This window comes from Coloeus monedula (assembly GCF_965178545.1).
Source record: "Coloeus monedula genome assembly, chromosome: 11".
NCBI classification, from domain to species: Eukaryota; Metazoa; Chordata; class Aves; order Passeriformes; family Corvidae; genus Coloeus; species Coloeus monedula.
The window spans coordinates 3,257,825-3,505,225 of record NC_138791.1 but is presented as its reverse complement, the minus strand read 5'-3'; the positions used below and the strand labels follow the sequence as shown (position 1 = coordinate 3,505,225).

General features: G+C 42.0%; 9 protein-coding genes across 15 annotated transcripts; 7 read left to right on the top strand and 2 right to left on the bottom strand.

The window, feature by feature from the left end:
• Nucleotides 1-2,440: 2,440 nt before the first annotated feature.
• Nucleotides 2,441-13,705, bottom strand: ATRIP (ATR interacting protein). 3 transcript variants are annotated; one of them, XM_082288997.1, is made up of 13 exons: nucleotides 13,426-13,705; nucleotides 12,194-12,279; nucleotides 11,009-11,179; nucleotides 10,251-10,366; nucleotides 9,846-10,006; nucleotides 8,744-8,842; nucleotides 8,191-8,320; nucleotides 6,700-7,431; nucleotides 5,995-6,137; nucleotides 5,350-5,441; nucleotides 4,401-4,484; nucleotides 3,876-4,125; nucleotides 2,441-3,402 (listed from the first exon to the last, which is right to left on the bottom strand). In XM_082288997.1, the coding sequence occupies exons 1-13, from the start codon at nucleotides 13,700-13,702 to the stop codon at nucleotides 3,341-3,343; spliced, it is 2,403 nt and encodes an 800-aa protein (XP_082145123.1). In that variant the 5' UTR covers nucleotides 13,703-13,705; the 3' UTR covers nucleotides 2,441-3,340. The 3 variants fall into 3 exon arrangements, with proteins under 3 accessions (XP_082145123.1, XP_082145124.1, XP_082145125.1); XM_082288998.1 differs by having other exon boundaries at nucleotides 12,194-12,276; XM_082288999.1 differs by lacking the exons at nucleotides 2,441-3,402; nucleotides 5,350-5,441 and having other exon boundaries at nucleotides 3,993-4,125.
• Nucleotides 13,706-16,868: 3,163 nt separating this feature from the next.
• LOC309576952 (protein BTG1-like) lies at nucleotides 16,869-17,768 on the top strand. The gene is made up of 2 exons (XM_082288556.1): nucleotides 16,869-17,004; nucleotides 17,143-17,768. The coding sequence occupies exons 1-2, from the start codon at nucleotides 16,887-16,889 to the stop codon at nucleotides 17,493-17,495; spliced, it is 471 nt and encodes a 156-aa protein (XP_082144682.1). The 5' UTR covers nucleotides 16,869-16,886; the 3' UTR covers nucleotides 17,496-17,768.
• A 17,330-nt stretch (nucleotides 17,769-35,098) lies between these two features.
• Nucleotides 35,099-65,003, top strand: IPPK (inositol-pentakisphosphate 2-kinase). The gene is made up of 13 exons (XM_082289125.1): nucleotides 35,099-35,233; nucleotides 48,640-48,687; nucleotides 52,474-52,569; nucleotides 53,317-53,383; nucleotides 54,924-55,045; nucleotides 55,431-55,520; nucleotides 56,117-56,175; nucleotides 56,510-56,582; nucleotides 57,718-57,997; nucleotides 59,188-59,338; nucleotides 60,426-60,528; nucleotides 61,011-61,090; nucleotides 62,110-65,003. The coding sequence occupies exons 1-13, from the start codon at nucleotides 35,153-35,155 to the stop codon at nucleotides 62,333-62,335; spliced, it is 1,476 nt and encodes a 491-aa protein (XP_082145251.1). The 5' UTR covers nucleotides 35,099-35,152; the 3' UTR covers nucleotides 62,336-65,003.
• Nucleotides 65,004-65,307: 304 nt separating this feature from the next.
• Nucleotides 65,308-175,204, bottom strand: CENPP (centromere protein P; the record flags this gene model as incomplete). Its single annotated transcript, XM_082288778.1, has 8 exons — nucleotides 65,308-65,429; nucleotides 65,670-65,761; nucleotides 67,374-67,453; nucleotides 165,930-166,026; nucleotides 171,107-171,195; nucleotides 174,030-174,118; nucleotides 174,479-174,624; nucleotides 175,068-175,204. 8 exons carry the CDS (start codon nucleotides 175,202-175,204, stop codon nucleotides 65,308-65,310), a joined length of 852 nt encoding a protein of 283 aa, XP_082144904.1.
• ECM2 (extracellular matrix protein 2) lies at nucleotides 83,003-97,688 on the top strand (the record flags this gene model as incomplete). The annotated part of the gene is made up of 10 exons (XM_082288648.1): nucleotides 83,003-83,032; nucleotides 86,419-86,720; nucleotides 90,754-90,942; nucleotides 92,219-92,698; nucleotides 93,015-93,130; nucleotides 93,834-93,969; nucleotides 94,752-94,909; nucleotides 95,224-95,363; nucleotides 96,447-96,773; nucleotides 97,487-97,688. Exons 2-10 carry the CDS (start codon nucleotides 86,444-86,446, stop codon nucleotides 97,686-97,688), a joined length of 2,025 nt encoding a protein of 674 aa, XP_082144774.1. The 5' UTR covers nucleotides 83,003-83,032; nucleotides 86,419-86,443.
• On the top strand, nucleotides 110,906-126,272 carry ASPN (asporin). The gene is made up of 8 exons (XM_082288650.1): nucleotides 110,906-111,059; nucleotides 116,293-116,563; nucleotides 117,911-118,023; nucleotides 120,337-120,550; nucleotides 120,930-121,040; nucleotides 123,326-123,419; nucleotides 124,567-124,705; nucleotides 125,265-126,272. Exons 2-8 carry the CDS (start codon nucleotides 116,317-116,319, stop codon nucleotides 125,460-125,462), a joined length of 1,116 nt encoding a protein of 371 aa, XP_082144776.1. The 5' UTR covers nucleotides 110,906-111,059; nucleotides 116,293-116,316; the 3' UTR covers nucleotides 125,463-126,272.
• Nucleotides 141,790-143,582, top strand: OMD (osteomodulin; the record flags this gene model as incomplete). Its single annotated transcript, XM_082288649.1, has 2 exons — nucleotides 141,790-142,723; nucleotides 143,263-143,582. The coding sequence occupies 2 exons, from the start codon at nucleotides 141,790-141,792 to the stop codon at nucleotides 143,580-143,582; spliced, it is 1,254 nt and encodes a 417-aa protein (XP_082144775.1).
• Nucleotides 154,004-162,370, top strand: OGN (osteoglycin; the record flags this gene model as incomplete). The annotated part of the gene is made up of 6 exons (XM_082288651.1): nucleotides 154,004-154,171; nucleotides 158,293-158,377; nucleotides 160,379-160,537; nucleotides 161,018-161,220; nucleotides 161,796-161,891; nucleotides 162,200-162,370. The coding sequence occupies 6 exons, from the start codon at nucleotides 154,004-154,006 to the stop codon at nucleotides 162,368-162,370; spliced, it is 882 nt and encodes a 293-aa protein (XP_082144777.1).
• A 2,352-nt stretch (nucleotides 175,205-177,556) lies between the features above and the next one.
• On the top strand, nucleotides 177,557-187,988 carry NOL8 (nucleolar protein 8). Of its 5 annotated transcripts, none has more exons than XM_082288512.1 (17): nucleotides 177,557-177,578; nucleotides 177,967-178,150; nucleotides 178,292-178,354; nucleotides 179,137-179,215; nucleotides 179,519-179,666; nucleotides 180,549-180,614; nucleotides 180,916-182,799; nucleotides 183,087-183,203; nucleotides 183,522-183,641; nucleotides 183,966-184,050; nucleotides 184,404-184,548; nucleotides 185,040-185,123; nucleotides 185,686-185,960; nucleotides 186,172-186,298; nucleotides 186,745-186,815; nucleotides 187,488-187,570; nucleotides 187,914-187,988. In XM_082288512.1, exons 2-17 carry the CDS (start codon nucleotides 178,012-178,014, stop codon nucleotides 187,965-187,967), a joined length of 3,540 nt encoding a protein of 1,179 aa, XP_082144638.1. In that variant the 5' UTR covers nucleotides 177,557-177,578; nucleotides 177,967-178,011; the 3' UTR covers nucleotides 187,968-187,988. The 5 variants fall into 5 exon arrangements, with proteins under 5 accessions (XP_082144638.1, XP_082144637.1, XP_082144636.1 ...); XM_082288511.1 differs by having other exon boundaries at nucleotides 180,546-180,614; nucleotides 184,407-184,548; XM_082288510.1 differs by having other exon boundaries at nucleotides 180,546-180,614.
• The last annotated feature ends 59,413 nt before the right edge of the window (nucleotides 187,989-247,401 follow it).

Below are 247,401 nucleotides of genomic sequence, written 5' to 3'. Positions count from 1 at the left end.
GGAAGTTTGCATTTGCTGTTACATTCACAGTAGATAACTCACAGTCTGTGCAGGCAGAACTGCTGCCTTTGACCTTAACTGTAACCATTTGGCCATTACAGCCATAAATAATATTGCAGACTGTAACAAAAACATTCAGTGGTTAGGATGACTCTGTTCTAATTGTTTAGCACAGGCTTTTAAGTAGTAGCTCACACTGGTGGGATTAATATGAATAAACCCAGCTCAGGTCAGGGATGTTGTGTGCTACAGGATGAGGTATTTTTTATTTGCCACCTTCACCTATGTCAGTTTGGTTTAAAAAACAGGGTTTTGAGGCCTGACATGACACAAAGCCGTTGTTTGGCTTCTCTGTGGGAGTTTGTTTCACCTCCGGGCTGGATGAGCTGCAGAGGCCCTTTCCAACCTTCACCAAGTCAATGATTCTGGGAGGTGTAGGAATTCAGCTCAATGAGTAGGAAAAAGCAGCTCTGGTGAGCTCAGCTTTCAGCCAAGGGGAAACTCTGGTTGCCCCACAGGCAAGAAAACATGGGTGGCTGCTGCTGAGGAATGTGGTAATCGTGTGTAGAACATGCCTAGTGCCTTTCCTTTGCTCAATACTTCATTGTTCAGTCCTGTGACTGTGCTTGATGCCAGAGTAAATTGCTTTTCTCACTTAATGCGGAGGCACAGCTTATCTGTAACATGTTGGGGAAATGGAAACTGGCTGTGGAAAAGCTGCTGTGCTGGGAATTCTTCAGGGAGTGAAGACCTGATGATCAGGGATAACCAGCTGTTGCATACATGATTGGATCTTTTTAATCCTGAGAAAAATTCCAGGAGAATGTAAAAATGGGAGAATTACTGAAGGTCAGAACAATTTTAATCCTGACAAGATTGATCACTGTAAATGTCTTAATAAATATTCAATTATGGTGGTTCTGTAAGTATATTTCTTTCTGCCTTTTCTCTTTAGGAGTACAGCCTCATTTTTACTTAGGAATGTGAATTTTTCAGTCACAGAAAATGCCTTCAATTTTAAAAGCTATGGTTTAATTTCACAATACCGTGCTGTTACTGTAATTCCTGCCAGTGGAAGTGTAGGGTTTTGGGTCTATTTGGTGTATAGAGGAGCCTGAGTTGTACTCCTTTAAAGTCCAGAGGTGGGGGAAAACTCAATGAGAATGTAAATGTACATTCTTGGGTGTTGTCTGTTAGAGGGGGTGGATGGGAGGGGATGCAGAGCCAGGAGGGAACAGTTAAGAGTTTTCCTACCAGTTTTTTCCACAGATAACTCTTCTGTTTATATAAAGTTTAGCAATAATCCCCTTCTCCCTTTTTCCAAGTTGCCATACACACACCCTTTAGATGAAGCCAGGAATTTTTTTTAAACAACTTTTTATAACAGGATTGTTCCAACACTTTGGGATTCCTTAACTGGTTTTTGTCCAAACTCTTCTTAACAGTTCATTTGGTCTGTTTGCTGAAACGGGTTAAATGTCTCTTATCTCTATGAACTCAAATTGTTTAGAGAAATAAAGTGGTGAGAATGGTTGAAAGGTGATGGCAGATCAGTGCGTTTTGGGATATTTGAGATACTGTGACTGTCCTCTCTTTGTTAGGACAGCTCTAAGGTTGCCCCTCACAGCAGGCTCACAGCCAGATTCTGCTTCACCACAACTCCTGCTCATTGGGCTGCTCTTAAAGAATTACCTTAATGTTTATTTTGGTTTTGAGGAAGGAAAGAGTTCTTACATCCACTTTCCAGCTCTTCTTTTTAATCCTGAAGACCAGGAAATGCTGTTTGGTGGTTGTTTTTCTTTTTTTCTTTTTTTTTGGGGGGGGGTGTGCTTTGTTTATTTGCTTTACATTGACAAATCAAATGTTTTTTGTCACACCAGCCTCCAGCATGTCTTGTCCAGGGCCCTGGTGGCAGTTCCAGGGTCATGACCATGCAAGCACACAGACTCGAAGGGCTTTGCTGCTCTGTGCCTGTGCATCCTTCCTTGGTGCATCTCAGCAGGAAAATGGCAGTTTTCCAGATGCTACAAGGGACTTGAAACCTGTTACTGAGAGGAGCAGTTGGCAGCTTGTGTTTCCCAGCACCGACCTGGCCCTGCCGCTGCTCAGGAGAGGAGGAGGCTGAGCCCAGGCTGGGGGGAGGAAGGAGCTTTGGCTCTTGGGAGATGCTGGATTATCATCCTGGTTCTTCCTGCATAGGCATTTCTGGGCAAGTTCTCTTCCAAAGCAAGGGCCAAGCCAGGAGCTTGCTGAGCACACTGGAGTGGGGCTCTTTGCTCCAGGGCAGGCCACAGCCTCTTTGGGCATGACCAGAGAACTGAGTGTTGCCCAATTTTCCAAGGGCTTCCTTCCCACTCTAGTACAGTCTCTTGTCCTCCTGGTATGTTGATCCAGGCTCATTCTTAACCAAGTCCCTGTTGAAAAAAGCTCTCCCATCTAAAAACACAAACCTGTGGGCTCATTTTAGTAACACTCTCATTTCCCTTTTTAGGGTCTAAGGCTCAGCTGATGACCTACAGCCCAGTGTGACAGTGAGGATCATACACGCTTCAAAGGGTGGGGCAACAGCTCTTCCTCCAATCTTTGGTGCAGAACCCTAGGAATGAGATGCTCCTTCATCTTCATTATGACCAAAAACCCCAGTCATTCTGCAAACATTTAAATATCCTTCTATTGCCTAGGATGAACTCTGCCATCAACACTACCATCTTACTCTTTTAAGGTGAATTATAGAATATAAGTTATAGTATTTTTTGTTCTGGCACCTCAGTAATTAAATTTTCAGCAGATTCATGAAATTGAGTGAACTCAGGGGACCAATCCTCAGCAAGAAATCCAAAGCCCTGTAGTGAACTGCCAACTCTTAAGTTATTTCTAGAAGGGTTTTTAAAATCACCATTAATTGTTTACTAATACAAACAATACGAAAATTCTGGAAGTCACACAAGAAAGTGGTACAAAAGAAACAAGTGTGTTCTGATGCCAAACACCTGGGCACATTCAGCATCTTAAATTCAGCTGTAGTCCCAGTCAAATGGAGAATAGAGAGGAATTTTCATTTCATTCACAGCAAATTCATACAGGATGAAATTCATAACCAGAACCAGTCATAAGCCATTGAGTGGGTTTGCACAGCAGTATCACTCTCTCATCAAAGTTCTTTTGCTTTCAGCTACATTTAGATGGCACTGAAATAATTACAACAAAGAAATGTTTCTGAGCTGTGCTGTGTTTGAGTGCAACCTACAATTGTCACTTAGAAGGATGATTTAAAGTTCACATTTACATTGGCAATGATGATTCAGATGAGGAAGGACAGATCTTTGCTCTTTGATTTTGGCTAGCTGGAGTCCATTCCTTGGTCTTCTGACTCAGGAGGATACAGTTCATCCAAAATCAGCTCTGCACAAAACATAATAATGTTTCAGAGAATGATTTTTTCGTCTATGTGATACAGTATAATTATAGCTGGTATCTGCACTTTAAAACATACTAGTAGAAGACTACAGCAAATACCATTTTTGAATGTGTCATGCAAACAGGTCTTTAGATTTGTGTTTTGTCACACAAACTTCTCCCCCTCTTTTCTTTAATGCCATTTTTAGGGACAACTGCCACTACCCCAGGTTGCTCCAAGCCCTGTCCAACCTGGCCTTGAACCCTTCCAGGGATGGGGCAGCCACAGCTTCTCTGGGCAGCCTGTGCCAGGGCCTCCCCACCCTCACAGGGAAGAATTTTTCCTGCTATCTAATCTAAACTGCCTCCAGAGATCTGACCAACAACCAGCTGTGGTACTTGTTAAAAGAGAAAGGTGACAGAAGTGAAATTTTTATTTCTGCAACATGGAAAAAAGCCAACATTTGACTGATTTTTACCTTCAGAGGCACTCAGTTTTTGAGTCTTTTTGAGAATGGCCCTTATGCCTGGCATGGCTTGGTCATATTGATGGAGAACTTCCAAACAGTGTTCATGGAACAGTTTATCTTTCTGAGACAGGCTGTGCAAGAGTAAAACAGCATCCCGTAAAAACTGAATAACTCGTTCCTTATGTGCACACAAGCTGGTCTCAGATCTTCTAATCTTCATCCACTGTCTGTGCAACATTACAATTAGTGCCTTAACCACCTGCAAGAAGAAAACAGTGCCTCAATACACAAAGTAAAAATACAGGAGCAGAAACCTTATTTCAGTATGAACTTTAGTGCTTCATCTCTTCAGACTTTCAAATTTCAGAATTTTTCTAGCAAGCCAAAGCAAGCTTCCTAGAAGGTGGCATCCTCTAAAGTACAGGACACTTCTGTTCCACTACAGCAAAAAAAATAAAAGGGGCAAAAAGCAATTTCAGCATTGAGAAGTCTTAAGTTCTCAGCAGGTTAAAGTGGGGGCTGTGGTGAACGTACCTCGAGGTTGCACTGACAGTCTGTGCCAGGAAATAAAACTGCTGGTCTGGAGCACCACATGCAGCGTGTCAGGAGCCTGAGTGTCTGTTACAAACACAGGCTGTGTTAGAGTGAGTTGTGTGAGTTGCAGCTAAGAAGAGGTAGAAATGATAATGCATTGCTGGTTTCAAAAAATGTTCAGGGGTTTGGGTTTTTTTTTTGTAACTGATGATCTCATTTACCTTCAAAATTGTACAAGTTTTTTTCCCCTGTAACACTTTACACAGAATTTGCTTTGCACAGAAACCTTCTCAACTTTCTGATGAGCAAGGCTGACAAGGTCAGTGGCCTTTAATTCACTGCCTACAAATGATGTGTTTACACTTAATATAACGAGGCAGGTAGGGGCACAATGGAAATGGTTCAAAATTCTTGAAAATGAGGGAAGTAGAGCAAATAGAACCTCAAATAAGTCAGCTCTGCCTGTACAAACAACACAAATTAGGTTTAAAAGCTTTCTGTATATAACCATGACTGTTAGACAGCAAGTTACCATTTCCATTGAATACCAGGAATATAAATCCTAAATCACTACAGAATGCCTTTTAGATGTAATAAATACAATCAAAAGGAAACACAAATCTTGCTTCTTTTTACTCTTCTATTGATCTAAAAGCAAAATAAAGCTTAGTGCTGAACATCTGCAGCCATCCTAGGATCTTCCTTGGTTTTTTCAGTCACTTAAAAGACTATTATGACCAGTGCTCTCTTTAAGGGTAGTTACTGATTCGGTTTCAAGCAGGTCCTTTCAAAAATCAATGTAATCCCTTACTACAAGCCCATACTTGCAGTTTTGTATTTCAGCTAGAGAAAGAACTTGTTTTCATTCAATTTGTGTGTTGTCCTGCTCCTCCCACTCCCCCAACTGGAAGGAAAAGGAAAGAGCACATGGACAGTCAGCCATGGTTACCTCTTGCTCCAGCTGAAGCCAGAGCATTTCAGATGCTGATTTATCTGGTCTTGATGTTATGTACATGTAGAGTGCAAGGAGAAGGCAAGTGTCTGAAACAGAGAGAACTTTGTTCTTTTCCCAACCGGCCACTTTTTCATGACAAAGATTAATTCTATCAGGCAAGAAAACATTTTGAGTGCTATCCTAGGACTTGTGGTACAGGCCCAGCTTCTTGCTTTACTTCACACATCTTCAGCAGTGCTGAGGAATTGGTATCCCTAAACTTCCTATTTGCCTTTGTGGTAATCTTGTCCGGTTCATTCATAAGGAAGTGAACAGAGGCCATTTACCATGCAGAACAACTGAAATCCCTAAAATCAACAGTGCCATGAGACAGACAAATTTAACTTCAAAACTCCTCAAAAGCCCCTTTTTCCCTCATCGGCCTTAAATACACAATCTAGAAAGTGATTTTAAAGTGGCTATCAAAAGCACTGCTTGTAGACAGATACCCCAAGACAAATACTCTCCAAGTCATAACCAGAAAACAAGTTTTCAGGTAACATAGCTTTTTGCCTTCTGGGGTTTCAGCACCTTGGAACAAGGCCTGTTCACACTGCTTTTGGTCATGGTAACAGTTCTCTGTGTCCTGCAGTCTTTTACCTGAATGAGAACAGAGCTGAGCAACCAACACGTGGTGCTGAGCAAGAGCACACAGGAGTCTCACAGTCAGAAGCACAGCAGGCAGAGGGCTCTCGGGACACAGACAGCGCTGCAGTATCTGGCTACTCAGTAAGTGCTGGAAACTTCAAAACAAAACTTAGTTAGGAATGGGAAGTGCAGTTATAAGTTGAGAATACACTGTTTTTTGTAGACAGCATCATAATGTGTGCCTTTTTAGCTATACAGAACATTCCTGATCTCAACTCATCCATCATAAATACCAAGCATGCTGAAAAACAGTTACTTTTGGCAGTCTGCAGCTCACACTAGCAGTTTCACCTGCCAGAATGAGATCCTATGCTTTCCTTCCTTATGCACCTCCCAAAAAAAACCCAGAATGAATGTTATAAATACTCTGATCTGCATGTGGCCTTAAGAAGCTTCCTCACTTTTAATGTGGCAACAGCACCTGCTTCATATGAACATCATCAGCAAACCTTGTTACTGATCAGGGATGATTATTACACTCATTAACAGAAAAGGCAGTAGAAAGATCCTCAGCTGCTTCTCAAAGGTGATCTGAGATGTGATTTCTCTCATACATGGCACAACTTCTACTGAAATCTGCCCAGGTGAGTTTCAACAGAGAATGAAAACTGCTAAACAGCAGACTCTGAAATAATTTTCAAGCTGTTACTGACTTACTTTATTAACAAGTCCATAGTTGAATTTTCAGCTAATTTCACCAAAACCTTTAGGCTTTGGCTCAGGATATTGTCAGTCTGGGAGCCCCTTACAGCAGAAAAAGCTAAAATCTGAAGCAGCTTTTTAAACAAAGAATGTTGAGCTTGATCATTATTGGGAGGATCCTGTGGAGCTGCAGGAAGCCCTCCTTGTGTCCTGCTCTCTTCTTTATTGTCACACTGATTGTCACACGACACATTTTTGTCCATCTTGGAAATCTGTTCATCTCCAGCAGCAGAACTTTTTTCCACTTCAGCAGACAGCAATGTGTGGACAACATCCCAGCTGTAGAACACCAAATAATAAAGGATCCCCAGTGATACAAGAGTCATTTCTTCAAGAGACAACCTGAAGTCCTCCTTGCTTGACACTGTGTTTGTGCTGGCTCTGGAAGCAGCAGCTGGATGGGTCCCACAAGCTCCATTCCCGGATGTGTCCCCAAGCTGCTCTGCTTGGCAGAAGGCACCAATGTGGTGCTCCACCAGGGGCAGGAGATGCACAGCACCTCGGATCCTGCTCTGTGTGAGGGGCAGGAGCCCTCCCTGGCCTTCTGCTGGGCCTCCTTCAGATAATCCTTCATCCAGAGCAATCATGTTCAGTCCTGTTATGGCCAGTTTTTGAGCTTCTTGCAGGGATACAAGAGGAGCGATTCCTTCTTGAGTTGTCCTGCTGCTGGGGACTTGCGTGGGCTTCCTGTCCAAATAAAAGTAAAAGGGACATGCTTCACAAGAAAAGGCAGAGAACAGAGTTGAAATCTGTGTTATCCATATTATGAATTGAATAATGGAAAGGACGGAGTACTGAGAGATGTCTGTTTCCAAAATATAAAAAAAGGGAGAAAAACATCATCCTGCTCCTTGATGCCTGCATGGAAGAGCCATTTCGAAGCATTCTAGGTTTCATTACTAATAAAATAACCTATCAGAAAAGCAAAGGTATTTCAGGAGCTACAGCCTAATTCTGTAAAGTGAAAAGCTGTTATAATTCATATCCAATATTCATATTTAAAATGCTTTACCAGGAAATATAAATACATATTGGAAAATTGCACTCAAATTGTACAGTACAAATTGAACACAGTTTCTATTCCGAAGATACAAAACCAACTTCTAATCACATTTTCAACATTTTCTTCCCCCTTAGCTCATGATCATATTTCTGTGCTTCCCTCATTGCAATGCAAGCTGCTAACAGCTACTCCCAGGTTTAGTTCTGTGCCTTCCCCTAATAGATAATTAACCTAATTTATCTCTTTGTGATGTTCCACTGTTTACTATCTGTGATAATCGAAGATGCAGAACGATGTTCCAAATTTTGCACTAAATGGCCTAAGCAGAGCAGGATTTACCACAGGGAATGAGCTGTCCTGCATGACCAAGTGTTTCTTAGTACAGAGAATGCCACTGTACTTGAACATGGCAGATACAGTTTAACAAAGAAAATAAAACTTACATATCCAAAGAGTTGGGCGGCAACACAGCTCCAGGTAGAGGCTCAGAGTTGCTACTGAGAAGGTGGCAGAGTCCTAGAAATGACCCAGGGACAATGGGCTGCTTCATCAGTGCATTCAGCAAGATAGAACCTGGAAGGATACAGCGTTTTCGTTGGAGTAGCTTTGCCATCATCAACAACAAAAAACTAGTATTTCAAAAGATCAGCCTTCTTTAGAGTGCTCTCAACCCCAAAATGTTTCTTTCATTATGAATCTTCTTTCTTAACAAGAATTTAAGATACTTAAATATAAACCAAATTATATTTAGAGGTATTTTAATTATGATCCCATATTAGCAAACTAGCTCGAGCCAAGTGATCACATATCCCAGCTGTTCTGGTAGCTTGCCCTCCATTTTCCATTCCAGACATTGAAATTATGTGATAAAATTCCACTGCCAACTGTCACTAAGATAGTACCCTGAAGGACTGTTGAAAATGATTATTATAGTGCTTGGGGTTTTTTTAATACGTTTTCCCTGGTTTGATTTCTGCATTAACAGAATTGAGTTACCTTGTGTATTTCGTTTGGGGACAGAGTTGTAGGAACCATTTTTTCCTGTTGCTTTGTGCTGCTTCACGGATGAAACTTCAGGAGGTGTTATCTTACTGTCTGAAACAAACAGGGATTGTGAGAACATAGATCTGCACACAGCCTTTACACACACTCAGCCACAGAAACAGATAATTTTTTAATCATCTCTATATGTCATAATTACCAGGCAAACTAAGGCCAAAAGCCTTGCAGGGTTCAGAAGAAAAGTAAACAAATGTATTTTTTCAAACAAATAGGCATATTGAGTGTTGTTACCATTACAAACAGTAGCAATACTAATGCTTTAAGGCTACTGCATTCTTCTTTTTGCTGGAGTTCCTACTGCCCATATTTTCAGAATGAACAGTGTAACTGACAGCAACACCTCAGATTTTTTGTGACTTCAAGTAAGGATTAGTTGATGATACCACATTGCTTCCATTTATTCTTTCCCATTGCTATAAAACAAAAAATCACTACTTTTGTTTCATATTATAGCAGTCTTCAAATACATGCAGATACTGATTTCCTAAGCTTTACTCAATGAATTTCAAGATACAATTTTGTGAGAATTACTGCCCTACATATAAAAGAGGAAATGAGTACATTGTTTCAGTTGCTTCTTTCAATATGGCTAAATATGTACCCTTTAAAATCCAATCCCCAAAAAGGTCAGCTTTAAAGCCAGAACAAGAATACAAAAAATGCATTAGCTGACTAGCAGACCAAGAAATAGGCAAATTATTTCCTATTCTTTATTCAATGAGAAAAGACAGATGAACAATTTGGATGTTTTAGTTCATCACACAATAAAGTTTTTTATTGCAGCCACTGGCCACTTCATCATTGACATCTTGGCACCTGGTACTAAGGTGTGAATTAAAATGATCTTCATGCAAATTTCAGTCATGACTATTTAACTCCAGTTGATTTAAAGTAGAAAAAAAATTTAAGCAAAGCCAAAATAAAACAAATAACTGTGAACTGACTGCAACTGTTGACTCACACAGCACCAAAATCCTTCTCTGAGGCAGAATGTTCATATGCAGCTAAAAATGTTGCAAGCTGTACATGGGTTTACCTTCTTTGATGGAAGTAGTTGGGGCCATAAAATTTCCTGAAGAACACGATGGCCTAGTGGACGTTTCAGCATTGAAGGATTCCTTTGTAGGAAAAGATCTTCTTCCAGGCTGTGGAGAACATCCTTCTGATTTTACTTGTACTGCAATATTCTTTTTAGGGCTAAGATAAAAAGACTAATCAGTATTTCTTTTGTAGTTATTTTATTAAACAATGTGTTTTCTTTGCACTGATGTTTTAAAGATACTTCTTTTTGAAAAAATTCCATAGATGTCATCAGACTTTTTTGGTTGTATATTTTAAAGACAACAGAGCTAGAGTTACATGAAGAAAGAAAACCTCTTCAATAGTTTAAGCACTATGTATTGCAAAAATGAACACAAATTCCTTTTCCAACCCTCCCTACCTTGTTGTTGGAACTGCCTGAGAAAGGTGTTTAGTTCTTTCACAGTTCTGAAGTCGTGTTCTTAATTCATTCATTTCTGCATCCTTGAACTGCAGCTCTGAGTGCAAGGACTGTAACTGAAAGAGGAGTTCAGGACAGTTTTACTGTTACCATTCAGAGGCGGTGCAACTGCAGAGCAACTGAGTTACCATAAGAGCTCGAGATCACCATCTGCTTACTGTGAACTCTGCACAAGATGGCCATTTTTATGAACATTAGTCCAATTAACACCAGCTGAGAACCAAGTGCCAGGAGTTCAGGCAAGAAGCTTTTGTGAGTGGCTAAGACAGAGCAAGTGCCACGCAGAGCATGGCTACAGTGAGGCTGGAACTGCAGAGCCAACTGGACAAAAGCAGCCACTGTCCTCTTCAGGGCTTGCACAAAGATGACTGCAACAGGAGTAGCAATCTGATCAGAGCCACAAAGCATGTTCTGTCACTTTTCCCCACTGTAAAATACATTTCAACTGCAATGCTGTTGGGATGGCTTTGAAAAAGCAACAAGTGAATGAAAACCTCTACCACCTGAATTTCACTCCTTTATTTTGGCAGGGAAAACCCTCAGCGAGTTCTTACAAATGCTTTCTTCTAGGTAAGAAAATAAAAGCATGCACTGTGGAAATTTCACACACATGTTCTTTGATTAAATGGTGTGTGACATCATTAAGTCATAAATCAGCTTCTGCACGTGATCTGCAGGTAACTGACATATTTACAAACCTTTTTGGAGAACTCTTTTTCTTTTTCACTTAAAAACTGAGATTTTTGCTGCTCCAGTAGCAGGTGTGATCTTTTCTGTTCCTCCATAGCATACTCCATCTGCTGCATTGAGTCACGCAGAATTTTAATTTCTCCATTTTTAGCAAGAATTTCATCCTGCATTTCTTTCAGCTGCAAACAGAGGAATTGCATTAAAGGATGGATATATCCAAAAGTATGTCTTTACATCAGTTTGTGGTTGAAAATTAGGTGTATTTGTAATTTCTAGGGAGAAAAATACTCCTGGTAACCCAGTTCATAAATTCTACACATGTTGCCTCTAATCTTTCTCTGATGAAATCAAACTCAGATACTGTTTTCTTTAATTAAAAATGACAAGACCATCCTTCTCTTTCCCCTTCTCTGCAATTACTTTTTTTTTTAAAGTGTTCTAGTCACACACATCAGTAATTTATTCACTCTTTGGATGATAACTGATAATTTAATTATACTATTGCATCCATCAGGACAGCCAACAAGCACTCTGTCCTGAGACAAGGTACCACCCCTGGACCGTATCTTCAGGACATACTGAGTCTCTAATACTTCCTGAGCAGCCACCACCACTCAGAGACAAGACTTTGGAGGGATAATAAAGAAGTTACTCAGAAAAGCAAGAAGAAAAAAGCAGAAGGTCACTTCTCTACAACTGTAAAATTATGGTTTAACATGGTGTACACATAGGAGATTCCCTGATAAAGGTGGATATAACAGAGCTGGGAAAAATGCAGAGAATGGAGGGAAGGATGAGAAAGGGAAACAGAGTATCTCTTTCCATAAAGGACCACTAGAAGGTAAAGTAACATAGAGTCACTTAAAAGTCATGTCAGGTCCTCAAAGCTTTTAAGTTGAACAAAACAACTCCAGCTGACTGACTGACAGGCAGTGAAATTATTTGATAGGGAACAAATAAAACTGAAAAATTAGCTTTTGCTAATCTGAGATGACCAAGAAATAAAATACTGCTCTCACTCTTTAATATTACTAGAGCTTTTCCTAGTATAATGGTTTTAACACACCCCTGGATCACAAACATTATTGATCAGCTTGATTAGAATTAAATGCTTGGATCTGGACTTACTCCCACCTTTCAGTTAGTCCTATCAAAAATGTGATATTCAGAGGAGAGGGGAGGATATTGCCAACCTTCTGTTTGACTTCTTCATGCTGTGTCTGCAGCACTTCAAGCTGGAATGCATCTCTCATCAGACCATCTTCTGCTCTGCTTCCTGCTGCAGGGAAAAGCCAAAATCTGAAGCACAGATGATGTACGTACATCACTGGTGACTCAACACCAAGGTTTTGTTATTTGTCATTGCATACATCTGAATATCTTAGGATTTTACTGTCATTACAAACACATAAACTGCCCCATCTAATCACCACAGGAACTTTGCTGGTGGTTGTGCATCAATTCTTATAAAAGAAGAACCCCCCTACTTCAAATTTCTAACCACAGAAAACCAGCAAGATGACCCACAGCAAAGGCAAGCATTTCTTCTGAGATAACTTTAATTAATGGACAAAGAAGGGTTCACTGAAAACTTGTTCCCCTGGTGAGATGACAGATGTGAGGGTTGCTGAAACACACTTAGATTATTCAAGCTCTCTAAGCTTCATTATGAAGAACCCCTGCTTTTGTTTTTTTCTAAGTAAACCTGAAAGTCAGCTGTTAATACAAGGCATGCTATGCATTTAGTAGTGGAAATTAAAGGGAAGAATTCTGAAAGCCAACATGCTACCAGAATATGACACCTAAAGCATGTTAAAAGTTTAGGAAACTAGGCTTTTTTATGTGGCAGGTTTAACATGCAGCACCCTCGTCCCAGGCTGGCATTACCTCCCCACACACCGGGGGCTCCTGGTGCCGTGAGATCAATGCAATGTGCCTGCTGGGATTGTTATTCTCGTTATTCCTCTGAATCCCAACCATCCCTCTGACACCGGGGCTACCACCGTGGGGTGCTGGTGGCCAGGGGGACAGGCAGGAGCAGCTCTCCTAAGGGAACTTACAGGAAAGATGGAGCAAATCTATTTACAAGAGCATGTAGTGACAGGGCAAGAGGGAGGAGCTTCACACTGACGGAGATTTAGGTTAGGTATTAGAAGAAATCTTCCCTGTGAGGATGGGGAGGCCCTGGCACAGGCTGCCCAGAGAAGCTGTGGTTGCCCCTGGATCCCTGGAAGTGTCCAAGGCCAGGCTGGACGAGGCTTGGAGCAACCTGGAGTAGTGGAAGGTGTCCCTGCCCGCGGCAGGGGGTGGGACTGGACGAGATTTAAGGTCCTTTGCAACCCAGGCCATTCTGCGATTCCTAAAGGGACACCAAACCCTTTCGCAGCAGCGGGGCAGTGCCAGGCAGCCGCCGGGACAGACCGACCTTGCCGCTCGTCCCGGGGCAGCTCCGGGGCTCCCCACGCGTGTCCCGCGGGCGGATCCTGCGACAGCGCCTGCGAGGCCAGGATGTCGATCTGCTCCAGGTCGTCCGCCGTGAAGTCATCACTATCCCCGAAGGGGTCCACGAACCCGGTCACAGCGCTCTTGGGGCGCTTGTGCGGGGGAAGGCCGTTCCGGAGCGCCGGCGGGGCGGCCGCAGCCCCGCTCTCCCCGCAGAGCGCGGGGCCGCTCCGCTTGCGCGGCCCGGGCAGCGCCGCCATGGCGGGATCGGGACCCGCGGGGCCCACACGCCGCGGGACCGCCCCGGCCGCGCCCCCCCCCGCGCGCCGCGCCACCCGCCAATCACCACCGGGCAGCTTTCCCCGCACAGCCAATGAAGTGGCGGCGGTGCCAGAGCCGGCTGTAAGCGCCCTCGCGATTGGTCGTGGGTAGCCGACATGCAAGCTCCTTGTTTATTGGTCGGGAGGGAGGCGGGAAGGCTCGTCCCCTCAGCGGTGTGAGGGAAAGGCGGTGACGTCAGGCTTCGAGCGGTGACGTCGCTGTGAGGGTTGGGCCGATGACGTCACACCTCGCGCGGGGCCCTGGCTTCATCCCGGGCACGATGGCGTCACACCGGGGCTGGGAGCGCGGCCGTGACCCTTCCCGTGCCGCCGTGGCACTGCCGGCCACAGGCACAACTGCCCTTGGTAACCTGGGACCTCTACCAGATAAAAGTGCAATATTTGCAGAAGTCCTGCGCTGAACCTCCACTGTTAACTTGCTTTTGTAATCATATTTTGCCTGTTTTTAAAGGTGGACTGGAAAATGGAGTTTCCAGCTCCATATAACTCAGGTGGGTGTGAGGTAACAGCTATGTTGATAAACCTTTTAAGTGGACCCTAGACCATAGTCTTGCAGCACATTTTAAAAACAGGGTTACAAATTATTTTCATTTCTATAAATCAGTTTACAAATCTCTTGATGGTCTTTTAAGTGAAAACCACTGTGTTAGTACGACAAATTTCCAATTCTGTCAGAGAATTCTGATTTCTCTTGTTCATTTCCCTATTTCGCATTACACGCAGGAAAATTAGATTATTACTAGGGTGTAATTTTCCTTATCCATGCACAGCCTGTGGCGAGCCAGCAAGGCCCAATTAGAAAGCCCTGAGGGTCATTGTTCCCAGCTGTGCTAAAGGGGCAGCAGCTGATCCCTATGGAATCAGCAGGTGGGAACAGCTGCATCTGGTCAGCTCAGGTGCGCAGAAAAGGGGCAGTCTCAGAAGGAAGCTGCGCTTGTATCATTTTAGTTTTGAGGTGCTGCTTGAAGGTGTTCTTTTTGTTTCTCTGAGAAGTTGTGTTTTGTCAATTATGTACCAAACTGGGGAAACTGTGGATGGGTTTGGTGCTCAAATCGCTGAAGGTACTATTATTTATGCTTGGGATTATTCTTTTTCTCCCTCTAGTGGGAATGGTAACATGATGTTTGTCTTTGTAGTCTAGCTCTAAAGAAAAGTTAGTTCTTGCTTTTAATAATGATTTTATTTCTTTTTGTTTAAAGAGAGATACTCTGATAAGACAGAGTAAAACCAAAATTGCTTGTTTAGTTTAAAACCTCTCCTTGTAATTTCTGGAGCTCTGTTTCCACTGCCTATATTTGTAGAAACATGTATTGAGAGCTTAATTTCAGTAATCTAAAAGGAACTTGATTTATACATTACTTGGTCTTAATTCTGGGGTTTGGTTTTTGTTGGTTTTTTTTTTGTTGTTGTTTGGGGTTTTTTATTTTTTAATAAATGAATAGGATTGTGCTATCATTACTATTTTTTTATTGTTGTTGCTTTTAAATAACAGTGTACTCTTTGGGTGATAAACCTTCAGTTTTACTCTCTCCTCTTCCTCTAGCTGAAGTTGAGGAAAAACAGAATGATAGAACGCTTGCACAAACTTTATTTTTAACAAGATAAACCAAGACACCAACTCTGTTTTCCTCTACTCCAGGTGTTCCTGCTGAAGAGAAAATGACTTGCAGAGGATCAGAATAACAACAGAGTAAGTCTGAGCTGTAGAATTCATTTTAAATACATCTGCTTGTGGAACCATTTTTGGGCAGGGGGATGAAAGTCAGTTACCTATGTGCTGATTTCTTATCTTTCTGTGTCTTGCTAACATTGAGTCTTAAATCTGAAACTCCCTGAGGAGAATACGAGAAATCAAAGTGTGACTCCAGGATTACCTGAAAGCTGTGGCATCTTTTGATCTTTGTAGCCGGAATTTCTTATTTCATTTGAATGTTCCACTAAGGACTAATGGAGCCAGGTGCCAGACCTCAATCCATGTGAGCCGTTTTAGCATTGCCATTTGACTCTTGCAATACTTTTAGTTACCTTTCATTTGCTTTCTCCTTCTACCATTACTTTAGTTTCTCACAAGCAAGTTAAAACCAGAACCCTTACTGTCTGTCCTAGCTTTAGCAGAATCTTGTCTGTCTGACCTAAGAGTAAAATCACTGGGAAAACTGGGAATTGGTGCATTTATTCATATGGACCACACATTGTGGAAGAGGGGAGCTCTTTAGCATAATTAAGCATTAAGTTTAATAACTTATGACTGGATTTGGACAGTTCTTAGTGCTGTTAATGGTATGTTTATTCTTAATGCTAGCAAGAATTCTGTAAGTCCAATGCAATTGCTGGGTTTTTTGTTCTGTATTTTAATGAACCTGGACAAGAATGGGTTTGTGTTCTGATTCTCAAAACACTGAATAAATCGAAACGGGAGTAAGTGGATGGCTGCATCAGTCCAGGTACCAACAGAGACTTTTTTTTTAGCTTAATTCCTAAAATATGAGGTACTGAAATGCCAAGGGCACTTCCGTGAAAATTTGTTCTAACAAAATAGCATCTTGATTCAGACCTGAGAGCTGGTTAGGAGAGAAGTACTCTGGGTGTTGGGTAAATGTCAAGAGTTTTGCCATTTGCTGGTAGAGGGAAAGGAAATCCCACACTTAAGGATGACCTCGGAGTTGTATGGCTGAGATGGTGTGGAAGGTTTTGAGTCTGTGTTAGTACTGGGTCCCGAGGAACGAGAGGGAAAAGGGAACGAGGCAGGATGACGGCAACGTCTGCCTGGCAGAGCGCTGGCGATGGAGCGGCCGGTGGGCTGAGCGGAGCCGCCGCCGGCCCGCGGTGGGAACGGGGCGCGGGGCAGAGCCCGCTGCGCGCGCGTCTCTCCCGTTATTTCCGTTGGGCTCAACGCGAGCCGGAGCGGGGGGGCCGCGTTCGGCCGCCGCCACCGAGCGCTGCCCGCCGGCGCGGGGTGTCCGTGTGCCGGGCTGTCCGTGCCGGTCCCGCCCCACCGCCAGCACAACAAACCCGCCCCGTCCCGCCCGCGCCGTGCGGCTGTTGCGCGGAGCCGCCCCCGGCCGCGGGGGCCGGGCCGGGCCGGGCGGCGCTGGCAGCGGACATGAGGACCGAGATCTCCACGGCGGCCGCGTTCGTGACCCGCCTCCTGCGGGCCGCCGGTGGGGTCGGCGAGGAGCAGCTGCGGTGCTTTTGCGAGTGCCTGCAGGAGGCGATGCGCGGTGAGTGCCGGGGGACATCCCCCCATCCCTTCCTTCCATCCCCTCCATCCCTTCCCTCCACCCCCTGCGTCCCCTGCGCCCGCGGGGTCCGGCGGAGCGCAGCCCCGCGCTGAAGCTCCTCTTTGTTCCCTCCCGCAGAGCACTACAAGCACCACTGGTTCCCCCTGGTGCCCTCCAAGGGCTCCGGCTACCGCTGCATCAGGATCAACCATAAGATGGACCCCTTGATAGGGAAGGCGGCGGGGATGATCGGACTGAGCCACGAGAGGCTCTTCCAGCTCTTACCCAGCGAATTAACGCTGTGGGTCGACCCTTTCGAAGTGTCCTATCGCATAGGTGAGGATGGGTCTATCTGTGTGCTGTACGAAAGCCCCCAGCCCGGGGGGAAGGCGGCCAAACAGCTGGAGAGCAGGACCAGCTGCAAGGAGGAGTGGAGGATTGGGAGATCCAGCCCTTCCAAGAGTTACAACATGATGACGGTTTCTAGTTAAAAACAACTCTTCCCTGTACGATGTTGTATGTATCCCAACCTCATGATAAAGTTAAATGTAACAGCTTTTTACTTTTTAATTATTTTTTTTCACCCTGTAGTCATTAAAGTCGTGGTAGTACTGCCAAGTTCTTTGTGGCCAAGGGCTAAATGTATAAAGCAGTTCTTTACACTGCATGTTCCTTTCTGGGTTGTGTCCTGTAAATGCACTGTACAGTTGGTGGATTGTTTTACACATTTATATTTTCGAAAAAGTTTTGGCTATTTGTAATAAAAAGCAATATTGTAGCACTCTTTATGATGGGCTTTAGTCAATTAGTACTTGCTAAAAAAAAAATCTGCAATTTGTAGAGCAATAACACAGAGGGGGGTGGGAAACAGATCTAACAAACTGCACATAAATCTTTCCAGTGGTTTTGTCTGCACAGACTTCTCTCAGGGTCATTCAAGTTTGACTGTGAGGCACAAATCACAGAAATAACTCTTTATTTTTCCTTTTTCAAAGCATGCATTTGAGGGCTGGATTCCACCACACCCCAACATTTTAGCAAAAAGAATTGGGGAACCTAGTTGTCTTGTTATTTCTAGTTATGGGAGTAGAAAAATAAAGACTTGCTTAAAATGCTTTTGACTTGCTTTGTTTTTTCCCCCCAGGCTTTTAACATTGCTCTCAAAGCTTATTCTATCCATTTGTAATAATTGCAAAAAGCTTTGTAGTTAGAGGTGTAGCTGTGAACATCCATCTTTATTTCAGATCACAACAAAACACTCTGTTTTGGGAAAGCTTTCTGGCTGCCTGTCTTCAGCTGAATAATCTGTGTAGAGCTGAGTGGGTTTTTTGGTACTGAATGGAAGGAAAGGTACTCTTCTAATAATTGATCTCTTGCAAAAAAAAAATCCCAAAACTTGAGTTTATTAGGAAGTGGAGTTTGTGTTTAAAACTGCAACTTAAAGCCATGTAGGAAGCTCAAGTGAAAATGATCATCAGTGCTGTAACTGCCTTCAGTTTTTTGGAAGGTAAATCCTGCTGTTTCTGGCTTTGAGTTCCCTATTTTTGTCAGGCTCTTTAATACCAGTTGGGTACAAGGTTACTGAAAGTATCAAATACAGTAGTTTGATGTAATAACAAAACTTGTGTTGCTGGTTTATGTGGATACTCTTAGTGTTGATATCCCAGTAAAGGATTTTATTCAGAGATACTGTGATTCCTGTTCTAAGAAGCAGTGGTTTCTAATCCAGCCATAGAAGGCTGTCTGGCATTGCTGTTTTCTGTAGCCTGGTGTTGGAGCACGGTTGAACACTTGATGAAAGGGAGCTTTGTGTGGTGTGAGTATGTCAGCAAAAAAACCTCCTTGTGCTGTGTCAATAACATGGTAGAACATACAGTGAGGGAAGGGGCAAGTCTGGGCAAACTGGAAAGGGCAGAACTCCAGCTCACAAAGAGGTTTTTTCTTTGTTTGCCTTAGAAAAAGCTGTGGCTTGCTTTTTGCTGTTTGCTTATTATCTTGGAGGCAGGCTTGTCTAGTGGTATTTGTTTAATCTTGGAGGAAATGCACAGTGCAATATTCTTAGTAATTAAAACTCTCTAGAAATTGATAGTGTGTTTCTAGTCTATCACTCCAATAAATAAGCTTCTGGGTTACTTTAACAAATGGGTGTTAAAGGTCTGGTGGCAAATTGCCTTTTTATTAGATAAGATTGGAAATTGGTTTGCATGACATTTGTTTTAGTCTCTTGAGGAAACAGTAACACTTTCCTTTTCCTCTGATGAATATTCAGTGCAGGTAATCCTCTTTCCTAGGGATCTCTAAGGGATGTATTTGACACATTTGTCAGTAATTGAGCAAAATAACTTTAAATCTACAAAGGGTGAGGTGCCTTCTTTGATTAAATTTCATTTGAAAGGTAATTGGCCTTGCTGCACATTATATTAAGAGCCCCTTTGATTAAATTTCATTTGAAAGGTAATTGGCCTTGCCGCACATTATATTAAGAGCCCACTGGAAAAGATGGGTATGAAGTCTTCAGTTTAACAGGAGCTTTTCCATAGCAGAAAACACTTGAAGTGGAATTGAAGATGACTTGGGAGACAGGATATGGTTTTGAGCTGCTGGGTGTGGTTTGAGATGAAGGAGGGTGCAGCAGGTTCTTCAGATGTTCTGTTCTTGCCCGGTGTCTGTCCATGTAAGAGCAGAGAAGAGCCCAGATTAATCCAGCCATGATGGATTCTGCTGCTTTTATTAATCCTCCCCTAAGCAATGGGATGTTTCAGCTGTTATGTAATATCACATCTCAAGTATTCCATGCTCTTTGCAGGTTTGATGTCTATCACTGAATGGACACTTTAATGCAAGTTAAGTTTCATATATTTAAGCTAATGGCATAGAGTTGAAGTCACTCTGCAGACAAACAGGTGGGGGACAATGGGGGAGTTGAACAAAACCCACTGAAGCAAAGAAAACACTTGAGCTGCAAGTAAATACACTGTGATATCTGTGCCATCTAGAACAGCATTCCATTGCTTTAAAAAATGTCAAAGATGTACTGACAGCACAAAAGCTGTTCTGAGGGAGAATAGAGTGCTTGGTAGTAAGCCAGGGAGGCAGTTATTTGGAGGAGGTAAATAAAATAAACTTCGTGTTTTCCCTGAAATGTGGTAAGTTTTGTGTTCTGCTGTTGCAACAAACAAGGCAAAATCTTAACATCTTTAAAATGACGTACTTGTCACACAGGACTGACCACATCTAATCAGTCATGACTCAGAACAGGCTGGTTTGGATTCTGCAGGAAGGATTACTGCATGCTGGCCTCCTTGAAGCACTAAAAATACATGGAGAAAAATCAGTACATGCTTGTTTGGATGAGGATGGGTTAACTGTTGGGTAACTAAAGCTGTAGTAGAGGGGAAAAAAACCCCATCGATTTGCCTGTTTCTCCAAAACTTTGCCTTGCTGCCAAATTAATTATATAACATTTGTCTGGGTGGTAAAATCTACCTGACATAGAAGGTCCTGCTAGTTTATACAGCCTGACCACTTCTGTACTGCAATTATTGTGTATTGTCCCCCTGACTCGTTAGTTGGACCTAAGAGCACAGAGATGTATGGTTTTGATATGAGAACTTCAAGAGATAAGGGGATTGTCTGTACTTGTTTCATATTCTATTACCTTTAATGCTAGGTAAATTAAAATAAGAAATTTGGGATGCTCAGCTTTAGTTTCTAAACATTGGTGTCCTTATTTCCTTATCCTCAAGATGAAAAGCTTTTCAGTGTGTAGCACTTTATATTGCCATCAAATTAAGCCTGTTTTTCATATTTAAAGGATTAAAAAGATTAAGCATTTTAAGTTTGAGCATAAATAATTTTCTTTTAACTGGGATTTACATACGTGCTTTCTGCCAACACTTGTTCCATTTTTAATATGTGCCTGAGAATGTGTTCCCAAGGAATGAGTGCAGTGAACCAACTGATCTGGATCGCTCCGTTCCCGCCACGATTTGCTGTTCACCAGCACTGACAGTGCTGTGAGCTTCACCTCACTGAGAACAATGGAGAAGTACTGACAGAATTGCTAAAAATATGAGGTCTTTCGCTTAACTCATTTTTAATTCCTGTAATGCATTCTTCACTGTTATTTGGTCTAGAATGCCACATGTTATAGGTGAAGTGCCTCATAAAAACCTAAATAATGAGTTTGTGATTGCTCACACAAAGGACAACTCCCAGGTTTGTTTAGTAGCTTTCTGTAAAGCTGTGTTGATTTGCATTAATGATATTGTTCTCCTTTGAATTATACTCCTATTAGGAAGTGGAGAAGTTAACCTGATTAATTAACCTCCTTTTTACATTTAATCCATGATTAAAAGTCTTGTAAGTCTCCTGCAATTATTAGTTTTTAATTTTTTTATACCGGGACACCTACTCTAGAGAAATTTTCTATTTGTTCTCACATGCACTGGAAATAGACATTGGGGTCCCACTGATATCCTATGGCAGTTCTCTTGGGCATCTTTCTAGACTTTGTGGTTATGTTTTTTCTTATGAAATCCTAAAATTTATTATTTTTTTATCATCTGGTCTAGTCATAAGTATATTTTAATTATTGAATTATCCTCATGCAGTACATAGTTATCCACATTACCAAATACAGGTAGGCAATGTTTATTGATCACTTCCAGCCTTTTGCTGATTACTTCAGCAATTTTACCATATTTCTCTTTTCAGAACTAGAATTCATTTAAGTGCTGATGTATCTTAAAAGGTCTTTACCTTTGCATAACTGGTTTTCTTAGCTATTTGAACCATGGATTTTCCTCTCATGTTTTTAGCTTCCTTCAGATTTTTTTTTTTTTACTTCACAATAATCTGTGTATGTTGGCTTTTTTTCTGTTTCACCTTGGTTTTATTTAATTATGACTCCGAATTTGGATCTAATCTTATTTTCTGCCTCATGTTGTCTCAGTGTAGCAGCACTCAGCCATCACTTTGGCTGTGTGTGATTTCTCCAGGCTGATTCATGTTTCCATGGCAGAGTGGGAAGATTTGTATTCTTGGGTAATACAGGTGTGCTGGTTCTTGACTTGTAAGGTTGATACTTTTTATAAATTATTTTTCTCATGGTTCCAGAGTCACTCTTAGTAATATTTATGCTATAGGAGTAATATACTTATTTATTTTAATGGTTTTCTTGCTGGGGAGTGAATTTATTTCAGTAATAACAAGTGATATTTTGCTTTCTGTTAGAAGGCTATGTAAAATTTTCATTGAGAAGTAAACTGCTGATTTTAGCTTGTAATTTGGTGGGCAATGTATTTTAATAGAGATGGAATTGCATGGAAGGATCTTTCATCTGCTAGGGAGCATCCCTTTGCACTGTGAGATTCAGCTGCCCCTTGTTTGCAATCAGCAGGACTATCAACGTCTAAAAGGTGTCAGAAGGCAATGAGAGGGCAAATTAAATTGTGATTTGGGACCACCTTGGTTTTATCATTATGTTAAACTACTGGGCTCTGGATTATTGATGGTAATATTTGCATACCTTTATTGTTATGTTATATCAGTTATTCTTCCCAGTGGTTCTTAAAAATCCAAGGAAATATAATCTGTAAAAGACAATAAATGTCTGTTCAGCTAAATCAAACAACAAATTAGTCTTAAGTCACTGAAAGACAAAGCTGCAAATATCTCTCTTGATAAAATAACTTCAAAACATAGTAGGAAGAAGAAAAATTATATCACCAAAATGGTTCAATAATGTTTCAAGCAAACCTCTACTGCTAAATAAACACTATCTTAGAGAAATAAGTTCATAATCCAAGTATGAAAGTTCATCTTTGAAACAAAACACATTTTTAAAAGAAAAATGCATATATAAAAGTAAATACAGTCTTTGTAGATGCTGTGATGCAGTACATTTCAATGTGAACTTTTTAGATGATAAATTCTTACCAACTTTATTTGTAGTTCAGTAGCAGTGAGTACAGAGAACTTGATAAAGCAGTTTTTACTGTAGGGCTGTTGTGCCTGCAGGATGATGTTTGGGATGAGGCAAGAGCCCAGCCATGCAAACTGGGCTTAAATTGATCATTGCAATGATCAGTTAGTGACTTTGGCCTCAAATGACCGATATTACTTGTGAAACTCCCAGGATTTTCTGCTACATGAATGGAAAAATGAACAAACACACAAGAAACTGAGGAAAAAGGTAGGTTCTACCAGAAAATACTTCATGATCTGTCTGGGCCCTGGTTGTTGCAGCACTTCTGGGTAGTCAGAAGAGAATGCTGCATAGAAGCAAGATCCTCAAACTACTAAACTTACTTCATTTTACACTGAGTGCCAACGTGGAACTTGCTTTCCTTCACTGGGACTCTGGGGGGGGATAACTTGCCTGTTACTTATAAATATTTACAAATACTTAGAAATTACATTACCTACAAAACCTAAGCTTTATTTTGCATGCTGTACATAGGTGAGTAAAATACTAATGAGAATTCCTAGTGTTCTGCATTTTTATATGAAATTCTACTTTAATAACTGTACACATGTATGATATGAATATGCAGTTGACACTTTGCACTAGTCCCCTACATATTATTTATACAGCATCATTAGCATCAAAACAGCATTCTGTGAATGTTCCTGTTGCAAATGTGCAGCCTGAGGGTTAAATTTGCATAAAGACATATGTAGGAGTAATGGAAAAGAACATAAACTACTACAGGGCTTAGGCTTTTATATATTCTTGGAATAGAGTACTACACAAGTTGACCCCTTAGACTTGCTTTATCTCACTCTGTGAATTTGGATTATCAAGAATAAATGGGAACAGAGTTCTCATAATGTGTATGATGAGATAATGTTTTATTTAGGGCTCAAAATAATGTATTACTCATACAAATCCTCTCTTCTGGGAAGTGTGCAGGGTTTCTTCTGTATATACCAGAGGGCATATCTCTCCTGACTGCATGTTAAAGGATGATGCAAGAGTTTTGTAAATGAATTTGTCCTGTAGATAGGAATAAAATGCACAAATGTGTTGGGAGAGGGTTGTTTTGTTCTTTTTGCCTCACAGTGTGATGGGCTGATACAGAAACCATTGAATATTTTGATGTGGCTTGTGAGCTAAATTTTGAAGTGGTTGACGTATGCAAGCTGAGTCATCAATTAAGAGTAATTAAATATGTACTTGAATTTAGTAGTAGTGCTGAACATTTGATGTGGAATTAGGTATTTTGATGGATGGAGGTTTTGCTGAACAAAATTAATTCAGAGTCATGAACTGTGATATTTATGCAACAGTTGATTTTATCATTAATCTTTTCACTGATGTTTAGCTAATGTCTCTGACAGGCCTTTTTCAGTGACTCAATGCTACACTTTTTAAGTTTTTGCTTCTGTAGGAGTCAGTGGAATTCCTCCTGTGTTTAGCATTAAAAGCCTTTTGGCTCAGGGTTCGATGAACACTTGAGGCACTTGCACTGTTTAATTGAGCCTTGTGTTAGATTCATGGAGCTGCTTCCAGTTGTTGAAGGATCAAATGAAGATTTAATTGTAGCTGAAACCTTAGCTCTTCTGTGAGTGACCTCAGCAGAAAGGAAAATAATTTGTCTGTGTTGTGTCACAACCGTACGTGTGCACCGTATGGCTTGATGGTGTATTCAGGGAGAGCTCTGTGTGTTTTCTAAAATAATTCCTTTTCTTTCCACAAACCTTTAGTATTGATTCTTTTTCTGAATGTGTTCTAAAACACTGGACATTGAACTTCTCAAAAGGGCTTCATTTTAGCTGTGATTCAGAGGGGGCTGTGTATCTGTCTCAGTTTGTGACTAGAAATCAGCAGAAAAGCACATACCAGACAACTTGTTGCCCTTTCCCCTTCCCTTCTTACCTTTCAGAATCTGTCTTTCACATAATCTTTTCTCATTAAATTTGTTAAACGTTTGCATTGACATGAAATGAAAATAAATTAATGTTTGTTTATTGGCAGACACCATATCTTGACAATGAATTGGGATAGTAGCCAGCACTGGCTAAAAATGGAAGGCGAATCCAGAGCTTCCATGAGGCATTTCTTTTCAGCCTTATTACAGCTCCTGTTTTTGTACCAGACTGGCCAGTGTAACACTATATTGCAATGAGCTTTTTGTAGTCTGTTCTTACTGGCAGCAGTATTTTAAATGGCCTGAAAGCTCCTTTTGCAAAGAGAGTTATCTGTTCCACTATCATTTCACAGGGAACCATGGTTGGGAATACTGAGATCTGGTATCAGCTTTCTTTGCTATGTGTGGGCAAACAATTATGCTTTTGGAAAAAGTTACCTGTTACATATTCAGCATATCAGACAGGATCCTAAATACTATTTACGTTTTTTTTTTTTCATATACCTTCTGCTAATAAGTTTTAGAATATTTGCAATTTTTCAGCAGCTTTTTTCCTTTGGTAGTTACTTCAATATTTCTGAAGATTGGAATTTTTTTGGGGTGACAGTGCTGGCTTATTGTTCTTCTTGTAACCTATCTCCTGGTGTGGGTGACTGCTTGTAAACTAAATATTTAACATGTTGCTGTGATGAATTATTTCCACTGCTTCAGGCACATAATTAAGCAAATTAAAGCTGGATTTCCATTTTCAGCATCTCAGCTTTATGCCTAGTTTACAGCTAGTTTTATTCTTGTTTAAAACTGCTAGTGAAGTAGTAGCCCTAAAATATATTGTTAAACTGTGACACCCTGTAAGTATTCTTCACTTATAATACTGATGTCTCCTGTTTCATGCCTAATTTGCAATCTTTAACCTTTTTTTCCCTGAGTATATGCTGATGTCTTTAATTGGCATTTATTTCTTTTTGTTTGAAACTCACTGAGTGTTGTTTCTCTCCTTCTGTTCCCCCCCCCAAATTTGTAAGCGCTCTTTTCACAATGGAATTCATGTGGATGCAGTCAAACTGTTCTCTAGTTCTTTCCAGTATTCTTCTTTCCTACGTGATCAGTGATGGCTCTCACCTCGTTCCACCAATGTTTTCCAGTAGCTGTTGAGTGTGTGCCCTGTTCCAGAGGAATGGGACCTGTCACCCAAAGAGATGGTGTGAAAGGCAGGGTTACCATTTACAGGCTGTAATCCTGTGTTCTGACAAACACTTCACTGTGCTGCAGAAAAACAGAGGAACTGAAAACTTTGTATGCAAAACATAAAGGTAGTTGCCCTCTTTATAAGAAGACAAGGCTGAGCTTTTTAATGATTAACAATCTTGAGGGAAATTTTTTTCTACCCTCATGATTTATTTATGGCCCTGCTATTTGCATCTTTGTTCATACTTTTTGGAAAAGAGACCGTTCTTCGTATTTTTATGTAGACCACTTGGTGCCTTTGTGGACATCTCCATACAAAAGCAGTAGGTCAGTGTTCCTACTGTTGTGTATTATATAAACTCTTCAATTATATAAAAGGGTTCCTGTGCATTTGTTTTAACTGAAATGACTTATCAGTAACACTTCCTTTACTTTAGACATCTTGTTTGAAATGTTTGCTTTAGGAAACTGATGGCAGAAGAATGGTTAGTTTTACTAAAGGTAAATATTTGTTAGAACCAAATATTCTAGTTTGTTTCTGCAAGAGTTTAAAACTAAAATGCATGTGAAATCAAATGGGTATTTTAAATTGGCAGTAATGTGAAGGAGTGGGCCTGAAACTTTGATAAGGAGGAAAGGATAATTAACTTTATATCACGCATCATGGTCTAAAAGGACAATATGATGCTTGTGAAACTTTGCTGTCATTTCACTTTGTTCCTAACATGTATATGGGTGTGCCTGTTTTGAAGATCTTGTGAATATCATCAAGATTTTGTAAAGCTTATCTATGTACAGGGTTAACCAAAAACCCCTAAGCTGTAACAACTGTCCTGATAGAACATGGTATAGCAAGAATGCTCCAGCAGGAAGGAAATTATATCTCATAAAGTGCAACATCTCTGGTTATGAAATAAAGCATTACTTCCCAAATCTACTGCTCGGAAATTCCTGATAGATCAAGTTCTTATTTGTGTTTTTTTTTCCAGTGAGGTCTTTGCTCTGTCCCAGTGTTCCAGTGATCTCTTGTCTCAGTACAGAGACAATGCATGAGTAGGATTATTTGGCATTCCACCAAAACATCCTGCAAAGTATCCCCTGTGGGAAGAGCCCAGAGTGGTAAAATGATGCCTGTAGGCAGATGAGGGGAGTGAGGGCATGAGATGGAAGTGGTGGGAAATAAAAGGGAAATTCAGGCCCTTCTCAAAACTCAGAAGGGCCCTTGGGAAATGTTCACAGAGTGGAAGGAATGCATTCAGGGGAAGGCTAAAAGCTTAGAGAATAAAATCTGTATGTTTGTCCCTTACTCTGAATGATCATACAGTGATCTTTGTACAAGGATCTTCTAACAAATAATTTTTCCACCTCTCAGGGACACAGAGTTGTCCAGGAAGGTTAATATGTGTAGAGTTGTACAGAGAACGGGTAAGTTCTGGTTAGGCTGCTCCTTTTTTGAATAATTGCTGTGAGCAATTTCTGGTGAGCCAGATTTTGGCAGATAACGTGGGTTATTCTGAAATGGCATTTTTTCCCCTTTGAGTCTATGTGAATCTAATCTCCTGTAAAGCCTCTTTATGCAATTTTGGTTTAGTGCTGTGTCCTTGATAAAGAATAGTTATGGTATGGTTTTCACATCATGATAAATTGTGTTCTAGGCCTAACCTCTGGAATGCAATCTGCTTAGAAAAATAACATTTCAGGCTTAGGACTTTTGATATTCTGCACCTTTCTTGTATTATTTGCTTCTGTCTTCCTTTCTTCTACTTTTTGACTGCATCTTTTAACTGCCATCTGTAATCCTCACTCCTGTTTCAAGGTTTTCCTTTTGTTTCCATTGACTTTGAACCTCTTCTGGTGCATTGAGACTAAAAAGACAGCAAAAAATCCATCATTAAGCTCAGGGTGACCTGTTATCCCGTACTGTTTCCCACTAATTTCTTCATTATTGTTTCAATGCTAATGCTTTTTAATACAAAGTTCAATAAGATAAATCAGCATATTTTTCAATTTTATTTCAGAAGGTTTTCTTTTTATTAACTTTTTAAACAAGAAAAAACTCCACAGCAAAAATGTCCATCAAACATTTCTGTTTGAAACAAATAGTGCCCTAGAATAGCTGATTTAGGAACACTGTGAAGCTTCAATAAAATTACAAGGAACTTAAATAATGGGAACTCTTTTTGAGCAATCTCTTTAGACGTGTCTGTCTGTATTAACAACCAGGAGCCAGAAAGTAAATTCAGAGCTGCTCCTTTCACTGAATTATCTGGGATCTCCCAATCATATGAGGAGTGTGTGCAAATGGCTTTGCTGCTAAAAGAAACAAAAAAGCAAACAAACAAACCCAAAGTTCAATCCTATAGATTTTATTCTGTGAGATCTGGGAGACATACATGGAGAGGAAAAAGAAAGTAACGCACCTGATAGTGTCTCCTCAAACCAGCAGATGAGGCTGTTTCCCATTTTATCTATTTTGCAACACTGTAAACCCCTGGAAACCTGTAACTGCAATTAAATGCCTGTCTCCAGGTATGATTTGGTGAATGTAAATGCCTTTTTTTTTTTTTTTTTTGGTACAGATTTAGATATGTTCAGAACCAGCCACCAAGTAGAACATCCAGGTATATCTTTTTAATCTATGAATTCATGCCAGATGGATTTGTACCTTCCAAAGTGCCAAGCTTTGGATGAGAAGGGGCTTCACTGCTTTTTGGTCCTGATTCTGTTTTCATAAGTGTAGAATTTAATCTAGAATTTATGCTCACTCAATCAAATTTAATTCGTTGCTAAAAAAGCTTGACTTGAGAGATCTAGGGTGCATGTGTGTACATATACATATTTTCCAGTATATTTTTCTTCCTGTCACTGTTAGGAATAGTTCTCTTCCAAGGAACTTGGATTTTTTTCCCCTAGAAATCTCCTGGAAAGGTGTGAGATAAAACAAAAGCATAAATATGATTAATGAGTGTACAAGTGAGACACCATCATAAAGATTTTTATTGCAATGGATGTTGCAATAAAACAAAACTTGGTTTTGGCAGACGTTCAGTCAGGGAGATCTCATAATCCCTTGTTAAGTATCCACTTCATTCCACCTTAATCAAGAGAACTGTAGATTGTCACTTTTGAAATAGCTGTTTTAAATCAATAAAATTTAGTGGAATGTGTTATCACTGATCCTCTGATGGTGCAGATTCCTTCAATTCTCTCCTGGGTAGATGGAGCAGTGAGGGCATGGGAGGACTCAAATACATGTGTTTTTCTGAGGGAGAAAGAGGAAAAAAAAACAACCCAAACACCCCTGTCAGTAACAGCTCCTGCACTGCTGAATGAGCCATAATTCTCTCTCCCAAAACATTTCCTCATTGTTGTGCTTTCTGCTGCTTTTTCAGAGCACACCCAGAGATATCTGTTCCGTCTGTGTGTTTTCTCCTTTCCTTGAAAGGGCCCCGCGAGTTCACCCTGCCAGGAGGTTCTGCAGCTGCTCAAAGTGCAGTTTCATAATCAGCTTAATGTGGTGTGAGAGTGAGCTGGCAGCAGAATGGCAAATCCTGCGCTCCCGGACAGTTTGGGATGTGCTCCCACTCCTCCCCCAGTGACAGCTGGAGCACTTGTGTGGCTGTGCCATGTGTCACTCTGCTTTGCTGAGTCAACTAAACAATTTTTGGGGAAAAAAAATCCCACCAGAGAAAACTTGACCATTCCTTTGATGAATCATCTGCTCTGAGGTGCCTCATGGGTGTCCATGTGCCAAAGGCAACATGGGAATATACGGCCAGATTTGGAATGGAGAACAAGACCACCCTTTGGAGATTCCATTATGTTTATATTGGTGTTTCTGCTTGGGAACTGCATTACATCTATGTTTATGTATTGGAGAGGACAGATAATGTAAGGTTTAGAATTTGAGAACATGTCTCTTGGCTATTTATCAGTTCTGCTTATTGATATCAATCATGACAATTCCAGTAAATTGGGTTCTTCAAGGGAAATGGTCAGGGGGAACATTAAACTTGTATGGTGCCATTTGCATACTGAGATCACTCCAAAATTAACACCACAGTCATTAAAATGTAGTGTGTATGAATTGAAGGAGCTATATCTTTGAAGCAGCTATATTTGATAGCTGTGCCAGGGAACATAAATCTGAATTTCTCAGTAAGTACAAAAGAAACTGATGCTCAGTGTGTCTGTACCACTCCCATGTATTACAGTTCGGTGTTTCTGGGTAAAAACTGAAATGTTAACATGTGACCAATTTACAGCCATTTGTAATTTATCTTAAGGAGACCTTGTACTCAGTGAACTGAAAGTTCTACCGGGAAGGTTTCAAGGTTTTCCCACAGAGGTGTGTTGCCAAATGATGGCAGTTTAGCTGAAAACCAGGTTAATCTATGTGTCCTCTTCCCTGTTTAAGGAGGTTCAGACAGGGCTTGTGTCAAAAAGAAGTTTAATGCTGTCCTTTAACCATTAACAGGTCCAGGGGCTGGGCACAAGGCTGGGGTCCTGCGTTTGTGATAGGAGACAATAAAGTGTTTTCCCAGGAGCAGTTGCAAGAGGTGTTTGATGGTGAGCAACAGTGTCACATTAACAGCCAAGTACCTGCACTGAGGAGTGTTGGCCTGCCTGAAAGCAGCACAAGTCCTGTGGCTACGTGAGTTCTGCCCAGGCTACAGAACTGCTCTGCTTTCACCTCTTTATAAAAAGAGTATTTAGTTTTTCAGTTGCTGGTATGTCCTTTAATACAAAGCAAGACCTAAAAGCTCTCTATCCCTTCATCTTTCCTTCCTCACCCACAGATTAGAGGCTGTAAGAACAGACTTTAAGGAGGTGCTTAGATGGGGTTGGTCTTGTTCCTTTCTGCCTTAATACCCTGCCCAAGCTACCAGGATTTCACCATAGTCTTCTGCTTTAATGACCTCCCACAGTTTATCTTCTTTTCCATATATTTTCCCTTACCAGTCAAAAAAATTCACCACAACACTGTTTTTCATTTTGGGTCATGTCCCACTGGTAAACAGCTGTGTTTTTTTTTTCAATAAACATACAGGACTCCTGTGTATAGGAAATGTTTTTTAATTGTCTTGTCTATGTGTAAAAATATACTGTCTGTCCTGGCAATTCTTTGGAGTTATAGATACAGTACAGAGTTCTTCTTTATGCTGTGCCTATAACTTTATAGCTCCCTCAGACTGTATGTAGCAATTAAAGTTCTTGGTAGTAATAATGCCTGTTTATTCATATCTGTGGTAAGTTTGTGCAGGCTCTTATCTGCTAACAACATAGATGTGGCTTTATTCACCTAAAATCACCTTTCTTGCTACTTACAGCCCTATTCCTGAAGCCATGACTTCCTTTATTTCTAAAATATTTTACTGCTGTTTGAAGTACCACATACACTTTCTAAAAAGCCACTGAATGACACACTCCAGTCCTGTTCTAACCCTTTTTTCTTTGTAGGGTCAGTGATTCTCAGTCAGTGTGAGATGGTGAAATGGCAGTTGGAGCATGAAATTTTCTGCAGTTTTAGTATTTGTGTGAAGTTACATGGAGAAACCAGGGATTCAAGAAATAACAGTGGCATGGAGCAATGGTGTTGTCCTGATTCGAGGAAAAAAACCAAAGCTTGAAAATTTGAATGATGTGAGTTACGTAAGTATATTCCATTTCTGTTGGTCTGAGTATAATAAAAGTATGAAACTCAATCCTATTTAAACATAATTCTACCTTTTGAAACTGAAAACGGTGTAGTAGTTTAAAACAAACAGTATTTTGTAGCACAATTTCACTGTGGTATTATCAAATCCATTTAATATTTTTGGACTCACTGCCTTGAATTTGCGATTTTTAAACCTGATTTCTCCAGGCCGATGTTTCTAGGTCACAGGACAGGATCTTTTGTGTCATGATTACTCTTTTCATAAAGAACAAAATATCCTTTCTTTTATATAGAAGCCTTTCATTTTAGGAGCCAGGAGAACTAAGATGTACCTATTATAGCAAAAATCCTTCTTATGAGCTTACAAGACCTTTGTATTATTGGCACACAATTTTATCATGAGGCTCAGGTAATGCTATTTTTTTTCCCTCAGATGTGGATTTATGAACTTTTTATAGCAAGGAATGTTAACATTAAATACTTGCCTGATACTTTTTTTTTCTCCTCAAACTGAATAGGTGAACTGTGGACTGTTCTTACTATTTTATTCTCATTCCGCGGTGAACTTACAAATTGCAAAAGATGGCGAATGGGAGAGTCCAGTGTTGATGACTTCCTAACAAGAAGAGCCCCAAAAACCAGGAATTGTGCTATAAAGCACAATGCAGTTACAGCACTCTGAGGAAAAGAAATGTGTATTTCAGGCTTGTGGTGCTCTCCCGACTCCTTCATGTGACATCAAAAAAGGAACTGCTGAGGGGATGAAGTGGGAGCTGGAGAACTGAAGGTACGATTACATTATGCATTCCTGCTGCAGTTTTAAACTCACTTATTTACATACTGAAATACCACAGGTTACCTGGCCATCTGCTGAGATCCCTGGGTGGATTTTGCAGGTCACTGAGCTCTGTGCATGTAGACCTCAAGGCACCTAATTAAAACCCAGCCAGGTATGTCCACACCAGCTGTAGTTACACCACCTGACAGGGGAATTCCAGTTAAGCAATACCTGAATGTCATTAATGGCACCAAAGCTTCTGATACTTCAGTCCAAGCACATTGTAGATAACACCTGAAATGAGTAATAAAACCTGATAATGCAGGGAGAAGTAAGATATGCTTTTGTTCCTCCAGGTTTAAGTTTCACTAGCATATTTTCAGAGCACTGCCTCAAATTGCCCAAGTGGTAGTTCTGCACCTTGGAATGCTGGAGGAAAAGGTGGAGAGCGAAGTGCCCTGCTAGAGAGAAGAAGTATGTTAAAACTTGGTGTTCTTGGTGTTGTTTACCCTTACACTCAAACCTCCACTTTATTTTTAACTCTGTAGGTGTGCATTTTTTAGAACTATGAAAGAACTTGCTATGCTAGAGTTCCTTTTAAAATTGAAACAAGTCAGTTTTGCCATTGCAAGACAATACATTGATATTATTTCCCTTTGTATTTCTCCATGTAAGCCTAATAATTGTTCAAATAGCATTTCCCTGAAGTACAGTTATTTTTTAATGAAAGTATTATAAATACCACAATCTTACAGTCCTGAGTGAAACTTCAACACTCCTAAAAGTCAGGATAGTATGGCTAATTCTTGTATGTTAGATATGCGTTTCTAGTTACACAACATAGAGAAACTTTGCAAACACAGATGACAGAAACCTACTTTAAAGATATCACTGTCATTATTTTCATCTTTATCAAATAGCCAAAGGAGCAAGAATTCCTTTTTCATGTAGGCATCTATAGAATGCTAAAAAAAGGAAAAGTGATTATCAGTCACTGTTTTGGCACATATTTTGTTTAACCCCCATTTTTTTTTAAGTTTAGTGAAATTGGATGATAAGTGTTTAAGTTACAGCACCACACACATTTAAAAAAAAAGATCAATGACTCATTGCAGATTTATGCAGGTTTTATTTTCAGCCTTTTAGGTGCATCTTCTCTCCCTGTTAAAAAGGGCACAGTTTGCTCTGCTTTGACTTTCTTTTGAAAAGCTGCAATAGAGGGTCAAGTTAGAGTACTATCCAAATTATACAAATGTTCATTATACAGAGGAAAACTTCTGAGCATTAATTAACTCCTTTTGTGTCAGCCTGGCTCCTGTCATGAAGAGCCTTGTGAGGAAGCAGGAAAGAAAAGGGGGAATTTCTGAGAGCCCTTAGGGATTGTTTTAAAATGGTCATTGAAGGGTAAGTTTGCGGTCAAAACACATGGTCATAAAAATTACTGGATGAAGGGTTCTAGAATTTAATCCCATGTTTGTGATAGGGAGTTTGGGTCTGTAGATTGTTTTGTATTTATTGTAAATCATGTATGTGTATATTCATACTTGGGAGGGTGGGTTGGTAGGGGTAAGGAAAGCAGAATAATGTTTAATTTTTAAAGAACATTACATAGATGTTCATCTTTCTGCTTGTAACATTGGGTATTTGAATGACCTGGTGTATTGGAGCACAAGGCTAATTAAACAGACACTTGACTGCAAGAGAAAACATCTGTAAAATTCAAACCAGCTGGAAACTGTAGCTGAAAAGACACTGGAAGGGGCTGCCAGGTGGATGGTGGCATCACTGGAGGTGACTGGATGCGTTTAAGGAAAGACTGGAGGTGGCACTTATTGTTGGGTTTACAAGGTGATGACTGGTTTTAAGTTGGACTTGATGGTCTTTTCCAGCCCAATTGATTCTGCAGTTCTGTGAAACACAATCCCAAAGGGGTCAAAACCTCATCTATTCTGGGCATTGGACCATGCACGGATCCTCTGCTGCAGATGCGAGCCCATCTTCCACACAGTGAGTATGTTACATGGTCACCCCCCCACCACAGAACACACCGGGTAGGAAGGGACCCATCGGGATCAGCGTCCAACTCCTGGACACCCCAAAATCACACCCTGTCCCTGAGAGCATTGTCCAAACTCTCTCTGAGCTCTGTCAGCCTTGGGGCTGTGACTCAACCGTGGAGGGACTGTTCAGTGCCTGGGTGGGTTCCTGATAAAGATGAGGTCTCCCCTCAGCCTCCTTTTCTCCAGGCCGAACAAATCAAGTGCTCTCAGCTGCTCCTCATAAGGCTTCCCCTCCGATCTTTCTCCACCCTTATGGCCTCCTTTAGATCATCTCTAACAGCTTAATCCCTTTTTAATAGTCTGGTGCCCAAAACCACACACAGGACTCAAGGCGAGACCACTGCAGAGCAGAGCGGGACCATCGCCTTCCCTGACCGGCGGTTCCCGGCGGCAGAAGATGCTGTTCGGCCGCCGGCTCTGCCCGGGCGGCGCCTCAGGGGTCCCCGTCCCCCGCTGCCCGCCTCCAAGATGGCGCCCGCGGCGGGCGGGACTTCCCTCGGCGGAGGGCGGGCGGCGCAGCCGCGATGGTGGCGGCGTGAGGCGGCGGGGCCGGCGGCTGCTCCTGCCCTCCGCGCGGCCCGGGCCGGGCATGGAAGTGGAGAAGATGGATGAGAATGAATGGAAGTACCACGGGGAAGGCAACCAGAGCCTCGTCGTCTCACACTGCCAGGTACGGGGGAGCCCCAACCCGGGCCCGCGTGAGAGGGGCGGCCCGGCGGGAGCGGCCGCTCGGCCTCGCCGCTCGCCCTCGCTGCTTTCTTTCCCGGAGGAGTTTTCTATCCCGGGGAGATCGGGCCTGTCCCGTGGGGAAGATGAGCGGGCGTTTCCCCGGGTCCTCCGTCACGGCCAGTAAGGAGCGGAGGGAAAGCAGCCGATGGCCGGGCAGCTGCCGCCTGGAGATGGGAGCTGGGAGGAAAAGTGCTAAAAATTCACCTTTTCCATCATCATTCCCGGGTGTGGGTGATGTGACAGGAGAAAGCGAGCTGGAGAAGGCGTGTTTTTCCCTTTGTCACCGACTCTGGCTCTGTGAGGAGTTTGAGCACTCGCTGCAGTGCTGGGCCGGGCTCCCGACTCTAATTTCGGTTTTTGGCTGTGCCACAGAGCTGGTGTGATGTGACCCCGGTGGTCACTTCATCCCCATCCTTCTATCTACCTGTTGTTTTTTTGTTTTCTTGTTTGTTTGGTTTTTTTTGTTTGTTTGTCTGGTTTTGTTTGTTTGTTGGGTTTTTTTTGAGGGGAGGGGGAATACGGGGGGATGGAGGTGTGTTTTATTTAAAAATTCCAGTAAAATAGATTCAGCTCTTACAGCAGTAATGATTAAATGAAGCTGAGTCCAATCAAGCAGACTCTGTGTCAATTTATGCTGACAGTGTATTCGTGCCCCCTTTGCATGTACATTATTTACTTAATATATTGGGATATGTGCCCCTCGAAGGAGTTTATTCCTTTTCTAAAAAGTGCCTGTGGCTGTTTTGTGCTTTAAAAATGTATTTGGATTTCAGTTTAAAAGCTGGTATGGATTTGCCACAGAACGTTCTTGATGATTCATAGATCAAAACTCAGTAAAGCCAGAATGATGAAATGTAGGCTTTTTGTAGAAAAAGATCTATAATAAGAATTGAATCTTGAGAACTATTTTTTAAAATTATGTCTAAATGAATGACTGAAAATACTGGATTCTTTTAATGTCTGTTTTCTGCATTAAAAGTATTAATTAGATGTAAAATATTAACAAATACTATGTCTGAGAAAATGCTAGAAATCTTATGGTGCTCTCCAAACTTTAGGAGGGGCACTTCTGTGGCTCTAGCTTTTTTCCTCTTTTTCTTTATATTAAATACTATTTAAAAGCTATTTTTGGTACAAGAAGAACGTGTATGATTTTGTTTCCTGTCACATTTTAGCTTTGGAAAAGGCAGTGTAGAAACTACTCAGTCACTGGATGATGGGAATCAAGATAAATAATGGATTATTAGTGACGTAATTGTGATTATCTTTAAAGATGTGGAAAGTGAGGAAGTCAGCCAGTGATTCAGAATAGCTGCTGAGTGTGCCAGTTCTCTTTTTAACAAGATGCTAAAACTTTTAAGATAGAGTGAAAGTGAAATAGATACAATTTTTCCTTTATAGACAACTTTGAAACAGTGAAGTTTACACTTTGGATCTTTGTGTCTACTGATGACAAAGTCTGGTAAACTTGAAGCCTATAAAATACTATATAGATGCTAATTGTAACTTTGTGTCTCTTACAAGCAGAACATACTTGGACAATTAATCATCGTTCTTGTGATCTGGTGTTAAGTTATTCTCAGGTTTGTGTGAATGGATCAGCAGCACAGCTAAGACATTTTGGCTGTCCTTGCATCATTCTGTAGCTTTCCAGTTCATGTTTTTTGTGTATCAGTGCCAGAGGAGGGGGATAGGGATTTGGTGGTGGTGGGAGAGACATGAATGGATGCTCAGATACAAGTGAGAGGCCAGATTGGAACAGTGTATGTGCTTGTTGTTTCCATGTTCTCATGCATAGTGGTATTTGGGAATGTGGAGAGGAAGCTGGTCCCTACCTCTCTAAGTCTAAGCCACTCTTCCTTGCTTTGGGAAACTTTGAGAAGTTTAAAAAACAAAACTGCAACAAAAAAAAAAAGTGAATCCCTGTCCTGGAGAAGAGGGCATGAGCTGCTTTGCCTTTCATGAAGTGAGGTCCAAGGTGTTGTGTTTGAACTCCTGCTCTCCTTGGAGCACTGATAACAGCCCTGTGCAAGGTCATGTCTCCAGCACACCGGATCTGCAGGCTGGGGTGGGCAAGAAGCCTGGATGGACACCCCTGTTCCTGGCTGTGAGGGCTGTGGCTGGGTTAGGGATGGACAGTAAGGGCAATAAGGCCCATGTCATCACAGGGTGCTCTCCTGTGTTTAAGGCTCTGCTTATTTCCTGGGGTTGCTCCATTCCCTGTAGGTTGCCCTTTAAGACATGAATGTAATGCATTGTTAATCCAGTACAGGACCAAAGTAAAAAGTTGGTCATGGAAAAGTCACATGCCCAGCAAACAGTTCTGCTGGCAGTGTGCTGATAAGCCCTGGACGCAGGCGACATGCAGCCGCTTTTCCAGTGCGTCCAGACAAAGGTTTGTTTGGCAGGGGGATGCTGGCATCCTATGGAATGAGCTCTGTTGTTTCCATGAAAGTGCTGTCAGTGCTCGCTGTGCTCTTTCCTCTTGCTGGTTATTAATCCTGCAGGGCATAATAGTGACGGGAGTCTCCCTGTGTGCTGAAATCACTGCAAGTGCATCTCTGTCCCTTATCCCTCCAGTGAAGGATAAGGAGTCTGAGGCACGGCATGAGCTACTCAACACGTCTCTTCTTACAGTGGTAGTTTTACAGAGTCACTTTAATTAGTTTGGCAGCATTTAGACAGTGATCTGGTGAATAAAGATGGAATGCCTGCCAAGCATTTCCAGTTCCCATTGTTACCACTGGGCTCTGTGCTTGCTTGCTTGATGAACACTCAAGCTTCTGCTTTCATGGATTTTTAAAGTTTCAGTTCTGGTGAATCTAAAGTTCCAGAAGATGTACAGAACTATGGTACAAGTTTCTCTGGTGATCAAGCTTTTCCTTTTGGTTTTTATTGCAGCTGTGAATGCATTAATCCAAATTGAAACTGAATTGTGGTCAAAAGGCCTTTGTGTAGTCTTGCAGTCTGCTGAAGTGCTAGAATGAAGAGACAACTTTCCTACCTCATGATTCTAGTGTGAAATACAACTGGTAGCTCTAAGAGGTGTTGATGAGACATTTGTGCTGCAACCCCCAACCAAGCGCCATCAGCCAGCCAGGTGGTTTAGAAAGGAGGTTTCTTTTTCCTGGAGTTTTTAGCGGAGAGTCGCTCCTTCTTCTTCAAATTTGGCTTCAGATTTAAAAAGAGAGCTAAGCAGGGCTTTCCCTCCTCCTCCCTACTCATAAGCAGCAGAGAGGGTTCAGAGAAACTGCTGCAGAACAGTTATCTCCTGGTAAGATGTTGTGTCTTTCTGCAGTGCAGGTACTTAGTTTTTCAGAAGTGAGCTGGAAATCCTCCTTTGGAGTTCTGCACTTTAATCAGTTGTTTGCTCTTACGGGACACTTAACACTTCATTTCAAAAGGCTTCAGTAGATATTTGTACAAAGTAGTGTAAGCAACTCTAGGAATAATAACTTGGATTTCCTTTTGCTGTTGAAACATGTGCTTGCAGTCTGCAGTAGTTGCTTTATGAGATGAAGTATGTACATTCCTCCTGGTCTCTGTTTTACTTCTTGCGTGTTGGGATATTGTGGTAACCAAAAGCCTACTTTTGAAATACATTTGAACATCAAATCTGTGTTTCAGGGTCCCTGTCTGAGGTGGAAAATAGGAGGTTTTTTTCCCCCAGCTTGTTTTTTATTGAAATGGTCTAGAACAACCTTGGCATGTGCTTGCAAAAGGTTGTGGTTTATGGCTTCAGATGCCTGGATTGTTACTGATCATCTACTTCATGTCTTGGAATGTTTGCAGCTCCAGCAGATAACCTTGGGTTTTGGTACAGGACTTAATTAGGAAATGTATAAACCATCTCCAGAGCATCTGTGAGCTTATGAATAGGAAAAGGGAAAGGAGGGGAGATGGAGAAGGTAAGTGAAGTATAGCTAAAGAGTCTGGATGAGGGAGTCAAGTCAGGTAATCAAGCTTGCAGAAGATTCTCAAAGTTGGTGCCTGTAATAAACGAATAATATCTGTCTCTTCTCTGTGATACTTATTTTCCCTTTAAGACCTGTGGTAAAGATGGAGAAAGTCCCAGTGTTGCTTTAGCAGGCATCCTTCCCAGTCCTTGTGCTGACTGCACAGGGGACTGTAGCGAGCAGAGGTGCTGGGAGAGAGGTGTATCTCATGTTTTAGCAGCAGTCTCTGATTTCACTGCGTCTGTAGCTGCTTCTGCTGGTACCTGCATTATGATGGCTGCAAAGTGTGTGCAGGAAGCCACTTTCTGCATAGAGGGGAGAGGGATTTGGTTTGGGATTTTGAAGTAAAATAACTATGAGAAGGGTAAACATGTGCAAATCAGGGTAGATAATTTTTCCTCATAGTGCTTTTGCATTATGAAATAGTTTTCCTTTGGCTGGTTGGTTGTTTTGTTTATAAGAATAATGATAAATTCAGTTTTGTTGCAATAAACTTACTTGAAGAGAAGACAGGATTGTATGTTTAGACAGAAGGATGTTGCTGAAAGAGTAGAAAGCTTGTGGTTGGAATGGCTTAACTGCAGCTTTCCTCTGGCCTTGTTTGGCAGAAAAGAGATGATGCTGATCATTAATTGCTGTCTTGTTGAGAGAATCTTCTTAAGGTGCTTTTTCTGATTATGCCATTTTGTACAAGTCCAAAAATTTGTGTGTCCTGTTTCTTCTGTTGTTTTTCTGTGTGGAGTTGCCTGAATCTGTTTTGTGCTATTGATATTTGTGCAAGTACTGATGCCCCCAAACTTCCAAGCTGTTCCTGAGAAATTCCAGATCCCTGACTATAAAGCAAAATTTTTTCAGTTGTGTTCTGTTTTTTGTTCAGTTGTGTTCTGATTGGTTTTTTTTCTCCGTTAATATCCATGAATGTCTTGATTTCATGGAAATATAGAACAGACTGCCGATTCCTGTATTAAAGAATCTTCAGTTAGGGAAATTTTGCTGTTCTTGTGGTTATAAATACAATAGTTTATTAATAATGGCCTTTTCTAAATATTGCTCTGATTTAAAATATGGCCACATTCTGGTCTCTTGGTTCTTTTACAGAAAGACGCTACCAGAAAAGGTAAAATGCAACTTGTATTTGTTGAATTTCATTTTGACTAATGGGAAAGGCATAGTTTTTGTAAGACTTGAGCTTAAACATTTTTGTCTCCTTGATGAGATTCTACTATTTGTGTTTCAAACCTGTGCTAATTCTTCCTTCTGATGGATTTGGGAATTGTGGAATGTAGGGAGGAGTTTTGCATCTGGTTCTGTAGAATTTTCTACCTCTTCTATTTGATTTTTTTTTTGTGTGTGTGGTGTTTTCTTTTAAATTTCATAGGGCATTTCTTTGACCTGGCTTCTCCAGCATTGTTTTTTTGGGTGTGTGCGTATCTCAACAGTGTCTGACTCTAAACATTGTTTAGCAAAACCCCCACACCTGCACACACCTTTTGCCTACTTAGACAAAAGGACAGGAAGACAGCTTGATGACTAAAGATAATACTCCTTTCTTAGTTGTCATTGCTTTTGATTTTTAATTTTATTTACTTACTGTAAACAAGTAGAGGAGCTTCTGCCCAAATTGACTGAAGCAGCTATTAAAACCAGCTGAAAAAGCCAAGTATGTGATCAGGGTGTCATCAGTGAAAAAGAAAGGAAGAGATGCCTGACTTGCTGTGCACAACAATGAAGTTTTTAGGAAGAGAGGGCAGTCACCAGTTTGAGTTGGAATTTGGGAACCTTTGTGACACCTGTATTAAAACTGTATGATTCCTTGCATTGACCTTGGCTAATTGACACTTAGATACACATCTATGGTTAGTGGATGAAAAAAAAAAGACAGTTTTGTATTTGTTTGTATTTAGTTCTTTGGCTAAATAGGTACAGCTGTGACTGTCGATGCCATAACTAATTGGATTAACTCTACTTGAGTACCATCTACAAAGCTTTTACTATAAACAAAGAATTAAAAGTTGGAAGTACTTTCAGTTTTGTGAATTAGCTGTGAAGCTTTTTATTGACACACACTTCCCCCAAGTTATTAGGTTAAGTCAACGTCAAGGAATTTTAATTCTGTATTGAGATTTCAATTCCATATTGTATCAGTAGTTAAATTTAAAATTTTCTTGTATTTACCAGGTTTCTGCACTGAAAGGATGCTCTGAATGCAGAGCAGTTTAGTTTCTTCCATGAAGTAAAAGGGAAAGGTGATGCTGGGTTCAGCAGGGCTGAATGTAGAGAGGAGAGAGAGCAGAAAGGCAGCAATTAAAACTTTTCTTATGAGTGCCTTAAGTTTTGTAGATGCAGATGGGAAGACACAGCATGTGTGTGGATGGAGATGGGAGACAGAAGCTCTGTGGTCTAACACTAATGCCATATGACAGTGGTCATTTAACTGCAGCAGCACCTCTCTCCTTCCTGCAGAATACTTGTTCCAGAGATGCTGTCTTTTGCTAATAATGAGTGTTGGAGCAGACTTGTCTTCTGGTGACCTTCTTGGGAAATTCAGACTCCACTTTGGGGCTATTTTTTTTCTTTTTTGAGTGATTTTTGAGAATGCTGAAGGCCATATCCAGTGAAAATGTAAAATCTCAGTTTTGCAGTCAAGCTCAGGAGGTCATCAGCCTTGATTAAAAATGATCCTGTTTGGTTTTTTTTTGGTTTGGGTTCAGTGCTAACTCAAACTTGACTGAGTTCCTTTTGCAGTTGAGATCAAGTTGTTATCTTAAAAAGATTTCTTTTGTGTCTGTTACAAGTGCTTGTAATGCAGTGATGGAGTTTCTGTGACTTTTCTGTGCTGTTCCTGTATCTGCCCTCAGCTGACAGTGGCCGTGGGTTGGTTGCTTTGGATAAAGCAGCCTGGCTGACCCAAAGCTGTGTAGGAGTGCTCAGTCTAACAGCCTGTTTTATTCACTCTTTTGGTTCTTCTTCCCTCCTAGCTTTTCAGTAGCTGTTCCTTTTGCCTCAGTGTATTTGTCTGTGGCACGGAATAAAGTGTCAAGGAGGTGTCCTGACCTCTTTGAACTGTTCTCCCTGCCCTGCTCTTACTCGGGAAGGAACAGAGTCACTGGATTCTACGTGAGCATGAGGCTTGCTTAAGTGCCTTCTAGCTGAGTTGTTCTGGATGCTGAGAATTACTCACTTGTTTTAACTGTCCATTTCATTATTCAGCTTCATTCTAATCCCTCTTACTGTTTTGACTTTTTATTTCCTCCCCCCCATTAATAATTTCCTGGAACGCCTGGTTTCCCCAACATAACATCAGATGACTTGGCAGCTTAATGCTGGGAAGCGTGCGTTGCTGATCAGTGGGGGCTTTAGGGCAGCTTAAAGGAAGGAAGCTTAGGACGTGGTTTTATGTTCTGATTGCTACACCTCACCTGTTTGACAGATGGGCCAGGTATTTGATATGCTTTTTAATGTTAAGGACCATTTTTTCCTTGTGTTTCACAGCGAGGACATCAGGGCTGTGTGCTGTGCTACCCAGACAGTGCTAATGCACACTGAGGGACAGGCATCAATGGGTTTATTCATCCTGTTCTCTCTCTGGTGTGTGTTTCCACCTCGTACCAGTGGGTGTATCACTTGATATCGTTTCAGGTACTCTGATTAGCTGGTTTGCCTGAAGGGCAGACATTTCCTTCTCACTCTTGCAGAGTGCAATCATTAAATGCTCTCAGAATTGGTACCATCTGTGTACTGCGAGGTTATAGAAGCTTAGCTATAAAGTGAAACCTGAGGTAGTGCTTAACTCCCATGGGAATCAAGATCATAACCAAGTAGAAAAAAAAAATGGAATGAGCACCTGAAGTCTGATGCAAGCTGTGAGCTCTGTGCTAAAGAAATCATGGGGGGTTTGTTTTAAAATAATGGTTTGCCGTATTGAATGGTGTCAAGCCAGATACCATGCCAGAAATCCTTTATTCATGTTAAGAAATAAAACCATTGTTCTTCAAGGACTTCTATGCTAAATAAAAGAGTATTGTTCCAATTTCTGAATGCTTCTTTGCACTTTGTGTGAGCAATTGCTAAACTTCCTCCATACTGGCAGGAAATGTAGCTTTCCTCACTTTGTTTTGTGTGATCTTATCCACCTTATGCAGAACAAAACTGGGTTGGAAAACAATTATGTATGATATTACCAGGTGTATTTCATTCAAAAGCTGCAAAATTTTCTAGCACTTAGTTTGTTTCTATCTCTCACATCCCTCCACGTTATATGGCACACTGACCCTGCATGAGGAGACCTTTAAAAATGTCTTGTGTTGAGTATCATGAAGGTAAGCTTTGGCTGAAGTGCCTGGGCAGCGTGATGGGCATGTTTTCACTGAATTCTGTCAGTTGTCAGAAGGAGGAACTCTCTCTTTTACTGTCTTTTCTGAGATGTGAAGATAACACTTTTGTCCATTTTTCTCCTTCCTAGAAATTGCATTTTCTGAATAGAGAGCCATTGTTTTCTGTTCAAATCCCTCAAACTAGAATTGGAATTGAAGGGGTTGTGGGATGTAGATGTGGAATAAAAAAAGTCAGAATAATTTTTTTAGTTGACATATACTGCATGCAGCTGCAGTGTGCTACTGCAGGAGTAGCTTAATATCAGCTAAACAATTCCATAGTTCATGTTGAGTACCCTTGGAACTGTCATTAATCAGTATTTGCATATTGCTGTGTTCAGTTTGTCTCCCTCTCCCTCCCTTGGACTGAAAATGAGATAGAATGGACTTTCTGTAGGTGTCATTGCTGTACTTTGCTGTAAATCCACAGTGATTAGGTAGCACTGAATAAACACAGTGGTAGGTCTGGCATTCTCAGAGCTGTGTTTGGTAAGTTCTTGGTAGCTCTTCAGGTCAGCAAAACACGGTGAATTAAATAACCAATTCTTACTGTATAAAGACATCCAGAGCCTTTACAGACACTATTTTCTCTAAAAGTATTTCACTTTGTATCTTCATCTCCTTTGGCAGTGGTTGGTGGTGGTGTGTGAAATTAGTTGCAAAAAGTAGTGGAGTTAGAATTGTAGAGAAAGATTTGTTACCAGTCTTTGAGAGTGTTTCCCCCCATGTTTGATTGGAAACTTGTGACTTTTATATGGGCAACTTTAAAAGAAAGATGAGTTTTCTTACTCTGTTTCTGTATTGTATGCCTTTTTAAGCAACAGGTAGGTAACTTTGTGATGTAAAATTGCAGATACTGCTTGCAAAAATACTGGTGAGTTTTGAGATGCCAGAATTTATGAGATTGTGTGGAGTGAGGGAGATGATGGGTATGGGAAGAGGGGTGGAGTTCCTTTTGGGACTTAAAAAGTTGCTTCTCAGTGTCTTGTTTTCTACCAGTAGGTCTTGCATGTGTGAACACTAGTTGGGAATCAGTGAGATGAGAATCTTTTCCAACTGCAGAAGGAGATGTCAGAGTACTGCTTTGCCTCCAGACAAAAGCAGTTAATGTGTGCTGCTTAGAATAATAATAGTGTAATAACAAATGACGTGAACCTGCTTATTTGGAAAAGGAGAAGCTGGTGTTTCCCAGGCTTTGTGTTTGGACAGGCTAATTCTTTGTATTTTTGTACAGAAACTTATTTTAAACCCATGTGAGCAGAGGTGGTAAGAGCAGAGGGAAAATACACATCTTTCTGTATATCTAAGCAATTTTAACAGCAGTTGAGCTAATTTTAATATAAGTTTTCCTATTTCTTTCACTGCAAACAACTGTTATATAGATTTTTGTTACTAACGTAGCAAAAGACCTGAAAAAAATCTCAGTGATACAAACGAGGTTGTTCCCTGAAGGGGAATATCAAGATTACATATTTGCCCCAGTTGTGTTTAACTTCTAAAAACTCTCCAGTTCAGGAGGCCTGCATTTTATGACAATGAGGTCATAGAATAAGGTCAATATCAAACACCAAGCTGTTAAGAAACAAATGTAAGCTTTTATCCTGGTTTCATAATGCTACTGCCTAATCCAAAGTACCTGGATTGATGCCAGTCATATTTTGGCCAAGCTACCAAGGATTACTTTGTTTTTTGGATTTTATTGAGTAAGATTAACATAATAGCTGTAGTAACTGCTCCGGAGAATAAAAATTCTTACAGGTAAGCTTTTGTGGACTAAGCCCAGGACCCTTTTTTCCCAGGACACACGAGGACAAGAGCTGTGTGTGTACACACCCCGCTGGTTCTGTCATGCCACCGACTTTGAGTATTGTGACAGCTCCTCCCACAGCTCCTTCTCTCCTTTTTGGCAATCCTTAACTTTGTTCTGCTCTAACCCAAACAATTGTTTGGTGATGGGGTGCTAAAGAAGTGTTTGCCGTTCTTGGTGGGGCTGTAAACTTTAGGCTGCAGGCTCCAAGTGCTGTGGCTTGGGATCGAGCTCCTCCGGAACACTTCTGGTTACATCATCTCCGGCCCAGCGCTTGTGGATGTGTTTTCAGAGACCCAGGTTTTGGTATCCTTGTTGCTAGTGTTTGTTTTCAGTTTTCCATAACAATTGGAAATGGTTGTTGTTGTAGCCCTAGTATGGTCCTGGAGCTACTAAGAACATTGTTTTGTTATCTGCTTTCAAGCTGCTCTGCTCTCATATGAGAGTTGTCCTTAAATTCCTTATTTGAGAGTAAGAGCAGTCGTGTTTGATGTTCTGATGTGTTGGTTATTTTTAGTCTTTTGTCACTAAATGGAGACTGAACATATGCAGGGATTAAAGAAAAATTGTATAGAATTCTTCCTTTGAATTCATTATTTTTCTAACTTATCTTACTTCAAAAGATACGAAGCCTTTTAATGTTTTATGTTGTACATTTGCCTACGTCCATGCGTTGTTTCTTTTGTTCCCCCTTTCTTCTTGCAGCATACTTTTCTCATCTTTTTATCTCTCTGGGACTGTTACCTAATGAAATACTCTGATGGTGACAGTGCCTTGATGGGAGTGGTGTTAGGCACCTCTGTAAGCCCTTCCACTGGTTGTGGAGAAGGAAATTTAGGGAGCATTAGGATCTAGTTGATCTGATTCTCAGAGTGCTGAGGAGTAGTGACAATCTCTTCAGAGATCTGTTCTCTTTGGGATTTGGGCCATTCCCGTGCATGCAGATAAGTATGGTACATCCTTGGTGTTCATCCTGTAAATATAAAAAAATTGAAGGCATTTTAAGATAACTGGCAAAAAACCTCATGGCAACGACCACCCACAACATTTCCAAGTAAAGAATCAGCCAAGTGAATCAGAAATGCAATAGCATGAAAAATGTGGGCCAATATTTTTGGTGGTGATACTTCTGAAGCAGTTGGCATCTGTGACATCTGATGGGTTAACCTTGGTGCTGTGGAAGTGATATTGAAATGCACAAAGGGAGGGATCTACCTGAAAACTTGCCCTAAAACAGAAAAGAAGTGTTTTGAGGGGTTTTTTTGAGGTTTGGTTTTGGGGTGGAGTTTTGTCTGTTTGCTGGTGTTTTTGTTTTTATTTCCTCTAATCATCTAATAGTCTTACTAAAGTGTAGTGTGGGCTGGCTGGTTTAAGTGCATCTGTGAAGTTTTGTTTGAACAGTGCTGTTTCCTTTTGACATCTTTAGACCAGCAACATGTTCTTATTTTGCCATGTATAATTTTGGTCAGTTTGCCAAATCAGAAATTATTTGGTGATGAACAAATACTGTCCTGAGTCCTGTGAGAGCAGATCAGGTTTTCCAGAGCACTGGTTGGAATCTTGGCTGGGAACTGATTAAAAGATATCTACACCAGCCTTGAAAGATTACAGAATCATATTTCTGAAGGGATTAGAAGTGATAATCAGATCACTCCATCACTGATCCACTTGCTTATGAATAATTAAAGCGGGAGATCCAAATGGTTGAAACACTAAGAATAACACACTGCCCACACAGCTACAGGCTCATCAGGCCTGGGCTCTGTTACCCATATGTAGGGCATAATGAGAGAAAGAGAGAGGAACTGTCATCAGGAATCTTGTCAAATCCAGGTGACTCTAATTACCACTCTGGTGGTATCTCGTTTGCTGTTGGGACACTCATCTTGTGGGATGAGTCAAATCAACAGCAAAGTATCCTTTTATGTGAGTGTTTTCCAGATGTGGGTGAACCATGAGATTTATGGTGGCGTGAGACTTTTTAGATCTGGAAGGGGCTGTGTCTGGGTTTCAGTGGCAATGTCTGAACCTGGACCTAGTTTTGTTAGTGTTTTGGATGGCACACTGTCATCAGTTTTGCTTGTTTCCTCTTTCTCTCCATGTTAGTAATTAAAGATATCTGCAGCTCTCTCCCTCAGCCTGTGCAGAGACAGTTTCCAGCTCTGAAATATGGAATAGATTTGATGCTGTCATGCTATGGGAGGTTTTTTAATGGGAAGTAATTTGGTAGGGAAAAAGCTTGGATTCTATAAACCTGAAGTGCAGCTGGGACATTTTGTCTGCATTGTTTTTGTGAGACTGTGGTAGTGCTTTAAATGGAATGTAATCCTTTTTGGTGTGTCTTGGAAAGGCCCAAATGGAGACAGACTGGCTAAGAGAGAACTCTGATAAACAGCTGTTTCTGTCTACCTTCTGGGGTGCCCAGTTGTTTGTATCCCCATTGTACCCAAATGGGCTGACCTACATCAGTGGGAATAAATATCTTGAGGATCAGATATTAAGGCAGACCAGAGGCAGGACTGGGTGTTGCCTTGTAAAGCTGCAGGTTTCTTAACACCGTGTCAGACTTTGATTTTAACGTGTAAAGTCTCAAGGTTTTTGAATTGTTACAAAACTGATAAAAAATTGTAAAAATCACAAAAATTAGTGAGTTTTTCTATGGTTTTAATGTAAAATATTTGGAAACCTGCTATATTTGTTCCTATGTGTTTACTCTGCAGAAGTTTATAAGTAGCAGGGTTTAGTTTAGTGTTAAGTACAGCTGTAGCTGCTGCAGGTAATTAGTAAAGAGTCTCCTTAATAATTTGTAAAGCTGTGCTGATACTGTAAGTGGAGTGGGCCTTGTGTCTCTTTTTCCTTTTGGGGACCTTTGGTGCACAAATGCCAGGGTGGTGGTGTTTTTGGTTCTGTATGTGCCTTCAGAGGTTTCAGAGCAGTGCTGTAAGCTAAGGGAGCATTTCCCTGGTGCACTTGGTGATTGCAAATGCAGAGTGGCTGCCTCCCTAAACTGATGCCAGAGCTGGCAGCAGACATTGCTGTGTTTGATTTCAGCTGGCATATTTGATTTCAAGTTGAGTGAAATAGCCATCTCAAATGTGCTTTTCGTTTTTTTTTTTTTTCCTTAATTTCTCAGAGAGGTAGATTGGGGATTCAGATAATTGTGCTGTTCATAAATGCTAATGAAACCCTATTCTTTCATATTTTTCTCCAGCGCTGTGTGGTGCTGCGGTTTCTGAAGTCCCCCCCCAACCAGAATAAGGTAAGTTTAAACATGTCCTGTTGCTGAAAGCACTTGGGTAAACTAATAGCCAGTGTGAGGAGAAACAAGAAACCTGTGAAAGAGCTGTGACTGGCAAGAGTAAGAATAAGGGGATGTTTTGAAATGTGCCTGTGTCTCAGGGGGTTTGGCAACAGGAGGAAATTTGAGTTTGTCTTATGTAACTGGGATGATGAGTGCTGATACCAAGAGCTCTGTGTGGGGCGGGGTGTGAGACTGCCATGTGTTAGAGGGTAGAGCTTTGTGTTAGAGGGTAGAGCTTTCTGTAAGGGCAGCTGTGGCACAGTGTTAATGTGCCATATCCACGTATGGAAGCACAGGGATGCCGAGGAAGAAAGGAGTTTTACAGGCTGTAGCCATGTGGGGCAGAACAGGAGCAGCACAAGACTGGTGGTCATGGTCAAGGTCTGCTGTTGACCACCTGTTCAGTAGCTAAAAAACCATGGAATCTGAACAAACACATGAAATGTTCACAGAATATCCTTTGTCAGTGAGTGATTTTAGTGTCCTGTCCGTTAGAAAAACAACGTGGCAGGACACAATCTCCCAGTTTCTTCAATGGTACAATAAAGTTTTTCTGCTGGAGAAGGAGCTGAAGTGAGTTACTTTAGATTTCTTTTAACAAGGATAAAAATGATCAAAAACCAAAGGTGGAGCATAAACACAATGTTCCAAGGAAAAAAAAAAATAAGAGAGAGCACAAGGTTCAAATTCTTTTGTTTCCTCAACCTTGAGAGGAGTCTTTACAGTGTGTTACCTGAGAGATACAGGGAATGGCTTGAGTTACAGCAGCTCCTGAACCACGGCTTTGTGAGGCACAGTGGCAGGTTGTTCTGATGAGGGAAATACAAAAAGCATTGTGGCTCTGTTGAGAACTAGTGTGTGTGCTTAATTTTAGGAAAAAAGAAACAAGGATGAATGTAAAGTAAACATCTAGAAAGGGCATTTTGTTGCTTTAAATCAGAAAGATGAATATGAAAAGCATTCAGTTTAACAAGGGACAAGGGAGAAGTTGCTAAAGTAGAGGAAGGCAAAACTAGTGAACACAGCATATGTATGAGTTATTTCATGGTCTTTCTGCTGCTATTTAACTTGAAAAAAGGTCTGGTAAAACTAAAGTATGATTCAAGTTGATTTTTCAGCTGCTTATATTGGCAGGATTTCAAAAATGTATCTTATGCTTCTGTAGTGTAGCCCAAGATAATAATGTTTAGTGCTAACAAGAACAGTGAAGAGTCCAGTGCATCACAAGAAAGGAAACAGTGCTTATCTCAATTTTTACTATCAGGAGAGGACTAGACCACAGCTTTAAGTAAAATGTCAGTCTGATGCAGTTTATTTAAGAAAACCGAACACTAACTGCCTGCCCTTTTTCCTTTTTTTAATTTTTGTTTTTATTTTAAGTTCAAAGAAATTGTTGCGTAGTAATTGTTTTTAAATAATTGACAAAGTATGAGAAAGTCACAAAGGAAGCCAGGAAGTGACTTTTCACTTACCCACCACAGCACTGAGGCTGGTCATACAAGTTCCAGTGTTGCATTTTGAGGAGCACTTTCTGCATGTGCCTTGCACTGGGAGTGTGTGGACTTTGTGATACACTATTCCCTCTAAATAGAAGGCTTTGTAATTTGAATATATTTACTTATTCTGGTGATTGATTTTTTTTTTTTAAAGGACCATTTTTTTCTTGGAGCAGAACAGAAGACTTAAATATTTAATCATCAGATTAGTAAACAAATCCCAGAGAATCAGTTTTGGGATGAACTTGCACATAGCAACAATGACAGGGAAAATGGTTGTTTTTAAGGGTAATCTGTATTCCTGACTTGAGTAAAATGAGTTAGGCTCTGAAGTGTTCTGTATCTGTGCATGACATCCCAGGTCATCCAAGGTAAACAATGCTGAAGGAAGCAGTTCAAGCAAAATATTTTCTAGTAATACACACACTGAAATTCAGATATCAACAAATAGGTCTCAGTCTCTTCTGCTTAACTCCTTTGGGAAAGGTAAAGAAGTCTGGATGCTGCTTTGTATTTTTAATTATCTGTTTAATTATGAATTTGGGATTAGATAATCCAGTAGTTAAAAATGTGGTGTTACTGTGAATTGTAACCTTATTGCTATGATTGAAAAATACTCGATTATGTGACTGCAGGGCTTGCATTGCTTGAGTAGAAAGTCAAGTGTCAGCACTCATGGAGTGCTTTTAATTGCATATTGCTATTTTAGTATATTATCTTCTTCGTTAAAGAATTAAAAATAATTTTATTGTATAAAGCCTATTTGAGTTTTGGTGAATGAGCTGGCAGTAGTGATGGGTCCTTCAAAAGCTTTTCATCTTAGTAGTTTTTTATGTTAAAAGGTGATGTTCAAGTCGCCTGTTAGTTGTTTTTTGTTTCATTTAGGTATATCAAATATACTTGCTCGTAAGAGATGTTTTAAACTTGATTTATAATTTTATGGTTGTATTGATCTTTTTAACTGGTGAGTCTTTCCATGTGGTAAAAGTGGCAGCAGTAGATTTTTATGAAATGCTTATTTCTCAATATGTGAGTCTGTGTATATGTTAAAAAACCCCAACCAAACAAAACACAAACCTGTGGCTGCTGTGTACGTCAGCAAACCAGGTCAGAACCATCTGTAAATGGGAATTAGCTGACATTTCTGTTACTGACGAGATTACGTAATGTTCCTTCTCACCATTCAGAATTTGTGTAAGTTAAAGAAGGGATTGTGTTGTCATTTGTGATCTGTGTTGGATGTGGTCTTTCCTCCTTTCTCTAGGCTTTGGTGGTGTCTGAGTGTTGTCCTCTAGTATTTTATTTCCTCTTACTCTGCTCTGTTTATATTTTCTCCTGCTCTTGTTTTTCCCCTCTGATTTTCTAACATGTACTGAAGTGTTGCACTTTCTTTTCCTCCACTTAATCTTATTGTGAGGTTTTAAGTGGGTTTTTTGTGTATGTGTTACATAAGGACAGAGTAGCTTTGAGGTTGTCTGTTCTTACAATAAAATACCTTGCAGAGAACCAGAGTGTGCTGGAGTGCAGGGACTAGGATAATATTGCTGTAAAGCTCCTTTGCTCCCTCCTCAATGAGCAGGAATCTGTCCAAGTCTGGCTGTGCAGTTGTCCCTGTCCTGCTTCCAGTACTCAGGGAGCTTCCTTTCTAGCTTTTGGCATGTTTGTCTTGTAGAAGAACTTGGTGTTTCCTTATGAAATTACAGAATATCACATCAGAGTAAGATTTTTCACTGTCTGGGGCAGGATTTAGGACAGATGGCAAGTTCTGTACCTGTTCATGCCAAGGTTTTTAATATGGCTCGGTCTTTGCAGCCATTCTCTTCCCAAACTCCATGATGTATTTTGTAACACTCCAAGCCTTTCCTGCACTGCAGCTGTTGGCAGGGAGCCTTCTTGGGCACCTCTTTGGACTGCTGGACTTCTTTGAGCTGTTTTAAGAATAATGGTCAGAGTAGGTCTTAAGCAATCTCCCCCTATTCCACCTTTGTCACTTTCTCTCTCCTTTTCCCCCTGAAATCTAAGAATCATCATCTTTTCTGACCATTTTTCTGTTTGTCCCAGTCCCTGAGGCAGCAGTAGGAAAACAAATTCAGCACGTTTGATGTGTCTGTTTGACTTCAGTGTGCACTTACCTGCCAAGTTCAACAATTAAGCTATTTGCTAAATCACTGACCAGGATGTGTGTGTGTGTTCTGTAGCGTTGTTTATCATTATTTCAGAGATCAGTTCCTACATTTGTGTCTTCCAGACTCCAGAGGAAATACTACACCATTTGCAAAACATTGTAGACTTTGGAAAGCATGTGATGAAGCAGTTCTTTGGGGAGAACGACGTTCACCATGGGGTAAATGTTTTGTTTTTAAAATAAATGGCTTCTGCATTGTAAACACTGTTTGGAGGAACACTGACTACCAAGTAAAAGGAACTAACAGGGTTTGCAAGATAAACACACAAAAAGCATTTGGATGTGAACAAGGGATCCTGCTCTATGCTGATGAGGTGATTGGATTGTACTCAGTGGTTTGGCTGTTTCAAGCTGCTGATGAAAAGTGGGGTCATTTTTTTGCCCTACATATAAGGCAAGACGAGGGTGTGTGAGAGATTTTTAGACTAACTGCAAAACAAGAGGAGAAACCTGGTTCATATAAATTGTTGAGGTTTCTGTGCAGTCAGAGGTCACCTTTTCCCTTGCTCTGTTCTTCAGGGCAGCCAGATCTTGTTCACTGAACAGATGATTGAAGAAGTTACAGCTTCACCTGGAACTTGAGTTACACAATTCTGCCTGGAAGGGTGGGATGTGAGACATGGGATTTTTTAATTTGTGGAAAGGACACAGTGATGCAGGTTCCTTCACACACATTAAACTTGCACTGAAAATGCTCTTTGTCATGCATTTATTTAAATGAATCCTTGGATTTTATAGAGGAACAGGTGTTGCATACGATCGGAGGTACAAGTGTTCACAGTCAATCAGAGGCAGAAGCTGCTGACTGCATAGTTCAGTGTATTTTGTGTAACCCACTGAACTTTGCTGTTCCATTTCCAGACTCCCAAACCTGGGTATTAATTAATTTTTTTTCCCCCCCAATAGGAAATTATTCAACTGCCTTTAGACTTTGTGAGACAGCTCTGTTTGAAAATCCAGCCAGAGAGGCCAGGTAAGCACCAGGGATGGCATTAAAAAGGGGCTTCCTCAAGCTGTAAAGCATTTTCCTTTGTTCTAAAGTAAAAAAAGCTTCATGCTTCAGAATATAAGGAAACTTTTTTTAATATTTAGACAATGATAAGTTGAAAATTTGTTGTGGATAAAAAGGGTTGTGTTTTAGAATTAAAAGTAGTATGTGATAGCTCTAAAATGGGCAGACAGATGGGCCCTCATGGTTTGTCTTATGTTCCCAAATGTTCTTGAGAATGGCCAGAAACTCCTGCTTTAGCAAAACTCCTTGAAGATAAATGTGGTGCTAAATCAAAGTACTGTAGTGAAGTGCTTTGATGCTTTTGATCCAGGAAAAAAAAAGAATTAATTTACATATAGTGAGCATAGGACACTCCATTGTTGATTTCTCCTCACTTGTTTGAGAAGCAGTTCCACAGTGCCAGGACCCAGTGAGGAAAGTTCATAGTGTTTAATAAAAGTTAGAAATGAACAATACTCTGGTGGAAGTGAATGACAGAATTAGTTTTATTTCTCAGAGTTAAACTTTGTGTGTCCACAGCTGCTGGGGATTGAAATGTGGTTGTGAGGAAGTGTCCAGGTGCTTCAGAACAGTGAATCTCACTGTCCATTTTTAACAGGAACTTTTTTTAAACCTCAGGGAAAGAATTTCTTTCAATGTTGCCCTTCACATAAGCCTGTGTAACATGCAAGGGAGCTTCTCTAATACTTCAGATTTGTGTCTTTCTGATTTGGCAAGTGGCTTTCAGCTGTGAAGAATGTACTTTTGCTTAAATTTAGAAAAAGAAAACAAACCTCAACATTTTGTTGGAGACAGAAGGCTTCTTGCTCATCCTGGTGAAGCAGTATGGCATGGCAGGCTGGTGCCTGAGGCTTTGGTTTCTGAGATTTATTTCTTCTTTTCCAATATATTTTTCAGCGTGGGCATTTTTCTTAGCAGTGGAAACTGTAACAGAAACGTGTGTTCTGCGTGTCTGTTTAATAATGCAGGTACTTGAAAATCTGGGAGTGTGCGCTCTTGTTAACTTTGAACTACAATCTCACAGACCTTTCTGTGTCCCAAAGGATGCACATGGAGAGAAGTTATTTGAAGGATTTTATAATAATGCCTCTTAAGTTTATGATATTCCTGCCAGTTTTCAGATCCACTTGACTCAGCTGAGGGATGGTAGGTCATGCAGGAGATCACATATTTGAATAAATAAGTTAATGAGTCACTTTACCTGTTGTTGGCCAATCCATTTTCTTGCTGTTGCAGGCCTTACCTTTCTTAGGATGAGCTGGGAGGTGGCCATTAACAGCAGCTCTTGGGACACTCCATGTCTCTGGGACAGTTTTGAGGAAACTGATAATGGGGAGGGCAAATTTGTGCAAGTGCATAATGAGCTAAAGCTGATAAACTGTGTGTCCTGTCCTTCCATGCTTGTTCCCACGCCCCACCTGGCGAACGAGACGGCTCCAGAGTGAACAAACATCCCCAGAGCTAATTTCCCTGTCTGTGTTGTTTCTCCCTTGCTGTCCAGAGTGTCGCTGTGACAAGGACATGGACACGCTGAGCGGTTACGCGATGTGCCTTCCCAACCTCACGCGGCTGCAGACCTTCCGCTTCGCCGAGCACCGGCCCATCCTCTGCATCGAGATCAAGGTGTGCAGGGGGACACAAGCCTCAGGACTTGTTTGCATTTTTTACTATACACTGGCCCCAGCAGTTTTCAAGGAATGCAGCAGTGGGGGAAGGCAGAGCTCACTGCTTTCACTGTGATCCATAGCAGGAAACAGCTCCCTCCTTCTTCCAATTCCCGATCTTATGAAACTTGTGAAATTCCTAGGTGTTACTATGCTTTTCTGTAGGCCACGTGTGTCTTTATCTTTTAAAATAATTGAGAGTAATACAGCTTTTAAGGGCTAGAATTTTTAAATTATTCTTAAAATTTTTCCTTTGACTGGAAAGATTTGCATATTGTGTACCTTTTTATTTCTATAGAGAGAGGCATTTATACTTACGATCTTCTTTTGTTTGTTTGTTTTAGCCAAAGTGTGGCTTCATTCCTTTTTCCAGCCATGTTTCACAGGAGATAAAGCACAAGGTGTGTCGTTACTGTATGCATCAGCATCTAAAGGTAATTATTAAGTCACCCTGCTTTCCTTTGGCTGTACTGTGCTTTATATGCTGTTTCAGGCTTGCTTTCCTGTTGAAACTTGCTCAAATCTCCAATATGACTAAAGCTGGTAGGAGGATACACAGCTGAGTCTCTGGGTGTGAATTTGTTTAGTGGGAGATGGAACAAGTTCTGTGGGAAGCTGAAAGCAAACAAATACAATATCAGCCTTTGGGGACTATGAACACTGTGATTGGGTAAACTCTGGTGTGGAACTTCCTTCCCAGATCAGCTCACCAAGTGCATTCTGTGACTTAAAACAAACAGCATGTAACAGGCACGGAGGTCATGGACTCGTGTCTGCTGTGACTCTGGAATGGTGTGACTGTGACTCCCTGGGATTTAATGTGACCTTTCTCCCTTGTGAATGCAGTTTGAGTGACTCAAGTTAAAAATGACCAGGAACACCCATGGTGGCCAGGAATTCTGTGTCCAAAGGGGTTTAAATGTCCTGACCTTTGAAGGCAGGATGTCAGTGCCACACACCTGGCTGTTAAAATGAGAGAGCAGCTATTCCAGGTAGAGTGGGTAACAGCAGTGCTCTGGGTTTTCCACAGGTAGCCAACGGAAAATGGAAGCGACCAAGTAAATATTGCCCATTGGATCTCTTCTCAGGGTAAGGATTAAAAAAAAAAAAATCTGTGTTATATTCTTGCTTGGATTGCTTTGCCTTTCACTGATCATTACGGATAATCAATGCTGGCTTGTCTGACCTTTACAGTGATTATATCTGGTGCCATCTCCCCCTTTACACCTATCTCAGCAATCAGAGCTGCCTTTTGCAGCATAGCATTGCACCCAAGAGCTGTTTAGTTTACTCAGATCTGAAGTTCACTTTGCCTGTGCTGTGACCTCAGCGTGAGTGATGTGCTCCGTGCATGTGCTCATACCAGGTGTGAACATCCAAAGGCTGTCATAAAACATTCTTGGCTTTATTTTGTTTTCCCTAGAAACAAACAAAGAATGCACTTTGCTTTGAAGAGCTTATTACAGGAGGCACAGAACAACTTGAAAATATTTAAGGTAAACAGTTAAATCTCTGCTTGCTTTTTTTTGCCTTGGCTTTTAAACAATTTGACTTGAGCATCTAAACAGTCAAGATCTTCCTTCAAACCTACCTAATCAGCACCATCACTGTTGGATTCCATCAAGAGAAGGAAATGGGCAAGCTCATAGTTATTATTTCTCTGTCCTAACCTGGAATTTAATTTCCCAGAATTCACAGACTCAAAATATCCTGAGTTAGTAGGGACCCATGGGGATCATCAAAGTCCAACTCCTGGCCCTGCACAGGACACCTCAACAATCCCATGCTGTGGCTGAGAGCATTTTCCAAATGCTCCTGAACCTCTGGCAGCCTTGGCGCTGTGACCATTCCCTGGGGAATGAATTAGTGGGAAAGAATTGCTGAGGAACAATTAATAGAAAAGGACTCTTAAGGTGACGAAAGTTTTAAAACTTTGTGCTGCTTCAGGAAGAAGAAAATGGAGAACTTGGCATGTCGCTGCAAACACTTTGTGTTTTAAATTCCTGTTAGAGCACTGACACAGGCCCAAGGCACAGCAGGCCTCACCGAGGAAGGAGAAAGTGGCATTTCATGGCATTCACATAGGAAAAGTATGAAGCAGTAACTGATGATTTGTGGAGATTTTCAAATTAATTATAGGAAACAAGATTCTTTTAATTTCTTTCCAATATTTAATCAATTATTTGAATTACTTAAACTTCTATGAACTGCCCTATTTTTGTACTAGTACAGGTAAGTATCACACCTTTTCTGTCCCCTTGCACAGCCTTCCCTTTGCCAGTCCGGGCTGGTAAAAGAAGGGTGTTTCATACAGTGCTTTTTCACTGATAGGAAAATGTGCCAAGTGTCACTCACACCTGTATTGTTCTGATTCCTTACAGTTTATTAAGTTGGGAAAGTAGCACTTGATTTAAATGGTGGATTTGGTTCTCATTCAGAGGTTGTTACTTGTAGGTTCTGATTAGACTTAGGAGGGCAAATCTATAAGAGACTGGAAATGCTGTGTATCTGCATGCAGATTGTTAAGCTAATAACACTTTTCTGTGCTTAAAATATTAAACTTTGAGTAGCTCAGAATGAGTAACTTGACTTCCTGCCATGCCTAAAGACTTCTTTTTCTCCTTGTTGCAGAATGGGGAACTAATTTATGGCTGTAAGGATGACCAGGACTGTGTCTCTGACTGGAACGAACTTGCTCGTCACTTAAAACCTTTCTTTTTCCCTTCCAATGGGCTGGTCAGTGGCCCCCACTGCACAAGGACAATTGTTAAGGAATTAATCCATGTGATAACCATGGCGCTACTAAGTAGCACTGACACCTGCAGGGCAGGCGACATGAAGACAGTTCCCATTTCACAAGGGAGAAGCTACTGTGAAGCAAGTGCTTTTAATAAGGAGCTAGTAAGAAATGGTAAGGGATAATTTTGTAAAAACTGTCCATAATTAAGTGTTCATGGAATTCCAGAATGGTGTGGGTTGGAAGGGACCTTCACAGGCCACCTCGTCCAGCCCCCTGCCATAGGCAGGGATGCTTTCCACCAGACCAGGTTTCTCAGAGCCTTGTCTGATGTAACAATTCAACTCTTTGTCTCTAGTTTATTAATACTGATATGAGAATGGAAAACGGGAATTCTAATGGCATTTAAAAAACGAGTTCTGAGCTGCGTAGCTGCCAGGGAATTGTTCTTAATAGAATGTGATGTTGTAGTAAGCACTTAGAGCACTGTTTCTAATGTCAGGGGTAAAAATAAATTCAGGAGGTGGTAGAGGAAAAATGGAAGAAAATGCCAGTTTGAGCTGGTAACTGGCTGATAGGTATTCCAAATGAGTGGGGAATCCTTACGTTGTATGTGATGAAGTTGGGCTGCTTTGGTTGGTTTGTTACAACTCCTGTACTTTGTCTTTCCCTGCTCCTCCTGTCAGCCCTCACCAGGGCACAGCTCTTGTTCTTTTCTTCAGCTGCTCTTCTGGTAAAGAGAGGTCTGAGGGAAAAGGAATGGGAAGTGAGAGTTGGAAAACTGTAAATGATGCTAACGCATCAGTGCCTAAGTTCTGTAAAGCTCTAATTATTCAAGATGCTGCCAGTTATCCTGATTACACAAAGAGCCCATTTCTTACTCTGCTTTTGAGGAAGACCTTTTTCATTTGTCCACGTGTTGTTGAAGTGTTGCAGAAAGTGCTATTTTAGAGAAATTACAGCAAATACGACCTCTTGATATTGTATAAAAAAGAGCTGAAATGCTAAATCACTTTCTGTCAGCAGTTGATACTGTTCAAAGTGAATTTGTGGTGGCTTCAAACTCAGCTGAGAAATTTCTCTTGTGGACTCAAAATGAGTAGATTACAGTGGATGTGGGTGTGTTTTGGTGTTTGTTTTTTTAGGTCGTTTGTAGAGTTGAATACCAGCTGTTTTATTCTGCAGTCCAAGATGAGCTGTTTAAATGTGCACCTTGCACTTTAGTGTTTGGAAACTGAATGCTTTAAGGCTTCTCCCTCCCTGTGACTGGACTAAAAGTATTTGGACTTTTAAACAAGCACATGTAATGGCAAATTGAAGCTAAGACTTGTGTCTGCCTTATTTTAAAATGCATTTTCTTCTAGGTAAACATAAATTGGAAAGCTCTGGTTTACCGAGGGGTTGTCTCCTTTATAAAACCCTTCAGGCTCAGATGCTTGACATGCTGGATATTGAAGGACTCTATCCTTTGTACAGTAGAGTTGAACAGTACTTGGAGGAATTTCCTGAAGAGAGGTAAGACTTGATGGCTTTTCTTCCCAGTCCCGAGTAAGCAGGACTGCAGGCAGGATTGCCTCTGTGCACACACTCTGTTATGTTGTACAACCTTTCTTCGGGGCACTGCATAGTCTGAATTTCTAACCGAACTTCCAGCTGATGTTGGCCACTTTGGCCTGAATTTTTAAGTAATGATTATGGAAAGTTCACAAGCTAAGAGAGAAAAATGTTCTTATTTAGTAGTGGCAGTTGTGTATTTGCAGAAAGGTACAGTGAAATGGGTGGGTTTTCCTGTCCCCCAGTTCCTGCAGAGCTGGGATAATGATGTTTTGCAATGATGATTGCAAGCTGCTGTGTTTTTTTTCCTCAAATAAGGTTTATTAGTGTAATAATAATTGCTCCAAGCAGCCTTCACTGGGGTGCTGTTCCCCTCCTGTGCTCACACGAGGGCACTCTGGCTTCACTCAGGAGTTGCTTCTGCCTATGCACTTACACAGGAAACAGAGCACTGGAAAATGTGCTCTTTGATCTGTGGAGGGTTTGTGTGGACAAACCCCCCTGTGAGGGTTCAGCTTTGCAGCAGGGGCTCAGCTGTTCAAAGGGGGAAGGAAGGCCAGGACACTCCCTGTTAGCACATGGTGTGGAGCAGGGCCCTGTCAGATATGCTTATGCCCCCAGTTTATACTTTGCATGTACAAAATAATATATAATATATTGATATCTCTTTTAGATGTATATTATATTTTTTATATATGTATTTTCAGCAAGGCTTCTGGAGCTCCTGCAGACTGCTACAAATTTTGAAACTTACCCATTTTTTTGCAAAACCCCATCATCTTATAGTGATACACAGGTGGCAATGGATTAAGAATGAGTCATGTTTATAAAACCCCACACAACCCAGATCCTAAGCAGCAGCAAATCTTGAGTGATTTAACAAGGACTGTTGTGGTGTTGGTTGGCAGTGGGTTAATACTTGGACACGTTCATCAGTGTTATTGTTGGGTTGTTCTAATCTGGGTGTCTGGGCTGCTGAGGAAAGATCACACTGAAGACCAGTACATCATTTTGGCTGTCTGTAAATCTTCTTTTAATATTTATTTAGAAGTACATTACAGATAGATGGACCTTACAATGAAGTGTTTTACGAGAAGCTGCTGGACCTTTCCCTGGAAGATGATGGGACAGTGGCGTTTGCATTAACAAAGGTACTTCTGAACTTCTCGAGGGGTCTTTGGTCGGTCAGTGTTAATTAACCTGTGTCTCTCTGAAAGGGCTGGATAATGGATGGAGGCAGCACTGCTGGCTTGTCAGGGTCTGTAAAGTTAAAGCTCTTCATTGTGCCAGGGTGCATCTTTCTAGCAGAAGCAGTTAAAAACAAGCCTGTAGCACCAGTTCCAGACAGAAAAATAAAGCTGTTTATTTGCCTTCTAGACTGAGGAAGCACTTGCAGGAACTGGTGCTGTTTGGCCTTTAGGAACATAATCTGTAGGAAATAAATGTGATTCTTATACAGGATGCTCCAAAAGCACCTGCTCCTGCCAACCTTCTGTTACAGAGAGAATGTCCAGCTCTTAAAGTGCCAACATACCCATACAGGGAGTGCAGTGCTGCCTTTGTAAGGAACAGGATGCTTTATTCAGGTAAACACCAATCTAAGAGAAAATGTGTGTTATTTTCTGTTGTACAGGTGCAGCAGTACAGAATAGCAATGACTGCTAAAGACTGCTCCATCATGATTGCCCTTTCCCCCTGCCTGCAAGATGAATGGTAAGAGCTGCCTGTACCTGCTTTGGAATGGCTCCAGTTGTTTAGGAACTGGAGATGTTTGTACTGTTCAGGCAATTCAATCACTTGAAGTGTGCCGTATGTGGGGGGGTGGTGTGTCCAAATATTTGGCTGTGAGCATTTTAGTACAGTTGTGATGTAAGACATTTTTTATTATCAGTGTCACTTCCTGAACAGTTTTAAGTTGATCAAAAGGATCAAAGTTTTATATTTATTCCTTTATTAAAATTGGAACTGACTGTTCATAGTAGCTCTGGATGGTTTTAACTAGGTACAATTTTTCTGCCTTGGTGTTCTCATAGGAGAGATTTTTCAAGCTGAGTTGTCTTTAATGGCCTAGTTAGAATAAAACCAAGGCAATAATCAAGAGGTGACAGCTTTGGCTGTCAGGCAGGAGGCTTTGCTGCTATATTATCCCTTTTGGCTTGTGTCAGCAGTGCTAATCTGTTCTTCTGCAGGGGACTTTGCTTCACCAGAGCCCTTTTATTTTTAGAGAATGCTGTTTTCTGCATTTGTCCTGCAGTTCTCAAGTGAAGTGTTAGTGATGGACATGACTTGTGCAAAGGCTGACTTCAGAACTCCTCCCTCTTCCATCCCTCAGCATACTTGGACAGCAGTTCCCATACTAAATGTTTTATTACCGTGAACCTAAGTAGGAGTTGCAGTCACTTCTCTGCTTTTGCTGGTTAATACGGCTGTTGCTTTGTATGCACCACCTAGAAACAGCTTAGATTTACTAAATACAGTAAGTGAGAGTAATATTTGACTTCAGCTGTGTGGAAGCCGAAAGGAAAATGACTGGCAGAGGTGCCAGCAAGGTCCCATCAGGACTGGTTAAGCTGGAGCTATAGTTTCCTAAGTGCTACATTAGCTGCAGTCTATTTTCTTGGGCTCCCACAAAAGTTCTAAGATAAACATTAGAGTCACTTCTGTAAAGGGACACATAAATCAAAAGTACTGGTTTCAGTGACTCAGATGTGCAATGTGGTTTTATTTTCCAGCTCTGAGCACAGACCTGTGGTACTGACATCCAAATCCAGATTCACCTTCTCTGTTTCTGTGCTGGACCTGGACCTGAAGCCCTATGAAAGCATCCCCCACCAGTACAAACTCGATGGTGAAATAGTCAACTACTACCTGAAGAATGTACAGGCCAAAGAGGACCCAGTTATGTCCAGCCTCTTCAAGGAGAATGAAGACTGCACATTAGTTCTCCATAAAGTGTAACCATTCCCTTAAGGTTATTTTTATTCAAACACATGAGAAAGTGAAAGATTATTGGAATACAGTTATGGTGATTTTTTTTTCTTTTTTATTGTGTTCAGTGCATTTTTCAGCTGTGAATGTTTTTTGCTTTATGAAATGATTTCTAATGGGTAATGCCTTCTCAGAGACCTGGGATAGCACTAGGCCACACATTTGCTAGATAACCTTAATGAATGTATTTAATGTGACAGAACAGGTAATGTGCCATACCTTGGAACTAGAGGACAGATCAAATAAATATGAAAAGTCTACTTCCTTAGAATTGAAAGAGCACAGAATTAAAAGTATTGCACTAACATAGCCTAATTACTAACAAGAGAATTTCCTTGGAGCCTGTGCTTTGAGTCTCCCTCATCCCTACTGAAGGAGGGAATGCTCTGGCAAAAGCTGATACAACACTTCAGTTAATCCACTGAAAATACAACAGTGCAGTGGCTGAGCTGTGGAACGGCCTGGGCACTGCAGAACACTTAAGTACTAATGCATGGACTAGGAACACCAGGCTGCCTCCAGAAGTTGTGTGATCACCTTCCATCTACCTAAAGCTTCTGAAACAAAGTGCAAAGGGTTAAGGTAAGCAGCCTTAAATTTTATATGATAGCTGGGCTCAACTCACCTGCCATGCTGGTTTTTATTGTCTATACATTATATGCTGCTATTGAAGGTGAAACCACAGCTTGCTCTTGCCTAATTTAAATTGAGCTGTAAGAAGAATATGTTCTGAGTTTTACAGATCATTTCAGGTCTTTTGGATAGTGTCAAAGTTTGGCATTATTACATTGGTGCCCCACACACTGCGTAGCATGAGCAGCTGCTTTCAGGCTCCTTTGCTTTAAGTGACAGAAAAAAGGTGATAGAATCCCATTTTCTTCCTTGCAGCTGCAGTGGGTCAGTCTCATGCCAGGGTGAGCTTGTGTCAGTGCTGCATATGAGCAGTGCTCTGTGCAGCTGAAGGCTGGGGAGGTGCTGCAGTAAATCTTGGGGAAGATCCTGAGTAGGAATTGAAGGGTATGTTCAAACCTGAGGGTATGAGGATAAAATCTGCGTCTCCTTTTCCCTCAGGGATTAGACCCCCTGAATGGTGCAGAGATGCTCCTCCTGACCCAGTGAACAGCTATAACCTGGATACAGCATGTGCTTACCAGTAATGGTGTTCAGGGTCATGTAGTTTAACTCCTAAAAACAGATTTATATTGGGATCTCAGTGTAACCTTTTAGTTGTTCCACTTTACCTGAAATTCAAAAATAGGATCCCCATACAACTCAAGGGAAGAAATGTGAAACACAGAGACCTGAGCTGGCAGTGCTGGTATCCAGTGCCAGGAGCCCTTCTGGGACAGGGCCTGAGATGTGAGACTACAACAGTGCAATAAGCTGGCAGTTGACAGCAGGAATAACCCCTTCTTCCCAAAAAAAACCTGGAGGGAAAAGGAGCTACTTACAAATCCAGAAACCCTCCAGCTTTTAGAAAGAGGAGGAAGGAAGGACCCTGCACATCTGTGAATTTTCCAGGTTTTTATGCTGTAACTTCACACACATTTCATTGCAAACAGCAGTATCTGTGCTGAGCAAACAGTTTTGTTTTCAGGCAAGGAGGAGGGAGCTAAAGATGAACTGAACTATAGGTTACACAAAACCAGCTACACCAGTTCCATGCCAGTGGGTAAGTAGGAATGAGTTTTGCCTGTGTACTGGATTCCAAACTTGAAATGAGCCTACTTTATCTAACAAGATAGTGTTGTCATTCATCAAAACCTAATCTCTGGTGTTGCTCAGCTGTTGAGTCTGGCAGAAACCAGGCTCTGGTCTGTTGTTTTTTCCTGACCTACCAGAACAGTGGGAGACTGTTTCAGTCATCAAAGTGGATTATTATATTTATGGGATTATAAACAGACTGTTGCTTTAGTTCTTGGTTTCTCCACCTATTTCCCCATTGCTGCATAGAGCCGGCAGTTGTTCTGCTGGGGGCTCCAGCAGCTCTGGCCTTGGAAAGGAGGGCTCTTCCTATCACATGAGAGCCCAGAGTTGGTGGGTTTGGGCTCTTGGTTCCAGGAACTGTTACTCCCTACCTGAGAAGTACCTGACTTCCAGTCACAGTGCTAGTGCAGAGCAGGAACTCTTGGAAGCACGGAGAGTTCCCAGATGGGCTCATGGCACAAATGATGGAAGTGAAGGGTGAGGCAAGACATCACTCTGATCTGTTTTGTTTCTTCAGGGATGAATGTGTGAAATGTGATGTTTTGGTAATGTGTTACCAGAATTTCCTCCTGCAGTCAGAAATGCAAAAAGTGCTGCAGTGGGCAGGAGGTGACTCCTGGGGTTCCCAGGCGTGTCATGGGCCTCTCTTGGTTAGGTTAATGCTGTCTCAACACTCACATTGTGGAACAAAGTTACTTCATACAGTTACCTTTGGGTTTTTTAGCATTGTATGTCTTTGAAATCTTCAAATTGTCTTCTTCCACCCTAATTTAATGAGAAAGCTGTTTAACTCTTTGTTCTAGGAGTCTCTTACTGTTCTCTTGTCATTTTAAAATCACTGTACTTTTACAGAGCTGTGAAATGAAATGGATTTTTATGGACTTGATTTTGACAGTGCATGATCTTTTAACAATTTCCAGGTATCTAGAAAATGTTAAGAAGATAAACCACTCTGGTACATTAATGATTCAGAAAGATAAATTTATAATGAAATCACTCTGTACATGTAACTATTTTATTTGGCATTTTTGTATTTAAATGGCTGTATTTATTTTCATGTCATGACAATTTATATATAACGTGCCATAATTGTACAGATAGCATGTTTTATGAGTATGGTTTCTAAATGGAAAATAACTTAATGTTTATATTCAATAAAATTATAGACTGTGTAACACAATATCTTAATTAAAACTACTTTTGAAATTGCTACCTGGTGTAAATAATGCTGGCATTCATTCTTCTGAGCCCAGCACTTTGATCAGGTTCTCGATGGCTGCCTCGATCCCGAAGAGCCGGACTGTGCTCCGGAAGCTGCCGGGGATGCTCTCCACACTCCTCATCCTCTGCTCCAGGACTGCAGGAAAAACAGAGCAGTGCAGGTTATTTTCCAAGAGTTGCAGCAGTGCTGACAGCAGGTGGGTAAAGCAGGACAGCTGCAGGCAGACAGGGTTTGTAAGCCCTTGGAAATTACACAGGAGGTGAAGTGGGTTTGTCTGTTTGGGCTCTGGTAGCTGGAGTTCCATGGGAGTGAGAGTTGCTGGCCAAAACCAGGGCCTGGCAGCTCAGATACAGTCCCTGGAGTGACTGAGGTTACCTTGCTCCGGTACTTTGGTCAGCAGGTCCAGGACAGGTGTAGTGGTCCCTTCTTCATCGAGATGGATCTTCCAGACAATCATCAATTCAAACCTGTACCGGGTGCACAGGAAAGGCAGCTCAGGTTAACCAGTGCTGTCTGTAAGGCTCAGCCTCATGCTCTGCAACAAAACTCACCTCATGTAATGCAATGAACCATCTCTAGATTCAGGAACACATTCATCCAAGGAAAACCAGTGATCCATTGACAAGGAAAGGTTCTGGGTACATCCAGATTTGTAGTGCAGTAAAAGTGAAAGGAAAGCAAAGGAGAGCACCGAGTGTCCCCTGGCCCTACCCCTCATGTAGCATCTACACTCAGGATCAGGTGCTGAGAACAGGAACCTTGTTTCAGAAGTGTTTGCATAAATGGTGATGTGCTGGCTTTGGAATACAGGCCACCCTCCTTTATAGACTAATGGCAGGTATACATCTATCCAAGGCCTGCATTCCTGCAGTTGTTTGCTTTTAATAAAAAAAAAAAATCTTAAAACATTTACTTCTTCAGGAATAGTGGTGGTGGTTGTGCAAGGCCAGTCATGATTCCCAGCTTTCACAGTGGAACAAGATCAGTGCACCATCCCAAGGGAACTGTGAGGCAGGAGGTGAGTCCAGAACAACATCCACAGCAGAGCTGCTGCATCTTTGTTCCCTCCAGCCCTCAAATCCCTTACTGGAGGTAAGGCTTCCCTAATCCAAATCTGGTCTGCACAGTGAGTCACTGTGAGGAGGAAGGTCCCTTTCTCAAAAGTGGTGTTTAATCCATCATGGCTGTACAAGTTTCCTTCAAATGTGATTTTTCAGCCTTTTGCCACTTCATTTTTACAAATCCTTTGGGAATTTGTGCACAGCTTGTTCTGGGATTTTGCAAACAAATTTCTATGGCAGTCTGTTTTCCACCAAGCCACTGAAATGACTTTTAAATTCTTGTGTTTCATGACTGTAGGTGAGAGGGAGTGAGTGGAATGGAATTGGCACCTGGCACCAGAGGAGAAACTGTAAAATAAAGCAAGTTATTCCCTATCTGGGATAGTCTGAGAACAATTCCCTCCTGCACGAAATTAAAGTATTTACTTTTAAAGGACAGGTTTGGCTGAATGAAGCAGCATCATGTATTAGGTTTGTTTGCTAGTTCCACATACAAATATAATGAAGGAAGCTGTGCTTTATTTCCAGTTGTTTCTGTATAAATTAAAGCATGTTAAAGCTAGGTGTAACAGGAGAAGGGAATGATCGGATCCCTTCACAAAATAGTTACTTTTCATGGCCCTTACAGAATTCCTGACAGTGATAATTACACCATCTTACATTTAACTGTAAGGATTTTTTTCCCCTGCTGAAAATCCCAAATGTACTGGAACATCTCTCACAGGGAGCCCAAACAAATACCATGTACCTGGTAGGTAATAATTCCTTCATCTAACTGATTTCCTTCTAAAACAAGGGAAAAGTATAGCCACAGTTGCTTTGCTTCCATTGCACAGTAAATGCCCTTTCTTTCTGTTCTTTAATGGCAAGACACCAAGGAACTGGGCTTTGCTGGGAGGGGACTGGGATCTCTACACCTCCTGCCACAAAAGGAACTCTAGAGTTGCAGCACGAGGCTGCTGCCCTGCCTGTGCAATCCCTCACCCATGTAAATACAGAAATGCATTTACTGGCTTACCCAGAAACTTTGGGGTTCCTCAGAATTATAAAATCTCCCAGCAGTCCTTCCGGAACAGTCACGATGTCAGGATACTTGGTCTGTGAACAAAAAGGTTCAACTGGTTCATAAAAATCATAGCAGGTAAGGTGGTTCCTACCCAGTGCTCCCCCATCACTGACACTAACAGTTAAGAGTAGCAATACTGACTCTGAAATTCTGACCCGTTGGTTTGATTTTTTTTTTTTTAGAGATCCTTGCATAAAACCCAGGAAACCTTGAAAGAACAGTTTTATTTTAACTAAGTTTGTTAATTGGATTTAATAACACCTTATAATACATCACCATGTCACTCCCCTCCCCTCTGTGACTGACAACACCTCATTGGTGCACTCTGGTTTGAGATGCTCTCCAAGCTCCACAGAGGGCTTTGAAAGAGTAATTTAGGCAATGAGATACCAAAATAACCAATTTCAGCAAAATATGGGACAACAGCAACATGACCAAACATAAAAATACTTGCTCCTATTAAAATTCCATGTTTCTGGGAATTATTTTCAGTTACTACAATGTGCAAAGGTTGATGGTTGCTCCATTACTTTGTTAGTCCATCTGATGTGTGTCTTGTGAATTACCCAAGACTCAGAACTTTAGAGCTATTTTAAAAGCACATAAAAGAACTCGTAGCTCTGTATGGATCCTGCAGGTGCCAGATTACCCAGAGAATGAGGGGATGCACAGACACCCAACACCAAGGAACAGCATCCTGCAGGGACATGCTGCTGGAAGAGGAAATGGAACGGAGCCACAGACTCCAGGGCTGTGCCCTGCTTGTCCTGCCTCGTGTGCTGGACACGAAGCTGTGTTCCAAACCTTGCAGTTTATAATGTGTGAAAAGTCTCCCAGCCTGAATCATTCCACAGAGCTTTCAGGATGAGCAGCAGGTCTGATGGAAAAGGAGCAGGAGACCTCGGCTTCGAGTGGCACTGGAGAAAATGAGTTTGGTTTTATGGGATTACGCCTCATCTGGCAGAGCAAAATTGCTACCATATGTGACCTTGCTCTGGGTTTTGGAATTTCTGACGAACTGAAGGGGGGCTGTGCAGGATGCCAAATGACATAAAACACATGGAATTTGCTCATTTTAATTTCTACCCAGTATCCAGTACTGTATTTACTGTGAGGATAACAACCATGATCTATCCTGGGAACACATACACAGAAGGGAGGACACAGGGCAGTTACAGTGCTGGAAGGGTGGCTGATCAAAGGTCACTTATCTGGCAGAACAGGGATCCTCTTCCAGCTTTACTCCCTGTGGAATTATGCCCCTCTGATATCAAAATAAAAACAAGTTTTCTAGGCTTTCCTCCTCAATAACCCATGTCTGATTTCCATGATGAGCCTTCCCTTGCCTGGTGTCACAGGCCTGGGGAGGATTGAGTGATCCTTTAGCTCCAGGCTGCAGGTACTGGAAATGCAGGATTAGCTTCTACCTGGAAATCAGCTTGTGCATCCCTCATTTACAAGGGATCCCAAGTATCCCATAGCTAAACACCGAGTCACACTTCATCCGCCCATACCCAGACATTTGGGAACCACCAGAGAAAACAGATCAGAGGAACCAGATAAGAGTTACAATTTCCAAAACACTGAAATGCTCCCAGGGCTTTCTTGGGAGTTCCTGTGCAGCTTCTGTGACTGACACGTTCCCCCCAAGCTGGGGGGGGGGGGGGGGTATTTATGCTCTGTGCCAGAGGCAACTCAAGGAAATCCCAGTGTATGATTTTCTGTAGAAAAGCTTCCCTGTACCTGGGAGAGGGAGCCCCGGTGAGTCTGCACACAGTGAGGGCCGTTCTGTGCCTTCCCTCAGTGTCGGGGCTCTGGCAACCAACCTGAGTGCAGTGAGAATCTGATCCTGTGTGAAATTCACAGGATTTGGGATAAAATCCAGCTTTTCAGCAGGAAAGGTCGTATTTTAGCTATCCACAAAACACACAAAAAGCCAAACCACAAATACCTACAATCCCTGTTTGCTAGAACCCAAGCCCTGGCAATGGCTCGAGGCAGCCCCTGCCCAGATCCGTGTGAGGATCCGGGCTGCCATTCCCACCTTACACCAACACCCAGGGGGAGCAGGAAGCAAAGCTACCACACCCAGCATTAAGCAGCGACCTTAAACACTGATAATTTCAGGAATGAACTCTGGGAAATGCAGTCACATAATCTGCTTTTTATATTCCACACAGAAAAATGTAGGGTCTGAATCCCAGAGGTAAAACATGGGGATCTGGCAGGTGCCTGAAAAACCAGGCACAGGGTGAGTATGGACAGATCCCCAATTCCCAGCGCTCTGTGGGTACCACATTATCACCTCATCTTCTCTGCTGAGCAACTTTCCAAGTTTTCCTTGAGGAAAAGAAAAGCTGAGCAATAAAACCAGAATAACAGAACGAGCTGAGCCACTGCAAGGTCTCTTAGGAAAGTCAGGAACTCCTGAGGGATCTTGTAAACCAAACCCAAGGCAAGGGAGAGATCCCATCAAGTATGTGATAGCAGATGGGAAGGATCAGCTGCAACTGCATTAAGCAAAACCTGACTTTAATCAAGAAATATCCTCAGATGACTTTTAAATGTCGGTTTATGATCAAAACCAAAAGTCTAAGCTATTATTACTTCTAGACGGAAATCGTTTTTCCAGCTCCTTCAGGAATCCAAGCAGGGAATCTTATGGGAACTTTTGTCTCAAACAGGAATAGTCTCAAACCACAAAGGGACCGTGGTGATGGAATGCTTTCCCCTGCTCCCATGACAGATTTTACACACACACGGAGCCACCCCAGGGAATATACTTGTAGTAGCCATTTCTCAACAAAATATTCTGCAGCTGTTTAAAGCTGCACTGCAATTTTCTGCACATGAAATCTCTGCTAAGGAAAATGTTACAAATTGTTCAGATTAAGAGCTGTAGCTACAAATGCAAAGCAAAATTGGCAAGGGAGATGCCAGATAAAAGCAGATAAATTTGCTTTTGTCCCACTTAGCAAGAAAACACACAACTGCTCCCAGCTGGGACAACAGCCCCCTTTTACTGCTAACTCTGAATCTGTTGTTCTGGAAGAAGGATGTATATAAAGAGTTATGCTACCACGAGTGCCTCTGTAGGGACAAGCAATTTCTAAATCTACCCAGGAGGCTCCATTTGGGCTGATTTGAGTGATTTCTCTGTATGGTTTGCTCAGCTAAGGCCACGTTATCACCAACTGAAATCAGACACAGTGGGAGCACCAAGACCTCAAATCCCAACATTGACATAACACCAGTAATTTTAAAATGAATTTCACTGAAGCAATAAAGGCACATTTAGAAAATGGAAGTTTCTCATTTTGTGGAACTAAAGGAACTGTAACCAAGAACAGACAATAATGCACTTTCACCCTTTGACTAAATTACACCCCATAGAAGCACTGTATTTTTAGAATGGATTTATGAAGCTTCACCACTCGTAATTAAATCTCAGAATAAATACAGCTCCCATCTTCCCATCTTGAGGGAAAGTTCCTCAAGCAAACCAGTCCTGCTGGTGATCCTTGTGATGCCAATCACCCAAACCTCCGGCGCCGGTGGAACCAAGGACGAGAAGAACACAAGGACAAAGTGGTTTTGTCTAAAATGACAAAGTGGTTTTGTCCACGCAGCAGTCCCAGCCCACCCCCCATGCTCAGTCAGACTCAGCCCTCTGCTTTTGAAATTAAAATCACAAGTGACACAACCAATATGAAGGTTTCACTTTTTAGAAGAGGAAAGGAGAATTTTGGGAGAAGATTTGAGGGCCTATGAGAAAGTCTGACAATGCTAAGTAGTGACAGGACAACGGAATGGCTTGCCACTGACAGAAACCCAGGATAGTTGGGATACTGGGAATGAATTGTTCCCTGTGAGGGTGGGGAGGCCCTGGCACAGGATGCCCAGAGAAGCTGTGGCTGCCCCTGGATCCCTGGAAGTGTCCAAGGCCAGGCTGGAGCACCCTGGGATAGGGGAATGAGATGATCTTTAAGGTCCCTTCCAACCCCAACCATCCTGGGATTCTATGAGTAACAGGCTGAATGTCACCCCGGACAGGGGAAATCTGCAAATATTTACCAGAATCTCTCCCAGGCTCCAGACAGACACAGCTGGTTGGTTACTTGGATAAAAAGCGCTCCTCATCCACCTGGTTTCAGACCTGCCCTTTTTATCAGCCCAGATCTGTGACTCAAGTCATTGATCACCTTTCTAAGATTCAGCCTCGTATCTGCCTCTTGTAGATGAGTCAATGCTCTGCACAAGTACCTGAAACCACTGACCAGCAGCCCCAAATCCAGCAGCCTTTGCTCATTGCCAGTGAAATCCCTTTGCTTTGTTCTTCCTTTCCTGTTCTCTTCGCCTGATTACAGCTTCTCTTTTTTGGCCCCTGCTCTATTTGCACTGCCACTTACTTTCCTCCTTCCATATTTCCGTAACATTATTATTTGTGCTTGACTCAACCATGATTCTACATGATTCAGTTTGTCACTCTGCTCACAATGTGACCAATAATTTTCCATAATTTTTGTATTTTCCTAATTGGATCTAGGCTGTAGGTCTACGGAAGAGCCAACCCAGCATAACCAAGGCCCGAGTATACAAAATACTGTGTCTCATTTCCTTTCAATGTCACTTTGTCATATGGCAACCATGTGTTTATCCTCAACTTAATTACAGCAGACTGGGAATAAATTAAAATACATACTGGAGGTTTATTTTCGTGAGGAAAAATGAATTAAATGAACATGAAACCTCAGAAAGAACAGGAAGGAGTAGGTCCTAAACAGGGAACACGGAGGTTGCAGATGCTTTTTCTTCACTTTTTTCTTAGTGAGCAAGAAACAAATCTACTCTTCAATATTTCTTTTTAAAATTGTCCATGCAAAAGATCTCCATTAGTTTATGAACGTTTTAAACCCCACATTTTTCTAGCTTAAAATTCTTGGGCTTATTTGCCATTTTATTCAGCTTTTAAAATACACTGTTTTAAGACTAAGCTGGCTGTAGAGCCACCCCCTGGCACAGGGATCGGCCCAGCTCCAAGCCCAGGGGACAGGAACCGATTGGGATTTTGTGGGAGAGCACTGACACTGAGCCTGGACATTGATTTTGGTGGAAATGCCCAGAAAACCAGCAGAGCTCAGCAGTTCTGTTTTTCCTCCTCAAGTTTACTGACATCAGTTTTCATTCTATTGTGTTTTGAGTCCCCTGCCCTCCCTGTGCAGCTAAGTATAATCAAAGATCTCTTGATTATGAACTTAACATACAGCACTGTGTGGAAGTCAGCAGACATGTCTAATTTAGCAAGAGATAATGAGCAGCCAAGGATAATACAGAGATGAAAAATTATGAAAGGAAAAAAGATGTCATATTGCAGAGCAGCATGAAGTATCAACAATCCGGGAAGGAAGGATTGTGAGCCAATTTTTCAATAATCTGAAGGAAGTAGACTGCAGGAAAGGCATTTTTAGGAGAGAAATTAAGCCAAGTTTGTGTTTTCTTCCATTACAGAAGCAAGGTACCTAATAGATTTTTTTTTCCCTCCTTCCTGTACAGACATTGCTGCAAGATTCTCTCTAAGCCTTCCTGATGTCTTAATAAAAGCGTCCAGAATTGCATAAAGCAACTTGGATTTGAAATACCACAGAAAAGTTGATTATCAAATGTGGCCCAACTTGCTTTCATACAGTTTACATTATCAAGCTCACCCAGACAGCACAATTTAAACGTCATCTAAATAAAAGCATCTGAATTTAGTTAATGACTTGGCTCTAATGCTGTGTTAGTTTTTTCCCAAGTAGGCAGATTAATTTAAAAAATAAACCAGAGGACACAAAGAAGAGCATCTAGTTAATCTAAATTAGCTCAAGACAAGGTACTCAGCTTATGGTCATCATTTACTGCTGTGGTTTTTTAATCTTTCTCAAAGGTCTGAAGAGTTATTTGCTTCTATGTGGGCAAATTTATCTTACCTGCTAAAGACAGGTATGTCCACAGACGCCCCTGGAACATCCAAAATAGCAGTTTTCATTTCTCACCAAGAGATATAAATTGATTGAGAGGTCAATCTCATCACTCAGAGCAAACTGTCCCACAGCAGAGGGGGGTTTGGCCAAAATCTGTCACATCTGCCTGTGCTGTTCCCTTGGGATGCTAAGGAGCAGCTGTACCATGACCTTCACTGCACACCACTCACAAAGGTGGATCCTGGGCTGGCACAAAACAACCCGAAAACTCCTGGGGGACTTGCACTTGAAATAAAGCTGTGCTCCATTTTTAGTTCCACCCAGATTTGATACCAGTGGACGAATGGCAATGTCCACAGCACAACTCCTACCAAATGTACAGAATTCTATTAACTTACCCCAGCCTCCAGAAGGAGCAGATTTTTCCTTAAACAGACACAGATATGCACATGTGCATCCTCCTATAAATCAGTGCTCATTTGCACAAATACTACTGCAGTATTTCTGTTATTCCTCCTGAGCTTTACAGAAAGGTTTAACACTTGCATAGGGTAAAAAGTGAAGCTTTATCTATACATCTATGTTTTCTATCAAAAATGTTGTAGATACACTGAAGTCTTTCCCAGAATACATCCATCCTTTTAATGGTTCTACAAAGCATTACATTTTAGACAGACTCCACAGAAATCTGCCACCCAGTAGCTTTCATTTGCCTGGTTATTTACAATTATCAGCTGTTTATGTGAAAATAAACATTAACATGCAATGCTGAAGTGCCTGTTTCTATCAACAAGAGCAGGAACGGCTCCAGCTGAAAAGCCCTTGAAAGCTTTAAACCCACTGAATTCTTTTCATGTCATATCTAAATACAGTTCTTTAGATCTGGCTGTCAACAACGTGACATTTCAGATTTCCAAACACATCCTTAGCACAAACAAGACGGACACAGGAACTATTCTTGAAAAGACACAAACATCTGCAAGAAGAGATTTAGCAATTTATAATTATTGTATGTGTGAGAGTGTAAAGTTCTCAATCCACTGATAAATAAGTCTTGCAAAATTGGTCAACTATCCTCAAACTTTGATCTAGTCAATGACACCCACAAGAAAGCCTCAAAACCTCCCCAAAAAACTAAAACAGAAGCAAAAATAAGGAACACTGAAAAGCTATAGCACTGTACGTGTGCAAACTGTGCTACACTTCTGACCAAATCTCTCACAGCAAACTGGATTTTGACTCAAATATCTCTGTACTGGCAAGCAGAAAACAATTCAGGGCAGCGAGGAGAATTCTTTAGTGTATCCAGGAGGAGAAATCACAGGCAGCTGCCAGACAAAAGCATATCTTTATGCTCCACCTTATTTGGTTTATAAAGGCCAAAGCTGCACTGCCCAGGAATGTTGTGTGATGCGTGTGCATAAATATTTGTTTCATTGCTTAGGTACTGCAGCAACACAAAGAGCATTGATAATACCAACAGCAGCTGCCAGAGAAATTCACTCACTTTCAATGCAAACTTGAGGCATTTCATAATTTGAATTTCAATTACTGGCCTTGCAGAAATGTTTCAAAACTGTTGGTAACAACATGTTTTGTTCTGGTAGAAGTCCAGTTGAAAGGAAAGTAGTTAATACTAAAACTTTCTCTTTTTCCTTCTTCAGTTTTCCAAAAAATCAGTTTAGCTCTCTTGTGCTTTTAAAGCTCTAGGGAACTAAAATGACCCCAACAATCCTGTGTGCAAACCTGGTGAATGTTTAAAGTTTTCCTCGTGCACTAACCAGGAGATTTCTCCTAACCCCACAACAGAAAGCTGTGGAAAAATGCCCGCTGCAGCCTGGATCCTGGAGCACCAGCCTTTCACACAGATGGACTTGAGGAAGGAGCCTCAATCCTCTCGAACAAAAAAAGTTCAAGAAAAAGGAAATTTAAGCAACAGACAAAAGGAAGATTTTCATTCCCAGAATTTAAACATGGAGTTACCCCCAGCTCATATAAAAAGACAAGGCTGTAACACTCAGGCTCCATTCCCAAACGCAGGCTGAGTCTCACAGCAGGAACTGTAAGGTCCATACAATCCCACGGAAACACTCGAGAAGGAAGGCGAGCACCATAATGTTATTTAAAATGGAGTTCTGGATTACTTCAATATTGATTTTTCCACTGCAGAAAGACCTCTGGATGACTCTTCCCAAACACACTGAGCACTAACATCTCAGGCCTCCAGCATATTCTTCACCTTCGGCTTTTCCTATTTTTCCCCCCTCTCTGGTTGGGACTCAGCTCCTGCATTAGCATTTCTTGCAGCTGCCCCTGCCAGTGCAGAAGCAGCATTGTCTAGACTATGCACATATTTGTGCCTCTTAAAACCACTTAAAATACTTCCATTTGTAGCTCTGCAGCTCCTGGACCTCCAAAATCACATTTCATCTCTAGCATTTCCCTATGAATTCAGAATTATTGTTTAACAGTTCAATCCTTATTAACTCACAGGATCTTTTCCTGCTAATTCCCGTGAGACAAAAATATCCTCACACTCAGTTACCAAAGCACTCGCTGTGAATGGACCTTATAAAATACCCCAACTCAACAAAGATAAACAAAATCAGTTTATTCCACCTTGGACAACTCACGTTGTGTAATAGAAGTAAAGGCCATGAAATAAAGAAAAAGTAGCAAATAAACATGGAATAATAGAATACCCTGAGTTAGAAAGGACAGCAATCATTGAGTCCAACTCCTAAAGGATTAGATATCAAAGCCTGTGCAAGCATTTACACCGGGATAGTCCAAGAGGGAAGCTGGGACTGTCCAGCACACAACAGGAGTTACAAGGGAACCCATCTCTCTTCCCCAGCCCCAAACTTCTCATCTTGTATCATGAAAACAAAACTCAGTGTTTCAGAAATTACTCATTCTCCAGTCATCTGATGATTCCTCCAGTTCCCAAAGGAAAGGGAACACACAGGATTTAATGTGAAGAACAGGGAGAAATCATAATAAAAATTTAAACTGGCAAAGTTTGTCTGATCCTGGGAAAAACCCAAACAACGCCAATGTTCTTCAACAAGACATATTTATAAACCATACACAGAGCCATCCAGAAAAACATAACTTGTTAAAACAGAGGTTTTTTTTTTTTTTGTTTTTACCATTTCCCTTCTGGAGGTGACACAGGGGGAACTGTGCTGGAGTATCAGGAGATACACAACTCCTGTTTGTTTGGAGTTGCCAAAGTTTGGCCACAAATGCCAATCAGATCATAAAGCAAATGTAATTATTCGCTTCATGGGGTGTTTTCAACTTGTGCTCAATTCTGAATTTTGTGCACTGTGGATTTATAAATCTCTAGAAAGGTGATAATCAAAAATATCAATATGGTATTAAAAGTTAAATTTAAAAATTAGATATCTGTACATATACACACATCTATCCTGCCATGTTCCCCCTTCAAACTCTCACTGGCAGAACTGATGTACAAATAATTTTTGCCAATGTCCTCTAATTCACCCAAACCAACCATTTCATGCTACTGTTTGTAATGGGAAAAACATGAATCAACTGGCAAAGACAACCAATTTTTAGATTTAGAAGGAAACCACAAGCAAACTTTGTTATTGTCCTCAAAGTGTCTTCTTGTCCCAGCTGCCAACAAATCCTTCGTTTTGACTAGAATGCTTCAAAATATTTGTGTCCTCAGTTTACATCTCCTTCCTGAGACAGTCTCTCAGTGGAGAGGCATCCTGTTACTAATTCCTGCTTAAATTTAAGACCAATGGGAAAACATCTGAGGCCCCAACAACCAGGATATCAGCAGCAAGTCACAGGAACCCAACCACATCTCCCTGTCGACATCTCAAACCACCAGTTTTATCTGTAAGATCAAGTTCAATTTTCACATGTCACTTCTGATACAGTCTAAGATGGCAACAGTGCACAAGAGAAGCTTAAAAAATGATGCATTCCCTTTTCAGAGAAGTACATAGTGTTTTATATGGAAATGGAAAGTGCAACCAAGCACGACCAAGGAAATGGAAACCAGCTGAAAAGGGCAAACAAATACTGTTAGAATAATCACATACTGTTATTTTCTATATTTAATATATTTAAAATACAGACTTTTCCACAGCTAGATATTTTCAGTATTTCCTATATTTAAATTCTATATTTCTTTATAGAATTATTTAAACCACTGAAATTTCTGTACGTTCATGATAGCCCAGCCTTTAAGAGGAACACTGTCCCTTTGCTCTGGTGGGATGTAGCTGCCTTTTGAAGAAATGGAGCTGTGTCTGAGAAGCAATGACAACAGTGAAAGCCTACAGGAGGCTAATGGCTTACACTAGAAACTGAACAACTGCTGCAAAACACAATTGTTTTAGAAAAAAGTTGGGAACCTCCCAGTTCTATTGATGAGTAACAATGCTCAATACTGGCACAGGAGAGAAACCAAGCCCCAAGCCGAGCTCATTGTGCTATTTCAGACACACAGAAATGTGCTGAGTTGAGTATTTTGGAAAAACACGAGTCAGCACATAGCTGAAATAGAACTGCCCAATATACAGGGAAGTGTCACCATTTGAACCCCCCAAAAAGGTGGTATTATTTGACAGAAAGGCCGGAGGACAGGGGAAATCTTCCATGTTTCCTTACAATGGCCAGGGGTTTGAAGCTCTACTTATTCAAGGTAGGTGGGCAAGTTGCTTTGGAACACCACAGGGAACAGCTCTAGGTAACGACATAACAAAAATTCCACTGCATTTCTTCACTGATGCACATAGAGGCAATATGTGAAAGCTTAAATTCCAGGTAGCTCTAAAGAAAGGCTTTATAAATTACTTCCATCTGTCTGGTCACTGGCATTTTAGATACGATGTGAAGAAAACATACCACAAACTAAAACTGATGCGCTGGGATTGAAGAGAAACCCAACCAAGAGGCAACGAGTTGTTGCAATAATTAGTGTCCTCAAAAAGTTAATACTAATGAATATTAATATTCTGTTCCCTGCAGTAAAGAACTGGAATTGGGATGCAGTTACAGTTGAAAATGAAGCTTTTTTAAAATGTAAATAGATCCCAGCCACACACATCTCAGGTTGCAATTTTAGGTTTATTCCCACCTAATGACGTACCCCATGGTTTTTGCAACGTATTATTAGTATTTTTAAATAGGTGAGGAAAATCTGTGTTTAATATCTCAAGGTTTACCTGCAGTACTTTGTCTTTTCCTGTATTTTTTTTTCCCGTAAGGATATCTGTGACCACTGATGACTGAAGGAATGCAGTAACTGGAACAGGTTTCAGAAATGCAGTGTACTGCCAGTCCCAAATTCCCCATCTCATGTTTTGTGTTGACTTTAACAGTTATAAATTTTTTTCCCCCATAGCTTTTTTCCGTCTATAAACTTGTGTGTTTGATTTTAAAAAAAGTAAACCACATGAGTAACTGCAAGGTTTAGGATTCCATCTTTGTCTTTGATCAAAACCAGCCAGCAACTACACGGATTCCTCATGACAACTAAGAGTAAAGCAATTTAAAAAAGTCATTCTGTTCTTTTATTTCCTTGGAAGGTTAAAAAACCGCTGCTGCAATTTTCAGTACTGTCTCTTTTCCTTCCAATTCCTGAACAAAGCAGAAAGAACCTCACATTCCTGAATGTGGATGTTTTTTGACTCATGGAAATAATATTTTGATCAGTGTTTTAATTAAATAACAGATCCAACTTCAACATAGCCCTTCTGTAAATAACACAGCAAGCCAGGAAGCATAAGTAAAATAGCCATTAATGATATAATGTGAGAGAAGGCTACTGAAAATAAGGATGACTGTGGAACATTTGAAGCTGTAGAATGTACTCTTGGTGCCAGGTGAGACATGGTAACAGGTACAGAACAATTGGGGTTTCCCCCATTCCCCCCAAGGAAATGGGTATTTTGCAAGCATATAAAATTATCAGAGGTCTGCATGTGGCTACTGCTCACCTGTGGCACCACGAGGGAGATACCACAAAGGGTTTCAGGACAGATCAGAAAAGGAAAATCCTGTATATGCAGGTGGCTGCTGCCCTGTCGTGCCCCTGACCAGGCTGCAGCATGCAAAGGAAGAATATTGCAGAATTAAAAAGGGAGGATGGGTAGTATCAGTTTTCCTTTGATGCTCAAGGAAAAAATGATAGGACAACCAGATTGTAATTGTTAAATAAAGGTATAAAGTCTGCAAAATTGTAAACCTTGGCAGGCTGCCTATATTGAAATGGCTGAGAAAAGAACTTGTGAGGGTGATAGGGGAAGAAAGGGAATAAAGGAATAGAAGGTAAAACAAACCATGAGATCTGGGCAGCCAAGAGAAGTTGTCTCTGTCCTCGCTGCCTTTCAAAACCAACAGAAGAAGCCCCTGTTCTGGACCCAGCCTTGAGCTGCTCCAAGCAGCAAGGCTGCACTCGCTGACCTGCACGAGCGCACTCACAGCGCGAGGTCGGGAGGCAATTCCAGCAATACTGAACTTATCAGTGGCTGGCTGAAGTAAACACAAGATTTCCTCTACTCTGCTAGGCCAGGCTACACCTGCCATTCCATTGGCTCAGTGAAGGCTATTCCTGCTCTCATCCTGTTTGGTCTGGCCATTATGAAGATAAAAGATTCCACTTCTAAAAGGTAAGATACAGAGCTGAGTTCCATGGTCTCTGTATGCTGTGACCATAAAGTTATTTCAACTCTTCTTTCTATACTCTGTACTCTTTATACTTTCTATACTTCATAAGTTGGCTTAATAATTTTTATTTTCAAGATATCCTCCTTATATTCCTTCAGCCTGGCATTCTTTGATGACAAAAATACTACACTGCAGGCACCTTAAAGACCTTTCAGAAACACAAATTATTCCTCCTGTTTCAGAATTCTCCATGTATTTAAGTGGCCTTTCAGACAGAGTTTGAAAATCTATAAGCTCTTTTCAGCATCACAGATTCTGTTATATTAACTTATACATTAATTTTACCTCCTCTGAGGTTTAGAGCAGGGGCACAGTAGCAAATGTTTTTCCTCCCTCCATTAACTCCTACAGAAAGAAGCAAAATTGCTAAAAAGGAAAACAACAATAATATTATTGTACGCTGACTAATAGTTCTTGTTGTGAAAGGAAAAGAGAAGAATCCATGCCAGAGGCTCCAGGCTTCCACAGCCATTTCTCACATCCTATGGCTCTTGCTCAAGACACAAACCAACAGTGGCAGATTGCCCTAAGATACAAAATAAAAAAAAGTCATTCTAATTATTAGTCACTGCTGTTTACTCTGCCTCTTCTCTCCTCAAAGGAGACAATTCCACATGAAGGCATCTTAACAGACCAAAATATTCCCCTTGCACAGCTCATTTCAAACACTGGCCATGGGATGGACAGACATAACACGACTTGCAGATGAAGCACATTGGCAACTTGCTCTGCTCTTGGATGAACTATTCCCATAAACACAGTAAATATTAGATCCCTGAGGACACAGCAGTGTTTGCACTCACACAGACACTACCTGAACTGTGTATGTCTGAAATCATTTGCCATCCTAGTCTGAACTTTTAGCAGAATATTCAACATTTTTTTCTTCATTTATTATGACAGCAATTTTATGTGGAAATTTTTAATGTAAATAATAATATTAAAGCCAATTATTAATCTCACACAGATTTAAATCTTACTGAAAGGCAGCAGATGATGTCCATTCTCAGACACTGGTTTTTCCAGTTAAAAACCCTAAACCCTCTTGATACCAGGCAGCCACGGGTCACTCTTTTACAGCTCCTACAATTTTCAAGTGTTACTGCTCATTGCAGAAAGGTGCAATGCCATTCTCATGAACCTGTGCCTTTGCAGATCCCTTAAGCAGTCTTTATTTCTTCCTTAATACAAGTTGAGAAGAATATAAGCAAAGGCCTCACAGACATACAGTGAAAATCCTAAATCCTCCAAGCAGACTGAAGGATCTCTTAAGGTGTGCCTGAATCTACACATCACTAATGAAGACAGGTTGAGAGACTTGGGGCCATTTGGCCTGGAGAAGAGAAGGCTTTGGGACCTTAGAGCCCTTTCCAGTGCCTAAAGGGGCTCCTGGAGAGCTGGAGAGGGACTTTGGCCAAGGGCATGGAGTGACAGGACAAGGGGAAAGGCCTTAAGCTGAAGGAGGGCAGGGTTAGATGGGATATTAGGAAGGAATTCCTCCCTGTGAGGGTGGGGAGGCCCTGGCACAGGCTGCCCAGAGAAGCTGTGGCTGCCCCTGGATCCCTGGCAGTGTCCAAGGCCAGGTTGGACGGGGCTTGGAGCACCCTGGGATAGTGGAAGGTGTCCCTGCCCAGGGCAGAGGGGTGGAATGGGATAAACTTTAAAGTTCCTTCCATCTGGATTTTCACTCCATTTTTTAAGTGACTGTCTCCATTCCCTTCTAACAGCTCCAGATAAATTACCAAAATTTAATATTTCTTCTTTTGCCTTTGCAAAGCAGAGCACAGTGGGAAGTGAATGCCTATTTTAAGAGACAATGTGTTCTCCCAGGATCTTTCCGCCACACACCAGTTAACAATTATGGTTAACTCAATGGTTACACCATTCCATGACTATCTGTCTAAATATTCCTCAGAGTGTGAGCGCAAGCAAACGACCAATTTTTAATGTCAGCAGAACTCAGACAACTCGGCCTCCCAGGTGAATTTGTCATTTTGAAGCTCACCAGACCCATCCATCCCATTACCCACCCGGACACTCCGCAGCCGCGCGATCTGGGGATGCAGGAAAAGGCTCTGCTGGCGCACACAGGACCTGTGGTAATGTACCCTTCTTCCCTCCCTTCCCTCACACTCCCTTCTCCTCTCTGGATCACTAACTTCCCCGCAGCTTCTGCAGAGCTGAGCTTCAGGATCATGTTTCAGGATGTAATTAGCCTTACAAAGAGAAAAAATGAAGGGAAAGTGCTCCGGTCGTTTTATTTTCCATGCATAAGCTACAACTCGAAGTGAAATCATCGCTGTAAATAGACAAAAGAAAAACTTTCCATGCTAAAACTTCAACAACAAGGTTTGCTGCTTATAGATGACAGGCTTTTTAAGTGCAGGAGGGGATTAAGAAAACATGAATTGAAAAAAAAAGTTCTAATTTTAATAAATGCTTTTATGTTAAGGCTACATCTACCAAAGTGTATTAGATCTTATTATTTTAAATAAATGTACATTAAAGTCATGCCACCTGGAAACTAAACTTCTAAATACATAAACCAGCACCGAATAAAATACACATTTTTTTTGTTTCTTTTGAAAACACTCCATTTCCCTGTTCCTTATGTGACTGTAAGTACTGGAAAAGGATTTCCAGCTGTGCCTTGTCAGCCTCGGGACCGAAGGCATTGTGCTGCTCCTCATTTGCCCGAGCAAGGTTCCAGTGCTCCGAGCACCAGCACGAGCTGAGTCTCTGCACACAGAACTCAGCCCTGGGTCCCCAGGGGAAGAAGCTATTTCAGACTTAACTAAGGAATCATCTCACATGTTTCAACAATCCCTACAGTTTCTCTGTTTGTTTTAAAGATATCACTGAGATTTTTTGTTTCATTTGCAACGGGAGACTAAATGACAGCAAGCAGAATCTGCTGTTAGGTTAGATTACAAGGTAAAATGTTTTACATTTTAAATTACTGCTTAAAGCATGGTGTTGAATGGCTTAAACTTCATGTTAACTTTGCAAATATGTAATATTTGAAATGAAATAATGTGGGCTATATTTAGCAATACTGAACAGAAATGCTTTTCTAGATAAAGTGTGCAATACCCCTTGAGCTGCTTTTTGTTCTGTCTGAATGTTTGCCATGCACATCCAACTTAAACTAACAGAAAGTGCAACTGGTCTGGCTGCTATGAATAAATGTAACTCATTTCTGTGCAATGCATTTAAAAAAGAGTCAGTAAAAAATCTTGGTAAAGCACTTTAACCCCTGTGTGTCATGAGAAATAAGGCTGACATCTTAGGAACGTGTTTGAATTTAGACTGAATGGATAAAGACGGATTATTTAATAAATTCTGATACTCTGGTATTTCTAAAGGCTCTCTCCTTTAAAAAATTAACTATTTCCATTAACATAACAGCAAACTGACAGATACTGAAGATAAAGCTACAAATTGCTGAACACATTACATAGAAAAAGTAAAGGTAATAAAGATGCTTTCACATACTGTGCCTGATCTAAATATTTATGGGTAAAATGAAAATTGGTATATATTGCTGTGCAGTATATATATACACTGCATAGCAATGCAGCCACATTGAGAGGATGTGGCAACACAAGCAATTAATTTAATTACACTGGCTAGCTATAATTTAATTTACTATGCAATGATTTATTATAAAAGTCATAAATTGAATAGGCGAAATCTCCCCAAATTAAAAGTTGGCTGGCCCTATACAAAATACAATCTCCTGAGAGATAATCTGAGGATCTCAGACATGGGCAGCAAAGGCCCAAAGCACCCAAGGCCTTTCAATTTGGGCCTTAAAATATGAGGCAGCACTTGTTAAATAAGGCAAGGAAAGAACTCAGCAGCCCGAGTTCTGCATGCAAAGAACACCATTTGGTTGAAAGTAGCAATAGTAAGCTTTCAGTGCTGAAGAGTTAAATTGGTGTAAAAAAAGCTTCATATAAACTCACATATATGAACAGGATTAGTTTATAAAGACTTTTTTTTGGGGGGTGTGGTGTGTTTTCTGTTGTTTTGTTTCTGATTTTAAAATTTGTATTTATAAAGTATTCTATGAAACCAAGTTCCACTTTAAAATAATTTGATTTATTACAGAATTTTACTCTTTAAGTTCCTAGCAAAACATCTTTTGTACAGTTAATGTAATATTATTCACCCTGTATTATTCCTGACTTTTAAAAAGAGATGGAGAATGGAAAAGTATTTCAGTCATGCCATTATGTGTCTCTGGTCACAGGAAGAAATAGTTAAATGTTAAAAAAGCCCAAGTGTAATGTAGCAGCATGGTAACTGCACAGCTATGGTGTTATTATAGAGTACCCCAGAAAAATGGGACCATAATTAAGATGTCAGAAACTTGACAGAATGAACACACATGTTCAAGCCTTTCCTTTGTACCTCCAGTTTTCCCTGAGGGCTCTTAGTGTTTTTCAGCCCAGCTGGTGGAACAGAAGTTTCCTGTGTAATTTTATAGCCACTCATTACCATGCAAGTCAGAAACCAAAGGCATTGGGTCATTTGTCCTGAGGCACTCAGAAATGAGCACTTTCTCAACAAGAACAGGCATTTTCAATGCAGAGGGCAAGCTCCTGCAGCTATCTGATACATTAACTAACAGCAATTTCTGTAAATAAAAGGCTACAGAGTCTATACAGCATTTTGGAATAAGTGATTTCTGAGAAAGCAGCAAACTAAAGATTGGATTCATTTCAAAACCTGCCATTCCAGGAGATGCTGTGAAGATTTGTGGGAGATGCTTGCATCTCAAATTCCCTTTATATAGAAATAAAAACATTAACTTCAAATCCTGCAAATTAATATCTAAATTTGCGATAACATTTTAAAATTAAAACAGTTGAACACAGAAACTACAATATTAAAAAGTAAAATGCGGACTCTCAAGCTTATTTACTGCCAACTTCCCATTTTAAAATATGAGGATAAAAAACATGAGAATTATGATGTGGAAAGCATGAAAAACATGCAATCAATCATGTGCCTTATGTTAAAGAACAGTTAGGCAACTTGTACCAAAAACTTGGCCTGTTCTATAAATCAGAAAATACCAAGATGAACAAGCTTTTTAACAAAATCCAATTCAGGCAAAAACCCAGTTCAAGTTCCCGAAAAAATACTATCCAGTATTTACTCAACATAATTATAATAAGATCAACTCCAAAGTGAAAGATGACATATAAAGCCAGACTGATGAACATTAAGAAAAAGCTTTTTTTAATCCCCTCAAAAGTTCCTTTGAGAAAAACCATGGACATGCTCTAAGCCTTGTCTTGGCAACAAAGCCCGAGAGCTCCAAGTTCTTCACTAATTCTCACTCTCCCAAGAACATAAATGTCTCCTGTCTCTGCTGTGTCAGTTAAAATAGGCCACAGGACAGAAGCATTTCCTTTTTGAAAGAATTATGCAGCAGAGCTCTGACAAATCATTAATAACCCTGGATATGCAGGGCCTTATTTCCACACTGGTACAGCAATCTACTGCTGGATACGCTTCCTGTGCATACTCCTGAATCCTGACTGCTCTGTTTTGGAATGCCACCTATTGGTGACAGTAAATGTATTTTTCTGTCACAAGCATAAGAAGGCCCAATTATTTTGAATTTCTTAATAAGTAAATGCAGAACACAGCCCATTATAGATCGACCTGATTAGACCCTACACTTAATAAAAACTTCCACTGGAAAAGCAGCTGTGGGATGTCACAAATAGCACAAACTTCCTGAAGGTCTCCTCTGCAGAACCAAGCAGATCTGTTAGAGAAGAGGATGGCCAGAGATAGATGGAAAAGCAACATATTTTCATTTACAGTGAAAAAATGCCAAGCACAGAAATGCCAAACAAAAAGCATTTGGGGCAGCACATCACAAATGAATTGGGTATTTTTCTGTTACTCTGCCATTCCCAAGCCCAGAAGTTACAACACCCTGGAAGAAATACTAGCAATCACAAGAAAAAAAAAAAAGACGACACACTTTACAGAAGTCTCGAGAAGTCCCTTGCTGGAAGCAGCAACAATTACTGAACTGCCAATGCACTGCAAATCTAAAGCACCTCTTTGAATGCAGCCCCAAATACAAACCAGCACCTGTTTGACTGTGACTGCTGAGAATCACTAAAATCAAATTGGTCATGTAGCTCTCAGAGGGCAATTCCTTTCCGAGGGGAAACTCGGTTATATTTGGCCTACCATGTATTGGTTCACCTGCCTTGAAAAATGCCCTGTGTGACTGACATAGTCCTAAAAGCTCTCCAGGTACCTAACTTCCCTCTCTTTTCCCATTCCAGGATACTCTGTGGGACACACAAGACCATGCAGGCACCATCCTTACTCTGTTATTTCCTGCTGGTCTCGCTGTGCACTGACTTTTGCCCAGCTGAAGGCGGTGCTGGCAGGAGGCAGAGGAGGAGGATGCGCCAGCGAGGGCTGGGAAGGAGCCCCTGGGCAGGGCACAGGGCCCCGAGGACCCCCGGGATGGAGCCCCCGGGGCCCAGGATCCCCCTCATTAACATTGATGACAGCGTGATGGGGGTGTTTGACTCCCTCGTGGGGCTGGGGGAACATGAGAGCACCTACAGTGTCTTACCAGGTGAGAACAGAGCCCCTCTGCTCCTTGTGGGGGGCTGGCTTTTCATTTCAAACATATCAACTCATTAAAGCTTTATTTTAGCTCACTTGCCACATATACCTGCGGCCTTCCACGGTAGCTTGGTGGTTGGCACATGAGGCTTTTTACGTGAATCCTGCTCTGCCAGGTAACAGCAATATTTCCTGCAATTTTTCTGCGTTATTTTTTGATCTAAACTAACAAAAAATTTGTTGGGATATTTTCATAACTTCAAACGTGTAGCAAGTTTGAAGGCCATTTTGAAGAATTTATTGCTCAATAAGTCAAATAACATCTCACTGAAGCCCCAACACCAGTAACATAAGTGTTCATTAAAATGAATTCAAGTTCTTTTATTTTTACTTTATGGGTTGCATTTCTGAAAAGCAAACTATGTCTACGTGCAAACTTTCAGGAATAATTCTTGATTTTGTAGATAACTTACTAACACTTGGTAGTAGTTGCAATATGGGAAGTTACACTATAAACAAGATGCTTACGATAGAAAACTAAATTCAGAGAGAAAAACCCTCATTCAATAAAGAATCTAAAAATCAGTGATCCATTCAAAAAACAGTAACTTCGGAATAGCACTATCAGTACTTTTCAATTTGAAACCAGTCATGAACCAATCAAAAATTATTAGATGTTACAATGTTCCATTTCTTTTCATAGAAAGAGGTTTGAAGGTTGAAGAAAAGACAGTGGGATGTTGTAAGGAAGTACAAGGTTGTGTCCTCTCTGTAGATACAAAGATACAGGTATTTCCATTCCTCCATCAAGAGATCACACACTAAGTAAAATATTCATATGCAGTTTAATTAATTTTATGGAAAAAGAAAAGAATGCCCTGATTACCATGTTCTATATAAATGATAATAATTTATTTTTATAAGCAAGAATTTAAGCCTTTCAGTGTGTCCCACAACAGACATGACCACTGGGTTGAGAGGTCTCAAACATAAATTAGCCACATTTTCTCCACAATTACTGTTTATTGTGAGTCCTTATTTTCAGAAAGGCTGAACCACCATTTCAAATCAAATATTTGAAAGTAAGGGGTTTGAATAGGAAAACTAGCAAAATTCTGGACTGTGGCATTTCCAGTGTGTATTACAATATTATACATATTACTAATGTCAAACCTTTAATTTAAAAATATTTTTTAAATTAAACAGAGGAAAATACCACGTAAGTAGCATACAGTTCATGTAAGATATTCCAGAGTTTCTGTCAGGACCATCAGTCATGCTGAAATAATGCACAGCTCTTCCCCCTCCCCGCCCCGCTTGTTTCTTTCTATCTGGACTTGCATCCAAAAGCTGAGCTAAAACCACTGAACTCATTTTATTTGGAACTCCATGCTGAATTTACACCATATTTCCAAAGGTTAAAAGTCCTATGCTCATCTGCCAAAGACTGGAACCACAAGGTATTTTTTAGTCTAGCTTTTAAAGTTCAAAATTTTTTCAAGTTAATGTCAGATTTGGAAAAAACAGAGCCTATTAAATAATAGAACACCATTATTAATCATGCTCCAGAATAGAAGAAAATGCAATCCAAACATTAATTTCCATTCTCTTAGCTACTTGTTTTGATCTCAGTAGACTAAAAATAAAAAACCCACCCCAATTTACAGATATATGCAGGATGAAAATTAACAGTTAAATGGAAGTTTAACAGTAACCAGACGTATCTCCTTCCTCCAGATTAGAATCATGTGAATATTTAAATTAAATCAAACAGTTGGCCACAACATAAGACAATCTGCAGTTGTCTGTCCATGAGGTAGAGCAGAGTAGGATGGTCACTGTTTCTAATCTCTCTTGCCCCCCACTTCTCCTTGCTTGCACCACCAAGCTGAAGTGACTCAGTGGTCAGGAAATTTAAGGAGCATCTCAGTAGAGCCTTTATTGTGTCTCACAGGGGTTCTGAGAATCCCCAGCAGTGCCAGACAGTAGTTCTGACAGTAGTGCACCAAAAGGGTAACACTGCTCCTGCCTTATGCAACTCTAGTGTACACAGAAAAAAGGATCATTTGTTACAGAAGCCTGCAGAGGCCAAGCCTGATAACTCCTATCTTTATGCTTATTCAGACAAGATCTGCACTGACTTCAGATACAGTCTAGTAGCTAAAACAAAAGAAAGAATTTTAGGAAGCACAGAAGAATTTTCTTCCCAGGCCAGATTATGCTCCTCTGGAACAGCTGATGTTTTATTGTTTAACTTGAGAAAGTGCAGGATTCTTTTTGTGTTTCTTTTGGAGATTATTTAAAAGAAATATTGTGGTGTACTGGCAAGCATATAAACCTCAAAGTTAGGATCCAGCAAACAGCTGGGTTGCAGATACCTGGGTAGAATGACAAGGGACTTAAAGCCAACTAACACTTGGCCTGGGCTAATTCCTCTCCTCCTGCAGTTGACATGGTTGGAGTTGCTTAGAGCACAACTTTATGCAGCTGAAATGATGCAGAGATGTCCCAGACCTTTGAAAAACCAAGATGCAACTACTCAAAATGTTAATTTCTCACCTTTTCCATCCTAAGAGCAATTTAAATCACAGCATTTAAAAAAATATATGGAATATAGAGGATCATCCAAATTGGATGATTCTGATAATTAATTTTTCCTGTAGAAAACAGATTCATACCCAATGGTCTTTAAGGAGAAGGACAAAGGAAGAACCTTTGTTATGAAGCTGACAGTAGGACTACCTTGAAAGACTTTGCAAAATGCCTCATTTTGAGACAAATATTAATTCCAGAGACATTTCAAACCAAATATTTACAATATTCTGACAAGGTTATTTAGAGGCTCTCCTGAATACTCTTATTAAAACTGAACACCCAGGCACTGAGCAGGGCGGAGTGTGGGAAAAACAAACCCTGCAAACAACTCCTCCAAAGACAATTTGTGTACCACAAATGAAAGTCTCTTGGCATGCAGATTCAGGTGAGATAAGGTTTTTCTGCTGTATTAACTTTCATCTGAAGGAGGAAGTCAAACTGAATAGGAAAAAAGGAAATTTCTTTTTCTTTATATGCAGGGAAGTACAAAGTTAACTTAGAAATGGGTTTTCATCTTGAAATAACACTTCAGCAATGCATTCTTAGGTTGATTAGGAAGAGGAAAAAGGTGTAGAGGGAGTTCAGCTTCTCAACGAGATTTAGAGGTACACTCGTAAATAGGAATATTTGCATGGGGTGAAGAATCTCAGTCTTGGCTTTCCTTCTCTCAAAAGACCAAAAATAAAAAAGTATCTTGCTGAAGAGCAATGTTTGTCCTGGAGGCTGGGGGGGGATCTGCCCAGGGAAGACTCTGCTGAGGGAAACTCCACCGCTGGAAGGAAGGGAAACTGGGATTAGTTTCCTTCCCAAGTCTCTGTGCTCTCCAAATCACTTGCCTACTGAATATCTGAGTAGAGCTCAAAATACTACATTTCTTTCTGAAAATTTCAGCTGGTACCCTGGGGAGATCTCAATCTTTTGTAGATGCATGTCCAGAAACCTAAGAGACAGAGTATTTCACAGCACAAGCTGTTCTAGATTGCTACTTTTCTAGCAAGGAGGGTTTTTTTTTTTTTTTCAGATAAAGCAAGTTCCAGGGAAGTGGAGATTTTTGCCATCTCATCAGTCATCCCAGAATGGACTTTACTTTCACCAAGCCTAGGAACTGCCACTATAAACCGAATATTGTTACCCTCCCAGTTCCATAGGGCCTTCATAAAGCTTTCTCATTTAACATGCAAGATATTAGAAAAGATCTCTGGTGCACAAGAGAGGAACAGAAGGCCTGAAAAAAATATTCAGGTTTTGCATGACTGGAGATTACAAATAAACTTAAGAAAATACAGCTATGAAAAGTCAGGAATAATGAGAAGATCCTTTAAAAAAGGGTGTATTTCACATATTTTCAAAATAAGAACAAAATAGCAGTGCTTCTTTCCAAAGTTTTTAATGAACGCTGTTGGTTGAGTTTAAGTGTTTAACTCCAGTTTCCCATTTTCTGCTCCTAGGAAAGAACGGGCAGTGCACAGCCAATGGGATGATCATGTTTGATAAAGCCGTGTGGTCTCCCAAGCCCTGCGTCACCTGTCTCTGCTCCAAGGGAGAGGTGATCTGTGACACAACCATGTGCCACCCTCTGAAATGTCCCCAGACCATCATTCCTGCAGGAGAATGCTGCCCAGTGTGTTCTGAGACTGGTATGGGACACCACAGATTTACTGGTTTGAAATTGCCTCGTTTAAAACCTAACACAAACACTGCATTTAATGATCCTGAGAGTTACAAGGTACACATTTTCCTGAATTCCATGATAAAAGCAGCTCTTCAGTGTTTCCACTCAAGCTGACCTCAGTTTCTCAGAGTACTCTGTTAGATGAGTTTGATACAACATTTAAAGAAAAGATGATGCTAAATATGCAGTAGTAAAGACAATTGTATTTATTTATTTTTTTTATTTTCCCCTTTCTGGTTCTCTCCTACCTCTACAAAATTTTGTAAATAGAAGAAGAAATAACATCTATTTATATTTTCTATCCCACTTCCATTTACAAAGGATCAACCAATAACTACTGGCCATTATAAATGTATTAGACATACAGAGTGCAAAAAACCGCAGCTATTTGATGTAAATCAAGAGCAGAAAGTCAATTCGCACTCTTGTGAGCCACAGAACTACAATCTTGCTTTTTCACAGTAATTTAAATAAAATCAGTACCTTTAAAAAGAAAAGGAATGGAGGAGAGAAGTATGAGATGCAATTTCCTTCTTTTCCTTCCCGCACTCCCAATATCTTATATCTGCAAAGTACTGAACGCAATCTCCTCTTGCTGTAAGAAATATTTATCCTCGTGTGTATGTGCATGTGATACTCTGAGACAAGACATCATAGGAATTAACTGGAGAACTGTAAAAGTCATGTTGACTGAAACACTTAAACTCCTTTTATTGGAATTGTCCTATTATGGAAATAAAAACTGCATTTTGGTAATGAAGTTAATGCATTTCCCTGGTGAGATCCCCACCTGCAGCCAACTCCTCCCCTGACAGTTCCTTCTGGACGAGAACAAGTCTTGACCTCTGTGAATTTTTTCCAAATTACCTCCCACTCCCAGACACATTATTTTTCCTCTTTAGACACCTCCATCAACACAAACTCAATAATTAATAAGAAGTCAAAAAGGAAGATAATGAAAGCTATATTAATTTTTCCACCTTTTTCTCTGGACTTGTCATGAATCATAGCTGTGTACAAACTGTTCTGTATGGCTGGCTCAATCATTTCTCAGTCAAGTGTCTCTTTTCTCAAGCAGCAATCTAACACCACGTTTTTATTCTTCAAACCACATTCTAGAGGAGCACTATTCTATAGCCATAGTTTTTTACTGTATGTGGGAAACAGTGCTTACTAATATTTTAGTTTCTTATCAGACTCTTTTGTGTTGTTTTGGGTTTTTTTCTCATTGCCCTGGCCAGCCTCCTCTTTGGACTCCAGCATAATTTCACTGGATGACATCAGTGAGTTGTCTGGTGATTCCCCAGAACCCAAGGACCTCAACAACACCAACATTCTGCCATCAGCACAAACTCAAATGGAAAAGGACGAGCTGCTTCCAACAGAAGTGATAGAGATTAGAGACAAAGAGGGTCACAAAAAAGGGGAAAAGAAAAGAAAAAGGAAAGGCAGAAAGAATCGCCAGAGGCACAAAGGGCATCGCAGAGAGAAGCTGCCTGTCCCAAGAGCGGGAGCTGAAGGAGATGTGCAGTATGAAAGTGATGAAGACGATGGTGCTTTCAGAATTCCAGCTCATTTCCCAATTCCTGTTCCACCCGTAGAAGCTCCTCCTTTGCCATCTGGATGTTCCACCTCGGACACCACAGTAAGCTGCATTAATGCCAAACTTACACAAATACCACCCATCTCAGATCCAGACCTAACAAGTTTAGACCTTACAGGTAATTAATGGGTCTACTTTGCATGACTTTTGTGACATTATCCACCCTCAAAGGTAGTCAACAGCACTGTTAAGGCTTTGTCATTCCTTACCATAGAAAAGAATTAGAATTAATTTTACAGTTAAACCTTTAAAACAATGAATTACAAACATTAGATTTGCATACCAGTGTTTAAATTCTAAGATGAAGATATCTACACACAATTATTGTCCATAATGCAGCTGGTTTTGTGACGTATTTTCTATGTGCAATACTACACAGCTCAGGTGCAGACTGTATTTCATAATTCAAACTTTTCTCTTGCCTTCTGTTCTAGGAAATAGCATCACTGCTATCTCAGATGAAGCATTCAATGGGATACCTAATTTGGAATGGATTGATCTGAGTAAAAATAACATTACCTCTCCTGGCATAGGTCCCAAAGCATTCAAAGTAAGAAAGCCTAACTCTTCTGCTACCCTCTCAATAATTACTGCTTAAAAGTGTTTTTTGCTTTTCATTTTATGAATCTAAATCACTTTTCACCTTGTATAGGTAAACACTGTATAATTACTGTACAGGCAAACCTGGCTACTTCAAGAAATCTCTCACTATGATCAAGAATTAAAATTAGGATATGATTTTTCATACCAATTTTTTAAGATAGCTTAAGCATAAAAATCCTCACTTACTGAAACAGTTGTTGTCTTTCTGCCTGAGTAAATTTGCTGACCTACAGAAAATCATCAATTTGCTCACAAATGAAGAGGATAAGCACATAATTTCTAAATGCATGTACTTTGAAGTCCTAAATACTGCACAATGTAGTGAGGCAATACTTCCAAGATTCACAGAGAGCAGCAGGAATGCAAACAGTGATCCTGGGGAACTGCAGCAGGGCTGTATGGGAGCTCTTCCAGTTACACATGACATTAACTGGCACTTCTGTTAATATTTAGCAGAAAGAAACCAATTAATTAGACTGATAAGAGAAAACATGACTTTTTAATTCAAAATAGTGGATATGACTGCACTGCTGCTGAAAACCTTTAAAAGTGTGTGTTTAAGAAAATCTTAACTATGATTATATTGTATGTTTAACTGAGTATTTTGCAACTTGATAATCAAAGTGCTCTTTCTTCATCCCTGTGATAAGATCTTGAAAAAGCTGAAACGTTTGTATCTGGATGGAAATATGCTGGTACATATCCCCTCTGAACTGCCATCAGCTTTGGAAGAAATAAAAATAAATGACAACCAACTTCATGCCATCGATGAAGATGGCTTAAAAGGTATTTAAATAACTAATGTCAATTATATGAAGAGTGTAAAATAAATTTGAAAACCTGAACGCTGAACCAAATGCACCTGGTTTGACATAGAAAAATAACTGTTAGCCTTATGGTGCCATGTTTTCAAAAGGCAACAAAAGCTGAAAGATTTGCATGACAAAGTATTTGAAAAATTACATTTTCCCTTCTAATGCAACTGCTCCTCCCCCAGAGCAGCTTCTATTTAAGGTCACTAAATAAAGGTGAATTTGAAATATGCTGAAGACACCTCCTATCCCCACCTGGAAGCTGATGGCTTTATTTGTGGTGAAACCATTTTAGTTATTTTTAAATTGCAAGGAAGAGAACAGAATTTGATGTCCATGAAAAATCAGGGAGAATATAATTGGAGTCAACCATGATTGTTTTAAGCCAAGTGAAACACAGGCTGACAGAAAAAAGAGAAAGAAAAAAGAAGGGTGCCATCCACATCAGAATTTGATGGACTTTTTTGCTTCCTTTCCTCTCCTGCCAAAAGGGTCCCACCTAAACTGGATCAGCTGCTGCCCTTTCCATTTGGACTGGGAGAGGAAAATGTAAATAAAGCTTTGTTCAATCTCTAAAGCTCTATGAACTTATAAACAATAAAATTCCATGATTATGAGATAATAAAATCAGTTCATTTTATTTTTTCATTGCTGTGAACTGATCTGGTAATGTTTAAGACTGTTAAATTATGAACATGTATTTTAACGAGAGATAAGATGGCGTTAATTAACTGAAATTAAACTTTTTCTCCCTAGATTTAAAGAACTTGGTCACGCTGGAATTAGAAGGAAATAAACTTAGTGAAGCAAATGTCAGTCCTTTGGCCTTTTATCCTTTGAAAAGTCTCTCTTATTTGCGACTGGGAAGAAATAAATTTAGAATTATCCCACAAGGTCTTCCTGCCACTCTTGAGGTAAAAAGAAAACAAAACAACCAAAATAAATATTAACAACAACAACCCCCCAACAAACACCCAAAAGGTGCAATTCCTTCTCTTTGCCCTTTCAAAGCAATCTGTATTCCACAAATGAGAAAACAAAACAATTGCTTTGAAAAATTGTGTTTCTGAAGATCCCACTCCAGCTACAAACTGGCTCAGGTTCAGATTCAGAATTAACAGATAGACCAGGTAATACAGAGGACAGGTAATTGCTCCATTTTGAATTTGCAACAGGAAAACCCAGCCTATTCTGATCTCACAGATTTTCTTCCCAAATGCACTTACAGGAGTTATATCTTGAACATAATCAAATCGAAGAAGTGTCAGAAATTTGCTTTAACCATACCAGAAACATCAACATCATTGGACTAAAGCATAACAAACTAGAAGAGCACAGGATAGCACCTTTAGCTTGGATAAACCAAGAGTAAGTACCAGACATTTAAAGTACATTTATTTTATTTTTCTCTGTTATTAGTGAATGAGATAATGAAATAAATATTTGCACTTCATTACTTTTAACTTAGAGTTGTAATTATCCTTTGATTTGTTTTCCTTTGCTAATTTTTCTTAATTTCCCTTGCCTAATTGTATAATCTAGAAGATACTCAGCTGTCAAATAGATCTTTTACCTCAAATCTGTACCATATTAACAGAAAAGTCATTATTTTTTCTGACCACCCATTCAAAAATGAACATTAATTATAAATAATACTATATACAATTATATGGTAATTTAGTATCAATATATAATTATCTCACAGGTAATTTACAAATAATTCAATATTATCCTGGCTTTATTTCCCATTGGATTAAAAATTATAAAAGTAAATAAGATGAAGGGAAGACAGTGCAACTACCTTGTCTAAGAGTAGAATATAAGCAGAGCAAGCAATGAGAATGTAGGTAGTAAAAAGTGATAGTGCTTTTGATTTTCCTGCTAAATAATTTGCCAAGCTGAGCAGGGTACCTGGCCATCACCAGCAGCTGCAGCCCTATCCCTTGATTCCTGAACTTGTAAATTCCTTATTCTGAAAACAACCACGCTGTTACTACTGAGAGCATCTCTCAACCCAGGAAGTGAAGCACATGCGACTGATTCATTCACACAACAATTCCATTTCAAATGGGCTTTAACAACAAAGCTTAAAACTCCCTGTTAATGGGATACTGACTGAAGTCCCAAGGTTATTCCAGTTCTGTGTAACTCATTATTGCAGCAATCACAAATTGGTCCCTTGGGATTCCCCTGTTCAGCTCCCCCTGCCCTCATTACTGAAGATCTCTTCCCATCAACGAAATCTTTGTGCTTGATTGGTAATTCATGACTTAATTCTTTCTATTCCCAGAGTAATTATGCATGACCATGTCCCATAAAACGCATTCTACCCCATTAACAGAAACAAATTTCCCCTGGAAATTTCATTCCCTGGTAATGCCACAAAGCAGAGCCTTGCACAGAACAATCTGAGGGGTTTCAGCCTTTTTTTTCTTTTCTCCTTTAATGCAGGAACTTGGAGTCAATCGATCTCTCTTATAATAAGTTGTATCATGTTCCCTCCTATCTGCCAAAATCTTTACTCCATCTGGTACTTATAGGAAACCAGATTGAAAGAATTCCAGGCTATGTGTTTGGCCACATGAGGCCGGGGCTGGAGTATCTCTACCTGTCCTTTAACAAACTCACCGACGATGGCATCGACCCAGTGTCGTTTTTTGGAGCTTACCACTCCCTGAGGGAGCTCTTTTTGGACCACAATGAATTAAAGGCTGTACCCTTTGGGATCGATGAAATGAGAAAACTACGTTTTCTAAGACTGAACAATAATAAAATAAGGTAATTTTCAAGCTCTTTGTTACATTAATGACGTTAAAATAAATGTCATAAGACATGCTTTGCTTTAGGAATTTGTTATTTTTAAGTAAATATTCATTAAGAAAATTCTGAAGGAGGAGCTGAATCCTGAGTTTTCTTCTGTAGTATTTCTTAATATGATAAAAGTGAGATTTCACCCTCCCTTACAATTACTGAAAATGCTCACAAAGAACTGATGCACCAGTTCTTTCCAAGATTTTCACCCGTAACAGTGCTTGGGCAGCTACAATTTGACTGGCACAGCAATCACCAGCAGAGCCCAAAGTGATAACAAAATAATGGGAGGAGTCAGCAGTTGGAGTCACCTGGTGAGCAGATTTCACCAGCCCCAGCTGTGGAGCCAGGGTGTGGGCCCTCTGTGCTGTTTGCACAGCAAAGGAATGACAGAGAGAGGATCTTCCACGTGTCAGACAAAGTTTTCATTCAGCAACACATGGCAATACTTTCCTCAGGAAAAGTAAATATATGATATAAATGAGAAAACAATGCAAAGAGAAAATGTTAAAAAAAAAAAAAAAAGACTTTTGAAAGTCCTCAATAAATATGTAATTGAGAAAATGTAATGTACTGATTAAGTCAACATTTTCAAATATCTAAATAGACAGCAACTCTAAAATAAATGAAGTTAAGAGTATCTGGAATAACTGTATCATGATTCCTGCCCCGTGCCACAGGACGGTGCCCCCCGAACGCATCTGCAGGACTCAGACCAACCACGAGGATGAGGATGAGCACAGTGAGGAGAATGAAGATTCCCACTTGGAACACGTTCACCTTGAAAACAACTACATCAACACAAGGCAGCTCTCCCCACATTCATTTTCATGCATAAGATCCTATTGCAGTGTTGTTCTTAAACCACAGAAGACCAAATAAACCCCCCAGTTCTGCACTGCAACCTCTGTCTCTAGGAATGCAGCTTTATTTATTCTCTCCTACTCACTGGTCTGCTTATTTCTGATTTAAACCCTTCCTACTGCCATAAATATGATACTGTATATTATATACTGAAGTAAGGTACCAGTGTATTTCTTCATATTGTTTCATTATAAAACCATTAAATGTAAAAACTGAAGCTTAAGATTATGACATCAATTTTTATTTCTATTAACACTATTTACTTAAACACAACAGGCCAAACTGTGCCCCCGGGTACACCCTCTGTAAGATCAGATTTTAGGATATAAGAATATAACAAAATCCTCAGCTTGGTCCTGTCTTATTTGATTAACTGAGTTGAAAACATTTTAAGTAGTACCATCAACTGTAAAAATTGTACATAAAAAAGTCCTTGAGCTATGAACATTCTAGAAATGCAGGAATCAAATTTCTTAAAAAACACACAGTACTGGATTTCCTACCAAACATTTTGTAGTGAGAAGTTCTCTTCCAAGGGAAATTTTAACAAAAAATGTTAAATTGTTTATTTTAGATGACCCTAAAAGCTTCCTGTAGTCAAACACAGATTCTGATGAGCTAGAGGAATGAGCAATTATCTTCTATCTGGTTGCTTTTTTTTTTAAACAAAGCATATTTTAATTTTTAAAAATTATTTTTAAACTCACAGTAATAGGTTCCATTCATTTGCACCGTACTTAGTTTTTTAGATTTTTATACTGTACAGGATCTGTAGTCTTATAATAAATTTAGGCACAACACCACATATTGTTGCAAGTATTTTTATTCAAATAGAATTCTTCTCTTTAAACATTCAGACTTGTAAGACCCACAAGAAATTCTCCAACTGGATTTGCAAGGGATAAATACAGATTTACACCACTAAAATACAGATGAATCAAGATTTTTTGTGGCCATTAATATTTTTGTTCTCCAAAATGTGCTCTTTCACTATTAAGATTTCATAAAAGTGAATTTTATGCAAGTAATTTGTCTAAGATTATTCCTCTGGGGATTTAATACAAAGAGAATCAAGGAAGCCCTCAGTAATAGAACACGACCTAAAGCAAAGTTAAAATGCTGATGTAATGCCCCCAGTAGTGAGACAGAGAGTGAAGGAAAAATGTTTTGGAAACGGAACACAACAGTAGCAGAGGCAGAAGACCAAGCAGGAGAAAGAAGCCAAGGGATGAAGGGTATGCAACAAATGGGTGCTTCCTCACTTCAGAAATACACGGGCAATTAAACTTGCACAACGTTTCCATATGTCAGATGGAAGCAGCTTAAATCCACTCTTCAAAATTACCAACTGCATTGGAAGTGGAATGGGCTTTATTATAACAACTCTCATTACTTTTAAACAGTGAGCTTGAAAGGATTTGATAAACAAAGCAAATGGGATTGTCACCATTTTACAGCTTGTGACTCTAGGCCATAGTGACCTGAGCATTTGCTGTCAAGAAAAACAAGGGAACAAGTTCAGAAACTTTGGCCACCAGTAGGAAAAAAAAAATGCAAGGATAGCTCAACACAAAACCACTATAGTTAGTTTATTCTCTCAAATATATTCGAGCAAATAATTTTTGCAGGCTTACATTGGAAATGAATATACTTCAAGAAGGCCATTGGACTGGGAATGGAATACAGTTCTGCTAAGTGTTATCAGACTCAGAAATCTGATGAAATATATAAATATATAAATATAAATACTGGGAGAGCCTTCATGGCAAGTCCCTGATGAAAATTGCTTTGAGGGAGATCCTGTTAAGCCAATCCAGTAACACTTCTGCCAGGCAATTGGATTTGGGAGATGCACAGCAGCATTCTCATTTCTCCTGTTCTCCACGGATGGAGCTGACCTGTATTCACAGATGAATTCAAGAGCAAACCAGCTGCAAGTTGCTAAGATTGCAGAGATGTCCCACCAGAATTTTTTAAACATTTTTCAGAGAGGAAACTACTTGTAGTACAGCAAAACCTGGAATAGGATGTTTTCAGTAACCCAGCCAGAGACACATGCACAGTAAATAGATCTGAATACAAGGTGTGAATGTTGAAACTATGAGAGGGAAAGATACTTTATACTCAGTAAGAGACCAGAATAGGGGAGGTTAGGATTCAACAGCCATAGCAATTCCAGAACCACAGTGCTTTGTGGCATATGAGGAATTTTGGGGGTTTAGACCCTCAGATTTCTAAGTTCTGACTTGCACTGTTGGCTCATGTATCCCACATCAGACTTTTGACATGACTTGCTAAATCCCATTATAAATTGAAACATAGCAGAAGACATTCTGTGGTTATCACCATATTAATACAAAAGGTATAAAAGACACTGCCATTTTTACTGAGTAAATGATGACAGAACTTTGAGGATCTGCCTGAGCTGTTGTTTTGTGCACAGGAACAGGCACTTCTGGTATGATAAAAACTGCAAAGGTGTCCAACAAAATAATGTTGTTTCTGTAGAAGCTTGGGCAGCTTTCTGATTTTAAAGGAACAATTAGAGGCAATGTTTCCTCTAAGCAAGGTAAAAGATCTTTCTTAGGAAAAAATCCCAACAAAAACAACACAAAACCCTCAGAAAAATAAAGGCATCAAATGCCTCCCGAAATGAGATTTTCATTATTAATACCCATGTGTTGAGGTTATTAGAACCTGAGACCCCAAAAATGTTGAGTTCATACTATATATACCCTTCTCCATTTTCCATTTCAATTTAATATATAGAGATCCCTCCACGACAAAGCTACAAATCACTCAACTTTGCCCCAAAAAGCAGTTGCTGTACAACCACTTGCTTTCTATTTGCCCACAACAAAGTGAATTTCACTCAGTTAATTCACTATTACAGTAACACTAAAGAGAGTGGTTGATGTAATTTCTGAATTTCAATTCTGAAACACTCATCATGCTTGCACTTACTACAAAAACCCCTTAGCACTCTGAAAGAAAATAACTATCAGAAGTAGGAAACATAATTTTAACATTTCTCTACCAAAGATTTGTACTTTTACTGAAAGGAATCAGTGAACTTTAAAGATCTTTCAAGTCACATCTTTTATAAACAGTTAGATTACAGCAAGAAAATAAACAGTTTGTCATTTCTGTGGTAATACCAGTGTTAACTGGTTGAAACTCTCCTGAGAAAACATTTTGTAATTTAAGTACTATGTTTATATTCCAATGTATACAATTTTCAGACAAGTCTACAGACAGTAAAATAGTAAAATTATGAGTAAATACTACCAAAATAATTTTACGCATTAACCCTAATAACTTTCTGCATGAAGCACTTGGCAGAGAACCAGTCTGCAGACTGTGGGTTTGCAGACCAATACAGTATCTGGTATTCTGGAAGCTTCCTCAGGAAGCTTCAAAAAATCTCTCCTCAGTTGGAAGTTTAACCTCAGGGACCTGCTTTGGATTTACAGTCTCAAACAAACAACCAATGTCAAAGGAACAAAGAACTTGAGGTACCAACATGTCTTACAACCTCTACACCACCTCTCCTCACTGAAGTCATGGGTGAGGTTTTGGAAGACCAAACTCCAGGTCAAACCACTGCTCTGAGAGGGTCAGAACCACACCATGACCACCTTGCAGAACATCCCAACCACAGAGGTGAAGCCAACCCTTTGGAAATAGTGAATGTTTTTAAAGAGATTTCCTTTAAAGCTGGTTTTGGCTGGGGAAGCATTTAAAGGCTTAGTGAACCATGTAACCTACCCTCACATTTGGAAGAAGCCCTGCATAACAGCCTCACTGTCTTCTTGTAAAATGAAAAAGGTATAAACATCCATGCAAAAAGATTTATAATCATATGTTGGACTTACTCAGCAGACACACATTTCAGTTTCCTAATGAACAAAAGAGATCCCCCTGCTTTTATTGCATATTTAGTAACATGACCCCTCTCTTATAGTTAGTTACCATTGAATCCCAAACTCTATTTCAAGGCTTTAATTTTACTTCTCTTGGCACACTGAAGGCCATTTTAAACAAGGAAAAAACAGCAGACATGTGAAATAAGAGCTCTGATTTAAAGATGTCAACAACTTCTGTTCCCTCTCAAGGCCCCAAAGTATCGTGGAAAAATGCTGGAACACTTTTTCCATCTAAAAGTAGTGAAGACGTCACATAAAAACTTCTAAGATGTATTAAACAGATCTCCTTTTCCACATTAAGAAACAATCATATGATCAAAATGAATCTAGCTTTTTATTTTCCCAATAAATTAACATCCAACTCATAAGTTTTGTACCAATTCAGGTACCAAGCAGCTATACTCAAATGCCTGCAAGCATAATTTTCACCATTTTGTTGCAAGTGCTATAATGAAGTCCAGTGGAAATACAGTGTTCAATGTCCCCAATAACCAGGTTACGAAGTCTCATTACAGATGTAATGTTCCTTGCTAACAGACACCCTGTTCTGCATTAAAATTCCATTAGGAGAGACCCATAAAGACACAGCACTGTTTTTTGCTTTTCAGTTTAAGAAGTGAAGAGAGAACACAAAGCAGAACTCTTCATAAAAATCTTCCGTTCTACACGATGCAAGAGTTACTAAGTCACTAAATTGCCTTTGAGAACACATCCTGCACCATTGTGCATCCCTGAAAAAACTTACAGGGTCAAGTACTGCATAGAACAGTTTGACCACACTAGAAACCAATTAACGCTCAATTAGCATCCCTTTAATGATAATGAAATACTCCAGTTAGTAAGGCAAAAGTAAAACAACAGATTCATTACCTCCATGGAATCAACTTTTTCACACAGTAAATGTGCTTCTCTCAACTGGATAATGTTTGATCAGTCTTTAAAGGATCACAGAATATTCTGAGTTGGAAGGGATCCAGGGGGATCATTGATCCAGCCCTTGGCCCTGTATAAACACCCCAACAGTCCCACAACCCTGTGCATCCCTGAGAGCATTGTCCAAACATTACTGGAGCTCTGGCAGCCTTGAGGCTGTGACCATTCCCTGGGGAGCATGGGCAGTGCCCCACCACCCACCTTCCTGATATCCAACCTAAACCTCCCTGACACAGCTCCTGCCATTCCCTTGGGAACGGCAGAAAAAAGACAAACTACCTCAGAGTGAATCTTGAAACTAAATGAAACGTCTGTCCCAAAACCACAGTTTTACTTTGCTTCAAGGAAAGCGAAAGCAAAGTAAGCCCAGAAACACCAATGCCCTTTGTCTGTGGAAATGTTTGTGGTCACTGACAAAGTCGGGGGACTGGCCTAGCTGGGCTCTGACCCGGCCCAGGAAAGCTTTGCTTATGTATTTCCTGTAGAGCCCGACCTCATCCTTCCTCATCCTGCCTAACTGCTGCTGGACAGAATCTTTCACATTTCTAGAAGTACTCACTGACTTTATCAGCCTCTGAACAGTTAATAGAGTTTCCCAACACACAATCTGGTCATTGCTCTGGAGTTTCTTGGAGCAGCACACGACTGCCTCTACTCTGCAGTCACGTCTGGTAAAAATTCCCACAGTGGAGTGTTGCAGGGTAATACAGGATACAAAGGGGAATCTCATTTGAGCAGAGAGCTGGGCTGGAGGCTGAGGGCAACTTCACCTCTTGCCATGGCCCAGTAGCTGAACATTGTTGTATGAGCCCACACAGCTCACATGAACCATCTCATTTCAGTCCCTCACTAAAACCAGCAGCAGAGTTTAATCTGTATTTCCTCCAGGTCTATCCTTCATTGATGCCTCTATGTGGGAATCCAGAGGGCTACCCCCCAAAATCAACTGTCCTGGTGACTAAAATTTGTCATTTTTACTTATTTTCTCTTGGGAGTTCTATGGGTAATACGGTTTATCTGGAGCATTGACTTCGAAGCTCTGTATTCAGAAACTGCAAATTTTTCATCTTGGGTTGTGCATTACAACTAGTTCAAAGACCGTATTAAAGTCAAGAAAAAGGAACAGTGCCTCTTCCCCAGACCTCATAAACATTTCTTTTCTACAAGAGCATAAAAATATGCAAAACTATTCTGGCTATTAGAATGAAGGCAGTTGGGGGAAATGCCCAATTTTTTGGGAAAAAATTATTTATGATAAGGTCCAACAACTGTTAGGCTGAACTCAGAAAATCACCTGGTGTTTGGGAGGTACAAAGGCTGTGCTATTCGCTTTTCCTGTAAAGGCCAGTGATGTTCCTGCCCAGGGCTTCATGTCCAGTGCCATGGCTTTGCCAGCCACAGTGGGCACACACATTCTCTGCAGTCTCTACAAGTGAACAAATACTCAAGAGTTGAGCGAATTCCCCCAAAAAATATTCTTCCAGTCTGCTTGAGCCATCCTGGCTCCATTCATTAAATAGTCTTTTTTCCCCAAGGACTTAAGGATTAGAGTAAATTAAAGTACTCCGAGCAGGATTATTTATAAGATTCATCTTAAAAACCATTTAACCTTGTAATTTCTTCTTTAATGGTCTGTTATGTAAGGAACTTCCTACAGCCACTGAGTAAACAATTACTGTAGTTTGGTAGAATTTCCATTTCTTTCGTGTTTAATTCTTTGTACAGGACGCAGATTTCCCCACACTTACTGAATGCAAACTTCTGATTCATTACTTCTGTTTTAGGCTGTTATTTATATTACTATATCTTTGATAAAGTGAGTTCTTCAGGCCAGCTCATAACATACTGTTTCCTACAAAGTACTTTGAAGCAGTTCAGTTAATTCAGCAAAAAGAACTTTCATTCCAAGAGTGCAGTATTATAGGTACATACACAGAAATCTGCAGGTTTTCCATGCAATATTCCTGAAACAAATCTATGTTTCTCTGTGAGAACTTTTCATATGAGAGTAATGCATAAAAGCTGACTTATTTTTTCCACAAGACAGATATTTTTCTCAAAGGAGTAATACTGAACACAGCTGTGGAAATATTAGATCTTCAACAACACTATCAACAAAGACAAGAATCTTCTACGTGAGTTATGTAATGGTATTTTTAAAGGATTGAAATTAGGAGAAAGGATTAAAATGTACTCATTTTTTTCACAGCAATTTCTCCAAATGCCTGAATTTTGGCTACGCCATTACCTTTCATCCTCTGGCCTCACACATTCTGTTCCTTAAAAACTGACAGGGAATGACAGCCCTTGTGAACATTTCTTGTTTCTGAACCCCCTTTAACTGACAGCTCTTTATAAACATCCATGGCTTCCCCCTAATGCAGGATGGTTCTGACTTACTCCGTGAAGGTTGTTCACTTCAAGTCTTCCAGGGAAAACTCTTTCTCCCTTTTTTTCCAGCTCAGTTTGGCTCTCATTACAAAGAACTCAGGAAGCAAGACTTTTCCTCTTTCAATTAGACCAATTACTTTTTGGGTCTATATGAAACATTAAAATCCACTTCACTTTCTTGCACATTTCCACAACTCAACTATAAATGTTTCATGAGGTATTTCCTTCTGTTTTGAACCTACCACCCACTGATTTCTTTAGTGTAGGTCTAGTTTTAGCATTGGAAACATCACAATAATTACTCTCTTTCTTGACAACAGATGGGTTCAAATTAACCTGTATTGCCTGTATTCTATATTTATTTTGAAGGCAATTTTAAGAGCCTCTGGTAAAACCTTAAATGACAGAAACAGCGATTAATTCCCATTTTAGTTGAATTTAATTTCTTTCCAACCTGAGCAAAGAACATCCTCTGGTTTTACATGAGATGTGCATCTTATCCATTAGTTGGAAAAAACAGAAACTCTAAGAACCATGGAACAAAAGTATAGTCACAGTATGAATCAAACGCTGAGAAATGTCCACAGCAGGGGGTTGGAACTGGATGATCTTTAAGATCCCTTCAAGCCCAAACCATTCTATGATTCTATGAAATTAAGATATAATTTGCTTCCTTAACAAAATAAAAGTTACTCATCGGTAAGTTACTTTCTAAAGTCAGGGCTCCTTTGTTCTGCTGGGGTAAAACCAAATGGAAATTACCCTTTGTAGAACACAAGTGTTCAAGAAGAAAATAATACCCTCTACTTTACAAACTGTTCTACAAAAAAGATCTCTTTTTCCATACCACAAGTTAATATGCAATTATGACATATGTTTTCTTTCAATTTACATAAATATTTCCACTGAGTGGTAAAAGGAGCTTCTGTCATCCAGCGGATTTCCATCTCTGACAAAAAGTAGTGCAAATCCATCCATGGTACCAAGCTTCTTAACTAACACACTCCTGTATTTCCAAACAAATACCTTTGGAAATAGTGTATTAGGACATCTGTCTGACAACTCTTCTCTGCTAGTTTCTACATCGTCTTTTGGCTTAATTTAGAAGTTTCTATCTTCCTATTTCTTTAATTTTTCATAAAAAAGAAGGATAGTGATAAGACTTATTTGTGATTTTCCCATACAGCTGAAATGGGAAAAAATGAATGCTGAAAGTCAACAAGACACTTTATGGTATAGAAGTAATTAAAGCAAATTTAATTGCCTTTTTAAAAATGCCCACTTGAACATAATATAGATTACATTGTACCCACATAGTAGCTGCAATTTAATAGTAGCCTAATTATGAGAAAGTAATACTAAAACTGTAGCAGCAGTTGTTAATCAGTTGTTAAAAGTAAATCAGACTTTTCAAAAGGCTCCCAATTTCTTGGGAGTATTTAGAGCTAGACCCAACCCTGCATGACAGAATTACTGCTTTTGTGTTGATGAGAAACAAATGAGGCCCTCCCAGAAAATTCCCACGGATAAAAACATACATCAGAACACAGGCTGAGTTAATTAATATGATAGGGAAATCACTTCTTGAATCAGAATATGCCCTCCTTATTGTTAGTAATGATACTAATGATTAGGAATGAAAGAAATGCTTTCATTTCTACTATTCCAAAGTGGAAAAATAAATGTGTTTCAAAACTTGCAAACAAATTGACTTTGGAGATCTTCCTAGAGACCTTGTTAGTTTTTCCATCTACAAAACAGATGTGCTCAAAGTACATGCAAACATTTACAGACCCAGGTTCTTCATTAGACAACGTAGTGCAAATTGTAGTTAATTGCTATCTCAGGAATGGGATATTCACTGCTTCTACTTCTAACAGTCTATCCCAAACTGAGTCAAAGTCATCTTCTTTTGGGCCTTGGGATTTCTAATTAACATAAATTACTTTTGTTGATAAGTAAAGTTAGGAAAAACTAATACCAAATTAAATGAAATTACCTTTTCACTCTAACATGCTTTAAATACTGGGTTTTTTCTTGAGTAGATAGCCACATTTCTTTTTTCTTAAAACTAACAACTCATTGGAACCTGATGAAAGTCACCACTTTAAGCATTGCCTTTATGTTCTGAACAATAGGAATCTACCCAAAGTCTGTCTAAGAACAGGCACTCATTTACATTCCATACTTTTCATACTCTTTGTTAAAACAAAGGGGGAAAAGGGGGAAATTTTGCATTTGCAGGTGATCAAGGTTTGGGGTTTTTCAAAGCATTGTTGAACTTTGGCAGAGTAAACGCTTGATACTCTATGAGGAAATGTTCTTCTCAGTCCAGCTTGTATTCCAGAACAGAAACTTCTCCCTTAGAACTCATTGTTGGAGTGATTCAGTAGTTTGGCACTGGTTGCAGAGTTCTTCATTTTAACTACTGTTTGATTTTCCATGAAAGAATGTCTGGTGTTTCCAACGTCTCTAAGGCAGATAAATACCCCTATTCCATAAAAATGCCATGTCACATTATCCAAACTTGTGAGCAGCATCACAAGCAAGACAGGTACAGACACCACAACTAATTTCAAGACCTTCATCGATGGATCAGGCAAAGCAGTTTCCTGATCCAGTTTGGTGCACAAACCTTTTCACAGGACTAAGGAGAAGAGCACCAAGGGGGGAGGGAATAAGCCAGCTCGGGGCTTCTGAAATTGGCATTCCCACACTGAGGAATATGTATTAATCTGTAGCCTGAGGTAGAACAAAGGTAAGTGACTGTCCAGAGGCAACAGAAACTGTCTGCAAGGGTGAAAATCAAGATGTTTCTTCAGGTGACCTTTTGCCTTTCCAGTCATTGCAGGTCACCACATCCTTGCATCCATAAAAGCCATGATAAGCCTGACAATCCCATGGATATATGTACATTTGCACTTTACAGCTCTTTTTGTACACAACCCCTCAATATTGCAAGTTAGCACCCGCCCTGCAATATTGCTGTGTTGCTAACAAACATCAGGGACCAAGGACTTTGACTGCAAAGGAAACTGTATTTTGTTGCAGTTTCTATGTCAGCTGCCAAAAACATGCTAAAAACTATGAACAAGCAAAAGTTGATTCATGCATGATGATTTAAAAAAGAGATTTTAAAATATATTTAGATACTGAAGAATCAAGCTGAACTACAGAAGCTGAAGGGCACATTTTGTGTACTCAGCTGGTTAAATGGTGCAGTCCAGCCTGAGAGGAGCCAAAATTTAGCTAAAACCAAAATATGTGACCACACTGCACATGGACTGGTTGTGAGCACGAAAGGAATATGTCATGTTATTAAAATGTGATGGGCAGGCTCCAAGGCAGCTTTGTGCAGTTGATGTTAGATTCATCACATTATGTAAACCACATTTATAAACAGTGCTAGAAAATGAAAAAGTACTTTGTTTTAGAATAACAAATGTATACAAGGGTGGCTTAAAACAGATTGCAATGTAAGCATTGGCCACATATGGCAGCATACGTTTGGTCTCTCAGACATATCAAGTAATACAAAATACAGTCATTTTCAAGAAAGAAATCAAGGGTAGCATTTTATATCACTGATGAGATAATGTCAAATACAAAACACCATCCAAATTCTTTTTCATCTGCATATTTCACCATAGTGAGACAGTATTCTGAACCACATATGTGTTGGATATACTTCTATTCTTTGCTCAAAAATTCATCTCCATTACCTCATAAATGTTACATAAGTATTTTAAGGCAAGACAGAATTCTAATTTTCAACCAATTCTCTCTCTGGTGGAAACAGAAATCACTGAAAAGTTCTGAGCAAACAGTGTGACCTTATATAATCTATTAGTTATTTAAACACAATCTTTCTTTGGAAAATATACCAGCATTGCATGCAAAGAAAATACCCTCCGACCACTATTTGAGAGTGTCTCTCTTCATTAAGTGCCCCACATCATGGATTAAAAAACTGAGACATAGGAAATGTGATGCGTTTAGAAGAACAGGCTCATAAAGTTGATTGAGAAGCACTGCTTAAGTTTAGGTATTGCTATCAAGAGTAACATCTAAAGTTCAGAACTGAGTAGTCAAGACACCTGAGGAGGTGACTTACGGGCATTTTATCTTATACTGCAATTATATTCACATCAAAATACTAGATCCACGTCTTGAGATATTAAACAGTTTTATTACAAGAACAGCATGTGATTTTTATTTATTTCTGCCATATTGATACTATATATTGGACAAAATTGAAGGATAATCCTCTTTTAGGTACATTTTTTCCAGATTCTACCACTTTGTGTGTCACCTTCATTATGCAATTAGCTATGATAAACTTTATACACATAGGAATGTGTTCCTACCACCAAAATAAACTAAAAAAAAAAAGAAAATAATAAAAAGCCCTGAGTATTCATCCAAAATTGAGATGTTGCTAAACCTCAAGAACCGTTTGCTGCAAAACGAGGGTGAGCTGAAACTGCTGATTCAACACTTTGCTACTGAACGAAGCGAAAAAAGAAACCAGTACATTTATATCACAACCCTCAGGCCCTGCTCTCTTCTATTAAACAGCCAAGAAAGTGTTGGAGGGTTTTTTAAAACAGCAATTTAATACTAATTTCCTCAAGTAAACCCATCCAAACCAAGCTACTCAAAGCACAGGGGAGTGTTTGCTTAGGAAGCTTTGGTTTCTACAAGCAGGCAAGAGAATGCAGATATATGCAATTTGAGATTTCAAAAAAGTTTAAGATCACCCTTCAGATCTTTCTGTGGGAATGTGATTACTTTTGAAACTGTAATTTTATTCCTTGGGAAAAGTGATAGGAAGACTCTTTATCATCATTCATCTGTGCTACTGGAACACATCAAAAGCAATGCTGCAGGTAACACGAGGCTTGTCTAGGTTGGTATCACAGCACTAAAGTTTTAATTTTTGGCATAGACTCTTTTTCTTCCTTAAGAAAGTAACAGTAGACAAAATAACTATTATGCAACTTGTACAAGCATTTTGCAAACAGCACATTACATGGATAATAAAAAAATCCCAAGTAAAATTTCCAGGCTTTTTTTCCAAAGCAGGACCAGACTTTTAACATAGAAAGGAGCTAATTAAAAAAACAGATGAAGTCAGATGTGCACAGAGCTGGAAATAATGTATTGTAAATTTAAAGACACAAAGTGCTTCCCTGACTATGAAACTTGCTTTAGGTAAACTCCATTAATTAAACATTTTTGAAGTTTACATAAACTGAGGCCTGCGAAAGGTAAACAAAGAATAACCCAGTTTCTAAATATTGTGATGTGCTCATCAGTACAAACTTTGTAACGGGGCACATTCTCAAAGACTTGGTTTTAAACTCACAATTTCAATCACAGAACACTGCAAATATTGTCTCTGTCTTCATGAATAGGCATGCTTTATTTCCCATACACAACAGACAGAAATTAGCTATATTGATTAAAAATCTGATCAACAGTTTACATTCTTGAACCATCGTCCCCAGCCAGATTGCTGCCTCCTGAAAGCAGAGCTAAAATTTATACACAGCCACACAATAAAGTCCTAATTTTCTAACTTCAGAAAGGTTTGGCAGCAGGCAGGTCACTGCAGGCTACTGGTTTACTCTGCCACTGGCTGAAGTTTTATAGTTTTATTCAAGTCACACTTTTAAAAGAATAATGGCTAGTGAAATCATAAATAAGTGGGATTCCACAGCAGGAATGACCTGAAATGGACCTCACTGTACTTCCAATGGCCTGATGTCAACTATTATTAAACTACAGGTTTTATAAAGTCTTCCACTAGACGTCTAGAGTTAAGCCAGAAGTTTTGGCTCTCATACAGGCAGTGATGAAAAACATATGAGTGGTAACAAGTCGCCTTAATATCATTCTTCAGTACTAAGATGGGCTAATCTGAAGCAGCACTTTACTCTGGTATCACCCACGGTGCCAGAAGGATCAAGAAGCTTGGAAGAGGACTTTTTCTCTAGATATACTTTTCATTTCACAGAACTCAGTCTAACTTCCTTTTTCCCTATTTTTTTTTTTTTTTGGTAATATGAAATAACTGGACATAAGGACCTTAGGTGGATTATCCCAGTGCTTCTGGAAGAGCTTCCAAACCTGCAAGGTATGTCCAGTTTGAATAACTATTCTATGTCAATAGCAGCAAAGAGTTAAGGATGTCAGGCACTATGGGCAGATTAATAATATCAGATAATTTAGAATCAGAAATGCCACTTTTAAAAATGGAACATTTGAAAATTTACTTGCAGCTGAAATACCTGTGTTTACTACATGTGAGCTGAAAAACAAATAGAAGTATAGTGAATTATTTAACTATCAAAGACTTGTCAGAAAGATGTTACAACTGACCACAACACTTTTTCTCAGTTATAACCATCTATGAAAATCTATTCTACAGTAACAGCAGTTCTTACAGTAACAACTCAGTGTTAGCTTTCTGTAATTTGGTATTCAAGTTGGTGGGGTTTAAGTACATATCAGCAAACTAATTAAAAACAACCCACAAAAGAATGAGCTGTAGATGAACTACAACCTAAAAATGCTCATAGATTCAGTAACAAGAGTCAAGCAGCTCTCCATAAAAAGTAAATACTCTGTAAACACAATTTATTTTGTAAACATCCTTTTAATTATTACTGCTCAACTTCAATATTGCACTGTATCTGACAACAGACATTTCTACAGTAACATTATTAACAAAAACCTTCCTCCTGTTTTTCTTCAGCAATTTAAATAAATCAATGGAGTTGATAAAGAGTTAAACAAACTCCTTTTATTTCTGGAATGGGACAATGACTAATAGAACCAGAACTATTTTTAAATATAGATTTCAAAACAGTTATGGTCTTGCCTTTCTTTGGACAAAATCTGTGCACAGAGCAATGATTTGTGTTATTAATGAACACAGGGATGTTTCTTTGCCTCTGCAAAAACCACCACCGGGTCATTTAAACATTTCCTTTTCAGAAACAATGTCATGGGAAATTTGTCTCTGTACACCGGTAACACAAGTGATTTCTAAATATAATTTAGAGTCTTTTTAAGTCTTAAAACTTCATGTATTAACTCCACTCCTTCAGTATCATAACTGATAAGACAACAAAAACAATGTTGCTGCAGGACTAGTGTGCAACTGCCAAGCAATTCAGAGTTATTTGTTGTTGGGTCTCCGTATGCACGCATCCCACGCTAACAACACAACTTCTGTCCTCACTGAAAGGATTTTTCTTCCCATAACTCATGTTTAGAATTTTCACATCACAGAAATATGGGAGTTTTCCATATAACATCTAAAGGGTTTTAATAATATTAAATCATACTGTGACATCACCTGTATTTATTTATAAATTATAATTAATAGCATAAAAAGTGTCTGTGTTCCATGTGTTGTTTGGCAATATGAGTCTGGGTGTAGATGACCACATGAGTGAAGATAAGTGTGTCCCAAACATGCAGTGCAGTGATTTTAGGACAGTTACACACCTCAGGAAAGCATCTTAGAGCATCTCTCCATGCGAAGTGCACTCTCCACATTCAGTCCCCTCACCTTGGGGTGGCTCATGTTCCAGGGAGAAGGTGCTACTCAAAAGCTTTTTGTGCTGAAGGATAAGAAGCATTGATATAAAGAAAGTACAATGGAGCTTGAATTCACCACGCTCTCTGTCAAACTCATTTTCAATGTTCTGGTCTGTTAAAAGAAGAATGGACAAAGCCAGGCTTTGTCCAAGTGATAACCAGCTGCTCAGGGATTATTTAACAGAGCACTTGAGCCTGCCTAACAGCTTGAATATGTCAGGAATGGCTCTCCCACCACTCTTCCTTCCTTCTTTTTCTATTTAATGTTCCAGCACTGTCAACCAGGCTGTTCCACCCATTCTTTTGTGCTGGTTCTGGTACTCCAAACTGACTCAGTTTCTTCACTTGAAAAGAATATGATGGGGCTTTTTGTTGCTCACATTGCAGTTTTGTGCTGGTCTAGTGAATTCAGCCAGCTCAGTGAACAGGCTGAGAGGAAGAGCTCGTACCAGAGAGCTGGCAGGGAGTACTGGGGAGCACAGTCAAGCTCAAATGGCAGCAGGGGACCATTAGCACAGCTGTACCTACACCTTTTGAAACACTATCTCATAAAATTCTCATGACGGTATTTTCAGAAAGATCACCGGGATCTTGGATTTTAGGCTTTATTTTAATTCTCTATTTCTTGAAGTTTAAGCATGCAGAAGGTTTGTTTAAGTTCTTTGAGAAGAGCTGCAGAGTCAGAGCATTTCTATAGAGTCATATCACCATCTATTTACAGGGAAACTCAGAACCTCAGGCAGGAAAAAAACACACTCCCCCCCCCTTCATAAAACTCAGTTCTTTAGGATCCATTCTTTGGCATTTCTTTGGCCAATGCAAACCTGGAGTCAAGCTTGATGATCATTCCTAACTACAAAGCCAATAAGGATTTCCTAATGGCAAAATGGGAAGATGAAGCAAGGACTTTAAAATTAAAAAGTCACAACTCAGGTTTCCTTACATAAAGGGACTTGTTTTCAAGAGATTTAACTCACAGAACCAATAAATATCATCAGTGACATATTTCAACACTACTTTTCTAGAACTTTGTGAGCAACACATGTTTTTCCAGAGTTCAAATTGGCCACTACTTCAATCACAGCCTCAATCTTTTAATAGTTGGAAATCCTAATTTTTGGCTATGTGAAAAGAAATATGCAATCCATTTGCTACAGATGCAAGTGTGGGAACAGATTTTCAAGTTGTTTCATAGGAGAACTTCCAAGCACCAGATCCAAAAGAACATTTCAGGAACATACATGCAAGTTCATCTTTTAGATCTAGTAAAACTATACAGCCAGTGCCTCTCACAAATTGAAGCCAGCTGGGACTTGGAACATCCACGTCCCACAACATCATCACACTTGATATCCTACATATGGAAATGGTGTCTCATCACTGGATAAAGCACAGGGCATTTTGTCACTTAGTACCTAAACTGCCAGGGAAGAACAGAGAGCCTGAGAGCCCAAATGTGAGAGCCCAGCCATTAAACCACTTGTCCTAGAACAAGGAGAACTTAGAAGTCTGAAAGGCTTCCATCTCCTCATCTCCTAATTAATGGTATGACCAAAGTAGTGAAGATTTTGACCTTTTTCTGAAGCTAAAATAGAAGACTGAAACAGCAAAATATTCCAAAGGTGCACAGCCAGAGATGACAATAACTCCCTCCAAAGAAAAAAGCAGAGGTTCTACACCTTCTTCCCAGCACTGTTTATATTCAAAGAGTCTTTCAGGGACAGACATTGTATGGGATTGCAAGAACAACCCCAAAATTCTTTCTAGGAGCATTGCAAGAGAACATTATTTTGAACACAAAGGAAAATCTATGGGAAAAACACATGTGAAGATTCTTTCAAGAGATTGTTACATCAGTAAAAGTACATGCCCTACCCGAACGGGCATGCAACTGGAATATTATGGGAAATATTAAATGCAGCTACATGTATGTACCTTGTGATTCTGATTTCAGGCATATATTTGGGGGAAAGAAGTCACTGCATTCTTTTTTTTGTAAACTGAACACTGTTGGCCTTCTTCTTTTTAAACTCCCTGAAACAGACAGCTACAGGAGCAGCAATGTAAGCAGGATATTGCATTTAATGCTGTTATGAGCCCCCTCCAATAAGCATCAAAATGACTGCACAGAAAAAAGTGGTACAAACAAAACCTCAATTTTGAATAAGCCAAGTCAACACCCTGTACAAACCAGTGCACTCTTCTTCCTGCAGTGGAGGACCAATGAGAAAATGCCTACATAAAGACATTTTTCATCTCCAAACAGGTCAGCAAGCTTTTAATTAGGTGATCAAACAAGAACTAACACCCATTTAATATTTCCCTTAAGAGGCTGATGATAGTCTAAATAGAAACATTTTTATAAACAAGACATGAACACTAAAATTTCCTGCAGCCCCTCTTGGATTGTGGAGCACATTTTTAGTTCCAAATGACTTTCAGAACTGAGCTTTCAAGGGAAACAATGTCGAGCTGAGGGCTGAATCTACAGCATTTTCTCAGAGCTTGCCACATTCTGTGGCAATTCTTACTATCTCCATTCTCCTCTGCACATAGTTTTATAGGAGCAAGAAAAAAAACCCCACCAAACAAAAAAGCCCCAACCTATGTTTATTGAAAAAATCACACACAAAACTAGCAGATTTCAGCTTTTCTTCTGGATGTAACTTAAGTTACTGATTTCCATTGATGTGGATTCCTAACATGCAACTCAGAGAAAAAAGCCCTCCTCAAACAGAAGTCAAGAGAGAATTGGGTTTGTTCAGCCTGGAAGAGGGAAGCTTTGGGGTGACCGAAGTGGGGCCTTCCAGTACCTGAAGGGAGCTGACAAGGCAGAGTGACTTTTACAAGAGCCTGGAGACCCAGGACAAGGGGGAATGGCTTCACACTGACAGAGAGCAGGTTTAGATGGGATATTGAGAAGAAATTCTTCCCTGTGAGGGTGGTGAGGCCCTGGCACAGGGTGCCCAGAGAAGCTGTGGCTGCCCCTGGATCCCTGGCAGTGTCCAAGGCAAGGCTGGACAGGGCTTGGAGCAGCCTGGGACAGTGGAAGGTGTCCCTGCCCATGACAGGGCATGAAATAAGATCATCTTTAAGGTCCCTTCCAACCCAAAGTGTTCTGGGATTCTGCAATTCTGTGAAATGTGTTTGCATGCAGAGGTGAACCTCTATCAATGGCAACAATAAACAAATGACTGGGACATGGGAAAAGCTGTTGTCAGGACTGAAAACTTCAGATTAGACTAGGAAGAGTTTAATTAAAGTTTTTAGGGCATGGAATACTGAGTGTTTAGGAAGTATCCTGCTGAGTGCATTTTATGCACTGCTAATCAAATACTTCCCAATTTTATAAGCAATGCATGCATGCCAATGTACCCCACTAAAAATATTTTTTCATTGAGAATGAATAAAATAAATCATATTCCAAGTTCTGGTGAAGTTTACTCCAAAATTGCACTTCAAAGCTTGAAGCAAATGATGGTATTATTTGTAAAACTTGATTGAAATACTTTGATATAACATTAATGCCTAATGAATTTAAGTTAATATTAAGTGTAATTTTACAGTATTTATATTTAAAAGAATATTTTTATATTCTTCATCCTTCATATACTAGTTAAACCTCAATATTCACAACAGACTGTTTTTCAGGACCAGAGAGTGTAGCAGTGACTGAAGCAAACAGTTCAACAGCTTCATTTGCTATTCCCTAGTCACTAATTCTGGTGTTTGTTTTTTTGTTCATTTGTTCACTTTCCAAGATTGGTTATCCTGATTAAGAAGACATGAAAGAATACACACTCCTCCTCTTCTTGGCTTTGTGCTCTGCCAAATCTCTCACTGGTCCTTCATATTTTACACTAAAGAATATGATGCTCCAAGATATGGAGGATGACGATGATGACGACGATGACGACAATTCTCTATTTCCAACGGCTGAACCAATTCTACCACTAATTCCTTTTGATCTGTTCCCAACATGCCCCTTTGGATGCCAGTGCTATGTGAGAGTTGTCCACTGCTCTGACCTAGGTAAGAATGAATTTGTGTGTCTGTTCTCCATTGGATTCTCCTTTGGAGGATTTGTTTTTTAAAGGATGAATTATTATGCAAGCACATAAATGGGATGCAAAGTATTCCCTCAGCTTAACTTCCACCAAAGTGAGCATCCCTGTTAACAGTTTAGCCAAAGGCAAAAGTGCTCCTGTCAGTTCTGCAGGTACATCCCAGTCCCTTAAAATGAATTGGTTTTTAATTGTGCCAATTTGAATTAGCGCTCACTGAAGTCTTCCTATGATTCAAGGCAATCAAAGGACTGTGCTCCCACCACTAGCACGGTGACAATGACATTTGTTCTCATCACAGCCCTGCCACCTTCCTAAGCTTCATCCTGGACTCCTTGTGTCTTAGAAACATTGTCTGTACATAAACTGCTGGTTTTTTTTAAAGGTGTCATTATCAAGGAATCAAACTGTGGTTAATGTATCTGGTCTACAGATTGCAAACTGCTTTACGTGAGTTCACACATAGAAAAACCCCACATTAATAGACTTCATCTTTAGACAACTACAATATATTAATTACAGAATAACTGTTAATAAATTGGGCAGCATCTAGCATTTCATGCATCAGCATTTCCACTCAAAAGAAAGTTACTGTCCCTGTTGAGTCTTTTCTGCTGATTCGGGATCTCAGATGGCCTGAACTGCAGTGGGTTTGTAAGTGATCAGCAAACTGGGTTGGGGGATTTATGCTACTGGTACTGATTTATGTTAATGATTTCTGGTACTGGTAATGAGTTATGTTAATGATTTATGGTACTGGTACTGAAGTGCTGGCAGCGGGAAACCCTCCTTTGCCCACATTCACCAAAAAACAGGTTTCTCAGCCCCACCATGAACTGAATGGCTCCCTCAGCAGCTCTCCCAGTGCCATGGACAGGGCAGGGCAGAGCAGAGATACAAAGGACCACTGAGCAGAGACCCCTTAAACCACAGCTTCTCAACAGGGAACCACTGCCCCAGATTCCATGAGGGATTCTTTCTTCAGGGACCGAACTGTTGCCCTGTAGGACAACCCATGCTCTGAGGTTTATTTCACAGATGCAGAGAGCTCACAAAGAGCAGCCCCCATTCTGCTTTCATGGTCAGGGCAGAAGCAATTCCTCCCCAAACTATCCACACATTGGGGGTACATTCTTACATCATTAGTTTCTCCCACTATCAAAAATTCCCTTCTACCCTTTGCTTCATGGCTGTTCATATTTTCTTTCCCACCATACTCATCAACAATCTCAATGTGTTTTGATGTTTGGCAGTTAATTTCTTTGGACTTATATACAGCCCATAATGTTTCTGTTTATGTCACATACTTCTGTAGGTTTGACATCAATTCCTCGCAACATCCCGCCAGATACTCGTATGATTGACCTTCAAAACAACAAAATCAAAGAGGTCAAGGAGAATGATCTCCAGGGACTCACATCACTTTATGTAAGCTTGCTATTTCCCCAGTTTGAAATCTTATTTAGTAATCTGAAATATTTAGATACTTAAAAAGTACAAATGGTATTTCCTTCTCCAAGAATATAGATAAAAATAGTCTAAAGCTGCATATTTGAGAACTCCCACATAGTAAGAAGCAAATACCTTTGAGTTGTAAGAGCTACTTTCTACAACATCCAGAAAATGTACCATATGCATCTAACCAAAAAGATTCTCAGGATTTTTCAGTTCTTAGCATGCATAGAAACATTCTCTACATCTTAAAGGCTGCAATGCAAGTGCTCCTTTTTTATCTGCTTAGCTGGAAAACAGCAGAAAGAACTTAATCTCACAGGAGAAGAATGGCATTTTCTGAGGGTATTTTCAAAAGAACAGAACATACAGCTAACAGATACACACTGAAACCAAGGCTACAAATTCAACTGACCCAAACAGAAAACAGAGGGACAGTGAATTACAGGAAAAGTCAGGGGCTTTACTCCTAATTTGTTACCATGGTCAATTATGCATGTAGAGACAGGCTTTGAAACAAATATCACTGGAAACTGATAAATCTAGATGTTTAGAGTAGACAATAATCCCTTTTTATAATGAAAGAAAATGAGAGTCTCAGAGGACTGGAAAATAGATTAAATCTGCTTTAGAATATTTATTTCTATTGGATGTCACCCTAGATCCAGTATCCAGATCTAGTTCCACTAACAAATACTGACTGTTTTTAAATTTTCACTGTAAAAAACCAAATCTGTTCCATAACTTATAGAAACTAATTATATTCTATTCTCCATTAGAAAGACACGAGACAAACTAACATAAACAACATTCCTAACACATTTGGAAGAAATTCTTCCCTGTGAGATGGGGAGGCCCTGGCACAGAGTGCCCAGAGGAGCTGTGGCTGCCCCATCCCTGCAAGTGTCCAAGGCCAGGTTGGATGGGGCTTGGAGCAACCTGGGATAGTGAAAGGTGTTCCTGCCCATGGCAGGGGGGTGGAACTGGATTTCTTTAAGGTCCCTCCCAACCCCAAATCATTCTGTGATTCTATAAAACAAATCCTTTCTGCCATTTTTGGCTTCTGAGCAAGATCTAAGTGTTTATGAATGATCTTGTTAATTACTACAGCTTAAGACAGGACAGAAAAACCAGGAACCATATAAATTCATAGCTGCCAACAAAGCATTTCCTATTCCCTTGTCTCGTGTCTGGCTGCAGAACAGTCTTCGCAGCAAACAAAGGGTAAATGCACAAACTGTGGTTTATAGTCTGTGTAAAAGATCTAAGAGACTTATCTCCAATGACTGAGAAAGTCACTGGAATCCATCAGCAATCACCACATTATAGACCAGTCACCACTTAATTATGTGATAGCAGAAGACGCTGAGCTGCTTTGCTTTTTCTCCTCAGGTCATTTGTGGCAAGGCTGAGCAACATTTTCACAGAGAGCGAAGTTTACTTTGTACAACTTGGCTCAGTCCTGGAGTCTGCTTAGCAAAGGCACAGATGGCAACTTGGATTAGGAAGGAGCATTTCCTGTTTATTTCCTTGAGCTAACCTCATTTTTTTCAGGGAAAAGTAACTCTCATTTGCTCTAATTCACCCCGCCACCCCCCCCCCCCCCAATTCCTGAGAGGAGATGACTCAAGAAATAAAAAAGGAACAAAAATGAATAGCTTAAGTATGGAAATGCAGAGATGTGATTTGACATGCAAAATCACTTCAGATAACGTGTATTTTATTGTCTGTAGTAACTCATTACAAGTTCTCTGATGACACACAGAAGTGAGGAACAAAAAGCTGCCCCAAAGAAGACTCTCATACTGTACAGAAGAGAGAGATAAAATTCACAAGAGCTGGAAAATTATGGCAAATAAACAAATCCATGTGTCATACACAGACACTAACATCTAAGAAACTCAGATTAAAAACTTCACTTCTATTTTGCAGCATTATATTGAAATAAAAGATGAGATTCTGAGTTTTGAGAATTTGTCTGCATTAAGGAACAATAACAACCAAGTATATAACCCCCATACAATCCCACAAAATATCTGAATACAAATATATTGTTTTGGCAATTCTCATGATCCACTGGCACCTTGTCAGCTCTACCTTCTGGTTAATGCTCCAGCTTTCATGTTCATGTTTTTCACAATCAACTGAAATGCCCAAAGCATATACAAAGGGCTGAAGTTTGGTAGGGTGGAAAAATAAAATATTTTAAATACTTAATTGCTGAATTATATATCAAATCCATGACTTCAAATTCATAAAGAAAGCTTTCTATTGCTCTATCTCTCATAGGCACTGGCTTTGAACAACAATAAAATATACAAGATCCATCCCAAAGCCTTTCAACCAACAAAGAGGCTACGACGACTGTATCTGTCCCACAACCAACTGACAGAGATTCCCACAAACCTGCCCAGAACTCTGGCAGAGCTCAGAATTCATGCTAATAAGGTTAAGAAAATCCCCAAGGATGTATTTAAAGGAATGAAGTCTCTACATGTTTTAGGTAAGTCCAATTAAGTAGAACAGAAAATATCTTTACCAAAAATGGAACATATTCTACATCATTTCCATTCAAACATTTCCCCAAGGTGCAGTTTCCTCTGAAAGAGATATCCATGCTGTGGGAATACCCTCCACAATTTAGTTTCTATGTGAAGTTGCTACAAAGGTCAAGTTTTGGGTTATCCTGCAAGCCAAGAAACACAGCCTTTTAATTCACTGAGAGCTGTGACCCCCTCAGAATGGATAATCAAAGCTAAACATTCATGAGTGCTTAGAATATCAGAAGTAATAAATAAAATTAAATCAGTTCTTTAGAACTTAGCCTATCCTACACAAAATTCCTATGCCATAAATGCTTTTCTTTTTCCCCCCTCGGGCAGAAATGAGTGCAAATCCTCTTAACAATGATGGCATAGAGCCAGGGGCTTTTGAAGGAGTAAATATCTACCACATAAGAATTGCAGAGGCGAAATTAACATCAATTCCTAAAGGTAGGTAAGATTTCCCTTTTCTAGTTCACTTCTACCAGGATAGTCCTTAATAAAATCCTTTAACATCTGAATGATTATTAAATTCAGAAATTGTTTTGTATTTTCATTACTACCAAACCACCTCCTACCTTATTTTTCTTTTTGAACTTAGTATCCAATTGCCCATCCAGGAAGAGTTCATGCACAAACAGCACAACCACAGTGCACACAGGCTCCCTCTCCCACCTTCTCCCTGTCAGCACATCCACTTCTCTCACAGAAGCATCCAGAGACTTGTCTCAGGAAGAACAATACAAAGAAATTTATAATATGATGTCACTTCACATCTTTCACACATCAGCCTCTCAAAAATCCTCACAGAGAAAGGATAAACTCCCCAATATTTGATCAGGGTCATAAGGGATGCAGAATTCCCACTTCCTTTATGGATTTCAAAACATAACTCCAAGATTTCTAACTTTAATTTTTAATATTTTAAGTCACACTGTACTTCAGATATGATGTTCCATGTAGTTTTGCTAAGTAAAACTTAATTTTAACATTCAATTAAATTTACCATAATGTACTACAAAATCAAATCACTCATATTAAAAAACCCAACCTTGTACTTTGGAAGTAGGAATGAATTAAAATGCTAATTTGACAAATCACTGACCTCCACACACAAAAATGTATCATAAAGGAGTTCAGCACAACACTCCACCTGCATTTTCTGCAGGTCAGTGCGGTATTTAACCAAATTCTCATGATTTTCAACTGCTCAAAACTACCAGCTAAGAGAAGGGAGGAAATAAAGCAAAACACTATGTTCTATGCTTTAATTCACAGGGAAACCGAATGTTGGCCCCTGTACTTATTTCTGATAATTCAGATAAAGAACTTGTTTCTTATTAAACTCTTCCTGTATGCATGTGTATATATATATAAAATGTATATGTATATACACACACACAGAAGGATCCCTGTAGAAGACAACACTTAAAAACCCCCCAACAGTAATCAAAACCAACTCACCTCAACAGTTAACTTTGAGATCAGAAAACCTCTGTTTGTCTACAGCAACGCTCCCTAACAAAAACCTACCAAAACATTCTAATATCAGCATAATAACTCCTCCTGTCACTCAGCACAGAAAAACCCAACGCAAAATGATCCTAATTTTGTCTTTGTTATAGAGAAATCTCCTATAAAGACACAGCATGAGGTCCAATATGTGGTGTCAGACACACAAACAAGGCAAACCCAAACCCGATTTCCTGGTGAACTCATTCACCACAAATGCAAACTGAGTTTGTAGATGCTTCTCTCTGCAAATGTTATAATGGCACAAAGGTTTCAGAAAACATAGCTTATCAAAGGTATTAAAAACGTGCAATGGACAGGTGGGTGGCCTTCCCTCTGGATATTGTCACTCAGGCACCCGGAACTGTGAGCTGGAACACAACCTGGAACAAAGCCCGAACAAAAACACAGTCCAGCCATCCCAAGTGGAATGAAGGCAGGCTGGGAAGCAGCCACATCCCTTCAGGTCCAAAGGCAGTGGGAGCAGTGCTCTCCCCAGCCCCAGAGAGCAGCAGGAACTGCTGGTAAAACTGAGCCCAACATCAGCAAACTAATTCAGGCTGGGATGATCTTTGCTTGCCCTTACTAAAAGGATATTGTGGAAAGATTCGCCACCTCCTGATCTGTGCACTGGATGTGTGGATTTGCAATTTTTGGAAACAAAAGAGAAAACATTCTGGAATGGGAAAGAGCGATCAAATACCATAATTTTGCTTAGAGTAGTCCAAAAGCTTTCTTCCCAATCACATCCTAGCAGCTGTGACAGCACAACTGCTACATCATGTAGAAAAAAAATTACAGATCTTCAAAAAACTCTCCCTGGTTCCACAGGCTTTGACTACAGACTGAGATAATTGCACAGAACACAGGATATATTATGTAAATAACATTTACATCTTGGACAAAGTAACTGTGAGAGTTGTTTAAGGGAAGCCAGAAAAATTACCGACTTTTGGAACTCATATCTCATAATTAGCATATATCCTTCCCCATCTTTTTTTCCTCTTTTAAAGTTACTATTTTAAACCAAATTATGTTGGTGATTTTCTTCATTAACATACTTACATGTAATACCCATTTCTTTGATGCAGACAACCTCCCCAAGATTCTTCACCCAATTCTAAACACGAAGGAAAGAAGCTGTTTGGAACATAATTAAAGTTCCAACAAAAAATAAACTGGCTTGTTTTTCCTCACACTGAGCATTTTTTTTTTTTCTTTAGATTTGCCCTCCAGTCTTCTGGAGCTTCACTTAGATGACAATAAGATCACAGGAATTGAACTTGAGGATTTTAACCGTTACAAAGACCTTCAAAGGTAAAACTCCCAGGGAGAATCCTTTTATTTGTTAAAATGTCATGCTCAACAAGATCTCTTATTTGATACTTCTCTTGTTAATGGGATAAGAGAGAATTAAAAATTACAGGTGTTTTAGTAAGAATTGCTAAAATAACACCAAACTTTAAACCCCAAACCCCCACAGTGGTCTTGTGTTTTGCCAACAGTCTGCAATAGAAAAGTAGGACAAGAACAAAATATACCCTTCTTAAGCTCTTCTAATTCTCCTAAATTTATTCTCATAAATACAGCAGCTGGTAAAGGAAACCACTTGGTAAGGGCTTTCAAATGCTATGGGGTTTAAAGAAAAATGTGTGTTTCTGAGGAGTGTATCACTGAGGTAGGACAGAAGGAAGTTCTCTCTGTAGAGCTCAGTTAAGAACTCTGAAAATATGGCTGAGCAGCACTGAATTTGGGATTTGGTAACAGAAACTACTGAACTGTCTTCAGATTCCAACTTCCATTTCTGAAGAAATCAGGGAAGAATGGAGAAAAAGGGGATGACAGGATGGGCACAAAGAGCAATTCCAAATGACCCGTGTCTCCAGCCTCTGAATCACCTGAGGAAAGCAGGCTGAAGCCTTATAGCCAAAAATATAAGAAAAATCTGGAAATAGGAAAGAAGGTAGTTCTGCTTAGTAAAAAAACTTTATATTTTAAAAATAAGCCATACATTAAAACCACCTTTCTATACAAGAATTGCTATTTGGCTGTTTATTAGAACAGCACTTTTTGTTCCTGTGACTATACTTTGCAGCTGTACTACTTGATAAAAGGATATGATTTATTTCACAAGCAGCTTGATGTTTGTAATTTAAATACTTGCCACTATAGTTATAAAAACTGCAAGCAAAACTGAACAATTGCTTATATCAGATAACTGATAACAGCTGTGAGCCAATCTTCTTTAAGTGGAGATTAAATTAAAGTAAAAAATAAGTTAGGTCAATGGTGACTTTTTCCTATCAAAGGTAAGATTTCATCATCTTCCCCCAGTTCTTTTCTCTCCCTGTGTTTACTCCTGTGTATTTCAATCTTAAAAAAAAAAAAAAAAAAAAAAAAGCTCTTCAATGCTGTTGTGAATCTCAATTAGTCTTTAATTAAGTGTTCCTTGTACTATTTCTAGGCTAGGCCTTGGCAATAATAAAATCAAAGAAGTGGAAAATGGAAGTTTCGCCAACATCCCAAGTATACGTGAAATCCACCTGGAGAAAAATAAGCTGAAGAAGGTTCCTCCTGGATTACCTGAACTGAAATATCTGCAGGTCATACACTGAACTTTATAGACAGCTCTGGGAGTTCTGAGTTGTTTGACTTTCCCACTGTCACACTGATTAGGTCACAGCCAAAAGGTGTAATTAACTGACACATACATTTTCCCAAGACTCTCCTACTAGGAGCCCAAAATCATAAAAGCTTATTAAAGAAATAAAGAAACTCAAACTGCAGCAACACCTCCTGGGGGGGGGAAGACAACAAAATGCTAAACTCAAAAAATGTTTCATGAAAATGAGAATATAATACCGCATCATTATAATTTTTACTACAAGAGAATATAAAATTGCATTTTAGGACGAAGTTCCCTAAGAATAGAACCCAATTATTCTGAAAACAATGATAAAATGCCATATGACTTTTCCTTGTGGGAGAGACTGGGGCAGGAGGAAGACTTTTTTTAAAGATTTAACACAAATTTTAAACTCTTGTTACTCTCAAGGTCTGCATGGAACTGACCATGTAGCAAACCTCAGTCACCTACATGCCAAGGAATATTTTTCCCATTTTCATTCTAACTCCTGTATTTTTCTGTTCCTATTGCTGCAGGTTGTCTTCCTTCATTCCAACCACATTGCCAAACTGGGAGTGAACGATTTCTGTCCAACAGGACGAAGGAAGAAGAAAGCCCTGTACAGTGGCATCAGCCTCTTCAACAACCCTGTCAAGTACTGGGAGGTTCAGCCTTCAACTTTCCGGTGCATTTTAGCCAGGAACAGTGTTCAACTTGGGAATTTCCTCAAGTGAGACCCAAGTTGGTTGTTTCTAAAAGCAACTTGTCCAAATCAGTTTTACAATACTTGAAATTTGCAGAAAAATGCCGATTTTATGCTATTTAACCGTTTACAAAGTATTTGCTATTTCAGAGGTAATTAATTAGAAACAGTATGTTAAGTAGGATCCATTTTATTATTTGACAATGTTCAACCTATATTTGAATAATTTAAACAAAAGTCTTTATATCTTACAGAAGGACTCTTAAAAGTGGAACTGGAAACTGTATTTGATGTTTCCTATTATAGCTGTTAAATCTCTTCCTTAAATCACATAATTTGGATATATTCTTTCAAATAAATTCTAAAAATCACGTGGAAGTGACTTTTTCCACAGTAAGGACATTTTTCTCTCCCAGAAAGCGTTGTAAGAAAAGTTACAAAACCAAAAATTATCAGACTTGAAAGGCAACTTCTTGTGCCATTTTTGATAATGAGCAAAGATGCAATAAAAAGCTACAATACTGTCAAGGCCATTGTCTCTAAGCTACAATATATTCTTACAATCTCTTGAGTGAGATAAAGGCAAGTTTGATATCAAGAACAGAAAAAAGCCTTTAAAAGTTGCTGGTAATTTTTCCTTGCAACTTTAAGAGGAAAATATCCTTCAATGTTTTGCTATTGATAGAATTGGATGCAGTCTGAACATTAAAAGTAGGATTCAAGATTTATCATATGCTTCAAGCTTAATAGGAATGACTATTAAACTCCCTTTAGGTCAGCACAAACATTTTCCTTTATCCTGTAATCGTGTTTTTCACTTTATTCTTTTCCTCTTTTATATGTTGACATCACACGGGTTAAGGATCCCTCTTTAATGGAAGTACCTTACAATTGCCAAAAACAAGCAGCTGGAACTGCCCTGCCCTTCCTATGCAGGGCAGCACACACAATTCTCAATACTGACAGTACTGTATAAAATGGATATTTTAGATATCTATTTAGTGTATATTTGCTATTGGGATTCAAAATAAATTAAATAAACATACAGAATACCTGCATGTGTATACTTTATTACATGGTAGCTTACGTCAAAACGTTCTGAGATTATAACCAAGCATCTTTGTGACTCTTCTCTAGACACCTCCTCTCATGCTCCTTTTTCCAGATCTACAGAGCTTACAGGTCACTTAACATTGCTGGTTTGCACAAAATTAAAAATCCAAGCCTTTGGAAAATTGCACAGACTCACAGAAGAAAATACTACAAAGAAATAATTCAATTCCCAATCTCTCAGCCTTCCTAAGTACACTATGCAATAAGCATCAAGTCTAATATCTCAGTTCTTCTCATCTGCTTGGTCTCCTGGTAGTTAATATTTTGTTAGCACCACTCTGCTGCTGAGACACAAAACTATATGAAGAGAGGAGGCAGAGCAGACCAGGGGAGGCTTTTACTGAAGAACAGTATTTGCAAATAGAAATTCTGTAACACACTTCAAAGCAGAATAAAACCAGAAGACTAAACAGAACACCAGACCTGAAATCTGTTGATGACCAAGCATCTTTCTATTCCTGGCTCCTGAAGATGCTTCTAAGGAGTACATTTCCTAGCAAATACCAACATGCCCTTAAGGACAGACCCCCCTCTCACAGTCCCATAATAACTCATAACCCCATGTGGTGTTCGCAAATACAGTAGATAACAGAAAAATGATTACATTTCTATGACTCACTGATTTATATGCATTCATGAACACTCATGCTAAACCAGTTACATCATTTCAGCAACACCAAGACCAACAGAGAAGCTGATTCCAGTTCTGTAGCTTAACTGAAAGAATAAACTCAGTGTTGTGCAGTACATTATTCTACACTAATTCACTGGCAAGGTTTAAAAGGAAACACAACAGGGAATGCAAACAATTCCTTATCTAACTGGGGTTAACAATGGACAACAGGAATGCTTGTACTCTCTAAACCTATGAATTCCTTACAGGTGTTTGTGTAAGAGTTTGGCCAAATTTTGGGCCTGCTGTTGAAGTCCCATGATATTGGGAAAGCTTTGTAAAAATGTAGTAAAGTCCTAAGTGGCAGAAGACCATATAGTCTTGATCTTATCCTTCCACAGCCTTAAAAACCCTCTTGCTTTCTCACTCTTTCCTCTTGGCCATGCACCCAGACTGAGAAACTTCCTACAGTCAGCACCCACGGGTACATAGAACATTCATAGAAGAAACTGCAGCACTGCTTTTGAAGAACCTACCTCTACCCTCACTCTTAATAAATAATCTCCAAAAGATTTTATCAACTGCTTAGGTTTGCACCATCCTCAGGGCAAACTCAGCCAGCTTGGAAGTTTAAAAAAACTTCATCTGTGATTTAAACTACAGTGACAATTTTGCATCACAGCAGGGAAGCATCATATGGTTCATTTTAACCATTTCCTATAGGAGTTATTATTAGAGAAAAAACAGTAATTTCCTAGATCACATCATAAACTGATAGGATGACACGAGAAAAAAAAATATGCTCAATGCTCCTCCACTATTTTCAGATATTTTTCTTCAGCTGGCAATTGTGATAATAATAATTAATAATTTTCACACCTTGCATCTTTGGCATACTGTAACATAGACCCAGGTGGATGTGTCAGTGACACAAACATTATGATATAAAATGCACCTTTTGCAGTTTCAGCAATGATTTCTGAACATGGACAGCAATGCAATTAACAGAATATTAATTAACTGATGATAACACACTGGTGTTCAGTGATCTTCCCACAGAACAAGGCAGTTCTTGGCAGATGGGAAGAAAATCTGTCAAGAAATCAACTCCACCTTTACAGTCTCCACAAATGTTACAGGAAAAGGAAAGAGGCAGAAAGAGAGACTTGATATCAATCCTTCAAAGAGCCTTCTCTTATTGCTTTACCTTGTACAACTACATTTGTCTAACAAAAAAAAAATAGTATTTATTCCAGCTAAGATTTTCAAACTTTAAACAGCTTCTCTTTTTGGAAAATCTGCCAGGTCCCTACATGACAGTTAACCAGTTTCACCAGAGGATGGCAGCCTGTTGCTACAAATAGGAAGAAAAGTCATTCTAAAGAATAAATAACAAAAGACTGTTAGAGCACAGGAAGAGCCAGTAAACGTCACAAACACTCATTAAGCAGAGGGGCCTGTTTGAGTACTAAAGTACTGTTTGAGAGCTGCTAAACCCTGCTATATGTCTATGTCCTGCTCTACACCATTAAATTACCAAGGGATGAAATATTTTCATTTTTCCAAGTCTTCTCCCCACCTCTTTCCCTGATATCTACCTATTTAATGCAGTACTTCAAACACAGCAATACAACAATATTGCAGCATTAGTAGACAGAGCAGCAAACTTAATAAGATACAAAAAGTTTAAAGAATATAAGATACTACTAAATCATTATTTTAGATTCCACCATCAGCTGTGGCAAATATACACAATGTAAATCAAAATGTACCTTCAATAAAACACATTTTCTTTCATATCATCTAGGTGCTTTCTTCTGCTGGTAGACTAAGTTAAAGAAGGTGAAGAAGTGTTTATTTTGTTTTTTTCAGTATTAATAGTGCCTTCCTGCTCTGCCCAGGATGAAACCTGCAGGAATTCAGCATATCAGACAAACTGGCTAGAAGTGTCAGGAAGGAGAAGAGGACAAATGGACAGAGAAAGAGCACAGCTATTTGGACATCACTCACTGCATGATCTTATGAACAACGAGTTGCAAAATCCTAGAAGCACAATGAAGTTTGGGCTGGATGAGCAGACAGTGAGGTGGACTGAAAACTGGCTGGAAGGCAGTGAGAGGAAAGAGGCCACATAGTGGATTCTAGCTGGAGGTCAGGAACTGCCAGTGTAGCCCAGGGGTCAGTGCTGGCTCCAGCTCTGTTCCCCATCTTCATTAGTGATCAGGATGACAGGATACATCACCCTCAGCCAGCTCACTGGGGACTGATAAATGACTCTCTAGGGTTATGCTGCTGGAGAAAGGGCCAAAGGGAGCTCATGCAGTTCAGCCAAAGGGAAGCCCAAAATCTTGTACCTAGTGAGGAATAACCCCATGCACTGGTGAGTGATGGCTGCCCTGGAAAGCAGCTTTGCAGGAAAGGATCTGGGGATCCTGGTGGACAAGTTGAACGTGAGCCAGCAATGTGTCCTTGTGGAAGGATGGCTCAGAGTGTCCTGGGCTGCCTTAGAGGGATAAGGACAACCTCTTCGTTCCCAGTGTTGCTGTCACTGAGTTATTCCATGAGCAAAGAAGCTACAGAAGCCTGGATTCCTACGGATTTGAGTTGTACAAGCCTCAGGTCCTTTCAGCTGCTCTCTAGCTCACACCACAGCACCTCTGTGCTGCCAAGGGCCAGAGCCAGCCGTGTGCCAAGGGGTTACTCACAGCTCTGTCCCCTCCTGCCTTCCAGCTGCTCCTAAGCAGGAGGTTTGGAACTGTCCCTTCCCCAGCTGAAGGACCTCTCTAGAGCACTTTCCTCTGCCCAGCTGCTATTTTTCACAAGTTGATAACAAGTACAATATTTCCCTCTATCTTGTGTCAAATTTGGTTATAATTGGTAATAAGGATTAAAAAAGTGAAATAAGTGACAAAGATAAAAGGTTCTTTTCTTAAAAAAAAAAAAAAAATCAAGAAGGGAAAGTTTGGCTATTTTTAAACATAGTAGAAATTTCCAAAATGTTAATGAGTATCCCATTAGGAATTCCTGCACCTGCATTTCCCGAAAGTGAGTGAAATGACTGAGACCAGAGCAGTTCAAAAATATAAACTACGTTGTGCAAATTTTTAACCCTTCCTGTTTGCTAAAAGCAGCAAAATATTTCAGCTATCTAAACCAGGCTGTGCATAGAAAATCTGATATGAGTTCACTGTTAAGCAATTTTAGAATAATTTAATGTCATTTCAAAAAGCATTTACCCATGTCCTAAAAAGCAACTGCCATTCCCTCTTGAAGATACTCATTCCATATTCATTCAATTGCCAGTTAAAATATTGCACTATTTATCTAGAAAAACTATTGTACCCCACAACAGGCAAAATCAACATTAATATTTTCATTTCATTTTGACCAGAATTTAACAGCAGCATGACAATAAAGTCAGTAAACTAAAAATAATGAAATTGTGTTCTGAAGGCTATTTTTTTTTCCTCCTTCTCTATGTTTAGAATTAAACATTGCTTCTTGGGCTTGTGTTGGGACTTTTCCCCTCCTTTCTGGGGAGACTAGAGATTTGAGAACAAAGCTGCTAATAGGAAACATATGGAAAAGTTCTGGAGTAAATGAAAATCTGACTCTAATTCCAAACGCCACGTATCACATACCACGGTCTAAATTATCTGCTAAGATAAATGCAAGATTTACTCTCCATACTCAATGAATCACGTGAGATGGAAGACAAGGTTATGTATGAAATAAACAAAAAAGCCTTTCACAATGTTTAAAAGACTTCCAAAACTAATCAATATTTTGAAGCAAGTTGGGATGTTTCTCAAAGCCCATGTGAGCCAGTAAAAAACTGGCTCAATTGAACATGCTGCCAACAGACAGCCTCGCTGCAGTTTTTCATATAAAATATGAACATTCCTACCCAAGTGAACAGTGAGGCTCTGGATTTAACCACTGTGCTGCTGTGGTTGCAGTGGGAACAGCACACAGCCAGGGCTCCTATGCACAAACACTTTCCTGTCTCAAATCTTTGTCCAGGGGATATGTGACGACGATGAGATTTCTGGCACAGCAGCACTATGGACTCAGTTTTGATGAGAATCTCACACATTTCCACAGGCAGCCAAGCCTTGCCCCAAACTCCCTGTGCAGCAGCAGGTAATTTAACAAGCCTGGATGCACCAGAGTAACCACACGTACAGAGAGCCCCTCGAGAAGTGATTCACACACCACGTTCATTTACTCATGTGCTGCCCATCACCTGCACAAAGGTTTCTATCAGAATCAGGCAGCAACACTGAAATGAAAAGTTTCTCTTCACAATTACATTTGCAGCAACTATTACGGAGTTACAGTCTCTGCTAAGAACGGAAAAAATCTTGAGCTGACAGGTTTGCCAGAGGATGGAAAATTTCCAGAGGGACAGAGAGGGAGCAAGTCATGGACACAAGCATGGACTTGCCTCTTAATTCTTCAGCCAGTGTTATTTCCAAAAGCTGTTTGGACATAAAGACCTATGAAAATAATTTTCTTCCAGAAACACTCTTCCCAGAATACCTTAACTCGTTTGTGGAAAACTGGCTTGCCATTCTAAAAGACACTATTTTTCCAAAATTTATATCCTATTTAGGCCACCAAGAACATCCAGTCACCATATTATTCTTCTGCCAGCTCTATCTTCCTTTATCTTCTTTCTGTTCTCCAGGGTGAAACAAGGAGCAGACTGCACCAGGCACTCACAAGTCAGTAAAAAGGGCCCAATTTTTTAGCATGTAGAAACCACTTTTGTATTAACATCATGAGAAGATGCCCAGATTCAGGAAGTGACAGAATAATCTAGTATTCTGCAAAAATAATAAAAGCAACTGTCTATACTCATTTCTCCAGCAGCAATACTGTGGTGCAGCATAATTATTACTTGCTTAAGAAAAAATTAGTGATTAATAACTAGAAATTAGTAACTTCATTAAAGCTTACTTGGCTTTTCAGAATCCACATTTTTCATTCATATTTTAGGCTAATACATACAATTTCTGTTTAGATGTTACCCTCCTGTAAATTAATATTCCTGGTCTTATATTTCCTCAAATACTAGATTTTGCAAGGAAAAGGATTTTTGATTTAAGTCCATTTAAAAAATGACTAACACAGAAAAAGAAAGCCAAATAACCTTCAGAAATACAGCAAAAGTAAATGTCAGTACAACACTAAACTACTTTACCCCCATATTCCCTGACTACATAATGCTGTCCTTTAATACAAACCAGCAGAACCATCATGTAATAGGATGAATTTTGAGATGAAAGAATCAGAGTACTTTTAGAAGCTAGTTTCCATGTAAACACCTACCTAACCTGGGCAGTTAAGGTTATGATCTCTCTGACAAACTGTGCTCCTGTATAGTGGCCTGTAAATTTGAGAGATCTGCTATGACGATAGAATCTGTTGTGATGCCATACGGAAGAAAACACTTCAAACCTCACACCACCATTATCACACCCAGACCCCAAAAGCACTTTCTTAACCAACATGCCAAGAGATCCCTTGTTTTTCATGTCAGGACCACAGTTAACAATTAGCATTTACAAACCCACGATCTTTTATTTCAGAAAAGTAGAAACTGATCTAAACCCCATCTTCAACATCCTTCTTAATGCTTCCATCTAACAGATGGAAGAAAAAAAGCAGTTACCCTTTATAAAAGCCTTGTATCATTATTTATGATAAAGCCACAAGCAAAGTGAGTATTTTAAAAATATAAAATGTTCCTTACCATAAACTAACTACAACTCTTGGTGCTGTTTTCCTCAAGCGCGTTCCATTGGAGCACACACGTGTAAGGCAGTATTTCATTACTCCTGTTTCAGGAATGCTTTGCCTTAGCAACACTGTGTTTTATGGATTCATACTGCTTCTAGTGGCTTGTGCTTAGGACAGAAAGGGTAATGTATGCTTCCCACTTGAACAGTTCCCTCCCAAAATCAGAATGCACAGGAACCTGAGAAGAGGAGAAAATGTGAGTATGGAAAACACATCTGTCAGATGTGCAACTGCTGTGCAAAGTCACTGTTCTGTTTTTCTAAAAAGCACCTTTCCACTCAAACATTTCACTGTGGCTAAACCCAGTATTGAGTTCAGTCATTACCAGTTCTAAGCAAGTGCCCCAGTCCCCATTCTGGGGCTGCTTTTACAATACACAGACTTATTTAGAAGTTTCAGCATTAAGCCAAGTGCTTGGCAAAGATGTGAAGGGAGATCTGGACAGCTGTCTCATTAAAACTGACATTTTTAAAGGGAGCTACTTCTATCAGCTCAGTTCTATTAAAGTTTAATCACTCAAAGCACTGATTTCATGCCATCCCCTCATTATTATCCAGTTTAATAATTGATTTTTTTAGAACAAAAATGTTATGGGTGTTTACATTTTGTCTACAAACAGCATTAGGCATTTACTCCACTCTTCAAAAAGTGATAGGACAAGGCAAGAGAAGGTGTCAGAAGCAAGACAGAACAAGGACACACGTGGCCAGATTACCATGGAAGGTCTGTAATGCCCAGATCAACTTTCCCTCCTTAATGAAATGGAAAGAGAGGCTGTGGCTGCCCCATGCCTGGAAGTGTTCCAGACCAGGCTGGAGAAGGCTTGAAGCAACCTGGGATAGTGGATGGTGCCCCTGTCCATGGCACAGGGTAGAACTGGATGAGCTTTTCACCATTCTGTGATTCTCTGAATGCTGGTTTAAGTGTGAGCCTTACTAAAGTCTTCACAGTAAGGCCTTTTAAGGATCCCAGAACAGGTAATAGAAGAAACAACTTCCAGCCAGAGTGATTGGATCAAAATAAGACTCCCACCCCGAGCTCTGCCAAGGGGCAGCTGTGCCTCACAAATTATTCAAACCATAGAGAAACCCTTTTGATTAGATTAGCTGCCATAAATCAAAAGACACATTTATTTTATATGTCAGGCACAATACAGGTGCATGCACAAGCATCGCTTCCAAAAGAGCATTAATATTAAAGGAAGTCCAAACAAAATGGAGATAAAAATGGAGAGTAACTGAAGGAAATAAAGGGTAGAGAGATTATATCTTTCCTTATAAAACAGTATGCCAGGATACAGAATGTGCAATAACACCTGGTGTTTCTGCGAAAGCTTCCAAGTCACAGATTCTGGCTGCGTAAGAACTGCACTGCAGGCCATGAAGGCAATGTGGTGCCAGCATTACAAGGTCTTGTGCTAAAAGGAGAGGATTTATTCTCTTTAAGAAAGAAGGGATAATAAAAATTAAGAACCATTTTAAGGGTGATGTTCAGTTTCCAGACTACAGGAAAGAGCTGAGAGGCTGCCTGGCAAAATCCTCTGCACCACCAGGCTGGACAGCTGTAGTTGCTTGAACATTTCTAGAGCGATAGGTGTTTAAGAAAAGAAACACATTCTGTATTCATTGTAAAATCAAGGACCATCACTCTTAAACACACTCAAAAGCGTAAATAGGAAGCACTTTCCATCACGTACAAGGGGAAAATTTTTGCTAATGCAAAACATTTTCCTATTCATGATCATTCAGGAATGCTTTGGCAAATAGCTTAGACAACTACTCTTTATCCTTGCCTGAAAGTGCCTAAAAAAGCTTATAACACATGATTTTCAGATTGGATACAAACCTGGGAACAATTCGAAGTTGCAGGCACATTTTCTAAGTCTTTTAACAAAACTGCAGGAAGTCCTTAGCTATAAATGAATGGAACAAGTTAATGAATAAAGTATTAATATAAATTATTATGGTAGAATTCACAATCTCTTTGAGACATCTACCAATTTAAGGCACTGAAGTCAGCAGTTCTTCTCCAAATAAATGAGAAGTGCCTGCTTTGGAATAGACACTCAGCTCCATTACCTTCCTCGCTTTCCTCCATTCCAAAACACGATGTTCTTTTAGTTTATTTCCAATGTTTATTAATGATTGCAAGATCCCTGTCATATACTGTGATCATTTATATAATTTTATATAAGACACAAATCAGGCAAACTAAAGACTCTGTTAAAGTTTGAGATCCAACTGCTAATGCTGCCTCAGGAAAACGAATATACCTGCACCAGTAAACAGTGGTTGCAAAACCAGACAACTATTCCCAGAACTCCACATGGGAGGAAAACACAGCCCAAAGTCATCTATCTTGGAACAACCCAAGCAGGCTGTATAAAAATACAGAGGATAAAGCAAAGCATATTTATTAAACAAGCTATTAAACTACTAAAAACACTAAGTGTCAGCTGACAACAGTGACTCTCCTCAGCAGAGATTCATAATTCCATACAGTAGTTCAAGGGTATTTTAGAGTAACCAGACACTATTTGCTGCAGATAATATTGCTTACATCAATTTTCAACTTGTTCTATTCCAGTGTAAATTGTTTATGACTACTTGTTGCTGTGTTAGTAGAAACACTACATGATGAGGACTATTTAGATGCCTCTACTGTAGAAAGTAAAATCCATTAAAAAAAAAAACCCCAACCCTCCCAATAAAAACTTTCTAAGGTTTGTAATGAAGCAATATACTCAGAAAACTGTTACATCCCTCCTCTTCTGTCAGTCTTTCAATTATCCACTACCATAAATTGATATTGTCATACAAAAACCTCACCTATTAAAACTTTGAACATGCCAGGAAACTCAATACTCTGCTTTTGCAATACCAATTGTTCCTTGCACATGTTCATGCACTCGTGTAACCAATCACCTAATGAGATCAGGCATTCCTAATGTATTGCTTCTAGATGCATAGATTCTTGTAGTGAATTTAGCCCTAAAAAATCAGTGTATTACTGTTCATTAGTAGACGTTACTCAGTAATTTCCTATGAGGTTATATTAATTCCCATGCTACAAGGTCAATAAACTCAACTGTTTTCAGCTGCTCAACATGTTCTTCCCAGGAGCTCTTAGCAAAACATTTAAAACAGGCTGCACAAGATGCGGATTTCCAGAGTTTTGATCTCATAATACCACCTACTGAATGGGAAATAAATAAGGACCACACAACAAGGTTCAGGTCAGAGGCAACAGAAAGCCCCACACAGGGCACAGCTCCGTCCTCCTTTGCTTTTTTAAACAGATTAGGCCTTGTCTCAGCTTGCAGGACTGTTGATATGATTTGATGGCCCCTTTTCCATAACCTTTAAAAACACACATTCCCACAGGGACTGCTCCTGGAATGACTTTCCATTCCATGAAGAGCAGAACACCACCAAGTCTGTGAGGGCTTGGGCTGGGCTGCAGCTCTGCAAGAACAAGACCTTCAGCATCTCGGTTGGCTGAGCTCTACACTGCAGTCGCTGAATTTTCAGATGAGTTCTGGCACAGGATAAATAAATCCAGCAGCCACTACAATCCCAATATTCAGTCACGTCTGTCAATGGCAAGCACAGGTAAGAAGCACCTTTGCAGATCCTACATGGAATTCACACAGGCTGCAGGTGGCTGCTGACAGCAGTGCTGGGCTGCCGGTTAAGACCTTGAGATTGGGATGCCAAGAGCTTCTGTGCCTACAATGAAGTGCAGCCCAGCCTCGATGACACTGCCTGCAGCTGTTTCCTACTTCAGGAACCCACAGGCTTTACGAGGAACCAAATTACAACCTTCACAGTTCCTTGTTGTATCTGACTATGCACTCCCTTTTTTACTGTGCACTCAGAGGAACAAACATCACCAATTCTTATCTAAAACACAGAATTCCTTCAAAGTTTTCAACTGAAGATTTTAAACTTTTGAGCTTGAGGCCTTTTTTCAGACATCTGATAGCAGGGCCAGTTCTATCAAGATCAGGCTTCCAACACAATCCTCAGGTCGAACTTTCGCAGCTTGGTTTCATCTGAGTTCCTTAAACCTTCTATAAACAAAATACACTTCCCCCCCCCCCCCTTTATACTTCATATGGGCCATTTTAAGTTTTAGAAGAAAAGGAAAAAAGAACCCACCAAGAAAAACCCACCAAAGAAACCCCAAAGTCTTTTACAGTAAGACAGTGAATATAAGGAAAAGGCCAAGTAATTTAAAGTAATTTATACCTTTCTTATTATTCAGGGTCAGTCCTATTCACCTCAAGGCCACTGGTGATCTTTATCCCAAGAACATTTTGACTAATATTTGGAAATTTAAATGTGTTTGGTAGACCATACTCAAATAGCTAAAACCCTCTAAATTCATAAAATACTAGAACAGTCTCCTTTCTTGTGCCTTCAGCTCAGAAACAAAACTGAAAAAGCTGACAAGTCTCATAAGCTGAATGCAGTTAATGGGGGATGGTGAAATTCCTAAGATTTTAATTGATGAAAAGGATCCATCCAAGTTTAGCTAAAGAAAATAAATCAGCTTGAAGCCAACTCAGATTTCCAGCTTGACATACCTCCCACTTTGCATCACATCCGCATAATTATGAAAAAAAATTCACAAATCAACATTAAAAGTAAGTCCTCCCAAAGCATTCTTAAAACTGAAAAACAAAACATGCTGAAAATTCAGTAAATTTTCACAGCCTTTGAAACAAGAAGTCTTACATGAAAGATGCTAAATTTAATCCCCTCATTATCTGCCTTGTAAGGGAATTCCTGCCACACCACAAATGAAAATGAGGATCAAACCACACAACTTGACAAAGATCACAAAGTATAGACTTGTTTGTCTCCAAAACAGCTCAAGATGCTTAAAATCAAGAGCTTTACCACAACTTTTCAAAGGACAGACTCTTCTGTCCTGCCATCATGGATTTTTAAATGCACCATGAAAGTTTAGGTCTCCTAAGACCTTAAGAGACTTTGGGACACAATCAATAATAGAAAACAATAAAAAAAATCAGGTATGAAACTGGAACTCTAATTTTTATCTTTAGATAAATAGTTTTATGTATGTTTTGCTTACAACTGTTATTAGAACAAAGCTTCTAAAATATGCAACATGTTCTTTGTCTTGTGCTTAAAAAATACCCCAACTTTGCAGCAGCCAGTAACATTTTAGTAACTGGTCCTAACAAACTTGCTGGGGCTTTTTTCATCTCTCATTGTGCATGTATTCTATTAATTCTTAAAAAAAAAAAATTACTGGTTTTGATTTAGTGGTACAATGTAGCTATTCAACTATTTGTGGTATTATTAATCAAGGATTATGGAGTTTTCATTTCTCTCTTTCAAACTCTCCCTTGTATTCTCTACATAAATACATGACTGCTTTAGTTTAGTTCCAGTATTGCCAACTCCTGCAATATCATTTTGGTCATGACTGCTGGTGCTTTTCTTTATACCCCAAATGTTAGAATTACATATGATTTATCTTCTTAAACATGTTCTTGTCCTCAGAAGAAAGAAAGAAACTTGAAAAGGTCAAGCAAATCATCTGCTTCATGAAGCTCAAAGACAAAAGAAATAAGCTTACTACATTTTCAAAACAATTATGATACTTCTAAGATACTTTTTAAAAAGAATTTTTCAGAACCAGATTCTTCCTTATGAACAGATTTTGAAACAATGTAATTCTTTTTACCAAACCAAAAGCATAATTGAATGCTTTGGATAAATCATATACTTAAACCACTTCACAAAAAAAATTTGTCCATTTTCTCCATCTTTTGCATATATAACAGTTATTTAAGTATCATACAGCAGCAAAGGCAGAAAACTGTACCTTCTTTCTTTAATTCCTCTTAAAACCTAAGATAAATCTTTTTCTTGAGTAAAATAGTTTATGTTTCATGTCATATTTACCCTCTTCACAAGATTTATGCTCTCTCTATACAACTTAGCAAAGAAGATGTTGGAAAGTTACTGTGAATGCTGAACTTTAACACTACCACACCAACAGCACTGTGTAGCACAACTCCTTTGCAGGAAGAAGACAGGACATAGACATCATGGGGGGGAAAAATAAGGTAAATGTTTTTAAGAACTTTTCTACAGCACATGCTTCCCCATGATTTTGGTAAGGTTAATTTTTTTTTGCTGTTTCTTAACTTCATCCTCAGAGGACAAACCCTTTGCAGAACTGAATCACTGCAGCTGAACCCGCACTATGAATTAATAACCTCTGTAATCATTTTTGAAGACTTATTATCTTTTTTTAAATGGGAGTTGGTAACACTGAAAGAATCCTGCCAATTACATTAAAGCGATTTTAACAAAAGGAGAAATTGCTTCACAGCCTTATGACACAGCATCTACAGCAAGCGATGATGTGGCACAAAGCAGTTTTTTTTAAATTTTACTGGCAAATCAGAAGAGGGGCCAAGGCTATTATTTTGTGTTGCCTTCCCACAAGGCGCCTTACCACAAAATATGGCTTAGACAGACCTTTTGTTCCTCCAGCTGGGGTAGGCTATGTCTCAGATGATTTCACGAACACAAGAACTTGCTGCCCTCTACAACTTGAACTTCTCAGACTTCCAAAGAGTAAGTTTTCTTGGTAAGCAGGAATAAAATTAACTGATTGTTATTTTTTCAGTGAAGAGTGATTCATGCATGTTATATAACATTTAGCTTTCAGCTAGTAAACTGCTTACAAATACGGTTACTGAGCTCGGAGTTCATTGCAGATGGTAGACAATCAAGCTTTTAAGATTTCCTACTTTTTTTTTTTTTTTTCAACTTTGTAGTTATGTGTTTTATCATATTGTGTGCATCTGACCTGCATCTCCTGTTATCAGGTTTCACCTGACATGATTGCTTTAAAGCTAGTTAAGTTCTTAGAAATATTTCATGAAGAGGTGTCAGTGACTCAGTGCTTTAAGACATGACCTGCAAGCCCGGCAGGACGAGTACCATTCTATCAGTAAGATACTCAGCTACAGCCAACAGATCAAAAGGTCTCCCCAAAACCAGTTCCTCTCTCTCCATAAAACCTGTGGGAGGCCTTGGTACATAGTACTTCTTATTTATCATTTTGTCTGACATGATGGGAGTTCTCTTCACATTGTCTACGTGGCAAGTAGATCGCTCCCATAAAGGCCTGATTGCTCAAACCAAGCACACTTTTGTGAGTTGTTCCTCCTGGTTTCTAAGGACAATTGTGGCACTGAGAACAAAAAATATTAATTGGAAATTTTGTGACATGGAGCAGAAGTGCTGAGAGAATAGAACTAGAAGGTTAAGCTCAAGTTCTGGACTGAAACTGAAGAGGGAGGAATAAAAGGAAATGAAGAGCATGAAATAGGCAAGGGGGACAGATTGGGATCTGTTCCACAAAACCAGAAGGCAGTCGCAGGAGTTAGAAACAGATTTTAGATATACAGACACCAACAGGACTGATTAGAAGATAATTCTGATATACACTGCCTGAAATGTGAAACCCAGTGAATTCCTCCTGAAGCACAATTGCTTCTCAACCCAGCACAGTTTACGAGTGCAGTGCATTTATGCTCAGTGCAAGGCTGCTCTGTCTCTCTGTTAATTGCTTCATTAGTTCAGACATCCCACAATGCTGCAGGGAAATGGAGTCCCTGGCTTTGCTAAGGACCTACCTGGAGTGGAGTTCCTGACTCCACTCAAAACTGGTTTTAAGGTTTTCATCAGTTATGACACTTGACTACATTCAAATGCCAAGTTGGATGTGCAGGTTAGGCGATGCCACATGGTGACACCCAGCCACTGGCACACACAGGCTGTGTCGCACAGGACAAGTACAAGGATGCATTAAATTCCAAGAGTGTGTTACTACTTCTCTTCTCAGAATTCTCTCTTGTTCAGTTCATAGAATACATCATACATTAGATAATCACCACAAGGAATATCAGAAATGACCACTTGTCTCATCTCCTTTAATACTGACAGTGCTCAGTAAACAAATATTGAGATTAACAAGGAAACAAGGAGTCCCTTGGGTACAAAACATATATGAAAAAAACTGAGAAAATCTGTTCTTCTCTCTCTGCTTCAGGGTTCTTGTACTATATGAGCAAAATATCTTAATTTTTTCCATGATTTCTGTGGTTTGACCTGCAATGTAACATTTTGACTCATTGCTGTTTAACAGCTTGACATGATTCACGACTCATTCTGCCAAATAACAGGGTTCCTTTGACTGCATAACATGCTCTAAAATGTTAGACTGGCTTTGAGCATCAGAAATTTGACTTGTGAAATGATTTGCCTTTCACAGCATCAAGATTTCACCTCAGAAGGGTACTTGGAAGGTAAATTACTTCTCACCTATAAAGAACATATGATTACAGAGGCAGAAGAAGACTACGTAAAATGCCACAGAACACACAATTTGCAAAGCCACATAAATTTCTATTTTACATAAAATACAATATTTCCAAGTAATCTATTTCAGTGTTCTCTTTATAGAAACAATCCTGTCATGGTATCCTTCAATATCAAGCACAGCAAAGTAGAAAGCTGTTCCTCGTTTGAAGTCAGACAAGAAACCCTCTGTTTACTTCAAGGACAGTAAATTTGTTCATGTTTTTTACGTTGAAGATACAGGTCAAAACTTGGGTTTGCTAGTAATGTCACAGACAGTGTTGCCAAAAAAAGGCATTATTCTACTTACTTCATTATATCTTGCTGCTTCTTAAAACTGTTGTGTTATTTATTTTATATCTATCTAAAACTTAATGTTTCTTCTCATCAACAGGTCACAACATACAGATTTAAATATGGGGATTCTGAGCCAGCTATTGATCCTTTACCTCCTCCGGGCTGCTTTGGTCGTTTGTCAATATGAAGACTATGATTTTGAGGATGAATATGGTGGGGAGCCGGATCATCAACTTCCATATTCTTTTAACCCAAACACCCAAGTTGAAGTTCCTCATTTTCCTTTCCCAGCTGAGTGTGCCAAAGAATGCTTCTGTCCACCAGCTTTTCCCTTATCCATGTACTGTGATCACCGGAAGCTCAAGACAATACCAAACATCCCCAGTCATGTCCAACAACTTTATCTGCAAAACAATGACATTGAAGCTGTGCCTACAGGACCATTCACTAATGTTACCTTCCTAAGGGAAATTAACCTCAGCTACAACAAAATTAAATTCCGTATGATTGACCATGGTGTTTTTGCCAAACTTTCAAACTTAGTGCAACTGCATTTACAGCATAATGAATTAGAAGAATTTCCATTCCCACTGCCCAGCTCTCTAGAGAGACTCCTCCTTGGTTTCAATAGAATTTCCCGGTTACCTGGAAATGCATTGGAAGGACTGCCCAACATGACCGTGCTTGACCTTTGCAATAACTTACTTGATGACTCAGTATTCAAAGAAAAGCCCTTTTCAAACATGAAAAATTTAATGCAGCTCAATTTATGCAACAACAGATTACAGACAATGCCTCCTGACCTGCCATCATCTCTTCGGCATCTTTCTCTTGAAAATAACTCCATATCACATATCCCAGAAAACTATTTCAAAAGACTTCCCCAAATCATTGCTCTAAGAATGTCCCACAATAACCTGCAGAACATTCCACGCAACACCTTTAATCTACCCAACCTTCTAGAACTTAATCTTGGACATAACAAATTGAAACAAGTGTTCTATATTCCGAGAAGTTTGCAGCATTTGTACATTGAAGACAATGAAATTGAAAGTAGGTTGATGGTTAAATTTCATAAAAAGCAATAAACTTAGTGGACTTTGGCATTAGTTGTGGGAGGAGTGTGAGGAGAATATCATCCTATAGTCTTCAGAATGCAATATAAACACATCCTCAGTCATTTGAGACCAATTTGAAATTAGAGAGGATTTAATTTTTGAAGTTTATCTCTAACTGCCAACTTTTTGTAGAAGTTAATGCCAGTTTTTCATGTAACAGCTAAAATCTTTTTGAAAATTACTTCTGATTTTGGCAACTGATAAAAACATTCAGAGAAAAAGAATTACAAAAATATTTCATTAACATAAAACAGTAATTACAAATTCTTTACCCCACAACCTTATATTTTGCAAGCCCCCAAACTGGTATGATTGTCATTTACAAAGCTGATTTAAAACACAGAGAAGGGTTGTATTACTGTGCACCACAAAAATATTTTCCATTTTAAATTTCAAAACATAAGTTTCACTTTTGCAATAGGTCTAAAACATAACCACTTTCTGCATTTTAATTAATATTTTTCACTCTTACAGACATCAATGTTACTGTGATGTGTCCAACTCTGGACCCACTGAACATCAACCAGTTAACCTACATACGGGTGGACCAGAACAAGCTCACGAGCCCCATCAGCACCTATGCCTTCTTCTGCTTCCCTCTCATCAGAACCATTTATTATGGAGAGCAAAATGTCACTGTCAACAGGCCAACTCAGCTCAGAACACCGGTGTTTCGGCGGTTTCTAACACCAGAGGAATTCCAGGAAGCAGAAGACAATCATGAAACACTCAATCAAGAAACCGAAGAAGATCATGAAGAAGAAGACAGCTATTTTCATTCTTACTATCACTGAAGTAATCATTGGTAATAAGTGTATATGGAAACTTTTCATTAGCATGGGTTATTCGTATCTATCCTAGAACAACTGGACAGTTTGGGGTATTCAAGACACACCTGTAAACTGGAGACAGGATTTTAAAGTAGGCAAAAGTCCTATTATTGGTGTAGTAAAAAACAATACTAAGAACAAACAGCACTCACACGAGCATTAGATAAAAGCCTGACACATAACCTGGGTTGATGATGGGCTCACTTTTGGGTGAGCAGCTGAAGCCAAAGAAAATTGACCTGAAAAGCTTCTGTGTTCTAAAGTGACCCAGCTGCAAAATGAGTAAGATACAAATCAGTGCCATATTCAATAGGAACGAGTGATTAAGGCCAAAAATCCAATCAGCTCTACATCCTACTGCTAACAGCAGAAGCAAAGAGACACAGCAGAGAAAAGGACAAGAGAGTAAGATTACAAAGTACTTCCACAAGGTTCCTCCACATCTCCCAGAAATACAAATACTTCTTCTTCCAATTTCTAACTGGACAAGGACATCACAAATAAGGAGATTCAAACCTTACCCATACTATGTTTCAAGTGTCCTGACAAGCTGTATTGTAACATTCACTTCTTTGGCTGTCCTTTACCTATCACAATCTTTCAAATGAGATTTCAGCTTCTTACTACTAACACAGGCAATAAACAATCTTTCACCAAGCTGCTGGGACCTAGGGAAAAAGCATGTGCACTAACACAACCGAACCATTAGCATTTATATTTTCCCTGTGCTTCAGCCCATGTTATTTTAGAAGACACGTAGAAATGTAATGTAATCTTTTCATTTAGAATTATTCATCAAGTAGAACAGGAGCAAAGAGAAGCATTGCAGGTTTTTTTAACTATTAATTCAGACTCTCCCTCTGCACAGCTAATACCAATCAACTGTATTCTGCTTCAAAGTAGAATCAACATTGCTTTAAGTAACCTGAAGAAAACTTTGAGCTATGCAAATTGTTGTTATATCTTATGCCTAGAAACAGATCCAGATAACTACAGGGGAAGATAACACTATAGAGCACTTCATTGCTTTTTTTAATCACTTCTTTATTTTCAGCACTTTTTCCCTGATAGAGCTTTACTAGCTGAGAGGGAAAAAAAAAATTCTCAGTTTCAACAGCAAAATGAAATGTTTGCAAGTAATAAACCCATACATCATATTACCAACTTTGCATAATTTTATGTAGTCTTTTTAGTTGTCCTACACTTAAAGTACAATGTAATCTGATTTCTATTAGAATTTGAGAAGTTCGGCAGGTTTCATTTTTTCTCTTAGAAATTCAGTTATTTTTTAAGCCCATCTTCATATTTATGGTTTCTGATTTATCAACTGAAATATTAAGAAAATGAAAATACTTAATGACTTTTTTAAGAGAAAGATTTATTGTAAAGTTATGAATATAAACTTAAGAATATATATAGTCTTTAAGGACAGCTGGTTGTAAGAATTTATGGGTACAAAATTTATTCTGTCATTATTAAGTTGTGGATCTTCAGCCAAGTAACATGAGAAATCTGTTCCTCTCTCCTTCCCCTTTTTCTTACCTGCATTCTGAACAGATACAGTATTCATAGCAAAATATTTTATGGTCACCCCACAAATTCACAGCGCTACAGAATTTGTCATCTTTTTACAAAAAAAATTATTAACATTTATCACCCTGAAACACCTCTGGGTTTATGAATAAGGAACAAACATGCATGTGTTCATTTCTTCTTTTAAGTACTCAGTATCATTTATGTACAGTATATACAGAATTTAGACATATCTATGACTTTATAGCTTTATTAATATATCCATGTAGTATATTAACCTTAGGGAACCTTTCAACTATTTCAGATTTTAAGTGACTGGTGCACAAAATGCAAATCTGAAATAGAGGCTTTTTTGAAAGGCTTGCTCAGCTTTAAAAGTAAAAGAACACTATCCAGCTACAGTATGAATATTACATCTTTTATAACAAACTTTCTGCTTTTTACAAACATTTATGAAACAAAACAGCTTTAGTTTCAAAATAGAAGTCAAGATACTGATGTTATATACATTTCTCAAAGTCAAACTGGAAATTATTGAAAACTTCAAAGCTGTCTTACTACACTTGACTCATTGAGGTGGAACATGAAATTTGTATTACAAACAGAGCTATTATAAATACTTTTCTTTCAATTAATATTATCGTATCACCTGTAGCAAATAGGACACTTATTCCAGAAAGGCTTTTACAGTGGACAGGGAACTAAAGACTTGGTAGCCTTAGAGAAATGAGAATTTATACTAAAGTACTGGATTAATGGGTATCTAGCTGAGTGCAATTTGCTCTGGTAACACTGGGCATGCCTTCTGTAAAAGTCATGATGTTTTTGCTTTGCAAATATCTTGGAGTTCTCTGAGGGAATCATGAAGTATGTGAAAAAGGGAGATCCTGGTCCAAATAGCCTACAAAAATTTCTAAAGGCTTTTAAGGAAATTAAGCTGCCACAGATTAGGAGACAACAGCATGAACAAAAATAAAATAAAATGTAAGAAACGGCCTAAGAATAAATGGTCAATTCTTACTGTGGAGGGGATCCCACTGGTGGGAGCTTTGCTGGGGGCCTGTGCTGGAATTTATTCCATTTAAAATGCTAGCAAGAGATAGGCAAACCAGGCTGTGAAGTGAGATGCCAACAATGATTGCTAAGTGACACTGAAGAATGGCTGCACAAGGACCTTAGGACGGTAAGACAGCCAATGGAGCTCATCACTGTTCAACGAGAAGTGATGTCCAAGGAAATGATGATCTTCGTTTCACATTAAAACTAACCAAGGATGACCTCACCAACATCACTCAGGAGCAAGACTCAGAAGTGCTTCAGCAGCAATAGGTGTTCAGTGAAAACACTGGCTCAGTGCCCAGGAGTCATAAAAAGGAAACTCAGATGGAGAGAATAACTAGAGACAAATGGAAAACAAGAGACATCAAGACACCGCTATAAATCTGTGGCTCAGCCAGACACTAAACACAGTATTGATTTCCAAAGCCTCAGGTAGCTGGTGTAATTACATGAGGCATGATTGGAAAAGGATTAGAGCAAGGTCACCAAAGGTAAGGAATGGTTTCTATATCAACATGGAATGCACTAGGACTCAGCAGCTCAGCAAAGAGATGGCTGAGGGGGGATACAGAAGATGCCCACAAAATTATGAGCCGCATCGTCAGCAAGGGTCTGGGGATCGACTGCTCCAGTAGAAGGGAAGGAGCCATCACATGAAGCTCACGTGTCCCGTGTACCTAAGGACACAGTGGTAGCAGCAGCGTTTTTAGACACAGTGTCGAGAAAAGGCTGGAACAGTAATTGTGTTCCTTGGAAGAGATCCATTAAAGGCTGCTAAACGAAATACAGTAGGTACAAAAGTGCTGAGCTGAAAATAGCTGGAGAATGGAAGAACACTTGAAGACAGGATAGAGAAAAGGATCATACGTGATTGTCCTATTCTCAGTCTTCCCAAAACATCGGTTTATGGGTACTGCTGGAGACAGGATACTGTACACTAATCTTTATTATTAATTCCACACCCAGTTCTATGTTCTCCCTGTCCTGAACCATGGTAACGTGCTGGTACTGCTCCTCACTGCTACTGCCTTGATATAGTGTCAAAACATACTTGCTTCATGTTTGCTCTGGTATTTACTTTCAGATTATATGGTATTTCTAAAGCAGGAAATAAGATTCATAAACTAAGAATTAAGCATGCTATTTATTTAATGGCAAAACGTAACAATCAAACAGCATAATGAGTTTGTTTACAGCACAGTCAGAAAATACAGAAACAAAGCTTGATCTGGAATTCTGCATCTCCATGAGCAATTCAGGTAAAGCGCCAGCCCCACAAGGTTATAAAAAAATCAAAAGAAAGAGAAATAACAATAGTTCAATCCAACTGTATACATTTCTCCCTTTAGCCTCAAAAAAGTGGGAATATATTTTGCCTTTTCTGATAAATATTTTTCACACTTTGCTTCAGTACTCTGATAATAAAAGGTCGGTGGATAAGGACAGAAACTCCTTTATAGAAAACAGATGTTTTACAGTTCACATTTTCTGACTTAGTTTAACATATTCACGTTCCCCTTTTAAAATAGGAATCCATTTCCTTCTTTGTTTCCCAGCCTGATCATTGAGAGCAATAATCACAGGCATTTCCTACCTAAAAAGCAGGAAAGGGGAACATACTATATTTTCAATCAAAAAAATATACACAGAAGAGATTTCACAATCATTTTCCAGTACTGATGCAAGAGTATGAACTATTCAGCTATTAGCCAACTTGTGTATACACTATTGCAATTTATGGAATTCCACAAATACAAACATTTTTAATGTTTTTAACTATTTTGCCCAAAATTTGTATTTCTAACAACCTAATTAATTTAAAAGGAAAATAAATAATAACACAGTCTTGTAATTCATTGCATCAATTCATCATCTACAGAAAAAGAAGGGGGGGGGAAAAAAAAAAATCAACCTTCCCCTAATCTAAAAGTAAAACACAAGGAAAACAGATAAATGTGAAGATGAGCCATGAACACAGAGAGTAAAAGCAGATGCTGTGAACAACCCGAGGAATAGATGCCTGGAACACCAAAGTAAAAATGGATAAGGCCAATGATTCCTGGAGCCCTGACTCAAATGTCCCTGTGGACATAGTAACAGCTCTCAACAAATGGTGATACTGTCATAAGGAAGTAATGCCAATTCTGGAAGGAATTCTAAGAAACTGTAATAAACTGCAGTAGGTTGGCTTTTGTTTCAGGATATAACTGATGTCACATAGCAAAGTTCAAGAGAACATGTGTTCGACAGAGGGGTCTGGGTAAATGGACAGCACTGTTTCTCTGGTTATCATTTGTATTTGGTAGCCAAAGTTTGATTTCTGTTTAATATTGTGCATGATTTTGACAATGTGCTTTATTAATTCCTAACACACTAGCTGATAAAAGGAGTTTTTCTTTTTCAGAAATGCAAGAAGTAAAGGTAATGTCTTCAGCCTTAAAAAATTCCAATTATAAATCGGAAACATATGGAAGGATGTTCATACAATCACTAGGTCATTTTTCAGCTGTCTCCAGTTTGCAGCTGGTGGCCCTAAGAGTGACCTAAAATAATCTAATTTACAGAGCTTTGGAAATAGTTGCAACTTTTCATAAAAATACTGGAGATGTTTATGCATAACTATTTCATCTCAGGTACTTTTTTGGTGATTCTGAATCTTGAGGAAGGTTCTACGTTTTCTCTCTAGGACATGATGATGTTTATTTTACATTAAATACCACCTCTGAACCCTCCTCCATCCCTCAAGGATGCTGAGTTGGAATATACTTTACTTTACACAAGGACTCTTCTATAGCACCACGTTCAGTCCTCAAACCAGGAGACTGCTCCCTCCTCCCCTCTGGGATACCTTTAGTTCCCAGAATAAATGCTACCCCATCATCATCACTGGCATTAAACTGCCTTGAAACTATTTTTACACCCTATATCAGGACCTCAACAAAAAGCAGAAGGGCAAAGAGATAAAAGTAGTTTTAAAAAGTAGAATCCCACACAAACATCAGGCAGAAAAGGCCTGTGTTTTAGAAAATAAAACTTGTGTAGAGAACTGTTCCAAAAAATTATTTCTTTTAGGTTACAAAAGAAGAAAATAAAAATAGAACCATTGAGTTCAGTTTTAACATCACTTAATGATGTTGCCCTCTTTAACAGTAAATCTATCTCTCACTGCTTGCAGATTATTCTGTACATGTTATCAGGCTGGTACAAGAACCGTCTTTTCCTCTATAAAACCTTTTCTGTTTTAATGGCTCCAATCCAGAACAGCTGGTCAACATTGTGAAGTGTTTAAATCACACTCCACACAAGAGCTATGCCAAGGAACCTCTACCATGTTACCTTCCACATGAAGTAGAAATATCACACACAAAAGAAAATCCAACATTGAGCCCAGGAATCTTTAAAAGCTTTCCTAATTTGTCCTCATCTCATTCTGCCCCACACAAATTTCTGGCCAAGAGAAGACACTGACTTTTGAGCATTTTGTGTAAGTGATTCCCAGCATCCACCATAAGCACAGGTCAGCTGAGCAATAATCCATAGTACTTTTTTCCAAGAACACATAAACAGTAAAACTCAGAAACGACAGAAGTTGCCAATATCATCCTTTAGGGACTATGATACAAGATGAGAGCCAAGGTCTTTAAGCAGCTGCAAAATACACTTTCTTTGTCTAAATATAGAACAACCTGAGTTATGAAAAAGAATCTCAGCTTTGGTTTATTTCATAAGGAGTATCTCGATGGCAACTTTATGGGACTGCCCACAGTGCTGCCTCAGAGCCCTATTAAACCCCATACCCCAGAGATAAGGCCCTATGTTTTCTCCTCCCCATTTTTCTTTTTCCAGAGTTCTGCCTCCCATTGCACAACCATAAGTCTTTATATAGGCAGTGCCAGGCCCTGCTTCCATGTAATTCCTACAGGCACCTTGGAGAAGTCATTTCCAACCAGTCTTGCACAGAGGAACATCTATCCCCTCTGTATTGACATATAAACAGCACTAAATACTTTCATTATTTCCCAGATGCTGAAGATTTAGTCAGCAACATGTATAGTTTGGATAGTTACCCTCATTTCTGTCTTGCTCTCCTATGTTTTTCCTATCTCAGCCATCCATACCCATCCAACTTCTCATTTTTTCTCTCCTAAAAGCTCTTTATTCTTCATTGTCTAACGTGACAGAAGGGAGCCTTGGAGAACAAATTTTACAACTACTCTGTATGCAAGCCTTTTCTCCTAAAGTTTTTCTGAAAGCAGAATCCAGAGACTAGAATCCACTCCCATCAGACTGGCTTGGGTTCCATCCACTACAAGAAAAGAAGTCTTGTGGTTCATTTACACTTTCAGCTACACTTTATATCCTTACAAAATTATAGGGAAATGTGACTACTGTTCAAATTTAAGCCACCATATCATGTCAACAAAATTAGGAAACAATGTTTTTAAATGCCTAACACTCCAGGTGAAAGTATTTTGTGGGGAAATCAGTCAGTGCAAATGAGATACCATGGGGAAATCAGAAAATACACCATGAACACATTATTAAGGCCCTCTTCAAAAACTGGAGCTCAATGAGTTAACAACACAGCAGGCTTAGGTTTCCAGAGAAGAAAGCACCTTCCAAGTACATCGATCCTTGTAACCAGAGTCCAAGCAACAGACACTTACACATCCAATTTCCAAGCACTAACAGTGCCTAGAAAGCACACCCTGCTTGCCAGGGTATTTCCTGTGAGCTCCCCTACTGCCAGTGCATATGAACCACATATTTCATCTCACATGATTCTGTGGTTATTTCTAGTCACTCTGAGCAGGAATAAAGCAATATTCCTGTTCCTTGTCTGCAGCCACTCATACCACCCCCATCCCTGTGCTGATCTGAGCATCTGGTACACGTTCAGATAAAAACTGGTTTTATCTGACATTATTTGCTGATGTATTTTCTTCTTTCATGACAATGCAGACAAACTATGGGACAAGACTACTACTTTATTTGGCACTGTAAGCTACTCCTTGATGATCTCATGCCAAATGAACTACTTAACATCTCACTCTTTAAATGTATTTGTAGGGAAGTATTCATGAGTTTCTGAGAAGTGCCTTTATTGCAGTGACTACACATGATAACATTTCCGTGATAAGCACACAACCAAAATCTTGTGACCCTGATGAACACAGACTTTTCACAATGTTTTGTGCAGAAGCCGTTCCTGAAGTTGTCTAAAAATCCAGAGCCTCTTCTCCTCTTGCAGATCAAAGCAAACAAGAGTTTCCTTGAATGAAGACTTCCTAAATTTTCAAAGCTTCATTTATCTAGTAGTTTTCCCTTGTTTTTTTGAAGTTGTCGTATGTAAGGAAAAGACAAAGCTATTCCTAAGACATTCTATGTATGTAGCTGTGAAATCCAGGATTTCAGTACTTACAAAATAAATTATCATAAGACTATAATAAATATATTTAATATTTTCAATCTTGCTTTCAGCTTCAATACTTAGTACTTTTCTTCCCTTAGTTATCTTTTGATTACATTCAGGCATTGGAAACATTTGGATGCCCCAGAGACAGAGGAAATGTTAACCTGGATGTTTGGCAGAGGGGTGGCAGCTGGAAAGGGTAAGTACAAAGCAGAGCCGTGGCATTACTTCCCAGACATGCATGAAGCCAGGGGGGATGGTAAGACGGTACTGACACTACAACTTAACCTCTTCCAAGCTCCTGGTGTCCTTATTATTCCAGCAGAATAGCATCCAATGGGATTCGGGGCCCAGTTTCTATTATTACTGAGCCTCTTCCCATCACATCTCCATTATATCATCACAGCATGATCCTAGAGCAAGCTTCAAGTCCAAGCTACCACACTGTTAAATTTGCATATGAAGTAAACTACAAACCTTTTTATAAAATCCAAACGAGTTCAGAAACTGGTAGTATTATAAACACAAAAATACTTTAGAGAGCAATTGGCTGTAGTCATTCTGCAGATTTACTACAGACATTTGGCTGCTAAACAAGACAGCACTTAAAAGAAAACTTAACCAAAAGGTCCACAGCTTATCACCAATATTGCTCTAGGAAAAAAAAAAAAAAAAAAAAAAGGGTATGACAATAAAGGAGAAATGTAAGTCTGGATATATTCCCACTAGATTTTATTGCTACATATTTTTTAAAGACTTGAGAAAGCTACTCTATAAACTTTCAAAGTTGGTCATCTGTCTCCCATTTGTGCTGACTGCCAAAAATTCATGATGAGGAAAAGGATGGGGGAGGAAGAAACACATTACAAATCCAGAAAACTGCTGCTCATAGTTCAGATGGAAATTCTACACCTTGACAGCATTTACTGAGTTACCGATAGAACTGAAACACAGCTTTATTCAAAGCAAGTATTTATTGTGAAACCAATTTTTCAATAAAATGTCTCATAAGTCAATTAATGAGGCATTCAGACATTGATTGTCTAAAAATCTCAACACAAACACCAGAAGTCCCAAAGAATATTTTTCCAGAACTCTTCAGACTGAAAAGTTTCCATTTCATAGGTAGGTGAAACCTCTCTAAGACTACACAACTTGCAATAAAACATTTTACTATTCACAAAATGTGACTAATACAACAGACGTATGTTTTGGCTCTACCTCTGTCTCAGAAAGCAGCTGCTTTGTCTCCAGGCTGAAGCATTTCACAAAATGGATAACACATGCCTTATTGGAGACCTCCAGTTTGCACAATTAATTCTTGATTTAGAGAAAAAGCCCTAGCAATTATAAAGAGCAAATCACCACAAAGAAGAAAGCTGCCATTTTAACAAGGAACACCAAAAGTAGGATGAGCTACACAGGCTTAGCATTTGCCAATGTTATGCAAAGTACAACCCCCTGCTCCAGGATATTACCTCTCACCCTGGGGAGAGAATTCTGGCAAAGCATTTTTGCCCCATGGAAAGCACTCTTCAGACTGTCAAACTGAGAAAGTATTCATTTCAACAGTTTGGATGTAATTCATAACTTGAACCTAAAGTACATTGACAAAAGAGTACCTATAGATAAGGATATCTGGTTTTTCACTGAAGAGCTTGGAATCTGCTAAAAAGGTAGGTGGACTTTTTCCTAAAAGTATATTAGCCTAGAAGTTAAATAGAACTAGAGTAAAGAGGAGAAAAATGCTGTGCAAACATTTATTTTTTAAAATAGTGCATGCATATTTACAATGTTTCAAAGATTATGTTTGCAGCCTCTTCCCCCTTTCCTGCCTGAAACGTGCACAACCTGTGCAATAGTCTGAGGGTACTAAGTTATCCTCTCTTGTTTAGCCTCAAATATAAAGTAAAAGACAATGAGAGGCTATTCTTATAGAGCATTTAGGTTTGAAAATCCTTATTTTGACAATAAAAAAATGTACTTGAACCTCATGTATTTTAATTAGTTCATCTACATACATGCTAAATGTTTTATATTTACAAAATCCTCTTGCTTTTAACAAAAATAAACTGGGAAACAAGCAAATGCAATTAAGATAATATTTTCCTTATTAGTTGGAAAATGTTTATTATTTCCCAGTTTCTTCTCATGTTAAGAGCAGATTTTATAGAGTCTAATTAAAGGATATCAAGAGTTAAAAGTTGTTCCATGTTCCTTATGCGTTAGAAACCACTGCCAACAAGTCCTCTAGGCTTTAAATATTGTTTTGACGGATTGCATTTTCATTTCCAGTCCCAAAGAAAGTGTTCTCCAGAGTCCAGGCACGAGCAGATCTTCACCAGCTCACTGAAAGCTACATAAACTGTTCTGGGCAAGAATGGAGACTTTGCAGGCTACTTTTTTTTTGTTTGTGTTTGTACCTTTGGTAAATCCAGCACCACCTCTACAGCAAGAATCACTCCAGTTTTATGAGTATGAAACAGATGTTTCCATGGGAAGCCTGACCCAACAAGATTATGAAATGCAATCCAAGGATATAAGAAAGGTATTTTACTTATATTTTCGTTTTAATATTTTTAACTGCTGAGCATTATATGAAAAAGGTGTTATGTGCATGTATGTGAGTTTTATAGAAAAGTCTTAAAATAACAGGAAAACATACAATGAGTTCAGACATAGGGAAAGCCACTCAAACTAAAACCACAAAAATATTACCCTTGCTACAGTGAGTAAGCCACAGAAGGCAGGCTTGCACAAATAAGGCTAAAGCATCATTTTAACTCTGCTGTACTTACGTGCCTACAATTGTAAGAGTTTTGAGAATAGGGTATTATATTCATTACTAGCTCAACAGTTTGAACAATATTGTATTAACTCAGTAAGTTTGCTTAAAAACAAAGAAGGTGATTTTGTGTTTTTTTTTTTTTTTTTTTGTTTAGTATCAAAGTAATAACTGGAACCCCTCTTTTTATTGAGCATAACCTGCCAGTATAAACCACAGTTTCTCTTTCAACTTGCCAAACTATCAAGTTTCTCACCTCAGTTTCTCAGGGGTGGACGGTTTGGGTTTTTTTACAGCTCAACAGTTCAGCAGTCCCAAACTTCAATAGAATGTCCAGTGCTGCAGGAGTCACCTACACTATTAACACTTTGAGGGTCTTAATAAAGAAAATATCCCTTACGTCTCAGTGAGCTCACCAGAATCTCCAAACAAAATGTTTTTGCTGGGTGCTCCACATTCCTGCCTCTGAATTTCAATACAAAAGCAGAAGACACAAAGCCAGGGGAGAATTAAGTGAAGTGCCACAGCCTCAGCTGCCAGGGACAGTTACAAACCTCACAACTCCATTCAGACCTAACCAGTACACATCAAGAGAAGGAGATACAACACTGATCAGGGAGAAAAACCAGCAGTGATTGTCCCAAGAGTAGTTGCCAAGGAAAATACCACAGATCCAAACCAAGTGGTAACAGCCCAGTATGAAAAACTCAAGGAGGTTTTCATTAATATTAACTGTACTTGTTACAATAACAGTCTGTTAAGCAAGAAAAATAAAACAGCAAAAGATAGAAGTAAAAATTTGCAGCCCAAATATAGAAAAATCACTTTTGCACACCTCTTTAATATTTTCCCAATTCTCCTATAAAATTACAGCTTTCCACTGCACGACTAAAACAAACAGCTACTTATTTATATCAAAAAAATGTCTAAGGTATTTCTAAATCTGACATCTGCCACAGTGAGGAAGTAATGTGTTCATAAACCCATGAAAAAGGCACTATATAAATGACTTGTAACTAATCAGTGACTATCTACTCAGAAGCAAGTTTTTTAAAAATACTAAACCTGTTAACTTTAACCAGCTAGGCACAGCATCAGATGACAAAATTGTTTGCAGTAGATTGCTGCTGTTTCAGTAAAGGAACAACAAGGAGTATACCTACATGGAAATGTGCCAACAGATGTGCCACAGACAAATGAAAGTCCTCCTGGCAGTGCTATAAGCTGGAGGTCTTCCGAAGGCCAACAGTTCTGCTTAGGATAATTCTAGGAATGTAGTCAGTCATTATTTCCATCAGGTCAGTTCTCCATTGACATGTTTTCATTGCAAAATAATAAATGAGTTCCTTATGTGCAACAACTACATCGCCACAAGTGCCAGTGCTCCCAGCTGAAATCATGGGGTGCACAAACAGATCTTCTATTCATTTATTGCAAATTTTACTCCCCGAATATTCCAAGTGTTAACTGGAACTGAAATGCTTGCCAAACGTTTCCTCAAGCATGCCCAGTCAGAAATCTATCTTGCATACAAATTTAACTCCTTACTGTATGCTTGAACCCACAGTTAAAAAAAAAAAGACTTTTACTAAAACCATCAGAAGAAATGTATTACTATGATTAATTGAAACCACAGCCTTGAATAAAATTTGAGCAATTTAAAACACAAAATCTTAATTTCCACAAGAGAACAGAACCACCCAATTAGATGCTGTCTCATATCTGGACTAACTAATTTCACTGAATATAAACTACCAGCTTTACAGACCTTTGTGTTGTAAGATGAACAAAATATTTTGAAGAAATTTGAAGATGGTTAAAGTATTTAGATGTGAAGTGTTAATGTGGCTTTGTATGGGTAATTCTGTCTGGGCAGTAAAGTGCAAGAGGCAAGTGGAAATTAAGTACGTGAGTAGGCCAGTGAGTACTGGCCTTCAGTGCAGTCCTTACATATGCAAGTCACGAACTTGTGGTTATAATCCAATCAATCTTCTGCACTGATGCTCCATGGTTAGGGATTTGCTGATTAGCAAATTTTTTTTTTAATTTTAGGGATTTTATGGTATTCTGCAAATTACCAGATTCAATTTTTTGTGACATTTCCCACTGGCAGAGATTAGTGATACATTGCATTCTGCTAAGAAGTCCCATGCAGACTCTTTGATGGCTCAAGCAGGAGACTGTGCTAGAAATCTTCACCTGGGACAGATAAGCTGTGTCAGCAAATGTTGTTAAATGTCCCTCAGGAGCCAAACCAGCTGCAGCCATACAAGTGCAGCTGTTCCATTACCAGTCCATGCACTCAGAAGCCTCTACTGGCACACATTCCTCAAGGTCCACGTCTTCATGTGCCTAACCAACCTATCTATGTGAGCTAAATCCTTCTGCAGAAAGCTTCTGTGGGATTTGCTGTTTGCTGGAGTGTAGCTGTTGAGCTTACACCCCCAGCCTCCCTCCACCCAGCACAGCCAAACTGCTGCCAGCATCCTGAGAACCCAAAACTTCACTAGGGCAAACCAACCTAGCCCAAACAAGAGCCAGAGCCTGGAGAGACAGACGCAGGAAAGAGCCAAGGGATGGATGATTCACAGGCTAAAAAGGGGTCAAAATGACAGAAGCTGGCCAAGATATTTGTTTCTCAGGCTTTATGTCAAGCCTGAGGGCTTTGTTTTGCAGAATACAAAAATTCCCACAGTAAAGTATGCGTAAGCAACTAAATACCAAATAAAACACAGTATCAGAAATAGCTTGAAAGCTCTAACTTGCACACTGCACTTGCAGGTGAACTACCTGTGTCCCTGAAGGAGGGGAGAGCTGGGGGATTAAAAAAACAAAATGGGGCTCGTTTGTCAGCACTCCCACTGTGCAAGCAGCTCTCCAACAGAGCACTTTGCTCCTGCCAGGGCCTGATCCTTAACCATGTTTAAAGCAAAACATCTTCCACATCTCATAATGTTCTTCCCTGCATGTGTTTCCAATAGCCACGCACACCAAAAACATATTGTCTTGTTCTGTCCTACAAATATTCCCCATCAAAAACAAAACAAAAAAACCCACCAACCAAATGAATGATGTAATCCAAAACCAACCTGAAATCCCTTAACTTTAATACATGCAAATCACAGTATAAGCCACTGGATCTATACTGTAAATACAGGAATTCTGTAAATTAAATAGGTAATTCTCTAAAATTCCCCCAGCATCCAGTGAAAACCTGACTACTGTTCCTTGCATCACAAGAAGCCCTTTCTGTTAGCAGCCCACACCTTAAAACAGACTTACATGCAGTTCATGAGACCAAATTACTCAATTTCAGCCAATACCTGCAAGGAATGCGTTTATAAACTAAGCTGTCCTGCAACTGAAAAGATGCAATGACTATCTCCAGGAGGAATTCTGAAGGGCTTTAAATGCAAGGATATCTCAGCCATTTTACTGAGATTATTTGAGTAAAACAACAACAAAATACAACTTATACTCACAGGAATCCTACTGAATTTTGCCTGATATGCAAAATCTTGATCTTCAAAACTCTACTGTTTGTGAACACCCACCACTTATATATTCCTTCCCACCATGTAGACTATATTTTCTATTTTGTGTCCTTTCCTAAAGAAACTGTCCTTTCCTAAAGAACTCGAGTTTTCTCAAGAGCACTAGCAACATCTTCCCTTCTTGCCTTTCAAAGTGACTAGTTCACGTGTAAAAGGGATAAAACACCACGTAAGTCATCCAACCTGTAAAAGCATTTTAAAAATTACACGCCATAAGGACATATGTTATAGGAAGCTCACTTTTAAAAGATGTTATTTCAGATCCTTGTAATGATCTGTGGATTTTTGTTGCAATCTGTGTTTTAAAATAACATTTGCTCTCTCACAAAGGATGGAAAAAACGTTTCTCTTGACACTTCCCTAATACTGCAAAGTGATGACAGTCAACTCGACGTCCCACCAACAAAGGACACAAGTAAGTTAACTGATGTGAATATTGTCATGCCTAAAATATCCAAGAGAATATATTTTCATATGCAAATCTCATGTGCAAAGGATGGCGAAGGCTATAGAATTAATCTTTTCATTTATGAATGTCTTTTATATCTCCTGTGGAAAACCTTCTAACTTCTGATGGAGCAGGCTGAAAAATTTAAGGGATCCTCAGGTAAACTCTGATTACACAAAGCACAGCTTGTAAGAATCTCCACAGACTTACCCAGTCATATTTGCCATTGAGATGTACCCAAGTTAAATAAGTTAGGCAGGGCAAGTAAGAAAAACAAAACACACCCCCCCCGTAAGTTCCACAGTTCAACCAAGTGATGATGAAATATGATGTGTTTGAAGTAATTCAATATATTTATTTGAAGAATTAACTATTCTCAAAGTTTACATCTAATTGTCAGGGAGGTCAATATTTAAAATACATCATGAACATTCTTCACCAGCCAAAGTTTCCTACAGGCTCTGGGTACATTATCCAGGTTTCTCCTAACAAGCCCCAGTGCTCTCTACACATGAAAAGGACAAAGTTTCTCTGCCAAACAGAGCAGTGAGAAAAAGACACACTTATTTTGTGTGTCTGTGATCTAAACTTCCAAAAATAACTGATGATTCAGCAAGAGCAGTGGACTGTCAATCTACACCAAAGTGCTAATTCAAGGTTAATTACTGCCAAACAGCACCTGTCAACAAGCCCCCATCAAAACCTGAGCAAGTCTCCAAGAACATCACAGCTTCTAGACAGACAAGCATAAACACTATTGCCTTTTTAACAGTGTTTGACATTTTCCATTTCCTACACAAACATATGAAAAACAACCAACCAAATGGGGCAGAACTCTGAAACCTAAAAATGATGATATTCACAAAGCTAAACCTCAAAATCTTCATTCTGTTCTCTGCAGTGCCCCTAAGAAAAAGAATTACTGTTACATGTACTGGGTTGGCTTCCCAGTATTGAGCAGCTGCTTCTGTACCTCCTCACTGGTTGTAGAAGATCCTGTTTCACTACGTAGTGACAACTACCCCGTGGAATGACCCTGCTGTCTGCACTGCAGACACGCCAGGGTGGAAGCTAACCGAAACTCTCAAAATACAGAAAACACAGCACAAGACACAGCGAAACTGGAGTCAAAGCCACATTCATTATATGTGTTTGAATATGGCTGGCATAAAAGATTAGGGCAAAGCAGAAGTTACTGATACTTTACTACTGTCCATGGGGAACAGGATAAGGCACAATGGTCTCAAACTACATTACAAAAGTTTCTCTCTCTACTTAAAACAACAGGTGTAAAAATCTCAGTATAAAACTGATAGAGATTGTCCACAGGGCTCTGAGCAACCTGATCTACTGGAAGGTGTCCCTGTCTGTGGCAGGGGGTCAGAACGAGATGATCTTTAATGTCCCTTCCAACCTAAAGCATTCTATGATTCTATAAATACACATATATATATATAAAATATATAAACATAACTGCTGGAGTTTTTAATCAAAAGATTTAAACAAAATAGTAGCTAGGAATAACACAGAATAATGTGTGACCTGCCAGAAGTGCTCCAGTGCAATTATAGTACCAAACGTGTGCATTGCCAAGAGTTTCTCCTTGTGGGTTTCTGTTCTCTAAAGAATGATTCCAAATGTGATATTTAACATGGTCACAGACTTGCAGTTGTCATATTCGCCATACTCTTAGCCAACTAAAGATGTAAACTGAATTCAAAAGTTGATTAATAGCATTTCACATGCTCAGGTAAGAACAGAGATTACACACAGGGAATAAAAAGAATAAAAAAACCACAAACACTTGAGAACATTAAATCCTTCCAGAACCTGATGCAAACAGAATTTTTTTAAAACCTAACAATGGGAAATCTTAAAAGATACTAGCAAAAACCCTCTATTTGGAATAACCAAGCTTAAGTGAGTTGAGTAAGCTGTGAGTGTGTGCTCAACCCCCCTTGCTGGCAGACCTGCCCACGTGTTTGCTGTGCGTGTGCCTGAGCGGCTCCGTGTACTGCGAGGAGATCGACATTGAGGCCGTGCCCCCCCTGCCCAAGGAAACCGCTTATCTTTACGCTCGCTTCAACAAGATCAAAAGGATTGCAGCCTCAGACTTCGCTGACATTAGTAAGTGACACCCCCACTTCCATTTCTGTTTGAGAAAAGGAACTGGAAAGGCAAAGTGGCAGCACATTTTGGACCCTGTAAACATCTTAATACTCCCAAACAATCAGGGAAAGAGCAGATTGCTAAAAATGAAATTGAACTCTGCATCCCAGCCAGTCTTAAATGACCAGGCATTATTTTTCCTTCAAACGCTCCAGGGACAGATCTCCCAGCTATCTCACTCTACAGCATAACAAATTCTATGAGTATCTGAAATCATGTTATCTGTAAGACAAAAAAAAAGATCCAGAGTACTTCCCTTTTTTTTCCCCCCCAATTTAAGACCAGGAAAAATCCAAATGTCAATCTTACATATTTTAATAGTATTTGCATTTGTACATCACAATTTGGATATAACATTTAGCATATACAGCCATACACATTTCATGTGCCATGTAATTATAAAGTCAATACTTAGATTTTAATTTCTTTTGTGTAAAGCTACCTTGAGAAGAATCGATTTTAGTGGAAATAGGATAGAAGAAATAGAAGATGGAGCCTTTTCAAAGCTTCTGCTGTTGGAAGAACTTTCTCTTGCTGAAAATCGACTTGTAAAACTTCCTGTTCTACCTCCCAAACTAACAACATTTAATGCAAACCAAAACAGAATCAAGAGCAGAGGAATCAAAGCAAATGCTTTCAAGGTGAGGAAAAGCCTAATAATTTCAGTAGCCAAAGTAAACAAAATTACTAACCAGACTATTCAGTCTGCCACCAAATTGTTTTTCTGCCTTTTTTGTAACCTGAGAAACAAACTATGATGATGCAGCTTTCCAGCTTTTCCTTTGCTTTTAAGGCACTCTGGAATATCAGTCATTTGTGCACTCACTCTCTCATGTCCTTCATGTAGAAAAGAATTTTCTATCAAATACCTCACCTACACCCTTCCTCTCCTACATGTGAAGAAAAAATATTCAAAAATTGATGGCTCAAGCACAGTTTTGAGGACCACAGAAATACAAATATATGCCTATAGTACTTTATAGTGGTCTCAAGTTTTATGACCAACATGCTGACACTGAAATTTCCCAAACATAGGAGGTCTGTTCTATCAATTTCTTGATGTAACAGAATTCAACATCCACAGCCAAAGAATGAGTTTTCTTACATCAGTTTACAGGCTACATGATCAGAAAAAATTACTGATGTCTTGTAACAGGCATGAGTTACTTAAGCTCAAGTAATACCAGCATTAGTAACCTCTCTTTCTGTTTAACAGAAGCTCACAAATTTGGCCTACCTCTACTTAGGACACAACGCACTGGAATCTGTTCCCCTGAACTTACCGGAGAGTCTGCGCATTCTTCACCTTCAGGTATTCCCAAAGGATTCCCTTAACATCCTCTTAGGAAAAGCCTCAGTAGTTACACACTTCCAATCAAACTTGTTCTGTTCTAAAACAGTTCCCACTACAGTTTTCCAATGCACCTCTGAATAAAACAATTTACCTCTAATGTGTATGGCCACAACCACCCAGAAGCTGCTAATTCCCACGCAAGGATTTATTATTGCTTTCTGTACATCAGGCATAGGAAACAGCAAAATGAAGCTCTAATCTTTTATCAGCAATGCACTGAACATATGCATGTACGCATTTCTTTATCAAAACATTTTGGTTTGCAGTACAACAACATCACCACCATCACGGATGACACGTTCTGCAAGTCCAACAACACGCGCTACATCCGCACCCGGATGGACGAGATAAGGATGGAGGGCAATCCCATCGTCCTGGCAAAGCATGTCAATGCCTTCTCCTGCCTGAGGATGCTGCCCGTGGGGACCTACTACTAGCACTGCTCGTGTCATTCCACATGCCAAAGCCAGGCATGGTAACGAGGATCACTTCCTCTGTTTACAAGTTCATATCCTCTCCTTACTAATGCTCTTTTCCCCGCATACCCAGGACCTTCTGCTATGTTGAAACATTCTCCTCTGAAATAACCATTTCAAACCAGTCACTTTAGTAGTTACAGCATCCCTCATGCTTTCAGAATGTTTTCTGTTAATGAAAGTGTAAAAATATATATATATGCACACACATCATCTCATCTTTTATTTCACCACACACTCTTTAGGTAAAATCACACAAAAGTGCTTGTTCTCATTCTTTACCAGCACTCAGAACAATCACCACATTTTACTTTCAGATAAATGCACGATATTCTTTGAGCAAGCCAAAGAGGAAAAATACTTCTGAATTCCAGTTCCACTCTTTTAATCTGAAATGCAATCTTTTCAGTCGACCTTCAAAGGTGTATTGGATGAAGATGCATATGGGAGAAAGTTAACCTTTAGAAACAGAACTTCTCAAAGCTTAAATTTATTTACGTTTCCTTTAAAACTTGATTTGTGGTAAATGAGAATAACTCCTATTCAGGTTTAGTACACCAAGCAACATAGCAACTGGAACTTTCCAAAGATGTTTTTGATTTCCTTCTACTATTTTGCTTTGAAAAGTCACATGTGTTTTATTTTTACACAAGGTATTTTTAAGTGAAATACATCTGTTTTGCTGAGCTGTTCTCACAAGAGCTGTTTTTGCAAGACCAGGTTCCCATTTTAAAACAACAATCTAAGTACAGCATAATAGACTCAAATATCTTAGTTATTAACTAATGATGTAGACCAGCCCTTGGTTCCACAGCTTCTCTTGACAGGAAATGTGACAATATAGTTAAGAGCAAAGCTGAATTCATGTGTTTACCTGTAAATAAGTATGATTTCATCTAGACTTCAGTGCAAAGAAACAGAATTACCCTTGTACAACAATACTTCTGATCATTAGGGGAAAACCAAATCAAATTTTTAAATTAAAAAGAAAAGTTGATTCTATCATTAATCTGAAATCAGAATTAACTTCAAGCATTTCACTCAACTACTTTAACCTGTACAGCATATTAAAAACACAAATTGACATGTGCAGGCCTTGACAGTCAGTTCATCTAAAACTGGACATCACTGATAAAGAGCACAATGTTTTTAATTCCACAATTACACACTTCTGACATCCAGTTTCTCCCCTCAAATACCTACCACAGGTGTAAAGCCTCCAGACAAATGAATGCCAAAGGTGTGCTAGTTACTATTACCACATCAACTTTGTACTAATTTTGAAGCTAGTATAGATTCCTAATTTGTAGAAATAGTTAAGCATCAAATGCATGATGATGTATCACTACATCTAGAATACTGATTTTACAAGATATTTTGTATTAATTTTATTTATCTTATTTAGCTAAGCCTTGATTTGTTAGTGCTTGTGCTACGGGGAATTGATGCCCACTTAATTCTGAACACGTATTTTTGCCCAAGAAAACCAGCAATCCCCAATATTTTCCATTTTAAGTTATTTGGTGAAACAAAAAGGAAATTCCATTGTCTTAACTGAGAACAAAACCAAGTCTGGCAGCAATACCTGGTTTTCATTTTTCCACATAAGTCATAAGACTCTGATGTTCCCAGGTTTTTAGCAAAACGTAAAAAGCAACTTCAAAGCATGTAAAAATACATTCCAATGTCAAGCCAAATTTCTATTAAGAAAAAAATTAAAACCATCAATTCTCTCATGCCTCTTGTGATAAATGCCTACGATAGAAAAAACACAGCCATAAGTGCAATAATGTTACATAAGCAGCAGCCTGTGATCTTATCACAAATCATTGCTACTAAAACAAGCTCTTGCCAGTATTAACAGGATCAGTAAATATCACCAAAAACGTGTATACACAAATATACACACATTTTTGTAATATATACACATGTAAACATTCTAAGACCCACCCACTACCACACAATTAATTTTACATGAAAATGTTGTATATATTTTTGTAACTAATTATCATCAGTAATGCTAATTAACACTCTTAATACTTTGTGAGCAAACAGAAGTAGACAAGTAGTACCTTCTGAATGCCTCATGCAGGCACCAAGTTATCTGATGTGTTTTATTTACTTTCCCCATTCACAGCAAGTTAATCAAAACATGAAGTGAGAAGGGCTTCAGGAGGGAGGATTTCCACCTCCTATTTCTGTGACCAGTACTAATATCAAGCTGAATGTAAACCATTCTATTTTTTTCCTATCACTCATTTCTGTTCTGTATTTCCAATAAAACTTGAATTTTTGTTCTTGTTTATCAGTATCAGCTTCAACAACCTGCTCTTCCAGCCTTGCCAACGTGTTTCAGTTGTTCAGCCTCACAGCAGACTAAGGTTAGAAGATTATTTGCAGACCTATCTCCTTTCTATTTTTTTCTTCTTTTGTTATATCTTAAAATGAGAAATATTTACAACAGTTCACCAAATCACTGTCCCAGAAACCACAGTCACTGCCATGTGGAGAACATCAAGTGAAACTGGAAAAAAAACCAATCACAAAGCCGTAAAGCTCTTGGTGCTCTACCTTTTCTATGGAGGGATTAAAGAAAAGCCCTTATACAAAAGCCAGCAGGATTAGGCAATGCCAGTTCATTGCTCAGCTAAGAACTGGATTATTTTTTAACATTATCAGAAAATAGAACACTTTCTTTCTACTTTGGTTGATTGGACAATAGAAATTGAGTCATCTGGCACAGAACCCAAAGGCCTAAAAGATCAAGAAATAGGAAACAATGCAGTTCCACTTGATATTACAGCTGAAAAGTAAAGATGGTGTCGAGTTTAATGCAGTGAATTCCTGAGGTAAATAAAACTCAGTTAAGAAACCACAAATGATTAACCAGCTAAACATCCTCCTCTAACATAAGGCATCATGTAAGATGTTTTGTGTCTGTAAGACTGTAGTATTTTTACTCCAAGGATTAGTTGTTTATCTTAAAACCAGCACACAGCCAAAACAAACAAGCCAAATACTGATAATTTAAAACTAAGTTCAAATACTACAGTTCCAGTTAGGAGGGAGGAACAGTTTGTTTCCCATACAAGAAAAACACTCCAGATCTGCAAGTGCTGTCGCCCAAACACATGCTGACACATCTTCAAGAGAAACAGATCTAATCCTTCAAAACCAACATTTACATGCCAAAGACTACAAGTGTTATTTTCTTTTAATTTCTCCTTTTCCCCTTTTTTTTCTAAAATCAAAATAAAATATAATACCAAAGCAAACTGTCTTACTCCCTTTGCAGAAAGGCACAGATTTATCTTCCTCCACCCATGAGGAACACAGCAAGTGCTGCTCAACAGCCCCTTGAACACAGCACAGATCTTGAGCTCATATTCTCTTCACCACCACACACAAAATTAAGATCCCATATTTTGCTAAAGACAGTTTCACCTCCACTGCTTTGCCTTAATGAGCTACTTAAAGCAATGAATATTGTAACAATAAATAAAGGCTTGATAGACACTACCTTGAAATGCAGGAAGGTACATCTGCGATGTTCATACCACTCAGCATAGGCTGAAAGGCTTCTGAAAAATGTTAGAAGATTTCCATGTTCTTCAGTGCTATAAAACAAAAATATATTGATTAACCCAGTCTTAATGAGATGCATCAATTCAATAGCCTAAAATTCCCACTTTTTTCTTAATTTGATTAGTATTGTTTGAATATGAAATCAGAAATCATCCAAAATAATAATGACAAAGCTGAAAAAAAGCTGTAGTGTAATGATTGTAAAAGAAGTTGAAGAACACATTCCTAAACCAGCATTTATACTGTTAGTCTTACACGTAAAATGTGGGAACAAAGTCGTCGCCCGCAAAATCTCACTTTGATTTTATTCTTGTTCAACTCCTTCTCTAAATAAATTTTAAGATGTTGCACAGTAAAACCTGAACCAGCAAAACTGCTAAGATTTCCCAAATTGCATCGCTAACTTTCAAATATTCCCAAAATCTTTGTCCTAACCTAAGCAGCTCTTTCAGTGACGTTATCTGCCTCTGCCCACATGACATTCAGCTTTTCAAGATTAACCTTGCAGCTTCAGGAGGCAAGGAGGCCTGATCACACAGGGTATTCAACCCAAAACTTTTGTTAGACAGTTAAATCTTGATTTGATCTTGTCTCTAGAGCAGGGGAGCTCCAGCCCTCTGAACATCTTCCTCACACTCCTCTGGACCTGCTTCAACAGGTCCATGTCCTTATGTTGGGGGGAGAGTGGGAGGGAAAGATAAATATAAACATTTATTTTTCAAATTTCTAGTAAAGTAAGGATCAGGATGGATAAAGGAAAGTGACAATAGAAGGTGACAAACCAGCAGGCAGCCATCCACCCATCCATCCATCCAGGGTTGATAGGGAAAGGAGGAAAAAAGCTCATAAAGGGTGTGCAGTTTTCACTAAAATGCAGCCAGAACGCAAAGGATGCAAAACTCTACAAAAACCACGTCAGAATACCTGAAGTAACATGACTTATTTAACCATGAGGGTGAAAGGCTTCATGTCATTGTTGAAATGAAGCCACAGTCAAAGGAAGCAGGCTATTAGCCATCATCAAAACACACCTGGCAAGCACTGCTTTGAAAGTACAAATATTTATTTTGGTTCCTAATACAGGATTTTACAAGTTTACAAAATCTGACTGAGGAAGATACCTGACTGATACTTGGGAATATTTCAGAAAGTTAGAGAACTTAAATTCTAATGTAAATTTGACTTTAAACATCCTTTCTGTTTGAGCTTAGCTGTTCTTTTCGGATTTTCAGAACAGCTGAGAGCAGAGACTTGAGGCATTCACAGAACGGCTGTAATAGTGCATTACCAAGTCACTTCAGCCTTTCCAGGGAAAACTGTGCCTCCAATCCAGCTCTATTTAATACACAGAACAGCAAACTGTAACATGTTACACAAACAAACCGGGAAAAAAATACATTAAGGTCATTCAGATATTGAAAATGTAAAAGAAAAGCCAAACAAATTTTATCCTAGCCTGGAAAGAACAGCATCATTAAAGGAAGTTACCACAGTAGTCACAGCTGCCAACAAAATCAGGCCAAGATGAAAAAAATTCTGGCAGCATTGGGAAAAGTGAATCCCTGGAAGGACACAGACACACTGATTTACAAAAGCTCGTTAGCTCTGGTCTGGGAGCTGTTTTTAACCATAACTTGGAATGGTACATGTCGAAACCTACACATTCTATAGGAACTGTGGAGACTTGGTAACAACTGCCCACCTCTCCATGGCTGGAGAATGGATTCCACACAAACTGCACTGGGCTTTTTCAACCTCCACACGTGGAGCAGGGCAACACAAAGCTTTGGTACTCAACTACATACTTGAAATTATTTTTGAAAAACTTGGCAATTTTTATAAATATCCACTTTCATGCTATTTAAAATACAATCTCAAACATTGTGACCTTGTTTTAGCATTGTCTTCAGTTTATTTCTTTTTTTTTGCCTCAAAATCATTTTTAGGTGATGCAGCAAATGAAAATTTTCAAGGCTAGATCATTAATAGAAACAAAGTTTTGGCTAGAAGCTCAAAGAAGAACTAGTTTCAAATGCTGAACTTACTCAAAGTATCTGAGTATGTACTTTTCTCACATAGCAGTGGCTAAATTCAAGATAGAAAATGGAATCCAGTGGTTTAGAAGGGGGAATCTGTTGCCAAGAACCGCCGTATGTAAATCCATATTGGCAAAGGAGTAAGAGACTGCAGAAGGGCACCAGTTCAGTGAACTGTCTCAGAGCATTGAATCTACCCATAAACAGTAATTCCTAATTAGCCCAAATTAGCCTAATTCCTCCTGCTGAAGTCAGCTACAACAAAGGCTAAAATACCAAGAAAACATGGTATAAAATAACAAGGTACTAAGAGAACGGATGGTAAAATTCAAGGCTTTTTTTTTTATTTCTAAAGAATTTAGCATTACAAAAATCCACTTGGAGCAGAAAACACCCATCTCCAATGCCAACATCCATGTCACAGAAAAGTCATCCAAAACCAGCTAAAAAGATATTCAGGCAGAGAGTAACTCTATCAGGTTAAAAGCACAGGCTTTTCATCCAAACACCCTTTCACTTTCACAAAATACCATCAACAAAACACAGGAGTATATAAGAAATTGTACTGTTGTAAAAGTATCTAAACCTTCTTTAATATGTTCCTTTATCTATTTTAACTCACTGCAGAATGCAAGACTTCCTACATTAGCACAGAAAACCAAAGACTCAAAGCTTGGGGCAGAATTCCTGCTTCCCTTCATTTGCAAGAGACCTTGCCCATGCAGCATTTAATATATGTGTATTTCCCAAACCCTACACTCTGATTTATAGGTTCTAACTAGTCAGTTAGTAAAAAGAGCAATTTTCATACTGCTTAAAATCTCCATTTGCCTAAGTAATCCATGCAAAGGTTAACGAACTCAGCAATTAATGGGGTGTCAAGTCAAAAAAAGGGAAAAAGGACTGACAAGAGTTTTCTTAGATGCTGTGGTTCTCAACACTAGTACAGTATAAAATAAGTGATAACTGGTGCAAAGGGGACACAAATAGAATCCAAAAAAAGACTACTAAATATTGTGATGCATCTCTTATTATCACAAAATAATTAAGAAATTGTATAAAGATATGCCCACTTTTAAAAGATAGGCAATTTTTATATAGAGATGTACCATTTATTTATATATTGCAGCAGTACCTGCAGACTGCTGAATTTTGCTTCATTCAAAAAGATGTTGCTCAAGTGTTCTAGAATTCCCCTATTTTCTTCCAAAGCAGGAACTGAATGCCAAGTTTTTAATTCTGCTGCTCTTAAAGACCATTTTCTGACAGGCATTATTAAAAAAAAAAAAAACAAAGCCAAAAAAAATTAGAAAACTGAGAAGGAAAAAAAATCCAGCCAGGAGACAGAACAGAACTAGATAATGGATTTGGTAAGACTGGGCCAAGGAAGCAAAAGAAGAAAACAAACTGGTAGGGAGGCTGAAAATGAACGAAACAGCAGGAGACCAGATTCAGCTGGTCAGGAACAGAGGGAAAAAAAATCGAGATTCTAGGAGCAGACTAAAGAACAACGGGAAGCTGGGGAAAGTCTGAAACAGGGCATGAGCAGATGATAATTTGGGGAAAGAAATGAGGACTAGCATAGCAAGGGGATTGAGAAAACAGGCCCTAAAGGGAGATCCCAGAATCAAGCAATGGAACAGTGAGGTGCTCTCAAACAAGCACTGTCAGCATCAGCCCCACTCCAGCCATGTCCTCACTGCCTTCCTTTGGCAGCACCCACTGTGGCCAGGACAAGGCAGGCAGGAAAAATGAAATTTGGAAGTGTTGTGGGGCAACAAGGAAACCCCCAAAGTATTTTTTCAACATAATGACCCCATGGGTCCTATTGGCCACGTGGCTGCAAGGGAAGCTAGGGACACAACGCCAACAGATGGCACATGCAAAGAGAGGCTCAGAGGAAAAGCACTGCTTGCTTTGTTGGCATCTTCTATCATTCATGAAAACTTGTGCTTATTTATGAATACTGGCACAAGGTGAAAAAGGAGAAGAGACAGAGACAAGACAGCAGTGCTCCAGCCAGGATGAAATAAAGTCTGCCACTACTTCAACGCATTCCTTTCCAGTGTGACTCTTAAGTTCCAATACACTTCTGCTGTCATAAAATATCCATGAATTAAACAGGGCAATTTCCTCTTCTAAATCCCACTTTGTGAGAGGAGTCTGGTGTAACTCTTCCCAGTTACACCAGTAGCTTTAGTAGATTTATAGGGCAATCTCAAAGCCACTAAGTGAAAACTTGAGTTTTCAGTACAGACTACTGAAGCCTGTGGTAACTCAATAGACCTGCCTCTTCACCCATCTGTTGGCCCTCCTTCTCCCTCCCCAAGACCAAACAATAATACAAAACAAAAGAAACTACTTAAAAAACAGGAGTAAGATTAAATCATCTACCCAGTAGTAATAGATTTGTTCTCAGAACAGCCTGCTAGCAGAATCCAGTGGAATACTGCAGACAAATAATTTGATCATTTACTCATCACGTTACCACAAGAAGTTGGCATATTCCAGAAGATAATAGAAAACCAGCATTCATTCATACATTTAAGTTTCAGTATGTTAATTTTCTTAAGCCATTGTGCAAATACACTATTCCATGTTTTTAAATTATATTGGTTTTAAGATATCAGTGAAATAAATTCTGATACCAAGAAGAGAAATGGAATTGAGAGCAGAGAATCAGAAACAGGCAAATACTGGAGAGGGGTTCTGGATGTGCACTTTAGGCATTACCCACAGTGCACATCTGTAGCTCACACATCTGAGGAACAATTCTATTAATTAAAGTGTAATAACTGAGATTATTTTTCTCTTCAAACAGCTAAAACACATTATAATCCAAAACCTGGCTCAGCTTAACATGAAAGGCATATAACTTTTATGATCTGGAAGGACAGTTACAAATTCATCTTCTCTCCAGGATACAGATAAAGGATTGGGAGTGTTTAGTTTGGGCTAAGGATGCATCACATAACAAAGACAATGACTGCCAGCAATTTACATGAAAACTCAGTACTGCATTTAGTATCCCATATCCCATACAATAACTTTCCTTGACCAAAAAAATCCACCTTACCTTGACACAAACTTGCTCACATCTGAATCTTCTCTGGATTCCATTACAATGCTGAGCTCACTAACAACAGCAGACACTTTCTCATTGTTCTAGATTGGAGAAGTAACAACAAAATATTTTAGAAATTTCTCTAGCAAAGACAAAAATGTGTCTATTTGCATCTAAAGTAGAAAAAAGTATATATAAATGCTGCTAAGCACTACAAGCCTTAAAATAGCATCTTTTAAACTACAGTTTGTGTGTGTGAACAGTTTCTTTCATTTCAACAGTAGCACTATTACCCACACAACAATGCTTTTGGAATAATACCCGAGTTTGCCAGCATAGAGAATATATATATGTATAAAGGAAGGTTCATTGCTTCCTTTCACATCAATTCCACTTCTTTAAGATTCCTCTCATTTTCCAACACAACCTTTAGCTGCCACATATACTAGAAAATCCAAATATAAGGTTTTATCTGATAGTTTTCCTTTCTTTAAAAATTTATTTTAAAGACTATAGTTTTGTCTCAAAATCACATCCCTTTTGACAGTAACTGTTACTCAGGAACACATGCATGATAATACAATTATTCTAAATTAACTAATAAGCTCTTAAAGAATGAGAAAAGAAAGATAAAGAGTAGAAATGAAGCCATAAAAGAATTGTTTTTTCTATGCATTCTTGAACATATCAAAGTAATGGATTAGATGACAGTGAATGAAAAAGCTTAAAATCATGGTTTGAAACCCATAGCAAATGCCTCACTTTAAACTTCTAATACCAAGTCACTACAAGCAAATGGGAATGGCAAGAGAGGAAAGCTGGAGTTAACTGCACACACATCTCAGCAGTCCCTGAACTGACTGGACAGAAGCCCTGCTAACACTGCCATCACTCAAGATGGGAAAAGCAAAACAAGGCACTACAAAGATCAGTGGATAGACTAAATAACATCAGGAAAAATCATTTTAGGTTTAGAGCAAAAGGCTCAACAGGGGGATGGAGTTGTGGAGAAGCTGCCAGCAGTCAGAAGCTAATGTGCCACCTTCTGAAGGGACTGGTTTGCCAATGGGTGGGTTACTAACATGCCAAAATGCCACTGTGGGGCCAAATAAAAAGATTTAAAAGGAAAGCTCCTGCCATGAAAGAAACTTTTTAAGTGGTTGCTTTCTCAAAAGGCTTAGACTTGTTCTGGCTGATTTTCAAGCCCATTGCCCATATCCTCCTCTAATAACCTAATACCATGGAGCTAAGTTAACTCTATTGTGACTTCACTACTAGAATAAAAAGCTGCAGTTAGCAGTGTGATAAAAACTTCCTAATCTTCTGCTGCATACCAACAGACCTGTTACCTGCTGGGCACTTCCCAAAAACAGCTGTCACCTTTTACTCCTCATGACAGGTGAAACTGGTTGTAACTGTGTACTACCCTGCCCATGCTAACGTTAGTGCAAGTTATTTGGAATACAATGTATTTCTAGAAAAAAAAAAATCATGAAAAAAATTAGCTCAAAATTATACTTTTACAACTGAAGTGGGGGTTTTAAAGTATATATACACCTGGAATTCCCTATCTCCCTCACTATGGGGACCTCATCAGCACTCAAAAGTAGCCCAAATTTTAGGCATTAGGCAGCCAAGTGCTGCCGCACAGTGGCGCAATGGCTTTAAGCAGCACCGATGCCGTCGGCGGTAAATTTAACACGTGGTTACCCCCCTGAGCTCCACTAACAGGAAAAGATGTCATCATCCTGCAGGAGATGCAGCTGAGAGAGAAACATTCATCTCACCAAGCTGCATAATTGGTGTGGGCCATGTCCCCACTCAAGGCTAAGTGCAGTTTCATACAAGCAAATGTAAAGAGGCATCACAAAGACCACAAGTTTCAAGTCACAAATGGACTTCAAAGGTTGCTCGTTCAGCTGAACTGCTGCAGTTTCAAAGGATAAAATCCATGTGTGACTACCTAAATATTCAATTCCCAAATTAACGATATGGCTTTTCTAAAGAATAGGAAGGACATCTTAACTGTTTACTCTCAGTCCCACGTCATTAAGTTAAAAAAAACCCCAAAACAAAACAACCAAAAAGCCAACAACTTTAAAGCTGAGCTGAAAATTCAGTTTTTCCTGATATTAGAAATACTATTACAAAGTGCAATAGTGTTAGAGAAATACTATTCCAAACTGGGGTAGTAGCTGTCTTCCTCTGCTTAGCACCCTAATTTCTGTGCTAAGAATAGGGCCTTATGAAAGACCTCCCTCCCAGAAAACCACCAATCATTAGTGTAACTTGTGGGCAGTGCTGCAATGACTACTCACATTAACCAAGCACACACAAATGTAGGAAAAAAAAAAAAAGGAAAAAAACCCAAACCAACAAAGAGCTGCTCATGTTTGTAGTGTTTTAGCTTTTCCCCAGCTTCTTGCAGAGAGGTAACATTTGGCATTTTCCAGTTTCCAGAATAAGATATGTGACTGTAGGAGAATGATTTGTGTGGATGAAAGCTGTGCAGGGTCAGGATGAGGCCCCAGCAGGTACCTGACAGAGCTGAGGGACACCAAGTGCTCTCAGGGCTTTACCTCAGTGTTAGTCTGCAAGAGCATCCTGTAGGGACCATGTTTTGGGAAGGAAGGGTGATAGAGACTTGGCAGTGCTGGCTCAATAGCTGGACTTGATCTTGAAGGTTTTTTCCAACCTAAATCATTCTATGGTAACCATTTTGTGGCTGAACACTAAACCAGACCTTCAGAACTATCTTGCATGGATGCATGCAGAATTCCAAAGTTCCAAAGATGTTAAAGAGTCAAAAGAACCCATTGAAGCTTAGATGAAACAGTCAAAGGTTTCAGCTGGAAAAGGAAGTACTGACATTTGTCCATTTGAAGTTTTGTTTGTTTGGTAGTTGATTTTTTTTCAAACATTCATTAACCCTTACCTGCATTTCAAGAAGCTGGAATTCCAATTGAAAAGACAGGGAGTGACATTTCCCTGATAATCTGTGCTTCTGCACTGTCCTGTTTTCAGCTGTTATAAAATCAAGTTAACAAAATAATCAATTACACTTCTATTCAATGACTACTGCATTTCTTCCAATCATATTTAAAGTACCAACTGATACAATTCCTCATGTAAAGAAGTTTAAGATGTTTAAAAACCCCAAAAACTAACTCCACTTTTCCCCCATGCAAAGGGCAATAGTAGTCTGTCACTTTCCCACTAAGCAAAGCACTACATTTACTCAGAAACTGTTTTGTCAGTGAACCAAATCTTATTGTATTTCAAATATCAACAATCTAATTGTCTTTCTGCTAACAGTGAAGTAGAACATAGGTTTGCAGATGAACTGCAACCAGTATGCTCAGTAAAGGGCACAAAACTGCTTACTTTTTTCCACTGTTTTCTTGGAATGGCTTGTGAACTGAAAACCAGTAAGTGTCATGAAAAATGAGAGATCTGTTCCTAGACTTTCAAGTTGAGCTTTCAGGTCTGATGGATATTCCTGTCCCTTGGTTTCTCCCTGGAATGATTTTCTAAAATGGGGAAAAAAAAAAATCAAAAGGGCAAAATACCCAGACATAACTTGTTTTTGCATGTCAGTACAGCAATATCATTAAATAAAAGGCATTGGGAATGGGATCTGATGGTTTTCAGACCCAAATCAGTTTTCAAGGAGTCAAATTTCAGATGGATCACATGGCTAGAAACAGTAAACTATTCTAACTTACATAAACTCTTTCCATTCACTGCCAGGTAAACACAGCTTTTACACCAAGTCTGGAGATGCAAGTGTCCCTTTTGAGAAACATGCAACAAAAGGGACCCCAAGATGCCTTTACTCATCTAAGTGACTTATTTTATCCACTGAGTCTACATTTACTAACATAAGGAAAGTCCTAACATAGAGGCAAAAGCTTATCCCAAACAATTTTGACAGAGAAACTCTGTTAATCTAACAAATGAGAAAAAGGCATACATTGACTTCAGTATCTCCTCATCAGAAAAAAAAGTGGATTCTTGTCGGATATCTTCATACTTTTCTGTCAATAGCCTAATCTCTTCTTCCAGTGCCCGGATTTCATCTTCATAAGCTTGATAAATGCTCTTGTCCATTTCTCAGGATCAGTATTACTGCATAAAACAAAATAAGGATTTTTCTCAGAGCAAACAAACATGGGATTAATGTTTTAACAATACAAGCATAACATTAGGTAATTGTTTTAAGATACAGACCAGTGCACAGCCTCCAGAGACAGACGCTGAATCAGGAATCTAATGGAGTCAGGGGCTTTAAGAACCTTTTTAATTAGTCCTAATTTGATCCAGGAGCACATCCAGCTGTTTTACATTTGCTGTAATAGAACAACAAGCTGCTCCACAGGTAAAAACCAATTGCAATCAGAGATAAAAACTGAACCCAGCTTTGACCAATTGACCTAACGACTCACCTGGTCAGACGAGGCACAGCTGCTCCTAACACTATTCCTAACATGATCTGCCTTCAGAGTAAACAGCAGTAAAAAGACACAAATTGCAAAGACACTTCACCAGTAATTTAAAAAACAGATAAACCTCAGTTTTCAGGAAAGATAATAATCTGACATTCAGCCTAGCTACAACACAGTCAAACGTCTGTGGGAGATATTATGCAGCTCAAAACGGATGTACTAATACTTTTGACCAGGAAAAAGTCAACATTTAGTTTTGTGTGGTTTTATACCACCCCTACTCTATGTGCAAGTTCCACACTAACATGGTTCAGTAAAAGGGGATGAGGGGGAAATAGGATTTTATTTATTTAGTAAGAAATAGTGCCTTTATAACACACATAAGAAAACAACATCCAAAGTATGCTTTGCGTTAAAGACTTGCTTAGTGACTAAAGGAAGTATATGCAATTAAATAATCATCCAGTCATCACCAGATTTTTTTTTAATTGGATACAGTGAAGAAAGTCACGGTCATAATAAAGAGTATGGTGTGAAAAAGAAAAACATTAAAACAGCCAGAACTTTACTCCAGGTCAGCTGGTCCCTCTTTTAACAGCAGCAACACAAGACAAACTACGTGCAGCTACTTGAACTCAAGGATTTCACTAGACTGCAGAAGACTCAGGCACTAATTATGACTTCAGAGAGCTTTATATCTGGGAGAAAAACCCCACACTTTAATTAAGCAAAACAAGACTTTTACAAACGCTCCTCCTGTAATATATCACATACGCGTGTATATACATGTATATTTATAAATATTTGTGAATTAACAGCACATTTTTCACTTTTCTACGTACCTGCCCGTTTACACCCCCGACTATTTGATGTTACGCTGCCTCAAGAGGAGCTGGGAAGCGCCTTAGAGCGCTTGTGAGAACCGAACTGGACCTTCCGACCTCGCAGGGCGATGCTGAAATCGCGACTCGTCCGAGGAGCCGGTGCTGCCCCGCACCGAGGCTCGCAGGTGCCAGAGATGCCGCGAGGGCGGGAGGAGTGTCCAAGCAGCGCAGTCGGCAGCCCCGGCACGGAGCGAGGAGCGGTCGGAGCGCTCTGACACGGCCCCGGCGGCCCCGGCACGGAGCGAGGAGCGGTCGGAGCGCTCTGACACGGCCCCGGCACGGAGCGAGGAGCGGTCGGAGCGCTCTGACGCGGCCCCGGCACGGAGCGAGGAGCGGTCGGAGCGCTCTGACGCGGCCCCGGCACGGAGCGAGGAGCGGTCGGAGCGCTCTGACGCGGCCCCGGCACGGAGCGAGGAGCGGTCGGAGCGCTCTGACGCGGCCCCGGCACGGAGCGAGGAGCGGTCGGAGCGCTCTGACGCGGCCCCGGCACGGAGCGAGGAGCGGTCGGAGCGCTCTGACGCGGCCCCGGCACGGAGCGAGGAGCGGTCGGAGCGCTCTGACGCGGCCCCGGCACGGAGCGAGGAGCGGTCGGAGCGCTCTGACGCGGCCCCGGCACGGAGCGAGGAGCGGTCGGAGCGCTCTGACGCGGCCCCGGCACGGAGCGAGGAGCGGTCGGAGCGCTCTGACGCAGCGCGCGCGCCCCGCGCCGTTCGAACCGCGCGCCAACCCGCGAGCCTGGGCGCTACCACAGCTGCTGTCCGAGCGGGGGGCGCTGGCCGCGCCTTCCTTCCCCTTCCCGGTCAAACAACAGAGCTGCTGGGGGATGATTCCCGAGTTCTTTATTATAAACGTCAGGGAAAAGCCTTGCTTTTTCGGCTGTTGCCTTGGTTACGTTAATTTTTGCTCACGTGTTCCGGAAAACACCCCTGCTTTTCTTCCTGGTTAGTTACGTTCAAAGCGTCCGCTGTTACACGAGCTGTGCTCCCTGTGCTCCCACCACACTCGACCGGCCGGAAACAGGAACCCGGCAGAGACGAGCAGCCGCTCAGGATCCAGCGGCCGCAGGAGGCGGAACCCTTTTTTCGAGTGCGGGCTGGGGAGAGTTGCGAGGGGGAAGGTAAGCTGGTGGCGCTGCGGGGCTTGCACATGGCGGCGGTGAGGCAGGGCCGGAGCCGCCTGCGGGGCTCCTCAGTCTGGGGGTCCCTCGGCATCTCCCGGGAGGGGAGGGTTGGGCTGTGGGCGGCTCGCGTTCCCTCCATAGGGAACCCTTGGGTTATATTGCAAAGAGCCGTCTGCACTTACGCTCGCGCATTTGGTTATATGGTTCAGGGTTTTAAAACCCCCCCAGCGCCTGAACCCCGGTTCCTGCAGCAGCGCGGGATTTGCTGTCGCTGCGCTGGAGCAGAGCGTGTTACCTACTTCAAATCAAAGAGTGCTCTGCTTATAGGGTTCTTCATGGCTTTCTGATGCGCTGATTTGTCCCTGATTCGTTGTTCAAATCACATTAACTTCTGTGTCATTGATCTGTTTTGTGTCCTTGCAGAGAAACAGGGTGTGTGTTCTGGGTGTCACACCTTGACTTCTGAGCATGGAGAAGGAACAGGTTTCCAAACGTTTGTATGTTGGAGGGCTTGGCCATACAGTTTCCAAGGCTGAACTGGAAGAAAGATTTGGCAAGTTTGGGCGTGTTTTGGAGGCAGAGATCATTACCAGAAAAGATGATCAGGGTAACAGTTTTCTTTCATCTTTTAAAAGTTAATTCCTTTTCTATTGGCATGTGAAATGGAATTTTTGCTTCAGAGACAGGTCAATTTTAAAGGAAACCTTGAAACTACATGGAAATTAACTTAACGTTTGTCATTCACCAGGGAACCCTACGAAAACTTTTGCCTACATCAGTGTCAACATTTCTGATGCAGATCTGAGAAAGTGTAAGTACTTTTTTGTTTTGGTTAGTTATGTTTTTGAGGCAGGTTACAGCGCTGATAATTCATCTCATGTTGTCACATCCAGCTGTGGTCACAGTAGAGCCTTTTTCATTCTGTTGTCAGGTTGATTCTCTTCTCTTTAAGCTGCAGTTTTATGGAAGCTGCTTTGCTGACATTTTCAGAAATTGCTGTGAGCAGATTGAAAAGATTCCTTGTGACTGAAGTAGGTGATTTGAGAGTTCCAGAGATTTGTAGAAGGGTCTGGCTTGGAAGGGACCTTAAAGATTATCTCGTTCCACCCCCTGCCATGGGCAGGGACACCTTCCACTATCCCAGGTTGCTCCCTGTTCAACCTGGCCTTAAACATTTCCAGGGATGGGGCAGCCACAGCTTCTCTGGGCAACCTCTTTGTTTGTTCTAAGCCTTTCATGAAAAGGAAATGTACTTCAAATGCTTCCATGAGGTCTATAAACTATTGAAATTAAATTATGTGAGAGGAAACCCAGAAGACGAGCTGATGCAAAGCTTCTGTTGTAATGTGCCCCTGTGTGTGGGGAATGCTGCCATGAGGTACTTCTGCAGTGAGCACTTCAGTTTTGGATGTAGACCTGGTTTAAGATTTGGGTATTGGCCCTTTCAGGTCCAAGCCTAACCCAAGTGAGCAGTGAGGTTATAAGGTCATGCTGAGGGAGCCTCAGGTTGTCATAGAAGGAGGTGTAGTGAGGTCTGTGGTGTGCTTTCTGTTAACATAGAAAAGACTCATTTCCCATCTCTCTGTTTTGCAGGCATGTCAATTTTAAATAAAACAAAATGGAAAGGGGGGACCCTGCAAATTGAGTTGGCCAAAGAAAGCTTTTTGCAGAGGTAGAAACCAATCTTTTCAAATGTATGCTGTTGCTAAAATCACCTTTTTTCTGCTTATCTGATAATATTATGGCTGTACTTCCATCTTCTACGCTGTTATTCTTTCAGTTTTTGTAGACTCTGGTGGGCTGTTGATGTGTGTTTTATGGTGCAACGTGTTTTGCATCATTATTCCCTTGAAGGTGATGGGTGTTAATTCTCTGAGTAGTGAGTGGTTGCTGTTCTGTGGGAGGGGATCACTGCCAGCTCCAATTCTGCACCTGGGCAGACCTTTTTCCATGTGTGATGTACTTTCTGGTACAGGCTGGCCACAGAGAGGGAGGAAGCAAAGCTGCAGAAAGAAAAACCACAGAGAAATGACCAAATGTGTCTGTTGGAATCACTGAAAAAGACTGGAGTTGTGGATTTCCACATGAGAGCAGTACCAGGTACAGAGGTGCCAGATCATAAGGTATGGTGGGGGTAGATGTGTAAGAGAAATAAAACAACAAAGAGCAAGCTCATTGCATCTAAATCATGCCAAATTTATGCTTATAAAGAAACTTCATTATTCAGGGTGACAGTCCAAGCTGTGAAAAGCACTCTGAGGAAAAACCTCGTGTGTAGACCTGGAGAAGGGTCCTGTCATTCTTTGCAATGTCTGGAAATAATAATGATCATTCTGTCCTCTCTTGCATGTGAAATGAAGAAATGCTTCGTTCCTCATCTATATTGGGAATATCTCTGTGTCACCCTTAAAAGCTTGCTAAGAGAATGTGTGACTGATTTCTCTACACCACACAGCTTTTGATGGCTGGGTTGGGCTTCAACACAGAATCAGGGTCTGCACATGCTTACAAAATTAAGAATAAATTCACTGGACATGCAGACTTAGGCAACAAAATTTATATTTACTACAAAGTTTTCAAAACTGTTTGCTAAAGCACAGAATGGTTTCGGAGGGATTTTTAATTTTTTTTTTTTTTTGTGGGAAAGGAGAAAAAACCAAAATAATAGTGATTCTGTCTTTGTAGGTACCACTGTTTATTCATAAACCAGAAGCCCTATATTAAAAACAGCACTTGTAAAGCAATTTAGTTCTTTATTATCACTCTTTATTTGTAGGTTGTTGAAATTTAGTTTTTTGGTTGGCTTTGGTTTGTTTGGTTTTTGAGAAGGAAGCTGGCCAAGTTGCATGGTAGGGCTCACTAGAGAGAATAAACAAAAAAGAATCCATCACATGTGGTTCTTCATTAATGTTTTTGTTACTTAGAATAAACATTTGTTTTATTCCAGAGTTACTTCCACTTTGTATTTTTTTTAAACACTGATTATTTTTCTTTTCTTTTAGAAGTGGGTTGTTGGAAAATTTGGCAGAGTCTTGCCTATCCTGCACCTCAGGAATCAACAAAAAAATAAAATATCCTTTTCTGATTGTTTGGGCTGGGACACAACTCCCTTCCTTTTGTCATATGGAGAAACAGTTGCTTAACAGTCTTAATTTTACTTCTCTGTCAGGCTTAATTTACTGAATCCCCCAAGTAAATCCTGCACTAAGTTTGTGTGACTTGTTTTCTACTGCAAGTCAGTTGTTTAAAGGCTTATGGTCATGACACAAAAAAGAATTCTTTGCTGTCCTTTCCTGCAGAATTCAGCCTGTTCATAAAGCCCTGAGTCTGCTGAAAGGATCGGGGTGTTTCACATCCTTAACTCAGACTAACGTGGTGAAATATGACCCCTCAAAGTACTGCCATAACCTTAGGAAGCTGGAGCCAGACCTGGCACATGCAGCTCCTGTATCCCAGCTCACCTGGCACCTGGAAGGGGGAGATGACAGCACAACCAGGAAGCGGCGAGGGGAATTCCCTGGGATGAGAAAACCACTGAAGAAACGAAGGCAGCTGGGCAGCGAGGCCTTGAATGGAGCAGCTCTGTCCTCTGGGTGTCCAAAACACACAGACTCACCACAGCTCAACCAGAAATCAAAACCCAAACCTAGTGAGGAGTTGGAATTGCTTCCAACAAGGAAGCTTGATGGGAGGATACCAGGGAGAGGTTTATTAGCAGATCAAAGCAATGCAAATGGAGTTGCAGCCAAAAATAACACAAGTGTTTCTGATAGTGACATTGATTCTGAAGAGGAGATCAGAGCAATGGTAAAAAAAGAGACAGAAAGACATAAAGCTGAAAATGTTGAGACTGGAAGTGAGCACTTGGAAGTTGTTGGGGATAATTTTGAGTTAAAATACAGTAGTCATTGGTCCTTAAGCAATTCAGATGCCATGAAGAAAGCTATCAAAGGAAGTAACAGAGAGAAAGAGACTATGGACTGTGATAATGGTTATGATTCAGCAGATACAGATGAAATTATTGCTGAAAGTAAAACTCCAGAAGATTCTAAACAGGGGAAGGCGAAAAATAAAGAAATACTAGCTAAAAAAAAATGCAGTTTGGTAAATGGCTCCTCACTGAAAACTCACAGTTTAAAAGAAGAGCGCATTCAAAGAAAAGGGAAAATGAACAAATCCAAAATTGCTGCCTTGCAGAGTACAGCAACCAGCAGTACAACAGAGATACATGATAGTGACAGCTCTTGCTCAGAGTCTGAGAAAGGGGAGTCTGAAATCAGCTCTGATTATGAGTCCATGATGCAAAACTGTTATCGCTTAGACCTGACCTTGGATGACTTAAAAGCACTGGCTACAGAAAACACTGGGACACCTGCAGAGGGGTCAGGCAGTGCACAGAGTCCTTGTCAGTCCAGTGCTGAAGATAATCCCAAGGATAATATTGTAAATAAAGCAAAACTTCCTAAATTTCATCCTGCAGTTAAAAAAAAAGTTGTCTGTCCTGAAGATGTTCTGGCTGATATTTTAGCAGGGGAGGAGGATGCTGTTGAGGAAAGCTCCAAGGGACAAAATAATTCACATTTGAAATACCAGCCCTTCAGAGGAATGGGGTCCCTTTGTGTAAAAGAGTTATGTAAGGACAGCACTGAGTTAAAGAAGAAGTCTGTAGAAAGTTTGGGACTTGAAGCTTGTACATCCTATTGTGGGGAGGAGTCATCCAAAAATCAGCCAAAGAGCCATCCATCGTGTTCATTTGAAGTCAGCAGCAAAAAGAGACACAAAATGCCTTGTGAACAATACAAGGAGCTGTCAGCTGCTGCCGACTCAGCAGCTGGCTCCAGGCCTCATTTGCAAGGGAAGAACAAAGGTGTGAGTTCTCTACAAGACCAAAACTCAGAGCATGGAGCTGCTGCTGCCAGTACTGATCAGAGTGATGGGAGCAGTGACACGGACAGTGATGCTGCAGGGGCCCAGGAACACATTAAACAGCAGCTGAAGAGCCCAAAACGGCTTTCCAAAACATTTAAGAGGAATACATGCAAAAAAAATCCAGAATGTGAAGGTAATGAAGGTGGGAATGGGAAGGCAAGCCTTCTGGAAGATAAGGAGCTTTGTCTTCATGCTGCTGCCTCAAAGGAGCCCAGTACAATAGAGAAACAGCTCCAGGACAACCAGAGGAGGCTGGCAGCTCTGGAAGAGCGATACAGAGAGAGAGAATTACAGAAGAAACTCATTCAAGGAGCTCTTTCTAATCTGGTAATTATACTCACAACTTCTACCTGAATAGTCCACAGTACAAGGAAGAGGGTAATTAATACATGTGGAGCATGATGCTTTAAAATCAGTCTCGAATTTCTGATGACATTGCCAGTTTTCTTTTGAGAGTATACAAAAGGCTGCATACCCCATCCCTGGAATACCTGTAGAGTTGCAAGAGGAATAGCAGATTCTTCTTTTTGTGTCATGGAAATGTCTTTCAGAGAGTCATGTCTGAGGGCAGCAAGTATTTGATGTGTTTGACTTGACAGTTGACTCTTTCCTAGGATAAGCAGCCAGCAGAAAAGCACAAACACATCATATTCGATTCCGATGAGGAAAACGAAGCTGAAGTGGATGAGATGTTGAAAAAAGACGCAAGTTCAGGAAATATGCATGGAGAAGTAAGTGTTACTGGGAAAAGTTTAGTGTGACATAATCAGAAAGTTGAATTTTTATACCAAACTATCTCATGTTGTAACACCTGAGTTACCCTTTGCATGGGTATTTTGCCCATGGTAAAACCGAACAGTCGTAACAGAATTGTACAAGGTGTGTGCACAAGGTAAGATTCGAAGCATGTGGATCAGGAAGGGGACTGGTTGTGCAGGAAATCGCTTTTTCAGCTAAACTGGAGAGCACATGAACAAAGTTGGGACTGATTTATATTCTCAAACTTATGTAAACAGCTACTTTTCTCTTTTTGATTTTGTGTAACAAAGGATAAGTCAGCTTCCAAACCTTCGGGCAGACTGTTTGATAGCAGTGAGGATGAGCAAGAGGATACAGACGATGAGCCATTCAAAATTAAGCCCCAGTTTGAAGGCAAAGCTGGTGAAAAAGTGAGTGAAGCCATTACTGTAACTGAGTTTTCTGTAGGTCTCCGTAACACCGCTTCAGAAGAACACAACTTGTATCTTTTCATTCTTGCTGAATACGATTTTTATGAACTTACAATAGAATTCCCTTAAAGGAAGGAAATAATGTGTGGTGGGGAGTGGGAGGAGTTTGTCTGACATGGTTCTTCGTATAAAAAGAAATTACTGGAAAAGGTGTCAAAAGCTAAAGGTAAAGAGTATGTTACCATAATTATAGTAAAAAAATCAAAGTTACTGAATGATGATTTCCTTCTCTGGTGCTCAATAGCATCTCTTTCATTTGTCCAGCTCCTGAAGCTGCAATCCCGCTTTGGCACCGATGAAAGGTTTCGCATGGATGCTCGCTTCCTTGAGAGTGACAGTGAAGAAGAAGGTAAAACTGATCAAATTTCCTGGCTACTGGTAGTCATAGAGCCTTTCAACAGCCTTTCTTGCTTTACTGGGATCTTGTGTAGAGCATCTGTCAGTGGCAGAGGAGTTGCACAGCTGAGTGATGCAAGCGGGGAACAGGTTAAATAAATGCCCTGACTTTTCCATGAAATAGATGCCTGTGACATTTCTAATGAAAGATTTTCTACAGTGCAAGGGAGAAAACCTCTAAGTAGCTTTAAGATAAAGGAAGTGATGTGTTTATAGGCATGAACTCTTGTAGTACTGTAGGAAATGTTGTGCATCCAGCATTACAGGCTTAGCAGAGAAAATAGAATGTATTTATTTTTCTCTTAGCAGAGACAAACAGCCTGAAAGCAGATGAAGAAGAGGAGCTTGCTGCAGAGAAAAAGAAAAATCTGCAAATACTGGGAAGCCTCCTGAATATCAACCTGGAGCAGCCCAAGCCAAATAAAACAGCCACGAGTGTGAAGAAATTCAAGTATGAATCATCCACTGTCAGTAAAGAAGGAGGTTTAGCAAGGCTGAGGTTTTTTAGGAAGGCAGCTGAAAGACCCTGAAATCTTTAAATTTTGAAGGATGGGCATAAAGGGTTCTTGTGTGTTGTTTTGGGTTTTTTGCTGCTTTGGACCATTTGAATTTATGCAATGTTTGGTACTAAAAGAATTACATCCATATCTATATGGATAGCTGTATTTATGTAGTTCCTCAAGAGATTATCAGTTGCACACAAGTGAGGGCTGTGTTTTACCTGAAGTATTGCTGTTTGGTTAAATCCACTTCTGCTTCTATATTGCCTGAGCCAGACACTGACTAGAGAGTGCTTCCTAACTGACAGTTATATTTTGGATTGATTTGAAGCTTTTTTGGTAAAACAATGTGAATTTGGGTCTGACTGTAAAGATTTGGGGTAGCTTTCAGTTAGGCATTTAGAATGTAAAATGCTGTTTCTTCTCCTTTCTATTTTTGTAGAGATATTAATGCCCTCCGTTATGACCCCACAAGAGAGGACCATGCAGTTTTTGAAAGGAAACCAAGTGCTACAGAAAATGAGAGGTAGTGTTACAGCTTGGTAACTACAATTGTGTTGTTTTTTCCCGTGGAAAGATGGTTAGAGCAACAGACTGAGTTGGAAACTATGCAGATTGCTCTGTTTTTAACTTAGTTGTCTCTGTGGTTGCTAAAATCAAGCTATAATAGGAATTGTGACCACTAAAACCAGCATGTAGGATCGTCTTTCCTCCCAGTCCATCTGTTCTCTGCTGTAAGTGAAGGTGAGGAAGCTCAATACAGGGACCTTGAGATTTGCAGGTCTCTGAGAAAAGTGTATTAACTCTTGACATTGCTATTGGCAGGAATCTGTGCTAAATACCTGATTTCTGTGTTGCCACCTATTAAGTGAAAAGTCACTTCAGGGGGTGGCTAATTAAAAAGGACACTTGTTCCTGCCTTTAGACTCAAACCTCAGATGTTTCCCCACTGCTTACCCTTGAAAGTGAACCACTCCTTAGTGGGCTTGGATACGTTTAGGGAGACAGAAGAGCAAGGTGGCTCTTAGGGAAGCTGTCTTTGGAAAGGACACGTGCTGTGTTGCTATCCTTAAGCAATCTGATTTCAGGAAAGCCAAAAGGAAGAAGAAAGAAGAGAGTGAGACACTGCCTCAAGTGTCTGAAGACATCTATTATGATATTGCTGCTGATTTAAAAGACTTGTTTGGATCTTCAAAGAAAAAAACAGAAAACACTGAGGACATACCCTGGGACAAAGAGGATGCACAGGACTCTGTCCCAGCTGACCATCTGGGACCTTTGCCTGCGAATGACGTAGCTCAGGAGTCGAGTGCTTTCAAATTTTCCTTCTTTGGAGACACACAGGAGTCGGGCATGAAAGAAGGTAACAACAAAATGTGTAAGAGATGCCTAGAACAAAGTGGAAAATACTGGAGTAGAGATTTAGCTCAGAAAATCTGAGGGGGGAAGATTCTGTCCTTCTGAGATCTGCCTTCTCCAGTGTAAGTATTTCACTTGAAAGGAGGGACTTTTCCTGGCAAGTAGAGGGATAACCTGGTTTTGGCTTTTTTTCTTTTTTGGTGCTGTTATTGCAGAGCCTTACATACTTGGACCAATAAAACCGGTGAAAGTCACATGGCAAGAGGATCCACGTTTCCAAGACAGCAGTTCTGAGAGTGATGATGAGCCTGAACCATCAGAAATTGGAAAGGACCAAGAAATGCAAGTTCCATTTGTATTTGTTCTCTCCTTGGTTGTCGTAGTTGGATGCTGTGGGCATATTAAGAGCAGCACTCGGGAAACGGGAAACGGACATTGCACACCTCTGAGCAGTGAAAGTCATCTTGGAAAACCGTCTGTGCTGCACAGAGTCAAAACTCCCAGCAGCCCATTTGATGTGAAGCTGAATATGAAGAGAGAGAAGTTGAGCACAAGAAATTAACTGGGTCGTTTTGGTTTGACCAAACCCAAACTGAGTTTGGCCAAAAGCCAAAGACACAGTCAGTTTTCTTTTAAAAAGTGGGGTTTTTATAGAAGGCTCTGTTTGGTTACTGTGGAGTAAAGCTCTTCAATGTTTACCATTTCTCTGAAGCGCTGCAGCTTTAACTCGTGTTCACGGCATTTGATAGTGCTTTTTAGGATGCTAAAATCCCTTTGTACTTGTCTAGGTTTCTTTCTTTACCACACACGGAAAGTGCCAGAGTCTTCTTCTTCTCCAAAGATGATGAACGCCTAAGAGGTACAACAGAACTTATTCACCCCTTTTGTATTTTTTTCCTTTTCAACTCTTACTGGAATTCAGTGAGGAAAAAATGCTGCCCACTTATGAATGGTTTGTAGTCAACATTTGCCACCCTTACTTGGGGTCTAGGTTGCGCTAGAAGCCCGTGAGGAAGTCCTGGCAAAATAAAGGCTGAGCAGCTGTCTGGCTTTCTTTTCTTTCAGATAATTGCCTAATAGGTATCTGGACTTTTGGAGCTTACCAAAAAAATAGTCACTGGACAAGTTGCCTAGACATTTCAGAGCCTTTTGGGCATATATATAATCTTAGTGCTCTGCAATCTTCCAGCCTGTCTGATTTACAGCATGTGTTAAAATGGAGATCTCAGTCCTTAGCCAGCATCAGCTTTCATCCTGGTGTTGAGCTTTTGCTGGAGCAGCTGCTATTTCACTGCAATCTAGATTTCAGCATGTTCAGGAAAACTGCTGCTGCCTTTCATTTCTCGTAGTACACGAGGCTGTAACACCGAACATTTCTGTCGGAGCCCACGTGTGGTGGTGGGGGGAAGCGAATAGGAAGGATGTGGAGAATAGAGCTGCTGACTTTACTGCTGTGTTGCTCATGAGTGATCCAAGCAGCAGCATCATCAGAAGTGTTTAACCCTTATAACTGGTTCTTTGTTTTGTGCAGAGGGCCCAAAGTTATTTTGTAGATCAGTAGAGCTCAGTGAAGAAAAAGAGGGTTGGGAAGACAGACGTAGATTATTGCTTGAGGTGAGTATGAAACGTCTGTTCCCTGGTAACTGTGGCTGAAAGCTGAGCACGAGGAGGGAACAGGGCTATGAATCTGCATGAGAAATTAATTCAGGACCTCAACATGAGCCTGAAACTTTGTAATTACCAGAGAACAAAAGTGGTTTAGTATACTGGTGTGTATAACGTCAGGTTGTGATGTCACTCAGGTAAACCACTAAATCTCTGCACGTTACAGGACAGGACCAGAGACTTAAGTGTACATAGAGAAAGTGTTCAAGAGAAATAGTGAGTTTAGAGACTTCTCCTAATAGTGGATTCAGAAGCTTCTCCTAATAATACGTTGGGTTTTCACCATTTTCAGGAATGCCGGAAGAAGCATAAGGATGCCAAAAGAAAAGTGAAAGCAAACCAATAAATCTTCTTTTACTGATGAGAAGCGTGTCATGTTTCTTCCTTGAAGAAGTTGCAAACCAATGTTACTTTGGAAATCCTTTCCAAGATCTAATAGGAAAAACTTTTGGCCAAAACTGTCAGCCTGTGTTTCTGCATAGGAATACGTGTCCTGTGTCAATTCAAGGTTTGTACCAGGGTTTGGAGTTTTCTGTGTAGGGCTTCAATGTCAGTTGCTTCTGGCCGGACTTTTGATAATTAGATCATGTAACGAAGACAACATTTTACTGTGTCCTCGTGTCCAGTGCTGCACAGGGTTGGGAAAGAGCAGGTAGCTCTGTGTCTATACATAACTTGCAGGGGCAGCACAGGAGCAGCTCCCAGGGCCTGGGGAACAAGGAGGTTCATGGCACTGAGGACAAAGTGTCCAGAGCTCGGCATAGTCCGGCTGAGCTCTTCTGGCTCCTTCTGCTTCTAGCCCTTGCCGAGACACGGGTTCACTACAGACCCTGGGGTGCCACTTCCCAACTTAGCCCTCTTCCTCTGCCTCCTCCCTGCCTCCTGGATAAAGGCACTTCCTGGCATTGCACCAGCTGTGCCTCCCTCCTAGTTCAGTGAAGGCATCCTTGTCCTCCCAAGGTGCCTCTCCCATGGAGTCAGGAAAATTGATGAACTCCTGCTGCCCCGGCATCAGGCAGGTGCAGGGTGTCCCTGCTCGTCACCCCTTGCTTTCCAGGGGTCCCGCTGATTGTTCTAGAAGCCATTGATCTGGATTTTCCAGGAGCATGCTTGCAAAGACATGAATGAGAAAAGGCCAAAAGAACAGTTTGTGCTTCTCTTCTAGCTGTTTTTTTCAATATATTTATTTGCTAGTAGGAAAGCATGGACCAAACTGGCAAAAGTGCCTTTCATGTGGGAAAAGCATCCTCCTGCATTTGACTTCTGAGTCGAGGACTGTTTCAAGCTCTCCAGTCAGATGTACGCAGAAAACTCCCACTGAATTCTCTGGGTTTCCATCAGAGTCAGTGTAAAAGCTGGCGTTTCTCAGGAGCTTATCACTAAATTTTCCATTTAATACTAAATGTCAAAGTTGTTAGTTCATAGGGTGACAGGATAATTGAGGTTGGGAGCCACGTGCGGTGGTCTCCAGTTTTATCTCCTGTTCCCAACACTGACCAGCAAGAGTATCAAATCAGGTTCCTCTGGGATTTCTCCAGACAGGTCTCAGGGAAAACGTCACTCCACCTGGGGCAGCTTTTGAATCTGTCCAGTGCAAGAGAGCCCACAAGCTCTCTGGGCAGCCGACTGCCAGGGGCAGGAGCCCTGGAGTGGCACTGCCTGAACAGCCCCTTTCTGCCAACAGTGCCACCCTCGATGGCTGCCCCAGGGCCTGGCATTTGACCCTGCACTTGCTGCAGGAGCCCCTGCCCTGGTTGGGCTCTGACCAAAGGCTCGGACTCATCTCAGAACCTCGGTTCCCAAGGGTGGCGTGGGACTGAGGCCATCGCTGCCCCTATTTTGGGTGCGCGTTGCTGATGTCAGAGTGGCCATTGTGACCCGTGCGACCAAGGCCACCAGAGGGAACGCTGGGCTCAGGCCGTGTGTCAGTGCGACCTGACAACGGGAGGAGAAGGTAGGACAGGGACGGGGCTGCCCAGGGGCCAGAGGAGCCCCACACCTCGGGGCTCTGGGCCTGTGCTGCAGGCTCACCTGCCTCTCCCTTCCCAGACGCAGCAGAGGAACATCCACGGGAGACAGCAGTGTTCCTCGACGCGGTGACGGGAGGAGAAGGCGGACTGGAGCAGGGCTCACGCAGGGCTCACCAGGGAGTAGTGCCCTCGTGGCTCTGGGCCGGTTCTGCAAACTCCCCACACTCTTCTTTCTCCCACAGAGGGAGAGGACGAGCGCCTGGAGAAGACTGCGGTGTTCCTGCACGGGGACTCATCGCAGACTAGAACCATGGCAGAAGGGAAGCAGGAGGCCTCTGATGCCAGGGAGCCAGGTGAGGGCAAAGCAGCCCTCCTGCAGCCTGGCACAGGGGCTGTCGGGGCAGCCAGCGTGGGGCCCAGAGCGGAGGCAGGGGGAGGCAGGAGCTGCCCAGCCATGCTGGGGCTGGGAGCCTCCTTCCTCCCCAAGGGGGGCCCAGCCGGGCCAGGGGGCAGCTGTGGGGACGCCCGCGCTGTCCCCTGCTCCCCAAGGCCTCCAGGCCTGCCCATCAGCCAGGCAGGCAGGGCCAGAGCAGCCCTTGGGGCCGATGCTGCGGGCTAAGAGCCCCGCAGAGGTGCTCGTGCCCGGTGCCATTGGCTCTGTCCCCTGCAGCATGCCTGCTGTGCCGCCGCACAGAGGCTGACCCGGACATCTGCGGCGACAAACAGGAGAAGCACGGGCTCTGTGCCCACGTCTTCTGCCTGGTGAGTTGCACTGGGCCTCCCTCCAGCATTGCAGTGGGCAGCCCCTGCCACTCTCTCCTCATCAGCTCCCTGTCTTTGCCACAGAATTTCGCCAGCCTCATTTTTCAACGAGACAATGATCGGACCAGATCCATTGGCTATCGCCCTCGTGATATCCGTCTTGCAGTCAGCCGGGCGGCTCAGAAGGTGAGAGCCTGACAAGAACAGGGAGGTTTGTGCCAGGCAAGGTTTGCCAGTGCTTAGCCCAGACCCCACAAAAGAAAGGCCGGCCCTTCCCACCAGCTGTGGCACAAAAGTCTGGCTCCCAGCAGCTCCACAGAGGCTCTGGCACAGGAACCTCTTCCTCCAGGCGGGTCTGTGGGCTGAGACCCAGCAGCGGCCACAGTCCTGTGTCCTGCCCGGAGCCGTGGGGCTGCCTGGGGAGGCCCCGAGGCTGCTGCTGATGGGGCTGCTTGGCTCTTTCCAGCACTGCTGCGTCTGTGGGGAGACTGGGGCCACCATCATGTGCTGTCAGGAAGACTGCGACAGATGGTTCCACCTGCCCTGTGCCAAGGAGGGTCACTGTGTGACTCAGTACATAACCCCATACAGGTACCTCCTCTCCCCTTCTGGCCACCCCTGTAGAAGGACCCAGCATTTCTCACTTTGCTCATCCCTTTTCCATCAGGTCCTACTGCCCTGAGCACTGCCCAGAACAGGATGTGAGGGCGATTCCGGAGCCGGGCACCGAATGCCCCATCTGCATGGAGCCTGTGGAGGAGAGAAAGAGCTACACAACACTGGTGTGCCCAGCGTGCAAAAAGGCCTGGTTCCACAGGGACTGCATCCAGGTAGGAGCCATTCCCGCAGCCCCGGGGCCCAGCAGGCGCTCAGCAGCATGAGGGCCTTGCTCAGGCTGCTGCTGTTTGCCCTGCAGGGACAGGCCTTGCGCGCTGGTGCATTGTACTTCCAGTGCCCCTTCTGCAGAGACGATGATGAGTTTGCTGTCCAAATGTTCGTCATGGGGATCCGAATCCCCTTCAGGTTGGTGTCCTTCTGCCTGGCTCACAACACAGGAGGGGGCAGCTGCTGTGCCAGGCCCTGCCCCAGCAGTCCTGGCCCTGCCCTGTCCCGTGAGTCTGGGCTTCAGCTTCACGCAAAACTTGCAAAAGCACCGGAGGAAGAGCAGGGACAGCCTCTACCTCCAGGATGGCAGAGCAGCACAAGCTCATCAGCTTTTCCTTTCCCCATCAGACAGCCAACATGGGAGGACAACGATGCCTTTGCAGAATTAGGAGAGAGGCACAGCTGGTGCAATGCCAGGAAGTGCCTTTATCCAGGAGGCAGGGAGGAGGCAGAGGAAGAGGGGTAAGTTGGGCAGCTGCACCCCAGGGCTCTGCAGGGAACCTGTGTCTCGGCAAGGGCTCGAAGCAGAAGGAGGCAGAAGAAGAGCTCAGCCGGACAATCCTGAGCTGTGGACACTTTGTCCTCAGTGCCATGAACCCATTTGCTTTCCCAGGCCCTGGGAACTGCTCCTGTGCTCCTCCTGTGCTGCTGAGGGCACCCACAGGCGCTGCTCTGGCCTCAGAAACAACACACCCAGCTGGGAGTGCGACAGCTGTGCTGGTCTGGGCACAGGTATGAGGCAACGCAGCTGCGTGGCCCTGGGCTGGCGTCAGTGCCAAGGCTGGGCTTGGCAGAGCCCGTCCACTCCTGGAGGGCTGAGGGCACTGCTCTGGCCTGGCCTGGCCCAGGCCTGCTGGGCCCCTCTCATTCCTGCTTCCCCTTACAGCCCCCAGGGATGAGCCGGAGCTCAATGCCCCCAGGGATGAGCCTGAGCTCAATGTCCCCAGCCTGGCCGGACAGTCAGGATTGGAGCCTTCCCATGGCTCTGCACAATCCGAGGCCATCAGCCCCAACTCTGGCATCCTGGCACCATTGGGTGTGCCTCCCCTGTCTCCGTCTCCAGAGACCAGCAAACGCAGCAGCGTCCAACATGCATCAATGAGGCAGCTGCTGCAATCTTCCTCGCTGGAGAGCAGCAGCCCCTGCACGGAGAGTGAGGTGACATCAAGGTCATCAGACACCAGCCATTCCAGAAGCTCTGGGTCTGACCGCAGGCAAAATCGCTCTCGCCGGCAAAGTCGGGCCTCAAATCCACCTGTCCAGTCGAGGAGTCGCCGTGACAGGAGCCAGAGGACAGCACCAAGGGCTGAGAGGCCCAGGCACAGAAGGACACCATCAGAGACATCCCCCAGACGCAGCCGCTCGCGCCAGCAACGTCGGACCTCAAATCCACCTGTCCGGTCGAGGAGTCGCCGTGACAGGAGCCGCAGGACAGCACCAAGGGCTGAGAGGCCCAGGCACAGAAGGACACCGTCAGAGACATCCCCCAGACGCAGCCGCTCCCGCCAGCGACGTCGGGCCTCAAATCCACCTGTGCGGTCGAGGAGTCGCCGTGGCAGGAGCCGCAGGACAGCACCAAGGGCTGAGAGGCCCAGGCCGAGGGAGACAACATCAGAGACATCCCCCAGACGCAGCCGCACCCGCCAGCGACGTTGGGCCTCAAATCCACCTGTGCGGTCAAGGAGTCGCCGTGGCAGGAGCCACAGCACAGCAGCAACTGCTGAGAGGCCCAGGCCGAGGGAGGCACCATCAGAGACATCCCCCAGACGCAGCCGCACCCGCCAGCGACGTCGGGCCTCAAATCCACCTGTGCAGTTGAGGAGTCGCCATGGCAGGAGCCACAGCACAGCAGCAACTGCTGAGAGGCCCAGGCGTAGGGTGACATTGCCGGGGACATCCACCAGGAGCAACCGCACCCGCCAGCGACGTCGGGCCTCAACTCAGGCCTCGAAAAGCAGCATGTAGCGTCATCTTTTCTTTCTAGTCCGTCTGTTCTCTGCCGTAAGTGAAGGTGAGGAAGCTCAATACAGGGACCTTGAGATTTGCAGGTCTCTGAGAAAAGTGTATTAACTCTTGACATTGCTATTGGCAGGAATCTGTGCTAAATACCTGATTTCTGTGTTGCCACCTATTAAGTGAAAAGTCACTTCAGGGGGTGGCTAATTAAAAAGGACACTTGTTCCTGCCTTTAGACTCAAACCTCAGATGTTTCCCCACTGCTTACCCTTGAAAGTGAACCACTCCTTAGTGGGCTTGGATACGTTTAGGGAGACAGAAGAGCAAGGTGGCTCTTAGGGAAGCTGTCTTTGGAAAGGACACGTGCTGTGTTGCTATCCTTAAGCAATCTGATTTCAGGAAAGCCAAAAGGAAGAAGAAAGAAGAGAGTGAGACACTGCCTCAAGTGTCTGAAGACATCGATTACGACATTGCTGCTGATTTAAAAGACTTGTTTGGACCTTCAAAGAACAAACCAGAAAACACTGAGGACATACCCTTGGGACAAAGAGGATGCGCAGGACTCTGTCCCAGCTGACCATCTGGGACCTTTGCCTGCGAACGACGTAGCTCAGGAATCGAGTGCTTTCACTTTTCCTTCTTTGGAGACACACAGGAGTCGGGCATGAAAGAAGGTAACAGCAGAACCCTTCTAACGGTGCCATTCCTAGGAAGAGCTTAAGGCAGGCACTGCAGAGCAATACGGTGTAAAGAGGGTCAGGATCCAGGGGCTTTTCAGCGGCAGAAGCCAGTAATTAGGCAGAAGCATTTTGATCTTCATTTCTACTTGCCAGGCTTGTGGTAGATTAAGGAGAGGTAACTCGTGCTTGCATCTCAGAGTTCTGAAAGGCGGGCTTTGAGAGAGAAGGCAGTGGGGTCTTTGCAGAGTGGTGAAAAAGCTTGTTGTCATCCCCTAAATTTCTCAAACAGGGAAAAAGGTGACACACCAGTCCTGGCAAGTTTCATAGAACCCAACAGGATTTCAAAGAAAATGTGTGTTAATGTAGAGTGAAGAGCAAAATGCTGGAGCTGACCCCAGGATTCAAGAACATTTTATTAGTTACTGAATTCTATTCTTGGACCTTTAGAAAATGGAAGCTGAATGACACACCATCACTGGCATCTGCTAACCTCAGATAAAATGAGGCCTTATGAAATGAAGATGAAACAATATTAAATCAAGTCACAGTCTTGTAGGAAAGAAAAGAAACTGTGCAAAGTTACCCAAAAGATTAAAAAACCCAAGGTGCTTTGTGTGCAACAACACAAAGCAACAAGCCCCCCCCACTTCTGCTGAATTCAGAAGGTAGTTAGTGTCTTCTGAATGCAGCGATCAAGGTTTAGGAATACGTAGGAGATGCCTAGAACAAAGTGGAAAATACTGGAGCAGAGATTTAGCTCAGAAAATCTGAGGGGAGAAGATTCTGTCCTTCTGAAATCTGCCTTCTCCAGTGTAAGTATTTCCCTTGAAAGGAGGGACTTTTCCTGGCAAGTAGAGGGATAACCTGGTTTTGGCTTTTTTTCTTTTTTGGTGCTGTTATTGCAGAGCCTTACATACTGGGACCAATAAAACCGGTGAAAGTCACATGGCAAGAGGATCCACGTTTCCAAGACAGCAGTTCTGAGAGTGATGATGAGCCTGAACCATCAGAAATTGGAAAGGACCAAGAAATGCAAGTTCCATTTGTATTTGTTCTCTCCTTGGTTGTCGTAGTTGGATGCTGTGGGCATATTAAGAGCAGCACTCGGGAAACGGGAAACGGACATTGCACACCTCTGAGCAGTGAAAGTCATCTTGGAAAACCGTCTGTGCTGCACAGAGTCAAAACTCCCAGCAGCCCATTTGATGTGAAGCTGAATATGAAGAGAGAGAAGTTGAGCACAAGAAATTAACTGGGTCGTTTTGGTTTGACCAAACCCAAACTGAGTTTGGCCAAAAGCCAAAGACACAGTCAGTTTTCTTTTAAAAAGTGGGGTTTTTATAGAAGGCTCTGTTTGGTTACTGTGGAGTAAAGCTCTTCAATGTTTACCATTTCTCTGAAGCGCTGCAGCTTTAACTCGTGTTCACGGCATTTGATAGTGCTTTTTAGGATGCTAAAATCCCTTTGTACTTGTCTAGGTTTCTTTCTTTACCACACACGGAAAGTGCCAGAGTCTTCTTCTTCTCCAAAGATGATGAACGCCTAAGAGGTACAACAGAACTTATTCACCCCTTTTGTATTTTTTTCCTTTTCAACTCTTACTGGAATTCAGTGAGGAAAAAATGCTGCCCGCTTATGAATGGTTTGTAGTCAACATTTGCCACCCTTACTTGGGGTCTAGGTTGTGCTAGAAGCCCGTGAGGAAGTCCTGGCAAAATAAAGGCTGAGCAGCTGTCTGGCTTTCTTTTCTTTCAGATAATTGCCTAATAGGTATCTGGACTTTTGGAGCTTACCAAAAAAATAGTTAGTCACTGGACAAGTTGCCTAGACATTTCAGACCCTTTCAGGTATGTATATCATCTTTAACTTTTTCTTGTCTTTCTGCTGTTATCATTAAGAACGTTGAGTATTCTTATCAGCCACATATGCCCGTGGGGTTCTTTGTCCTCCTGAATCTTGGTTTTTCTCTTCTGAATCCAGTGAATTTTGTACTAAAAACCAAGCCAAAGAAAACAACAGCCAAAGAAAACATACGCAGCCCTAAAACATTCCACAGGCCACCAAAACAATGGCTTGTTATGTTTGATAGAACACAGTTTTAGGACAGCCTTAAAGGATGTTTGTTTCTTGAGACCTACTAGATAACTGTGATGCAACGAGCTGATGTGTTCATACAGTTACTGTCCTGCGTGCTTCCAGCCTGTCTGATTTACAGCGCGTGTTAAAATGGGGATCTCAGTCGTCAGCAGCCATCAGTTTTGGGGGGAGATGTGGGATCCTGGTGTTGAGCTTTTGCTGGAGCAGCTGCTATTTCACTGCAATCTAGATTTCAGCATGTTCAGGAAAACTGCTGCTGCCTTTCATTTCTCGTAGTACACGAGGCTGTAACACCGAACATTTCTGTCGGAGCCCACGTGTGGTGGTGGGGGGAAGCGAATAGGAAGGATGTGGAGAATAGAGCTGCTGACTTTACTGCTGTGTTGCTCATGAGTGATCCAAGCAGCAGCATCATCAGAAGTGTTTAACCCTTATAACTGGTTCTTTGTTTTGTGCAGAGGGCCCAAAGTTATTTTGTAGATCAGTAGAGCTCAGTGAAGAAAAAGAGGGTTGGGAAGACAGACGTAGATTATTGCTTGAGGTGAGTATGAAACGTCTGTTCCCTGGTAACTGTGGCTGAAAGCTGAGCACGAGGAGGGAACAGGGCTATGAATCTGCATGAGAAATTAATTCAGGACCTCAACAAGAGCCTGAAACTTTGTAATTACCAGAGAACAAAAGTGGTTTAGTATACTGGTGTGTATAACGTCAGGTTGTGATGTCACTCAGGTAAACCACTAAATCTCTGCACGTTACAGGACAGGACCAGAGACTTAAGTGTACATAGAGAAAGTGTTCAAGAGAAATAGTGAGTTTAGAGACTTCTCCTAATAGTGGATTCAGAAGCTTCTCCTAATAATACGTTGGGTTTTCACCATTTTCTGGAATGCCGAAGGAAGCATAAGGACGCCAAAAGAAAAGTGAAAGCAAACCAATAAATCTTCTTTTACTGATGAGAAGCGTGTCATGTTTCTTCCTTGAAGAAGTTGCAAACCAATGTTACTTTGGAAATCCTTTCCAAGATCTAACAGGAAAAACTTTTGGCCAAAACTGTCAGCCTGTGTTTCTGCATAGGAATACGTGTCCTGTGTCAATTCAAGGTTTGTACCAGGGTTTGGAGTTTTCTGTGTAGGGCTTCAATGTCAGTTGCTTCTGGCCGGACTTTTGATAATTAGATCATGTAACGAAGACAACATTTTACTGTGTCCTCGTGTCCAGTGCTGCACAGGGTTGGGAAAGAGCAGGTAGCTCTGTGTCTATACATAACTTGCAGGGGCAGCACAGGAGCAGCTCCCAGGGCCTGGGGAACAAGGAGGTTCATGGCGCTGAGGACAAAGTGTCCAGAGCTCGGCATAGTCCGGCTGAGCTCTTCTGGCTCCTTCTGCTTCTAGCCCTTGCCGAGACACGGGTTCACTACAGACCCCGGGGTGCCACTTCCCAACTTAGCCCTCTTCCTCTGCCTCCTCCCTGCCTCCTGGATAAAGGCACTTCCTGGCATTGCACCAGCTGTGCCTCCCTCCTAGTTCAGTGAAGGCATCCTTGTCCTCCCAAGGTGCCTCTCCCATGGAGTCAGGAAAATTGATGAACTCCTGCTGCCCCGGCATCAGGCAGGTGCAGGGTGTCCCTGCTCGTCACCCCTTGCTTTCCAGGGGTCTCGCTGATTGTTCTAGAAGCCATTGATCTGGATTTTCCAGGAGCATGCTTGCAAAGACATGAATGAGAAAAGGCCAAAAGAACGGTTTGTGCTTCTCTTCTAGCTGTTTTTTTCAATATATTTATTTGCTAGTAGGAAAGCATGGACCAAACTGGCAAAAGTGCCTTTCATGTGGGAAAAGCATCCTCCTGCATTTGACTTCTGAGTCGAGGACTGTTTCAAGCTCTCCAGTCAGATGTACGCAGAAAACTCCCACTGAATTCTCTGGGTTTCAATCAGAGTCAGTGTAAAAGCTGGCGTTTCTCAGGAGCTTATCACTAAATTTTCCATTTAATACTAAATGTCAAAGTTGTTAGTTCATAGGGTGACAGGATAATTGAGGTTGGGAGCCACGTGCAGTGGTCTCCAGTTTTATCTCCTGTTCCCAACACTGACCAGCAAGAGTATCAAATCAGGTTCCTCTGGGATTTCTCCAGACAGGTCTCAGGGAAAACGTCACTCCACCTGGGGCAGCTTTTGAATCTGTCCAGTGCAAGAGAGCCCACAAGCTCTCTGGGCAGCCGACTGCCAGGGGCAGGAGCCCTGGAGTGGCACTGCCTGAACAGCCCCTTTCTGCCAACAGTGCCACCCTCGATGGCTGCCCCAGGGCCTGGCATTTGACCCTGCACTTGCTGCAGGAGCCCCTGCCCTGGTTGGGCTCTGACCAAAGGCTCGGACTCATCTCAGAACCTCGGTTCCCAAGGGTGGCGTGGGACTGAGGCCATCGCTGCCCCTATTTTGGGTGCGCGTTGCTGATGTCAGAGTGGCCATTGTGACCCGTGCGACCAAGGCCACCAGAGGGAACGCTGGGCTCAGGCCGTGTGTCAGTGCGACCTGACAACGGGAGGAGAAGGTAGGACAGGGACGGGGCTGCCCAGGGGCCAGAGGAGCCCCACACCTCGGGGCTCTGGGCCTGTGCTGCAGGCTCACCTGCCTCTCCCTTCCCAGACGCAGCAGAGGAACATCCACGGGAGACAGCAGTGTTCCTCGACGCGGTGACGGGAGGAGAAGGCGGACTGGAGCAGGGCTCACGCAGGGCTCACCAGGGAGTAGTGCCCTCGTGGCTCTGGGCCGGTTCTGCAAACTCCCCACACTCTTCTTTCTCCCACAGAGGGAGAGGACGAGCGCCTGGAGAAGACTGCGGTGTTCCTGCACGGGGACTCATCGCAGACTAGAACCATGGCAGAAGGGAAGCAGGAGGCCTCTGATGCCAGGGAGCCAGGTGAGGGCAAAGCAGCCCTCCTGCAGCCTGGCACAGGGGCTGTCGGGGCAGCCAGCGTGGGGCCCAGAGCGGAGGCAGGGGGAGGCAGGAGCTGCCCAGCCATGCTGGGGCTGGGAGCCTCCTTCCTCCCCAAGGGGGGCCCAGCCGGGCCAGGGGGCAGCTGTGGGGACGCCCGCGCTGTCTCCTGCTCCCCAAGGCCTCCAGGCCTGCCCATCAGCCAGGCAGGCAGGGCCAGAGCAGCCCTTGGGGCCGATGCTGCGGGCTAAGAGCCCCGCAGAGGTGCTCGTGCCCGGTGCCATTGGCTCTGTCCCCTGCAGCATGCCTGCTGTGCCGCCGCACAGAGGCTGACCCGGACATCTGCGGCGACAAACAGGAGAAGCACGGGCTCTGTGCCCACGTCTTCTGCCTGGTGAGTTGCACCGGGCCTCCCTCCAGCATTGCAGTGGGCAGCCCCTGCCACTCTCTCCTCATCAGCTCCCTGTCTTTGCCACAGAATTTCGCCATGTCCAATTTTCGACAAGAAAAGCGTCGTGTAGGATTCATGGGCTATCGCCCTCGTGATATCCGACTTGCAGTCAGCCGGGCGGCTCAGAAGGTGAGAGCCTGACAAGAACAGGGAGGTTTATGCCAGGCAAGGTTTGCCAGTGCTTAGCCCAGACCCCACAAAAGAAAGGCCGGCCCTTCCCACCAGCTGTGGCACAAAAGTCTGGCTCCCAGCAGCTCCACAGAGGCTCTGGCACAGGAGCCTCTTCCTCCAGGCGGGTCTGTGGGCTGAGACCCAGCAGCGGCCACAGTCCTGTGTCCTGCCCGGAGCCGTGGGGCTGCCTGGGGAGGCCCCGAGGCTGCTGCTGATGGGGCTGCTTGGCTCTTTCCAGCACTGCTGCGTCTGTGGGGAGACTGGGGCCACCATCATGTGCTGTCAGGAAGACTGCGACAGATGGTTCCACCTGCCCTGTGCCAAGGAGGGTCACTGTGTGACTGAATACATAACCCCATACAGGTACCTCCTCTCCCCTTCTGGCCACCCCTGTAGAAGGACCCAGCATTTCTCACTTTGCTCATCCCTTTTCCCCCAGCTCCTACTGCCCTGAGCACTGCCCAGAACAGGATGTGAGGGCGATTCCGGAGCCAGGCACCGAATGCCCCATCTGCATGGAGCCTGTGGAGGAGAGAAAGAGCTACACAACACTGGTGTGCCCAGCGTGCAAAAAGGCCTGGTTCCACAGGGACTGCATCCAGGTAGGAGCCATTCCCGCAGCCCCAGGGCCCAGCAGGCGCTCAGCAGCATGAGGGCCTTGCTCAGGCTGCTGCTGTTTGCCCTGCAGGGACAGGCCTTGCGCGCTGGTGCATTGTACTTCCAGTGCCCCCTCTGCAGAGACGATGATGAGTTTGCTGTCCAAATGTTCCTCATGGGGATCCGAATCCCCTTCAGGTTGGTGTCCTTCTGCCTGGCTCACAACACAGGAGGGGGCAGCTGCTGTGCCAGGCCCTGCCCCCGCTGTCCTGGCCCTGCCCTGTCCCGTGAGTCTGGGCTTCAGCTTCACGCAAAACTTGCAAAAGCACCGGAGGAAGAGCAGGGACAGCCTCTACCTCCAGGATGGCAGAGCAGCACAAGCTCATCAGCTTTTCCTTTCCCCATCAGACAGCCAACATGGGAGGACAACGATGCCTTTGCAGAATTAGGAGAGAGGCACAGCTGGTGCAATGCCAGGAAGTGCCTTTATCCAGGAGGCAGGGAGGAGGCAGAGGAAGAGGGGTAAGTTGGGCAGCTGCACCCCAGGGCTCTGCAGGGAACCTGTGTCTCGGCAAGGGCTCGAAGCAGAAGGAGGCAGAAGAAGAGCTCAGCCGGACAATCCTGAGCTGTGGACACTTTGTCCTCAGTGCCATGAACCCATTTGCTTTCCCAGGCCCTGGGAACTGCTCCTGTGCTCCTCCTGTGCTGCTGAGGGCACCCACAGGCGCTGCTCTGGCCTCAGAAACAACACACCCAGCTGGGAGTGCGACAGCTGTGCTGGTCTGGGCACAGGTATGAGGCAACGCAGCTGCGTGGCCCTGGGCTGGCGTCAGTGCCAAGGCTGGGCTTGGCAGAGCCCGTCTGCTCCTGGAGGGCTGAGGGCACTGCTCTGGCCTGGCCTGGCCCAGGCCTGCTGGGCCCCTCTCATTCCTGCTTCCCCTTACAGCCCCCAGGGATGAGCCGGAGCTCAATGCCCCCAGGGATGAGCCTGAGCTCAATGCCCCCAGGGATGAGCCTGAGCTCAATGTCCCCAGCCTGGCCGGACAGTCAGGATTGGAGCCTTCCCATGGCTCTGCACAATCCGAGGCCATCAGCCCCAACTCTGGCATCCTGGCACCATCGGGTGTGCCTCCCCTGTCTCCGTCTCCAGAGACCAGCAAACGCAGCAGCGTCCAACATGCATCAATGAGGCAGCTGCTGCAATCTTCCTCACTGGAGAGCAGCAGCCCCTGCACGGAGAGTGAGGTGACATCAAGGTCATCAGACACCAGCCATTCCAGAAGCTCTGGGTCTGACCGCAGGCAAAATCGCTCTCGCCGGCAAAGCTGGGCCTCAAATCCACCTGTGCGGTCGAGGAGTCGCCGTGACAGGAGCCGCAGGACAGCACCAAGGGCTGAGAGGCCCAGGCCGAGGGAGACAACATCAGGGACATCCACCAGGAGCAACCACTCCCGCCAGCGACGTTGGGCCTCAAATCCACCTGTGCGGTCGAGGAGTCGCCGTGACAGGAGCCGCAGGACAGCAGCAACTGCTGAGAGGCCCAGGCCGAGGGAGGCACCATCAGAGACATCCCCCAGACGCAGCCGCACCCGCCAGCGACGTCGGGCCTCAAATCCACCTGTGCAGTCGAGGAGTCGCCGTGGCAGGAGCCACAGCACAGCAGCAACTGCTGAGAGGCCCAGGCGTAGGGTGACATTGCTGGGGACATCCACCAGGAGCAACCGCACCCGCCAGCGACGTCGGGCCTCAACTCAGGCCTCGAAAAGCAGCATGTAGCGTCATCTTTTCTTTCTAGTCCGTCTGTTCTCTGCCGTAAGTGAAGGTGAGGAAGCTCAATACAGGGACCTTGAGATTTGCAGGTCTCTGAGAAAAGTGTATTAACTCTTGACATTGCTATTGGCAGGAATCTGTGCTAAATACCTGATTTCTGTGTTGCCACCTATTAAGTGAAAAGTCACTTCAGGGGGTGGCTAATTAAAAAGGACACTTGTTCCTGCCTTTAGACTCAAACCTCAGATGTTTCCCCACTGCTTACCCTTGAAAGTGAACCACTCCTTAGTGGGCTTGGATACGTTTAGGGAGACAGAAGAGCAAGGTGGCTCTTAGGGAAGCTGTCTTTGGAAAGGACACGTGCTGTGTTGCTATCCTTAAGCAATCTGATTTCAGGAAAGCCAAAAGGAAGAAGAAAGAAGAGAGTGAGACACTGCCTCAAGTGTCTGAAGACATCGATTACGACATTGCTGCTGATTTAAAAGACTTGTTTGGACCTTCAAAGAACAAACCAGAAAACACTGAGGACATACCCTTGGGACAAAGAGGATGCGCAGGATTCTGTCCCAGCTGACCATCTGGGACCTTTGCCTGCGAACGACGTAGCTCAGGAATCGAGTGCTTTCACTTTTCCTTCTTTGGAGACCCACAGGAGTCGGGCATGAAAGAAGGTAACAGCAGAACCCTTCTAACGGTGCCATTCCTAGGAAGAGCTTAAGGCAGGCACTGCAGAGCAATACGGTGTAAAGAGGGTCAGGATCCAGGGGCTTTTCAGCGGCAGAAGCCAGTAATTAGGCAGAAGCATTTTGATCTTCATTTCTACTTGCCAGGCTTGTGGTAGATTAAGGAGAGGTAACTCGTGCTTGCATCTCAGAGTTCTGAAAGGCGGGCTTTGAGAGAGAAGGCAGTGGGGTCTTTGCAGAGTGGTGAAAAAGCTTGTTGTCATCCCCTAAATTTCTCAAACAGGGAAAAAGGTGACACACCAGTCCTGGCAAGTTTCATAGAACCCAACAAGATTTCAAAGAAAATGTGTGTTAATGTAGAGTGAAGAGCAAAATGCTGGAGCTGACCCCAGGATTCAAGAACATTTTATTAGTTACTGAATTCTATTCTTGGACCTTTAGAAAATGGAAGCTGAATGACACACCATCACTGGCGTCTGCTAACCTCAGATAAAATGAGGCCTTATGAAATGAAGATGAAACAATATTAAATCAAGTCACAGTCTTGTAGGAAAGAAAAGAAACTGTGCAAAGTTACCCAAAAGATTAAAAAACCCAAGGTGCTTTGTGTGCAACAACACAAAGCAACAAGCCCCCCCCACTTCTGCTGAATTCAGAAGGTAGTTAGTGTCTTCTGAATGCAGCGATCAAGGTTTAGGAATACGTGGGAGATGCCTAGAACAAAGTGGAAAATACTGGAGCAGAGATTTAGCTCAGAAAATCTGAGGGGAGAAGATTCTGTCCTTCTGAAATCTGCCTTCTCCAGTGTAAGTATTTCACTTGAAAGGAGGGACTTTTCCTGGCAAGTAGAGGGATAACCTGGTTTTGGCTTTTTTTCTTTTTTGGTGCTGTTATTGCAGAGCCTTACATACTTGGACCAATAAAACCGGTGAAAGTCACATGGCAAGAGGATCCACGTTTCCAAGACAGCAGTTCTGAGAGTGATGATGAGCCTGAACCATCAGAAATTGGAAAGGACCAAGAAATGCAAGTTCCATTTGTATTTGTTCTCTCCTTGGTTGTCGTAGTTGGATGCTGTGGGCATATTAAGAGCAGCACTCAGGAAACGGGAAACGGACATTGCACACCTCTGAGCAGTGAAAGTCATCTTGGAAAACCGTCTGTGCTGCACAGAGTCAAAACTCCCAGCAGCCCATTTGATGTGAAGCTGAATATGAAGAGAGAGAAGTTGAGCACAAGAAATTAACTGGGTCGTTTTGGTTTGACCAAACCCAAATTGAGTTTGGCCAAAAGCCAAAGACACAGTCAGTTTTCTTTTAAAAAGTGGGGTTTTTATAGAAGGCTCTGTTTGGTTACTGTGGAGTAAAGCTCTTCAATGTTTACCATTTCTCTGAAGCGCTGCAGCTTTAACTCGTGTTCACGGCATTTGATAGTGCTTTTTAGGATGCTAAAATCCCTTTGTACTTGTCTAGGTTTCTTTCTTTACCACACACGGAAAGTGCCAGAGTCTTCTTCTTCTCCAAAGATGATGAACGCCTAAGAGGTACAACAGAACTTATTCACCCCTTTTGTATTTTTTTCCTTTTCAACTCTTACTGGAATTCAGTGAGGAAAAAATGCTGCCCGCTTATGAATGGTTTGTAGTCAACATTTGCCACCCTTACTTGGGGTCTAGGTTGTGCTAGAAGCCCGTGAGGAAGTCCTGGCAAAATAAAGGCTGAGCAGCTGTCTGGCTTTCTTTTCTTTCAGATAATTGCCTAATAGGTATCTGGACTTTTGGAGCTTACCAAAAAAATAGTTAGTCACTGGACAAGTTGCCTAGACATTTCAGACCCTTTCAGGTATGTATATCATCTTTAACTTTTTCTTGTCTTTCTGCTGTTATCATTAAGAACGTTGAGTATTCTTATCAGCCACATATGCCCGTGGGGTTCTTTGTCCTCCTGAATCTTGGTTTTTCTCTTCTGAATCCAGTGAATTTTGTACTAAAAACCAAGCCAAAGAAAACAACAGCCAAAGAAAACATACGCAGTCCTAAAACATTCCACAGGCCACCAAAACAATGGCTTGTTATGTTTGATAGAACACAGTTTTAGGACAGCCTTAAAGGATGTTTGTTTCTTGAGACCTACTAGATAACTGTGATGCAACGAGCTGACGTGTTCATACAGTTACTGTCCTGCGTGCTTCCAGCCTGTCTGATTTACAGCGCGTGTTAAAATGGGGATCTCAGTCGTCAGCAGCCATCAGTTTTGGGGGGAGATGTGGGATCCTGGTGTTGAGCTTTTGCTGGAGCAGCTGCTATTTCACTGCAATCTAGATTTCAGCATGTTCAGGAAAACTGCTGCTGCCTTTCATTTCTCGTAGTACACGAGGCTGTAACACCGAACATTTCTGTCGGAGCCCACGTGTGGTGGTGGGGGGAAGCGAATAGGAAGGATGTGGAGAATAGAGCTGCTGACTTTACTGCTGTGTTGCTCATGAGTGATCCAAGCAGCAGCATCATCAGAAGTGTTTAACCCTTATAACTGGTTCTTTGTTTTGTGCAGAGGGCCCAAAGTTATTTTGTAGATCAGTAGAGCTCAGTGAAGAAAAAGAGGGTTGGGAAGACAGACGTAGATTATTGCTTGAGGTGAGTATGAAACATCTGTTCCCTGGTAACTGTGGCTGAAAGCTGAGCACGAGGAGGGAACAGGGCTATGAATCTGCATGAGAAATTAATTCAGGACCTCAACAAGAGCCTGAAACTTTGTAATTACCAGAGAACAAAAGTGGTTTAGTATACTGGTGTGTATAACGTCAGGTTGTGATGTCACTCAGGTAAACCACTAAATCTCTGCACGTTACAGGACAGGACCAGAGACTTAAGTGTACATAGAGAAAGTGTTCAAGAGAAATAGTGAGTTTAGAGACTTCTCCTAATAGTGGATTCAGAAGCTTCTCCTAATAATACGTTGGGTTTTCACCATTTTCTGGAATGCCGAAGGAAGCATAAGGACGCCAAAAGAAAAGTGAAAGCAAACCAATAAATCTTCTTTTACTGATGAGAAGCGTGTCATGTTTCTTCCTTGAAGAAGTTGCAAACCAATGTTACTTTGGAAATCCTTTCCAAGATCTAACAGGAAAAACTTTTGGCCAAAACTGTCAGCCTGTGTTTCTGCATAGGAATACGTGTCCTGTGTCAATTCAAGGTTTGTACCAGGGTTTGGAGTTTTCTGTGTAGGGCTTCAATGTCAGTTGCTTCTGGCCGGACTTTTGATAATTAGATCATGTAACGAAGACAACATTTTACTGTGTCCTCGTGTCCAGTGCTGCACAGGGTTGGGAAAGAGCAGGTAGCTCTGTGTCTATACATAACTTGCAGGGGCAGCACAGGAGCAGCTCCCAGGGCCTGGGGAACAAGGAGGTTCATGGCGCTGAGGACAAAGTGTCCAGAGCTCGGCATAGTCCGGCTGAGCTCTTCTGGCTCCTTCTGCTTCCAGCCTTTGCCGAGACACGGGTTCACTACAGACCCCGGGGTGCCACTTCCCAACTTAGCCCTCTTCCTCTGCCTCCTCCCTGCCTCCTGGATAAAGGCACTTCCTGGCATTGCACCAGCTGTGCCTCCCCCCTAGTTCAGTGAAGGCATCCTTGTCCTCCCAAGGTGCCTCTCCCATGGAGTCAGGAAAATTGATGAACTCCTGCTGCCCCGGCATCAGGCAGGTGCAGGGTGTCCCTGCTCGTCACCCCTTGCTTTCCAGGGGTCCCGCTGATTGTTCTAGAAGCCATTGATCTGGATTTTCCAGGAGCATGCTTGCAAAGACATGAATGAGAAAAGGCCAAAAGAACGGTTTGTGCTTCTCTTCTAGCTGTTTTTTTCAATATATTTATTTGCTAGTAGGAAAGCATGGACCAAACTGGCAAAAGTGCCTTTCATGTGGGAAAAGCATCCTCCTGCATTTGACTTCTGAGTCGAGGACTGTTTCAAGCTCTCCAGTCAGATGTACGCAGAAAACTCCCACTGAATTCTCTGGGTTTCCATCAGAGTCAGTGTAAAAGCTGGCGTTTCTCAGGAGCTTATCACTAAATTTTCCATTTAATACTAAATGTCAAAGTTGTTAGTTCATAGGGTGACAGGATAATTGAGGTTGGGAGCCACGTGCGGTGGTCTCCAGTTTTATCTCCTGTTCCCAACACTGACCAGCAAGAGTATCAAATCAGGTTCCTCTGGGATTTCTCCAGACAGGTCTCAGGGAAAACGTCACTCCACCTGGGGCAGCTTTTGAATCTGTCCAGTGCAAGAGAGCCCACAAGCTCTCTGGGCAGCCAACTGCCAGGGGCAGGAGCCCTGGAGTGGCACTGCCTGAACAGCCCCTTTCTGCCAACAGTGCCACCCTCGATGGCTGCCCCAGGGCCTGGCATTTGACCCTGCACTTGCTGCAGGAGCCCCTGCCCTGGTTGGGCTCTGACCAAAGGCTCGGACTCATCTCAGAACCTCGGTTCCCAAGGGTGGCGTGGGACTGAGGCCATCGCTGCCCCTATTTTGGGTGCGCGTTGCTGATGTCAGAGTGGCCATTGTGACCCGTGCGACCAAGGCCACCAGAGGGAACGCTGGGCTCAGGCCGTGTGTCAGTGCGACCTGACAACGGGAGGAGAAGGTAGGACAGGGACGGGGCTGCCCAGGGGCCAGAGGAGCCCCACACCTCGGGGCTCTGGGCCTGTGCTGCAGGCTCACCTGCCTCTCCCTTCCCAGACGCAGCAGAGGAACATCCACGGGAGACAGCAGTGTTCCTCGACGCGGTGACGGGAGGAGAAGGCGGACTGGAGCAGGGCTCACGCAGGGCTCACCAGGGAGTAGTGCCCTCGTGGCTCTGGGCCGGTTCTGCAAACTCCCCACACTCTTCTTTCTCCCACAGAGGGAGAGGACGAGCGCCTGGAGAAGACTGCGGTGTTCCTGCACGGGGACTCATCGCAGACTAGAACCATGGCAGAAGGGAAGCAGGAGGCCTCTGATGCCAGGGAGCCAGGTGAGGGCAAAGCAGCCCTCCTGCAGCCTGGCACAGGGGCTGTCGGGGCAGCCAGCGTGGGGCCCAGAGCGGAGGCAGGGGGAGGCAGGAGCTGCCCAGCCATGCTGGGGCTGGGAGCCTCCTTCCTCCCCAAGGGGGGCCCAGCCGGGCCAGGGGGCAGCTGTGGGGACGCCCGCGCTGTCTCCTGCTCCCCAAGGCCTCCAGGCCTGCCCATCAGCCAGGCAGGCAGGGCCAGAGCAGCCCTTGGGGCCGATGCTGCGGGCTAAGAGCCCCGCAGAGGTGCTCGTGCCCGGTGCCATTGGCTCTGTCCCCTGCAGCATGCCTGCTGTGCCGCCGCACAGAGGCTGACCCGGACATCTGCGGCGACAAACAGGAGAAGCACGGGCTCTGTGCCCACGTCTTCTGCCTGGTGAGTTGCACCGGGCCTCCCTCCAGCATTGCAGTGGGCAGCCCCTGCCACTCTCTCCTCATCAGCTCCCTGTCTTTGCCACAGAATTTCGCCATGTCCAATTTTCGACAAGAAAAGCGTCGTGTAGGATTCATGGGCTATCGCCCTCGTGATATCCGACTTGCAGTCAGCCGGGCGGCTCAGAAGGTGAGAGCCTGACAAGAACAGGGAGGTTTGTGCCAGGCAAGGTTTGCCAGTGCTTAGCCCAGACCCCACAAAAGAAAGGCCGGCCCTTCCCACCAGCTGTGGCACAAAAGTCTGGCTCCCAGCAGCTCCACAGAGGCTCTGGCACAGGAGCCTCTTCCTCCAGGCGGGTCTGTGGGCTGAGACCCAGCAGCGGCCACAGTCCTGTGCCCTGCCCGGAGCCGTGGGGCTGCCTGGGGAGGCCCCGAGGCTGCTGCTGATGGGACTGCTTGGCTCTTTCCAGCACTGCTGCGTCTGTGGGGAGACTGGGGCCACCATCATGTGCTGTCAGGAAGACTGCGACAGATGGTTCCACCTGCCCTGTGCCAAGGAGGGTCACTGTGTGACTGAATACATAACCCCATACAGGTACCTCCTCTCCCCTTCTGGCCACCCCTGTAGAAGGACCCAGCATTTCTCACTTTGCTCATCCCTTTTCCCCCAGCTCCTACTGCCCTGAGCACTGCCCAGAACAGGATGTGAGGGCGATTCCGGAGCCGGGCACCGAATGCCCCATCTGCATGGAGCCTGTGGAGGAGAGAAAGAGCTACACAACACTGGTGTGCCCAGCGTGCAAAAAGGCCTGGTTCCACAGGGACTGCATCCAGGTAGGAGCCATTCCCGCAGCCCCAGGGCCCAGCAGGCGCTCAGCAGCATGAGGGCCTTGCTCAGGCTGCTGCTGTTTGCCCTGCAGGGACAGGCCTTGCGCGCTGGTGCATTGTACTTCCAGTGCCCCCTCTGCAGAGACGATGATGAGTTTGCTGTCCAAATGTTCCTCATGGGGATCCGAATCCCCTTCAGGTTGGTGTCCTTCTGCCTGGCTCACAACACAGGAGGGGGCAGCTGCTGTGCCAGGCCCTGCCCCCGCTGTCCTGGCCCTGCCCTGTCCCGTGAGTCTGGGCTTCAGCTTCACGCAAAACTTGCAAAAGCACCGGAGGAAGAGCAGGGACAGCCTCTACCTCCAGGATGGCAGAGCAGCACAAGCTCATCAGCTTTTCCTTTCCCCATCAGACAGCCAACATGGGAGGACAACGATGCCTTTGCAGAATTAGGAGAGAGGCACAGCTGGTGCAATGCCAGGAAGTGCCTTTATCCAGGAGGCAGGGAGGAGGCAGAGGAAGAGGGGTAAGTTGGGCAGCTGCACCCCAGGGCTCTGCAGGGAACCTGTGTCTCGGCAAGGGCTCGAAGCAGAAGGAGGCAGAAGAAGAGCTCAGCCGGACAATCCTGAGCTGTGGACACTTTGTCCTCAGTGCCATGAACCCATTTGCTTTCCCAGGCCCTGGGAACTGCTCCTGTGCTCCTCCTGTGCTGCTGAGGGCACCCACAGGCGCTGCTCTGGCCTCAGAAACAACACACCCAGCTGGGAGTGCGACAGCTGTGCTGGTCTGGGCACAGGTATGAGGCAACGCAGCTGCGTGGCCCTGGGCTGGCGTCAGTGCCAAGGCTGGGCTTGGCAGAGCCCATCCGCTCCTGGAGGGCTGAGGGCACTGCTCTGGCCTGGCCTGGCCCAGGCCTGCTGGGCCCCTCTCATTCCTGCTTCCCCTTACAGCCCCCAGGGATGAGCCGGAGCTCAATGCCCCCAGGGATGAGCCTGAGCTCAATGTCCCCAGCCTGGCCGGACAGTCAGGATTGGAGCCTTCCCATGGCTCTGCACAATCCGAGGCCATCAGCCCCAACTCTGGCATCCTGGCACCATCGGGTGTGCCTCCCCTGTCTCCGTCTCCAGAGACCAGCAAACGCAGCAGCGTCCAACATGCATCAATGAGGCAGCTGCTGCAATCTTCCTCACTGGAGAGCAGCAGCCCCTGCACGGAGAGTGAGGTGACATCAAGGTCATCAGACACCAGCCATTCCAGAAGCTCTGGGTCTGACCGCAGGCAAAATCGCTCTCGCCGGCAAAGCTGGGCCTCAAATCCACCTGTCCGGTCGAGGAGTCGCCGTGACAGGAGCCAGAGGACAGCACCAAGGGCTGAGAGGCCCAGGCACAGAAGGACACCATCAGAGACATCCCCCAGACGCAGCCGCTCGCGCCAGCAACGTCGGACCTCAAATCCACCTGTCCGGTCGAGGAGTCGCCGTGACAGGAGCCGCAGGACAGCACCAAGGGCTGAGAGGCCCAGGCCGAGGGAGACAACATCAGGGACATCCACCAGGAGCAACCACTCCCGCCAGCGACGTCGGGCCTCAAATCCACCTGTGCGGTCGAGGAGTCGCCGTGACAGGAGCCACAGGACAGCAGCAACTGCTGAGAGGCCCAGGCCGAGGGAGACAACATCAGGGACATCCCCCAGACGCAGCCGCACCCGCCAGCGACGTTGGGCCTCAAATCCACCTGTGCAGTCAAGGAGTCGCCGTGGCAGGAGCCACAGCACAGCAGCAACTGCTGAGAGGCCCAGGCCGAGGGAGGCACCATCAGAGACATCCCCCAGACGCAGCCGCACCCACCAGCGACGTCGGGCCTCAAATCCACCTGTGCAGTTGAGGAGTCGCCATGGCAGGAGCCACAGCACAGCAGCAACTGCTGAGAGGCCCAGGCGTAGGGTGACATTGCTGGGGACATCCACCAGGAGCAACCGCACCCGCCAGCGACGTCGGGCCTCAACTCAGGCCTCGAAAAGCAGCATGTAGCGTCATCTTTTCTTTCTAGTCCGTCTGTTCTCTGCCGTAAGTGAAGGTGAGGAAGCTCAATACAGGGACCTTGAGATTTGCAGGTCTCTGAGAAAAGTGTATTAACTCTTGACATTGCTATTGGCAGGAATCTGTGCTAAATACCTGATTTCTGTGTTGCCACCTATTAAGTGAAAAGTCACTTCAGGGGGTGGCTAATTAAAAAGGACACTTGTTCCTGCCTTTAGACTCAAACCTCAGATGTTTCCCCACTGCTTACCCTTGAAAGTGAACCACTCCTTAGTGGGCTTGGATACGTTTAGGGAGACAGAAGAGCAAGGTGGCTCTTAGGGAAGCTGTCTTTGGAAAGGACACGTGCTGTGTTGCTATCCTTAAGCAATCTGATTTCAGGAAAGCCAAAAGGAAGAAGAAAGAAGAGAGTGAGACACTGCCTCAATTGTCTGAAGACATCGATTACGACATTGCTGCTGATTTAAAAGACTTGTTTGGACCTTCAAAGAACAAACCAGAAAACACTGAGGACATACCCTTGGGACAAAGAGGATGCGCAGGACTCTGTCCCAGCTGACCATCTGGGACCTTTGCCTGCGAACGACGTAGCTCAGGAATCGAGTGCTTTCACTTTTCCTTCTTTGGAGACCCACAGGAGTCGGGCATGAAAGAAGGTAACAGCAGAACCCTTCTAACGGTGCCATTCCTAGGAAGAGCTTAAGGCAGGCACTGCAGAGCAATACGGTGTAAAGAGGGTCAGGATCCAGGGGCTTTTCAGCGGCAGAAGCCAGTAATTAGGCAGAAGCATTTTGATCTTCATTTCTACTTGCCAGGCTTGTGGTAGATTAAGGAGAGGTAACTCGTGCTTGCATCTCAGAGTTCTGAAAGGCGGGCTTTGAGAGAGAAGGCAGTGGGGTCTTTGCAGAGTGGTGAAAAAGCTTGTTGTCATCCCCTAAATTTCTCAAACAGGGAAAAAGGTGACACACCAGTCCTGGCAAGTTTCATAGAACCCAACAAGATTTCAAAGAAAATGTGTGTTAATGTAGAGTGAAGAGCAAAATGCTGGAGCTGACCCCAGGATTCAAGAACATTTTATTAGTTACTGAATTCTATTCTTGGACCTTTAGAAAATGGAAGCTGAATGACACACCATCACTGGCGTCTGCTAACCTCAGATAAAATGAGGCCTTATGAAATGAAGATGAAACAATATTAAATCAAGTCACAGTCTTGTAGGAAAGAAAAGAAACTGTGCAAAGTTACCCAAAAGATTAAAAAACCCAAGGTGCTTTGTGTGCAACAACACAAAGCAACAAGCCCCCCCCACTTCTGCTGAATTCAGAAGGTAGTTAGTGTCTTCTGAATGCAGCGATCAAGGTTTAGGAATACGTAGGAGATGCCTAGAACAAAGTGGAAAATACTGGAGCAGAGATTTAGCTCAGAAAATCTGAGGGGAGAAGATTCTGTCCTTCTGAAATCTGCCTTCTCCAGTGTAAGTATTTCACTTGAAAGGAGGGACTTTTCCTGGCAAGTAGAGGGATAACCTGGTTTTGGCTTTTTTTCTTTTTTGGTGCTGTTATTGCAGAGCCTTACATACTTGGACCAATAAAACCGGTGAAAGTCACATGGCAAGAGGATCCACGTTTCCAAGACAGCAGTTCTGAGAGTGATGATGAGCCTGAACCATCAGAAATTGGAAAGGACCAAGAAATGCAAGTTCCATTTGTATTTGTTCTCTCCTTGGTTGTCGTAGTTGGATGCTGTGGGCATATTAAGAGCAGCACTCAGGAAACGGGAAACGGACATTGCACACCTCTGAGCAGTGAAAGTCATCTTGGAAAACCGTCTGTGCTGCACAGAGTCAAAACTCCCAGCAGCCCATTTGATGTGAAGCTGAATATGAAGAGAGAGAAGTTGAGCACAAGAAATTAACTGGGTCGTTTTGGTTTGACCAAACCCAAACTGAGTTTGGCCAAAAGCCAAAGACACAGTCAGTTTTCTTTTAAAAAGTGGGGTTTTTATAGAAGGCTCTGTTTGGTTACTGTGGAGTAAAGCTCTTCAATGTTTACCATTTCTCTGAAGCGCTGCAGCTTTAACTCGTGTTCACGGCATTTGATAGTGCTTTTTAGGATGCTAAAATCCCTTTGTACTTGTCTAGGTTTCTTTCTTTACCACACACGGAAAGTGCCAGAGTCTTCTTCTTCTCCAAAGATGATGAACGCCTAAGAGGTACAACAGAACTTATTCACCCCTTTTGTATTTTTTTCCTTTTCAACTCTTACTGGAATTCAGTGAGGAAAAAATGCTGCCCGCTTATGAATGGTTTGTAGTCAACATTTGCCACCCTTACTTGGGGTCTAGGTTGTGCTAGAAGCCCGTGAGGAAGTCCTGGCAAAATAAAGGCTGAGCAGCTGTCTGGCTTTCTTTTCTTTCAGATAATTGCCTAATAGGTATCTGGACTTTTGGAGCTTACCAAAAAAATAGTTAGTCACTGGACAAGTTGCCTAGACATTTCAGACCCTTTCAGGTATGTATATCATCTTTAACTTTTTCTTGTCTTTCTGCTGTTATCATTAAGAACGTTGAGTATTCTTATCAGCCACATATGCCCGTGGGGTTCTTTGTCCTCCTGAATCTTGGTTTTTCTCTTCTGAATCCAGTGAATTTTGTACTAAAAACCAAGCCAAAGAAAACAACAGCCAAAGAAAACATACGCAGTCCTAAAACATTCCACAGGCCACCAAAACAATGGCTTGTTATGTTTGATAGAACACAGTTTTAGGACAGCCTTAAAGGATGTTTGTTTCTTGAGACCTACTAGATAACTGTGATGCAACGAGCTGATGTGTTCATACAGTTACTGTCCTGCGTGCTTCCAGCCTGTCTGATTTACAGCGCGTGTTAAAATGGGGATCTCAGTCGTCAGCAGCCATCAGTTTTGGGGGGAGATGTGGGATCCTGGTGTTGAGCTTTTGCTGGAGCAGCTGCTATTTCACTGCAATCTAGATTTCAGCATGTTCAGGAAAACTGCTGCTGCCTTTCATTTCTCGTAGTACACGAGGCTGTAACACCGAACATTTCTGTCGGAGCCCACGTGTGGTGGTGGGGGGAAGCGAATAGGAAGGATGTGGAGAATAGAGCTGCTGACTTTACTGCTGTGTTGCTCATGAGTGATCCAAGCAGCAGCATCATCAGAAGTGTTTAACCCTTATAACTGGTTCTTTGTTTTGTGCAGAGGGCCCAAAGTTATTTTGTAGATCAGTAGAGCTCAGTGAAGAAAAAGAGGGTTGGGAAGACAGACGTAGATTATTGCTTGAGGTGAGTATGAAACGTCTGTTCCCTGGTAACTGTGGCTGAAAGCTGAGCACGAGGAGGGAACAGGGCTATGAATCTGCATGAAAAATTAATTCAGGACCTCAACAAGAGCCTGAAACTTTGTAATTACCAGAGAACAAAAGTGGTTTAGTATACTGGTGTGTATAACATCAGGTTGTGATGTCACTCAGGTAAACCACTAAATCTCTGCACGTTACAGGACAGGACCAGAGACTTAAGTGTACATAGAGAAAGTGTTCAAGAGAAATAGTGAATTCAGAGACTTCTCCTAATAGTGGATTCAGAAACTTCTCCTAACAATATGTTAGATTTTCACCATTTTCTGGAATGCCGAAGGAAGCATAAGGACGCCAAAAGAAAAGTGAAAGTAAACCAATAAACCCTCTTTTACTGATGAGAAGCGTGTCATGTTTCTTCCTTGAAGAAGTTGCCAAACGATGTTACTTTGGAAATCCTTTCCAAGATCTAATAGGAAAAACTATTGGTAAACCCTGTTAGGCAGTGTTTGTGAGCTGGGGCTGATGGCCTCGGCTTCTGGGTAAGCACAGGAAGGCTCCAGTCCTGACTGGCTGGTCAGGCTGGGGCCATTGAGCTCCGGCTCATCCCTGGGGGCTCCAAGGGAAAGCAGGAAGGCCAAGGGCCACCCAAGCCAGGGCCAGGCCAGGCCAGGCTAGAGCAGTGCCCTCAGCCCTCCAGGAGTGGACGGGCTCTGCCAAGCCCAGCCTTGGCACTGACGCCAGCCCAGGGCCACGCAGCTGCGTTGCCTCATACCTGTGCCCAGACCAGCACAGCTGTCGCACTCCCAGCTGGGTGTGTTGTTTCTGAGGCCAGAGCAGCGCCTGTGGGTGCCCTCAGCAGCACAGGAGGAGCACAGGAGCAGTTCCCAGGGCCTCAGGAAGCAGCGCTGTCAGCCTCTGTGCGGCGGCACAGCAGGCATGCTGCAGGGGACAGAGCCAATGGCACCGGGCACGAGCACCTCTGCGGGGCTCTTAGCCCGCAGCATCGGCCCCAAGGGCTGCTCTGGCCCTGCCTGCCTGGCTGATGGGCAGGCCTGGAGGCCTTGGGGAGCAGGGGACAGCGCGGGCGTCCCCACAGCTGCCCCCTGGCCCGGCTGGGCCCCCCTTGGGGAGGAAGGAGGCTCCCAGCCCCAGCATGGCTGGGCAGCTCCTGCCTCCCCCTGCCTCCGCTCTGGGCCCCACGCTGGCTGCCCCGACAGCCCCTGTGCCAGGCTGCAGGAGGGCTGCTTTGCCCTCACCTGGCTCCCTGGCATCAGAGGCCTCCTGCCTCCCTTCTGCCATGGCTCTTGCCAGCAGTGAGTCCCTGAGGAGGAACCCTGAGGTCTCCTTCAGGTGCTCCTTCCCTGTCTTTGTGAAGAGTATGGGGAGCATGTAGAACCGGCCCAGAGCCACAAGGGCACTACTCCCGAGGGAGCCCTACATGAGCCCTGCTCCAGTCCGCCTTCTCCTCCTGTTGTCGCCGATTTGGAACCCAGCTTGTCTCCTCTGGATGTTCCTCCGCTGCCTCTGGGAAGGGAGAGGCAGGTGAGCCTGCAGCACAGGCCCAGAGCCCCGAGATATGGGTCACATTTTAAGCTGCGTGGATTTTCATTGAGGACAGCTGGAGAAGAAGGAGCGCTCAGCTAAGGCTTTTTGGTTTTAACATAAAAAGAAAAATGTTTGTACCAGCTTACCACCAGAAAACGTGTATTTTGCAATAACCCATTACTAAAAAATCTCCCTTCTGATCTGTACTGATGCATCAGGGATCAGCATTGATACTTCTACAGAATGGCAGACTTCTTTTACTAAGTCAGGGCTTCCCTGAAATCTAAGCACTCAGCTCACTGGACAGGGAGTATTTGAGGAATAAGGACAGTTACAGACTGGGCAAAAGAACACCTGGACTGCTTTTTAAGATTTTAACATACTTGCAGATTTATGAAGGTGGCTCTTTCTGATGTCAGAACATTTAGCACGTTTTTTCACCATTATGTTTCCCCTGATATATTTGATATTACTGCAAAGATTACTGTTAAGATTAAGATTCAGTATCTTTTCCGTCTTCCCTTTTGTCCCCCTTATCTTTTGGCACACCTCCATTTTCCTTTCAATTCTATGGTTCACCTATGATATTTTATATGTCAGGTGCTTGCAGTATATTTGCTACCACTGTCTCGATCTATTGAAGACAGCGAAGCAGTGCTGGTCTTTCGGCAGGTCCCACCCGTCCTTGCTACTGGCGGCCCGGGGGCAGGATAGCCCCGGGGCAGGAGCGGCCCTGGCGGTGCCATGGCGGGTTTCCCCCAGGCCGGTCACAGCTGCCGGCCCACGGCAGCCCTGGCGGCGCAGCCTCCCCCAGTAGCCAAATCTGCGGGCTGGGACGCAGCAGCGGCCACTCGCTTCTCCCAGAGCCCGAGGAATGCCCGCACGGCCCCCAACAGCGCGGCGGGAATGGGCCGAGGCACCAGCGCGAGCTCGGCTCCGGGCAGGAACCGCCCCGCCCTCGCCTTCCCGCTCTCCATCCCCCGGCCGCTGTCATGGCGGCGCTCGCCCACAAGGGCGCGCCTTCAGCCCTGGAATGGCGCCGGGAACGTTCTGGCACTCAGGAAGGCGCGGATCTGCTGTAAACTGGGATAGGTCCCCTTTCCTGAGGAAAGCATGTCCTTTAATGCGTGAGCTTTACACCGTTTCAGGCCCGATCAACAAGGGACATTTAACCTATGACACACATAGCAGTCTGCAAGCTCGAAGTGATGTCCGGGCGTTAGAAAAGCAAAGTACTTGTTGCTAGAATCGTCTTTTTAAGGTTCAGGGCTGGGCACATTTCACTGATGTCAGACCCAGAGGGAGGTTAACAAGGCTTGGGAAGGAGGATGCCCACTGACAGTGGATATAAAGGATGCAGAATTTAGGGGCCACAAAGACATCTGGTAGACTGCCAAGATAAGGAAAAAAATAATAAAGTCAAGTCAGCAAATAAGCTGAAATCAGCTCCAGCTGGGTAAAAAAGAGTCCGATGTTTGCAGGCAACAGGACTTTGGCACCAAAATTATCCCAGGCCTGACCATGGGATGGTCCCGGTCACCAGAACACGTGAAAAGACAGAGCACTGCAAGCGCTGGGACTGTGCCTCAAGACCCCAGATGAAAAAGCTGGTGAGACTGTGCTGGATCCTTGTGTGGTATCTACCCCTTCTCTCCTTTTTCTTCTTCTCAAAATATATTGTGAGCTTTACAAAAAAACCCAGTAAGAGCCATGCTAACTGCCTTATTCTGAAAACTTGAAGTTGACATAGAGGTTTAATACCTTACAGAGCAGGTTTGAGGCCCTGGAACTGGAAGCACAGACAACTGAATGAGGCGGACAGAAGTCCTTCTGGAATAGAGAGGTCACCTAGGGCAAGACAGCCAACACCATGCATCATGACCACCTCTGTTCAGCAGAAAGGTAGGGTCCTTGCAGGCCTTCCAGAAAGTGTCTTAAGGGGAGGTTTTAGTTTCCCCTGCCCTGTTTCCTAGACTTTAGCTGAATCTTTCCCTCAGAGAAAGACAGGAAGCTCAGGTATGTTAAGAGAGAGCTGTGAGCATTGGCAGAGGTGAATGGTCAGCAATCCAGAGGCTTGTGCAACTCTCTTCCACGGAGAATCCCTTGCTGTGTACTTCCAATAAACCAGAGCTTAAATGGCAAGTCAGCAACTGGGGAAATACAGTACTGAGACAATAAAGGTGTAAAGTGCCCAGTTTTGAGAGGAACAAGTAAGACAACAAAAGTTCAAATAGCAAATACTGAGAAAATACTGAGAAAACCTTTTTTTCTAAGATTCTTTAACTTTTGGTTTTTTCTCTGTGCTTTGTGAAGATTGCCTGCATCCTATTTTCATTGCTTTCTTTTTTCCTGTCTTCAGAATGAATTTTGAATCACAGAAGCTTGAAGTCAGATGTAAGAAAAGTTCTCTGTTGTTTTCACATATTATTTGGCAGTCATGAAAAGATAAGTTTAGAGGTAACAGGCTTTATCTTTGGTAACTAGATCAATTTTTAAATACCATTGTATGTCATGCTTGTTTGCAAAGATCTTAAACTGATCTTTGATGGGCATTAAAGCAAGAAAGAGGTACATCAAAGCCTCTGGAGGTGGCTGCCATAGCAGGTTTTCCTGAGGGGTGGGAGCCCCAGCCCTGCTCCATGGCGGGTTTTCCTGAGGGGTGGCAGCCCCAGCCCTGCTCCATGGCGGGTTTTCCTGAGGGGTGGGAGCCCCAGCCCTGCTCCATGGCGGGTTTTCCTGAGGGGTGGGAGCCCCAGCCCTGCTCCATGGCGGGTTTTCCTGAGGGGTGGGAGCCCCAGCCCTGCTCCATGGCGGGTTTTTCCTGAGGTGTCACAACCCCAAGTCCTGCTCCATGGCGGATTTCCGTCAGGGCGGCCCCAGCTCCCGCACATGGTGGTTTGTGTTGCGTGGCCCAGGCTGGATGAGCTAGGGCCAGGCCGGCAAGAGCAAGCATGGCCTTTAATATCGCCCTTCTCGTTCTGCCCTTCCCTGGCATTTTCAACAGGGCTGTGCTTATTGAGCTTTGACTTTCTGTGCCCAAGCTCTGCATTCCAGGCAGCCAGTCCTACACGTCTATGCCCTGCCCACACCATTTTGGGGGTAAAGCAATGTGCCTGCCTTTCAGCCAGCTGTGCAGGCCCAAGGTCTGTGTGCACACAGGATAAAGAACGGACTTGTTTACACTGACAGCTGTGTTTTTCTACACCTCAGCTGCCATGTGTCAGCTGCACACAGAGACCCCCCCACCCTGGCCTGTGCCTCAGCTCTGTCACACTGGCAGTTTTGTGTGTCACACTAGTGCTGCACTGAGTGTGCCACACTGCCACTGTGTGGAGTGTTGTATATCTCACTGGCACTGTGCTCTGTGTCACGCTGGCACCATGTGCTTCCAGACAAGGCTTGCAGACCTTGGAGTGTAAGTGGGAGGGTGTGAAAGATGGTGACAAAAGAAGGATACCAGACGAGAGACCACAAGTTGCTTCCAGACTCAAAAGCTAGCTCTTTGTTATGTAATACTGTTTTCTTCTCCTTCCTCCCCTAATGTCACTCTGCCATGTGCACACTCTGCCCTTCCCCAGAGAGCTTGATGCATGAAGAACCTTTGGAAAACTGACTAGGGCAGCAGAGCATTTTAGGAGCATCTGTGGAAGCCATCACTGGCCATGTCTTTGCTGAAGACAGGTGCTGTTTTTAACCAGCGTTTCATTACAGCAGGTCTGTTGACATCCATTTTGTATAATCCAAAAATAGGCTGTTCAGCTCGGGAGTGAGGACATTCTCCCTACAGGTCCAGTGAGCCTGAGGCTATGGCTTTGCTATGTTCAGAAGGCATCTCTCTAGTTAGCTTTAGTCCAGCTGGACTGAGTACAACAGTACCCAAATAGAAACACAGAGTTTGGAGTGGGTTCACTAACTGAACGAGTGTCTGGGCTTCCCAGAAGGCTTCTAAATCTTGGAGCAGTCAAATCTGGCGCTAGCCTGGCTCCTACAGTCATTTCACTGTGCCTTTGTGTAGGAATAAAACTCTGTGATGTGACTGAGGAGCGAGAATACTATTCAAACCAGACTTACAGAATTCAGTTTGTTGGTAACCTCTTTGCACATGCAATTATTTATTATATCCATTTTGTGTATTGTTGACTTCTAATTTCCACATGTAAGTGACTCCTGTGGGGAAGGACTTGTGGCTTCTTGGCCAGTTGCTTTTTGTAATTGCAGAAGAAATTTCCTATTCACCACAAATGACTCGAGTTTTAGTGCTGGCTATTTAAGTCTGACTTTCTGCTGAACACTTTCACATTAATGCTGGTTTTGAAGATGACACTTAAAGCTGTTAGAGTTGTTTTATTGGTGGACCTGAATTAATGCGACATCCTTATTAACTTAAGTCTTTTTAATTATATGTAGGGAATTTTCTCAGCAGCTTGGCCTTTTATTTGGGATCATTCACTTTAATACCTCTTTTTATGATCAAAGTGTATTACTGAATCCCATGGGCCCTTCAGGGCTTGCTCCAGCATATCAGTTGTCAGGACATTAAAGTTGTTAATTTTATTAAGTTTCTGGGGTTTGTTCCAAATTCAACATTGCTTTGCATTAGAGTAGGAGCTGAAGAGGTAGGATGTTAGCTTTTCCATTTCATATCTTAAAGCAGCAGGTATTTTTGCAGCACTTTTCTCCAGGCTAGGGCCCACCTTTGATTACCAATTAAAATAGTTACTCCTGGGACAGGTGAGACTTTTAAGCACTCAGGTACAGTTTTGTCTGTCCTGATTTTAATACACAGGTCCCACACAAAGGGAAAACATTTTTTTCTTATTTAAAAATCTAAAAGAACCCCCTGGAAAGGTATTTTAGTTGTAAACCCAAGACTTGTTTTCTTTGAGGAGGGGGTTTAATTTACTTTCTGCCTCCAGTTTAGTACCTTTTGAAACTGCCTCACCTTTGTTTCCCTGCTTTCCTTCTTACAATGATGACGCACTTGAAAGGGATTTTTATCGGACAATACCCCAGCAGGGATTTGAACCATGTTCTGTTGCTTTGGAAACCAGCAGTAATATGACACAAGTTTGCTAGGCTTAGCATGAAACGTTTGTGGACTACAATTTTCTGCCCGCGCAGAGCTCAGTTTGAGGGAGGTTTAGGATCTCGGGCAAACTTGTTACTTACTGTTCTTAGCTTGAGGGGGGATGGCCATTGGAGATAGTCATAGCTTGCCATGCTGTGCTTCAGCCTGTTGTAACAGGGAGCAGGGCTTACTCCGTGGGGTAGGAGCAGGCAGAGTTTGTGAAGCAACAGCTGCCCCGGCCAATTGCAGAGATGCTTGGTGCGGTGGAAGCTTTTGTGGCACTTCCTCTGCTTTTATTTTTAATGTGCTCTTCCCTCCCCCCCTGCATAAGGTGATATCCTGAAGCTTTCGCTTTGGTTTGTGCAGTAGAACTTGGTTAAACCAAACATTTTCTGTTTAATCATTTAGTTGTGACCTGCATGTGCCAGGAGAAGGTTCTGTATTTTGTTTTCCTTTGCCTTTCTGAAAAGCTATGCTGCAGTGTCAGCTGTGCAGCGCAGCTGAGCGAAACGTCTGAATGTCCATGTACACAGTTTTCAAGAGGACCTAGGAGACACTGAAGAAATTTCATTGGCATTTACTGCAGTTTGCCAACATGCATTTTGATTAACAAGGCTGGAGTAGATGGAGGCTGCAGAGCTGGAGAGCTGCATCAACTCATACCGAGCTGCAGCTGCACAATCAGAAGCGGCTAACGCTGGTGTCAGGGAAGATGCTGGGCTTGGAATGGGGATTCTGCCAGGCAGCCTGGCCCCCTAAGGAATGGGCAGGGGTTGAAGACTTAATGCAAGTCAGAAAAGCTGAGGACCTGAACTCTGGCCCCACCTTCCAGATATCTAAGACAGTTGGAGGCACTGGATAATACAATGATGGAAGAAAGGGATCGCTGAACCTCCTCTCTATTACTTTGTGTTTTGGAAAAGAGGAAAAGAAAGGCTTTTGTTTAAATTCAGTTCTCATTTGCTAGGCAAATTGTTAATAGTTCACCCCCCCTTCAATCTCCAGCCCAATTCTCAAGTTTGTTTGACAGTGTGGTAGCACGCAGTGTCTGCTTTGGTAAGAGAGTCCAGTACCAGCAGCTGAGTTCCAGGGAAGACACACGTGGTGTCTCTTTCAAGACACGTTCTTAAACATGGAACCCTTTGTGCTGCTCCGTAACTTGACCTGCTGTGTCTGACAAGTCCCTGAATTTAGCTTTATGGTATTTCATATTCTACAGTCTAGTTTGCATCTGTGTTTCAAATGCTGCCTTACCCAAAGCCAAAAGCCCTGTTGCTCAGCTGCCAGGCTGGGAGGTGGGTGAGGACACTGACCTGTGGGCACACAGCAGAACATGGCACCCTTGGGGAATGAGGAGTCCCCTTTCCAAGGAATAACCTCACTGAGAGATTGATTGCTTGTGGTGTTTCCGGTGCTTATCTCAAGAAAGGTGGAACCTTTACTTTGCTTAATGGTCAGTGTTACATTTGTCCTTTGGTAACTTCTTCTGCTTAAGAATGTGGAGTATCAGTTGAAAGTTAGTCCTTTGCCCCTTTGATTTTGTAAAAACAAGTGTGCAAATGTTGAACTTTTCTTTCATTTTTATGAATAGAATATTTGTGGGAGTTTTTTTCACCTGAATGTCCATAGACATAATTTTTGTAAGGTTACAGTATTTGTGTTGTCACATCTTGAATCACCAAAAATTCCAGATAAAATAATTTAGTTTTCATTGTGTTCAGTGGTAAGACAACTAGTGTTGTCTAATAATGTAAAGTGCTTGCCACTAGAAGTTCCACTGCAAGCTGCTGAACACGGAGTTCTTTAGCAAACCAGAGCACTCATTCCCATGCTTAGATGTTCCAAAGTGTACGTGTGTGGGGGCTGTGCCCTTGGGTCAGATGCCCACAGACTGCAACAGTACCTGAAAACCTAATTCAAGTGTCTGCAATCTTCTCCCTGCTGGAATCTCCCCAGGAAGGAATTTTTGCCGCTCGTGATGCAGTACCTGTTCTAAAGTAGTTTTCACAAACATGTTCACTCCTACCTGACATCCAGTGTGCAAGATCTTATTTTACTTCCCCTGCATCTAGTAGAGGGCTGTTAGCTTGGGTTTGCATGTGGCACTTTGAGTAATGGGATATAAAACATCACAGCTTTTTAAATTCCTTTCCTTATCTTAACTCTCACCTGTGCTGTTAATACAAGTAAATGAAGTGCAGTCACAGTGGGGGAAAAAGGCATAAGAAGTAGGGAAGCCATTGATTTGAGTATCTTCACAAGCTTCTTAGATGAAGTTGTCTCCTCTAGGAAACTAGTCAAAGGTGTACATGTGTAGTCTCAGTTTTCTTCCCAGCCCAGCTTTAGAAAAAGCTTAAATTGGAAGAAAAAAACCTCCTACATCTACAGCCTTTCCAAGAGAGATGATCTAAGCAAAAGCAAAGCTGAATTTGACATGCTGTAGTTTCTTGAAGACAGCTGGGGGGGTTGGGTTTTTTTTTACGTAAAAAGCATGTTTTCTGCCTTAGATCCACATAGATTTTTCTCTCCTAGATACCTGCTGCACACACTCCTCTTATCATTTGTGTGATAAGCAATACCTACTTTGCATAAGCAAAGTGACTGATTAATGATGATCCTTTTATGTCTCAGCGCAGGTAATTGTGGATGCTTGAATGTGGCCATGTTCTACAATTTAACTGGGAACATACCACATTCTAAGTATGTGTTTTGTACTGACGAGAAGAGGAGGGAGAGCAAAGAGTAAGAAACAAGATTATGTTGTGCAGTCAGTGTTTCAAATTCTAAACGAACAAAAAGTTTTGGGGTTAACTTGGCAATTAACTTTTTTTCCTGTTTTCAGAGTACAGTGTTGGAGTTAGTGGGGGAAAATGTGTTGTCATATGGAATAGCCTTATTTATTTTGACAAAAGCCAGTCTTCATGCTGTGAAGGTAATGGCAGGTAGTGAAAAGAGAGTTGCCTGTTGGATTACTCAACCTGTTGGCACCTACCAAATGTGTCAGCATTTTACACCAAAAAAGAATTAGACAATAACTGAGACAGAAGACTTCTTAGCTTCTGTATGCTCACAAATGCATGTCTGTTTACATAACCTTATTTGAGCTCCAGGGGATAAAGTACTTTTAAAAAAGTTTCTTGTATATTGGAGTAGTGCTTTAAACTTAATTCTAAAGACAATAGTTTTTATAATGTAAAGGAGATGTAATAAAAATAGCTTGTCTTGAAGCAATATCTAAAGCTCCTAAATTAGTTAGAACTGTAATTTAACAACAAATTTCCAACCTCTGAGTCTGGAAAAGAAAAACCGTATGACCACAGAGAGTGGAAAGAGCAGCTCCTCTTCCTGACAGGGTGGAATTGCCCCTTCTGTATTTGTGCTCCCAGGCTCCCTCCAAGGGTGGGATCTGCTTAAGCCCAGTCCCATAGAGTAGGTGAAATGACTCATTCCTGAAAACTCCAGTGTTGGTTTGATAGGCTGTTTTAAAGGTCTGTTTCGTTTTTTTCTTGTGGTAGATAATGAGCTGAAACCGTAGCAGAGAGCTTTGAAGAATTGTTTCCTCTATCTGATTTCTGAAACGATGATCTCTGTGTTTGCTCAGGTCCTGCTAAACTTCTCCACTGTGGTGAATCTACTACAGGAGTCTTTCAAGCATGCCGTACTGGTTTGGAAGCCTTTGCATCCCGTCAGAACAAGCCAACTGATGCTGGCAGGTCGCATTCTATGTATCTTGCAGTTGAATTGATAAATCCCTAAGTTTTCTTTGGGTGTTTTTCATTTCAGAGTTTGCAGCTTTATAATTTTGGAGAATAATGACATTTTAATTTTCTAGATACAAAACCAATTGTGATAAAGTCACACTGCAAGATCTTTTATCTTGGGAGAGAAGCAAAGATAAAATGGCAAAGTATACTGGTTTTAAAAAGTTTTTCTTCTTATTCTTGGAAAGCAATTAGACTTCCTTCCCTCTCCCCTGAACTTCCTGTTCTTCATAAATAAACTCCCAACATATAATGGTTGTCCTTATGTCATTTCAAAATCTCTCTCTAACATGGGCAGGAGGCTGGAATTCCTTTGTTGTGACCTAAGATAAAAGTCTTGGGACACGGCAACGGGAAATAAATTAACAATTGTTAGAGAGCTATTTTTGGGTTTAATAACTACACTGGGCACTGTTACTTTAAGCTTCTGAGTTTTAACAAACCAAACAACATTCAAGGGAAGAACTCAAATGTGGACACAAAACTGTCCTGAGGATGAGTGTGAGGGTGGTTAATATCTGTCTCCTCTGGGCACTTCAGCCAGCCATTGAAATGTGCTTTGTGTTTACTCAGCGTTAGTTGCCATTGGTGATTTTCTTCGTTTACTGAGGATTCGGGCATGGGAATGCCCCTAACAAAGCAGTGCCTTCACCTCCAGGCCTGGCAGTGCTGTGGTTGTGTTGGGCTCTGGCTTCTTGTGCTGCAAATAGGGCAGATCAACTCGGTAGCCTTGGCAGCAGGAGTAGATGTTAAGAATACAAATAAAACTGAGGTGCCAGTCTCCTACAGGCTGTCAGTGGACTTTTGTGCTCAGCTGCCCTTCTTGGTTTCTCTTTTTACTTTTTTTTTTTTTAACTTCTTCCTAATCTCCACTATTAAAGGAAAAAAGTGACCTGTTTATCTCAATAGCATTTCATATTGCTTAATTCTAGAAAATAATTAGTAGGATTATCTCACCCCTTCTCTGCAATTTGAAGTCCCTGATTTCTATCTTGTTCCTCTGCTTTTTTTTTTTTTAAATTATTATCATATCAGAAAGTGAAAACAATCCTGTACAAAGAGCAAAGGTGCCAGCCTTGGCCTTTTAGAAGATAGTGTCAGTTTTGTAATTTTGTTCACTTATCAAAAGTTCTGTAACTATTTCATACCAGGCCTCCCCCCATTTAAGTTTTGGTGAGAGCTTATTTTATAAACAGGACCCTGAGTCAGTGTACTGCTTGTCCTGCCATCCCAGACCAGGGTGACAAGCCACGAATGACAGCTTCAGTGACTGCCCCAAAAACGTACAGATACTGAAAATGAGCAGATCTTTTGTATGAGCGGGTTGCCAGCCTTCTTGTTGGAGAAGCAACTGAAACAGGAAGGGTTATTAAAGCTGCTTATTTCACAAATAAACGGACTAGATGTTGATCCAGTGAACCTTATGACTGCTGGCATGTAACAGGCATTGACACTCAGAACTCACAGAAAATACTCAGAGAGGGTAATCCTTCCTACAGAAATAGCCACAAATACTGTCAGAGTCCATGTCAGAGTCCAAGTTCTCTTCTGCAGCATGTGAAAGCTTTAAAATGTCCCAGAAAGCCTTCAGGGATGTGTTCATTAACCACTTATTCCAGACGTGTTCAGGGATTCAGGAATGCTATTTGTTCTGAACACACCAAACAGCCATAATTACCCTGAAATTGTTTCTAAAGCCATGTTTCAGACAGGAAAATACAGCAGTTGTTGAAATGCTGACTTTTGTGCTGCTGATAAAAGGGAAGATAGCAAAATTAAACACCTAAGAGTTGCTAGTGGTGCCTCATTTCAGCTGAATTTTCAGCTAATTACAGAAATCTTAATTTGTATCTTTTTTTGCATTGCCCTTTCTGACTTGTTCCTCTACTTGCATATAAACAGCTGAAACTCAGCTGAAGACTTGTTGATACTGAGATAATTGATTCCCTGCCTTCATGCGATTGTCTGGCCATGGAATCTGGATCTGTACAGTTTGCTTTGCTCCCATTTCATCTTTCATAGTTCTGGGAATGTAAAGTTTGGGAATACTTGGGTTGCCAGTAAATTCTATGAACTTGAAGTGTTTTAAAATTTAATGTGCAAGACCATTGTTTTAATGGCAGTATGTGAAGTATGTGACAATGGAAGTTTGGTTTATATGTTGTCATTAGTATGTATTTTAATTAACAAATAGTTGGAGAAAATAGAAACCAGTCAGTTCTTTAGCTATAGAGAAGATGGTTGGAAGGGACCTCTGGAAGTCATCTAGTCCAACCCCCAATATTTTTAAACTTTATGGAGCACAATCATTCCTGATGGATAATAATAACAAACCTTGAAAAATTAGGGAGAACAGATGCTTGCAAACTTGATCAGGTTTGGGTTTTTAAAAGATAACTCAATGTTACTTTTGAATTATTATTACTGGTTTTAGTTAAAATTCAACTTCTTAAAATTGTTGTGTGCAAAGGAATTTAAACAGATCACGTAAAATTCAATCTTAATTTCTTACCAACAGAAATGAGTGAATGTATAGCCCCAAAGAAATGCACAAAACCAAACACTTTAATCTGCTATAGTTCTTTATTTAATTTATGGCCCAGCAGTTTTTTGAAACAGGCAGATTATTTACCTTTTGTAACAGGCTCAAATTAACATTTTATGCTTCTTTTCTTTAATAAATACAAATTCAACCCTGAAAATCGGGCTGATCGAGTCAGTGGTTGCTATGGAAATGTTCATTTGATACATAAAGCTGTAATTGGATGTTTGTTTCCCCCCACTTACAGCTTCTAATCCTCTCCCTGCTGGTAACCGCTGCCTTTTGCGAGACATGCAGAGGGATGGTGTGAGTGTCCTGCTCCGAGCAAAGTGAAGCAGAGCAGCTTTGTGATTTAAATTGGTGATCTGAGCTAACTTGTGTGAGTCTTTGAGTGTTGAGATAGTGCTCATCTGCTGCCTCTGAGGTCGAGGTGGCAGGACCTGCCCGAGAGGCAGGTGGCAAGTTCATGTGGTCAATGCTGTTTTCTAATTCAGCTTTACTTTGTACAAGATTTAGATCTACTTGTTCCAGTGTTTTTAGGACAAGGGCTATTCTTACATCTTGTTTTACAGCAAATTTATCACCAGGCCTCGCTAAAGCTTGTTTTGCAGCAGTGCTACTACATTCTTACCCATGCTTGTTTTAACCACCAATTGTCCTCTGTTCATTGGAGGAGAGGGGGTAGGACGGGACAAATTTTGGGGTTGGAGAAGAACTGCACTTCTGGGAACATGCACATTTTCATTTTGATGATTGGGATAGCAGGAGCTCCAGTTCAGAAAGATGGTCTGTATCTGAATGTTTTGTACTGGCTTTAGCCCACAGGAGCTCCAATTCAGGATATATCTGAATTTATATACCTGCTGCTGGCTTTAGCCCAGCACAAATTGCTGGTCCCTTTCCTGGTCATCATCAGATAAATTATTATTCTTCTTCTTTTCCCTTTAAGGAAGGAGAACTGTACCTGAATTGCAGTTTCCAGATTGAGGTTTTACAGTACAATGGAAGATCCTTGCCTCTTCTGCCTCAGTAGTGAATGAAGCAAGTTCAGGTACTTATTTATTCACTGACTACGTGTCCAATACATGTGTTGGGGAGACACAATTTTCTAAAAATAGAGATATGTCTTAAAAAAAAAATCAGCTGATGTAATTAGAAAAACATACCAATGTCTTCCCACATGCACCTACTTCAACCCTTCCACTCTTAAATAAAATCAGTGTACTTCAGCCTGGAGAAGAGAAGCTTCAGGGTGACTGAACTGTGGCCTTCCAGTACCTGAAAGAAGCCCACAAGAAAGATGGAGAGAGACTTTTTACAAGAGCATGGAGTTACAGGATAGGGGGAAATGGCTTCAAACTGAGAGAGAGTAGGTTAAGATTAGATACTAGAAAAAAATTCTTCCCTGTGAGGGTGGTGAGGCCCTGGCACAGGTTGCCCAGAGAAGCTGTGGATGCCCCCCCGCCATTCCTGGGAGCATCCAAGACCAGCTTAGATGGGGCTTGGAACAACCTGGGATAGTGGAAGGTGTCCCTGCCCACGGCAGATGGTGGCACTGGATGGTGTTTAAGGTCCTTCCCAACCCAGCCCCTTCTATGATTCTGTGTTACTTAAAAGTTAAGTAATAGTTGAGATGAAATCCAAGTTGAGCTCAGTTTATTTAGATGTACACCAGTCAGACTATCTCAGGAAGACAGATAAGGCTGGCAAGAAAGGTGCATATTTTAATACAGTGCACAGGTATTTGCTATAAGCCGCCTAATTTAAAATGTACAGCTGAGTTTGAGTTTTGTCATTCCTGCTGAAATGTGATTGGAGGAGTATGTGCTGATCTGGGTGAAGGAGAGAGGTTCAAGAGGAGGTTTGTATTCTGGGAGAGAGGCTGAAGTTGGTTTGTAGGATTACAGGCCTGTGCTCTGCACTGCATTGGAAAACTGCTATGTTCCTATGAGGAACATAGGAACATGAGGAACTGAAAGGAAAAACGTGGTTGCAGAAGTTAAAAGGTGTGAAAAGTTCTTTGAATGTCCTGAGTACCAGGGATTAGATTAGGTGTGTGGGAAAGAAGTGTCTACACCTGGATTTAGGAACCAAGGTTGTATCTTTGTGGTGAAGACAGCCCAAAGGACATTCTGAACCTTCTATTTTCACTGCCATCTTGTTGTAAGGATCCTGATCCTTCTCCTATCAAAGTTTTCTCCTGCTTCATAACTATTGAGATAAAAATCCAAGGCTTTCTTTTTTTGGTTGTGAGTATAATCTACTGCATCCCTGTTCAATATTCAATGTATTATTTCCTAATGTCGAATCCATGCCAAACCTACTGTGGAGTAGTTCTCTTTTGTACAACTCTAAATAAGGAGGAGTGCTAAGTCATAGGAGGCTCTTCATTGCTGAACAATTAAACAGGAGTTTTGTATTAACTGGGATGTGTCCCTTGGAAAGAAGTTAGTGTCATATTTATCTTGTGAGGTTCTTTGGTTAATTGGCATGATTTTTTTTTAACTGCAGTCTTAACTGAAACAGCTGGAAGTTCTTGCATTGCATAGAATTGATAACGTTGATAATGTTTGAAAAACCTAGAGCTAATCCACACTGAAATAATTTTACAGTCCCAGAGAATGAAGAATCTAATTCTGTTTTGTAGCACTCAATAATCCCGTTTATAGTCTGAAAAAGTAATGTGTGTCATGTAGCCTTGCAGGCTGGTACTTATCAGCTGTTATTCCTTCTGAGTATTAAAATTGGGTTCTAAGTCAGCACCTCATTAAAATACCTAAACCAGCTCTTTCCAAGCTGATGGCTTCCAACTGGAAACTTAAATAAGTCTGTGATAGGGAGTGCCAATGGAGACATTGTGAGCAGCCTGTATGTGTGCCATGAGGTGTTTGTTTTAAAAGTGCAGTAATCATGAGAACTGTCAAAATCCAATGGAGTTAAAACACTTGTTCTACTTTTACCTTGCTGAAATGGCAGACTTTCCTGATAAGAACATTTAGATACCAAATCCATGGTATAACTGAATTAAAGCCACCCCCTGGCCTCCTGAGACACTCTGTGTAACTCTGGCTGTCCTAAATACGTCCCTAAATTTGAGACTGTCATTTCATAAAAGCTAATTCTGCCTGTAGTGCGAAGTGTTCACCTGCTGGCATGTCATTCATGCTCTGAAAGGCAATTTTTAGTGTAAATCACTAGTCATAAACCAAAGCAAACAGGCTGTTGTGCACACATCAGAAAGCAAGGAAACCACTGACGTGGAATTACTGAAGATATTCCTCCACAGTTACTGTTTAGAAAGGTGCAAGTCTGAAGCACCTTGAAGTTAGGAGGGAAGGGTGGTCTGGGTAGGAGGACTTGGGATGGAAAGTGGCCTGTCAGCACAGGAGCTGCAACAGTCAGGGAACACTGACATGGGCCGTGTGGGCACTTGTAGAGAGTTTGTCCTTTTGCACAATTAAATTCTTTTTCCTGCTGGGAGAAATCCATTTTTCTGTGGGTCTCTTATTAGTGGATTTTGACCAGATTTGCTGAGACAAAGGCTGACACTGTCAGTGCTACAGGCTCCTCCAAAGAGTTGGGTAAATGAGTTCTCTCTGTCCCCACTGGAACGGAAGCCAGGAAGACAAAATACACCAGAACTTTTGTTGTGATCTCCAGCTCTGTGTGTGGATGCTGGATCATGCAGCAGAGTGCTGAACTCTTATTCCTTAAACCTTTAAAGATTTAAGTGGTATCATTTGGTGTAGTAAAGCTCTTTGCCATGTAGCTCTCCAAAGAAATACTATTTTTTTACTCACGAGTAATCTAATACCTTTTACCAGCTCTGAAGGATGGAAAAAAATATTTTTAATATACTTTTTAAAACTACAAGAAACTACAGGGAAAAAATACGGGGTCTAAGAAGCTTTGATAGGCTTTTCCTTTAGAGAGCTCCAGGATTTTCTGTATTGGGTGGAGGTTATGCAGCTGTTTCTATCCTAATGTTAACATATTAGGTTACAGGAATCTTTCCACTTAATTGAACAAACACAGGAGAGTATTTATGTAACTGAAGATCTGCAACTGCCAGCAGAATTAATTAGGAGAGGAATAATTAGGCAAATAGTAGTGTCCAAATGGTCCCAATAGAAAAATGTATTGCAATCCCAACAGAAATCTCATTAATGTTGTTGTTTTTCATGAGCTGTGCCTTTTGCAGTATCATAAAGGGAGGCAAATATGGAAGGATCTCAGTGGGGTGTCAGCTTGGGTATGAGGCAGAAACAATATCAAAGTTTTAAGCTGTCTGGTCTCATTACTGTCACTTAGTCATGGCTGCAGCTCCACTCTCTGCTTAAAACCCTCCCATGATTGAATGAGCCACTTTAGGGTGAAGTAGGTACAGAAGAGAACATTTCAGGTTAGTATTTGGTATGGAATTGTTGCTTCATTCATGGAAAACACGTTGTCTCTTATGCTGAGCAGACAACCCAGGAAAAAATGAGACAAATGGAGCTTACTTCAAATACTTCTGCTTGAATCTGTCAGTTTACTGCTTCACATAATTTTGGAATGGAAAAGTTAACGAGCACATTATCTTAGACTTTCCACTGTAATGTCATTCAGGCAGAGAAATAAAAGGAAGGTTAATTATTGTGATGTCATATTTATAATGGCTGTTCTAGGAAGCAGGTTCCTGGTCTGCAGTAACAAGGTCTGTCACATGGTCAGTGAGGGAAAATACCTGAGAAATAGTCCTCCAGCAGAGAAGTTGAGTTTTCCCCATTTCCCCCTTGTGAGAAACTTTTTTTACTCTGTTAGAAATTACTGTATTCTAATTCTCTCTGAGTTTGTTTTCCAAGCTTGTTTTCCAAGCTTGTTTCATAGGTGCATTGGAATGGACTAAAAAGTATTGTACTGTGGGAATAGCTTTAATCAAATCCTATCAGTGAAACAAAAGCCTTTCACATATAATCATTCTGAGATCCCAGCTTGGAAAAGTGTTACTTCCTCAGAAATAACCTCCTCCATGCCTTCCAGCTGGAGCCTGGGGAGGTTAAGGGAGATGTTTAAGGGTCACAAATATCATCTGAGACAACACTGCTAATACAAGTTATCTCACATAACTCCAGGTTCTAACCAAATGGGAATTATGGCCTTCGTTCGTCTACCAGGGAGCTACAGGGGCCTCCTGAATTCATCTGTTAACAGGGATTTTTTAACATTTTGATCAAACTACTAACAGCTGACTAGTAAATTAATTAGATTTTTATTGATGGGTAAATTAATCCGCATCACAATGTTCTAGGCTGCCAACTCTGGAAAAGCAGTGCTTATCCTGGTCACAGTGAAAGTTTGCGATAACAGTTGTGTGCATTTTGTATTTATCTGTTCCCCTTCCCCTGTTAGCTATAGTTGCTGATGTTTTTTGTTAACTTGGTGTCCTATTAAGGCAGCAACTCTGAATAAATATCAGTTAGGCAGGCCTCTTATTTATGTGCATGTCCTTAAAATGTGACTATAAAATATTCATTAATTCTGGATTCCTGGGGCCATGTTCAGACACATCTCCTCCTTAGTGAAGAGAGAGACACTCAGGTGAGATTTTTGTGACTTTTACTGTAGACACAATGTTTGAAAACAGGGTGCAGAGATGGAAACAAGTGACTGTGAGTCTCTGAATGTGGCCTAGAGGATAGGCAATGCTTCGTACTTTGCTGTCCAGTCCAGAACACCTGGAAATATGGGATTCTGATTTCTTGCAAGACACTGAATTTGATGCCACTTGTTACCTAATAATTTGTAGCATTAATGACAAAATCTTTCTTCTGCTGCTTTCTAAACACAGCCCTTTTGTCCTGCAGCCCAGAATTTCCAGGAGGGTGAACAGAGGAGCTGTGTGAGGAAGGAGCAGCAGGCTGGTGCCTCTGGAAGGAGCTGGCTGTGCTGCCCATCCCGGAGCAGGAGTGCCACACGTGCAGCCATTCCCTCCGGGAACACCCAGCACCTGCGTCAGGGACATTGCAGAGGTGACAGATGTGCAGCAACTCTGGTGCCTGTAAAAATACCAGTTGCTGTGCAAACACTGTGCAGCTAAGGAAGGGTTGCTTCTCTCTGTAGTAGTTCTTGAACAAAACCATTCTGGAGGTTGTGCTGTGGGAGTGTAGCTGAGGCTGGGACTTGCTGGCATGAAGGACCTCTTCACAGCCAGCACAGAATTGGAAAATCCTAGAATGGCCTGGCTTGGAAGGGACCTCAAAGCCCATCTCATTCCCATCCCCCTGCCACAGGCAGGGACACCTTCCACTCTCCCAGGTTGTTCCAAGCCTCATCCAGCCTGGCCTTCAACACTTCCAAGGATGAGGCAGCAACAGCTTCTCTGGGCACCCTGTGCCAGGGCCTCACTACCCCCACAGAAAGTATTTCTTCCCAATATCTAACCTAAACCTACTTTCTGTCAGTCTGAAACCATTCCCCCTTGTCCTGCCTCTCCACGCCCCTGTAAAAAGTTTGTTCCCATCTTTCTTGTGGGCTCTTTGCAGGTACTGGAAGGCCGAAATGGACTTTCTCTGCACCTAAGACAGAGTTGGACAAAGCAGTACTACTGAACCCTCTAGGGCTATTGGAATCCTGGAAAACTGGGAGAAGTAGAAGATAAACCTTAGGCCAGAGAAGCAAGCAGAAAACTAATTTCTTTGTGTGATTTTTTTTTTTCTTTCACCAGAAAGGAAATGCTTCCTGAAGCATTCAAACATTTGCTCTGCCTAAATTTTAACCCTTTTTTGCAGGCCATTTTTTTCTGATATCCAAAAGTATTTTTTCGAAGTAGAATCCAGGCTAATGCAAGGAGAGGAACTATAGATTATTGAATAATGGGGAAGTCAAAATAATGGCCACAATGTGAGTCTGATTCAGAAATGAACAGGCAACAGAAAGCTAGTGCTGGAGAGCACTTCTCAATACCTCAGGAAAGTTAAACAGCTCAGGTCTCAGTAAGTATAACTTTCCTCTGTTGTGTCTCCGCTGATGAGCATCCTCCTTCTGCTGAGTGTACATCCTGCCTTGCCTTTTTCACCACTAAATCAGAGACAAAAATTCAGGTTCAGGTTGTTAAGCCATTTCCACTGTAAGCCTCTCATGCATTGGCTTTCATGTCCTCACAAAATCTCAGAAGAAAAAAAAGAAAAATAAACCAAAATCAAAATAACAACCCAGTGCAGAGGCTGAAAAATCAAAAAGGGAAAAGGGACTGAAGATATGGAAGTGAAAAACACAGTTACTTAGGGAGGAGAGGGTGAAGGCAGGTGTTCAAAGGGTAACACTGCTCAGCATAAACAGGAGTTATTTCTAGAAAAAACGCCCTCCAAACATTAACAGATCTGCTCATACTGGTGTGAGGGCAGAGGCAGCGAGTCAGGGGGTTAAATGGTGGACAGCACTGAGCTCTGGTTGCATTCTGTATGTGAGACAGGGATTCCTGGCAGGAATCCCTACTGGTAGGATTCTAATTCCACTGGAGCAGCAAGAGCAGCCTTTTCAAACCCCTGGTGCTGCTCTGCCCAGTGTCAAGGCTTCTGGCCCGACATCTGTAACTGACCTTCACTGGGGTCATGTCTGCAGGGCTTAAATGGCTGGACTTGACCTCAGAGGTCTTTCCCAACCTCAGGGATTCTACGAATCTGCAATGCAGAGGCCCTCTGGGACCTGTTGCACTGAAAGGACTCTTCAAAACGCGTGGTCTTTATGTATCTCACAAAATGCCATCCTGTGACAGTGGCTTTGGCAAACTCTGGGACACTGTGCAGGCTCCCCGGCCCCCTTTTACAGCACAGACAATCCTTTTGCAATTTACACAAGCCAAATTAGTGACCAAACCTGTAATGGCTTGAAAATGTGCCTCTGCCTGTGGCAGTGGGGGGATGGATGGCTCGCTGTGTTCCCCCCGGCCATGGAAATAAAGGGTGCTGGCTGTTAAAGAGGGGTGCTGGGAGCCACCCTGGGGCTGCTGAGGGGACCCCTGAGGCGGCCAGACTGGGGCAGGAAGCTTCACTACGGCCTGGATTTACTTCTCATTCAAAATCACTGAAAGCCAAACTCCTCCTCCTTCTGATCAGAAGCCAGTTTTTTTTTTCTATGTGAACTTAACTGTTTCTTGCTCAGCTTAACTTGATTTTAAAGCCATGTTTTAACATAAGTTAAAGTACTGTGGATATTTTTTCCCCTTTTTCCTTTTTCGAAGCAGAGGCTGGAGGATGTGAGTCAGCATTGAGGGCACAGAGCTGCAGGCTAATCGCCCCCCATCCCACTCCTCAGCTCTGCTGGGTCCTAGTGCCTCCCTGCCGTCTGTGCCATCTGACTTTAGCGTCTCTTAAAACTCTTCAAAACAACATCCAGCGGGTCACGAAGCACTGATCCAGCACATAAAAAGCAGGTCACCTCTCAGGAGCACATGCAGATCCCATGCAAGCCACCTTCTAAAATTAGAAGTTGTGTTAGTCTTTTGTTTGTGTTACAAAGGGGTTGTTTCCATAAGTAAGAGCTGATTCTGACCTGAAACTGAGTTATAACACATGCGGTCCCTGCTGTGAGGGGACAAGTATCTGCTCTGTTTGCAGATGGACAAATCCTGCACCCGGCAAGTGCTGCCACCAGTGTCCTACAGCTTCACTCCTCTGCCTGCAGCAGTGGGCAGACCTTAAATGGGGAAAGTGCCGCTAACAGCTTCTGCTCCATGCTCCCCTTCTGTTTCCCAGGTCATGCAAACTGCTGTGCGTTTCAGGTACATTGTGCAGAGGTTCTGTTTTGATGTGTGAAGCATTTAGCTTGTCTTGGGTTTGGCCACTTTATTTATGAAGGCAAAGCAGAGCAGTAGTTTAGAGATAAACAGAACTAGAGATTACTCCAGAAATTGATTTGCATAGATCTCTTCTGTAATTCTAATATTACTAGATAGACCATCATCAACTGATAGGAATACACTCATCTATTGTCAATGAAGAAACTTGTTTGTGCAAGGATTTTGGTTTAAAGAAGTTTTTCAGAGGAGCATAGTGTTGGCTCAAGTCTGGTTTGCTGAGCCACTGAAAGTAGTTAAATGTAGATGTCTAACTTTTTCCTTTCCTGCTATACTACTGTACAGTTAAGCTCTAACTTTTGTTAGTTTTTGTATTTTCTGAACGTGGGAGCAGTATAAAACATGTCAAAGTAGAACCTGAGAAGTTGGGAATGTAATGTAACTATGGATTTATTTCTAAAAAGAGAAAAAAAAAAAAATCTGGCAGAAGTTAGTTGTGTATTCTTCGAGAAAGTAGAGCTCTGCACTGGTGTTTGTTCCCACAGCCTTGGAGAGTCCACAGGGCGTGGCTGACAGACGCAAGGACAAAGTCTCATCTCCTGGTCAAAACCAGCCCAACCCCAGAGAATTTCGGAGGACTGAATGCAGAGGCTGGAGAGCTGTAGGAACACAGGGACAGGCTCTGTCCTGACAAGTGCAGACACAGCTCCTGCTGCCTTTGCCTCTGTCTGGCAGAGCTGAACGAGGTCCAAAGTGTTGGTGTGAGGCTGCCGTAACACCAGTGCAGACCTGCCTTGCACGAGGTTATGCTGCAACACAGTGCTGAAGCTGTTCTGTCCTGAGGAACTGAGGGAATATGGGTGATAGTTAAGCAGCTTTAGAATAGTTCCATGTTTTTGATAACTGTTAAATGTTTCTCGTGTTTCCTGTATGAAATATCTGGCGTGTTAAATCACAAAACAGCAAACACAGCAGGGGCTTAAATTTAAACTAGTTCAGAGAAAGTACTGCACACACAGACTCTGTTCCTTGCCCCAGGAAGAGAGGTAGGGACAGATTGCATCAGTCGGCCTAATCAGGGATGAGACACATTTGTGATGACAGATCCATAAACTAATGGGAACATTCAACATAACAATGTGCATGTTGGGGGGATATGAGAGGACAAATGGCAGGAAGCAGATGTGTGCTTTCCTCCTGGAGTCACACAGGAGCTGGAAGGACCCCTGCTCTCACCAAGAGTGTACTTCTAGTGTGCTTAAACCTGGCTGGCTTGTGATTATTTTTGATCCTCACATCCAAACAGTGGGAAGGGGAAACTGTTTCTTGTTTTGATGATCACCCTTCTTTACAGTCCCACTGAGAGAAGGTTTTAGTGTGTAGGAACTGTAAGGAGAACAAGACAATGAGATATATGGAGGAAAGGGGAGAAATGGGATCTTTAGGAACAGAAGAGAAAGGAGAAGGCTGGAGCAGCAAATGGAGTAATGTGAACACAAGAAACGATTTCCAGAAAACAGAGATATGAGGAATCCCTTCTGATCACTAGTGAGAAGGCTTGCTTCAGCTTTTTAAGGCTGGATTTGTAGCCCTACAATGGCACACATTTAGGCAGTTTTCCCTCAAAAGAGCCCTGAAAGGAGGGGAATTTTACTTCTAAGCTTCCTCTTCAAGTGTACCCCAAAATAATCAGTGAGTATAAAATCAGTACTAAAAGGAAATCTTCTGATTTTGGGAGTGTCCAACTCAAATTTTTTCAGTTAATAGAATTTTGATTGACACACTGGATCCTGGCCTACAAAGGGATCAGAACACAGCAACACTTGCATTGTCTGACTGGCAAAGGTAGAGTAAATCTATGGCTTTACTTTTCCAAGCCCTTTAGGACCACCTTTCTTCATGTAAGTGCTAGCAAAGAAATAATCCATGCATGCTTATTGCTTCTTTCATGCTTGTATGATTTTAATGATAATTAAATAGTGCATGTCTGAGATCCAAAGGCAAACCAGGGTAGAGTGTGCCTGACTCATTTCTCTCTCTGAACAAAAATGGGAAACATCAAACCTCTGTGTGAGGCTGTCTGATGTTCTGCAAGGCTCATAGCTTTACCCTGCTCCTCTCATGTAGAAATCCTTAGGTAGATATCTGATACTTGCTGAATTTTGCAGGAATTGGTTACAGGAGAGGGAAAAACTGTCTTCTCTTGTGCACAGAGAGAATTTCATGATGGCCTGAAATGTGCAACTGGGCTTTTCTTGTCTGTAAAATGGATTGAAGCAAGTCTGGAAATATGATTGGCCTTTTTTCATAACATGGGTCAGTGAAATAGGGATGCAGGAAAACTGATGTAAACAGCACAAAAGAATCTCTTTTAATCCAACATTTCCTTGGTATTTGTGAGACCCACTCAGAATGTTTCTTTATACCTGTACTTGGTGTCCCTGTGCACATGCAGCTGCTCTGGTACTGAGTGCTGGTGTAGATGGATCAGGACTAAATAATGAAATAATCCACAGAAAAAGCAGGTTTCAGCAGGGATGGCACCTTCTTGTGTGTGCTCGTAAAGCTGAACACTGCAAGTCCTTTAACACAAGCTACAGGATAATAACACTTGTTCAGATGTTTTGAAATACTTATTATTGATTATTTTTCTTTTCTAGCTTTGTCTGTTAGGGATCATGCTGCTCCAAGTGTTCTTTCATTTGTCCCTTATAATTGTAGAGCCAGGTGTAGAGATCTCAAAGGTAGGACACACCAGTCATTTCTGTTCTGAGCAGGGAAAATACACAGACTGATGCTGCATTAAAGATGAGCTCAACCTGTGCATCAAAGAACCCACAAAAGAAAGCCCCAGATTCACCTTTCAGTTAAAGGTTCTCTTCTCTGTCAGTTTTCAGACAGTCATCAGAGAGGGATGAACTCGTGATGCAGAATTGTGATGCAAACATTGAAAACAATTCAGTCAACAGCCAGGCATGACCCTGCTGGAGAACAGGCTTCAGTTGTTGCTGTTTCCAGGGATGAATTTTAGCTGGAACTCTGCTCAGCACTGCATTTCTTCCAGCAGCTGAGGTCGGGGTGATGTGACTGTAGGACTGTAGTGTGACAGGGAAGTGTTGCCCTCCCTTCCCCATTTCCCCTCTGGCTTCTCACATCCTTACAAACAGCTTTGCTCTCTATATTGTGTATTGATAAGGAGTACCTGAGAGTTGTGATCTTATTTTCCTTCCTGCTTTTTTTCCCATTTGGAAGCAAGTTTTTTTTTGGCTTGTTTACAAACTGCTGGATTCAGTTTTATATTTTTACAGAGAAGATGGTAAATCCAACTGGACACCTAGACTCAGTTAACCACAAGAAGTTTTTCACCTGGCAAGCACGCAACACTTGAAATATTCCTTCCTTCCTGATACTGAACCAAAATTCTCTCTATTTAAAATTGCATTTAGCTGCATTTTCTTGAGAGACATCTTGTTAGCAGCTCTTACATTTAAAAAAAGGGAAACATTTATTCATTGCAATTGATCTACGGTAAAACTAATTTACAAACCAAGTAACTTTTGGTGACAGGGAAGTAATCTCTGTTACAAAAGATGACCTTTCTGGCAGCAAGACATTTTCAGGTACAAGTCACCTGTAATTTTACAAGACAAAACACAAAGGCTGCATTTGTAGATAAAGAATTTTTAGATACCATCAGTGACTCATGGAGAGAAATTGATTAGAAAGTCTGAAAGAGGAGGTGCAATAATTCTGTGTGGATCCCAGGGCTGATCAGTGTGAGAAAGAGATGATTATGCCAGAAGCCTTCAGTTCAGAGAAGAGACAACTTGGAATGCAATAGAGGTTATAAAACCATTAGTGAGATGAGATAAAGACTGGCTGTTCAGCAGCTCCTCTAACACAAGAACTTTGGAGGCATTGCACAACCCTGATGGAATCAGCACGTGCACGTGATGAAATACAGGGTGAACTTGAGGAGCTCATTCCCAAAGGATATCAAAGCCTCCTTACTTTGAGAGCATGAAGTGTTACAGGGAGTAGAAATGTGCTGAGGACACAGCTGATTTTGAGCATGGTTTTGTTGGTTTTGCTGTGCAGAAAGATTGCTGGACATTTGAACCACAGTAAACACAGTGAGACTTCAAGTAGGTGCCACATAGCTGGGGTGTGACCATCCATCTTCCTGTTCCACTGACAGATGCCATGATCAAGGGTGGGCACTGTGGACAGGCCGAGGGTGACAAGGATGATTTCACTGTGCCTGGCAGGGGAACAGCAGAATCTTTCACTGATCTGGTAAATGGGCTCAAGTAGCAGCCCTGCTCCATTCAAAGCTGCACTGAGGATCCTGTGGCAACAAGTTGTATAAACACAGGAGGCCAAGAATGTTCTCTGCAATGTTTCCCAAGGTGGGAGGCGGGCACACGCCTCTGGAAATGACACAAGGGGCACTCAGGGCACGGGAGCAGGCTTGGGATTAGAAGCAGCACACTTTGCTTGCACTATTCCTGCTTTGGGGCTGATAAGGACAGGAACTGCATGACAGGGTTCATTTGTGGAGGGAAAAGGGGTGGAGCAAGATAATTGGGACATGCTGGCCTGGACAAGTGTCTGTGGTAGGAACCAAGAGAAAACTCCCTACTTTGCCCTTTTCATGGCAGCAGCAGCAGCACTGCTGCCCTGACTCACTTGTAAGGATTGATGACAGGTACATTTTTTACCCCTGACTTGGAAACAGCAAAATTAGCACATTGCCATGATATTTTGGGGCCTTCTATGCTTATTGAAGCAAAGATCATTGACTCAGTTCCCAGCTGGACCGGGCTCTCGAGGGATACTGGTAGGACAGAGCTTCTGTAGCACTTCCCTGTTTGAGTCTCCTTACCTTGACTGGAGTGCTTGGGCACGCCAGAAGGAAGCTCCTTTTTTTTTTTTTTTTTTTCTTGGCAGAAGTTGCTGGTTTATATTTAAAAGAACTATTCTGGAGCTTGGAATTTTAATTATTTTGAGTCAACTGTTGATTAAATTGTTGCTATTAAATAAAGCATTCATCATCTGAAAAAGACTTTTAACTGGCTGGCAATAATCCTGGTAGACAGTGTGTTTATTTATTTCAGTTTCCATCTGTTGCTGTTAGGCTCTGGGTTTCTTTTCCTTAAAAAACACAGGGAGGAGAGGCACATAAATCAGAATTTTATTCTGAACTAATTGCCTTGTTCTGAATTGCATAAAACATTTGATCTTTTTCACTATAAAATTTCAGGATAGAAGGATCATTAACATTAAAGATAATACGAAATGCAAAAGTTTGTTGAACATGAGAGGGATGTACGATATTTTATCTTTGCATATTTTATTTTTCTTGTTTCACAGCTAAAACTGGCCTGTTGTTGGTATGATGTAGCAGCACTATGGCCAGGAGTGGTGGTGAGCTACACCCAGTTTGACTGAAGTTTTTTTTCTGCATGGTGAAAAAGGGTATCCTCACGAAGCAAAAATAAATTAGGCCTAATGTGAATTTTATTAGCCATCAGCTTTTGCCTGGAAAAGAAGACAAGAGCTAAGAAAAATGAACCAGAGACATTTGAATGTAATTGGAACATATGACAGCAAAATGGTCACTCCTAATACAGCAGACAGCGAAAAATATTTTATCACCCCATGCTGAATTGAACATTGTCAGATCTGTGACAAATGCACAGTTGGAAATGAGGGGTGACAGGCTGACAATTTTCTTCCACTCGTGGTTAATTTTCTTCTAGGAATGTGGCTGAAGACCTTCCAGGAACTGTGCAGCATCACTGTTCCTCTACAAAAAGCAGCATTTCTGCCATGCTGGAGACTTCAAACAGCCACACACACTGCTAATCCACTGCTCAGCAGTGTGCTGAAATGGCAGTCATGAATAATAAATACTTCTGCCTCTTTCAGGACATTACCAAACCTTTCTTTTCCAGGTAAATTTACCAAATCCTAAATCATCCTCTGCCCAGACTGGCCATAAAAATACCTTACACAGGTTACAACAGAACCCTTTGAGTTGTGTCATCCTAGGCCTTAATTTTTCCTCCTGTTTGCCTTGGACTTCCCAGAATTTTGTATTTATTTATAAGTGACTTTCAACTGTACCCCTAAAAAAAATTGACCGATGTAAAGACTTGATATAGAAGGTTCTGCTCATCACATTTGCTTAAATTTGTAAAGCTCACCTGTATGAGAAGCGTGTCTGTAAAAGAAAAATCCTAGGAATGTATAAAACCTGTCATTGTAAAGTTTGAGGAGATGAGCAAGTTTGTTGGCCACTGGGTTCTTCTGGGGCAACAGCTTTTGGTTTCTTTTCCCAGCTTTGACGTTGAGGAACTTGGTTGTATTTTGAATTTCAGCTTTGTTAAGTGCTTTCAAACTGAATAGTAAGGTGTTATTTGTGGCTGCAGCCATTACAAGGCAGATACTTCCCAAACACTCAGGAAATTCCTAATTCAAGTGATAAAGGAAGGAAACAGTGAAAAAAAATTACAATTAAGACAGATATAAGTAACACAAGTAACACACCAAGGAAAGGTCTGTAAGAGAATTCCCTCTGGGAGGGGAGCAAGGCTGGTGCCTGGATGTACATCCAGGGCTTCAACACAAATGGATCATTCATGGCAAGTCTCTGTCTGGAGGAGAGAACACAGGGCTCCCTTCCCCAATAGAAAGTCTCTCTGTAATTCTGTCAGGCACTGTGTGACCTGTAATTACAGCCCTGTGCTCTTTCATTAATTTACACTCCTGCTTTACTTTGCTTCTGTCCAGGCACATCCATATTACGATGCAAATCACCAGCAGCATGAAGGCCAAGTTCCAAGTAAGTGTTCCTAAGTGAGTTTTTGTCATACCTGTTCCAATCACACGTCAGAGAAAAAAAAGAAAGCATGCATTCAAACCATTAATTTAACATGTTAGTACAGCTCTAGATTCATTAATAAAATACAAACTTGATGACCAAACCGGTGCAAACTTAGGTTTCATTTACCCATGTGAGAGGTTTATTTCTCCCTGTACCTCTCTCCTGGAACAACTTCCCATGGAGTAAAATTCCCAGAGTAAGCATGGCTCTAACACAAACTTGCACCAAACAAACTGAAGTTATACATATAGACCACTTGGCTATTTCCAAAGAAAATAAACATGATGTTGGTCTTAATGTGTTCAGCAGCATTGTTTCTTAAGAAAGGTGAAGAAAATGGTGTCTTTGGATGTTTCCTTTCATAGGATTGCCAGTGAGGTACTACAAATTTCAAGTATTTTGTCTTACAATACTGTTTCCTTTGTAAGGATAACAGTTAACTCCTGTCTCTGTGTCTGTGATTGCAAGAAGCATCCCACAGAATCCCAGAATGGTTTGGGTTGGAAGGGTCCTTAAAGATCATCCAGTTCCAACCCCCTGCCATGGGCAGGGACACCTTTATCTGCAGATCAGCATCACACCTTCCATTTGTCCTTGTGGCACACAGTCTGATTTCACCGTGTCTGTAAGGGGGGGAAAGCACAAGGTACGTGACAGGGAACTGAGGGAGCAGGAGGCACCATGAGAAATGATCCAGAGATGGCCCTGCATCTCCTGTTTCAGACCTGTTAAAACAATGTCCCTCTCTTCTGCCCTGGCAATAAGTTCCAGGAATGTGTTACCTGTTGTATTTTTAACCATTTGTGGCTGGAATTGATGCCTCCTTGTTCCCTGTTCAGGGATTTGGTGAGTTTAATGTTGATCAGATCTGCTCCCTCCAGGGAGCCCTCCAGGTTACTTAACCAAACTTAATCCTAACTGGCTCTGGCAAAGTTGGTTCAGGTGGTGGCCCTTTAAATATCTTTCTAGACATTTCTCCCTCTGCTGTAGTTGGTAAAATAGAAATAAACCTAATGGAATAAACCTGCTGTCAGGAGCACGGGGCAGCCATGGAAGCTGTTCCCAGAGAAGTGGCACGGGGGCGGGGGCAAAGGGCCCCCAGCATTCCCCAGCGAGGGAGGGTCAATAAAGAGCCGCAGGGCCGATCAATGGCTTTGGTGTTTCCCTTCCCTGCTGCGCCCGCACCGAGCCAAGCCGGGGGTCCCAGGTAGGGCTCCCACCCCGGCCCCCGTGGAACTGGGGGTTTCGAGCTGTTGTCGCTCTCCGGCTTCTTCCCACCCCCAAATCCCTGTTCCTGCCGCAGGACACCGTGTCCGTGTGTCAAGGGCCGCTTCCTTGGCTGCCCTCCGCTCGCAGCGGTAATTAAACGACTTTGCCGTCGTAAACCAGAATCGGGGCGAGTGCCAGGGAGGCGTGAAACTTTTCCGCCGTGACTTCGGCCGTCACCACCCCCCTGCCCGGTCACTCCCTGTCCCCTCCCTCTCTCCTTGTCTCTCCAGTGCCCCCGACGGCGGCTCTGGCTGTCCCTGCGGTCCCCCCTGTCCCCCCTGTCCCCCCCCCCCAAAAGAACCTCCGCGATCCGCTTTGATCTCGCCTTCTGAAAAGTTCACTTTATTTACAAGGGGGGCGCCGGGGGTTCCCCCCTGTTTACACACACACATTTGTAAAATTAGCCAACCCCCCTGACAAAAACGCAAAGGAATGGCTGAGAAATAAATAAACGTCTCCCACCCTCCGAGGTGGAAAGGTTCCAAGCCAGCGGGGTTCTCCCGCCTGCCCGGCCCGGGGCTCAGGCTATCCTGCTGCAGAACTCGTCGAAGTCCCTCTCCATGAAGAGCTCGCTCTCGATCACATCGTCCTCCGAGGGGAAGTACTGCTGGCTCTCCTCCTGCGGGGAACCCGCGGCCGCACCGCCCCCGGCCCCGGACCGGGCAGGAGGGGAGCGGGCGGCGGGTCCGGGCTCCCCCGCGCACTCCATCAGCGCCCCGCGGGCGTTCTCCAGCACTCCCAGGTACGAGTCCATGTCCAGCGGGTCCATCTCGCAGTCCGACCCGCCGCTCTCAGTGCCCACCGAGTCCGAGCGCAGGTGCATGAGCTGATACTTCTCCCGCATCAGGAACTGGTTGGTGTTGCGGGGCGCCCGCATGCCCGGCGCCCGCCGGCCCAGCACATTGACGGGCCGCAGGGAGAGCAGCACCCGGGGCCGCGCCGGGCGGTGGCAGCGGCGGAAGGCGCGGCAGTGCTGCTGCTGCAGCTGCTGGTGCTGGTAGTGCTGGAAGTGGCTGTGCGTGCGGCTACCCAGCAGCTTCCGCGCCCCGCCGGGGACCCTCCCGCGCCGCCCGGGCGGCCAGCGGGACCGGCTGCCGCCCCGCCGGGGCTCGCCGCCCTTCAGCGGCGTCGGGGAGGCGCCCCCCGGCACCCCCTCGCCGCGGGCGGGCTCCCAGGGCGGGCACACGATGAACTCCGCGCGTCGCAGCATCGCGGCCCCCCGACCTCTCACATGCTCCGAGCCGCCGGGACGCCCCCGCCGCGCTGCTCCTGCGCCGTCGCCTCTCCGGCGCGTCCTCCGCTTTTCTCCGGGCTGAGCGGCCGCTTCCCAAGAGCCCTACGGGGGCCTCTGCGGGCGCCTCTACCTTTTCACGATCCGCTCTGTTTTTTTCTTGAGCGGAGCCCGTTGGCAGCGCATAGCCTGGCTGAACGGCTGCGGGCTGCGGGGCAGCTTGACGGGTTCCAAGCCGCCGCCTCGGAGATGGTCTCGCCTACTCCCCGGCCGGGCGCTGCCGGGCTGTCAGCGCTGCGCCGGGCACGGCGGGCCGGGGCAGGGCCCAGGAGCGGAGCGAGCGAGGGGAGGGGAGGGGGCCGAGGCTCGAGGACCGCACAGGGAGCGCGCGCACCGCCCGCCGCCCCGCGCCCACTGCCGGCGCGCTCCCGCGCAACCCGTACTTATCACCTCTGGCGCAGTCCAACTGCCGCCGCGCCGCGGGGGGGTGCCGGGGGAACACAGCCTCTCCTCAGCCGGTCTGTCCCCGCCAAACTTCGCCCTCCGCGCCCGGAGAGCGCGGGTGCTCCGCGTCACCGCAGCCGCGCGCTCGTATCTCCCGTGTTATCCCGAGTTCTCCCGGGATCTTTCCCCCCTTGGGCGCGCTTTGGCTTGGCTCAGAGCTGCGGGCGCATTTTGTTCATCCCCTATTCAGAAAGGCCATTTACGCTCAACTCCCCGCGCAAGCACCGTTGCCCGCCCGCCCCTTGCGGCGGCGCCGCCACGCAAACCGCGTACGCGGCCCGTCCAGGGCAGCGGCGCTACGCAAACCGCTACGCAAACCGCTACGCAAACCGCTTAGGCCGCCCCTGAGGGGCGCTGGGGGGGGGCAGGGGGCGAAATGGCCGCGGGGGCAGCGGGAAGGGAGAAGGGGCGGCTCGGAGCCGGCACCAGGCGCTGGAGAAGCCGCGGCACTCAGTGCTAGTGCCCACGGCCGCCCTTCCCCTGTAGCTCCAGGCTGCGGCCGGCGCCAGCGCCGGGGAGCGGTGACCTTCCCCCGGGTCCCACAAAATGGTGCCCACGCCTTCCCCCTCAAACGCCTCACGCCAGGAGAATCCCCTCCTGAGGCTTCACGGTGATTTTTTTTTTCTTCCCTTTAACCTCTCCAGCTGAATCGGTGCTTTTTCATCAGTATAGAGTGAAAAATTAGAGCAGAGACATTCATTCTTGTAGTTTGGGGAATGCCGCAGTTACTTGTGCTGGGCCTTCATCCATTTACTACACATTTCCCCTGATTTTCCAATTTGCTCTGGGTTTTTTTTTTTCGCCCTGTATGTAACTTATCTGACAGGGACTTCCCTGTTCACCCCTTCCACATGGCCAATTTGTTACTGAAAAACAAGCTCAGTGTTGCCCAAATGCTCCTAAGTAAAGGCTGCGCATGAACAAGGACAGCAGTTCCCAATGCAGGTAACATTTTATTACAATTTAACAGTGAAGGACAAAGAAGTACAAAATATACAGGGAGAGACAAGGTAAAAATGCGGATTTGGGCTAACTACAGAGTCAACATTGCCAACAACAAATTGCCAACATTTGTCTATTTCACTGCTTTAGAGCATGTATTTCTAAGCAGTCTTTGTTTCAAGTTCCATTCAGCAATTATATGGTATTCCATTTAAAGTCAACTGGCCTTATCACCCGTGTGTTTTACAAACTAAAGGCCAAGATGGAAGGAGTTGGCACTGGAGCAAGCAGCAGCTGTCCAAAGTTGTCTAAAACCTGCAGCCTCTGAGATCTGAGGGAACGTGAGAGCAGAGGGAGGTTGCAGCGCTTTCAGAGTTCATGAGGATGTTTATAAAGAAATGCCACATCGTGTGGTAGGATCCACGTCCTGAGTTGTCACAGGCTTTTTCATAGATGTATTAGGCAGCAGTATGGCTTGAATAAACTTCTGCCACTCCAAACTTCCCTCCTGGATACAGAACATCCCAGAAACTCTGTGTTTGTACAAGAGACTCTGCCCTGGCAACCACATGCATCCAGTCTCTTCTGTCCTGCTGGTCAGCCCAGTTTAGTTTGGCCTCAGTTCCCATACTCTCTTCTGTTTTTCTGGGTTTGGTGCAGATTGAGTCTGCATTTTTTTAGCTGTTCTAGAAGGATGTAGGAAATTTTGT

Coding starts and splice junctions, on each gene's coding strand:
- ATRIP (XM_082288997.1), bottom strand. CDS start 13,702: ATGGCGGCGCTGCCCGGGCCGCGCAAGCGGAGCGGCCCCGCGCTCTGC. Junction 10,007..10,250: donor CAGGCAGTTCCAACAACAAG/GTAGGGAGGGTT, acceptor TTTTTATCTTAG/CCCTAAAAAGAATATTGCAG. Junction 4,126..4,400: donor ACTGTCAGTGCAACCTCGAG/GTACGTTCACCA, acceptor TTCTTCTTGCAG/GTGGTTAAGGCACTAATTGT.
- LOC309576952 (XM_082288556.1), top strand. CDS start 16,887: ATGAGGACCGAGATCTCCACGGCGGCCGCGTTCGTGACCCGCCTCCTG. Junction 17,005..17,142: donor CCTGCAGGAGGCGATGCGCG/GTGAGTGCCGGG, acceptor TCCCTCCCGCAG/AGCACTACAAGCACCACTGG.
- IPPK (XM_082289125.1), top strand. CDS start 35,153: ATGGAAGTGGAGAAGATGGATGAGAATGAATGGAAGTACCACGGGGAA. Junction 59,339..60,425: donor GAGGAATTTCCTGAAGAGAG/GTAAGACTTGAT, acceptor ATATTTATTTAG/AAGTACATTACAGATAGATG. Junction 61,091..62,109: donor CCCTGCCTGCAAGATGAATG/GTAAGAGCTGCC, acceptor TTTATTTTCCAG/CTCTGAGCACAGACCTGTGG.
- ASPN (XM_082288650.1), top strand. CDS start 116,317: ATGAAAGAATACACACTCCTCCTCTTCTTGGCTTTGTGCTCTGCCAAA. Junction 123,420..124,566: donor CGTTACAAAGACCTTCAAAG/GTAAAACTCCCA, acceptor TACTATTTCTAG/GCTAGGCCTTGGCAATAATA. Junction 124,706..125,264: donor CTGAACTGAAATATCTGCAG/GTCATACACTGA, acceptor CTATTGCTGCAG/GTTGTCTTCCTTCATTCCAA.
- NOL8 (XM_082288510.1), top strand. CDS start 178,012: ATGGAGAAGGAACAGGTTTCCAAACGTTTGTATGTTGGAGGGCTTGGC. Junction 179,216..179,518: donor AAAGAAAGCTTTTTGCAGAG/GTAGAAACCAAT, acceptor TTTCTGGTACAG/GCTGGCCACAGAGAGGGAGG. Junction 187,571..187,913: donor GACGTAGATTATTGCTTGAG/GTGAGTATGAAA, acceptor CACCATTTTCAG/GAATGCCGGAAGAAGCATAA.